We start from the raw sequence: 283,448 nt of genomic DNA, 5'->3' as shown, positions 1-283,448 counted from the left end.
TACTTCCCAGTCTAATGGAGCCCGAGACAATTATATATGAAATCTACTTAGCTGCAAGTAAAGGGGAAAACAGAAGCTGAACAAGATGTCCTTAAGGATTTGGAGCTGGGCTAAAATGTGTCATTACTTGTGCATTTTCACCTTACTAAATGTGTTATTTCCTACTAATTTTCTCCTAACATGTCTACTCCTGCAGGTCAAATAATTTTTTTTTTTAACGTAGTGTCCTGTGTTGAAGTAAATCAGTCATTTTAAAACATTCTTAACACAAACTTTAAAAATATAGAATCGTGTCTATTTAAAAACAATATGTTCTCATGCAGTTTTGCAGGACTGAATCCTCTCCTGTTATAATATGTAATTTCTCTTTAGCATGCAACTAACCACCATATAAATCTGATTAACAAATCCGATTGGGGGCCATATTAAAGTATGTGTGACAAAATCTAAACCTACAAGGTGAAGGGCGAATAGGATCTTGAAATACTTCCGGAACTGCTGGAATTCCAGAAAGGAATTTTGAAATTGGCTACCTCTTTTCCCAGATGCTAAGTACTCAGCCTTCCCTCTAACAGAACTTTCAGAAAATAAGTTGTCTAGTTGCAAGGTCCTGAATGGAGCAGATGGCCAGAAACAAATATCATGCAAATTTTGCTCCCTTCTTAAGCTCTAATGATTAAATGAAATTAAAGAGAATTAGAAGGTGGGTTATTTCATCAAATTCTAGGCATGGAAGATTCACAATCATTTTAGAACCCTCATGTCCTTTATATTCTATGCAGGAGTGTGTGCTCCAAATGCTCCTAAGTTTCCCTAAATTTTTATAGCTAACTTCTGCTAGGGCAAAGAAGATGTTTTTTGTTTTTGTCTCTATGATATAGTGGAAAGAATATAGGACTGGAAATAAGACCAACGTGTAGCCTCAACTGAGTCACCAATCTTGTTCATCCCTCAAGTGCACCCTCTGAAGAGTGTTATCAGCCCCTTCCCGGTCTAACTTGGGAGTTAAAGGTTGCAACTCTGGTCCACTAGTAGTTCACTCTGAATCCCATCACAAGAGTTCCTGCCATCGCTATACAGCATAGCCCAGGAGGAGCCTTTTCCTAAATATTCTGCTCAGTAGACACCCAGTGTCATTCCATGAATTAAACAGTTTTGCCTGACCACAGTGGGATAAAACAGGTCATCTGATACAGAATTCTATTTAATTATGAATGATACATAGAAATATAAAGTCTAATATAAACACTCATAATCCCATCACTCAGAATCACACTTTTAAAAAATTCAGTGAAGAAGTTGTGCAATAAGAGAGAAAAGAGGAAAAGCTAGTTAGGTAAGAAATCTTTGTTTAGCACCTGTATCTCCCGTGAGATGGTTTATGCAGAAATATTTCTCAAAAGCCTATTGTGTGCCAGGTGCTGAGGCTGCAGTGATGACTAAGAATCAGTCTCTGTTAACAGTCTAGTGGGAAAGACAGACAAGTAATAAGGCGCAATACAATGTGGTAAGTGTTAATTAAAGGAACTCACAAGAGGGGCCCTTAACCCAGCCTTGGAGTGTTGAGAAGGCTTCACACATGTGAAAAGGTCATGTCTGAATGGACTCCTGAAGGATGAGTTCTTTGGATTAAGAGAGATAGTAGATGTGGTCTGCTGGCTCTGAGGACAGCAAGGGCAAAGCCCTGGGGATGGGAGAGAGCATAACCCATTTAGGGAACAGCAAGTGGTGTGATATGGCTGAAGCAAAGGGTTTGATGGGGTGTCAAAATACGAGGCAGAGTATGTAGCAAGATTATTCGGGAGGGTGAACTTATTTGCCTTGATAAAGAGGTTGGGACTTTATTCTAAAGGCAATAAAGAGCCACTGAAGGGCTCTAAGCAGGTGACTGAAATAATCACATTCGCAGTTTAGTAACGTAACTCTTGTGACTGTGGAAAATGGGTTACATGGGCAACTTTGTAGACATGGAGACTAGTTAGTTGGGAGGCTATTGCACTTACTCAGGTAAGAGAGGATGGACCAGTGACCTAAAATATGGCAGTGAGAATAAAAGAAATGGATGGATCTGAAACAACCATAAGTTAAAATAGAAAGGACATTGGGGCTGAGGAGGAGAGAGTAGTCAGGGGCTCCCCCTGAGACAGGGACTGGAGAAGGAGGAAGAGGTGGGGGAAGGTGATAAATTCAAGGTAGAACATGTTATCTTTGAGATTCCTGTGGGACATCTAAGTGGAGATATTCAGTTGCAATTGAATATAGAATAGGAGAGGTAATAAGAGTAATCAAATTTAGCACAGGGAGATCAGCTCGGTGCTTTGTGACCACCTAGAGGAGTGGGATAGGGAGGGTGGGAGGGAGACGCAAGAGGGAGGAGATATGGGGATATATGTATCTGTATAGCTGATTCACTTTGTTATAAAGCAGAAACTAACACACCATCGTAAAGCAATTATACTCCAATAAAGATGTTTAAAAAAAAAAAAAGAAAAAAAAGAGTAATCAAATTTGAATACAACAAGAGAAGGTAAGTATTGCTTACATGAGAAGACCAGAAGCCATCGGTATGTGAAAAGAAGCATCTGTCTAGGTGGGTTGTCATCTATGACATGATAGAACTTATCCTTGAGAAGTAGTTGTAATCCATAGATGGAAGCATCGGGCCCAAGGGCATGATACCTGAGAAGTGGGCTTTTAATGCAGAATTTGGGCACAGCAGGAGTAGAGGCTGATGCAGGGGTATAGTCACTGAAAGCAAGTAGAGGAATGAGCTGGAAGTAAAAATAATTGTGAGGATTAGAGCTGGAACAGAACTTCAAGTCTCTTATTTTACACATATTAAAGATTAGAAAGGTTGAGTTGCACAGATTTTAAAAACCAGTTAGGGCTAGAATTATGACCTAGATATTTTAAACCCCAGTTCTCTCTGTTTTACCAAGCAATAGTTTAAAGCTGTTTATCAGAGAATCTCTGTTCTGGTATTCTTTAACTAGACATTTCTTATGCTAATATTTCCATACACTGATCTTTCAATTATGATTTATATTTGCAATGATGTCGCACAGGCTTGCAAATCCCCTACACACTTTCTGAATTGTTAGAAATGGTGGGAGGAGGGAAGAAGAAAGTGGTAGTGGTCACTGTAAAGACCAATTAATGATGAAGCTAATGAGGCTCATGTGCTTCCTTCCAGGAGGTGTCCTCACGAGTGATAACATGATTATAAAATTTAGTAAAAATTTATAAAGATAACATTTTTTGTATTTCTCCATTAAACTTCCCAAATTGTGTATACTTCAGGCTCCAGAAAACCTAGATTAACCCCAGGCAGCAGTACCTAAAGTTAAGAATTAAAATGAGGACTGGAATGGAATATTTTATACAATGGACTATTACTCAACCATAAAAAAGAATGAAATAATGCCATTTGCAGCAGCATGGACGGACCTAGAGATTATCATAGTATGTGAAGTAAGACAGAGAAAGACAAATATCATATGATATCACTTGTATGTGGAATCTAAAACAATGATACAAATGAACTTATTTATGAAACAGAAACAGACTCACAGACATAGAAAACAAATTTATGGTTCCCAAAGGGGATAGTGGGGGGGAGGGATAAATTAGGAGTTTCGGATTAACATATGCACACTACTATATATAAAATAGGTAAACAACAAGGACCTACTGTATAGTGCAAGGAACTGTCTTCAATATTTTGTAATAACCTATGGAATTACAAAATGGAAAAGAATCTAAATATATATATATTATTTTTCAGAAGAATTTCATATGTATTTTATATATATGTATAACTGATCACTTTGCTGTATACCTGAAACTAACACAACATTGTAAATTAGATATACTTCAAATTTTTTAAATGGTAAACAAAATTTTTTTTAAAAATGAGGATCAAAATGCGTACTCAAAAGTTAGTGGACCAAAAGCCCAGGCAACAAAAGAAAGAACAGGTAAATTGGACTTCATCAAAATTAAAAACTTTTGTGCATGAAAGGACTTTACCAACAGAGTGAAAAGGCAACCCATAGAGAAAATATTTGCAAATTATATATCTGATAAGGGATTAATATCCAGAACTTATGAAGAACTCCTATAACTCAACAGTAACAATAACAAAACAACGCAACTGCAAAATAGGCAGAGGACTTGAATAGACATTTCTCCAAAGAATATATACAAATGGTCACTAAGCACATGAAAAGATGCTCAAGACTACTTACCACTAGGGAAATGCAAATCAAAACCACAATGAGATACTGCTTTACACTCACTAGAATGGTTATTATAAAAACAAACAAAACAAAGTAACAAGTGTTATATGAAGAAATTTGGGACCCTTGTGCGTCACAGGTAAGAATGTAAAATGGTGCAGCTACTGTGGAAAACAGTATAGCAGTTCCTCAAGAAATTGAACTTAGAATTAACATATGATCCAGCAATTCCACTTCTGAGTATGTATCAAAAATAATTGAAAGCAAAGACTCAAAGACATATTTGTATATATTTGTACACCAATATTCACAGGAGCATTATTAACAGTAGCCAAAACGTGGAAGCCACCCAAGTGTCCATCAACAGATGAATGAATAAATAAAATGTGGTATATATATATATATATACAAAGGCATATTAGCATTAAAAAGGAAGAAAATTCTACATGCTACAATATGGATGAACCTTGAAGACAGTATACTAAGTGAAATAAACCAGTCACAAAAGGACAAATACTGTATGATTCCATTTATATGAGGTACCTAGAGTGGTCAAATTCATAGATACAGGAAGTAGGATATCTCCTACTTTTTTATATTCCTATAAAAAAGTTATATATCAATTATATCTCAATTTTAAAAAAAGAAAGTAGGATGGTGGTTGCCAGGACTGGGAGGAGGTTAGAATGAGGAGTTATTATTTCATGGGCATGGAGTTTCAGGTTGGGAAGTTGAAAAAGTTCCAGAGGTGGATGGTGGTGATGATTGCACAGCAATGTAAATAACTTAATACTCTGAATTGTACTCTTAAGAATGATTAAAATGGTAAATTTTATGTTATGCATGTTTTACCACAATAGAAAAAAAAAATGGACACTGATTTCTTCAGTGAAAGACATCCTTGCTACTTATGGGAAATCCATTTTAGAGAACAAGGAGAGAATGCTGTTCCATCAACCAACAAGCATTTTTTGAATGCTTCCTTTGTGGAGGTGAAACCGTCATTTTCTACCCCAGGTCGTCGTTAACTATAGAGAACATCTGGATTTGAGGTTTGAAAGAAGGAAGAAGTGAGGAAATGTTCTTCTTTTTTCTTTTCTCCTCCATCCCACTTGCGCCAGAAGAGTCATAGACATCAAGTCAGCCAGTCAATTAAGAATGGTATTAAATATCTACAAAAATGCATGACAAGTGGGGATGGCCAGGTGATCTCCAAGGAACCTTTTGTTCTCATCTGCATCACATTGTTAAGCCTCTTAGGAACATTCAGTACTTGAATGGGACTTAATCTAAGGTCATGCAACAAGGCTTAGTTGCATAATGGACTCAGAATCAATAGAGACTGTCTACAAGCAACTGAACTCCAGTGGAATCAATAAACACAGTGGATCTGTGTAAGACTTCACACAAATACAGAAAATATTTTGCGTTAAACATTTTTCAAATGACCACTATTTTCTTAATGCAAGGCTCCAAGTATAATTGGAAAGAGTATCAGAATCCTGATAGTCCAGGCCTGATTGTGCCACTAAGCTACCTGGTTTTTTTCATCTTTAAAGCAAAGACATTGCCCAAATGATCTTGAGGGTTTCTTATATTTCTCACATATTACATGGTGAATTATCTCGTATTTTTAGAATATAATTTTGTTACATTTATTTGGATATACCACAAATCAATCATGTCCCAACCTTCACTTTCACCTTTTAACACACCCAAAACATGGTACACAGTATAATCCTAAGTCAGGTTTCAAATCTGTCCAGATAAATCCAGATGGCTACAAGCTGGTAGACATCACCATAAATGAGTTTGTCTTTCATTGGTGTCTTGCTATGTGCTTCCTTCTCTTTTTAACCTCTTTGTTATTTTTTTGTTCCTTCCCCATGAGCTCAGAAAACTCATCTCTGTAACATCAATCAATTGAAAATAGTATTGAATACCTTCTAAAATGCACAATCCATAACAAATGTTTAATAATTGTTTCTGAATTTTAGTTGACTTCATCCACCAAAAATATTATTAGTTTTTCCTTTATTAACAAAGCCAAATTTTTCTATAAACATCATGATCAACCAGCAGCTAACTGGTTTATCAACCTGCTTTGTGTGAGTTTCTCTGAAAGCAGAGACTGAATCAGGTAGTTTACCTGGTAGGTGATTGTGAGAGCCAGAAAAACTGACAAAGATAAGAAGGAAAAGCCATTAGAAGATATATTATTGATCTGCCTACCACTTTGATCAATTGGGACTCAGTCTCACTAAGGACTCTCTGAGGAACCGTGTAGAATGCATATCAAAATTTTCCCTGCTGGGACAGAAGGCTGACACATTTATCCACTATATCCCTTCACTCATTGGTTGAGGGTGGCTCTCAGGGGAATTAACTTCCCTGTGTGTCTGGTCATTCAGTATGGGTTTAGCTCCTGGGGCTTTGGAGAGAGCTGTGAGTTAGCAGCAGGCACTTGAGGGGTACCGTGGCCTGTGTAGGAACTGTCCAGCACCTCTGCAGCTGAAATCAAAGGAAGTGGCACAGGGCACCAAAAGTATCTGCTGTAGTCTATGACTTGCACCTTTCAGATCCATTTTTTGCCCTATGTAAAGTCCATTCTACCACCAGTTCTTTAAGGTCATGGCCAGCTGCTAATTTTCAAAAGGCGTTAAGGCAAGAGAGTTAGTGTAGCATGCAGATGTCCCTTGCTGCAACTGGTCCAAAGGCCATAACACATTCATCAGGTCCCTTCTCCACCACCCATTTTACATTCCTTACCCTTAGCAAACACTTCTGCTGGTCTAAGTTATTTGCTTGGTGGGGAGACCCAGGCCTTCAACCTTGAGGAGTTTAAGCTTTGCCCATGTCAGGCTGAGGTTGCTAAAATTTTTCATTCAGTGCTACCACCAAGCATGGAAGGATAAGGTGAATCCCAATGAATCTGTTGAGATCTAGAAATACTCCTCCTTTTCTCCATTATTTAGCAAAAATCCTAGGTGCTCATGATAATTGGATCAATTACCCTGCCAGTATAAAAAGTGCCTTAAAAAAAAAAAAAAAAGTGCCTTTCTTTAAGTGCTGATCTTCTGGAATAAAGAGCCAAAGTGAACAGGTGGTAGTCATAGCTATAGGTTTTGTGAGACTCTTACTGTGTCCCCTACTAGAAGTGATTTTCTTTCTCCCAACTTTAGCAGTAACCAAGACCTAAAAATCTCACAGAGCCTAGGGACATGGGAATAGGAAGCACAAATTCTGCAAGTATTTCTGTTACTGGGTATGATGGTGAGAGGAGCCATTCCTACTTCCCCTCCTTGGTTTCCAGACTCATGTATTTTAGCTGTTGAGTACACAGCACCCTATATCGGTCATTGGCTAAATGCATATACCACGTCCCGTAGGACAACTCTCAACCATGCGGGATATTGTCCCAAACTAATCTTAGCTCTCAGATAATAATCCTGAAAGATATACTATAAGCAAGGAAGCCAAGCACATACTCAGAATAGGAGATGCTTCCTGTAGGGATGAACTGCTTCCTCCTCTGTGGGGTGGGGGTGGGGAGATCTGATGTAATAAACTTGCCACTAAGTGCCTGGCTGTGTCCTTGAGGACTGGTACCCTTCCCAATGCTTAGTACTGGTCTCTGTCGCTGACAAGTCAGAACTTCTGCAGAAGCAGTAGCTATGTCAGTTTGGTGAGAATGAGCCAATACTATTAGGGCCATGTATAGTCTCTATACCTGCCAACAAGGCTACTATATTCATGGGTTCATTGCACTAGCACTGAGGTGTCAAGAATAGAAGCTGGCTTAACCTAAATGGGAGGAAAGTCCAAAAGGGAGGGGATATCTGTATGTGTATGGCTGATTCACTTTGTTGTGCAGTGGAGGCTAACACAACATTGTAAAGCAACCGTACTCCAATAAAAATTAATAAAAAAAGAAAAGAATAGAGGCTGGCTGACATTTACCTGAGGAGAATCCTGTCTGCCTGGTTTTTAAGAGCCTACTCAGTGATAGATGCTTTATGATAAACGTTAGTGTGACACATATAGCTGTGCATATTTGTTTCTACTCCTTTAGCTACTTACATATGCCTTTTCCTCAAATCTCTTTTTTTTCGAGGATTGGCAGTATTCTTAGTCCTATTTTTTTAACATCTTTATTGGAGTATAATTGCTTTACAATGGTGTGTTAGTTTCTGCTTTATAACAAAGTGACTCAAATCTCTTTATACTAAATATTATAATCTTGCTCATTCTAGGCCTCCGACAAATCAGCCTAATAATTCACCACTGCACAAGAGAGCATATATAACCTTATGTCAGGCTAGTTCTTCCTCCATACACCAAGTGCCTATTCCATGCTCTGAGAACTGTGAGAATTTCTCCTCATCACTGTCTTTTAGGGCTACCTGTGAATGGGGTATAGTGCAATAGCAGACCATTTGCACCTGTACCAACATATTGAGCCAATATGTCTTTAAAATAGGCTCAGATTTTTTTCTTCCTCTATCACTTGGTTACAGGGAACATCCCATGAAGCCATGGGTGTGGACTGATAGAGACTCACTGATGCAACAGAGGGTAGTGACATGAGAATCTGACTACCTGTTTATAAAATTTACTTGTGCCTTCTGGACTTTCTCAGGCCCCATCCTGTAGGTACCATTTCTATCATATGATGAATTGCTGCTGTGCAAGCTCACCTTGTAACTTAAATGTTTTGACATTTCCAGTTGCAGTCACTTGATGTCACATGGTCATGTTTTCAGTCTCTACTAGGATGCTGGAATATACCAGAAACTGTTTTTCAAACACTGGGTGGTTCCCTGTAGCAGAAGTCATATCTTGAATCAGAATCTCAGATCTCTGTGTTGCCACTCTTTTGTTAAATATCTCTAGCACCACTGAATCTGTCGGGTCACGTAGTCCTAGATACAAGGAAGCTTGCACCACTGCCTGAACCTGCCGTAGAGTCTTCTCTTGCTTTGGACCCTACTTGTAATTGGAAAATTTCTGAGTCACTCAATAAATGGTTTGGAACAGTATAACCCACGTGGTATCTGCTGCCTCCAAAATTAAGGACCAAATTTGTGCTGTACCTCTTTCTAAATGTTAGCAGTACAAAGTTCAATAACTAAGTATATCCATCCTAGTTATGCACTCGGATATTGGGAGAGTAACCATAAGATGGCCTGCAAGCCTACTGGATGTGCCTTGTACCAGGACTGCATTTATCCCCTGGCCTCCTTAAGCTCCCACTTTACTGATGGGGCCATGTTGGCATTTAGGTTCCCTGTTATCAGTGTCACCTTAAATTCTGTATCTAACAGCCTTTGAAAGGTTTGGGTAAAAGGTCATAGGCTTTTTTAGGGGAAGAACTGAAGAGTTAATGTATATATTTATAATGGAGTTTCAGGGTCTTTCCTCAAGAGGGATCAGGCTTCCCCCTCAGGCAGTGGGTCTGGGCCTGAGAACTATCTCAGATATGGAAACTCAACAAAGGATTATGATTTTCTATTATGGTTGCTGATCTTAGCATGCTGCTCACCTGCTTTTAATTTTTTCTGAATATGAAAGTCAAGTAATACTTTTGCAGGCTGACTATCTATCTTATCCCTAGGAACATAAAGGTCTATTAGTAATTACTCCAAATCCCTGGGTCCAGGCACCCTGGTTACCCTTCTAATCTTATTGCCTATTACAGTGATTATGCCTTTGATGTTTAAGTACAGCTACTTGGCCTTTAATATCATGGAATTTTTTCAATCCCATTGACTCTAGGGAACCCAATTCTGTGGCAGCCTTTTATTCCATGAACCCTGGTTCATAGACAACAATGACACTGAGATTTTAAAAAATGCTAGTGCATTTCTTATTGCCCTAGGGAAGGGAGTATTCTGGGAAACATAGTCAAAGAGTGGGTCTCACATAAAAAGCTCATTCTAATGTGTTACCTCCTTGAGCCTTCTGACCTGTTCCTTTATACTCTGATGGCAGTTCTGGCATCTCTACATCATTGTCTTGTCCAAGCTTCAAAGCACCATCTTAGCAGTGTGTTGGGACAAGCTCCAAGGACAATTGAAAGGATGTTAAATCCTGTGTCATATTATATTTTCCAATAAACTCTCCCCTATTGACCCTTATATCCCACTCACTATTCAATTTAACACTTTTTAATCTATTCCCATAGATCTTTCCCTCTTTCCTGTCAGTACATACTAACCAGATACTGTAATTCTTTCATTAAGTTATTTCGTCCCATAGCAGAGACTGTACCTCTCTCTTACCTTATTCTAGGCCCTGGCTCACATTATCAATCTGAAAGCAACTGGAGGAGTCAGTGGAGGGGATCCCAAGGAGGACGGCATCATCTTGTAAGTCCTTCCTCTCAGGGAGGTGTTTATCCTCTTGAGGCAAGGGGAGACAGCTGTCCTCTAGTGAGGGGGGAAGAGACTGGCTTCTACAGCCTCCATGACTCAAGAGCATCCAGGGTTTAAGGTCCGCATACATTTCCTCACTGATGCTTTCATTCCAAGTGTTGGGGTCCCGGTCTTTCTCTGTCAAAGCTGTCACTTGAGCAGGGAGACCCTCAGGTCCAGTCTCCTTTGCCATTGTGTCACTCTTAATATTAAATTCGGAGCCTGGCTTTCAGCACAGCCTGCCCTTTTGCCACAGGACCTCCTTACTGTCTGTCATGGAGGACTCTGATTTTCACAGAATGTCATGAGTTGATAGTTGGCTGGAATGAACTTATCTCTCTTTTCCTTTCAACCATTCTTCAAGGCTTCTAAGGCAGTTTACAAAAGCCATCCAATTCCACTCCATGTGTAATTACCATTGCCCCTTTTCATGCCAGTATTAGAGATACTGGATAAGCAAAGCTCCCTCTTCTTCTACATCCTATCCACCACAGTTGAGAGTTTGGTATTTATGTCGAAGTTATGGACATTACAATTACCACCAGCAATGGAGTTTTTGTTTCCATCTAACTGGTGAATAAACCATCTTCAGAATACTATCCTGAGGTCTGCTTTCTAGGGTTGTATCTGGTATTACTGTCTTAGTTTGGGGGTCCTTCAAAAGCAGAGCCTGAAGTTAGGACTTGAGTTTAGGTAATTAATTTTCTGGATGACTCCAGAAAATAGGAGGGAAGTGAGTAAGCTTATTGAGAGCAGGAAGATGAAAAAGTCAGTGAATGGGAGAAAATATTTACTAATCATATATCTGATAAGGGGTTAATATCCAAAATATATTTTTTAAAAAAGCTCATACAACTCAGAAGTTAAAAATAAAAAAGCAAAAACAAACCAATTCAATTTAAAAAATGGGCAGAGGATCTGAATAGACGTTTTTACAAATAAGACATGCAGGTGGCCAACAGCAACATGAAAAGTTGCTCAAGATCACTAATCATCAGGGAAATGCAAATCAAAACCACAGTGAGATATCACCTTACACCTCTTAGGATGGCTATTTTCAGAAAAACAAGAGATAACAAATGTTGTCCAGGATGTGGAGAAAAGGGAACCCTTGCACATTGTTGGTGGGAATGTAAACTGGTGCAGTCACTGTGGAAAACAGTATGGCGTTTCCTCAAAAATTTAAAAATAGAACTACCATATGATCCAGCAATTCCACTTCTGGGTATTTATCCAAAGAAAACAAGAATACTAACTTGAAAAGATATATGCACCCTATGTTCACTGCAGCATTATTTACACTAGCCAAGACATGGAAACAACCTAAGTGTCCATCAAATGATGAACAGATAAAGAAAATGTGACATAATACTATTCAGCCATAAAAAAAGAATGAAATCTTGCTATTTGTAACAACATGGATGGATCTTGAGGGCATTATGCTAAGTAAAATAAGTCAGACATAGAAAGACAAATACCATATGATCTCACTTAGATTCTAAAAAAATAAAATAAAATAAACAAGCTAATAGATACAGAGAACAGGTTGGTGATTGCCAGAGGTGAGGGGTAGGGGTGGGCAAAATGGGTGAAGGGGGTGAAAAGGTACAAACTTCCAGTTATAAAATAAATAAGTCATGGAGATGTAATGTACAGCTTGGCGACTACGTTTAATAATACTATTTGTATTACACGTTTTAAAGTTGCTGAGAGAAATAAAATGGAAGAAACTATTAATCCATGATACAATATGAATGAATCACAAAATAATTATGCTGAGTGAAAGAAGCCAAAAAAAGTGTGTACTACATGACTCCATTTACATAAAATTCTAGGAAATGCAAAGTAATATGTAGGGACAGAAAATAGATCAGTGGTAGCCTGGGGAGGGGATGAGGATGTGATGGGGAGAAGCAGGAGGAGGGGGGGATTATAAATAAGCAAGAGATAGCTTTTAGGAGTGACAGATATGTTCATTATCTTGACTGAGGTGATGGTTTCATAGGTACATACATATATCAAAACATCAGATTCTATACTTTAAATATGTGCAATTTATTTTTGGTCAATTATAAGCCAAAGAAGTTTAAAAAAAGAAAAAGAGCAGTACTTATTTTTAATCATATACAATTATCAATTAATTTTATTACTTCCAACCAGTGTGCCTGGTCAATCTAACCATCAGCTTGCATGCCCCTTCTGAGCTAGACTGAGTGTTTTTAACAAATGAAATTGGCTTCTCAAGTCCATGTTTCTCCAAGATCTCTGACACACAATAAGTGAAAGAAGAATTTTTGTCTTGCTACCAAACCAAAAACCTCTAAGAATCTTAAACATACATGTAGCACTTAGGTGTTAAGTATTTTTAAAAAAAGGCACATAGAATGACCCAATTTTACATATTATATTAATTCTCAGCAGAAAAAGCTAATAATTATATATCAAATCTTATTTCCCCTACTGACTTCTATTATAATATACTTGGAATAAGTTAACATATTTTTAAAAAAGCATAGCATATTCTTTATCTCAAAGTCTTTTTTACAGTTTTTCTGTACTCTAAAAGCATCAAGTCAGTAAAATAAGCCAAATCTATCATTTCATACCCAGCTTTAACTCTTAACAACCCTAGTGAGTATTTTTTTATAGGCAAGGGTGCTAGAAAAGCAGTAAGAAAAGAATTTGAGTTGGAGAACTATAGAAACCTCATAAAGGTCAATCCCTCTCAAGAATCCATTCTATAAACATATATGTCGCAAATTTTCTTGGCCTCATATGAATCTTCTTGAGCTATCCCATTCCATAATCATCAGTATTGTATATATACCTGGTATAGCTCACCAAATCTCACATTTATGAATTAACTACTACTGGGCTTAAAGAAAGCCTGGATAGATTTCAATAACTCTTCATAAGGATAAGTTTCGCGAGTCATGTCACCTGACTTTATGTACACTTAAACATTCATCAACTATTAATCGTTATGAGGTGGAACAGGAGTAAAAAGTTATTATTTTAAAAGGTCAGTAAATTAAACTGAACAGTGAAAGACCTGGGTATCATCCAGAAACCTACAATGGTGTTACTGTTTCCTTGAGGTATGAAGAGTCTAATGCAACTATCAGGACAACCCATGGTATACCCAAGAACATATGGTGAAATAAATGATGTTTATTATGATATAGTAATTTTTGATGAAATAAATTATGTTTATTACACTGTAAAAAAAAGAACGTTTCTAAGAGAATAATTCTCAACAGTTCTCATCACAAGGAAAAAATTTGTAACTATGTATGGTGACAGGTGTTAACTAGGCTTATTGTGGTGATCATGTTGCAATATATACAAATAGTGAACCATGTTGCACACCTGAAAGTAATATAATGTTGTATGTCAATTATACATCAGTAAAAAGAAAGAAAGAAAGGAAGGAAGGAAGGAAGGAAGGAAGGAGGGAGGGAGGGAGGGAAGGAAGGAAGAAGGAAGAAATAAAAGAAGGAAGGGAAGAAAGAAAGAAAGAGAAAGAAAGACTGGGTAAAGTCAGTGAAAGCTATGTTACTGAGCTAACTACCACCGAGGGGAACAGAGCTCAAGTTTCTGAGGGTCCTCTGAAGAACCTCGTGGAATACACCTCAGAATTATTCCTCCAATGAACGGGAGGCTGAAGCATTTATCCCCTGGCTTCCATGCCCCGTTGGTTGAAGCATACCTGGGGGGCATTTCTTCCTTACATTTTGAGCTTTTCCTGCACACAGCTGTATAAGCTCCCACTGCTTCAGAGAAAGACTTGGGAAAGAAAGCCAGAGAGACGAAGAGGGCACTTGGGATGGGACTCTGTCAGCACGCATCGGAAAATCCACTACTCCTGCAGCGAAAATCAAAGGTGGGCTGCGTGGACATAGCGCAGGTTACTAAGAGCATTTGCTTCATCACCAAAGCCAGTTCCATACACCAGTAACTGGTCTCCTAGTCTCCTTGAATTAATATTTCAATTTCATAAGCCCCATCCATTCTTACCAGAAGAACCTTTGTCTCCTCAGAGGCACTGAGTGAGAGAAGAAACAATCTATGTACATTTTATAAAGTTAGTGCTGAAGTCAGGAAAGATCCTTGCTCCTAGGAGTTGTGTGATTGTGTAACTTCCTGTCAGGTGTCTGTGTGTGTGTGTGTTAACCTGTGTTAAGATATTGGGGGAAGAGCATTAAACAGATTATCAGTTGTCCAATCTCTTGCTCCAGGCTCAAAAATCCAGTGTCCAGGAGATCGAATTTTGCTTCACTTTTCATGACAGTCTCTGGGAGGGCCTCTCCCAGAGAAGATATTAAAATATCTAGATGAGAAATAATATAGGTTTTTCTATTGTTTGGTGAACTTCTGGCCCATATTCCATCTTTCCAGAGAATGGGAAGAATAGGAAGAAAGAAAAGGGTAGTGTTTAAGAGTATCATTAGCATCGTGTCTGAATCTTGGCGGAGATTCAGTGTGGGAGAGACAGCACTTTGGGTAAATGTTTGGATACATATTTATCTCCCTCTCCCCCCGACACTTGCTCCTCTCAGGTCCTGGCCCGTCCTTGGCATTGGTAGATATGGGCTGGTCTCCAGGCAGCCCATCCAAGTTCACAGCTTAGAGACAAAGCAGTAGATTTTGGCATGTACTACTCAAAGCTCCCTCTCTTTTCTCATTTGAAGAGTTGATGTGTCACCCTAGCGGGATGAGAAACAGAATTAAAAAGAAGGAATGAAGGGAGTGCAAAGAGTAGGGGCCAGAAGAGAAAATAATGAGAAGAGTCCAGATTTGGAGAAATTATATTTAAAGGAATATCTGGGTCAGAGCAATGATGACATTATCTTCCATCCTTTCCATCCAGTGGTTCACACTGTTCTCTCACACCTCTGCCTCATGACTGATTTTATTTACAACTTGAGAAGTGCTACTTCCTTTTTCAAAAAAGCTTATTCACTTAGGTAAAAGAGCTTAGCTTTCAATTCTTCACCTCTTTTCCTCTTTCTTCTTCCTGTCTTACTCTCCAGTTTCTCAGGCTACCTTTATAAAAAGAGCAATTAAAAGCGAAGACTGAAACAAAATGAGAGCCATCACAACGAACGCCTGTAAAACAAGTTTCACATATTGACACTGAATTTAGAAAATGGAAAACTGAGATGTCTTCCTTTGAGTTTCATCCAAAAGCAGATTCTGCATTAAGGATTTGGGTACAAGGAGTTTATTTGGGGAGTGATCACAGGAAGCAGGGTGAGAGAGGGGGGAAGTGAGACAGAAAATGGAAGGAGACAGGGCAAGATGGTGCATTGTTACTGCAAAGGTTACTGGGGTGAGCAACTGGGCTTCACTACCACTGTGGACTCTCTGGGAGGCTGTGTAAAACACGGCTGAAATAGTCCCAACAAAGGACAAGGAAGTGGGAGTATTTTCCCATCAATATCCACTCATTAATGGTTGAAGATGCTCCTGGGACATTAACTCCTTAGGAGCCCTCAGGCAGAGAAACACTTAAGGTAAGGAGCCGCTGGAGGTAAGCAAATTGTCTACCCAAACACAGCTGACCTCTGGGGTGAGCTGAGGGGATGTGAGCAGGGCATTGATGTCAGAGTTGCGTATTTTTGTTTTTTGACAGAGTCTTTAGGATTTTCTATACATGAGACCATGTCATCTGCAAAAAGAGACAATTTTATTTATTCTTCATTTCTGATTTGGATACTTTTATTTCTTTTTTTGCCTAATTGCTCTGGCTAGGACTTTCAGTATTTTTTTTAAATTTTAAAATTTAATTTGATTTTGATTCTTTTCTCTTTTTTAAAAATAATTTATTTATTTATTTATTTTTGGCTGCTTTGGGTCTTCGTTGTTGCATGCAGGCTTTCTCTAGTTGCAGAGAGGGGGGGCTACTCTTTGTTGCGGTGTGCGGGCTTCTCATTGTGGTGGCTTCTCTTGTTGTGGAGCATGAGCTCTAGGCACATGGGCTTCAGTAGCTGTGGCTCGTGGGCTCTAGAGCACAGGCTCAGTAGTTGTGGCTCATGGGCTTAGTTGCTCCACGGCATGTGGGATCTTCGTGGACCAGGGCTTGAACCCATGTCTCCTGCATTGGCAGGCAGATTCTTAACCATTGCGCCACCAGGGAAGCCAGCACTTTCAGTATTATGTTGAATAAGAGTGGTGAGATTAGGCAACTTTGTGTTGTTCATAACCTTAGAGAAAAAGCTTCCAACATTTCACCATTTGATATGATGTTAGCTGGGGGTGTGAGGATAGTTAGTTTTAGAAGATTAATTTGAATTTGCAAATATTCTAGATACCATAGCAAGAGAAATGAGGAAAGTATTGGCTTTCAGGACGTGGAATCTATGATGGGACTTAAACCTCTTGAGGGCAAGGATGATGTCTCAGACTTGTATTCCCAGAGTTCAGCATAGTGCCTAATAAATAAGGGGTTGTCAAATCTAAAAAACTAGGAGGACTTCCCTGGTGGAGAACTTCCCTGCGCTCCCAATGTAGGGGGCCCAGGTTCCATCCCTGGTCAGGGAACTAGATCCTGCATGCCACAACTAAGAGCCCACATGCCGCAACGAAGATCCCACATGCGGCAACAAAGATCCCGCATGCCGCAACTAAGACCCGGCATAGCCAAATAAATAAATATTTTTTTAAAAATTAAAAAACAGGGAACATTTAGTTACCCACAGTGAGTATCCAAATGGTATCACACAGAGAGTATTCCTACAAAGTTTCCAAGAATAGAGTCTTAACTGTTCAAAGTTTCAAGATGCTAGAACTCACCAGGACTTTCATTATTTCATTTTTTAACGGTGCATGATTTCAAAATTATGAATTCCATTTTATCCACTTGTAAAAGGTATAGAGGTCTCCACTCAAGTGTGGAGTGCACACTTCTTCCAAAAGAGTACTATGGAAAGAAGGGAAAAGAATAACTTTAGAGTGCAGAAACTGACAAACACTACCTTAGCCAGATGATCAAGATGAATATCAACAGTGACACGTCATTTTGATAGCATGTACCATTGATACAATGTGATGAAGTGGCACTTTAGCTCTGTGATTCTCCTACCTAAAACTCATAAGCCGAGGATAATTACGAGACAAACGTAAGGCAAAACTCAGTAGAGAGATATTCTACAAAATACTCACAAGTACGCCTCAAAACTGTCAAGGTCCTAAAAAACAAGGGAAGTCTGAGAAACTGTCACAGCCAAGAAGAGCCTAAGGAGAAATATCTATTAAATGTAACATGGTATCCTGAATGAAATCCTGGAACAGACTACTGACATTAGGTAAAAACTAAGGAAAACTGAATAAACTATGGACTTTAGTTAATAGTAATGTACCATACATTAATGTTAATAACAGAGGAAACTGGGCATGGAATATTGGGAACTCTCTGTACTATCTTCACAATTTTCATGTAAATCTAAAATAGTTCAAAAAATTTATTTTAAAAATATATAGGCTACAAATAGTCAAAACAGAAATATTAGCTTTCTAGTTTCCTGTTTTTCCATAATTTCCATCTCATACAAAGCTGTTTTTGCCCTTCCAGTAATAGAAATACACATAGAAGCATATTCACATCACAGAAATTAATAATAATCTGTAGTTTGACAGTAAATATCAAGTACATTTATTGCCAAGATGCATAGTAAGTTAGTTGGTAAACATTAATTTTAATTAACTATGTGTAACTAACCTAAAGGCATCAATCATGAACAGCCAAGTGTTAGTAAGTTACCAATTCTATGATTAAAGAAACTGTACCACTATCCAAGGTCAGAGAATTGTCTTGGATTTTTGGCATGCTTTCTATAAACTATCATTTGTGAATTGGATATTACCAGGAAGAGAAATGCTATTTAAAAAATCAAACTGACTTATTTTAAAAAACAACTTATTATATAATAATAGCTACTGTTGTATAGCTATTACTCAGAATGTTACCTTTTGTCTTCTCGTCTGTTTTCTTATGATTTTGGAAAATAGGAAGCCAAGTACTGACAATGCCATTAGGTTTTTTTACTGGTTCAACTTTTATAATTAGAGGTCATATGAAATATTCAGAGTAAACTCAAGCAATTTACATAATTGCTTGGCTCTTACTAGCTTTAAAACTAATTAACTGGTTGAACTTTGGTAAATTACTTAATCTTTTTGTGTCTCAGTTTTCTCATCTCTAAGAATGATGGCTAGTAATTATCTCATATGACACAAAGTTGTCATGACGATAAGTAAAGTAATAAGGCATGAAAATTATATGGTAGGTAAGTTATTTTTCAGAGTACTAAAAGTTCTTTGTAAATAAAAACATTCACTGAAAAAAATCTCAGAAGTTATGGTGAATGGGAAAGATTCTGTAAGAGGAAAGATTAGTAACTGGGAGTAACTTTTGCCAAAAATGGGGAAAAAAACCCATTTACATTTGTTATACTAATTTATCCAGGTTACTCACTTTATGAAATGTTTCTTAGGCCATATATTCCTTTCCCAGCTCTCAAGGGAATATCAAAATTTGGGGTTAAATCTTTTATCCTAAACTTGTAATAAAAGATAATTAATAGGGACTTCCCTGGTGGCACGGTGGTTAAGAATCCGCCTGCCAATGCAGGGGACACAGGTTCACTCCCTGGTCCGGGAGGATCCCACATGCCGTGGAGCAACTAAGCCCATGAGCCACAACTACTGAGCCTGTGCTCTAGAGCCCGCGAGCCACAACCACTGAGCCCATGTGCCTAGATCCCGTGCTCCACAACAAGAGAAGCCACTGCAATGAGAATCCTGCACACTGCAACAAAGAGTAGCCCCTGCTTGCCACAACTAGAGAAAGCCCGTGCACAGCAACGAGGACCCAACACAGCCATAAATAAATAAATAAATAAATAAAATTTAAAAATAATTAATATAAATAATTAATTGAAAATACCACTTAACATATAGTAAACATTAAATGTATAAACTTCATATGAAAAATACTGCATGATCTTAATTTGCTAAAGCCTGTAACTTCTCTCATAGATACTCATGTTCATACTACTTTCCTAGGTTGTCATCGTTTATTAATATTAACCTGAATGTGAACTCAAGGTTTCTGAAGCAGAGCAGATTAATATTTGCTTACAGCAAATAACTGCACCAGTTCCCTTTTGTCCCAATTCTTAACCATACAGCAACATGATAAGAGGTAGATCTGGCATCATCCCACACATATCCGTTTGTAATATGGTTAAGCACCCTGAAAATATAAATCTGGGCGTTTATGTAGAAAGGGACTGCTGTCTCCCCTCCTATCCTGAAAGATGGGGACAAAAACCTTTTTTCCTTGAGAAGGATCCTAGGTTCTTGCTCTTACCCTTTGAAATATAAATAAATCTCTCCAGGGGAAGATAAGACTAGCATCTCCGGGAGGGATTTTATAGCAATTTTATAGCTTCCCCAAAATTGTTGGGCTGAAATGTGAAATGTAGCATTCCATCACTGCAGGCTACAAGGATAAATTTGATGGGCATATTTTTAAAAGGATGTCATAGATGGAATTTCTGTATTAAGAAGGATGATGGACTAGAGAATCTTCAAACTTTTCTTCTTTTGAGTTTGTGATATAAATTAAAAAGGCATTGATTTTTTCCTGCTATTAATAGTCTGAGGAAATTTAAGACAATTCATTAGGTAGCAACATTCTTTACAAATATAAACTGAATCGTAATAAAAGGTCAGTCAGGCCAGGTTCTCCAGAGACCAGAATCAGAAGTTCTGGGAATAAGGTCCAGATCTATATTTTAATGAGCTCTCCATATAATTCTGTGTATTCTAAAGTTTGAGAAGCACTAACGATGATGATATGATGATGATGATGGTAATTTTTCATGCAGAGTTTTTGCATGATTTCCATAACATTCTTTTTCCTCTTATTTGTGGTTAATATAGGTAGCTCATCTAGACCTTTTGATGCCTTGATACAGGATGGGTGAATTCCCCTTGACACCCTTACTAAATAGTTACTTTTGTCGAATGAGGATGTAGAAGTGGGAGGAACTGGAGAGCTTGCCTAGAGCAGAGTAGAACCATAGCCAGGGACCTAGGGTCTATTCTTTCTTCTGAAACACTGTTAAATGCTCTATACCCCACCCAGGTTGAGAATTTTTTCTTGAATTTTTTTTAGGATTCTCCATCTACCTTTTCAAATTGTATACTTCTCTTCAAATTGCAGAAACTAGCTGGTTTCCCAGCCCCTCACCATGGATTGGAAATGACATTGCCCTCTGGAGGTTGGGTTGACTTCTATTTTGGAAGGAATCAACCAGGCTTCAATGGATGGATGGTTTGATGGAGAGTGAAGAGAGCTGCTGATCAGTACAAGCTGAGACTCAGTACAAGCTTGGGCACCTTGGGATGCTGCTAGGTTTTCCAATCATCAAGTGTCTGAGTGGAGCTGGAAATGCTAGAACCAACAATCTCTGTTCTCTAGGAAATAGGATTGCTTTCTCCTACTCAGCTTCAAAACTTTTTCTTCCTAGCTTTTGAGGGCACCTATGAGTTGACCCAATACCACAAATCTATAACTATTTCTCACATATTTTCCAAAACAAGCTTTCCTCTGCATCCCACAAAGAAGTTGATTGTGTTCATACCTCCTTGCCTTTCCTTCCTTTCTATTTGGAAAGTTCTTTTTTTTTTTTAAACTTCTCCCTTCATAATTTCTCCCTTTTCCCATCTCCTCCATAAGATCTTTCTCAAATATCCTTGGTCTTATATTCTCGGTCTTATATTCTCAATCTCTGTAGCACTTATCCTCTGAACCATATGATTTAGCCATTAACTACATGTTGTGCCACATTATTTGCTCTAGTGTTATTGTGTCTTAGATTTTTTATTCTCCAAATTAAATTATAAGTGTCATGAGATTTTTTACATCTCTCACTTTACAAATGCAAAAGCCTGCTCTTAGTAGAGAAAAGAAATTAAGGTCATAGATTTAGAACTGGTTTTAGCACTTGAGCCTCTGCCCCTCCTCCTATTTAGTTCTATTCTACCAGGTGCTCTGATTCTGGAATATTTTCTCTAAACTCTCTTATCTTACTTTTTTAAAAATTAATTTTTTTATTGGAGTATAGTTGACTTATCTTACTTTTAATTAATTAATTTATTTTTTATATTTATTTATGTATTTTATTTTTTGGAACCAAGCAAATAAACCACTTTATTTTCAACTAGTGGGAGAATAACCTGGAATTACAGGCGAGCCCCCATTGCAGGAGTTCACACTGTTATGAAAAGTTGGCTTACAAAGTCCTTTAACGAGTTCCTGCCTTCTTGATCTGCACAGTACATCAGTATCTTCTCTACAGACAGGAAGGTAATCATGGCTCCTCTTCTCCAAAAAATTAGGTTTAAGTTAATTGTATGACTTAAGGAGCTCAAGCCTATCTAGTATGAATGAATAAAGAGTCTAAGGGTTTGGGGCAAACTTCAGTGGAGAAGAGGCCCTAGACTGGGGTTCCAGGCTTGCATCTGTCACCTGTTGACTGCACCAGGGACCCCAATCCTACAATCATTAGATTTTAAAAGGCTGCTTTTGTATGTACAAGATCAAATTACTGCAATTTTACTTTGGTGGTACATTTTTTCAAATTTTGGAATACACATTTTCAAAATTTTTTACTGCAATAGATTAATGGTAACAGGCCTTATCACATACTGCACACTGTTTATAAACTTCAAAATGAGACTGTAACAGTGCCGTGAAAGAGATGGCACCCGTTCTGACTGAACTCTATGGCTAACTTTGTTTCTTACTTGTCAGGCACTGTTCTAAGCCCTTTGCAAACATTTAATTAGTCTTCACAATCCTATGGGCTGTTACCTCCATTTTACAAATTTTAAACAAACAGAAAAAAACAGGTCCAAGTAACCTGTCCAAGGTTACTATTAGTGTAACCAGGATTTAAATGTTCAGTCCAGCTGCTTGTAACCACTATGCATACTGCCTCTCAAATCAGACACGAGTCAGCCCCAGCGCTAAACAGGGCATGTGAACATCCCCTACTTAACTTCACCTCATCCCTGACCTTCTCCCTTGATCTAAGATTCTTCTTTCATTCCTCCCTGAATTTTCAGATCTTCAAGGTAAACCTTTCCATCCTTATCCTAAGTTCTAACCCTTGCTCCTCTATACTACTTCCTGCCCTCAGAAGGCCCCCTTCTCCCTCTTTTCAAAACATAAAAAGGCCTCACTGTGGCACCCATTCTCCTTTTCTCTAAATTGCCATCACACCTTGATTCAGGCAGGCCTCTCCCTTCAAACACAGACAGCTTCTTCAACTTGCCTCAGCTCAGACTGTTCCAAAACGTCTCAGCTGCCCCGCCCTGCACCTTCCCAAAGGTCTTCTTCACAACTCAATACAACCTTCTGGGCGACAAACTCCTGCACTATTTAATACAATCTCATGGCTTTCTTGTTCTGCCCCATTTGGGCTTAAACATACCAACTCCACGACTTAGCATAAACCCCCAATACTAAATTAAACCCTGAACCCATGCCCCATTAACTTTCACTCTCAAGGTGATTGCAACATATGTTTAACAATATAGTTTTACATGGAATGCTAAGAGCACTTTTCATATTTTACAGAACTTGCAACATATGGACTTTCTATTAATATTCATACCATAGCAAAGTCAAGTCGAACTCCTAAATAGATGCATTACAATTTGTTTAGAGTTTAAAGGCTTAATGGCAACAAGAGGGCAGGAAGAAGCGAAAGTTTATTTTACATAACTGAATGGAAAATAAATTCAAGAGATAGTAAATAAAATTTAATATGGCCTCATGCGCCCTGAAGGAGGTGGTGCCCGATTTGGAGGAGTGATTGCTATGTCCAGATAGTCCCCTATTTGGAACTTCTGCGACTGCAGCGTCATGGAGTCGTCGTCAGTCCCCTTCTCCCAGACACGGTGCTGCCAATCTCCTTTACTCAATAGCCAGGCCTTTTAGGATCTGTAAAAACAATTGCAAAACTGAGGTGTGTGCCCTTCTTTCTGGCTTCTGGGTAGACTTCTTTTACTGACCTAGTCAATTCTTTCAAGGTTGTATCCATCCAAGTGTAGATCTGCAGCTCGCTGGACGGCACGTTTCCGCGGGAGAACTCGTGCAGGCGGTGGTGGCGGCCGTAGTTGGTGGTGAAGACGCGCAGCAACAGCGGGCAGGTCTTCTCCCGATCGATGGGCTTCTCGGGCTCCTTCTTAATTTCCTCCTGGGTAACGCACAACTCCACCACCATCTTCCTCCTGCGGCCCCTATCTTACTTTTTAAATGACTTTCTCTTTCTCTCTCTTGGATGTTGATGAATGTTCATTTCACAGGATAAATATATTAGTTATGTACAGAGACCACCAAATGTTCTCATAAAATATAATAGGATATGGATGGGAACTGCATTATCTTGACCTTGTGGCATCTCACAAATGAGTTATTATAGCATGTGGTAAAATCTGATAAATTGAACTCTTTAATGAATAGGGACTCCCACATTCATGATGATCTTTATGAGAAATATTAATAAACTCAACTCTACTTTTATTATTTAAAAAGTCATTCTCTCCTACTATTTCCACTCCTAAATGCCACTCCATTTATCTAAAGGCCTACTAACTCGTTACTTTTAATGTTGCACAATGTCTGCCTTAGTTAAGTTTTCCTAGAGGCACATCTGATTAAAATGTAATTCTGCACTATATTTTAGGCACCCTTTCTCAATTGAAAAAAACAAGTATATTTATTATTTCTGTCTCTAAACACACCTTTAATTCATCTACCCATCTCAGAATGTCTATCTATCTGACTAAGGGATTGGGTCTGCTTCACCACCATAAACCTGACTATGGTGACTGAAGCAAATAGGGGAATATTTTTCTCACATAACAGGAAATAGGAAGTCCTACTGGAAAGTAAGTAATCCAGCTAGAAGTGGGGAGCCCAGGGATGGTTAGCACCTCACCTGGGTCATCTTCTCCAGGCTCCTTTTTCTACTTTGCAATGTTGAACATGTGCCTTTTGTTTTCTTGATAGTCTCATGGTTACAATATAGCTGCCCCACATTCTGTTTCCCATCCAAGTTTTAGGTAGGAAGCAAACAAATCAAACAAACAAAAATAAAACAACAAAGAGAACAACAACAACAACAAAAAACAACAAGGAAGGAGGAAGAACCTCTATCAGGAGAATAAAACTTTTGATCTGCAGCAGACGAGCTTACATGTCAAGGACAGAACTGTGTCATGTGATCTCTGGCTGCAGTGGAGGTAAGGAACTGTAGTTGTTTTTAGTTGGGTACACTGCCAGCCTAATAAAAAACTGGGGTTTTTATTATTAGGGAAGATGGTGAGAAGGATATTGGGTAAACAGCTAGCAGTGTCTTATCACAAAAAAGCCAGAGGCAAATCACTCATAAACGATTTAACCTACTTTGAAAGTTCCAAGACATGGCAAAGAGATTATAATGTATGCGTGGTTGGCTGAGACATTTCAGGCAAGATTGTCGAAAGCTTTGAGCTGAATATCAAGCCCTCAGATACTACTTCCACTGATTCATTAGTCTTTTATATTACTCAATTAAAGTATGCCTCATTAGTTAAACCCAAATAAATGCTTCAAGAGTTCCTTATATTGAACGTAGGAGACCTAAGGAAAAATATTGATTCTACTCTGTTTGAAGGGCCAAAAATAAACATAGGAAAAAACAGCTACGCTTTTGTCAAGCGTTATGCCTAGTTTATTGATATTTGCTGCCACCTGCAGTTTAAACTTGATATTCACTCTGGTCGTTACCTGTAACTGGAACATGTTGACCCAGGAAGTGAAAAGAAAGAAGAAAATTGCACGAAGAGTGTCTTTGTCACTGCTGCAGCCATATGCTTACTCAAAATTGAATTTCTTATTTGCACACCATGTGCACAGCAGCATTATGTACAACAGCCATGAAGTAGCAGCAACCCAGGTGTCCCCTGATGGATGATTGGATTAACAAAATGTGGTATATACACATCATAGAATATCGTTTAGCCTTAAAAAAGAAGGAAATTTTGACGCACGCTACAACATAATGAGTGTCTTTGAAGACATTTTGCTAAATTAAATAAGCCAGTCACAAAAGGACAAATACCGTATGATTCCACTTATCTGAGGCTCCTAGAGACCCAAAGTCCAAGGGCAGTTGTCAGAGGATGGGGGAATGGGGGCATGGGGGAATGGGGAGCTAGTGTTTAATTTGTGCAGACTTTCATTTGGAGAAAGATTAAAATGTTCTGGAGATGGAAGGTGATGATGGTTGCACAATGATGTGAATGTACTTAATGCCACAGAACCGTACACTTAAAAATGGTTGAAATGGTAAATTTTATGTTATGTATATTTTACCACAATAAAAACAATTTTTAAAATATTGAATTTCCAGGGAAGCTGATTCTGTAGAATACAGAACTGCACGTACTCTATATTACCATGTAGTTATAAATTGGTACTAAGTCTTTTGGGTTTCTTCTGATCCTGAAAAAGTAGGTCCCTTGCCTGTTGATGAAGAGACTGTCAAGTTCTAATCGCTATACAAATTGTTTTGGCCGTGTCAGGGATGCAGCAATTTAATGTATTGGGTTGGCCAAAAAGTTCATTCCTGAATGAACTTTTTGGCCAACCCAATACTACGAAAAAGAATGTATCAGATTCAAGTTCAGGGAAGAAGGCAAATAAGGTTAATTTGGGCAATTCATATATCTCTGAAAAAGCAATCTATTGGTATATGGAGCTGAATATTTTCATTACAAGAATTAGTTTTGGGGGACTTCCCTGGTGGTGCAGTGGTTAGGAATCCGCCTGTCAGTGCAGGGGACACGGGTTCAATCCCTGGCCTGGGAAGATCCCACATGCCGCGGAGCAACTAAGCCTGTGCGCCACAACTACTGAGCCTGCGTTCTAGAGCCCGCGAGCCACAACTACTGAGCCTGCATGCCGCAACTACTGAAGCATGCGTGCCTAGAGCCTGTGCTCTGCAACAAGAGAAGCCACTGCAATGAGAAGTTCATGCACCACAACAAAGAGTAGCCCCCGCTCTCCACAACTAGAGAAAGCCCGTGGGCAGCAAAGAAGACCCAACGCAGCCAAAAATAAATAAATTTAAAAAATTAGTTTTTGGATGTTAAACAGCTGTTGAAAATTTAAAAAAAAATCATTTCTATAGTTTTTTGGTAGTTTTAGAACATAGCAAAATAACAAGACTATGCCTATGTGTATATTATTTTAACTGTTAAAAACTATATAATCCCTGAATTTTATTTATTCTGGAAAGAAAGCAGGTGGGGACCACCTAGGTTCATGAAATGGCCTATTACATAGGGTTTCTGAATGGTCATATTTCAAATTGAACATGTCATATGTAATGGCTTCCACCCAGGTTATGTTTAAATCATTAAAAAAAACTTTTAATGTAATATTTTTAGTTTTCTGGTCATTGAAAGTTTAATGGGTTCTACATAAAGCAGTCTCATTTTTTTCCTCTTTCAGCTTATTGGGTTTCCCTTCAAACACTTGTGATTCAGATCGCCAGAAGCTGTTACCCCTTATACCCATGAAGAGTGGCCCACCAGACAGCGGTCACTCTAAAAAGAAACTGAATTTTATTCTTTTAGGAATAAAATTAGGAAATTGTCTGCTGTCCTTTTTTCATTACTTGAGATGGTCACACTATTTTTTTTTTTTAAAGGAAATACATGTAGAAAAGATAAAAACTGAATTGAGAAAGATATTTGAAATATCAGAAAAAAATGAAAAAAGACGCAGAATCCAGGGCATCCATGGAAGATTTATGTGTGTGGGACAGAGGAAGAATGACTTCTGCAAAGAACAGCAACAAAATTACTAACTGCCATAAAAGGCCACTTAAAATACATATTTCCTTATTCGCAATGCTGAGTGGAGCTGTTTGGGATAAAAGAGGTGGAAGCTTTACTTGTCTATCTTGGCAGAGGGTAGTTGACGGACAGTCCTGCTGCTGTCCCTTCTGGGTCCACATGTCCCCAGGGTTACTCCAGCCAATAACTTCGCCTGGCAGAGGTACAGTTCCTGTGGATGGGGCCCTGATCTCATGGGCAGCTTTGGCTAGTGGATTCCACACCAGCCTGGGCAAAGTTTCTTAGAACTGGGCTGCAGTCTGGGGCTCCTACACAATTCTAATTCTTTCCCGCCTCCTTTCACAGCTGTCAGACCTGCATTGCTGTCTGAAGCCTCTCCCCTTCTACTCCTGCTTTATCCCCATTATCCTTTAGAAGCACTTCCCCTAATAAATCTCTTGCACATCTAATCTGTCTTTGCATCAGCTTCTCCGAAGTCCCAGTTTACACACCAAGAAACACACCAATTTACCAAGCTAAGTATTCAGGACAATAATGCTTCAATCCATCCCTCCTCTGATAGAATAGCAGACCCAGGCAGCAGGCCTCGCTTTCCTAGTCACCCCAGGCAGCCTCAAAGCCCCACTCCCCACATCACTCATTTCCAGCTTATTTCACTCAACACTTTCCTTTTAAACACTCTCACTGTATTCTTTGAAATTCTAGAACTGTGATCAACAAACTGTCACATATATCCAAGCTGCTATAAATTCCCCCAAATCTCTGAATTCTCAACATCCTTCCCCTTCACTGCTGTAATGAGACCTGGTTGCATCCTGAGGTCTCTGATTCTCCTGCAGCCTTCTTGAGCTCCCATTAGGCTCAGTGCCAGGATATGGGATAAGAACCCTCCTCATTCCCAGTCACACTTTGGAAACCATTTCTCTTCCTTTCTTTCCACCCCCAGCCCCAATCACGGTCCTTTGGAGCTCACGTCATATAGCTCTACTGTGTTGCTATCATCTCTTATTCACCGAAGACTTTAGCTTCCAGCTCAGTATTTCTCTCCACCCAGCGCTGTCAGATTCAGCAAATAAAAATACAGGACACCCATTAAATCTGATTTTCTGACAAACAACACACAATTTTTTATTTGGCAACTCTCTCTCCTCCCTTACTTCCCTCATCAGTTGCAGTGTTTCAATATCCATGTGGATAATTCTGCTAACACTGGCCTCTGGTTACCAGCCTCCTAACCTCTAATGACCTTTCCTTCTACTACACGTTAACAGCCACTTCTATAGTCACACTCAGAAACCTGACCTCCTCCAAATCTCAGTTTAAAACATGCACTTTTTGACGTTTGCCTTCTAGTGTTCTAGCTTACACACTCTAGAAGAGGAACAGGATTTGGCAAACTATGACCCACAGCCCACATTCAGCCCAAAGACAGCTTGTGAGATAAGAATAGTTTTTATGTTTTTAAAGAGTAGTAAACTTAAAAAACAAAAAAGAATATGTGACAGAGACTGGAAGTGAATCACAAAGCTTAAAATATTTACTATCTAGTACTCTATAGAGTTTGCTGATCTTGTTCTAGAACCTTCTCCATATTGAGACCTCTAATTCACTGATCTCACTTCTTTCTTAAATTGTTATCTACACTCACTCCAAAATGATTCTTGAATTTTGTCCACAAATCTATTTCTCCTCATCTTAGTCAGAATCCACAAGAAAACAGAGCCCGTTTAATGGGCAAGGTGTAATGCTAATGGTATGAGATGACAGAAAGGAAAGCGAGGCAGGGGGCCATGGGAAGCCATGCAAGGTGATGTCCTACTGCCCTGGCCACCGTGAGAAGCTTGACCATGTGGAGTTCTTTGGGCAAGCCGGATGGAGAATGCATGTCTGGGAAGAGGCCATCATTGGCCATCATTGGGAGAGGGGTAATTATCTGACCACTCCCTCCTTTTCCTATTTTCCACTGTCAAAGTGATAGGAGCAGACAGAGACCCACGTGTGTGGCTGGTTAGTCAACCTCAGGGCAGAATAGTGTCAACCCACAGTGTGGCTGAGGCAGGACACAATATCAGAAGGTTCAGGAGACAGGTAAGGCTGAGGGGACCTGTGCCCATGTCTTAGTCAGTTCTGGCTGCTGTTACAGAATACCATAGACTGGTGATTTAAATGACAAACATATTTTTCTCACAGTCTTGAGCCTGGGAATTCCAAGATCAAGGGACAGGTAGATCTGGTGTCTGGTGAGAACACTTTTTCTGGTTTGCAGATGGCCATCTTCCTCTTGTGTCCTAACATGGTGAACAGAGAGAGAGGAAGCATACTCTCATGTTTCTTCTGATAAGGGCACTAATCCTGTTTATAGGGCTCCACCCTCATGCCCTAAGCACCACCCAAAGGTCCTACTTCCTAATACCATCACATTGGGTATTAGACTTCAACATACGAATTTTGGGGGAACAGAAACATTCAGTTCATAGCAGCGCAATACACTCTCTTAGTTTCCCTTTTTCAGTAGATCCACAACTCATCCAACACATTTTTTCCCAGCCAGAAACCTTAGACTTTTTCTTGATTCTCTCCATTCTTTCACTAAGCTCCTTCAATAAAGGGGCAAGTACTGTCAGCTTTGTCTTCAAAAGATACACTGAATCCATTTTCCATCTCCACTGACAACACATCAAGTACGCTCCAGCAATAACCTCCCAACTTGTCTTTTTTTGTTTTATAGTCCATTCACCAATAGCAACCAAAGTTATCTTTTAAAAAGTAAATCAGATAACATCAGTCACCTACTTAAGACTCTCAATGGCTTCAATTTCACTTGGAATATAATCCAAATACCTCACCACGTGTCATGATTCTAAAACTATTTGTTGAGCCTATACTATATGGTAAATATGGTTTTTAAACACTTGGGGTACAAAAGTAAACACCACAGGAAATAATTCCTGCCTCATGGGCTTCCCTGGTGGTGCAGTGGTTGAGAATCTGCCTGCCAATGCAGGGGACACGGGTTCGAGCCCTGGTCTGGGAAGATCCCACATGCCGCGGAGCAACTAGGCCTGTGAGCCACAATTACTGAGCCTGCGCATCTGGAGCCTGTGCTCCGCAACAAGAGAGGACGCGATAGTGAGAGGCCCGCGCACTGCGATGAAGAGTGGCCCCCACTTGCTGCAACTAGAGAAAGCCCTCACACAGAAACGAAGACCCAACACAGCCATAAATAAATAAATAAATAAATAAATAATTTAAAAAAAGAATTCCTGCCTCATGAAATTTATATTCTGGTGACAGAAGAACATTAATAAGCAATAAGTTTAATACTAGGTTCAAATCAATGCAATGGTATAGATAAAAAGTAGAGTAGGGTAGGGGGGTTTGGGAATGCTGGGGAGGTGAGTGGCAACTCCAGATTTGGTCATTATGTTGGGAAGAAGGTGACAATTTATTAGTGAGTTAAAAGAGGTGGATAGTTTGCTGTGCAGAAATCTAGGGGGAAAGCATCTAGGAAGTTCAAATGCTCTAAGGCAGAAATGTGTTTGTGTTTTCAAGACTCAGCAAGGAGGCCAGTACAGGGAGAGCCTAGTGGAGAAAAGGGAACTCTCCTACACTGTTGGTGGGAATGTAAATTGGTGCAGCCACTATGGAGAACAGTATGGAGGTTCCTTAAAAAACTAAAAATGGAGCTACCATATGATCCAGCAATCCCACTCCTGGGTCTATATCCAGAGAAAACCATAATTTGAAAAGATACATGCACCCCAATGTTCACTGCAGCACTATTTACAATAGCCAGGATGTGGAAGCAACCAAAATGTCCATTGACGGAGGAATGGATAAAGAAGATGTGGTATATATATATACAATGGAATATCACTCAGCCATAAAAAAGAATGAAATAATGCCATTTGCAACAACATGGATGGACTTAGAGATAGTCATGCTGAGTGAAACAAGTCAGAGAAAAACAAATATCATATGACATAGCTTATATGTGGAATCTAAAAAAATGGTACAAATAAACTTATTTACAAAAGAGAAATAGAGTCACAGATGTAGAAAACAGACTTACGGTTACCAATGGGGAAAGGAAGGAGGGAGGGATAAATTGGGAGATTGGGATTAACATATACACAGTACTATATATAAAATAAATAACTAATAAGAACCTACTGTACAGCACAGGGAAATCTACTCAATACTCTGTAATGACCTAAATGGGTATAGAATCTAAAAAAGAGTGGAGGACTTCCCTGGTGGTCCAGTGGTTAAACCTCTATGCTTCCAATGCAGGAGGTGCGGGTTCAATTCCTGGTCTGGGGAACTAAGATCCCACATGCCACATAGCGCAGCCAAAAAAAATAAATGAAAAAAAGAAAAAAGAGTGGATATATGTATATGTATAGCTGATTCACTTTGCTGGACAGTAGGAACTAACACAACATTGTAAATCAACTATACTCCAATAAAAATTAATACAATAAATAAAATAAAATGAATAACACAAATCCTTCTCCCCTTCCAAAGATTGTTTAACCTTAGAAAATAAAAATAGATGAATATAATGGAAAATTATGGATCCCTTAAAATAATAAACATGTGGATTATGTGTAACAATGGACTAATGCTTATGATCTGATATGTGAAAATAGTAGACTATGTAATTAATATAATATATATGTTGCAATTTAATATATAATTAAATATACACTGAAATTTCTAATGTGAAAATGTATATTAATATGAATAAGAATTTAAGTTACATTAAAGATGAAAACAGTTATGTTGGAATGGCAGATTTAGGAATTTTTTTTACTTTCTTTTTTAGTTTTATATTTTTACATTGAAAAGCCCTCAGACCCCTGTAAAGAGCCTGTATGTAGAAGAGAAGCATTATGAACAGTATCCTTTGTTGTACTTTGTGTTCAGCTGTCTAAGAATCATATGTTGCATGTGGATATTTGGTTTCCCCAACACCATTTACTGAAGAGACTATCCTTTCCTCGTTCTTGGTTCCTTTGTTGAAAATTAGTTTATTTCTGGGATTTCAATTCTATTCCATTGGTTGTATGTGTTTATGCCAATACTATACTGTTTTGATTACTATAGCTTTGTAATATAGTTTGAAATCAGGAAGTGTGATACCTCCAGCTTTGTTCTTCTTTTTCAAGATTGCTTTGGCTATTTAGGGTCTTTTGTGGTTCCATATGAATTTTAGGATTGTTTCCATTTCTGTGAAAAATGCCATAGGGATTTTGATAGAGATTGCATTGAATCTATAGATCACTTTGGGTAGTATCAACATTTTAACAATATTAATTTTACCAACCCATGAACACAGAATATCTTTCCATTTATTTGTGTGTTCAGTTTTTTGCCCAATGTTTTATGGTTTTCAGTGTACAGAGCTTTCACCTCCTTGGTTAAATTTATTCCTAAATATTTTATTCTTTTTGATTCTATTATAAATGGGATTGTTTTCTTAATTTCTCTTTCTGGTAGTTTGTTTTGTATAGAACTGCAACTGATTTTTGTATATTGATTTTGTATCCTGTAAATTTACTGAATTCATTTATTACTTCTAACAGTTTTTGGTGTTGTTGCTATTTTTAAAAAAAAGCTTTATTGAGATATAACTTTCATACCCTAGAATCCACCCTTTTAAAGTATACAGTTCAGTGGTTTCTTGGTATATACAGAGAGCTGTGTAAGCATCACCACTATCTAATTCTGGAATGTTTCATCATCACAAGAAGAAACCCTATACCCATTAATTGTCACTCCCTATTCCCTTGCTTGTCCCAGCCCCTGGCAACCATTAATCTACTTTCTATCTCTATGGATTTGCCTATTCTGGACATTTCATAGAAATGGAATCATATATTGTGTGGCCTTCTGTGTCCGGCTTTTTTCGCTTAACATATTGTTTTGCTCAAAATAGGTTTCACGCGTATTTTAGCATGTATCAGTACTTCATTACTTTTTATAGTCAAATAATATTCCATTGTATGAACATACAACACTTTGTTTATCCATTCAACAGTTGATGGACATTTGAGTTGTTTCCACTTTTTGGCTACTGGGCTGCTATTAACATTATTTTTCAAGTGTGTGAAAATGTTTTCAATTCTCTTGGGTATATGCCTAGTAGTGGAATTGCTTTGTCATATGGTAACTCTATGTTTAACATTTTTAAGAACTTCCAAACAGTTTTTTAAAGTGGCCACACTATTTTATAATCCCAGCAACGAGGATACAAATTTCTCCAAGTTTGTCTTTACCAACTCTTGTTATAGTCTGGTTTTTTTTTTTTAATAGCCATCCCAGTGGGTGTGAAGTGGTATCTCAATGTGGAGTTGTTGCTATTTGAGTGGAGAAATGCATTACATTTTTAATGGAGAATTATTTTTTTAAAATCAGAACCTTAGATATATAAGCAGTGTGTAAGTTTCAATTGTTAATTTTAAATAGTCCCTGAAATTGCTTGATGCAGAATTTACAAAACTCAGTGATGTTAGAAAATCTGGAGTGGCATCTACACTTTATGAAATGTTTTTGCCGCATCAACTTTCTAGTGCAGACCTCTAAGATAGTTGCTCTTAGTTGAGTGATTATTTGATATTTAAGTGTAAATTAACTCATCAGCTGTATCACTTACACCTGGCTTCATGCTAAATTGATTAGAAGGCTAGGTGGAGTGAGAATAAGGCAAAGTGATTTCTCAAAAAGGCATGAAGATCTGAAATGTTGATGAAACTGAACAGTGGTATACTCTGCTTTGCTAAGAAATTGATGCAGTCCCTAACAAAATTTGGCTCTATTTATTACCCTTTTTTAAGTAGACTATTTGTCACATTTTAGTGCAACTTTTTTTCTTCGAGAGTTAATTAATTGACCCATCCTCTAGTAGGACTACTGCTCTTCTGTGTAGGGTTGTGGATCTTTACAGAAGCACCAGATGGTCAGCCCTCCCTGTACAGGAAAATCCAGCCTCAGTGGTCAAAGAGAAGTGGGAAGAGGTCTCCGAAGGGCATGTCCTGCATAAAGAGGGCTTCTAGGGGAATTCATGTATTGCTGATCTAACAGGAACTAGCTCCTTTGTTAAACCTCTGCTATTTATGTTGACAAGTTGATTGCTGTTCACGCTATTTGCAGTATGTATAGCTATTTTGGTCACATAATCTTTGGTGAGACAGATAGATATTTAGGAAATAAATCTAGGCGGTTATATTTTAAAATTGTAGAGAAATATATCTGGAGACATTTGTTTCCTCCCTATTCTATTTTTAATTCTGTCTGTCTGAGTCACCCATTTTTTTGTGGGGTTACATTACAGTTGTAATATGCAGGTGCAGATAGATTTTCAGACACAAACATTTACAAAGAACACCCCCAAAGCATATTCACTATCAATTACTATCTATGGAACCCCATGTTACTGATAAGTAAAATTCGCCTTTAAAATTTTCATTTTATTATGAGGTAGCACCTCACACCAGTCAGAATGGCCATCATCAAAAAATCTACAAACAATACATGCTGGAGAGGGTGTGGAGAAAAGGGAACCCTCTTACACTGTTGGTGGGAATGTAAATTGATACAGCCACTATGGAGAACAGTATGGAGGTTCCTTAAAAAGCTAAAAATAGAACTACCATATGACCCAGCAGTCCCACTACTGGGCATATACCCAGAGAAAACCATAATTCAAAATGACACATGTACCCCAATGTTCACTGCAGCACTATTTACAATAGCCAGGACATGGAAACAACCTAAATGTCCAAAAACAGCTGAACGAAAAAGAAGATGTGGTACATATATACAATGGAATATTACTCAGCCATAAAAAGGAACAACATTGGGTCATTTGTGGAGATGTGGATGGACCTAGAGTCTGTCATACAGAGTGTAAGTCAGAAAGAGAAAAACAAATACCGTATGCTAACACATATATGTGGAATCTAGAAAAATGGTACAGATGAACCTATTTCCAGGGCAGGAATAGAGATGCACACGTAGAGAACGGACATGTGGACACAAGGGGGGAAAGGGAGGATGGGATGAATTGGGAGACTAGGATTGACATATATACACTACCATGTGTAAAACAGGTAGTTAGTGGGAACCTGCTGTATAGCACAGGGAGCTCAGCTCAGTGCTCTGTGATGACCTAGATGGGTGGGATGCGGGGTGGGGGGGGAGGGAGGTCCAAGAGGGAGGGGATATATGTATACATATAGCTGTTTCACTTCATTGTACAGCAGAAACTAACACAACATTGTAAAGAAATTATACTCCAAAAAAAAGATGTTCTTGGCTATTCATAGCCTTAGCGAATCAGTGTTTATGGAGTTAAAGATGACAGTCAAAGAAATTTTTTAATTCAAAAGATTGTTTTCTTTTTCATTTGGTTTAATTACCTGGCCTATAAACAACTTAAATTCTGGCAGGGTTTGTATAACTCCAGTTCTTGGCCACTGCCTTAAAGACTTTTTATGTATGTATATTAATTATGCAAGAGCTTTACAGTATCAAAGTTCATCTTACAAGTTCAACATCTTTTATTAATTGGCAACATTTTATGTAATTTTTAGAATTAAGTTATGTTGAAACTTATGATAGCATCTCTTGAATTTTTAAATCAAGGCAAAAATGATTATAACTAGTTCATTGGCTTTAACTTTATGCCAGTAATTGTAATCATAATTTTAAAAATCTACATTTATTTATGAAGCTTTACCTGGGGTTGTGAAAAAAGCTTCTCATACTCTATTAAAAAGAAGATAGTTTTATATGCTATTAAAATGAGTCATGCTGAAACCATTGCTTACAAAGGGTCCATCTAAGCGATAATGGGTACAAAAAAGTAGGTTACACTCTGGTAGTAGAGGTCTTTTTTCCATCTGGCGAATCTAATGATACTTGAAAAGATGTTAAGTCATGAACAAACTAATAGCCTAATTAGAACATCAAATAAACCATGACCCTAATGGCTTATTTTATTTTGCGCCTTTAAAGTACTTTTGGTAACAATTACTAACCTGTATATTCCAAACAAATACAATCTCAGAACCTCTAGAGTACTGTAGTTTTTTTAGCTTTTTGGGGGTTATGTATCTGAGGAAAGTGATGAACACTTTGGCCCAGGAGAATGCATATGTTCACACCTAATTTTACATAAAAATTCCTGGGATCTGTAGATCTCTAAAAATCCTGTTCTGTTAGTCTCAGAGAAAATATTAATTGTAATTAAGTTAATTTTACTAATGCTTTGAAAGGTATTATTTATAAATTACTCTTTATAAACATTGTTGTGGCTTGATATTCAGAAATTTTAATTCATATCCAGGCCATAACATTTATTAATATTTTCTTAGGATAAGCTTTCAGAAAATTTGCATACAAGTCTGGTCTCAGACTTGAGCCAGCTTTATTAATCAATCAATCAATCAGCAAATGTATGGTTAACAATTACCGTGTGGCCATCTTTAAGAAGTCAAATAATGTGAAATATTATTGCCTTTTTCTTCAGGTTTGTTCCCTTACATTCTAGTTATAAACCTAGATGGACACACCGATTTGCTCCTCAGTGTTGGAGATTTTGCATTTTCTGGCATATAAATTACATGTCTACAACTTTGCACCCACGGCTGGCAAACAACTTTTGAATTCCCAAAGAGTTGGCAAACTACTTTTGAATTCCCAAGGAGCTGGGTCTAATTCCACAGGGTGTCCATAGGTTAACATTCTGTGAGGAGGAGTTTTTTAGAGTTTTGCTCATAACATGCACCTCAGGGAAGTAGCAAAAGCAAGCCAGCAAGTAGGAGATTTTTCCCAGTAGCATGCCAGCCAGGGGGAAGTTTGACAGTGGATGTTAGGATGCTACCTTGAAGAAAGAGTTTCTGAGTAGTTAGTGTATCATTCAGGGTCCCAACAAGAAACGGATGGCACACTCAAATTAGGATAATTTGAGAAGGGTCCATTTACAAAGAGATAATTACAAAAATGTGGGTGGGGTAGGGAAATTATTACAATAGTGCAGGAACCTGGGGCCACTAACTGGGACTGTCACCACCCCTAGGTCTGAGGGGCCATGACAAGGAAGAGGTTACTAGAAGCTGGAAGGGAAAGAGTGATGGAAAGCAGGTCACCTGTGTCCAGGGACACACCAGCCCAGGGTGGCCTCCCTGGGAGGGAGCCAAGGAGGTAAGTATCTCTATGTCACTCTCCTCCCACCTCTGATCTCTTTTAGCAAGAACCAATAAAAATCCCTCTGGTCAGCCTCCTGGGGCAGAGAGTGATAACAGACAATGGGGGAGAGTGGCTCTTAGGGCAAAGGGAATGTTCTTCCAGACAGTCCTCAACCTGGAGGCTAGATGTTTGAAATCTCACCTTTTTCAATCATGGATGGCATTTAAGAAATTATGGCAAGGGGCTTCCCTGGTGGCACAGTGGTTGAGAGTCTGCCTGCCAATGCAGGGGACACGGGTTCGAGCCCTGGTCCGGGAAGATCCCACATGCCGCGGAGCAACTAGGCCCATGAGCCACAACTACTAAGCCTGCGCGTCTGGAGGTTGTGCTCTGCAACAAGAGAGGCCACAACAGTGAGAGGACCGCGCACCGCAATGAAGAGTGGCCCCCGCTCGCTGCAATTAGAGAAAGCCCTTGCACAGAAACAAAGACCCAACACAGCCAAAAATAAATTAATTAATTAATTAAAAAAAAATGTAATGGCAGATCCTCCTACGTGAAACAATTTAAAAAAAAAAAAAAGAAATTATGGCAAAATACTACAGGGGCAGAAAATTTTTCCATTGTTTCCTTTTTCTCTGCATCTCTCCCTGCTTCTTCCTCCCATGAAGCTATTAAAACCGGCCCCTTTAAAAATCAGACCCTCTGAGGATATAAAGGCTAAACCCCTAATTTCTTAATGTTCCCTGGACTAAACCTGAACTATGAGCCATGTTCAAAGATTTTCCCAAAGTAACTGAGGATCCCCACGGATTTGCAGAGGAATTTAATATAGTCATTTAAGCTTATCAACCTGGTTTTTCTGATTTACATCAGCTAGTTCACATGCTTGTATGTGAAGGCCAGGCCCAACCGTGGATGAAAACTGCTAATTGGGATGATCCTGAGAAGTCTTTAGAATTACGTCCTGGAGACAAAGAAATTCCTGCTGCTTCATTACATGATCAGGCATGGGGAATTGCTAGGTGACTCCATTTGGCAATTCCTAGGGCTTTCCCAAAGCCAGTTGATTGGAATAAAATTCAGGCTTTTACTGAGAACCCCAGTGAGCCCATGCATGATTATTACAGCCAGCTCCAAATTGAAAACTCTGGTCTGTTTGTGAATGTTGAATCTACTTGGGAAGACTTTATGTTCATTGACAGGCTGAATGGAGATCTTTTTCTTCTAGTTAAAAGGAGCAGGATGGAATGGGAAACTATGTCTAGTCCAGATTTAGTTAATTTAGTAAACGAGCTCACCTGCACCCTAGGTGATCAGACCAAAAGGAAGACCACTAAAGTCCTTAATTTTCAACTCCAACAAAGGGAGGCCCCTAAACAAAAACAAAACCCTCTTAGCCTCTGCCATTATTGCAAAAATCCAGGACACTGGAAGAAGGACTCTTAGAAGCTTAAGTGCTCCAGATACCTTCAGACTTTTCAATGTCCTCCTGACCCCCAGTGATGGGACTCTGAGGAACTATAGGGGTTCTTCCCAATCCTTTCCCAATCCTTCTTAGTCAACTTGGAGAAACTGGGAATGAATCTTTCTCTGTCTTTACTGACACTGGAGCTATACTCTTGGTGCTCAACCCCACTGTTATTAAAGCCTCTGCCTCAAGTACTAAAATGGTTCAAATAGTAGGGGTCTTACATAAACTTCAACAAGTTCCTCTTTCTAAGCCCATCCCCTTTGGTTTAGGCCCTCTTAAGAGATACTTACCCTTTTCTCCTTAGTTCCTCCACCTCTATTTATTTATTGGGGAGAGATTTCTTAGAAATATATCATGCTGGAATATCTTTCTCCCGAAATGGGGAAATAATCCTAGAACTTGATAGCAGCAACCAAAATAGCCAAATAAGCAAGGCAAATGACCCTTCAACATCCTCTATTTCCTCTGCCTCTGATGACACTAGAGCTAAGTTTAGGGACACTAATAATTTGTCCCTGTTGGACCAGTTACCACCTTCCTTATTGGCAAAATCCTTAACTGATATTGGTAGAGTGCACCTTCTATTGAGGTCCAAATAGATCCCTCAAAGCTTCTCCCCAGAATTAAATAATACCTTATAAATAAAGAGGCCCTGCAGGGCATTAAGCTGATAATGGAAGACTATAAGGCCCAGGGCTTCCTTATTCCCTTCACTAGGCCCTGCCACACCCCTATTTTACCTGTAAAGAAACCTGGTGGCTAAGGCTGGAGATTTGTCCAAGACCTCTGAACCGTAAACAATATTGTTATCCCTCATCAGCATTTTGTTCTCAGTCCCCTTACTTTATAAGCCTTCATCCCCACTGAAAGCACATTTGATTGATTTATGTAGCTCCTTCTTCAGCATCCCCGTGCATAAAGCTAGTCAATATTTCTTTGCCTTTATTTGGGAAGGAAAACAGTACACCTGGAAGTGATGTCCCAGGGTTTCACCAAAAGCCCTTCTTACTCCTCACCTTAAAAGCTTATTTAAGAGAATATAAAAGATAATATAAAATTTCCTGCAGCTTCTAGTTTATTACAATATGCAGTTAACTTGCTTCTCTGCTCCCCTTCCCAGGTCTCCTTACAGGAAAACAGCATCCACCTGTTAAAGCTTTTAGCTGCTAAGGGACATAAAGTTTCTAAGGAGAAATTGCAGTTTGTTCAAACCCAAGTCTGTTGTTTGGGGCACCTGATCTCAGAACAAGGTCTGCACCTAGATCCGGATAGGCTTTGTGGCATCCTGAACTTCCCAAAACTCAAAACCTAACACCTACTATGAGGTTTTCTTGGGTTGGCTGGCTATTGTCAGACCTGGATTCTGAATTTTATCTCATGGCCTTGCTGTTATATGCCTTACTATAAGGAACACCAGACCTGACCCTATTACTTGGAAGGATCAGAATGACCTAATTTTAATACCTGAAAGGAAAGTTTGATAAATGCTCCCTGCCCTTGGATACCCTAATTATCAACTTCCCTTTTTCCTTTTCATATATGAGAGGGAGGGAAGTGCTCTTGGAGTACTTACCCCAAAACGTGGAGATGACTATTGCCTCAAAGGGTATCACCCTGTGGCACAAGGATCCCCCACTCTTGCCTCAAAGCTATTCCTGTCACTCTGTCCCTTTAGTTAAGGTCAATGAAGAAATAGTCACTGGATCCTCTCTAACCATTTTTGTACCCCATGCTGTAGACGCTTTTCCAAATTCTCATCACACTCAACAACTTTTGGCCAGTTGTCTCACCTCCTATGAAATCTTCTTGCTAACTGTTCCTCTCTTATAATTCTTTCACTCTGTAATAACTTTGACCCTGTCACAATTCTTGCCTTCTCTACTGATGATATTCCTCATGATTGTTCAACTCTAGCAAATCACCTTTTGACCCCTTGCAATGATTTACAGGAAACTTCCCTAACCATTCTTGAGTTTTCATGGTTTACCCATGGTTTTTATTTAAAGGATTAAAATGGTAAATATTGTGCTGGATATGCAGTTGCAACTCCATTTGAAGCCATCGAGGTGGCACCTTTGCCTCTGGCTACCTCGGCCCAGTGAGCTGAATTATACTCTCTCACTCAGACTGGTACTCTAGCCACGGGCAAAACTACAAACATTTATACTGATGGTATACCTTAGGGGTAGCCCGTGACTTTGGAATGCTATGGAAACAGTGAGGTTTCTTTACCTCTAATGGGGATAAAATTAAAAATGGCTCTTATGTTCAAAATTTATTAGATGCCTTACTCCTACCAGCCACTTTGGCTATTACTAAGGTCCCTGGGCATTCCAAACTTAACTCCCTGGAGACTAAAGGAAACTACCTCACTGATATTTCTACCAAGAACACTGCTCTCAAAGGAGTCAACAACCCACCTTTGTCATGGTCTGGAGGGATGCTCCCCCAAATGGTGATCTAGAAAAATTGATTACAGGTGCCCAAAACTTGACCCCAGAAAAGGAAAAAAAAAATATTGGAAATCTAATAACTGTTGGCTCAGAAGAAAGAGAGAACTTTCGTATAGGCCAAATATCAATCCAGTCCTGCCATAGACTCTAAAATTCCCATTACTGACTACTGCATGTACATTAAACCATTGGTCTGCAGACAAAATAATAAAGTCTATGAATCAATACTGGTAGGGGAATATTAATAAGACTGCAAGAAATGCCAACTTTGTTTGCCTTACCTGTTCAAAGTATAATCCAGGGAAACCAGTCTGCACTGCTTCCAGACTCTTTAAATCACTCAGTGAACTGTTCAAGGTTTGGCAAGTGGAATTTATTCAGCCTCCTTTGTCTCATGGATATAAATATGTTTTAGTCATGGTTTGTATGTTTTCCCACTGGTTTGAGGCCTTTCCATGTAGACAAGCTACTGCCTCTTCAGTGGCTAAAATACTATTAGAAAAAATTATCCCTACCTGGGGAACCCCTCTTGAGCTCCATAGCAACTGGGGAATCCATTTTACTGGTCAAGTACTACAGCAAGTCTGTGCTGTTTGGACAGTCCTACAGCATTTTCACTGTGTTTATCACCCTCAGTCTTCAGGACTAGTTGAACAAACTAACAGCATCATCAAAACCCAATTGGCAGGGGCTTCCCTGGTGGCACAGTGGTTGAGAATCCGCCTGCCAATGCAGGGGACATGGGTTCGAGGCCTGGTCTGGGAAGATCCCATGTGCCACGGAGCAACTAAGCCTGTGTGCCACAACTACTGAGCCTGTGCTCTAGAGCCCATGAGCCACAACTACTGAGCCCATGTGCTGCAACTATGGAAGCCCACGCTCCTACAGCCCGTGCTCCACAACAAGAGAAGCCACTGCAATGAGAAGCCCACGAACTGCAACAAAGAGTAGCCCCTGCTCTCCGCAACTAGAGAAAACCCGCACACAGCAACGAACACCCAACACAACCAAAAATAAATAAATAAAATAAATAAATTTATTAAAAAAAAACCCAATTGGCAAAATTTGTGGAAACCCTTCAAATACCTTGCTCAAAAGCATTGCTTTAAAGTCTCAGATCTACTCCTTTGAAATTCATAAACTCTCACCCTTTCAAATAATTGCTGGCTGCCCCCATGCATCTATCTTTCACCTCTTTTGATCTTCAACCAATAAAAGGAGATATACTTCAGTGTTGAAAAGGTCTAATTACATCCATTGAAAATAACCATGCTCTAGTAGAGCAGTCTTTTCACAGAGCACTCCCGGGAGATAAAGACATCAAACACCACACTTTGCAGCCTGAAGATGTTGTCTCTTAGAAAAGACATCTCCAGAAAGACTCTCTTCAACCCCATTGGAAAGGCCCCTATCAGGTACTATTAACAAATCCTTGTGCCACCAAAATCCAAGGAGTAAACTTGGATTCTTGTGTCATAGCTAAAGAAAGCATCAAGCCCTGACTTCACCTGTATACCAGGTGGTGACCTGGAAATAAAGATTTCCAGGAATTGAAGCAGATGATAGCTGAAGGAGATAGCTTTCCCAAGATGACTAGACCAGGCCTGTATACTATTTTTTGCTGTTGCTTCTTACATTATTTTCTCCCTCTCTTTCTTGGAAAGACAATGCTCTTATCCATATTTTCCAATCTATTGCAAAAGTGGAAAACCTTTCTGACCACTGGACCTGTCACAGGAAACTCCAATCTGTTCATGATGTTGGAGACCCCTTGTTCTTACCTGTAACCAATTTCTCTTTAATCCCAAATGTCACAACTGATTATACACACAAACCTATGTATGTTACCTATTGGGTTAGGCTGTTACAACCAGGTGTTTTCCCATACCTTGTTTCAACATTTCCCCAGTCATAACTGTACTTGCTCAACTAAACACCTCCATTTTGCCAATTGTATGACCTTTGCTCCTAACATTCTTTTCCTTATCTAAATATGATTTGTCTCCCTGCACCCAAGGGAAATACAAATAGGCTAACTCCTCTTTGCCAGGCTTTTTGGAAAGATTTTTTAAAGGATGAGACAGTACCTCCCAGAATGTCATCCCAATTCCTCTGATCACTGGCTTGAAAAGGTCAATCAAGAAATTCCAGCTAATGGATCTGTCAATAACTAGACCTTAGCTGGAGTTCTCTGCACTCCACCTGGTTTCATTTTTGTCTGTGGTGGATGGCATTTACATGGCCATTTAGACAACTGGTGAATTGGAGGTCAAAGCTTATTGGGACATTTAACTGTCCCTGTTAACATCCATAACAAACCAGAAGCTTCCCATTGGTCCACCCCATTAAGCCTCTATGGCTGCCTTAAATGAGAACTTCCAGGAGTCATATATGACTCTGGGTTTGCCTCTGTAGAGTGAGTCTATCTCCCTTGTGTCAGAGTAAATGCAAGAGATCAGAAGTAAATGCATGATCAAAAGTCTCTCCCTAACATTAGAAGAGCTAGCCAATTCTACAGCCAAAGCATTAGCAGCACAACAATGATCATTTGACTCATTGGCTAAAGAGGTTTTGGACAATTACATAGCCCTTGATTACCTACTAGCTGAACAAGGATAAATGCCTCTGTAGAGGTAGAAACTCAATTACACAAGATCAAGGAACAAGCATATTGGTTACAACAAATTTCACTTGACTCTCCATGGTCCTTTCACTTGTTCAGTTGGCTACCTTCAAGTCTAGGGTCCTGGTTTACAAACATCATACAAATTGGATTTGTCATATTACATTCAAAAAAATTTTGCTTTGCATAATTATTTTTAAACTTTGTACCTATTGCATGTCAAACCCTTGTAGAAATGACATACCCAATAAGATAATGCTAGCTCAACATGCTGAGATGATCTCCAATGCTTATGACCTTAATAAGACAGAGTTTAGATTGGAAATTCCTGAGAGTTCTCCTTCCTACCCTTCCCTGTTACTCAAGTGTGGCCTCAATGGTTTCTAGTCTGTACACTTTCCCTCCGATGTGGGACATGACAGCCAGGAAAAGTCCTTCCTGGCATCTAGGGTTAAAACTACTAAATACAGAAAACCTGGTTTTTGATAAGTGATGTTTTTGAGGAAAGAGCTTGATTGTAAGGGGAAAATGTGAAAATGAATAAAGGAATACCTTACTCAAAATGGAGTAGAGAAGCCCTGAAGGTGGAGCTCTCACACACATACCACTCATACCACTTACTTTACATACCCCAGCAGGAAGAAGGAAGATTTTCTCCTTGCCCAGCAACAGCCCAGCCAATGAGAAACTGCTGCAACTCAACCAATGAGACTCCCTGAACTCTCACTCTCCTCCAATACACTTTCATTCAAAACAACCTCTCCCAATTCCTCCTTTCCTCTATAAAAGAATGCTCCTCTCCTTTTTTCTATGGACTTACTTATAGCTCACAGTAGTTTGCATGACCCGAATTGCAATTCTTCTGCTATTCCCAAATAAACTTGATTTTGCTGGCTAAACTGCTTACCTTTTTATTTTAAACGTTGACATTACGTATGACTACCTCCCCTACCAGACCAGGGCAAGGACTCTGTTTTTCCATCTCTACCTTTTCTATACCTCTAGCACTTAGCACAATGCATGGAATATGGTAAATGATAAGTAACTTTTTTGTTGTTGTGTTGTTGAAGAAAAGAAAAATGTGATATAAATTAATTTTAAGGTAGTCATGGAAGGAAACCAGAATAGGTCACCATCAAATATGCCTCTTTGACATAAAAATTATTTTGAGCTGAAGGCAATTAAGACGCAGCAAATGCAGAAGTTTCCTCTTTTTCCTAAAAGCAGGATATAAATTCTCCTTCTACTGGAGACAGAATCTTATCAGCTCAGAGAAGACACCAGAGGAATCTGTAAACAAAACTTACCATTATATTTCTCTCCCATATATTTACCTTCCTACAGTTTGCCATCCTTGGAAGCCTAAAACTGCTTAACTTTTTCCTGTTATTTCTCTACAGATTTATTGCTCTTTGTTGAATATGCTATGGAAGCCGAAATTCTAAGCCACCGCTTTGAGCTGCTTTTGATTTAGGTTTCTCCTGTGTGATATGTGCTGCATGTGTTAATAAACTGTTTTTGTCTTGTTAATCTATCTTTTTGTTAAAGAGTCCCAGCTGAAAACCTAAGTCAGGTAGAGGTAAAGTTTTGTCTCCCTACACCATTGGTGAGGTGGACCAGGTAATAGCAGCTAGTATTTTTTTGATTGCTGATTCCATACCAATCCCGGTTCTAAGCACCTAACATAACATAAATCTCATTTAATCCTTATAACAATTCTATGAGATAAGTACTACTTCCATTTTATGGTTTAAGAAACTGAGGCACAGATAAGCCATGTGACTTGTTCAAATTCACATGGCTAGTAAGGAAAGTAGCCCGTATCTGAATCTAGGTGTCTTGTATCAGAGCCTGTGCACTTAAGTGCCACAACATATTGCCTCATAGAATTTTCCTGAATGTGATCTTTTGCCGTTTCAGTATAGAGAGTATACTAGTTTTCTTTTGCTGCATAACAAGTTGCCGTTAACTTAAAGCCTTAAAAGAACAATCACTTATTAGCTCACAGTTCTATAGGTCAGAAGTCTGGGCATGCCATGGCTAGGTTCTCTGCTCAGCATCTCCCAAGACTGAAATTAAGTGTCGGCCAGGGCTGTGATTCTCATGTGAGGCTTGCAGTCATCTTCCAAACTTATTCAGGTTGTTGCCAGAATATTGTTCCTTGTGGTTGCAGGTCTTAGGTTCCAACTTCTGCTGGTGGCATTGCTCTTAGCTCCCAGGGGCTACCTACTGTTCCCTGTCACATGGCTCCTCCGTTGTCAAAGTCAGCATTGGAGACTCTCCTTTGCATCCCATCTCCCTCATGTTTGACTCTCTTTCCAGGAAGAGTCCAATCTCTTTAATGATTTATCTGATTAGGTCAAGCTCACTAAGGATAATCTCCCTATCTGAAAGTCACTTATTTGGGACCTAAGTCACACCTGCAAGATCCATTCAGTGTAGCACCTAGGCTAGGGTTTCACTGAATAATTGGGGAAATGTATGTGCACACCGGTGATAGTGGAGTACTATGGAATTCTGCCTACCACGGTTAGGAACGGGGTGGGGTGGGGGTAACAGTGGGAGGACAGAATCTAGGAACTGACAAGGGAAACTGGTAGCTCAGACTGTTCTCTGCTCTTTAGAAAACTATCTAAGCTCATGCAGGCTATGAGAGGGCATGTTCTGGGTATCTAGCAATGTCATTGAACTTCACAGAAGAGGACTTAGCCCAGGAATTAGGAAACCTGACCCTGCCACTAAGTAACCATGTCATCTTGGCCAGATCATTTAACTTCTGCAGGTCTAGAACTTAGGGGGTTGAACAGATCAGGAATTTCCAACGAGGCAGGAGAGCAAGAATGAGGCAGCTACCCTGAAGTCACCTGGGGGGATCTTTCAAACCAAGTATGTCCCCTTCTTTCCCAAGATGTTGTCACAGTTCTGAGAGGTGGAAGGGAAAGGTTGACAAGGAAGGGTGATGAGCACGTGCAGTGTGGAATTGTTCCTTAAGTCATTCCCTCATCCATCCATTCATTCCACAAATATTCATGTAAGACCACCTACTTTTTGCCAAACACACAGGGAGGAAATGAGAGAGAATAAAGCAGACAGGCTCTCTGCTTACTGTCCAGTCAGGGACACAGAGGCAAGTGAGTGCAAGATGCTGAATGTTACTGAGAGGGGAACCACAGAGTGCTAAGGGGGTTGAGAGCAGGGGTCCTTTTTGAGGAACTGATGCTTAAGGAGTAGGCATTAGCTAAGAGAAGAGGGTGGAAAAGCAACAAAGCGGGGAAGGTGGGGACTGTTTCAGGCAAGGAAAGAGCATTTATGAAGGGTGGAAGCTTAAATGACTAAGGCACATTTAAGGAACTATAATTAGCCCACTATGACCTGAATTGGTACATGTCCAGCTGGTACATAGCCAGCTGTACAAATCACGCTGAGTCTGAATTTTTTTGCTAAGCACAATGGGAAGGCATTGAAAGGTTTTAGGCAAGAGTGACTTGAAGAGATTGGCATTTAAAAAATAGCACCTGGGCTTCCCTGGTGGCGCAGTGGTTGAGAATCTGCCTGCCAATGCAGGGGACACGGGTTCGAGCCCTGGTCTGGGAAGATCCCATATGCCGCGGAGCAGCTGGGCCCGTGAGCCACAACTACTGAGCCTGCGCGTCTGGAGCCTGTGCTCCGCAACAAGAGAGGCCGCGATAGTGAGAGTCCCGCGCACCGCGATGAAGAGTGGCCCCTGCTTGCCGCAACTAGAGAAAGCCCTCGCACAGAAACGAAGACCCAACACAGCCAAATAAATAAATAAATAAATAAATAGCGTTCCCTTTAAAAAAAAAAAAAAATAGCACCTGGGCTACAGTTTGAAAAATATAGTGAAGAGGGTGTCTGTAGCAGAGTCAGGGAGGTGACTGCAGTTGGCTAGGGCCAGGATGGTGTCCATGGGCATGGAGAGAAGAAGGCAGATTTGAAAGAGTTGCACAGTGGTTGGTTGGATTTGAGGGATGATTTGTATATACCACCAATTACAGGAGTTATAGGATTAAATGTGACTGCATGTATCTTAACTCACAGTTGCCCCTTTATACTATTCAAGATGTGTCTTCTCCATTCACAAGATCTTTAGGTTGCAACAAGACAGCAGACCTTCTTTATCCTTTCGGGATACTTACTCCATTGGTCTGGAATATTCCACTGGGAATAAGTTTTTAAGCGAGATATAGAAGATCTGGATTCCAATGCCTTATTTCCTTATCTGCTCAATGAGGGGGGTGAATTGCAAACCTCAGAGACTGATTCTAGGGCTGACCCTCCTGACCCCAGGGGAGCTAATCAGAGGCACTGGTCTCACTCTGGTTTCCCCCCAGGCTGGCCTGAGTTGCTGGCTGCAGTAGTAGCAGAATTGGCAGTACCCTGAGCAAAGTGCACATTTGGATCAAGGGCCACCCCAAAGGAAGAACTTTTGTACTCCTCCAGTCCCAGGAGTAATGCAAAGGTAGTAGCCAGGGACAGTCATGCCTGTAAATTTGGCTTCATAGCCTGATGCCTCTGAAAGTTGCCCAACATGTCACATGGCAGGGTTATGTACCTTGAGCACATGCAGGTATTTAATCACAGTCAATTTCCTTTTAATTTCTCATTTCTCAGTGGAAGAATATGCATTGAGTACAGTGAATGACATGAATTCAACATAAAATGTACTGCATTTTATAAACTTCATTTTGCTCTGTCCTCAGAGATTCCAATCAGCAGTGGAACTCTGTGCCTGGGCGGAGATGCCTGAATGCAATCTGCTGGGGATGGCAATGGGAAAGTTCTGTCTGTGGCTTACCTACCCCCAGGCTCCCCCCAGCAAAACCAGCCATGAAGCAGATATGATGGAGATTTTCCACCCTTTTAGGACCCAGACTCATGTCACTGGATATATATCGCCTTTTTGTAAATGCATCTCATAATTTGTCTTTATGCGCATTTTATTCTAATTTCACTCGTACAATTGCTTAGATGAATTGTAGAAAGTGCATTTTATTTTAATCCACTAGAGGGCGCCAGAGGGATTTAGACATTGGAGCAAACAAGCTTTACCTAAGGTTCTTAGTATCCGTATTACAGAAATTTCCAGGGGTTTTCAAAGTGGGCTTACTATCAGAATCACTGGGCGATGTTTTTTGTTTTTGCTTTTTAAACTCATTTGCATTTAAAAAATAGACTTTTTAAGAGCAATTTTAGGTTCACAGCAAAACTGAGCTGAAGGGGAGTATTAAAAAATATGTATTGATTGATTTCCAGGCCCTGCGCCAGATCTATAACATCAGAAGCTTTGGGGTTGAGGAATCTCTATTGTAAGGGTTGGTAGAATGCCTGCCTTTGTAAAAAATGTATTTAATTATACAAGCTTAAAGCCAAGAACAGGGGCAGGAACACACTGAACTTTATGTAGCATACACAGCAGGGTGTAGGAACAAAGGCTCACAAGGATTTAAATATTAAAAAACTATATAGAAATTAAACACTTGAGATTGTCAATATTTAGAATATGGGTCATATATTTTTTCCAATTAAACAATTTCAACTGTTAAATAGAATCTATATGATTTACATAGAATCAGAGGACAATCTGAGAATTACCATTAGAGTGAGACTTCCAAGCCCCAGAAATGAGATTTTAGGGAACCCCCAACTCAGGAAAGAGTATGTTGTTTCTGAAATAAACATTTCATGAAATACTGCCAGATTCCTGTGCATCTTACCCAGGGAATAGAAATAAATGCCTTAGATTCGATGGCCATCTGACCCAGATGTCTCCATAGTAGCCAACACAATCTGGCACACTGGCCCAAAGACACAAGCAGCTTAAAAAATTGAAGAAAGAAAAGAGGGCACATGGATCATCATGGAGAGAATTTAATAAATTCTGTCCCCATAAATAGCAGTTTAAAATAAAATGAAAGTACTCGGATTGATTTTTAGGAAAGTGTGTTGGAAAACCCAAATGGTATGAAGAAAATTAGCAATCTAGCCCCTTTGGATGCTGCTGGCCTTGTGGAAATTTACAAATTTATTTGTTTAAATCAACATCAAATAGCCAGAATCCTTGTGATAAGAGCTGGTCTTTATAACAGGTCTCTGAAACCTAATTTGAATATCAGATAAAAACTCAGAACAATGCTCTATCCCACCCCACCGAGGTCCACCCTAACTGGGTATTTGCTACAATCTCAGGGTCAGAATTGTATTTCCTGATGCTGATGTATTTCCTAAACCAAAGGTGAAAGGGCATGCCTCCTTTTGGCTCAATCTAAAAACAAAGATTCTGAGCACAGTCAAATTTGAAATATTTTTCCTCAAAGATTGTTCTGGATGAATTAAATAAAACAATAATTTTAAAGAGTTGCAAGGCCCAATTAGCCCAATGGACCCTGATAAGTGTGGAAACAAGATTCTTCCCTTTACACTGCTGCCTGAGAAATCTGGGCAGGTTGGCTGCAATCTCAGAGTTCTTCATTATTCTTTCTTCAAAGGTTTGTTTCCTCTGTAAGGAGGGCCCTCATATACTTTTATAACCTAATCTACTCAATCATAAAATATAACCCTGTATTATGTTTTATGTTGTAGATGTATTTCAAAACAGAAAAACAGTAGAGGAGTGGGAGATGAGGTGGGGGAGTTAAAGAGGAATAAATTTACTCCTATAATTTATTCTCAGACTAGTATTTGGAAAGGAGGTTATGAGATGGAGAACAATTCAGTAATTTACACTTGACTCTTCTGAGTAAATCATGCAAATGAATAAAATTCCATTTCTAGCTAACTTGATTATATATCCTTCCCTACATAATCATGTCCCATTTTGAGAATAAAATTTTAAAGTTTTTTTCCCTATAAAAATATTCTCTCTTTTTTTCTGTTTTAAAATAACAAATGCCAAGTTCCCTATGGATTTTAATGATATTGAACATCAGACTATATGTCATTTTTCTCATAATAAAGAATACATTTACAGGGCTTCCCTGGTGGTGCAGTGGTTGAGAATCTGCCCGCCAATGTAGGGGACACGGGTTTGAGCCCTGGTCTGGGAAGATCCCACATGCCGCGGAGCAACTGGGCCCGTGAGCTGCAGCTGCTGAGCCTGTGCGTCTGGAGCTTGTGCTCCGCAACAAGAGAGGCTGCGATAGTGAGAGGCCCGCGCACCGCGGTGAAGAGTGACCCCCGCTTGCCTCAACTAGAGAAAGCCCTCACACAGAAACAAAGACCCAACACAACCAAAAAAATAAATATAAATAAATAAAAATTAAAAAAAAAAAAAAGAATACATTTACAATGTTATTCAGTCCCTAATGACTGCAGAATGAATTTCAGTCCCCTGTCTGCCCCTACCTGCTAAATATTTTTCTCTTATCAGCCTTTGGTTGCAAATGCAATACAATTTACAGTAAGTTAGTTGGCTGCAAACCCCGGTAATTCCTACTAGGCTGGTTTGGCTAGAGGACAAGAACACTTGTTTGAGATTCTGATACACCTTCAACGTCACGAGATCATTAAAATTGTCAGCTGGTCTGCAGCACCTGCCTAGGTCCCAGGTTCAATAACTTGTGCATACCAAACCTACATTTTTGAAGAGAAAGGTAATTCTAAATGTAAATGTCACTTTTCATTCATTTGCAAATTTCTTATTTACTCAATCTCTGATTTTTTTTTTTTTTTTAACATGTTAACCACTTTCTGTTCCTGCCCTACGTATCCCACCCCTGAGAGACATATTTAATGGATTACGGCTCTTTCTTCCTCCGAATGGGGATATAGTCCTGTAATCCAGCACAGTGATCCATAGTTCCTACAATTATTGGAAGTTGGCACTTGAGGTGAAATCTATTTACTACCTTGGCTTTAAGTTATACCTTTCAGAAACATTAGGTTCCAATTAGCTTTTCCCTTGGTAGTAAGGAGCTTAGAGGATGGGTTGAACTGGGACCCAGATGCTCCCATAATGCTCCCTTCATTTTAATCAACACTTAGTGTTGAAAATATAAGGGGACAAAAAGCCAAACCGGGCAATAAAGACAGACTTTGTTCATAAATATTACTGGCCTGAGACTTCTCACTGAGTTGAGAAACTGGGTGACATAAATCTTGTTTGATTGTGCTTGTTTATGCTCAGTTGTGGATATTTTTGTGTGACCAATGAGTGATAATCTCATCAGAGGTTTGAGAATTAGTAAATTCTCAGGAGGGAACCTGTGTTCAGAGGAGAAATCTCGGCAAGTATTTGGCACATAAGTAAACTCTAATTGGTTGTCGCCAACTGCATTCTACAGCTCAGTTCCTATACAGGCTTTTTCACATGAGTTTTAATTTATTCTGGATTGTTTTACTAATTTATCCTGAATTATCTTAATTGATTAAAAAATGTTAGAAAGATAATGTGGTAGATATCTATCCAGCATAACTTTCCTATTTGAAAAAGTCAAATTTTAGATAGTTTTTTAAAGTCTCCTTTCCTTCCCACCTGCATTGGTAAACTGACATTGAAAGTAAGAAAACCAAAAACCTCCCAAACAGAAGAGAAAAGAAGAATTCTGGAAGGTAAGCAAGTTCAAACCAACCATCACTCTGTGGTTTCTGACCCCCGCTTGCCACAACTAGAGGAAGCCCTCGCACAGAAACAAAGACCCAACACAGAAATCAATCAATCAATCAATAAATAAGAACGTGAATTTCTTAAAAAAAAAAAAAATGAAGTCACTTTATGATGGAAAAAGTTAAATTCATCAGTATGGTATAACAAGTCAAAACTTGTATGCACTTAATGAAGTCTCAAAATATATAAACCAAATACAGAACTGCAAACATAAATTGATAAATCTGCAAGCATGGGGGAAATATTAAATATCCCTCCTAGTAAATAAATATCTCTCATAGTAAATTATAGATAAGGCAGACAAAATATCTGTAAGGATAAAGAAGATTTAAAGAGCAAAATCAACAAACTTAATCCCCCAAGTTGGAGTATGCACATTTTTTTGAAACACAGATGAAACATTATGAAAACTGACACTATGAAACTTGACATTAAGCTTCCACAGGCACTCTGTATAAAGCCTCAAGTCAAAGGACTGGTATCATATAGATCGCTTCTCTAACACAACGCAACTAAATTAGAGATCATTAAACAAACATAACTAAGAAAATCCTACACATTTAGCTATTCAAAAAACCACACATGTCTAAGGGTCAAAGAAATGAGTCAGAGAAAATTAGAAAATCTTAATCTGAACAATAAAAATACTCCCCATCAAATTTTTGGGGATTCAGATAAAGTGGTACTTAGGGAAAATTTATATTAGAAAGAATAAAGGCTCAAATTTTTTTTTTTTTTTAAATACTGTCCTTTTTTAAAAAATTAATTAATTAATTAATTAATTTATGGCTATGTTGGGTCTTCATTTCTGTGCGAGGGCTTTCTCTAGTTGTGGCAAGCAGGGGCCACTCTTCATCGCGGTGCGCGGGCTTCTCACTATCGCAGCCTCTCTTGTTGCAGAGCACAGGCTCCAGACGCGCAGGCTCAGTAATTGTGGCTCACAGGCCCAGTTGCTCCGTGGCATGTGGGATCTTCCCAGACCAGGGCTCGAACCCGTGTCCCCTGCATTGGCAGGCAGACTCTCAACCGCTGCGCCACCGGGGAAGCCCAAGGCTCAAAATTAATAAGCTAAATATCTAACTTAAGAAGTTAGAGAAAGGAGAATAAACACAAAGAAAGTAAAAGAAAAAGGGTAATGTAATTTGAGCAGAAAACAATGAAATAGAAAACAAAAATACAATAGAGAGAGCAACATAGTCCCAAACTGATTCTTCGAAAAAAACTAAAAACAGAACAAACCTCTGGGAAAATTAAGGAAAAAAGGGAGAGTATTCTCAAATAAACGTCATGAACAAAAAGAGTGATATGACTAAAGATGTCAAAGTCATGAAAAAAAAGTCAATTGTTTTACAATCTAGATGAATACATTCTTATGAAAATACAACTTGTTAAATCTCAAGAAGAAATAGAGAACCTAAATAGTCTTATAACCATTAAAGAAATGAAATAGTTAAAAACTTTTGCACGAAGAAATTTTGATCTTCAGATAATTCCAGTCTCTTACACAAACCCTTTCAGAGAGTAGAAATGGAGGGAAATACTCCCCAACTTATTTTATGAAGCCAACATTACCTTGATGTCAAATCTAGACAAAGACATTACAAGCAAATCCAAAACCCAGAATACCCTGAAATAGGCCAATCTCAATCATGACCATAGATAAAAATTCTGAACAAAATTTATATTAGCAAATTGAAAATGCATAAAAAGACAGTACATTATGATCAGATTGCCTTCATCCCACAAATGTAATATTCGTTTACTTTTAAATTGTATACCACCTCATAAATAAATAGAGAAAAATCAGGTGATTATTCCAACAGATTCAGAAAAATAATTAGAAAAACTCGACATTCACTTAGATTAGAAAAATTCTTGGTAAAGTGAGAATAGTCATTGTCATAGCTTGAGTTCCTCAGGAAGAAGAACCTGAGATGGGGGTTAACATGCAGGCAGCTGACTAGGGGGTGTTCCTGGTGTTAGCATCTATGGAAGAGAAAGAAGGAAGTAGGACTGGGCAGAGGGGGGAGAAGTTGGGCTGCACTGTAGACTCAGGGAAAGCCTCAGCCAACCCTAAAGAGAGCTCTGAAATGAGGGTGGCCCTTTGCAGTTGGCTTGACTTGGGGTGAGTAGATTGGGCCTTTATATCTCATGTCAACCCGAGGTGAGCTGCCCCAGGAAGTGGATGTGAGGTGAGCAGGTTGACTCTCTTTAGCTAAAGAAGGCTGACAGTCAAGGGCTGTCTGCCAGCAGCACTCCCAGCTGCTGGAAGAATTACTTCAGCTCCCAAGGGGGACCTCAGAGGCACATCAGAGTGTCTGTTACAAGTCTGTACAAAAATCCTACAGCAGATGTCACAGTTAATGTTAAAGTGTGGAAACCATTCCCTTCAAGATTAGAATCAAGACAAGGAAGCCCATTACCACCACTTCTATTTAGCACTGTGTGCTGAGACAGGAAAAACAAAAGGTTTAGGGATTAAAATGGAAACAAAATGAATATGATTTGCAGGTGCTATGATTGTCTATGAAGAAGATAATTTACAAATAAATTATTACAATAAACAAATTTGTCAGAGTTGCTGTATGCAAGGTAAATGTATATAGGTATGTGTATACATACGTCTGTCAATTGTATTTTTATAAATAGTTATTTAGAAAACCTTATTTTAAAATACTATTTACAATGGCATAGAAATATAATAACTTGAAATATATTAACAAAAACGTGTGATCCCTTTATGGAGAAAACGATAAAATTGTATTGAAAAATATTAAAGAATATGTTAAATAAATGGGAAATATATGATGTTTATGGATAGAACTCTGTTCTATAAAAATTTCAATTCTTCACAAATTGATCTATAGATATGATGAAACTCCAATAAACAAAAGTACCACTGTGGTTTTTGTGGAATTTCATTTATTTATTTTTGGCTGTGTCTGGTCTTCATTGCTGCACACGGGGTTTCTCTAGTTGTGGAGAATGGGGGCTACTCTTTGCTGTGGTGCATGGGCTTCTCATTGAGGTGGCTTCTCTTGTTGTGGAGCACAGGCTCTAGGTGCGTGGGCTTCAGTAGTTGTGGCACAGCGGGCTCTAGAGTGCAGGCTCAGTAGTTGTGGCGCACGGGCTTCATTGCTCCGTGGCATGTGGGATCGTCCCAGTCCAGGGCTCGAACCCAGGTCCCCTGCATTGGCAGGCAGATTCTTAACCACTGTGCCACCAGGGAAGCCGGTTTTTGTGGAATTTGACAAGCTGATTTGAAAATTTATATGGAAGAATAAAAGACCAAAGAAGAGGAAAAGTGAAAAAACTTGCAATACTGGATAAGATGACTTATTATCAGATTATATTATTAAGAACATGATGCTGATACAGGATGAGACAAATTGACAAGTGAATAGAACAGAATAGAGCCCAGAAATAAATCCCCATATACGCATATATGGAAGCTGGATTTTCACAGATCATTGGAAAAAGGAGACTATTTTGTAAATGGCTTAAGGACAATTTGGTTCCCATATATTTTTAAAAACCTGAAAATAGATCCTAACCTTATATCATAAACAAAAGTCAATCTAGGTGTTAAAGACTTAACATGAAAGGCACAACCATACAGTTTTAGAAATAGTATATAGGGAATAGCTTCAAAATCTTGAGTAAGGGAGAGTTTCTTAAAGAAGACACAAAAGTGCAAATTATGCAGGGAAAGATGAATACACTCAAGTACATTAAAACGGAGAATTCAGATTGTCAAAAGACACAGTAACAAGAATAAAGAAACAACATGAAAACTGAGAGATGATATTTGCAACCCTTATTATCAACAAAGATTAGTATCTGGAATATATAAAAACTTTGAAAAATCAATAAGGAAAGACAAACCAACACAAAAATGGAGAAAACACAGGAGCCAGATCCTTACAAAAGAGGAACACAAAAAGTCCATAACCATAGGAAAAGGTGTTAACCTCATTAGCAATCAGGGAAATGCAAACCAAAACCAAAATAAGCCTTGTAAGTTATGTTTTCCTTTGCCCCCAAACTTAACAGCAAACATTTATTATCTAATAGCTCCTGTGGGTCAGGAATTTGAGAGTGGCTTAGCTGGGTGATTGTTGCCCAGGATGTCTCATGAGGTTGCACTCAAGAAGTTAATGGAGACAAGGATATACTGTACAGCACAGGGAATATAGCCAATATTTTATAATAACTATAAATGGATTATAATCATTAAAAATTGTGAATCACTATGTTGTACACCCAAAACTTACAAAACTTTGTAAATCAACCATACTTCAATAAAAAAAAGAAGGGGGCTTCCCTGGTGGCGCAGTGGTTGAGAATCTGCCTGCCAATGCAGGGGACACGGGTTCGAGCCCTGGTCTGGGAAGATCCCACATGCCGCGGAGCAACTAGACCCGTGAGCCACAACTACTGAGCCTGCGCGTCTGGAGCCTGTGCTCCGCAACAAGAGAGGCCGTGACAGTGAGAGGCCCACGCACCGCGATGAAGAGTGGTCCCCACTCGCCACAACTAGAGAAAGCCCTCGCACAGAAACGAAGACCCAACACAGCCAAAAATAATAAATAAATAAATAAATAAATATGTAAAAAAAAAAAAGAAAGAAGGAAAATGAAGGTAGATGAGCTGTAGTCTTCTGAAGGCTTCACTAGCACTGGAAGATCTGCTTCCAGGATGGCTCACTCACATGGCTAGCAAGTTGATACTGGCTGTTGGCTGTTGGCTGTTGCCACATGGAGAAACTGCTTGAATATCCTTACAATATGGCAGTTGGCCTCTCTCAGAGCAAGTGATCTAAAAGAAAGTCAGGCAAAGCTGTGCTGTCCTTTGTAATCTCGCCTCAGAAATCATAGTTCATCATTTCTGCAATATCTTATTGTTTATGCAGATCAGCTGTATTTATTGTGGGAGTGCAGTGTATCAGGAGGTGAATGTTAAGAAGCAAGATTCACTGAGAACCATCTTGGATACAAGCTACCATAGCTACCATTGCACATGTAACAGACTGACAACATTTTAAAAGTCTACCACTCCCTGTCATGAAAAAGACACAATTACACTCACTAGGACCACAGGGGAAAAATCAAGACAGAAGAGCTAACTATGTTGTGTGGGTCCCCTATCCTCTTGTCATCCTTCTGGTGAGAGAGAGGCGCTAGGGCCATTGAGCCATGCTGTCTCTCTCAATCCAAGAGTATAGAGCAATAAAGACTGTCACCTGCCTGCACATGGGAAGATAAACTGGTATAGACATGTCAAAAATATTTGCATTTCCTAGAGAGTTGAACTTTTGCACAACCCATGATCTAGCAATTCCACTCCCAGTATATATTTTAAAGACAGTTTTGCACATGTGCAATAGAAAAACATGTTTACAGAAGCCTTACTTTTAAGAGCAAAAATTTATAAATAATCCATTAATGGATAAACTAATTATGGTGTACTTATCAAGTAGAAAACTATATAGTATGCAAAATGAATGAACTAAGGTACATGCTTCAATCTTAAGTAATCTAAAAAACAATGTTGAACAAAAGATGCAAATCACAAAGGAATATGCACAATATATTCTTTAGAGACCATACATGAGATAAAACTGTAAAGAAAAGCAAGAGAATAAATGATCAATACAAAATGTAGGCTGGTAACTACTTCTGTGGGAGAGGGATCAGGAAGTAATTGGAAAGGAGCACTGGTAATGTTCTATTTTTCAAATGCCATGGTTCTTTAAATACTACTGATACATTTTATACAGTCTTTTTGTGAAAAGAATATGCTTCACAATAAAAAAATGCAAATAAAATGTTCTTAAAAAGTAATTTTAAATGTCAGGGCTATTTCAGTGAGCAAACGAATTTTTCTTAAATATTCATCATTACACATCAAGCATCTCCCCATCCTCCATTCCTCTTCATCAAAAGAGAAAAGTATAAGTGTACCAAGCCTAGAAAAGCGAGTCGAGTTTCTTCAATTCACAAATGCTACCACAAAAGTCATGGTAATTTGCCCTCAGCTCCGTCTGATTCATTGTCTGGCTCCACATCTTTGATGTGGATTTTCAGAACAGCTAAAATAGGCTGAGAATAATAAACCCAAATCCAACTTCATGCAAAAGAAAAATTAGAATTTGACTGAAATTGATTTGTTAGGTGAATTCTATTCTTCCTCAGGTCTGTGACATCATGCCATGTTAATGTTAAAACATGTATTATCCTCTTTATTTTCCTCATTGTTCTGTAAGTGGTTCAGAAGAGTTCTGAAGAGAAACCAGAGTATTAGTGGTTCAGAAGAGAAATCTCATCAAGTCCAGATGAGTTACCAAGATGGCCCTAAATATTAGGGTTCTTTTACTGATAAAACAAATCAGAAGAATATTTCCAGAAATATAGTACATTTTTCTACAGTACGTTAATCACTGAACTCTTTTTAAGAGTTTCCAAATCATAAATAGCTTTCAATAGTGTATATGCATTTTAGTTGCATAATCATATAAAAATAATTCATTGGCATTAAGAAAAGATCAATAGCACAGATTTGACAGACCCACAGATCAGTCAGAGTTCTTTGGTTGCAAGTACCAAACACCAAATGTGATTAAAACTAGAAAATAATTTATTTTGAGAATATGGGGTGTCTCACCAAAGCGAAGAAACAACTGACCAAGCAGACTTTGGAAAGGGCAGGAATTAGGGTAGCTTCAGGAATCTAGATAGTAGAACTCATTAGGCAGTATTTTTTTCCTAGGTACTATCATCAAAATAAATTAGCTCCAGTATCTTTCAGTTCTTGTGTCACTGTGCTCAGTTTTCAAATTCCTGTGACAGTCTGGCCTGGGCCACTTCTTGGCAAGAGGAAGGGTATGGCATAATTGACAATTCTACCCAGACTGCTGCAGTGATAGATTTGGGGTGGTAATGGGAAAAGATCCAGTATTCTCCAAAGTAAAATCAGGTGCTGTTACTAAAAGAATAGGGGGTATTGACATTGAGCTGGCAAAATAGCAGATATCCACTATAACCCTCTTAGCAGAAATTAATTTTGCTGTAATCTTCTTATCCAGAACCATTGCACAATTTAAATTAATGCTACAAACATTTGGGCATTGTCTTAGTCGGCTTGGACTGCCATAACAAAATCCAATAGATTGGGAGGCTTACACAACAGAAATTTATTTTCTCACAGTTTTGGAGGTTGGAAGTCTGAGATCAGGGTGCCAGCATGGGTGGGTTCTGGTGAGACCCCTCTTCCTGTTTGCAGATGGTCATCTTCTCCCTGTGTCCTCACATGATCTTTCCTGTCTCTTTTTCTTAATGCCACCAGTCCTATCAGATTAGGACCCCACCCTTATGACTTCATTTAACCATAATTATGTCTTAAAAGTCCTATCTCCAAATAGAGTCATACTGAGGGTTTGGGGCTTCAACATATAAATTTTGTGGAGACACAGTTCCGTTCATGGCAGATACCACTATGGGATTCACAATTTGCTAACTTACTTTTGACAGTCTTCTTGTCCTCATGCACAAAGTTGATTGCAAATTCTGGAGAATGTGTGTTGTTTTCTAAGTAATCTGTCCAGGGTTTGTCACGCTCTGTGGGGAGCCCTACCTCTCTGCCTCCTGGATCAGGAAATACTGTGCTCAAAGCCAGAGGCTCATGTCTGATGTCCATGCGCCAGGCTGGCTTGTCCGAGTCCATTACTTTTCTGCATTTCAGCTCTGGAACACTCTCTGCTCCAGTCTTGGTAGTGTTTCCTCTTCTGTTTTTCAGACACCCCAACAGGAATTGCTTAGCAAGGCCATGTGGAATTGTGGAAAGGTGTCAGAACACCTATGTTCTATCCCTAGCTCCAGCACCTCAAGCTGTGGGACTTTAGGGAAATCATTTAACTTCAGTAAATTCATCTATGCCACAAATGTGCATTGCTTTCTTACTTGCAAATTTGGGGCTAGGTGTTGAGAAGTCAGTGATACATGCTACGAAGGAAAATGTAGGATGCTGTGAGAGCATGTGAGGAGGGTGAGGAACCAGCAATGAATCTGGCAGTGTAGGTCGCGGAAGGCTTTCTGGAGGAAATGACCTTTGATAGGGAAAATGAAGGATGAGCAGGAGTTACCTAGGAGTAGAGTGGGGGCAGACTGGGGGAGGAAACACCTTCAGGACAGAGGGCCCAGCGTGTGTACAGGCCCTGAGGTAGGAGTGACTTGGCACATTGAGCTTCTGGCTGGATCAGAGAGGCACAGCAAGAGTGATGTAAGGTGAGGCTGGGCAGGGAGGCAGGGGTAAGAGCAGACCGTTGTCAGACCTGTCGTCGATTTTGTTCTCTGTCCCAGGACCGGGGATAGGAGTAAAGGAGACTTGCTCCAGTGTGTGTTTTCAAAAGATCACTCAGACTAGAATATGGAGGAGTACTGAGGGAGGAGGAGGGACGGCTGAGGCTAGATCAGTGAAGCGGCTGGGGAGGACGGTGGTTTGGAATAGAATGGGGAGAGTAGAGGTAAACATATTAGTCATTTCTAACCAAGATTACTATGGCTGCAGATTATATTAAACCTACCTGATTGGCCCAGAGTGATGTTTACTGAGTGATGAATGCATTCAACATTTATCGAACCAGACACTTCTCTAGGTGCTGAGGATATAGCAGTAAACAAAACACAGAATTTTCCCTCACACAGCTTATTTGCTAGTGAAATGGCTTACATTCTAGTGGGGTAGTTGAAGGGTCAAATGAGATACGTAAATTACCCAAATGTGAATGGTTACCTTGGGATCTCTAGTTCACTGATTTCTAGAGAATACTCGTTTTCAGCTTCCTCCCTCTATTAGTTTCCTGTGGCAGCTGTAACAAATTACCACAAACTTAATGGCTTAAAACACCACAGATATGTTACCTTCAGTTCTGGAGGTCGGAGATCTGAGGTGGATCTCAGTGGGCTAAAATCAAGGCAGGGCTGCATTCCTTCTGGAGGCTCTTGGGGAGAATCTGTTTCCTTGGCTTTTCTCGCTTCTAGAAGCTGCTTGCATTCTTGGCTCAGGCCCGTCCATCTTCAGAGCCAGCAACTGCCAGTCACGTCTTTCTCACACCCCATCCCTCTGGCACTCACCCTCCTTCCTCTCTCTTTGACTTATAAGGATTCTTGTGATTGCATTGGGCCCACCTGGATAATCCAGGAAACTCGCTCCGTCTGAAGATCCTTCACTTAATCACATATGCAAAGTCCCTTTTACGATGTAAGGTAACGCATCTACAGGTTCTGGGGGCCAGGACATGGACACTTTTAGGGGTGGGTATTATTCTGCTGACCCCATTCCCCAGTGCAGGTTTAGTCTGTCCAAATCATGACATGGAATCAAATTTTCTCTTTTCTCTTTTTGGTGACCTCCCCAGGGTGTCACAGAGCAGTAACGTGAATCACAGAGACAACCAAGTTGGTTCAGTCTCTTTTTCCTGTGTCTGAGAGGTTTTAAGAGAATCCTAGAGGACTCCTTCTTTATAAGAGGGTCTAGTGTCAAAACCACAGGTCTGGCCCGGTGCTGCTGGGGAAGGGAGCTGAGTGGGTGGTTCCTGCTTATCACAGCCGCCTCCATGTTCTCAGAATATTCCAGCCAGTATCTGGAAATCTTTAACCATGAGCGCTCTGTCGAGCACGATGTCCTACCTACAGGGTTACTAGTGGGGAAAAAAATGACACTTTAAAGAATATCCCCTGACACATTTTATAGCATAGGGGTAGGAAAAGATTCAGGTCAATAAGAGAAGATCTGGAACTTGTTTCCTTATGGGGGAAACGATTCTAAGCAATTCCTTAAAGAATTACACTTTCCCATAATGCTGTAATTTTTCTTTTAATTTTAATTTATTTATTTTGGCTGCGTTGGGTCTTCATTGCTGTGCACGGGCTTTCTCTAGTTGCGGCGAGCGGGGGCTACTCTTCATTGCGGTGTGTGGGCTTTTCATTGCGGTGGCTTCTCTTGTTGTGGAGCATGCACTCTAGGCGCACGGGTTTCAGTAGTTGTGGCACACGGGCTTAGTTGCTCCGCGGCATGTGGGATCTTCCCGGACCAGGTCTCGAACCCGTGTCCCCTGCATTGGCAGGCGGATTCTTAACCACCGCGCCACCAGGGAAGTCCAATGCTGTTATTAAGGGATGAGAAAAACACCACTGGGGATTTTTAGTGACCCCTTTAAAACTAAATTTATTGGCATTTCATCGTCAGGGACCAGGCTGCAGTTTTGTACATCTTTCCCATGGCTGCTGTAGAGGAGCAGCTCTGAAAAGAAAATAAAGGGTTAAGTTAATAAAGGTTAAGTTCAAGTCCTCTTTTTTCCTTCAAGAAAATGACTAGGGTTTTCTGATTCTAGGTAAGAAACTGCCAACTCAGTAACAGCAAGTGAAAACGCACCCCCTTCAGATGCACACATTGTGTGAGGTGGGAGTGAGGCCTGGGGCTGCCGCAGTGCCTGGCGGGTCCTTGGCTGCACTTTGCGGGGACGGGAACATTTGGTTTGGACCTCCGGCCCCTGTGTGTGAGAGGGCCAGGCCGTGGAGTGTGGTTTCAAATACGTGGATGAAAATGGGCTTGAGAGGGAGGACGGATACTAGAGCGTTGCAGAAGTCAAGGCTGTTATCCGGCAGGAAAACAGTGCACTCTGCCCTCGTGAGTTGCCCCTGGTGTGACAGGGACAGGAGCTGACAGTGGAAAGCTGCGCTGAGAAAGGGGGCAGGACAATACGCTTTCTGGCCCCGTGTCTTTATCGCCTGCCATACACCACGCTCATGGGTCCTCAGGTCAGATTTGCTTCTTCAGCGGAAATGATTCTCCATTTTCCCCAGCCTCTGAGAAGGCCACTGGAAGCAGCAGCCAAGTGAACTTCAGGCGGGACGGGCCTCGTCTCTGAAGGACAAATGCACAAGAGGCACCCAATCTGCACTATCCACTTTCCTAGACGCACAGTGCACTTCTTTCTTCTTTTCTCAGCCGTTTTGCAAACCCTGCTCTCCGCTTTCTTTCAGTCCTTGTAATCAGCATCATCTCATCCACACCTTTCAGTGGCCGGCAACACAATGCCTGCACCCCGGCTCGCTGGTCTCAGTTCCCTGCAAGGCAGTCTCGGCTCTCCAGGGCATCGGCTGAAGAACAGACGCTGCCTCTGCGTCCCCTTTCCCACATTCCAAGCAGGAAAAGGGGTGAAAGGGAGGTGAGGAAGGGCCTCTCTTTCCCTTTCAAAACCCTGCTAGGGATTTCCATGCAGCACTTCATTGTGCATTGTGGGCTACAGCCCAGGTCTTGCCCATTAAAGCTAGAATTGATTCACTAGGTAATAAATGGAAGAATCCTCCCCAGGCTTCCCAGCAAAATTACTTACACTATTAGTAGGCATTAAGCAGGCTTTTACAACTGGAGATAAGCTACCTTGATGTTCCGTCTGTCTAGATGTGTGCAGTCCAGGGCTATTTCACATGGCCTCGAATAGGTGTCAGGGCCAGAGGAGAATGTGGCTGTCTGTGTCTCTGATCTCCTGCTTGGATTTGTTCCTATGAGGCATTGCTCTTTAATTCTTTCACTAGAAAGCCGTAGCTCATTAAGACTAACTACACACAGAGAGCATAAAAATAACACACTTTTAAACACTGACTTTGCCTTAGGGTTTAGCAACCTGCCTAGTCAAATTGTCCTGGTGTTGCTCTTAAAGCAAAGCTGCCTCTGTAAATAAATCACCAGGTGGCTCTGTCCAAGCATCTGAGAAATTTGTGTCAACATGTCTGTCACTTCTGCTGGCTGCCTGCAGTTTCGACAGTCAGGTGCAGGGTAGGCACCAATCCCAGCTAGCGTCCTGGTTGTAGGGTTGCCGAGCTGTAGAATGGGGGAGATCAGCTGAACTCCTTTAAAAGTCCATCTCAGGGTCCCAGCGTTGTATATCTGGAAGAGTCTATGTGATAATCAGTAACACCTTCTTTGTTTTTGTTTGTTTTTCAATAGATGAGCTCAGAAAAATTTTAGGTGAAATCTTATATTATTATTATGGTTATTATAGTCTCATTTAAGGAATCACATAACACATCCTTTTTAAACACAAATAATCATCTGTTAATTTTACTTCTTCTAGAAGTGCTGATTTTCGTATGTTGGAAAATGGTTATTCCTCTAGAGAACAGCATTCAGGGGGTAAGTAAGCCATTTAGCAGCAATATAGTTAAAGTACTGAGAGTGAATAATTTCTGTCCCCACTCTCAGCAAATCTGTTTTGTGTGTCCCAGCTTGCAGAACGTTACGGAGGACACGGACAAACATCTGAAGGCGATATATCAGCTAGGCAGCCTGGGCCTCTCTGGGGTGCGGTATTTAAGGAGGTGGCGACAATTGAATAAGTCAGGGAAGGATGCGATGACCTTGCAGCCCTGATGGTTTCACTTCCCAACAGCGTCCAGGCACAACATTTCTGCCTGTCCTCTGGGACAAGGTGGGCAATGCAGGGCAGTAGAGGGGGCGTTCTTCAGAGACCGAAAGCAACAAAAAATAGAAAGTGTAAGGAGCTGACTTGATCTATTGAAGTCCATGCTTAATGTTCTTCCTTCTCCCAGGGATGAAAATGGCATTGAACACTTAACAACACACAGCGAATGCAGTCCCAGTGAGAACCACAGGGGCACTCAATAAGCAAGAATGGACTTAACACTCCAGAACAAGCAGCAAAGGGAGAAGGAAGTCCTTGCAGTCAGAAGGCACACAAGCTAAATGTCAGCTTAGATGTGATCTTTACTCCCATCCAGTGTGATGCTTCGGCATTTACAAAATGCATTTAATGCTCACAGAGATCCTGGAGGGTAGCTATTGTGGGTTGAATTATGTCTTCCTGAAAGTAATGTTGAAGTCCTAACCCCAGTACCCGTGAATGGGACCTTATTTAAAAATAGGGTCTTTGCAGATGTAATCAACTTAAGATGAAGTCATACTGGATTAGAATGGACCCTATTCCAGTGACTGGTGTCCTTGTAAAATGGGGAAAATTTAGACACACATAGAGGAGAGAATGCCATGTGAAGACAGATACACAAGGCAAGACAGCCAGGTGACAATGGAGCCATGTGACAATGGTTGCAGCTGAAAGCCAAGGATGCCAGTATTGCCAGCAACCACCAGGAGCTAGGGGACAGGCGCAGAACAGATTCTCCCTCTGAGCTTCCAAAAAGGAACCAAACTTGCTGATACCTTGATTTTGGACTTTTAGCCTCCAAAATTGTGAAAGGATACATTTCTGAGGTTTTAAGGCATCTAGTTTGCAGTACTGTGTTATGGTATCCCTAAAAAACTAATACTGTGGATGATCTATTTCCAACTGTATGAAAGAAAAACCCAGGTTTCAGAAATGTTAAGAAACTCACCCAACATTCTATAGCCAGTAGGAGGTTAGTATGGAGACTTAAAACCCAGAGCTGTGACTTCAAATCCTAGGCTCTTTCCCCACCATGGCCTTGAAAACAGTTGACATGGAGGTGAATAAAGAAGAGATATGCAGAAATTTCATTTCTGGGTATACACTCAAAAGTATTGAAAGCAGGGTCTCGAAGAGATATTTGTACACCCGTATTCATAGCAGCATTATTCACGATGGCTAAAAGGTGAAAGCAACCGTAATGTCCATCGATGGATGAATGGATAAACAAAATGTGGAATATATATACAATGGAATATTATTCAGCCTTAGAATGGAAGGGAATTCTGACTCATGCTACGACATGGATGAACCTGGAGGACATTTTGCTAACAGAAATAAGCCGGTCACAGAAAGACAAATACTGTCTGATCCCACTTATATGAGGGGATCTAGAGTAGTCGGATCCCTAGAGACAGAAAGTAGAGCGGCTGAGGAGAGGAAGCAGTAGGGAATTGTTTAATGGGTATAGAGTTCAGTTTTGCAAGATGGATAGAGTTCTGGAGACTGGTTTTACAGCAATGTAAATGCACTCAACACTGTTGAACTATACACTTAACAGCGATTATATGATAAATTTTACGTGTATTTTACCACAATTTAAAAAGGAGAGAGAGATACGGAGGGTCAGGGTTAGGGTTAGGGAGGCATGGAGGTAGCCTGTTCTGCTAACACGATTGTTAGGTTGGCTTTGCTCTGAGAAGGCACAGCCAGATTGGAAGGGCTGGTTTCCTCACTCAAGAAAATATTGCTTCCACCTGCCTGGGACTTGCACGCTATGGAAGCCTTCAAAGAAGGAGGGTCACCTGCCTTCCTCCAGGGGGAGGGGGCCCACCCGCTGACAGTACTGGCCTCGCCCTGCAGGCCAGCACACACTCTCACCCCAAAATGCTGCTCCAGGCAGCCTGGCCCAGGCGCTGGGAATCTGCCCCCGAGACTTACCTTGCTGCGTTCTTCTCTCCGAAGACTTGGGGAACGCATCCTCCATTTGTTAGTAGGAGAGCGATTTTCATTGCTCTGCTTCCTGATCTTGCTGGCTTGTGGTGAAGAAGGGAGGCATGGGGGTCCCTTCCACGGACTAGTCCCTTCACCTCCAAAGTCACGCTTCCTGATAACAGAGCTGTGGCCCACCAGCTAAGAGATGGCCTCAGTGCTGTTTCCTGGATGGGAGCTGAGGGCTGAGCTGCTGGAAGCTCCAGTGCGGTGGCCCCTGGCCTGCAGGGTGCGCTGTCTCGGTGGGCGCTCTAGATGTGTGGTACATGCCTCTGTTTTGTCTGCGCCTTCACCTGTGCTTGTGTCATTGACATACACATTTATGGTCTGATTCATTTGAGATTTACAACCCCTTCTTTCGAGAGTTTAAAGGGAGCAAAGGGACAGCATGGATGGATAAGCATCATAATGTTATGTGAATGTGTTGGTCCCTCTGCATCTGGCCTTCCCCATCCACTCCCCACACTCTTCTGCTGACCTCTAAGGATGACATGTCCAGTGCTCCCCTTGCCCTCTGGCTTCCAACTGGGCTCAGCCCCTGGGAGGCACTGGCAGGGGACGACAGGCAGGGACGACGACAGGGGAGAGTCCATTCATGGTAGGTCTTCTCTCTGCTCCCTCGCTGCTGGCCCGTGGCTGAATTCCTCCACTAAGCCTGCAGGTCCTGTTGGGGTGGAGTGGGGTGGCCTCTGCTGGCTTTGGAGCTCCCAGAGTTGCAGCCACAGCTTCCTCCTAATGACAAAGCTGAAACATTTTAGTCACGAGTTTGATGTCCTATATTCAAGGGGAAGCAGTCCATGGACTGGGTGGGGGGGGGGGGGTAAAGCGCCTCACAAACAGTGGCGCATTCTTCCCTAGGGAATTTAAGAAACAACCAGCTTTATAGAGCGTTAGAAACGGCAACTCGGAAACAGGGCATGATTGACTGGGGTTGCACATCTGACCTTATGTAGAAAGGTCAAGGGGTAAGGAAGCAAGTACAGAGCCCAGAGTTGGCTTGGCATTTGGGTGTTGGATGACCAGATATACTGCGTTACAGGTACATGAAAGTACAGGTACACCTCCATAAAGAGCTCTATTCCTAGTCTCTTCCATTCCTCCTCTGGGTACCATCTGATTCCTGCTGAGACTCTGACTGATACAGTGAGTGTCAGGAGAAAATAATATTATCACAGAGAACCAAGGGGTTGGGAAAGGACAGGCAATATAAAAAATGCAAATCAAAAGTTGATGGATATACTTAGGTTCTCTGACTTACTGACTGGAATTTTTAACATGAAAGACCCAACAGCTGCATTGACTAGATCCTGTGGCTTTTTATTTTTAGTAGTCTGCAAATCTTATCAAAAAGACATCCACCTTCTGTATATTATGGCCATGATTCCTGTCCACAGATAAGTGTGGATGTTTCGAGGACCAGCTATGAGGAGGAGCTACACACTGGTGCCCTAGTCCAAAAGGCTAATATTAATAACAGTAATAGTAACATTACCATTTATAATATGTTGGGCATTATGCTAAATCTTTTCTGTATCGTCTCCTTGAATCCCCACAACGGCTCCATGAAGCAAACACCCTAATGTACAATGAAGAAACCGAACTTAGAGAGGCTAAAAATGTGCTTAGGATTTTACAGTTAGACTTCAAGCCCAGGTATCTGACACCCCAGCCTTGCATTTGCAGCAGCCCTGCCCTTTCCAAATCACGGCCATTGCATTTCTAGGAAATCAAATATAGTTTTTTACCAGGATAGGGCAAGGTCCCCAAACTCTAATTAGAGGAACTAAGACACCCCATGGAACAGTGGCAGGCTCTGTTTCACGTCTCTTGCTTCCCCCAGCTGCCCACAAAATGGGCTACCCTACCACCACCACCATCGTTACCACCACCATTACCACCACCACCATCACCATTACCACCAGCACCACCACCACCATTACCACCACCACCACCACCACCACCACCATCACCACCACCACCACCATTATGACCACCATTACCACCACCACCACCATTACCACCACCACAATTACCACCTCTATTACCACCACCACCATCATTACCACCACCATTACCACCACCACCATCACCATTACCACCAGCACCACCACTACCATTACCACCACCACCACCACCACCACTACCACCACCACTACTACCACCACCACCACCACCACCACTACCACCACCATTACCACCACCACCACCACCATTACCACCACCACCATCACCACCACCACCATCATCACCACCACCACCATCATCACCACCACCACCACCATCATCGCCACCACCGTCACCACCACCACCACCACCATCACCACCATCACCACCACCACCATCATCACCACCACTGTCACCATCATCACCACCATCATCACCACCATCACCATCATCACCACCATCACCACCACCACCACCACCATTATCACCACCACCACGACCACCACCGCCATTACCACCACCATTACCACCACCGTTACCACCACCACCATCACCACCACCACCACCACTACCATTATCACCACCACCACTACCACCACCATTACCATTACCACTGCTACTTCCTCCTCCTTCTCTTGAAGCTTAAGTTTCTTCCAGGTTCCTCATCCAATCCTGACTAAGGCAGCAAATATCATGACTCCCAGTGGGTAGATTTCCTCTCCTCTGCTGCCTGTCTACATGGCCAAGTCCAGCTGCTTGGAGTCTCTTGTCCCACCCCTGCTCTGTCTCCAGGGATCTTCTCAGCCCTGACTATCCCCTCCCCCAGCACACACACTATTGCTGCCAGCATCAGATAGAGGACTAGCCAGCCCTATTCTCACAAGCCCAACATGGTTGTCTATCAGTCAGTCTCCCTGCCAGGCCTGGCTCTAGCTGAATTTTGGAACAGACTGAGAAGGGCTCTAGCTGAATTTTGGAACAGACTGAGAAGTGGCCACACGATGGCACTATAAAGCTGCCAATGCTCTCACAGAGTTGGCAAACTGCAAAGCTCCAGGGAGTCAGGATCTGTGCTTTTCTGTTTTTGTGAATGTCAGAAAACTGAAAACGGGTAATGGTCAACAACCTCCAGAAAATCTTAATATTGTTTTGCCAAGGACTCTTCCTAATCAATGGCTATTGGTGTTTGACACTTGCCAAACGTCAGCTGTCCTTCTTCAGCAAACATCCCCACTGCCCAAGGCTCTCTTCTCTTTGCACTCAATACCTTTCTGTTCTATATAGTCTGTCAGTTGCTATGAACCCAAAAATACACACACAGAGATATAAGAACGATTAAAATTTCTTACCTAAGCGTGAGTGAAATGCTATCTCCTTTTGTTTTGGTTCATGATTATGCTAAATAGTTAGAAGTCTTTTCCATTTCTACACACATAGCTGGGCAAACATGCACAAATGAAAACTGCCCACATCTAGAAAAATCCCTCTGCTGCCCTGGCTGATTAGTCATTACATATTTACATAACACAGGCAAGGTTGCCCAAGTAATCATACAAACACTGGCTATTTTCCTGTATCTTTCCTGGCTGATTCAAATTCTTAGGAATTGAGATTTGTTTTGTGCACGCTTTTAAAAACAGCACTGGTGAGATTTACTTGGACTTCTTATTTTTTAATGTGACCGAATGATAGCCTAGTGTTCTCTGAGCTCTGTGTCAAAGACAGCAAAACACAGTGGGGAGAGACACATCTTCAGGATCTAGGTGGGGAGGAGAATGGGCTGAATCATGGCTCAACCTTTACTTTGCGACCTTTGCCAAATATTCTCAGCTTCTTTGACCTTTAATTTGCTTATCTGTGAACTGGGGTAAAGAGTATTTGACTTCCAAAGTTGTTTGGTGGGATTAAATGTGATAAGGCAAATATGCATAGAAGGTGCTCAATCATTCATAGCTAGTATTCCTGTGATTAGACTGGATGATCACAGAGCGTAACCTACAGTCAAGCGGCTGAAAGGTCAGGAGAGTGTCTCACGCTCCTCTGGAGACCCCATGTGGTGATGAAGAGCATGATCTTTTGAGTCAAAGAACCTTGGTTCTTCCATTTCCAAGCCTCAGAGTCCCAGTTTGTAATGGTGACAATCATAGCCATTATAACATTGAACGAGACAATACACATATTGTGGGTTGAATTGTGTTCCCCCCCAAAGATGCTGAAGTTCTAATCCCCAGTACCTGCAAAGGTGACCTTATTTAGTAATAGGGACTTTGCAGATGGTCAAATTAAGATGAGGTCATTAGGGTGGGCCTTAATCCATAACAACTGGTATTCTTACAAAAAGAGGAAATTTGGACACAGAAAGACACTCACAATGGGAGAACAGCATGTGAAGATGAAGGAAGAGATTGGGGTGATGCACCTACAAGTCAAGGAATGCCAAAGATTGTCAACAAACCACCAGGAGCTAGGAGAGAGGCATGAAGAGATTCTTCCTCATAGCCCAGGAAAGGAACCAACCCTGCTGAGACCTTGATCTCAAACTTCTAGCCTCCAGAGCTGTGAGATGATAAATTTCTGTTAAGCCACCCGGTTTGTGGTACTTTGTTACGGCAGCCCCCCAAAACTAACACAGCGTGGATGCACTAACCCAGTGGTTGGCACCTAGTAAGCATTCAATAAATGTTAGTTTTATTGCTGTTGCTGTCGGCTAGTGAGATTTCTCACCTTTTCTAACACTAGTTCCTTTGCACACAAATATTCCCAGCTGGTCTCTCCTGCTTGGTTACTAGAATATGCATTTTACTGTGATGCTTAAACACGTACAGAAAGGAATATACGAAAGCAGATTTCAATCAAGCTGTTGTTTGGATTTTTAAAACATTTAAACACCTTCAACAGAGCTTTCACTAAATAGAAAGCCCAGTGTATAAAGAATGATTTTATACAAGGTGAGGGTGGAACCAGAAAACATCCCTGATTAAATTGTGAGGTATTCTGGCAGGTGTCAGGCCCGTGGCCAGCAGGAGACAAATCAGTAGCTCTGAGGGGGAGGATGGGGCATCCTGACTTGCTAGTCACACATTTCTAGGGAGTGGAAGTTCACCTCATGAAAAGCACAAGATTCCTAGCGGGGCTCCTCAGTGGCTGCTTTATTTTACACTTGTCCTGTAACAGCACAATAGAAGCAGTTTTATTCTCTCATTTCTTGGTGTGACCTGTCTTGCTGATGACAACTACTCAGAAGTCTTGACCGATCTGACCTGTGACTTGATTTTGTATCTTGACATTCAAATTGTTTCTAAAACACAGCACAGAAGCTCACACAGCTTCTGAGTCACAGAAGCTATTCAACAATACGTATGTGTTGAAAGAACAAATGGACTGCAAAAATAAATATGTATTTTACTAATACTTGGTTCTTGACCTTAAAGATCATTAGGATGGTCTCACAGGAAACATGCTTTAAAAGTTTCAGGTAGAAAGTGTCGGTGGTTTTTCTTTCTGGAGAAATTAAAATTACAAGCATTCTCTTCCTCATACATGCAGTGTACAAACAATCCCTAGAAATGAACTGTCTGGAGTATTTTATTTCTTAATTAATCCAGTTTTGCTATTTGGTGTAAGTAGGATGATGCTCAAGCTGAATGAAAGAACAGGAAAGTTTAGGGAATACAATCCAAGGAGGGGTTTTAACTCCCTCCACATCTGCTGCTCTATTTTGCTTTAAATTAGATTTTAAAATTAATTTAATTTTTCATTTGAAGCTGCTCAGCTTTCCCTCACCCCTTTCTCTTTTCATTCTTTACCTGGTCCTCCTGTCTGTGTCCCCTTGGAGGCCAAACACTACTTTCTACATCACCTGATAATTCTTTTTCCATCTTTTTTTCTTTCTTTTTTTTTTATCATTTAGCTATATTTCCGTAAGAAGAGCATGACATCACTTGACATAACTATGCTTATTGGTATATGAAAAGGGCAAAGCTCTCCCCTACTGATGTTAGAAATTCCACTCCGTAATTCACGTCTTTCTTAAAGCACCGCCCTCTTTCAACATGCAAATACTCAAGGTAACACAACAGTACACAACTTGACACATCTTCACCTTAGTTTCCGCATTTGGAAAACCAAGACCCAGCATGGGGATAACTATTTCCCAGGACTATTGCTGAAGATCACATTTTCATGTAGCTGTTGATAAATACTCAGCTTTTCACCAAGCAAGATTTTTATCTGCTGACCACAGGTATGATACAAGAAAATAATGGTAAAATAAAATCAAGGAACCAGGAACAAGGATATTACGTACAATAGCAGAAAGTCAAGACTAAGTTAGGAAAAACATCTTGGGGGGTGGGCTGGGCTGGGCTACCCAGTTTCTGTGATGAAGCTTTAGTTATTTATTTTATTATATATATATTTTTTTTTGGCTGCATGGCATGTGGGACCTTAGTTCCCTGACCAGGGATCAAACTCGTGCCCCCTGCAGTGAAGCTCGGAGTCCTAACCACTGGACTGCCAGGGAAGTCCCTGTAATTAAGCTTTAAATATGACTGAGATTCTTGAAAGTTCAAGGGTTAAGAATCAGTTATATGATTTTTATGATCAGAGAGAAGAGTAGGTCTTTTAAGAGATGACGTGTGGAACTTGAACGTCCTTAGCCCCATCAGCATGATTTTTATGATCAGAGAGAAGAGTAGGTCTTTTAAGAGATGGTGTGTGGAACTTGAATGTCCTTAGCCCCATCAGCATGTGGTGCAGTGAGGTCCTGATTATACAAGTAATACATGTCCCTGACCGAAAATCTAGAAAACACAGACAATAAAAATGACACAGAACCTTCCCACATAAAATTAAGAACAGTTAATATAGCCTTACTCATACTGCACACATAATTTTTTTTTAAACATCTTTATTGGGGTATAATTGCTTTACAATGGTGTGTTAGTTTCTGCTGTATAACAAAGTGACTCAGCTATACGTATACATATATCCCCATATCCCCTCCCTCTGTGTCTCCCTCCCACCCTCCCTATCCCACCACTCTAGGTGGTCACAAAGCACCGAGCTGATCTCCTCGTGCTATGCGGCTGCTTCCCACTAGCTATCTATTTTACATTTGGTAGTGTATACACACACATAATTTTTTATTCTGTTTTTTTTTAATCATAAATATTTTCCTACAGTGTTAAATCTTTTTGGTTAACATCCTTTTTAATGGCTATACAATATTCTGACTTACTGATGTGCCTTCATTTTATTTAGCTATTTCTCTTATCCTAATGTAGGTCAGTTTTGATTTTTCACTATTATAAATAACACTGCAGTGAAAATCAAATATAAATTTCTGTTTGCATTTCTGATTGTGTGCTTAGAATCAATTTCTAAAAATCTTTTTTCTCCCAAGTTGTTCAGGGCAGTATATTTGAGTGAACACTGGTACTTTTTGCCTTTCATTAGTGACTTTGGGTAAAGGCAAACATTGTTACCAGCTATTAGTTTGCTGATGGCCCTTTTTTAAAGATAGAGACCCAATAATTCCTACTCCTCTAGCCTTGTGACTACCTACTGAATTGCATCATTACCTCAGCCAGGTTTACAATGCCCCCCGCCCCTCCTCCACCCCACCTGGGCTGTCTGAATGCCCTGGACATTTCCCTGACACCCAAAGAAGGGTTTTGAAAAAGCTGAGATTGATGGGGTCCATTCAGGAGTGTGCTCTTTACGTGGAAAGGATAAAGGTAAGTGCATTTTTATGGTAGCCTTCAGTCACCCTGAACACCTACTGGCCTAACCAACCTCCTGAGCTTATGCCCCTTGTAACCCTCTGAAGACTACTCTGGATTCTAATACAAACTCAAGGACATGCTGATTCTATAAACACAGTGTGTGGCAGCAGATCTCATTAGAAGAGGAGATGGGTGTACTTTAGCCCAACACATTACATAAAGAATGCCAGTCTCCATAGCAGGAGAGACAGCTTACCTTGACTGTCCAGAGGTAGCCTTTTCATGGCTAAGACCTAAGTGGATACAGTAGATTTTAAACTGGGCTGAATAGAAATTGCCATGAGGCTAAAGACACAGAGCTGGTTCTGGTCCCCAGCTCTGCACTGGGGAGGTTCCTGTGTAGATCCCTACGGCTGCTGGCCTATGATCTCCAGCTGCCACGGGATAGAGGCTTAGTGGACTGCATAATAAGCCACAGCTAATGGCACAGGATGGCTCTCAAGATGGTCATGTGGCTCAGAAGAGGGTCAAGAGGGTTAGGATGCCAAGTGCCCACCTCTGCTTTTAGACATTTTATGGGTTACCGTTCCCTGAGAGGTTGGCTGTTCCAGAAGAAAGGAAATCCTTAGAAAGTCAGGGGAACTGGAGTCATGTGTTGGAAAGCTGCATATCCCAGGTATGAGATGAGCACAGAGGCAAGGACAGGGTAGGAAAGGTGCTAGAGGGAGGCTGCAGGTAACTGTCAACATGCCCAAGTCCCATAGCCACATACTTCATTCTTGGGATTTCTGGTTTTAGAATGAAAGGAACACTTGGTCTCGAAATAGATGATGGGCAGGATTAAAGCAGACATTTATTAATTAATAGCATGAACTTTAAACAAGTGATACACACTTAACTGTAGCCAAAACACTGCGGTTTAAAAAAAAATATCACGTGGCCAGCAACCCTTGCCAATATATTTTTACAAGGCGGTTAATACTGCCAACACTCTGTGATGTTGAACCAAACTACTCTGGAATATCGTGGTACAGAGCACAACACAACACCATGTATTTGTGAAAGACTAGATACCAGGGGAGCAATCCCTATAACTCAGGAATGTGCAGTGGGAGCCAGGATGTATTGGTGGGGTCCAGCCCCTCGTGCTGAGCACCTCACCTCCCTACCTTTAATGGTAGGTGGGCGTAGAGTTAGGCTGAGTGAGACATCTTATTCAGAGGCAAGGAAGCCAAGACCTGGGGTTTGTCTTTTAAAAGCCCGAGAATGTATCTCATAACTAGAGCTGGGAACTTCTCCCAGCCTAACCTTTGCCTCAGCGTGTGTTGCTCGGTAGAGCGCCAGCAATCTTTTCCAAGAGCCAATCTCAGCGCTGGCTGGAGCTCCACTTGTAGGCGCCTGGAGCAGGTCTCCTTGAGATCATCGACCTCCAAACAGGCCCAGCATCCTCCAAATGTTCACCGCATCCGTGGCCAGGCCAGGCCAGCTGCTGCCTTAATAGATGCCCCCCTCGCCAACGCACTCCCAGTGGGGCTGACTTCCTGCCTGCCTGACCGGAGCTCCTCTTGATTCTCTGACATTTAGCCAAGTTGCATAATGAGGAAGCCATGGTTCAGTCTGTAGTTTAGTACCAGGAGACACAGAGGCCTGTGAGTTTGGCAACGATTTGACTGGTAGCAAAACCAGATTAGAGCTGAGAGGCTGCTAAGTGGGCAGATGGGTTCTTTACATCTGACTTTTTTCAGAGGTCCTCTGCAGAGTTGGCTCTTGCCTTGTTGTGTAGCACGTGGTCTCCCAGAGCGCTGGTGAAGATGGGCAGACCGGAGCTGGGTGAAGGCACCAAGAGTTACTGGGGTTCAGCACCCACACAGACCATCAACATAAGCATCTAGCACTTGCCGTGGAGCGCGGAGTACGTGTGCCCTAACTATTCACTGAAAGAAGACATCAGCACTCTCAACCGTGGATAACATTAAGAGAGAGAGAAAGAGGATGTATTTTTCATACAAGCAGTGGTTCTATTCACAGCAGCAACCATCCTCCCCAGCCCAGCCTCCAACTAAGCTGTGATGACCGAGTAGGGAACGAAGAAGCCCTGACCCGAGGGAAGTCCTTGCCAGATGGAAAAGGGAGAAGAGAGAGCTCCTTCCTTCGTGGGTGGATTTCGAAGTGACAGAGGACATGACGTGGAGGGTGAGGGGTTAGCTGTGAGAGTCCTGGCCACCATCTGTTGCTGGTAGGTGAGGCTTTGGCAACAGCCTCAGGAGAGGATTCTTTCAAGTAGTAAGGGACCCTGGAGCCCCTCCTCACTCTCCCCCTCCCTCTACCCAACCCAGCGCTCTGTCTGTGATGAAACATTTCCCGGGCCACTGTGGTTGGAACCTGGAAACGCAGAATAAAAGAACAAAAATGGAGGATGCCAAAGCAGTGCCGTCTGTGCTTGCCATCTGTGAGTTTTCAGAGTGATTTTGCTTCCAGCCTCCCCTCCAGAGGCAGCTGACATTATTTTCATATGCAGAACTTCCCATACCCTGGCAGCCTTCTTTGGCTGCCAGAAATAGAGTCTCGGGGTCGAGGAGCTTCCCCAGAGATCTGATCCACTCAAGAAGAACGTTGTCTGTGGCTGCCCGCTCACCGGCACCAGGGCAGCATTTGTTCCTGGTGATGAACTGAGCGTGTGATGTGCTGTCTGGAGGGGGCTTCACGTGGGATGTGCAGCTGCCCTTTCCTCAGCAGCGTCAGCCTCATGCATGAAACCTTCAGTGACCCCGCATTTCTTAATGGAGAATTTCTCAATGGAGAATTTTAAACTTTTCCCCCTGCTTTCAACATCCTACTTAGCCTGGCCTCACCCTGCTTATGCAATTTGTTTTGTACTCGTCCTTAACATCCCATCCTCAGTCTGGTTGCCCTGTTGCCCTTATTCTTAGATTCTTCATCTTCCATAGAATCTTCCAGGTCTCCTGGCTCTCCTCCTTTTTGATCATTGTTTATCACACATTAATTATACACTTTCTTCCAAAGCTCTCTTGTGTCAGTTTTGTTCTCCCCAACTCATTTAAGAAAGCATTGAGGCCAGGGTCCCTGCCTAACTTTTCTTTTTGAAGCCCCATCTTAGTAAACATAGACAAGGGCGAGCTTTTGCTGGGATTCAGGTATTGGGTCTCTGACCTAAGACCCAGCTCTTTTAGCTGTGACCTGTGTGGAACAGGGAGGGACAGCTCATTCTCGGTAGAGGAAGAGGAATGAGGTAGCTGCTGGCAGACAACTAGGGTGAACAATTCCTGGAACTCAATCACACACCAGTGGAACAGATCCTAGGGTGGCCACGAGGGCTCCTGCCCCTTCTTGTCATTTGTCATCTTCTCTCCTCCTTCCAGGCTGTAAGGGCAGGGCTAGAAAGGAAACCACAGCCTATGGTCCTGCTGGCAAGGAATCCACAGCACTTCACTGTGTTGGCCTCCTCCCTGGGAAGGGAGGTCTGTGTGAAGGAAAGAGGTATTTGCTGCAAGAAATGGTCTGGCTTTGGGAAGTCTGGCTGTAGTGGATGTCCGTCCAAGCACCTGCACCTCCAAGGTAGGAAGGGGGGGATTGGTCTCTTTTCATGTCAGCATTTTACTACCTCTTATTGGCAATGAGAGAGGGAGGTGAAACCCCAGCCAGAGAAGTGGCGACTAGCTTCTCCCACCCCCAGGAGGCGCCAGAGATGGGCAGCCCTCCAGACTCCCTGGCACCAAGCATTTCTCTCCTGGAAGGGCCCCCGGCTGCTTGCTGTCCCTTCTTCAGTCTGCCCCCCTCCTTCCCAAGAACCTGCTGGTCCACACATGTTTTGCTCTTCAGTGAAATGGGGGACTCTTAGTTGTACCCAGTGGCACACCCCAAGGGGGTCCACATGACACTGTACTGCAGGATAGGACCCCAAAGGCATGGAAGTGGGATGGGGGAGGAGAGATCAGGCTGGGGAAGGGGACCCCCTTGTGAACAAAAGTTCCTGCGTCTGACCTAGAGAACAGACTTGAGGACACAGCGGGGGGAAGGGGAAATTGGGATGAAGTGAGAAAGTGGCGTGGACATATATACGCTACCAAATGTAAAATAGATAGCTAGTGGGAAGCAGCCACATAGCACAGGGAGATCAGCTTGGTGCTTTGTGACCACCTAGAGGGGTGGGATAGGGAGGGTGGGAGGGAGGGAGATGCAAGAGGGAGGGGATATGGGGATATATGTATACCTATAGCTAATTCATTTTGTTTGTTGTACAGCAGAAAAAAACACAATATTTTAAAGCAATTATACTCCAATAAAGATGTAAAAAAAAAAACCAAAAAACGTTCCTGCATCTCTGACTCTCTCCCTTGACCCTGGGTCTCCGGGGGGGGTCTTTGGTGGCCAAGAGCTTGGACTGCTGGCTGGGGGGTGGGTATGGACGGGGGTGAAAAGGCTCAAATTTGTTGTAAAAAAGACACCTTGTTTTAAAATGTTTGCCCTCTGCTACTCTGTTGTGGGACACAGCTTCCATTTCCCAGCCCTGATTTTGGGCTCATTTGCACTAGTTATGCCGTCTGAGGTTAAAGAGGTGGAGGGAAATCTTTCTGATCTTTATGGAGGCTCTGCTTTGTGCTCTGCAGAGCCTTTCACGCCTATTATCATGTTCTCACAGCCCCTCGCAGAAGGCATTTTATATCCATGGTACCCAGGAGGAGACGAGAGCCGAGACGGGGGACTTGCTCCTGACGGTGGCCCCCGTCCCCCCCTCCCGCCCTCCTCTCCTCTCACTCATGCCCTCACCCACTCTACTCCTGCCCTGTCTCCTCACTGTTCCTTGACCTCCATGCCCCATTGTGTCTTAAATCCTTTGCTCTAGCCAGTCTCTCTGCCTGGCACACTCTTCCCCTGGATGACCCAAATAACTCCCTGCCTAATTCTTCCTATCCTTCATGCCTTTCTGCCAATCTCCCATTCTCCACGGTGGTCCACCCTGACCACCTGATCTTCATACTGCAACATGTACAGCAGGTACCATCCCCGGCTCTTGTGATTGTCTCACCCTGTCCCACTTCTATATTTTCCTGTACTTCTCATCTTCTAACATAGATATAGTTTCCTTATTTATGAAATTTATTGTCTTCTGCTAGAATATAAGTGGCCTGTTTGTCCACTGCTGTCTCTGAAGCACCTGGAATCATGACTGGCAGGTGGCAGGCACTCAATCAATAGCTGAGGAATCAATTTAGTGAAAGGTCACCTTAGCCTGGATCTAGCAAGAGACAGAGCTGGATTCAAACTCTAAAGCTGGCCATCTTGCTCCCCCATCTCAGAACCCACGGCCTGTCCAGGTGGAGAGCACAACTCTGGCTGCTCAAGAGATGCCTGTTAATTAGATTTCCCCCACAGACTGCTGCCCCTCACAGCAGGGATACCAGAGTTAATGTCCGTGAACACAGGGCCTTGCCTTGTTTTTCCTGGTTGACAGGTTTGCTGGCATCCGGATGAGGTGGCATGCTCCAGGTCACAGGGCACCAAGCTCTGTGGTACTTAGGAATGTCCTGAATGAGCTCTCCTTGAAAGCCACACAAGCTGTTGGGCCCATGCTGAGTGCTCAAGACACAAGCTTGAGATCTCTCCAAGTCAGACACCTGTCAAATTCAGAATTGGCTCCCAGCCTTGCTCGAAGGATTTGCTCTCTAGGAAATGATGGATGGAAAGAGCTGGGGCTTGTAAGGCATGAGCTGGAGGTACCAGGGCAGCACAGAGCCTGAGGGGATGCGAGGAGAAGCCAGTGGAGCAGGGGCACCAGGTATTTATTACCTGAGTGGCTGCTCTCCGGGCAGAAAGGCAGCTGAGCCCCAGTGGGTTAGGCTGCTGCAGTGGTCTTGTCATTTTTGTTTTTAATTAGGGTCTGGGGATGGAGATACTGTGAAGAACTCTATAATGTGAGGGCAGAATTGGGTCAATTGGGGTCCACTGGCTTGAAGGATGCAGACATTTCACTGCTCATTTCATAATCTGTTTCCTCAGAACAGATTCTCCCCTGAACTCCATTTACCCGGTCATTTTACTTGTTATGCTTGTGGTTCTGGTTTCTGTTTTGTTTTTCTTGTTTTTATTCCTGTTATTAGCTGACCTTGTTTATGTTGGCATTAAGGACAATTTTCTTCCTAATCTCAAAGGCTTGGTAATAGAAAGTTACACATGGTTTGGATTCTTGGTGAAAGGGAACATTCGTATTTATTCTCATACTTACTGGCTCACTATGTTAGTGTTTCTAGGATAGACCCAGAATTAATGTTTTAATGAACACTCCAACTGCTAGGAACACCATTCTGGAACATATTAACCCAGTCAGAGAGCTGCCAGTTAGGCTGGTATTTGGTCAACAACAAGCATTTTCTTCCCCACAAAAGAGAGTAATGGAATTCATTTAGCATTTCCTAGCTTGTGGTATCTATTTCAACATAAATTCCTATATAGGGATCGATTGCACATATAACTATAACACAGAGTATTGGGGGAAATATTATGATGAGGAAAATCAGAACACAAGCACACATCAGGTCCTGGCTGATGACATACAGGCAACCGATACATGTTCTCAGGAACAGCATTTAGAAAACGGACTTAATGAAAATAAATCACCTCTGTATGATTTCCCATTGTGAGAAGCTGATATCTGTGGCTAATCTCAGTAGTTGGAACGGGTGCGGCAATGTTTCAGTTAATTCTGGGTGATTCTGGGTGATTTAGTTTTGCTCCCAATGGATATACACTTTCTGTTCATGAGTTGCTTTGTAACAGAAGTGTGTCTCAGGATTGAGACTGTCACTTTTTGATGACCTAACAAATAAATAAAACAGTTTTTAAAAACAGCATCCTGGCGACTTGAGAGAATCCGCTTGGCTTCCCAAAGTGTATAGCTCACCAGGACGCAGTTTGCCTCTGGCCCCAGATTGCCTGGTCTGGCAGAAAATACACAGGGTGCCACACACACTAGCAACATCCTTTTTCACATGTGCATCTCTTCCTTCGTATTCTAATAAAATCTCCCAAATGAATAAAAAAGAGGCTCAACTTCTTCACCATATGTTAACTGGGATCACAGAAGAAAAATGAGCAATTTTAGCAGAATTCTCTAGATCTAAATGGTGCAATGAACCTACATTTGGAGAACTCCTAGGTTAACTGAGCTACAGTTTTTAACTTGTTAACTGTAGCCTCTAGCTACAACAGTGGTTTCCAATCTTTTTCAGGTTACAGACTCTCTTCCTCCCACTTTGGGAGTCTGGTTAAAGTTTTAGGTCCTCATTCCTGAAAAATGCACATAGAGGTATGCCCTGATTTTCGAAAGTTCACTTTTCGAAAGTTCACTTTATGCCACTTTGCCAAAGACCTACATTAGTACTTGTTTTCGCTAACCAAAAGAAATCCAAGGAGGAATTTCGATTTTACAAAAAAGGCAAAAAGTGAAAATAGTGTTCAGCCTGTGTCTTGCAGTGAGCCGTTATAGAGGCAGCTCACACCTTAAGCAGCGACAGTGTCACCACCAAGCTCCTTCCCCGGGAACTACGCTCAGCATCTCAGCACCCAGGCGCCACAGCTTTGAAATGTGTCTGTGAGCATCTGGGCTCTATCTCAATTTATTTTGTGCATCTGTTAGCAAGATGTGTCCTAAGGTAATTGCTTCTTCCATTTCGGCTTACGGAAGGCTTTTCGGACAGTGAGGAACCCTGTACACTCACAGGCCCCATTCATAGACTTCTAGGTCAACAATCCCTCCTCTGACACCATGCCAGAAGTTTCTTGTGTTTATGTTCTTTGGTGTGCTCTCTAGAAATGTGCCCAGATTCGCTGTTTATACTGAAACAGGTACACACACTACACACATACACATATATATGTGACATTTTCTCTATTAGAATGAATACATGAAATAATGTATGAAAAGATGTCATAAAAAGCCAAATATGAGAATGTTGATATTATTGTTGCTATTATTATTATTTGCATTGGCCATTTAAAAATTCAGCACTAAAACTTTTGGTCGATGTTGCAGCAAATAATTTCTTTGATGGAAATTGCTTTAAAATATGACCTTTACATTCTTATAATCCAAACTGCCTCTTTATTCTTATTTCATTCTAATAAATCTTTTAAAAAAATCACAGCACACCCACTCACCAGTCTTTGTGGGACATGTACTTTGCGGTGTATACTGTACGTGAAGTCCTTTTCATTCTGTGAAAAAACCACTTCTCCGTAGTACTCTGATGGGCTTGCACCTTACTGTAACTCCGACAAAGGTCCTGCCGAAAACAATTTAATTCTGACCTGAATTAGTAATTTTATTAATTACATTTTGAGCAAGTCAATTGCTTGTTTGTTTAACTGATTTCTTGTCATAAACTGATTATAGACCATCAATGTTCATTAATATACCAAATTAGAGTTCACATCTTCTGCATTATACACTGGAAATGACACCAGTCCACACTTTGACAGGATCAGTTAAAAAGAATGCCTGTTGCAATCGCACTCTCCTGTGTAATTTTAGAAGTAGGTAACCACTCAAGAACAATTTATGAGCATGCTAATTCTTTTTTTTTCCTCTCCTTGCCTGTAGCGGTAATATACAGCTCTGATATGGAGAGCCCTCAGGAGTGTTGTCTAAATGAAATTCTTACAGTGGGGCGGAAGATAACTTATGAGAGGGGTAACTTTGTTCCAGCATATGGTTTATGGACTTTTGCTTAACATTTGGGGAGGAGGAGTAGGGAATGGGGGGACCTGGGAATTGGATAAATACACTGAGAGAAGAGTAGGGAGGGAAACAATGTTTATTTCCCATTTTGAAAAATAGCATCTCAGCTCAGTAGAATCAAATTTGAACTAATGGACTCACGCAAAATCTTTGACAAAGAAGGATCTCTCAATATATACATTTGTTGAATGCCTGAAAGAGTGGGTGCCATCTATCGATATGGATTGAACTCAGAAGGAAAAAGAACAAAATTACATTTATACTGTTAGTCCATTTGGGCTGCTATAACAGAATACCATAGACTGAGTGGCTTATAAACAACAAACATTTGTTTCTGACAGTTCTGGAGGCTGGGAAGTCCAAGATCAAGATGCTGCAGATTCGAAGTCTTATGAGGGCCCTCTTCCTGGTTCACAGATGACTGTCTTATTGCTGTGTCCTCCCTTGGCGGAAGGGATGAGGAAGCTCTCTGGGGTCTGGGATCTCTTCTTATAAGGACACTGACCCTATTCATGAGGGCTCCACCCGTATGACCTAATCACCTCCCAAAGCTCTACCTCCAAATACCATCACACTGGGAATTAGGTTTCAACATATGAATTTGGAGGACACAAACATTCAGTCTATAGCACATAGTCATTTACTAGATGCTTATTATATACTATGAGCTAGAGTCAAAGATGAATTGGCATTATTATAATATTTTCTATAAAAAGGAAAATATATCTTAAATATTGTTTTCTAGAAATCAATTTTGGACTTCAAAGTTGTTCCAATTTGTCACCTAGTACTAGACATTTGTTTCAACCAATCTCCCAAATTGGATATTTTGGTTGTTTCAACTTTTACAAACAACATAGAGTAGCAACAACTAGCTGAAAAAAATAATTTAGCAAAATGAGAAAAGCTCTGCTCCCAATTTTGAAATAAATGACAAAAATGCTTAAATTCTGGACCCACAAATTGTTGCAAAACAACACTATTCTATAACAAAGTGATCAAACTTGGCAACAGTGACTGAGGATATTAATTTTTGACCAAATTATAGTGCAGACCGGCCTTATATTTGTCCAATTTATGAAGTTAAATTGCTTTTGATAGGTTGTTTTGGTCTAAATCACTAGTAGAGAGAGAGAGACTGGCAACAAATAATTGCAATATAATGTAATAAGTACACCCATTTAGGCTTATCCAAGATGCTAACACAGCAAAAAGGAGGAAGATTGGGAGAGGTTCATGGGTGACATTTGAACTGGGCTTAGAAGAGTAGGCATTTCCATCTAAACCCAGTGAACAATGCAGAGAAAAACACTCCAAAATATCTTTAATTTTTAAAAAAAAAATCAGGATTCTATGCTGATGAGTATTATTAAACTAATAGAATCAGTGTTTTTAAAAAAAAATCTAAGTTCTCTCTCGGAAGACCATTTAGCTTTCATCATTTTAATGTTCCACTAAGTGGGGTATAAAACTAGGCTGATGTATTTGGGTTGGCAGATGAAGACTTAGAAAAGTGTTACTACCAGTCATGTGAAAATTTGGAGTTAAGATCAATTGTGATCCAAAGCAGGGTGACCAAAGTTCAATCACTGACATCTAAAATGATCATTTTGATGGCCATACCTTCTTCAGGTTTTATTTTAGGCTTACCTGTCCTATTCTCTGAGAACAAGCACTTCATGGACTCACAGATTTCCTTCTCTGAAGTCTATTCTTTGACTGAAAGCACTTGTTAAACTTTTTGGATCTTTCACGGATGGGCAAATGTGGCTTCTCACCAGCAAGTTCATCACTGAGATATGAAAGCTCAAATATATGTTCAATATTTCTGCTCTGCAGCTCAGGGAGGACTCATGGATCCTTGCAATCAAGGTTCTCAATCTGTTAGTTTCTAGCAGCTGGTAGCCTTAAGGCTTGTTTTTTCAAAGAAGACCTCTCAAGCTAAGCAGAGGTTCCAAATGGTGAGTCTAGCTATAGCTACTTTTGTGACGTTTACCTGTTTCCTCTCATATCTATTCCCTGAACTTCCTCAGCTTGGCTCTGCATCTCAGGGAACTACATTTCCCAGACTTCTTTGCTCTGTTTTCCTGGTAGTCTTGACCAACGGAAGCATTGGTAAAAGACTGTAAGGTAGGGGAAAGGAAGAAGCCAGTGTATTTCTCTTATTCATTGTGCTTCTAGTGGTGTCTCTAGCAGTTGCTGTATCACCTTCATGATTCTAGCTCCTCTTGCACTATTCCTTCCCTCTGTGGTCTCAGTTTCTGCTGTAAGTCCTCCACTGTCGATCTAGCTCACGCTCCGATCGCTTCTGCTCTCTGGTAGCATCACCTCCACCTTGTGTCTCTCCCGCTTCTGCCCCAGATAGTGGCATACTGCAGTTGCTAATTGCTGAATTGCCAGCAGAATTCACCATCCACTGTTTGGCATCTCAGCTCTTCTATCACCGATGTAACTAATTCTTTGTGTTAAATTTCTTCTTTCTGAGACTGAGTGGTTTCTGTTTCCCTGGCTGACATACCACTTGTAATAATTACAAAGCTAATGACCAAAAAAGAAACTGGAGGAATTCTCAATTTAGACAAATCTGTTCACAGTGTGATGCCTGCTCCTGAGAATCTAGGAATCTTGGTATCGTAACCATTAGAATCACAGAAAAAAGGTTTCTCCAACTTCCTTTGAGACGTGGGGGCATATCGGTAGTTTAAACAAAGGTCTCAGGGCAGTTCCTAATATGTATTGGGGAACTGCCAAGTAACCTCTGTCCAGTGGAGTAGTAATTGGCACTTGGTCTTGAATTTTCCTCTCAGGAGATAAACTACAATCTCATTGCCAAATAGATTTTCTTTTCTTGCTTCTAGCTTTTTATAGAAATATCATGGGCAAAAAATGTAATATAGCATATTTTTGCAGGGTCGGGGGGTATGTATGTCTCATTTTTCCCTTTACACCTTTTACTCCAAAATAGAATAAAACATTTATTTTAGACAGTATTCAAGACTCATTTTAAGCAGAACAGCCTGCACAGTTTTAATCAATAGATAAAGACCCTGGAGAAGTCTTTGCTCTTGCTCGGACATGCTGAATCTCCTGTTTAAAGAATGAGCTGTGTACATAAGCCAAGAATGCTTTTTGGTTTGGCAGTCTTTATCTGATCTTTGGGAGAGGTTAAAAGCCCCGATACACAATGTGGAAATGTTGAAACTTCTCCTTAATGCAATCATCATTATATGAGGAGAGGGAAAGAAGAAAACCATCTATTGTATACCTTTTTTAAAACAGAAAAATAAATCCAAGATCTTGTGAAAATTCATTATTTTTATTTACCTTTTAATCATGGTTTTGACATATTATATGGTTTTTATCTAGTGTTTAAAGAAATCCTGTATATTGATTTGTAATAATGACAGAAGTCACTTTCAGATTTTCAGGGACTGATTAATCTCTCTGAGAGCCCTTGTTTTTCTCCCTCTCTGTTATTTGCTCATTTATATTAGCACTTCCGCTAGAAGTTACAGGCAAGAAGATAAGGTGGATGAGAGTGAAAATTCTAATCAGTCATTTTTGTCACCGTTAGAATGGTTGAAGAAAGGCCAGCTTGGGAAAAGGAAGCTGAACTTATTAGGAAGAAAATAACAATGTAATTATTAATGGATTTGCTTGAGTCCTAAAATCCTTGGTCCTATTACTAGAGAGGATTACAAAAAGGCTGCAGTAACTACAGAGGAGTTCTTTCTCCTTTACATCACTGACAGTGCCCCTCGTGTGTTTCATCGACCAGAAGAAGCCAGTCTCAGATGTGTGAGCAGCCTTTATCTATGATGGCTCAAATGAACAAACAACCCCTCATCCCCCCCGAAACAAATTAAACAAACAAGCCTAACCCTAATGGCGAGAGAGTCTCCGGTGTGTCTGTTGACCTTACCAGCGGTGTGTAGTCCAGAAGCAATTGAAATGCAGGAATACAGCTTGGACTTCTGTGGGTTTTCCCTGAGACAGTTGATATATTTTGAACATACTAAAAGATAAGAAAATTGTCCTATTTTTGGTGGGTTTTCTTTTGCAAGTACAGTGATGAAAATTTTCTAATGACCGCTTATAATTAGGTATCTCACAGTTAAGGTAAACACTAGATTACCCACTAAAAATAGAATCTGCATTCAGTTTTGCAGATAGAAGTACCACTTTGAGTTAGTAGGGCCTAGCAGAGGCTGTATTCTGTTGCAGTCAAACTTAAGATGAAAATTCTGTTTATATTTTTTTGAAGAAAAGTTTGAGACTTTTTCTTCATTCTTAACACCTTGTTCACGCTTTACCAAATGCTGAGTGCCTCCTAGTGCAGGATGGGTGTAACCAGACTGAAAACAAATATATGCCAGATGCCATATTAAGTCTTATATTTATATTAATTAATAAGCCATGGCACCTTCCTTTTAAAATTTTATGTATTTTTGCATATTTGCCCTTTTTCTAGTCTTTAGTTCTGTGCAGACAAGAAGCAAGTGTAACTTGCTCTCTGCTGAATTCCTAGGACCTAGGATACTGTCTGATATACTCTGGGTGCTTAATAAACATTTGTGGAATGAATGAATGAGTAAACAAATAATGACACTGGAGTGTGATGCATGTGAATAGGAGTTTGCATAAAGTCCTTTAGAGAGTCAGAAGAAGCAAGAACAAATTGGGGGAAGAGAGAGGCAGACAGGTCACAAACATGTAAATTGAGATTTGAAGAGTAGACATTTTTCAAGAAGAGTAGAAGACAGGGAGGGCCACTTCAGGTAGAGTCCAGAAAAGTGAAAGTCAGCAAGGGTGTGGCTGCGGGAGGGAGGGGAACTGTGTGTACTTTGTCAGGCAGAATCTGGGGCAGAACTGCAAGCCCCTCTTCAAGAGTGAACAGTCTTCTGTCACTGGGGGTGGGAGCGGGGGCAGGGTAGGGGGTGGGAAGTACCAGAAGAAAAGGCAAGTGTCACTCTCACCTAATGCGTGTCTCCACTGCTGTGGAAACTAAGGGTTTGTTTGTTTGTTTTGGAGGAGGGGGACAGGTAAGGGGATTCTCAATCAAAACCACTTTATGCATTCTTCTTTGGATATGATTATTTTAAGTCACTATAAGTGCTTTTCAAACATGTAAGCTGATTTTGGAAGCAATACTGGTTCCCTCAGAAGTTATTTCATCAATCTTTCCTAGTTCATAAAATTGAATTTGTTGGTTTCCAAACCTACTCTGGGATGAAAACAAAACTATACTTCAATTTTAAAAGCAGTTCTTAACTTGCAGTCACTGTTTTATTTTCATGGGATTATTTGAATATATCAATGACACAATTGATAATAATGCTCTTACCAGAGCAGCAATCAGGTGGGTTGAACCCTAGTTCTTTTCTTCTACAAATGTTAAAAGAAAACCTCCTGTTCTTCAATAAAAAATATGTGGAAAAGTCTTCAATTAGTGTATCATACTAGTGTGAAGAAAGAACTGGATATTTCTGTTCTCATGTCAGAAAATAAGAGCTAAACTCTGACCTTGGAAAATGAGCAATAATGTGTGTTTGAAGCAGTCTGATTGAAGGACAGCATCCAAAAAAGCCTAGGGTATTTGGAAATGGCAAGCAAAATAATAGCAAATGTGTTCTCATAACAAAACAAGCTGGAGGCTTCCCAAGGTAGAGGAGAGATGATTCTTTCTAGCTCTTTCTTACAGAGCTAGAAATAGGGGCTGGGATTCAGGGACTGAAGGCATAATCCTGCCAGGTATAGAGCTAAGAACATGTACATATATTAGCTACTTTAGTCCTCACGATGTAGGTGTTATTATTCCCATTTTACAGATGAGAAAATGAAGGTTTTGATGTCTTGTAATTTGGGCGTGGTGGCTTCTAGTCCATGGATGGAACATTCCTGGCTTGTGTACTGCTGTTTCCTGCTCCAGCATCCACAACAGACGTCACTGAAGGCATAGCCTAGCTGCTCCACATGGGCTGGTCACTCCTCTCATTTTACAGATGAGGAAACTGAGACGTAAAGACTTCAAGGGCTTGTTCCAAATCACGCAGGAAGTTAATAATAGAATCACGTTTGGAACTCAGTTGTCTTCTCAGTGAAGTCTGCTTCTCATTGGCCCAACTGTACCTACTTTCTACCCCTTCTCTACAGCATCATATAGAGAAAAGAGACTAGAGGGATTTTATTTTAATGGTGGCATTTAAAACATATAAAATTTTGCAGCTCCTCGCTAAGACTACATTAAGTCACAAAGTTATAAATCTGGAAATAGCAGATAGCAGTGTGAATAGCAGTGAAATTTACTTAGGATTTATTTAACTAGTGAGGTTAAAGTATTGTATTGACTGGCAGGGTGGTGATGAGGTTTTGCACAAAGAAGGAAGAGACTTAGTCTGCTTCTCCTTCTGTCACTTACTAAATAGAGGCCTTGGGTCCCAACAAGCCAAAGCTGTCATGTCCATGAAATAGGACCAATAGCACTGTGCTTGCCTTAAGAAGTTGATATGGTGACCTCCCATCCTGGTTCTAAGCAGTGATTCAAAGCTATGTGTTTCTACTTTCCACCAACAACTATAAAAATTGAAAGTCAGGAACAAAGTTCTTAAAGATTCTGTGAATGAGAATCATCACTTATTTCTCCTAGAAGAGTTAAAAAACAGAACAAAATAAAACAAACAAACCAAAGAACTCTCAGGTGTTAGTCATTTTCTGGAAAATGCTATTTGAAAATCAGTACATTTTATGGCCCTTTTTGCAGAATTATGAATTAATATGTGTTCATAGCCTAAGGCCAAAATATCCCAGGATGCAGAAAAGTTGCTATGCATCTATGACTGTTCTCTAAGCTTTCATGGTAATTTGCATTCGCTGGGGAATCAAATGGATCTGTAACACAAAATTACGTTAATTTATTAGTAAGTAATGGCATGTCTTAAGGAGATTCAAAGTGATCATAAGTCAAAAAATCTTTGGCGATTAGCATTGCAATGAATGTAAAAACGCGGCAAGGGTGGGGGGCGTAGGTGGGTGTGGGTGGAAATGAAGGTCCTTTTCAGAGGTCATTTCCAAGAATATCTTATATATTTACATGGCACGTGGCCAAACTAGGAATTCTGTGTAGTCTGTGCAAGTGACAGTCATGTTAAAATTCAACAAGAAGAAACAATTTAAGAACTGACTTTAAAAGCAGCTATTGGGAGAAGAAAGCAAATGAAACAAAGGAGTGATTGAAGTTAATACTTTTAAGATTACCTCAATAAGAAAGAGTTGTTTAAAAATCCAATGTAAATCTGTTTCTTAAAGATTTAGGTGTACAGCTTACTGTTCAGAAATGCTTTTGTGAAAGGATGAATCTACGTTTTCCAAAATGATCCAAATTATGTTTCAAGTTGTTGTTGTGCTTAAACCTTGAAGTAGAAATAAAAATTCAGAAAAAGGTACATATGCTTGTCATGACTTGCTAATTAATTCACGATTTCTTCTGCTATCTCAGGACTTCCACTTACCTATAACTTAAAACTGTGGCTCTCGACTTTAGTATGCATAGGAATAACAGAAAGAACTCATTAAACGTGGATATTCCAGGCCACCCCCCAATTTTGATTTGCTCAATTTAGGGTAATGCTCTGGAATCTGCATTTTACCAAGACCTACAAGAGGTTCTGATACAGGTGAACTGTAGCCCACACCTTGAGAAATACAGCCTTAGACCAATTTCCAAGGGTGAACTCTGAGTTTACACCTTTATGTTGGAGTGGCTGGTTGGATATAACATATGCTCTCATATATTGTTCTTTCTTATGAGCATAAATCTTACCAAATCCCTGTGTCTGGTAGCACACAGCCAGGACAGAAAAGAGTTCCTGACCTTGGGAAAATTTCCCAGTTTCCTCATATTTAAAATAAGAGAGTTGGACTAAATGCTGTCTAGACTCCTATGTAGTTCTAATAGTTTATATGCATATCTGATGCCTGGCAAATATTTTGTAAAGATTATGACTCATGTGTTGGCCAATGTAGACGGAATGAGCCAGGAGAAAACAGAGATCAGTCTTTGGGTCATTAAATCAGTTAAAAAGATGATAAGATTTCCCCTCAGCCCCAACCTAAGGAGCTAGAAGGGCAATTAGAAAATGAACTCTGTGCTTGAATAAAAAAAGATCTATATTGTTTTCCTAGAAATTTAAGCAACTATCTATATATAATTATCAGAAATTAGATGTATTGATTGTCAAGTTGCCATCACTGTGTGGATGGTTGACAATTAGTATGAATAAAAATCATGCTTAGAATCTTTTTAAATAATCCTGTCACCAACAGAGTAAACACAACCAACATCATTTGTGTTACAAATAATTGAATTCAGAAGGTTCTCATTTGACTAACTCTACGTTAAGTGAAAAACCAATTTCTTTGCTTCATGCTATTGAAATAGTTTTTTTTTATATTATATAGGGACTGTGAGATTAAGTTACAGAAAACAATAGTAGGCTATTCAAACAGAAACACTGAAAAAACTCAGTATTAAAGAAATCATGACTTAACAATTTTTTTGGTGTGTATTTTACACAAGGCCATACATGGTACCTTAATGATATAAATGACGTAAAAAAAAATCTGTTGGTTGAGGGTTGATTCCACTCATAAATACTAATTTACTCTATATTTCCCTAAAACTACTATAAGTAGCAATAAAAAATTACCCATTCTTATGATTATTTATTTAAAACAACAGCATGTTATATAATACTGGTACTTAATATTTTTAAAAAATGTACTGCTTTTAAGACATTTGCAAATAGCTGTAGCAAAGCCTATGAATATAAGGTAGAATCTCATTCATTCATTCATCTGTTAACCAAACATTCACTGTGTACTACCAAGTGTGAGATGCCACTCTAGGCACTGAACATGGCAGGGAGAGAAAGACCCAATAAAGTAACTTTCTGTTTGCATGGAGCTTAAATTCTAAGAGGTTAGACATACAACAGACACGTAAGGAAACATATATGTTATACAACAAATGTTAAATAGAAAGTAAAATAGAGTCGGGGCAAAGGGTGATGGGGAATTTTATATTGATTTGTCAAGAAAGCTACTCTGATAAGGTGCCAACTGAGCAGAGGCCTGAATAAGGTGAGGAATGAGCCAGAAAAACATCTAGGAAAGAGAGTTCCAGGCAGAGAGAACAGCAACCCAAATGTCTGAAACATTTTAAAAAGTACCACCTGAATTTGAAAAATCTATGCTTTTAAAAAAATATTGTTGGCTCTCTTGTAGCTTACGTTGTCTCTTTTCTACTAAGCCTCTTTGACCACTCAAATCCTAGTGACCTCCTGCCCACCTGACCATCTACAGCAGAATTAACTTCTCATTTAACACAACGAAATGCTGTTTTGTTTTGTTTCAGCGGTGGTGGTGGTGGGGGAGTTTGATCTCCTCGATTGGACTGTAAACTTAAGAGCAAGGGCCGTACTCTTAATGTTATTTCTAACTCCAACTGCCTGCCTCTACCCTACCTGCCCTGGTGTTCAGCATATGTTAGATTCTTAATAAAACTGTTTGATTAACTAAAGGTGGTTATGCAACATTATTTGCAATTTAAAGTTTTTAATGGGAAATATTTCCTTGTCACAATTCTCCGGGTGTGGTACGGAATCACTGTTAGGATCTAATATTTCCATTTGCAACTGTACACACTCATCCCAACATATTCAAAAGCTTCCTTAAAAGGAAAAAAAAAAAAACAACAAATGAGGAGATATATTAAAAGGCTTTATTTACAATAGAGAAATTTTACAAATATAGTTTTTAAAAATTATGTGTCGATCTATCGTTTCCCATAACATTAGAGATTTATATAAAGTTGGAAATGACAGAATGGATTTAAGTACAAATCAAAAACAATCAATGGAAAGAACTGGTAGTACATATGAAGGCGTCATGACAAACATCACTGAGTTCTGTAAACTGCCATACAACTTATATGTGTAATATTAATTGCACGACGTATCCCAAAACAAATGCAGAAACACAAAATTAAGTGCTATTTTTATTATTCACCTTTCGGGATGTAAAAACATATGTAAACTTAATTGCACAGTTTTTGCTGAAAATGAATGAAAGACAGCATTTACCTAAGGACTTCAGTTGTTTAAAATAATTAATGCAAAATATAACTTTAATTAAATTACATCACCATAATATTAATCTCTTATCTTGTTTACATTTTTGGTGTTTTGGGTTTTGTTAAAATATCCAAGTTCTAGAATTGAAATAACTTTGTTCTTGCCACTGGCCGAGCAACACGTAGTACAATCTTCTTGCCTATTTATTCCAGAATACAAAAGGTACGTCACAGTGCAGTGTGTACATACAACCTGATTTTAATATCCTATCTGCTGCAGAAATACCTATCAGCTTGTGCTCTTTCAAATCAGATTGAAAAGCAAAGAAAATAAATTAATTTAAATTGCTAGTCCAAGGACATTCATGTGAAAATTATAATCTAAATACATATGGCCCAATTTTAACAAGAATCTTCTATGTTTTGCCTTTAAGTCCTGGGAATAGCAATCATGACGTACTAAGGGATCTTTTTCACTTACTAATTTTGTTGATTTATTGTTTGAATGAATAATATTGAAAAAGAGGGCAGGTCACACAAGGTGGTCCTTTCAGACAAAGGAAATCTTTTGAAACACTTTCAAAAGCTGAAATAGCTAAAACAACTAAGTCGACTGAGATCTAAGAAAATAATTGTCTTAAAAAATATTAGGTTGAATCACATGAAATTGCTGATACTGAACAATCTTTAAACTAGAAATGCCTCAATTTCATGCGCTTCAGCCTAATCCGTGGGGTTGCACTGATCTATTTGACCACTGTAGCTGAAAATGCAGGTGGTCAAAATCTTTGTACCTCAGTATATGCATCATCATATTAGCCCTTTCATGGGAATATATATAAAATATGAACAAATATGATAAGAAAACACAAGGTGTCACCAGATCTATTTTTGGGAAAACCATTCATATCTCAAAAAAATGCTTTGAAGAGTCATATAATCATAATTATTTTTATCTGCTACAGTATTGTAGGGGATTGGGAGTGTCCATTCCTACATATTACTTCTAAGCGGAAATCGCTATGTTGAATTTAACCAGACAAAATACACTATATCCTAATTTGGCCTAAAAGTTTATTAGATTTTCCTCAATTGACCATGAATAGACACATTGGCAAAAATTCTTTCAGAGTTAAATCCTGCTTTCATAAACTGAAATGAAATAATTTACTACATTTGAGAAAGTGCTCTTTTCAAATCTGAAAAACCTGAATGAAATGTAATGGTTTCCTTTTTTTTGAGAAAAAAAAAATTAAAGATGAAATGCAAACAAAAAACCGTATGAAATACTCACCCTCTCTTCGGAGAGAGCCCCAATTTCTTCATATGTTCAGATGAAAGCAAAAGCTAACACACTAAAAGTTATACAATTTCCTTTAAAAAAATATAATTCGGTAACAGCAGAGCTCTGAAAAACTGGAAAGCTCACTTCACTGTGTGGTAGAGAATGGAAGAAATTAACCAGTACATGATCCAGAGATGACACAGGGCATTTAAAGTAAACCCTGAGAACTAATTCCCAAATTAGGAAACACTAATATAAGTAACCAACAAAAATATACCGTGGATCCAATGAAATGAGGTCAAGAAGAGATGATCCTTTTGGGATGACATTCTAATTTGAATTAAAATGTGAGTAAAGTATTTTAGAAGACATTCTATCAAATAATGATAGACCTGCATAAGGAGGCTTGTCACAGTTATAAGATCTGTCTCTGGTGGATAGACAAACCAGATTAACACGAAATTGAAAAGGAAAAAGCTTTTTTATTATTTAATTTATTATTATGGCTTTTTGCAACATGGCAAAACATTACAGCTTAAAGCAGACATCATCTCCTCATAGAGGAGGAAAAATTTTTGCAGTCAAATCAAAATTGTAATTAAGAGGTCATTGGTATACCATTCTATTCAGTTTAATAAAAATGATACTACACCTTCATGAACTCCAGAGATAAAAGATTACTTAAAACAAACAAACAAACAAAAAACCATGTGATTCACTGAATGAATAATAAAGGCTACAATAAGGAATTTAGGTCCATCTATGTCTATGATAATAAACATAAAAGACTGCAAAACAATTTTAAAACTTAGAATGATCACAGACCTATTAATAAAAATTCATCATATGCCTGATCACCAGAAAAAGAATTATTAAGGTATGCAGTGAAGGGAATGGAGGACAGTAAAATATAAAATGTCTTTTTATTTCTCATTGACTTCAACTTTCTTTATATCCCTAGAGAGTACAGGGAGAAGATGTGCCTCGGTATTGAAGATCCAGTGTTCCAGTGGAAGTAGATCATCATCAGAAAATATTAAGTACAAATATCTGGAGAGAGAAACATGGGTATGTGAGGCCTGAGAGACCCTGTCAGCCAGTGAAACCACAAAGAGACAGAAAAAAAACACATCAATGTCTCCATTCATCTTATGGAGAATCATGGACAACCGTCAAGTACAGCAAAACCTTAAGGGGTATACTCATTAATGCCGAAGAAAGAAGCTGCTCTGTGCTTTGGTCCCTGTGTACGAGAACCATACAAAGCAGTCCCAAGTCATTGAACTTACATGATGATGAAAACACACCTGCAATTACTGCCATGCATGTAGAATGGCATTCGGAAGCAGTCACGCTTGATGTTATTTGAATGTGTTCATGATAAAGACAACTAGAAAGAAGATCTCTTCAGGTATCTTAGTCACATACATCCAGAATAATTTTTACTTACTTTAGTGTTTCTGCCAGGAAGAAACTCTGCTGCACATCATCATAGCTCTCCTTATGGAAGTAAACATCCCTGAGGCCTGAATAGCCTCCTTTAACTCTGCAGTGTTTCTCCAAGGCCTAAATCACAAAGAGGAGGGAAAAAAATGGTCACATTCCAGTAAACTGACTGTCACAAATTTTTACCATTAGATTGTCACATTTAAATAAAATAAGGATTCAAATGGAATGATAGATTGCAATAGTTTCAGGTGAAAATTTAAAAAACCATAACATGTAAATGCAAATAAAGTATGAAAAGTTAAAGGACACATGGACGGTATATCTCATCTAATTGGAAACACTTCTACATTTAGTTCTGGAATTTCAGTGATTTTTACCATTTCTTTTTATGGTCTAGAGAAGGATGCATCAAACTACAGACCACAAGCTATATCCAGCCTGCTTTTTGTTTTGTAAGTAAAGTATTATTGAACCACAGCCACACTCACTTGTTTACATATTGTGTGTGGCTCTGTTTTTTCACTACAATGGCAGAGTTGAGTAAATGCATAGGGCCCCCAAGCCTAATTCTCTCTGGCCCTTACAGAAAAAGTTTGCTGACCCCTGGTCTAGAGAGATTGTTCACGTCAACTGGGATTCTAAACCGCTGGTTGAGAAAGTGTACTCGACCAAAAACAGCTGCTACTATCATCAGAATATCTTATTTAAAAAAAACTGTTTGTGGAGTACAGAGTGATATTGGTGACCGACAGATATAAAAGAGAAAATGGAAAGCAGTGAAAAAAACATGCTTGGTATCTATTTCTGAAATACATTTTTCTTTTCTTTAGTCTGAGATGGAAGAAAGATGGGATGAAACCACTGGTAACTACCGAGAGAGAAATGAGCCTACATTTCTATAGCTGCCTGACTACAACGAGTACTACAGTCAGAGATGGGAAAGGACACGGGGTGAGCAGTGTGGGAACGAAAATTTAGGTAACACCTAAAAGAACTTGCCTTCCATCCTGTCAGCTGCTGCTAACATGACCGCTCTTTGTATTTGGAAATTACACTGGTTTGCTTTGCTGGTTACCAGGCATAGTCATCTCCAGGAAAGTTATTTTCTATTCACCACATCCTATTAATTCTAATGACTATATGGTCAAATAAAGATTTCCACTGTATACAAACTGACATTGGAAATCTGGTTCTAATTCACAGAATGTGGACAAAAATAATAAAGTGTAAGCCTAAACCCCTTAAAATTTTTAATGAGATAAAGAAAACACAAGAAACATGAAAAAAAATGTTACTCTTAGGTTCTCATGTCATTAGTCATTTATTTTTCAGTTTCCTTTTACAGATCACAACCCTGGTCCTCTTTTTTTATGTGCATAATTACATCATAGTTTCCTCCCATTTAGCTCAACTACCAAGAAGATATGGCATAGATCTTGCCATGTTAGTTGAGAAAAATCTTCATTGGCTAGAAAAGGGCTTTGGAGGAAAGCACGGCTCTAAGCATGCGGAGCCCAGAAAACGTGAGATGGAAGGCAAAGGCAGGGAGCAGGAATGTGGTGCTGAGCGCTCAGCTTCCATCTGCAGACACTGATAATGAGGATATTGATTCTGCACCCTAGGGCTGGAGGGCAGAAGGGAGAGAGCATGGGGCCCGGAGGAGAAGCATTTAATTACCAGGTGAAAGAAAATCTAACTGGCAGCCTATGTGAATAAAAAACACCCATCTCCTCGTTTGGTACTGTTTAAAAGCCCTGGGGAATATAAGAACAATTAACTTAAAAAAAAGCTTCCATTATATTCTTAGTTTCAGACAAAGAGCTAAGTGGGGGAAAAGCCTGAAGAAAGGAACTTTCAGGTCCTATTATATTTTTCCTTCCTTCTTTTTTGATAACAGTTCTTTTTGACAAAAAGTCAAATACCAGGTACATGGAGTAGGCCAAAAATTATTTGTAAAAAAGGAAAAAAACCCCAAGATTTAGAAGACATGGGTAAATTTGTTATTACTGAACATAATGAAATCCTATTTCTAGACATCTTCTTAAAAAAAAGATTTTATCCACAGAAGTTTTTCTTGGTTTGCCCCTTGAAGTTCTTTGGTAATAAAGAAATAAGCTAAAGAGAGGGCCAGACATGATAAACAGCTAACCCTCCCTCCCGTAGAAATTTCTAAAAGCTCCTTCTTTTATTATAGAAAAAAGAGTTGTTTTTGGGGTAGGCACTGCCCAAACGTTGTTCATCTTTTCAGTTCACCTCCACTCATTCTTTTTCTCCCCCAATCCTGATGTGGTGAACCAGAGTAGTCAAGAAGACAATCTAACGTTTTAGAGGTGGGGGCCAAATCCAAGCTCCAGACTCCCTAGCTGTGGCCTCAGTTTCCTGGACCCAGGCAGCATGCCTTTTCTCAACATGAGGTTGTCCTGAGAATAAAACTCAAGACTAGTCCAGAAGATGGCAGAGGAGTAAGATGTGGAGATCACCTTCCTCCCCACAAATACATCAAAGATACATCTACATGTGGAACAACTCCTACAGAACACCTACTGAACGCTGGCAGAAGACCTCAGACTTCCCAAAAGGCAAGAAACTCCCCATGTACCTGGGTAGGGCAAAAGAAAAAAGAAAAAACAGAGACAAAAGAATAGGGACGGGACCTGCGCCTCTGGGAGGGAGCTGTGAAGGAGGAAAAATTTCCACACACTAGGAAGCCCCTTCACTGGCAGAGACGGGGGTTGGCCGGGCGGAAGCTTCGGAGCCACGGAGGAGAGCGCAGCAATAGGGGTGCAGAGGGCAAAGCGGAGAGATTCCCCACAGAGGATCGGTGCCAACCAGCACTCACCAGCCTGAGAGGCTTGTCTGCTCACCCGCCAGGGCGGGCAGGGGCTGGGAGCTGAGGCTCAGACTTTGGAGGTCAGATCCCAGGGAGAGGACTGGGGTTGGCTGCGTGAGCACAGCCTGAAGGGGGCTAGTGCACCACAGCTAGCTGGGAGAGAGTCCGGGAAAAAGTCTGGAACTGCCTAAGAGGCAAGAGACCACTGTTTTGGGGTGCATGAGGAGAGGGGATTCCTTCCCTGTCTGTCCACAGAAGGCAGAGCACTGCCTAAAGAAGCTCCAGAGACGGGCACGAGCCGCAGCTATCAACTCAGACACCAGAGATGGGCTTAAATGCTAATGCGGCTGCTGCAGCCACCAAGAAGCCTGTGTGCAAGCACAGGTCACTATCCACACCTCCCTTCCCAGGACCCTGTGCAGCCCGCCCCTGCCAGGGTCCTGTGATCCAGGGACAACTTCCCCGGGGAGAACACACTGCGCGCCTCAGGCTGTTGCAACGCCATGTCGGCCTCTGCCACCGCAGGCTCGCCCCGCATTCTGTACTCCTCCCTCCCCCCGGCCTGAGTGAGCCAGAGTCTCCTAATCACCCGCTGCTTTAACCCCGTCCTGTCTGAGAGAAGAACAGACGCCTGAGGGCAACCTACACAGAGAGGCAGGGCCAAACTCAAAGCTGAACCCCAGGAGCTGTGCGAACAAAGAAGAGAAAGGGAAATCTCTCCCAGCAGCCTCAGGAGCAGTGGATTAAATCTCCACAATCAACTTGAGCTATCCTGCATCTGTGGAATATCTGAATAGACAACAAATGAACCCAAAATTGAGGCGGTGGACTTTGGGAGCAACAGTAGACTTGGGGTTTGCTGTCTGTGACTGACTTGTTTCTGATTTTTATGTTTATCTTAGTATAGTTTTTAGTGCTTGTTACCATTGGTGGATTTGTTTATTGGTTTGGTTGCTCTCTCTTGTTTTTTTTACTTAATTTTTAAATTTTATTTTATTTATTATTATTATTTTTTTTCTTTCTTTTTTTCCTCTCTTTTCTTCTGAGCCATGTGGCTAACAGGGTCTTGGTGCTCTGGCTGGGTGTCAGGCCTGAGCCTCTGAGGTGGGAGAGACGAGTTCAGGACAGTGGACCACCAGAGACCTCCAGGCCCCACATAATATCAATCAGCGAGAGCTCTCCCAGAGATCTCTGTCTCAATGCTAAGACCCAGCTCTACCCAACAGCCAGCAAGCTCCAGTGCTGGACGCCCCATGCCAAACAACTAGCAAGAGAGGAACACAAACCCACCCATTAGCAGAGAGGCTGCCTAAAATCATAATACGGTCACAGACACCCCAAAACACACCACTGGATGCAGCCTTCCCTACCCAAAAGACAATATCCAGCCCCACCCACCAGAACACAGGCACGAGTCCCCTCTACCAGGAAGCCTACACAACCCACTGAACCAACCTTACCCACTGGGGGCAGACACCAAAAACAACAGGAACTACGAACCTGCAGCCTGCGAAAAGGAGACCCCAAACACAGTAAGTTAAGCAAAACGGGAAGCAAGAGAAATATGCAGCAGATGAAGGAGCAAGGTAAAAACCCACCAGACCAAACAAATGAAGAGGACATAGGCAGTCTACCTGAAAAAGAATTCAGAGTTATGATAGTAAAGATGATCCAAAATCTTGGAAACAGAATGGAGAAAATAAAAGAAATGTTTAACAAGGACCTAGAAGAAATAAAGAGCAAACAAACAATGATGAACAATACAATAAATGAAATTAAAAATTCTCTAGAAGGAATCGATAGCAGAATAACTGAGGCAGAAGAACGGATAAGTGACCTGGAAGATAAAATAGTGGAAATAACTACTGCAGAGCAGAATAAAGACAAAAGAATTGAGGACAGTCTCAGAGACCTCTGGGACATTAAACACACCAACATTCGAATTATAGGGGTTCCAGAAGAAGAAGAGAAAAAGAAAGGGACTGAGAAAATATTTGAAGAGATTATAGTTGAAAACTTCCCTAATATGGGAAAGGAAATAGTCAATCAAGTCCAGGAAGTGCAGAGAGTCCCATACAGGATAAATCCAAGGAGAAACACACCAAGACACATATTAATCAAACTATCAAAAATTAAATACAAAGAAAAAATATTAAAAGCAGCAAGGGAAAAACAACAAATAACATACAAGGGAATCTCCATAAGGTTAACAGCTGATCTTTCAGCAGAAACTCTGCAAGCAAGAAGGGAGTGGCAGGACATATTTAAAGTGATAAAAGGGAAAAACCTACAACCAAGAGTACTCTACCCAGTAAGGATCTCATTCAGATTCCACAGAGAAATTAAAACCTTTACAGACAAGCGAATGTTAAGAGAATTCAGCACCACCAAACCAGCATTACAACAAACGCTAAAGGAACTTCTCTAGGCAGGAAACACAAGAGAAGGAAAAGACCTACAAAAACAAACCCCGAACAATTAAGAAAATGGTAATAGGAACATACATATCGATAACTACCTTAAATGTAAATGGATTAAATGCTCCAACCAAAAGACACAGACTGGCTGAATGGATACAAAAACAAGACCTGTATATATGCTGTCTAAAAGAGACCCACTTCAGACCTAGGGACACATACAGGCTGAAACTGAGGGGATGGAAAAAGATATTCCATGCAAATGGAAATCAAAAGAAAGCTGGAGTAGCAATTCTCATATCAGACAAAATCAACTTTAAAATAAAGAATATTATAAGAGACAAAGAAGGACACTACATAATGATGAAGGGATCAATCCAAGAAGAAGATATAACAATTGTAAATATTTATGCACCCAACATAGGAGAACCTCAATACATAAGGCAAATGCTAACAGCCATAAAAGAGGAAATCGACAGTAACACAATAATAGTAGGGGACTTTAACACCCCACTTCCACCAATGAACAGATCATCCAAAATGAAAATAAATAAGGAAACACAAGGATTAAATGACACATTAAACAATATGGACTTAACTGATATTTATAGGACATTCCATCCAAAAACAACAGAATACACTTTCTTCTCAAAGTGCTCATGGAACATTCTCCAGGATAGATCATATCCTGGGTCACAAATCAAGCCTTGGTAAATTTAAGAAAACTGAAATCATATCAAGTATCTTTTCTGACCACAATGCTATGAGACTAGATGTCAATTACAGGAAAAAAACTGTAAAAAATACAAACACTTGGAGGCTAAACAATATGCTACTAAATAACCAAGAGATCACTGAAGAAATCAAAGAGGAAATAAAAAAATACTCAGAAACAAATGACAACGAAAACACAACGACCCAAAACCTATGGGATGCAGCAAAAGCAGCTCTAAGAGGGAAGTTTATAGCAATACAATCCTACCTCAAGAAGCAAGAAAAATCTCAAATAAACAACCTAAACTTACACCTAAAGAAATTAGAGAAAGAAGAACAAAAAAACCCCAAAGTTAGCAGAAGGAAAGAAATCATAAAGATCAGATCAGAAATAAATGAAAAAGAAATGAAGGAAACAATAGCAAAGATCAATAAAACTAAAAGCTGGTTTTTTGAGAAGATAAAATTGATAAACCATTAGCCAGACTCATCAAGGAAAAAAAGGGAGAAGACTCAAACCAATAGAATTAGAAATGAAAAAGGAGAAGTAACAACGGACACTGCAGAAATACAAACGATCATGAGAGATTACTACAAGCAACTATATGGCAATAAAATGGACAAACTGGAAGAAATGGACAAATTCTTAGAAAAGCACAACCTTCCGAGACTGAACCAGGAAGAAACAGAAAGTATAAACAGATCAATCACAAGCAATGAAATTGAAACCCTGATTAAAAATCTTCCAACAAACAAAAGCCCAGGACCAGATGGCTTCACAGGTGAATTCCATCAAACATTTAGAGAAGAGCTAACACCTATCCTTCTCAAACTCTTCCAAAATATAGCAGAGGGAGGAACACCCCAAACTCAATCTACAAGGCCACCATCACCCTGATACCAAAACCAGACAAAGATGTCACAAAAAAAGAAAACTATAGGCCAATATCACTGATGAACATAGATGCAAAAATCCTCAACAGAATACTAGCAAACAGAATCCAACAGCACATTAAAAGGATTAAACACCATGATCAATTGGGTTTTATCTCAGGAATGCAAGGATTCTTCAATATACGCAAATCAATCAATGTCATACATCATATTAACAAATTGAAGGAGAAAAACCATATGATCATCTCAATAGCTGCAGAAAAAGCTTTCAGCAAAATTCAACATCCATTTATGATAAAAACCCTCCAGAAAGTAGGCATAGAGGGAACTTACCTCAACATAATAAAGGCCATATATGACAAACCCACAGCCAACATCATTCTCAATGGTAAAAAACTGAAACAATTTTCCACTAAGACCAGGAACAAGACAAGGTTGTCCACTCTCACTTCTATTATTCAACATAGTTTTGGAAGTTTTAGCCACAGCAATCAGAGAAGAAAAAGGAAAAAAAAGGAATCCAAATCGGAAAAGAAGAAGTAAAACTGTCACTGTTTGCAGATGACATGATACTATACATAGAGAATCCTAAATATGCTACTAGAAAACTCCTAGAGCTAATCAATGAATTTGGTAAAGTAGCAGGATACAAAATTAATGCACAGAAATCTCTTGCCTTCCTATACACTAATGATGAAAAATCTGAAAGAGAAATTAAGGAAACACTCCCATTTACCATTGCAACAAAAAGAACAAAATACCCAAGAATAAACCTACCTAAGGAGACAAAAGACCTGTATGCCGAAAACAATAAGACACTGATGAAAGAAATTAAAGATGATACAAACAGATGGAGAGATGTATATACCATGTTCTTGGATTGGAAGAATCAATATTGTGAAAATGACTACACTACTCAAAGCCATCTACAGATTCAAGGCAATCCCTATCAGACTACCAATGGCATTTTTCACAGAACTAGAACAAAAAATTGCACAATTTGTATGGAAACACAAAAGACCCTGAATAGCCAAAGCAATCTTGGGAAAGAAAAACAGAGCTGGAGGAATCAGGCTCCCTGACTTCAGACTATACTACAAAGCTACAGTCATCAAGACAGTATGGTACTGGCACAAAAACAGAAATACAGATCAATGGAACAGGATAGAAAGTCCAGAGATAAACCCACGCATATATGGTCACCTTATTTTTGATAAAGGAGGCAAGAATGTACAATGGAGAAAAGACAGCCTCTTCTATAAGTGGTGCTGTGAAAACTGGACAGCTACATGTAAAAGAATGAAATTAGAACACTCCCTAACACCACACACAAAAATAAAATCAAAATGGATTCAAGACCTAAATGTAAGGCCAGACAGTATAAAACTCTTAGAGGAAAACATAGGCAGAACACTATGACATAAATCACAGCAAGATTCTTTTTGACCCACCTCCCAGAGAAATGGAAATAAAAACAAAAATAAACAAATGGGACCTAATGAAACTTAAAAGCTTTTGCACAGCAAAGGAAACCATAAACAAGACGAGAAGACAACACTTAGAATGAGAGAAAATATTTGCAAACGAAGCTACTGACAAAGGATTAATCTCCAAAATATACAAGCAGCTCATGCAGCTCAATATCAAAAAAACAAACAACCCAATCCAAAAGTGGGCAGAAGACCTAAATAGACATTTCTCCAAAGAAGATATACAGATTGCCAACGAACACATGAAAGGATGCTCAACATCACTGATCATTAGAGTAATGCAAATCAAAACTACAATGAAGTATCACCTCACACCAGTCAGAATGGCCATCATCAAAAAATCTGCAAACAATAAATGCTGGAGAGGGTTTGAGAAAAGGGAACTCTCCTGCACTGTTGGTGGGAATGTAAATTGATACAGCCACTACGGAGAACAGTATGGAGGTTCCTTAAAAAACTAAAAATAGAACTACCATATGACCCAGCAGTCCAACTACTGGGCACATACACAGAGAAAACCATTAATTCAAAAAGAGTCATGTACCACAATGTTCACTGCAGCACTATTTACAATAGCCAGGACATGGAAGCAACCTAAGTGTCCATTGACAGATGAATGGATAAAGAAGATGTGGCACATATATACAATGGAATATTACTCAGCCATAAAAAGAAATGAAATTCAGTTATTTGCAGTGAGGTGGATGGACCTAGAGTATGTCATGCAGAGTGAAGTAAGTCAGAAGGAGAAAAACAAATACCGTATGCTACTACATACGTATGGAATCTAAAAAAAAAAAAAGGTTCTGAAGAACCTAGGGGCAGGACAGGAATAAAGAGGCAGACGTAGAGAATGGACTTGAGGACACGGGGAGGGGGAAGGGTAAGCTGGGACGAAGTGAGAGAGTAGCATTGACATATATACACTACCAAATGTAAAACATATAGCTACTGGGAAGCAGCTCCATGGCACGGGGAGATCAGCTTGGTGCTCTGTGACCACCTAGATGGGTGGGATAAGGAGGATGGGAAGGAGATGCAAGAGGGTGGAGATATGGGGATATATGTATACATATAACTGATTCACTTTGCTATACAGCAGAAACTAACACAACATTGTAAAGCAATTATATTCCAATAAAGATGTTTAAAAAAAAAAACGAATAAAACTCAAGATGAAGCCACACTTAGCACAGTGACAGGGGCCTTTCAGGTGTTTAGAGAGGCCTAGCTATTTTTATTTTTTGAGGCTTTTGGTAAGTTAAGAAGAAAAAAGGGGGGAGGATGCTGAAGAGGCATCTTTAACTTTCAAAAAATGAAAAACCTTCATGTCAAGTCTAAATTTTAAGACTTTAGGGATGTGAAGCTGGGGACAAGCAGCTGTCCTGGGCCCCCCGTAATAGGCCATGGTTTTACAGTTTTTCCACAGTGGAAGTGGCTATGTAACCAGGCCGCTTAGTCTGATCAGAACATCATTTCACCACAGTCTGTTCTTGGGGCTCTCAGCCTCTGGGCAAGAGTTCCTCTAAAAACAGAGCATGAGACGAGGATTGGATGCAGGGAGATTTTGGGGGAGGTAATATCAGGAAGTGAGCGAGTGAGTGGGGAGAGTGAAACAAGGAAGGGAGAAGGGCCAGTTAAATACACGTTGAGCAGGTCACTGCTGTGTGCATGGGGGGGGGCTTGCTCCCGCTGGAAACCCTGTAAGGAACTATCTAGAATGCATCTCAGAATTATTCTTCAGAGGAGTAAGACTGGATAGTTATCCATCAACTCTAAAACCTCACTGGCCGAGGGCTGCCCCTGGGGCTGCAGACTCTCCCACGCTTCCCAGACCACAGCCAGCTGCCTGTGAAGGGGCTCTGAGTCAGCACAGCTGACAAGACTGGGCGCTGGAAGTCATGCTGCCCGCAGGTCAGGGTGCCGCCCACTGGAGCCATAGCTGAGACATAGGGTGGGCTGAGGAGATGGGACACAGGAAAAAAGGAAAAAAAAGGGCTGCCATACCTCCTAAGTCTATGGTCTTCATGCTTTACAAAAGACCAAGAGCCCCTAGTACTCACTCCTCCCTCCCCACTACACCTCAAGTTCTAACAGAAGTTATTGGTACTACTGGCAAAAACAAGGGGAATTCCTGTGTTGTGACAAGTTAACAATTTGACATCATATGCTACACTAAAAGGGGTTAATAGATAAAAATCCTAACACATCAAACCAACCTTATTACCCTACAAACAAACCTTGCACCCCCCCCCCAAAGAACCAAGCAAATGGAAGCTTCCTGCCCACACGACACTATTTACTTACTTCTTCCACTTTTGATCAATTCTGTAATATATTTTTCACACTTTAACGTCTCTAAAATTGGCAATGTCATAATTTAATTGGTAGTGTTGTGCTTTCTTAATGGTATATAAAATGGTGTTTCTTATCAATTATGGTGTTTTATATTTGATGAAATATGTTATTTCTGATATTTTCAATTTAAACTGATATTTGCAAGGTGAGTATTAACCTTAATTTCTTTGCTGGCCTACTGAAGACCAAAATAATTCCTAATCACCAAGGCTTAGATGAACCTCAATTTTAATATACTTTTTTCAGAGGAAAAAACATAAACTTAAAGAAACTGAAATTACAACTAACCATAATTAGAAAATTATGCAAAAAAAAAGAGGCCTAAAAAATTGCTATTACTTAAAATGATTGATAACTGGTTATAAGACACACATTAAATGAAGAGGGTAATAAGCAAGATTCATCAGTGGCTCCTAAGTTATCAGTTAAATTTTACACAAAGGCAATATTCATTTCAGATTTCCCGAGAGGAGTTATTCCTAATGGTTTTAAAAGACAGCTAACTTTCTAACAAAGAGTGCTAGACAATAAGAGAATGTAATTAAAGCATTTGCTTGTTCTTATCCCCTGAATTCCCTCTCACTCCTTTTGGAATGATAGCTCTAAAATTAGATGTTGTTTGATGCATATCCTGAAGGGCACCTCTGCTGGCATTCGGCACACAAAGTGTTCAACAGATTAGTTTAGGAAGATGATACACCATATTCAGCAGGAAGAGACCCAAGTAGTGACAAAGACAATTCAAATAACACACTGGACAGATAGGAAGCTTATAGATATTCGGAGAATCCTGAGACTAGTGTTGGAATATTCTTGTACAAAGTAGTTTTCTATAGGTACTTTCTAAAATTTAGCTCTAAGTAGCTAATTTACTCTAACTAAAAGCATATTTTATCATTTTCATGCCCAAAGACTAAAAGAAGCAATCACATAGTGGTTTCTTGAAACAGAGAGCAGTTTGGGGTAACTATTCCCAAGCTGCCCGTAATCCTTTGTGGAATTAACCGATCAGCATTTTTATAGTCATGAGAACTTAATTTTATAATACGCCTTTCCAGATTTCTCCTTCAACACCAGAGTAGGTATATTTATATCACTGTTACCTAAAGCAAAGCTGAAGCCAGGGATATAGGATGACTTAACTGAAAACACTCAGTCTTGAATGGAAAGATGGCTGGTCAAAACTTTAAGCTTTAAAAATCATAGAAAAGTTGATATGCTAGATTTATAGGTATCACTGAACATTTTTTCCACAGACATTTTTCTATAAGAAACATGAGCAAACTAAAACGTCACCTCTACAGCTTCCCAGGCCCATTTCCTGTATTTTGGATCATGAGTCAGTCGCCACATGTACATGTAAGTCTCAACAACTTCTGGCCGTAGGATGTAGTATTTTTCATTTTGCCTCGTAGCAATGGCTTCAACACCGCCATCGAATCTGAAAGCTTCTGGTCCCAGTTTCGCAACTAAAGGAGATGCAATGGAGGACAAGGGTTATTGTCCTAGACAATGTTTAGTGTCTATAACTTAAGTGAAACTAGAAAGTACCTTACAACATTCAAGAGAGGTGCCAAAACAATCATTTTAAGGAATAATTATAAACACTCTATAATAAGCAATATTCAATATACCTTTATAATTTATTCATCGAAAAGAGTCCATTTTAGAAAATGGTAATGATCCCTTATTTTCTTTCATTTAACCACCATTTACTGAGCACCTACTGGGTAGGTGCAAAGCACCACCTTATTAGTGAGCTAGAAAATCAGTGGTTGAGAATTATAAGTCATTATGTCATGAAGGTTATTTAGTATTTGTACATCAAACTCCTATTTTATAAGAAGGCCGCCAGACTCATCATATATTTCATGGAGATTCTGGGAAGATTAATAATGGTTTATAACATACCAAGTTTCTTTTGTACTGGGACAGAGACTCTCACCCAATGTTATTTACCTAAAGCAGGGCCAATAAGTTAGACAGACTTAACCCTTTATGGCCTGGATTTTTGTTTCTTGGTAAACTAAAGGTAAATATTTTTATATAGAAGAGCAATGCTTCTTGAAGTAAAAATAGAGATTCATTTAAGATATTAATCATGATCATCAAGTTTCATCAGGCATGGTGGATGTTCTTTTGATGGCAACAAATGGACAAAATGGACAAAGTTCCTTACTGAATGAAATAAAAAGCACACAGATTGTGTATGAAGAGTAACAGGTACTCACATGTGCGATTGTAAGATTCATGACAGGTACGGGCAATTTCAGCCCCGAGTTGAAGGTAGTGTTGGGTCAGGCCTTCAGGAGCGTTGTCTGCCCCGAGGGCAAACATGCCTCCCGCAAAGCAGGTCAGGTGGCCCATCTTGTGTTCCAGGAGGCCCCCTTTCCACTCTGCGATGTAAGTCAGTCCGTTACGTGACTTCCGGATCAAGTGAGTCTCAATTGCCTGAAAATAATACTTATTTTCAACATTTTGTAATCTCTTCTCAGATTTATACCAAAAACACCACATTAAAAAAATAAAAAAAGATAAAACATCACTCACGATTTGAGTTTGTTACTACAAATCCAATTCGACCTGAAATTTCATGTTATTGCTCTCTGTATATGTCCTCTAGTCTACGCCTTATTAGTTTGGTTAGTTAGAATTAACACTGTTGGGCCAGCCCAGTAGGTTTTGCTTGGTTCCATGACCAAACACTTGTAGTCCTCATACTGAAAAAGCTGTTTCCTTTTCAAAGATAGGCCACTGGTATAGTGATAAGAGAGCTTTAGTGCATTTCCATTTTCACAAATGGAGAAACAACACAAAGCACAGGCTCTACCATGAACGGTGAACAGACCATATTTGTGTATAAAATCCAGGCTGGTGGTATTACCTCTCCTTTCTCTCTCTTAGGCTTGGAGGGGTAGCAAAACAGAGTGGGAAAAAGGAGCTGTTCTTGAGTCAATCAGATTGCTTGGCTTCAAATTCCAGCTCTGACACTTACTATCTGTAAACTTTGTGGGTAATTTGCTTACTGTATCCTTAAATCTCAGTGTCCGTATGCATAAAATGGGAATAGTAGTATCCACTGAGAAAACTGCAACATTTTGCTTATAAAGCAGTCAGTACTGTGATTAGCACTTGATAAAGGTCATTTATCATCATCACATCTCCATTGTGGTAACACTTGAATTAAATTCCTCCCTAATAATTCTTTTAAAAAGGACATTAATATACAATGAATAAGTATTTTTTTTAAAAAAAGAATAAAGGTCTGTAAATTTGGGAGAAATGATGTTTACAAAAGTGGCTTGTTAAACACCTTTTATTTCTGCCCCAGGACTGTTGATATTCTTTTGAATAAACAAAATATGATAAGCCTTTTTTTTTAAAAAAACCCAAAATTGTAGTGTAAGTGCTTGGCATTACTATTTTTAATTACTTTAACAGGAAATGCTCCCCTACACCCCCAATTACTTCTTGGAAGGAGAAGGGCTATGATTGTGTCTATAACTGTTATACTATTATAAAAAAAAGAGAGGATTTTAGGAATCACATTTGGGAATACAGGCATAGCTCATTTTATTGAGCCTTGCTTTATTGTGCTTTGCAGATATTGCATTTTTCACAAATTGAAGTTTTGCAGTGACCCTGCATCAAGCAAGTCTATCAGCACTGTTTTTCCAAAAGCATTTGCTCTTTTCATGTCTCGGTGTCACATTTTGATAATCTGCAATACTTCAAACTTTTTCATTATTATTATATTTGTTATGGTGATCTGTATCAGTGATCTTTAACATTACTATTACAACTCACTGAAGACTCAGATGATGGTTAGCATTTTTTAACTAAGGTAAGTACATTGTTTTTTTAGACATACTGCTATTGTACATTAAACAGTCTAGAGTATAGTGTAAATATTAACTTTATATGCACGGGGCAACCAAAAATTTCATGTGACTTGCTCTACTGTGTTATTCACTTTATTGCAGTGGTCTGGAACTGAACCCACAATATCTCTGAGGCATGCCTGTAGTAGATACAGACTACTTGTGATACAGAAGAATGAATGAAAATGAATGCATAGGTAGATAAAACCTCTCCTACCTTTACTGGAAATAAACAAATGAAACCAAGATGGTAAGAAATAAATGAACGCACTACTGTGCTCATTAAATGTGGTTAAGCTAATTTTATTGATGGTCTAGTTATTACATTAATATTTCATTCTTATTTAATGCAACTGAACATCTTAGCTATTTATACTTCTCATAGCACAAATTGCAATAAAGTCCTTCAAGCAGATACTTGTTCATCACCCAAGAAATTATTCTTTCTACATGGCAAGAGTAATAGCTTTTGAGCATGCATTAGAGAAACATTATTACCCTGTTACAGATCCTGAATAAAGTACTATATTATTTTTGGCATGATTCTGACCAAGTTGCTATCTCTCAAAATAAATTACAACGAAGTTCCAAGACTTTTAAAACAATGTTTGTGTGGCAATGGGAAAATGTAAATAAATATAAAGGAGGAAAAAATAGTCTTTGGTGGCTCTAAAAAATGTGTCAAGCCTACAGAGAATTGATTAGGAAAAAAGAGTATTGTATATTTTGTGATTTCATCCTTCTACATTTGAAAAAAATTAGTTGGCTGTGCCTATAGAATCCTAAATGCCTAATACATCACCTGCCCAGGTATCATTCACTCCAGTGGACTTTCTTGCAGCATGAGCATCCACCACTATGGATTCTTAGTATGGCCTCCAGATGAGGCCATAACAGCCAGTTGAAAACTCAAAGTATTTCGTTATTAACACACGAAAGAAAACATGCCACTCTGGGATTAAATGATTTCCAAAATGCACTGGAAGCTAAAACTGATGGACTACATCTCCAGTAACTCAACTGTCCGGAACAGTATTGTAAGGGATCCTCTCTTTCATAATAATGATATTTTAAAGTACAAGCAATACAAAGAAACTTTACTATGTAACACATGACTACTTCTTAAAATCAGAAGTATAACTGTTCTAGCTTTGCTTTCTATGTTGAAAACACACAATGGATTGAAAGTGTTTTTACTATTAAGAGAAAGAGGAAACACTTTGACTTCATTTGCTCTTAATGGATTTTCCTGTCAATGGTTTGTCTAAATACAATATGCTAAAAGCTGTGTGGGTATAGTTCTCAAAACTGGAGGAAAATTATTTCAAAGAGTATTTTAAAGTTGCCTTTCCTGGAACATCAAGATCTTAGGGGGCCACTTTAAAATTAGAATAATTAAAATGTCTGCCAGGACTGTAATTAAAAATGACATAATGCAAACCACACTGTATGGAGAACTCCCTGGTTTAAAACCTGAAACCTCATAGGAATGAAGAAAAATAAACCTGAAGAGGCCATATGGACCATATCCTAGTATGCTTTTAATGTTTATCATGTCCTTTAAAGGCTGTGCGAAATGAAGGCCAATGTTCTAACTAAGGTGTCTGGTTCCTATATGTGAAATAGTAAAGAGTTGTGTCTGCTCTACTTAGTGAAGTTCACTACTGACCTTGGAGGGAACCAATGTAATATTAAATCCAGTCAACTAGAGCAGTACAAGTTGTATTTATATTTAAACAAATAAGTTGGTCTATTGTGAAATCACCCAGAATTCCTTTTAGGGACACTGATTTTAGAACAATGGCAACATCATTGGAATTACAAATATCCATTTTTTCCCCTATGAATTATTATTATTATTTTTTTAAAAAAATTTCTAATTTCATATCTAAACTATGTAAGAGGCTGAGCCCAACAGGACATCTCCCACATAAGGCCACTTCTCTAAGATTAGGATATGTAAGTTACCTACCTAACACATAGAAATAAACATAGAGATCTGGGAAAAGGGGGAGACAGAGAAATATGATCCAAATGAAGGAACAAGACATAGCCTCAGAAAAAGAACAAAACAAAGTAGAGATAAGCAATATACCTGATAAAGAGTTCAAGGTAATGATCATAAAGATGCTCACTGAACTCAAGAGAAGAATGGATAAATACAGTGAGAATTTCAACAACAAAGAGTTAGAAAATGTAAGGAAGAAACAGAGCTGAGGAATACAATAACGGAAATTTAAAAAATATACTAGAAGGAATAAACAGTACGTTAGATGATATAGAGGAATGAATTAGTGATCTGGAAGACAGAGTAGTAGAAATCACACAAAGTTGAATAGAAAGGAGATAAAAAAAGAAATTAAAAAAATGAGGTTAATCTAAGAGATCTCTGGCACAACATCAAGCATACTAACATTTGCATTACAGGGTCCAAGGAGAAGAGGGACAGGAAGGGACAGGGAACTTATCTGAAGAAACAATAGCTAAAAACTTACCTAACCTGGGAAAGGAAACAAACATCCAGGCCCAGGAAGCAAAGAAAGTCCCAAACAAGACACACCAAGGCACATCATAATTAAAATGGTAAAAATTAAAGATAAAGACTCTTAAAAGCAGCAAGAGAAGGGCAACTAGTTACCTACAAGAAAACGCTCATGAAACTATCAGATGTCTCCTCAACAGAAACACTGCAGGCCAGAAAGGAGTGGCACAATATATCTAAAGTGATGAAAGGGAAAAGCCTATAACAAGGAATACTCTTCTTAGCAAAGTTATCATTCAGATTTGAAAGAGAGATAAAGAGTTTCACAAACAAGCAAAAGTTGAAAGAATTTAGCACCACTAAACTGGCTTTATAAGAAATGTTAAAGGGACTCCTCTAAGCAGAAAAGAAAAGGCCACAACTAGAAATATGAAAATTATGAGAGGAAAAACATCACTGGTAAAGACAAACAGATAGTAAAGGTAGTCGATCAACCACATAAAGCTAGTAAGAAGGTTAAAAGACAAAAGTAGTAAAATCATATATATCCATAATAAGTAGTATGGATACACAAAACAAAAAGATATAAAATATGACATCAAAAACATTACACATGGTGGGGGAAATAAAAATGTAGAGTGGTTAGAACGTATTCAAGCTTAAGAGATCATCAACTTAAAATAATCATATATACATATGAATGATGTTCAATATGAACCTCTTGGTAATTACAAACCAAAAACCTATAATAGATACACACACTCAAAAAAGAGGAAGGAACACAACATAAAGCTAAAGATTGTAATCAAATCACAAGGGAAGAGAGCAAAAGAATAAGAAAGAAACTAAAAAGAACTATGAAAACAATGAACAAAATGGCAAAAAGTACATACGTATAATAATTATTTCAAGTGTAAATGGACTAAATGCTCTTATCAAAAGACATAGAGTGGCTGAATGCATGAAAAATCAAGACCCATATATATGGAAAAATCAAGACCCATATATATGCTGCCTACAAGAGACTCATTTCAGATCTAAAGGCACACAGACTGATAGATAAAAAAGGTTATTCCATGCAAATGGAAATGGAAAGAAATCTGGAAGCAATACCATATCAGACAAAATAGAATTGAAACAAAGACTGTAAAAAGAAACAAAAAAGGACATTACATAATGATCAAGGGATCAATCCAAGATGAAGATATAATAATTGTAAATATATATGCTCCCAACATAAGACCACTTAAATACATAAGCAAATATTAACAGACATAAAAGGAGAAATTGACAGTAACACAATAATAGTAAGGGACTTAAACACCCCCACTCACATCAATAGGCAGGTCATCCAGAAAGAAAATAAGGAAACACTGACCTTAAATGACACATTAGACCAAACAGACTTAATAAATAGATAATTTAAGAAAACTGAGATCGTATCAAACAACTTTTCTCACCACAATGCTATGAGACTATAAATAAACTACAAGAAAAAATGCAAAAAACATAAACATGTGGAGGCTAAACAATACACTAGTAACAACCAGTGGATCACTGAAGAAATCAAAGAAGAAATAAAAAAATACCTGGAGACAAGTGAAAATGTAATCACATTGATCTAAAATCTATGGGACACAGAAAAAGCAGTTCTAAGAGGGAAGTTTATAGCAATACAAGCCTACATCAGGAGACAAGAAATATCTCAAATAAACAACCTAAACTTACACTCAAAGGAAACAGAAAAAGAACAAACAAAACCCAAAGTTAGTAGAGCAGAAATAAATAAAATAGAGACCAAAAAACTGCAATAACAATAGAAAAGATCAAAGAAACTAAGATCTGGTTCTTTGAAAAGATAAACAAAATTGATAAACCTTTAGCCAGACTCATCAAGAAAAAAAGAGAGGGCCCAAATAAATAAATCAGAAATGAAAGAGGAGAAGTTAAAATGATACCATGGAAATAAAAAGGATCATAAGAGATTACTACGAACATTTATATGTCAATAAAATGGACAACCTAGAAGAAATGAAAAAATTCCTAGAAATAAATAATCTCCTAAGATGGAACTGGAAATATCAATAGAAAATATTAATAGACCAATTACCAGTAAAAAAATTGAATCAGTAATAAAAAAAAAAGTTCCAACAAACAAAAGTTTGGAATCAGTTGGCTTCATGGGTGAATTCTACCAAACATTTAGAGAAGAGTTAACACCTATTCTTCTCAAACTATTCCAGAAAACTGAAGAAGGAGGAATGCTTCTGAAATTCTATAAGGCCAGTTTTACCCTGATACCAAAATCAAAAAAAAAAAAAAAATACAGGCCAATATCAGTGATAAACATAGATGATAAAATCCTCAACAAAATATTAGCAAACCAAATTCAACAATAAATGAAATGGATCATACACCATGATCAAGTGGGATTTATCCCAGGGATGCGAGGATGGTGTAGTATCTGCAAATCAATCAATGTGCTATACTACATTAACAAATTGGAGAAAACTCATATGATCATCTCAATAGATGTAGAAAAAGCTTTTGACAAAATTCAACATCCATTTATGATTAAAAATCTCAACAAAGTAGATACAGAGGGGATATACCTCAAGATAATTAAGCCCATATATGACAAATCTATAGCCAACATCATAATAAATGATAAAAAGCTGAAAGCAACAAGATCAGGAACAAGGCAAGGATGCCCATTCTTGTCACTTTTATTCAACATAGTTTTGGAAGGCCTAGCCTCAGCAAATAGACAAGAAAAAGAATAAAAGAAGTCCAAATTGCAAAGGAAAAAGTAAAACTGTCACTTTTTGCAGATGACATACTATATATAGAAAAATCCTAAAGACACTACCAAAGTAGTAGGACTAATAAATAAATTCAGTAAAATTGCAGGATACAAAATTAATATACACTTAAATGTTAAAATGTCCAGACTACCCAAGGCAATCAACAGATTCAATGCAATCCCTATCAAACTACCAAAGACATTTTTTTATAGAACCAGAACAAATAATTCTAAAATTTGTATGGAACCACAAAAGATCCCAAATAATCAAACCAATCTTGAGAAAGAAGAACAAAGCTGGAGGTATTAGACTCTCTGCTTTCAAACTATACTACAAAGCTACAGTAATAAAAACCATACAGTACAGTCACAAAAACAGACACATAGATCAATGGAACAGAATAGAGAGCCCAGAAATAAACCCACACTTATATGATCAATTAATCTATGATAAAGGAGGAAAGAATATACAGTGAGAAAAAGACAGCCTCTTCAATAAATGGTGATGGGAAAACTGGACAGCTACATGCAAGAGAATCAAACTGGACTACTTTTTCACACCATATATAAAAATAAATTCAAAATTGATTAAAGATTTAAGTGTAGACCTGAAACTATAAAACTCCTACAAGAAAACACTGGCAGTGCTCTCTTTTGACATTGGTCTTAGCAATATATATATATATATATCTATATGTGTGTATATCTATATCTATATCTATATATATATTTTTTGATCTGTCTCCTCAGGGATGGAAAATAAAATAAAAAATAAACAAGTGAGACTACAACAAACTAAAAAGCTTTTGCACAGTGAAGGAAACTAACAAAAAAAAAAAAAAGTGAAAAGGCCACCTACTAAATGGGAGAAGATATTTGAAAATATATCTGATGAGGGATTAATATCCAAAATACACAAAGAACTCATACACCTCAACAAATAACCAGGCTAAAATGGACAGAAGACCTGAATAGACATTTTTCCAAAGAAGATGGAAGGCAGAGAGACGGCCAACAGACACATGAAAAGATGCTCAAGATCACTAATCATCAGGGAAATGCAAATGAAAATCACAATGAGATAACATCTCACACCTGCCAGAATGGCTATCATCACAGACAACAAATAACATGTGTTGGTGAGGATATGAAGAAAAGGGAATCCTTGTGCGCTATTTTGGGATTGTAAATTGGTGCAGTCACTATAAAACTGCCATACGATCCAGCGATTTCACTTTAGGGTATTTATCTGAAGAAAACAAAAACACTAATATGGAAAGATATATGCACCTGCATGTTCACTGCTGCATTTTTTCCCATAGCCAAGATATGGAAGCAACCTAAGTGTTCAAATGGGTGGTTGCCAGAGGGGAGGGGGATGAGGGAGCAGGAGAAATAAGTGAAGAGGATTAAGAGGTACAAACCTCCAATTATAAAATAAGCCACAGGGATGCAATATACAGCATACGGAATATGGTCAATAATACTGTAATAACTTTGTATGGGGACAGATGGTTACTAGACTCATTGTGGTGATAATTTCATAACATATACAAATGTCAAATCACTATATAGTACACCTGAAACTAACATAATATCATACATCAACTACATTTCACTTTAAAAAAAAACTATTTAAACAACACAACATTGTTAATCAATATAAAATAAAAATTTAAAAAAAACTAGTTAAGGAAACAAACACTACATAAAGTATCTATCTAACACACTACTTAGAACACAGAAGGTAATTCAAATATTTGTTCACTCTCATTCCTCCTCCATCACAAAGGACCTTTGAAAACTATTAATAATCTTCGATTAAGTATTAGTTCGGTTAGTTCAGATTTTTATTTGAAAGTACTATTCTTCAAAGGGAGGTAGCCATTAGGATTGTCTGTAATCTTGGGCAATTTTAACTTCCTCAATTTTTAGAATATATAATAAATTCAGGATTTTTTCCTCTCCATAATTTTAAGTGTGACTCTAATAGGGAACTCATACTTGTTGAAGAAAAATACCCCTTTTTCAGACGTGTGAATCTTAACTGAGGTTTGAACCATGAAAAAAACTTTTAACTGCCCTATTAGAACTAAACATTATCAAGTATGATTATTATTGTTATAATTATATTAGCACATATTGAACTCTACCTAACTGGAAACATTTTGTAACCCACTCAGGTAGTATTCCATTTTTTCATTAAAGCTTGATTAATATGCAAGTTATAAGTTAGTTGAGTGGCAACGATGATTTAAATTTGGGTTTACCTTAATAGCATCGAAATACATCTTCTTAGCTTGTAGATCTGTCTTGTCAGACATTAACCATGCCTTTAGCAAATATTCATAAAAGCTGTCTCCAAGTCCTCCAACTGATACATGATCTGCAAAGAGAGGGAAATGAATCTTAGACTGATTCAGACTTTAATTCAGATAATGCAGTAAAATCATATTAGTAACTAGAATGCAAAACCGTTAAGTCAACTGCAACTCAATGTTACATTTAAATTCCAACAAATCTCTTGTTTTCAGAAAGATATTCTGAAATGAGCAGATGTGCTGTTAACTAATGTGATATACTTTAAATAATTACCAATGTAGTATTGTAAACATGCAGATAAAAAATATATAATCAACCCTAATTCTATTTTTACTCTGTTTCTTTAGTAAAAATACCAAATTAAAATGTTTTACCATATATATTCAAATATATTTTTAATTGCTTTATCTCTCAATAATAAACTATGTCAAAGCTATGAGTATCATCAAATCTTAAAAAAAAAACAAAAACAAAACTGGCTTGCAATATAACCAGAAGCTCCTCAGCTTCTTGTATTATAATTTTTATTATTTGATAGGTTTTGTAGTGTTATCAATCTGAAGGGTCAAAATCCTTTGAGAGAGGTAAGAAAGAAGACAGGGCAGGAGAAGTTTTTCTTTTTAATACAGTCACCCCTCCATATCTGTAGGTTCCCCATCAGTAGATTCAATCAACTGTGGATTGAAAATATGATAAAAAAATTCAAGGAAGTTCCAAAAAGCAAAACTTCAACTTGCCATGCACAGCCAAATTCTATTTACATGGCATTTACATTGTATTTACATAGCATTTACATTGTATTAGGTATTATAAATAATCTAGAGATGATTTAAAGTATCTGGAGGATATGCATAGGTTATATGCAAATACTATGCCATTTTACATAAGGGACTTGAGCATCCATGAATTCTGGTATCCCTGGGGTCCTGGAACCAATCCCCTGCAGATAGGGAGGAATCAATGTACTCCAATCCGAACATCCCCCTCCACTGTCATTTATTATGCCAGATCCACTACATATTTATATTATTGCTATACAAACAGTCTTTGACTTATAGGTAGGTAATCCTCATTAAAAGTGAGAAAACTGAGGTTTAGAGGGGCTAAATGAGATTATAACATTGGTAGGTGCAAGCTAACTCTTCAGCCCACACAGGGTCTCAAACTTGGAATCACTTGCTCCCTAACATATAACACTAAATGTACATATTCTTTTGCCTACTGCTTGAATCAATACTGTTACTTTTCAAGCATATTTACCTACAAAAACAGAGACATACTCTCTTTGAAATATCATTCCTAGAATTCATAGAGAATTTGTGCGTTAATTAGGTAGTCTTATTTGGGAAATTTGCATTTGAAGTTTCATAACTTGAAACTAACTTTATGTATCTATTAAAAAAATAAAACCTTTATTAGTTGATTTAGTTACACAAAAGTAAATTGGTTTTTATAGTACTATCAAGACAATTTTCTCCTGAGTCCCACCCAACAACTCCACTTGGACATGGGGACCTAAAATTGAACACAGGTTAAAAGTGAATGCATTATCTTTTCCTCCTCAACCTTATCTTAGCCTTGGTCCCTATCTCACTAAGTGGCGCCATCATCCTGCCAAGTCTGCACAAGTCAGACATCAAATAGTCATTCTTTACCTCTTCTCTCCTTCACTCCCATATTCAATGAGTTACTGAACTCTACTCATTTTACCTCCAATGTATCTCTTAAGTGCATCTACTCCTTCCTGTCCTCATTAATGTGATTCTGGCCCAAGCTACCACTGTGCCCTGCCTGAGTCTGCAATGGCAAATTATCTGGTCTCCTGCACTGTGATAGCATCTTGCTATTTAAACTTAATAAAATTAAAAAAAAATCAGTTCTTCAGCCACACTAGTGCTCATACATGTGGCCTGTGGCTACTGCACTGAAGAGGGGAGATACAGAACATTTTCATTATCACACAAAGTTCTGATGGCAGTGCCACTCCAATCTATTTCCCACATTAATGAATGCCAGAGCAATCCTTTTAACATGTGAATCAGATCAGCCCTTACTTGAAGCCTTCAATGATGGAGAGTCAAAGCCTGGGTCTCTGGAGACCTGGGAGGCCCTGTATGACCTCAATCTTCTCTATATTATCAGTTCTGCTCTATCTGCTCTCTGCTGTCTTGCTATATGGTCCCTCTTTTGGTTTCTCAAAACCATCAGGCTCCTTCCCACCTCAGGGATTCTAAAGGCATTGTTCTCTCTGTCTGAAGTGCGCTCCCTGATTCCTTTTCCCTTCATTTAGTAATCCTGACTCATATTTCATATCTGATGCCCACTAAGTTCTCTCATTATACACTTTCTGATCGCACATGTGTACCACACCTCACCTGCACTTTCATAAGATGGTGAAATTTTTTTTGTCTCCTTCATAAGATTATGATCCAGGAGGGCAGGGACCAGACCTATGATGTTTCCCAGTCCACATCAGCTCCTAAAAAGCATCTTGCACATAGTAGGTACTCAGTAAAAAACTGATGAACAAAGCAAAATTCTTTTAAGTCAGTCTTATTAAGGACTACACCTATGAAGCCCAGAATGGCTATATTTTTAAGTAAATATGTGATTTTCTTTTGCAGGAAGTCCAGAATTACAGTTTTAATTTTAATGTAAAATTAGTATTTTTATAATTGTAAGGCTGATCCTTAAAAGAGCAGTTTGAAGTGACCTTTACAATTTCCTAAATAAATGGCCACAGAAACCTCTGACATTTACAAACTAAATAGACTAAGTACTATTCCATCGATAATAAGCCCTGTTGTTATAAACATGACTGCAGGAGACAAATGCAAGAGATGTGTGGTAAAGCAAATCACGTCCAGTTACTGTCAAAATAACGGGGACTAAATAAGTAATAGGAAATGATGGCCATGCTCCAGACATGTCCTTTAGAGTTAAAGCAATGAGAGTTGAAAACTAACAGCCAGAAGCAGCTTCATTTTCTTCTCCCTTGGGTTATGATTCTATAATGAAGGAAGAAGCAAGCTTGGGCATTTGGTGATTTTTTAAAAAAGGAAAAGGGTTTACATATTTGTTTTAAGTAATGTTGCTAAGTGCTGGTTAATTTTCTATTTTCCTACCTATAAAATTTTTATATTTGGAAAGAATCAAAATAAAGGAACATAAAGGAACATAAAGGAGAAACAAGAAAAGGTCTTTTTGATAATTTAGCATATCACTCACTAAGCTTCCCCCATGTCTGGATGACTATTTGTGTTGGCAACAAAGTCCTGTGTAAATATCTCAGTGGCTGTAAGAGAGAACATGCCTGATTTTATCAGCAGGAAAGGACTGTCTACTTCTAGAAAGAACATATGTGGTATTCTTATTCCCAAATGCTCTAAACATAATGTGTATAATAGCTACTCAAATATTATGTTCTTTTATAAAAGGGGTAATGTATTCTTTTCTTTTCTATAAAAGGGGTAATGTATTCTTTTCTTTTCAGTAGGATTAGGTCACATAAAAGGATTCCTAATACTTAAAAAGAGAAAAAAAAATATCAAAAGAATCAAGACAAAAAGGATTAAATACTCAGCATCTTCACTTTTTAATTTTATAGACTTCATCTGAATCTGAACTTCTCTCCTCAAAGCAATCCCCCAATGATACTAGTACCACCATGTTTTATAGATACACACACACACACATATAACGTTGCTATGTTAACTGAAGAAGGGTGATAATTGTTCTGTTTATAAGACACGGAGCCCCATATTTGGCCTCAATAGTCAAGAGATATTATCATTGACCAGGACCGGATGTTGCCTCTCAGCCACAATTGAGGAGCAGGAGACAAATTGTTCAGAGAGGAAAAACAGAACCATTATTAAAAGCAGAGGCAGAAAAAGTCAGATTGGATACGGACTGCATGAGTATTCACAAAATTCAAGTAAGCTCCTACTAGCTGGAAGATACTATGTGCTGAGTTAACAAATATGGCGAAGTCACTGTCCTCAAAAGTTTTGGATCCATAGGAAGATGGGTATGTATATGAATCATTAGGGAAAGACTGTGATAGGAACGTACACAAAGTGTTGGGACAGAGGAGGAAGAAGGGGGCGGGCAGAGGAGGAGTGGGTGCTAACAATTTCCAACCAGTGTCTTGAAGAAAGCCACCTAGAAGAAATGGAGATTGAGCTGGTTCTTGGTAGAGTTAGAAGTGCAGTAAAAGGGCTGAGGAAACAGCACAAGCCAAGACCTGGATATGGCCAAGCAGACCTTGATTAAAGAATAAAAAAAAGTGTGTCTTCCTTGTGGCTGGAACACAGGATGGGGGTGGGGGAAGAGAGACGGGGGACTCATGAACCCTATTTGTTTTTCCATCAGGAATTGGCCCATAAACAATCCAATTACAAAGGGCCCTTTGTACCAGGAAGCATGGCCAAATACGTAGTGTATTGGTGACCCAGAAGGTGAAGCTGGCATGTTCCAGAACAACTGACTCTTTTTGTCCCTCTTCATAGTGACTTCTAAATCCTATATCACAGGAAGAAAAAAGTAAATCATAGAGACTTTTTTTCAACTTTTGAAATCTTTCGTGAGAAGGAGAACTCTAAAAACGCTTGTCCTTTCAGAGAATCGTATCTAGTTATCTTGAACTCAGAAAGCTACTCAGGTTCTATTTTATCCCAAATACTATAGTGGCCCTCACACTTTTTAGCCTCAGCACCCTTTTACACTCTCAAAAACGAATAAGCACCCTAAAGAACTTGTTTATGTAATATCCATCAATATTTACCATATTGGAAGTTAAAACAGAATTTAAAATATTTTATTAATTTATTTAAAGTAATAATATACCCATTATATTAATATATAGATTTTTCATAAGAATATGTTACATTTTACAAAACAAAAATAATTAGTGGGAAGACTGATACCATTTTACATTTTTGCAAATCTCTTTAATGTTTGCTGTACTAGAAGACAATTGGATTTTCACATCTGCTCTACATTCAATCTGCTGCTATATGTTGTTCTGGCTGAAATATATGAAGAAAATTCAGCCTCACACATTTATACAGTTGGAAAACAAAGAGTATTCTGATAGTCTTTTCAGATAATTGTGGGTAATTTTTCTTTGGTACTACAACAAAACTTGACAAGTGGTCAAAGTTTTTTAACAGTTGCAATGTGGAGTTAGAAACCACATCGATTAATTTTTGCACTATTACATTAAAATCCACTGGGCCATCTTGCACTTTGAATGCACTTTTTCTCACACATGATTTTATAGCAGCATGCATTGGTCATTTGGAAAATATTGGTTCACTGAATTATGCACATCTTCCAGATGTTGATACATTTGATTATACAACATTGAAAAACCATATTTGTTAATATCATCACCAATCTCAGCAGAAGAGTCTTTTAGTGTTGGTGAAAGACATTAAGCTTATGGTGGCAATGTGCAAGTTTTTCAAAATTCTAATTTTCATTTAGAAGCTCAAGTTTTACCTTTGGCACAGATACTGTTAGTTTTCCTGGAAGCAACGTGCTCATTTTTGCGACCACGTCTATCAATTACCCAAGTCTGAATAACCAGTTTGTCTTCAGTAGTTCTTTCAAGTAAAAATGGTGACTTGTGAAACAACATGCGGCTAGTTCAGCTTGCAACTCAATCACACGAGTGCTTTTCTATGAGGCAACCACTATTTTTCATCATGCAGCACAAACACCTTAAGCATCCTTTCCATTTAATCATACAGAATATTACAATGATGTGCACTCAATGATTGAGATTTACTAGAATCAGTAAATTTTTTGCTTCATTAAGAGCATTCATGAGTGAAACTGGCATCTTTTTATTTGTTATCTGCAGTGAAGGATATGACCACAGGTATATCTCATTTTATTGCCTTTTGCAGATACTTCGTTTTATAAAAATTGAGAGTTTGTGACAACCCTGCATTGAGCAAGTCTATCAGCATCATTTTCCCAACACAATTTGCTCACTTTGTGTCTCTGTGTCACAGTTTGAAAATTTTCATGATATTTCTTTTTCATTACTATTATTTTTTTATGGTCATATGTGATCAGTGATCTTTGATATTACTATGACTTACTGAAGGCTCAGAAGATGGCTAGCATTTTTTAGCAGTAAAGTATTTTTACATTAAAGTATATACAGTGTTTTTTAGACATAATACTACTGCATACTTAATGGACTACAGTAGAGTGTAAACATAACTTTTATATGCACTGGGAAATAAAAAAGAATGTGTGACTAGCTTTATTGTGATATTTGATTTATTGCAGTGGCCTGGAACTGAACCCACAATGTTTCTGAGGTATGCCTGGTGTTAGTACTATCTAGTGTCTCTGCCATGGCTATCACTATTGCTTCAGCAGTTTTGTCCACCATTGCTTTTGCAATGTAACTGCAACTGTCAGCACAGTAAAAAAGGCAGAAAGTCTTAGTGTTATTATAAAAATAGCTTTGATTTTGTAGGTCCCCTGAGAGATTTCAGGGACATCTAGTGATCTGCAGACCACACTTAGGTTAAGTGGCAACCTTGACCATGGTGTTGTGGTCTCAATGCTAGGGCCTTCCATAGACATTACTAACACAGACATAGATTCTAGCACATTTTTTCTACTACATTATTCTTTAAGAAAAATACTTCTAAAGTAACAGCGAGGCATAATCATCTAGGAACATCATATTTAAATACAAAGAAAAAAACTCAAATTAGAGTAAAATTTCAAGACGTCGCTAACATCCACGGCACAGCTAGACATCTCACTTAGGATTTTTCATTTGCTCTCAGGTGCTGCTTAATCTACCACTGTTTTTCCAAATCAGCTTGAGAACATTTCTCTCAGCTACTCTGAATCTTTATATGCCTGGCCAAAGTCCCTAAGGATCTGAAGTGAGGGCTTCTAGCACAATACTTTCTTCTACGGTAAAGTTACCTCTCCTGGCAGGAAGCCTTTATCTGCTGGCTTAAAATTGACTAAAGTACCCTGTTTGCTCTTACAATTTCTCAATCCTTAAAGACTCAGGCTCCTCTCCCATCCTGTAGCCAAACAGAAAGAGAAAATGTTACAAAATAGAACACTCTAGTTAGTCTGGGTAAACCTTGTTAGTCATTAGCACAAAGGAACAATTTTCTTATCTATATAACCAGTTTATTATAGGCTAGCATCCCCACAGTACCCTGACCAGATATTCCCTTTCTGATTAACAGCTTTAAGTGTGCTTACAGATCATCATGCTCACAGTTATGCATGAAAAATAAACAATCTAGTTCCCCGGTAACATTTACAGTCTGTCTTATGACAGAAGCCTATTTATTAAAGGAACCATGCTCCCTTTCCCCTTTTCTAAAGATTCTCCAACAAGATTTGTGCTTTTCTTGGTGTTCCTTCTCTCTGTTACTAGAACAGTGCTGGGTATCATAAAGAGCTAAAACAATGCTTAACTTTTTTTTATTATTAATTATTGGAGTATAGTTGCTTTACAATGTTGTTAGTTTCTGTTGTGCAGAAAAGTGAATCAGCTATACATATATGTGTATCCCCTCTCTTTTTCATTTAATTTAAATTAAATTAAATTAATTATTTATATTTTTTTGGCCATGTCGCGTTTTAGTTGCGGCACGTGGGATCTTCGTTGAGGCATCGGGATTTTTCCTTGCGGCACGTGGGCTTCTCTCCAGTTGTGGTGTGCAGGCTTCTCTCTAGTTGTGGTATGTGGGTTTTCTCTCTCTAGTTGTGGTACAGGGGCTCCAGAGTGCGTGGGCTCTGTAGTTTGCAGCACTTGGGCTCTCTAGTTGAGGCGCACGAGCTCAGTAGTTGCGGCGCATGGGCTTAGTTGCCCCACGCCACGCGGGATCTTAGTTCCCCTACCAGAGATCGAAGCTGGGTCCCCTGCATTGGAAGGTGGATTCTTTACCACTGAACCACCAGGGAAGTCGCTATACCCCCTCTCTTTTGGATTTCCTTCTCATTTAGGTCATCACAGAGCACTGAGTAGAGTTCCCTGTGCTATACAGTAGGTTCTCATTAGTTATCTATTTTATACATAGTAGTGTATATATGTCAATCCCAATCTCCCAGTTCATCACACCACCATCCACCCCCCACCCCCGGTATCCATACTTCCATCCTCTACGTCTGTGTCTCTACTTCTGCTTTGCAAATAAGTTCATCTGTATCAACAATGCTTAACTTTTGACTTACATTGAGCCCACTGTCCACTATTGGGATTCAGATAGTTAGGATAAAGGCCTTGTGGTTTTTCCAGGTTGTTCAGTACTGTTCGAATATTCATTACCTACAATAGAAAATGGAATGTTACTATGAACATATGAAGAACAAGTTTGGTATCATTCTTCTCTCTTTCTTGATTCCATTTTTCCATGTTAGAAAAAAAAAAGTTGATTTAAATGATGCAGAATTAGAGCAAAGAGAGTTGCCACCAGCTTACAAAAATAATAACTGTAAGTGAATATAGTCACACTGATCTACCGTATGGCAGACACCACAGAAGGAACTAGGATGTATCAGTGGATAAACGAAGTCATTACCATTTTGGAATTTGCATCCAGTGGAGTGAGACAGCTAACAAACAAATAAATATATCAGGTGGTAATAAATGCTATGAAAACAATACAAAAGACTAATGGGACAGAGTGATGTGAGGTGGTGAGGGTGTACTCTGTTAGTCAGGGTGGTCTGGGGAGGCTACTGGGAGAGTGTTTCAGCAGAAATTTAAAGGAATGAAGGAGTAAGTCATGCAGAGCAATGGAGGAAGAGCACGTGGGCAGAAGGAAGAGCAAGTACAAAAAAGCCCTGAGAAAAGGGTGGGTCTGGCAAGACCACCAAGGGTGGAGGTGAGGAAGCAAAGGGGAGAATGTCAGAGAGCCTAGAGGTGGCCAGGGCCCACATCTTGCAGGCCTCACAGACCATAATGTGGGCTCATCTTACTGAGTGTGACGCAAAGCCATTGAAAACTTGTGTTTTTACAGGATCAGTGTGACTGAGGGGGCAAGGGAGGAAGTGGTAGTCAGATGGCTACTGCACAGTCCAGGTAAGAGATGATGGATCCCTGGACTAGGGTAGCAGCACAGGTAACGGGATACAAAGGATTTCTTGATGGATTGGATCTCAGGTTTACCAAAAAGAGAGGAACCAGGACGACCTCAAGATTTCTGGTCTGAGCCATTGGGTAAACTGAGGCGTCTTTACCCAGATAATGAAGACTAGAGTAAAAGCCAGTGTAGGGCCTGAGTCTGAGACATTTTAAGTGGGAGTTGTCTGACAGACCTTTCAGTGGAAATGCTGAATAGGTACTTAGCTATAGAGCCTGGAGTTCAGGGGACAGGTTGGAATTGGAATTACAAATGTGGAGTTAACAGCCTACAGATACTATGTAAAGTCATGAGATTGAATGAAATAATGGAGCGAGTGAATGTAAAAAGAAGAGGCCCCGGTTTGAGTCCTGGGGTTTTCCAATGTTTAGAGGTTGGGGTGATGAAGAAGATGCAACAGAGGAGACTGAGAAGGAGCACCTGGCAAAGACGGAGGCAAGCCAGGGGCAGAGAATGCCCATGGAGAAGGAAGTGATCTAGTGTGCCAATGCTGAGAGGGAGAGGGAGAGGGACGGAGAGAGGGAGGGGGAGGTGAGAATGACCATTGGATCTGGCAACACAGCCCTCACTGGTGTGGCTGGGGGAAAAGCCCGGCGGGAAGGCATTCAAGGGAGTGGGAGTCAAGAAGAGAAGATAACAAACACAGACAACTCTTCCAAAGAATTCTGCTGTAAAGGGGAGCTGACAAGTGGGGTGAAAGCTAAGGGCAGAGTGGTGGGGTGATGGGTGTGTTTCTTGAAAATGAGAAATTGATTCAATTGCTACTTTGCATTTGTAAAACACTTTGAGTTTAAAATGTCTTTCATGTATATGGTTCACATAGTCCAGAAAACACTACAGTTTTAGATAAGGGAAAAAATTCAGAGACGTAAAGTTACTTGCTTGAGGTGTAGAGAAACAGACATGTAAGCGAGGCCCTCTTGCACTGATTTAGAATGGTGCCGTGAAAAGAATGGTTTACAGTTTGGTTAAATGAAATGCTGCATGTAACAAAACTTCATAAAGGGCTACATTAAAATTGGTGGTTCTTTTCCACATTCCGTATTACTAAATCTCCCCAGAGAGGGATATTGTTTCCTACAAGTACTTTTTTGCAGTGCAAGGTATATTGGAGAATCTCACCTTATCAGCAAAGATGGGGTTTCCTGATAAGTAGCTCAAGTGTATAAACTCCAAATGCAGAGTTCCAAATTCTGCCAAAATACTGCTGCCTCCTGAGGCCCAGGGCCAATTCCTTCCAATCCCACTAAAGAAGAGAAGAGAGTGAAGAGTTATGGGTCAGAATGATTCCATTTTTTTGCAGCTCTAAGTAGAAGTGAAAGAGACAGCTTTTGAATAATGGCACCTCAGTTAATAGTTCGCTCTGTATATTTTAAAATATCCAGTGTTGCTTTCTTTGGCTACTGGTTTCAGGCTTTGATTCCTATCTTCAAATTGAAAATTACTTTTGACTTAAGTCAGAAAGAAGTTGTTATGTGCTTGCTGTTGATGAACAAATATTTTAGAAGGTACAGGTGCCATAAAGAGATATACACCCATTCCAAGTAGAATATAAAACAAAATCAGACCAAAACACCCCTACCATGCTCCATATCCCATATTAAGCCTTTCTACATTTTCAACATTTTAATTAATTTCAGTCTGAGAGTCCAGGGACTTTTTTAGACATTCACATTATATACAACATTTTTCTTGGATATAAGATATATTTCAAAGATTCGTTAGTTATATACTCATTCCACCCTGCTCTAAACTTCCTCCCCATTTACTAGACTTCCTTTCTTATGTTTCCCTTCACACAATTTTACCTATTTTCTAAGGCACTCATGTATTCCATGACCTATTTAATCTACGCTCAAGAAATTCAACAAAATTATGTAATTCAAATCTGAAAGAGGTCAAAGGAATAAACTTAAAAAATTATTGCCTTGTGGCTCATCTTAGTGAAATGCTTTTTAAAAAGAGTTAGTCCTAAACATACACTGACACAAATACACATAAAGTGGCTCTTGAGACATGGTCATACACTTGGGTACAGTTTATTTCTGGAGAGCTACTTAAAATGTCAAACACAGGTGATAATTCAAATAAAGAATAAAGTCAATGATTCTCCTGACCAATAAATTCTCTTCCAGAAAGCTGAAAACCCACATTTTGGTTTTCATTCAGACTCACATTTACTGCATGCCTACACTTTGCCAGGGACTACGCAGGGCACTGGGTTACAAGGATCCTTATAATGAATAAATCACTCTTAAGGACCTTATAGCGTAATGGGAAAGAAAGACCTAAGCGTAAATAATTCCAATCACATAGAGTAAGTGCCAAGTTAAATGTGTGAAGTGTTCTGAGCACCTAAGGCCAGGACATGCAATCCAACATGGAAGGGATCACAGAAGGCTTCTTCGAGGCGAGTCCTGAGTAGATTCTTGAAGGGTAAATAACAAGTAGTGAGGGAAGAATGGAGAGAAGGAGAATCTGGACACAGAGAGACACACAGCAGAAGGGCTAGCCAGGAACCTGAGGTAGCTCCTGAGAGTGGTGAGTCGAGGGAAGGGAAGGTGGCAGAAGAGAAGGCTGCAAGGTTAAGTTGAAGCCAAACCTTGCAGGCTTGTGGATTTCTCACTTTCCTCTCTTTCTAAGTTGGCCCCATTGACATACTGCTCTTGGTGTCCCCTAGGTTTCCTATTCCCTTTGTTTTTCATTTTACGCATTCACAACCCTGGGTAAACCCTTCCAGTTCTGTCACTGCTTCTGCCACAGGCATGCTGTGGATGCTGATGAAAAGGAAAACATGATGACAATCTGGTATCTGACATTGTAGGCTGCCACCCTCTTACTCCCTGTTTCTTTTTGGAGTAAAATCTAGATTTTGCTCCCAAACACGGATTTATAGTAAACCTAATAAAAAATAAACAGAAATAAAAGACAGAGATCTGAAAACCACATATTCATTTATTTTAGAAAATGCCTTATGTTTATTAACTTCTGGGACTGAGAGTCAGTTTTTATTTTCATCGTTGGCTTAGATAAAAGGAATATCCAATCATCCAAATAGGATGAACAGCTACTTTCAAATTTTATTAACATATGGCAAATGCATACAGTAATTGGTCACTAATTTGCTGTCATGACATGTTATTTTTTTATTCCAATCGTTCTATCACTGACCAAAGTCAATAAACCTATTTAGCAAAACTCCAAATTTCTATGTTCCAGAGAAACTATAAAAGCCACAATATCAGGGCAAGAGGGAATGATGACTTCATCCGGGAGAAGGAAGAGGATGGCAGGCCAAGGAGCCCAGCCCAGTTTCCAGATCTTCAGGGACTGGTTCTTTTCAAGTTCAGGGTGTTAGAGGCTGTGGCAGCACACTCAGATGTGAAACTTAAGCAGTATATGTACTAAATAAAATTCAAATTACTTTTGTATGCAAGCATTTGTTCTCTGCTATTAATGTGGTTAATCAAGAGAAAACCAGAGATATACTGAAAAAATTTCAATATGTTAAAAAAAGATTTAAAAAGGTTTATATACATACATATATATATATATATATAATCTCTTTGTCTTTGCACACATTCATAGCAGAAGGAAAACAGCACTGTATCACTAATTATATAGGGAGCAAAACATTAAAAGCACTAGCAAAGGATATGTCATGTGAACAGAAAGGAAGCTGGGTTTCGAATACCTATATGTTTATATGAAAGTATAGCTTTGGTTGCCATTCTTTCAATCTACAAAATTAACGTGTTTCAGTAAAATTATAAGATCAATGGTTACACTGGCTCTTAAGTGTAAATCAGGGAAGGGTTTCAGGAAATCAGATAGGGCATCATTATATCTAGATATTACATAAGGTCATTTGCCTTTTCTTAGGCAAAGCTGCAAAGACATGGAGATTGGCCTGGAAAGCATGAGGCACATGCCATAGGCCATCACAGCTGCAATACCTGTGTGTCGGGGAAGCGGCTGCCTACTTGCACAGCAAATGTGTAGTGAGTCAGAACCAAGTGTTGGTCACTCACAGAACAATTTCTAAGATCTTTTTTGTCTCTAAATTCTACGAGTCTACTGAAAAATCTATATATTTATATGGCTCTAATTTCTTTTTTATGGTATTTTTATTTTTTAACTTTTTAAACTTTTTATTTTATATTGCAGTATAGTTGATTAACAATGTTGTGTTAGTTTCAGGTGTACAGCAAAGTGATTCAGTTATACATATACATGCATCTACTGTTTTTCAAATTCTTTTCCCATTTAGATTGTTACATAATATTGAGCAGAGTTCCCTGTGCTATACAGTAGGTTCTTGTTGGTTATCCATTTTAAATACAGCAGTGTGTACACGTCAATCCCAAACTCCCTAACTATCCCTCCCCCACCCTTATATGGCTGTAATTTCTAAAATAATATATATGGACAGTGGGCATTTGACATGAATATGGTGAGTTTGTGATAAAGGGAAATGAGTCAAGAAAGATTCTGCTCCCTTGGTCTGGGAGTCAGGGTGCCCTGGGCATCCCACGATACCAAAGGCTAAGCTTTCTAGACCTCTGGCTCAAAATGAATTTAATTTGAGAGAATAGGGGATTTTAAATGTCTTTAACTTTAGTTCTGCTATCATAGTATTTTAAAGGCAATCATGTTCTTTATCTATCTTTATTTTATAAGCACTAATAATATTTTAGAAAAATATTTTAAAGACAAAATAACAGTTTGTGTTCAGAAACTGTATGTTCTATAAGGCAGGCATGAAAGGGAAGAACATTTAAATATTGCCAATATTGTTATAATGACTGCATTTTAAGCCAAAATGATGACTCAGCATATGGAAATATATACAGACACAAAAAGGCAATTAACATGACTGGGGAGCTGTCAAGTGTTTGGTTCAAAGAATCCTGGAATAGAACTTCAAACTTTGCTGTCATTCTAATTCCATTTATTTCAGTTTCCTCCAATCTCCAGTTCTTCCATTTTAAATTGGAGTATTATTTAATACATGTGTCTCAACTTTTAATTTAATTTTAAATTTCACTATTCTACAAAGGTAATAATTCTTTGAAAGTAAAACATCACATCAGAAAATAACTGATTATGGCAATTGCAATTAGAAACATGTCTTTTAAAAAATTGAGTTGCTATGATTTTTTTGAAAATGTGGATTACTGTGTTGTTGCTCTAGAGACTGTAATTTGAATGTGGTTTATTAGCAGCCGTAATATACTTCCTCATTCTACTGCACTCAAAAGCAAGAAGGTATAATTATTTACTGAACTCATAACTCTGATAAGCAATGGGTGTTATGTGTTTTCCCTTCTCTCTCCTGGGAATGGTTAATAGCTCCAGAGGAAGGAAGTACAGTACTAATGATGTTATTCTACGCACGTTGGAATCCTGTGGGAGAGCTGCTCTTTTGCCAGAGCTTGTAATGAATCAAGTAGCTGGAGGATTGCTCTGGATTGATGGTATACGCCTTCAAAATAATCTTAAATCTAGGTACCTGAAGTTATATGCTATAGTTACTCCCCAGATACAATTTGGAATATTAACAAATACATTTATTTACTTAATATAATCAAATGCAACAAATAAAGAATTTACAGAACTGAAACAATTCTAAAAAATTGCCAGATGAATATGTAAGCAAAACATTAAATAGTTCTAAAGTCTTGATTAGCTATAGACTTTCAATTTACTCTTCCTTGCTGCTTGCTCTTCTCTGCGAAATGGGAAATGGGCCAATAAAGAAATTTCTTGAGGATTCTTGTCTGAATAATTTCTGATTAGCTGATCAGTAAACAAACTCCTCTCAAGTTCATAGTCCAAAATACAGCTTATTCCTTGGGGCTATGGAGTTAACAAGTTTTGGAAGAAAAAAATTTCCCACATTCTATATAGCATGGTAAAGCTTTACTTATGTTTGCAAATGACGGGGCACACGGGGATATTTAATTCAAAAGAGCAGATAATCCAATAATATTCCTTTTGGATTTTAGCATAGATTAGGAAAAAAATAATTGGAAAGTTCATGATGATTGTTTCGTTTAAATGTATTCCCAAAACTAACTGATTTTGAGATTAAGCAATTTCAGCTTATTACAAATGCTTCCTTCCTGCAAAGGCTTGCACAGTGCCAATCTTTCAAGTTTGTAGTCTAATACCTCATTAAGACTTGGACTAACAATTCCAGGGACTGGCATTCTAAGACTAGTCAAGATTCTACTGTAGCTCACGCACAGAAATTTTGACTGGGGAGCACTAGTCTCCTGAGGGCTATCCTATCAGGGAAAGCTGGCTAATAAACGGTAGCCACTTGACTGAATTAATCCATAATCCAATACTTACTGCTTCTGAACAGCAGCATGTGGTTTATATCTCCAAAGAATTTTCATACTTAAGTTTTTTAAGCAAGGGCCCAAATAATTTTTTAAAATTATCCATATCTTGTCCCACTTTGTAGGTATTTAGACAGAATCGAAACTGAATATTTATTATTTTAGTTTATTCTCACAGTCAATACTGCTGTCCTTGTATTTGACTATCTTGGATTGGAGGATAGGCTGGGGGCTACAAAGACTGAGATGATGAGAAGTCCTCTCTAATTCCATAACTAACCTGCTCCTAAGGTTCAAAGATGCTAAAATTCTGTTTTCCAGCTGTCCTTTGGGTAAGACCCCCTTGCTAACCAAACCACTTTCAACAGACTGAAAATAAGTTGAATGTAGTTTCTGCCCAGTTATTGGGCAAACTGGGATAGCCTATCATTAGGTCAGAGAACACCACCAAAAGGCAGTACTGATGAGAAAGCATTTCAGTGCCCTTAGGATGAGTGGGCATGCACATACATTTACTTTATCGCACTTAAAAAAAAATCATATTCTACCTGTTGTTTTAAATATACATTACATTTTTCACGGACATTTCCCATGTCAATCAATGTACATCATCGTTGTTGTTGAGTGTTGAGTGCATAGTATCTGACTGAATGGATATATTCTAATTTACTTAAACATACCGCTACTGATGGACACTGAAGCTAATTTATTTTTTATTTTTAAGTTTTTTTTTCCCACTGTAAACAATTTAGTGGTATGTCTGGACCTTTTATAAAGCTAACTTATTTCTTAATAAAAATGCCTACATTGATTCCAGCTGGAAGATGTTAGCTGAATTGTCTAAACCGATAATGAGGATGGATTTTGGAATGTGCATTGGAGGCATAAATGTCCACTATTTAAAGAGTTATTTCTCTTTACAAAGTGGGCCTATTGTATCCCACCACATTTGGTAGCCTCTAGAACTCCTGGGATAGCTCAAATCCATTTGTTGAAATCACATTAAGTCCTTTAAAACTGGAGAGGTGGAAGTTACAGACAAGGATCTATATCCACTTTTCTAATAAACCTCAGGAGGGAATAGAAGCATAGTATAGTCCATCTTCCAAATGGTAATTCACTAATAATAGTTTGCCAGAACTTCCCTTCCTTTTAGATACAATTATTCCACTATTGTAAGAGTTTAACACATAACATCATTCCAAAACATTACTTAAGATCCAAGACTACAGTCAGATTTGGCTATGTTTATTCATCTCTTTTTCTGCCTTTCATTCTATGGGTCTATGGCTCATCTACAGATCAAGATAAATGAAATCAGTACAGATCCCAGGCTTTTAATTTTCCAAATGGTATACAATAGTCTCTTTCCACAACCAGAATGGCCAGGATTTCTCCTTTCTACTAGATTCTAAGATCCTCAGAGACACAGATTCTGCTTTATGCACCTGTGTAATCCCAAAGTCTAGGGCATTAGACATTCCCAAATGATTAATAAATTAGTTATCATTATACTTCAGGGTGGGCAATAAATTGTTTTTAAGGCAAGATCAGTAAAATAAATGCTAAATTAAGGAATCTGTAGTGGGAAAATGTAGCTAAATGCTATTCAAATTCCCAATGATGAATCAGCAAGAAAGTTCAAGAAAATAGATGATATATATAGGTAATCAGGGCTAATAACTAGGGCATTCTTTTAAGCTGCGTTATGTAAATTTAGATATTTCTCTTATCATCTAATGGAAATCTAATCAGCCAAAAGAAACTAGATGGTTAGTTAAACCACCTTATCATTTGAAATGGTAGCATTAGTTTTGAACTTTTACATAAGGATCATGCAAACAAAAATGTGTGCATAGCTTGTGGGAAGAACAAACAGATTCAGGGATTACTCTGAACAGATGCTGGAGAATAAAGCTACCAAGCTAGTGCATTCTCATTTTTCTGCCTTCTGCCTACAACGTATGGTTCCGAGACTGTGGAAAACTGTGTTATGAAACAGTGTGGCAACGAAAGTTTTAAAAACATAAAGATTAGGAAAAATCATGACACAAGAATAAAGAGGACAATCGAGAATGAAGAATAAAGAGGAAGAATAAACTGTTGAGGAAAACTCAACAATAAAGACAGGTGTCCTCAACAGAACATTGAGCTACTATGATGAAATCAACGACTGTTCTGTTTTGGCTCTCACTGACATCCTTATATAAAATATAGTCAGTGCTAAAGGATCATCTGTGTATAATTAGCTATATGCTGCCTTGTGATGTCTTCTCTGTTATTTATCTTTCCACATGCTGAAATTCATCTCTGTAACCTGAGAATAAGACCTAAAGGTGGAGATACAATTGTTTCTTTTACCACCACCACCCCTTAAAATAGATATTCACATAGTAAATGCCATAAGTTGATGACTGATGCATTTTATATATTTCAGCAACCAATCCATTTCTAATATTACTGTAAATCATATTTTTTTTCTATAAAATTCAGAAAGTAGTCTAAGGTTTACTACTTATAGTTAAAATATTTTACATGTATAGACACTTTCAATTGTTTACCTTTAACTTACATGTTTATATATTTTCAGTAATTAAGATTCTTTATACTATAGGAAAAAATACTAAAAAAAAAGGTAACTAACCCCCTAACAACTTTCACAAAGTGAGAATAATCAAAATGGGTAGTTTACATGGTCTGAACTTTTGGTAGCCTCCTAATGCTGATACGAACATTCGAAAAATGTTTCAAAATACTAAGCAAAATGGTTGGTGGAACTTTGATAGTAAAACTACTTATTTCCTAGTAGAATATTCAAAATATGAGCACTGACAAACATAACTAACTTTAAAAAATCTTTATTTAATGTGTGTTAGCGCTGTAAAATGCCAAAGTGAATACATGAGTATAGTACTTTGAGACCATACAATCATACTTATTTTACCTTTAAGGAAATAATCAGATAAATGAGTGCTGACACAAAAATGTAGCTTTTGGTAACTTTGTTAGAAAACATTATAAAATGCTAAAATGAAAACATCAAAATAGTATTTTGAAATTAGAAAATAATAACCACTCTCATTTTACCTGTAAGGAAAAGGAAGAGAGAAAAAAACCCTTCCTTCTTTACCCGCTGCTAATGGAGGTTGGGTTTTATATTTCATTTAAGGTTCAGTGCAAACTTGCTGGCTCAGAGAATTTTATGTAATAATTAGACCCTGAACACTGCTGTTCTTAACCCACTTAGGATAGAGTTTGGTGATATTATGAGAAGAATCTCTAAGAGACAGAGGAATCTGGAATGAAAGGGGAGAGGCTAGGCTTAGGACAAACTATACTAGACTAAGGTAAGACCAGACTTTCCAGAAAGATCTGGTCTGAAATGAGCTGCTGTGAAATAAAGCAATGAACTAGTAGGAGGATTCCAGGGTTTCATGGGTTGGGGCAAGTCCTGGTACAAAATAAATCTTACAGCTCTGATGAGTGTCTTCTTGTTCCATGAATGCCAATTTAAGAACAGTAACAATGTTTATGGGCTACTCCCCCCCTCCCCCATTCAAAATGGAAATGCTCTCTTGGGTCCTTGAGGAAAATGTGCTTTCTTGGAATTTAAGATTACCTACTTCAGTTAATAGTAGGATGTCAATGTGAAAAATGGCACAATTATCATGTAATGTTAAGCACTAAGAAGAGACTAGAACAGGCTGATGTGACAGAGTCTGACGGGGAGCTTCTTTAGATGGGTTTGTTGGGAAGATCATGTTAAAGAGGAGAGTTTCAAGCTGAGACAAGCAAGATAAAAATGAAACCGTCAGTGAGGACCTGGGAATGGTTCCCGCAAGTGCCCTAAGGGGTCATGACTCTGAAAAGTGTGAAAACAGAGGCTGGCTGTGTGGCTGTAGTGACAGGGACACTGGAGAGCTGATAAAGGGGCAGATCACCCAGGACTGGTAGGCCAGAGCAAGCGTTTGATTTATTCTAAGTGCAACGGGAACTCACTCTAGGGTTTTAAATAGGAGGTGATAAAATCTGATTTGCTTTATGAAAGTCCACTCTGGACACTGTGGTAAGAATGCACTATGTGAGAGCAAGACCTGGAAGTAAGCAAGCAGGCAGGTATCTAGGCAAGAGGCAGATGATGGCCTGGACTAGGTGCTAATTGTGGAGATGGACAGACATGGAGGGATTCAGGCTATGTCTGGAGGAAGAACCGGATTTGGAGATGAGGGAAGACTGGAATCAAGGATGATTTCTAGTTTTTTTGGCTTTAGCAGCTGGGTGGGTATTGATGCTACTTAAGAAGATGCAAAAGACTGACACAGGAGCAGGCATGATAAAGAAAAGCATGAGTTCTCTCTTTCAGATTCTGCTATAATAACCATCATTTATAATTACAAGGACAAAGTCAAATTTGATCATTTTAATTTTCCTTTTTTAGTTTTTTTTATAAACATCAATTTATTCAATTTGAGAGAATTTTCAGTTTGAAGAAATCTTTTTCTTCTCATACTCTAGATCCTAATATTTTTCAGAGTAAACACCATCAATAATTTACTGAAATCTCTTCTGAAATTTCCTAGTACATGGTCACTAGACAGAACTTTTAAAAATAGAAATGGAAGTATGCTATACATATTACCATATACTGTGTTTCATGAAAGAGTTAAGTACCTTGGTGCTCTACTGCATTATAGCTACATAGTATTTCAGTGTGTGGGTGTACCCTGACTTACTCAATCATTTATCTCTGTTCTCAAGTTTTGCTATTATAAACAATGTTGCACATTCATGAGTAGGTCTCTAGGATAAAATCCTACAAGTGGAATTTCAAGGTCATAAAGTATGTATTTAAAATTTAATAAACACCACTCAATTACCTTCTAAGGAGTTTGTGTGCAAACACAAACTGAGTGTCCATGAGAACATTCTAGCTACTAACTCTGGGTATTTATCAAATTTTTAAAACTTGGTGAGTTTGCTAGGTGAAAAATAACATCCTAATGCTATTTTAATTTGTATTTATTTATGAGCTTCTGATGTTCAATGGCCAATGTGCATCTTTTTCTGAGAAGTACATGTTTATGAAACCGTCTCATTTATGTATTGGTGTTACTGCCTCTCCCACTTCTATTACTTTTTATAAATTAAAAAAATTATATAAGTAATGTATAGACATTGTTATAAATGAAACAATGTAAAGATGAACTGAGAAACAGCTAAATATTGAATCCTTAACCCCTTGTAATGTCTCTCATCTGTAAATCCTAGTTAACCAATGTTTTCCACCCATATGCATACAAACATACAGATACATATCTATATAGATAAATATCTCAAGGATTTGTTCTTTCCAACAAAAGACATTACATTATATCCATTACTTTTGTAAGGTACCTCTCTTAATTAGCAGCTCATCACAGACACTTTCTAGGATAATCATTTTTAACAGCTGCATAATAATATTCCATAAAATGGATAATCACATTTCATTAAGCCAATCCTCTATTGATAAACAGGTAGATCTCTTCTAATTTTTAAATACTATAGTCATGCCATATTAACCATCCATATTCATACTAATGCTTTTAGAAAGAGATTTTTATACATTAAGAAAACTTGCCTTTTATCCATCATGGGTTTTGCCAATTTTTTCCCAAGTTGCTGTTTGTCATTTGATTTTAGCCATTTTTTGTGGCTATATTAATTTTTATTTGGTAAAAATTTACAATTTTTTCCCTATATATGTTCGGGGTTCTGTGTCCTATTTACAAAGTCTTCTCCCCTCACCCAAGATTATGCTTTAAAAATCCTGAAAATCTGGGCAATAACTTCTTCTTTTAAAAGTTAGATTCAACAGTGAAAATCAAAGTATTATTATATATAAGTAAGCATAAAATTTACATTTTTAACTATAAGTATTTTGCTTCTCAAGTCATGCAACACTTTAAAAAACTGTATTAAGCCCACCTGTTCAATAGCTTAGCTAATTATAGCTGTTGAATATTTAAGTATTCTAAAGTTAATTTCTCTCAGTATTTCTTTTTGATCCTACTGCAAATTTACTGATTTATTTCTTCCCTGTAGAGATTTAATAGTTTCATCAATATTTCCCCATTAATGGAGGAGAAAAAAAGTTGCATTTAAACAATAATGGAGAACATTTTATCCAAAAAGACAACAGAGAGGCTACAGGTAAATCAGAGAATGGGCTGCATAATCTTTAAAGATTATTTATGCATTTAGAGAATTTTTAGGTGTGACCTTGGGCAAGTCCTTTAAACTCTCTAAGGCATCCATCTCCTGATCTTTAAAACAAAGTAACACCTATTCAACCCACCTCCTACTATTTTAGCAGGATCAAATGGGATAATACACATGAAAGTGCTTTGAAAATATAAAGAGTTTAGTCCAGAAAAGTATTTTTATCTTTTGCATTAAGCAATTGACATTTAGCTAACCAAAAGAAATCTGGTTTTGGTTTTTTTCTCTTCAATTTTAGAGATATCTGCTCAATAAAAATAAATTAACCAAATGTTCACTTGGAGGTAGAAATTATATCACAAGTAATAAGGAAACAAAGTAAGGCATTCCCAAGTTTTAAAAATGTAACAAATTGCTACCATTAACAGCCAACTTCCTTAAAGCAATTTAATTGCTGTAAAGCTACCAAATATGCAGCACTTTAAGAAAGCTCTTATGTCTTGCAAGTCCCCTAGAAAACGGTAATTCAAAAAATATTCCTAGGGACTTCCCTAGTGGCACAGTGGTTAAGAATCTGCCTGCCAATACAGGGCACACGGGTTTGGTTCAATCCCCGGTCTGGGAAGATCCCACATGCCACGGAGCAACTAAGCCCGTGCGCCACAACTACTGAGCCCGCATGCCACAACTACTGAAGCCCACGCTCCTAGAGCCCATGCTCCGCAACAAGAGAAGCCACCGCAATGGGAGGCCCGCGCACCTCAATGAAGAGTAGCCCGCACTTGACGCAACTAGAGAAAGCCCGTGTGCAGCAACGAAGACCCAAGGCAGCCAAAAATAAATAAATAAATTAAAAAAAAATCCTAGTAGTAAGAGACAGCTGCACAGACTGATGACATATTAATCAGGAAGAGTATGAAAATCCTGCCCAGGGATTCCCCTCCCCCTCTCCCCATCCTAGCCAAAGGTAAGAAATCTTAATTTGTTCTGGACAGGTACAGTATATCCTTTCCTCAAGATGGCTAAATAATCAACTATGAGTCTTTAATGAATCATCATTTAAAAAATTCACATACTTATAAATATCCATATACATAGCAAATTATTAAAGATTATTCTCGTAAATTATCCCCTGCTGAAAGAGGACTTACACAACAATATCCATTTTAGAATGATTTCCAAAAGACTATCACAGAACCCTTTCTTAGGCTCAAACTTGATCATTATGCCACCTACTTTACTATAGTAAATATGTAACGTTTGTAAAGGACATTATGATTTCCAAAGCTGCTGATCCAATCAACTGTGAACCAATGGGTTAAACCCAATAGGAAGTTTAAAGCTTAATTCTAAAGGGTAAAGCGTTGATAACTCAAAAATGTATTTTACTTGGCAAGTTTGAGTAGACATTGGTGCAAATAATTTCTTGAAATTAACCTAAATTTTAAATTTAATTAAGCTTTTTTTTTTTTGGCTTTGCTGGGTCTTCGTTGCTGCGCGTGGGCTTTCTCTGGTTGCTGCAAGCGGGGGCTACTCTTCATAGGGGTGCGCAGGCTTCTCATTGTGGTGGTTTCTCTTGTTGTGGAGCACGGGCTCAGTAGCTGCGGCACGCGGGCCCCAGAGCGCGTGGGCTTCAGTAGTTGTGGCGCATGGGCTTAGTCGCCCCCAGCATGTGGGATCTTCCCAGACCAGGGCTCGAACCCCTGTCCCCTGCATTGGCAGGCGGATTCTTAACCACTGGACCACCAGGGAAGTCCTAAACTTACTTTCATATAAGGTCTTGTTTGCAAGGGAAATAGTTTAAATTTCATTGTTAGAATTACCTATAAATAATGAAGCAATGTAATAACCAATGCCAAAAATCATAGTCCTTCACAGACTTATTGGTAATTCACACTTTAAAAATAGGCAATGGGGGCTTCCCCGGTGGCGCAGTGGTTGAGAATCTGCGTGCTAATGCAGGGGACACGGGTTCGAGCCCTGGTGTGGGAGGATCCCACACGCCGCGGAGCAACTAGGCCGGTGAGCCACAACTACTGAGCCTGCGCGTCTGGAGCCTGTGCTCCGCAACGAGAGAGGCCAAGATAGTGAGAGGCCCGCGCACTGCGATGAAGAGTGGCCCCTGCTTGCCGCAGCTAGAGGAAGCCCTCGCACAGAAACGAAGACCCAACACAGCCAAATAAATAAATAAATAAATAAATAATAATTAAAGGTGCTAATAATTAAAAAAAAAAAAAGGCAATGGGTGCCTCTTTTAAATGAGAGCATGACAGGTAGGAGGCTGTTTATATAAGTCAATTAATCTTCACAACAACTGCATAGGTAATATTACCTTACTATTTAACAAAGGAAACTGGGATTTAGCAAGGTCAGGTGACTTCCCTAAGGTCTTCAGTTAAATGGCAGGAATGGGGTGGGGTTCCATGCTAGGTCTATTTCTAGAATGTGAGCTCTAACTCTTTTCACATACTACATCATGCCACTTTTTATGCTGCTAAATATGGTAGGGCCATGAAAATAAGCCAACTACCTGAGTCTAGGAGAGCAAAAGGAATTTGTTAGCAGTGAAAACTGAGATACGACCAATCAGTATTCATTATTTGAAACAAGATGGTGTTTTAAAAAAGAAGAAAATAATATATATATAAGACTGACTCATAATATACTTTTTAAAAAAAATAAAACTCCCCAGTGCAAACATGCTATAGAGATAACAAGAAAACTGATGCTGAAATCTTGCAACAAAATAAAGCAAGTTCACTTTTTTAGTGTCCCCAAAATGAACTCTAAATGTCCAGGTCAACAATAGTTACTAGATCCACACAAGCCTAATGCTTTACCAAGATCTGAAAAGTCTTTTGGGCATGCAAAAATTATTTTTCTATTTTTTTTAGGATCCAGTTCTTAATGGTAATTTAGGGCCATATTCTCCTATAATGCATGTTTTTGTTAGATATGTTTCAAAATATTAAAAAGCATTAAAAAAGTAAAGTTTTACTTCCAATTTCTACCTCATCCTCTATTTTCCTATTCCTTCTTCCCAAAGAGAATCATTATTGTCTCTTGAATCACTTTTCAAAGATAAATTTTTTTGCATATGCTAACAAATATGAATAAATATCCATCCCTTTTTACATAAATAGCAGACTAAACATTGTTAAGACCATATTCTTGTTTCATATTTAGAATATTCACAGATCCACTTTTATATACTTTATTTTTAATAAAAAATTTCAAATACATAGACAAAGTAAAGCAAAAGTTCAATAAACACCTAGATTTACCCATATACCCACCACTTAGATTTAATAACTAGTAATATTTATATTGCTATATTTGCTTCATCTACATACCTATATGTAAGCATATTAGTATTCTTTTGAGGAATTATCATTATTATTTTTTTAACATCTTTATTGGAGTATAATTGCTTTACAACGCTGTGTTAGTTTCTGCTGTATAACAAAGTGAATCAGCTATACATATACATATATTCCCATATCTCCTCCCTCTTGCATCTCCCTCCCACCCTCCCTATCCCACCCCTCTACATGGTCACAAAGCACCGAGCTGATATCCCTGTGCTATGCGACTGCTTCCCACTAGCTATCTATTTTACATTTGGTAGTGTATATATGTCAATGTCACTCTCTCACTTCGTCCCAGCTTACCCTTCTCCCTCCCCATGTCCTCAAGTCCATTCTCTACCTCTGCGTCTTTATTCCTGTCCTGCCCCTAGGTTCTTCAGAACCGTTTTTTTTTTTTTTTTTTTTAGATTCCATACATATGTGTTAGCATATGGTATTTGTTTTTCTCTTTCTGACTTACTTCACTCTGTATGACAGTCTCTAGGTCCATCCACCTCACTACAAATAACTCAATTTCATTTCTTTTTATGGCTGAGTAATATTCCATTGTATATATGTGCCACATCTTTTTTATCCATTGAGGAATTATTTTAATGAAATTATAGTTATCTAGTCACAAAATATTTCAGTATTCATCTCCAAAGAATAGGGACATTTTCCTATATAACCACAATATCATATGGCACCAAAGAACATTAATAATTTCTTCAAATCATGTAATACCTAGTCATTATCTAATCTCATCAACTAATTGACCTCAAAATGTAAAGAACCATTATTTTTTACAGAGCTCTTTTTGGCTGTAGTACTGCCGGCATAAGAGAAATAGTACAGGCTTCATCTAATACCAGAAGTTTACAGTGTTTATTTTTCATTTTGGTTGTTGTCATGTTATTTTTATTAGCACCTTTCATCTCTATCAAAAAAATACTGTCTAAACTTTACTTTGACATTGGCATAGGAAACTTTCCTCACCATGTTTAGCTTTCCACAGTTTGACATGCACAAAATTGCCCAAAAAGTGTTATTTATATAATTATAGCTAACATCCTGAGCAGAGTTAGGAAATGGAGAGGAGAAAGTCCAGCTCCCCTTGTGGCAGAATCTTTCTTCTCTCTGTTCCACAAACTCTCTACTCACTGACCTTGCCAGGACTCTATCTAGTATTCTCAATTTATTATTTAAAACGAAGGGATATCAGTGGTGGTGATGGCTGCACAGCTCTGTGAATATACTAAAAACCTTTGAACTTTACACTTCAAATGGGTGAATTGTATGGTATGTGAATTATATCTCAATAATGCAGTTTTAAAAAGAGAAGAGAGGGAATACATATAAAACTCATTCTAAAATATCTTAGAATTAGTTCCCTAAAGTGAAATTTAAAAATCTTCTATGTATTCTTAGCACTGAAAAAAAAAAAAGCCTAATAATTAAACTAAATGAACTAAAGTTCCTATTTATTCTACTATTTTGATTATGTAACCATATTACAACTGTGACTCTTGCAAATGTTAGTTAGTATGTGGAGACAGTTTATTAAAAAGTATAGTCAGGAATAATTTTTTGCTTTATAAAAACCAAATGATCCTTTAAGTAAAAAAAAAAACCTCATAATAAATTTAAAGTTATGTGACTTGAAGGGAAATAAGTAACCTCATTTTCATAGGTAACACTGACAACTGGTACAACCATTCTGCAGGGGCGTTTGCCAAAATATATCAAAAATAATAATATTCAGACTCACTAATTTAATAATTCCATTTTCCAGAAATTTATCCTGAAGAAATAATTTAATTTTATTACCAAGTATAAACACATATATTTCTAAGTATAAATAAATGACTTGTACATTAGGGTATTATAATGTAAGACTGAAAAGAGCTTGGCTATCTAACAATAAGAGAAAGTTTAAAAATTCTGGCCCATTTAGAAGATCTTATAGTATGCAGCCATGTTGTAAGAAAATGTTTAACAACATGGAGGATTCTTTCTAATACTTTTTTAAAAATGAAGGGACTTCTGGCTTCCAGTAATGGTGAAGGGAATTGGTTGGCAAAGCCTCCAGTAAGTAACAATTATAATATCAGGTATCTATCTATCTATCTATCTATCTATCTATCTATCTATCTATCTATCTTTTAAAAGCACTAGAAAGTGACCAAAATCAGGCTTAATCTAAAAAAAAAAGCACTGACCACTGAAAGACAGCCACTGCAATGAGTTAAGAGTTCGAGTTAGTGACTTTTCCCCTGATCTCACAAAATTTCAATCTTACTTTAGCCAGAGTTAAAGGTTGGCAGAGTAGCTGAAAATGTATGTGTGTGTAGCGGGGGGCGGGGGGGGGGGGGTAGTCCACAGAAGCCGTAGAAGGAGTGGGACTAAAAATCTGAGTATACTCTCTGCCCAAACCCCTGGAGGACCACTAAATAAGATACCATTGGGTCACCAGGAAAACAGCTGACAGAAACCAGAGGAACACTTACCTCTGAAAGGCAGAACTGCACCCTATGAGATTTGTGAGTTTGCGGCTTTGTCTGACTCAGGTTACTCCTGAATCCAGGCCTAACTCAGAAGGCAGAAAGCTAAAGCCTTACTGATTTCAAGTGTAAGAGGACAGAGCTTGCTAATGCTAACACAAACTTTGCCCCAAACCTTGACAGAATGCTAAACTGCACAGGTATAAGAAAGTTCCCCAGGAGGCCAGATTAAAAACAGTAGCTGGAAGCTAAAAGAACTGAGCTTTCACACACTGCAGGGGAGGCAGAGCTTATGGTTTCAATCCAAAGGAGTGAACTGCTTACTAAACAACAAAATCATCCTCAGAAGAACACAGAACATCAAAGGTTGCCAAACATATCCACAGTATCTAGTTTTTAACCAAAAATGACTAGATACGCAAAGAAACAGGAAAATGTGACTCATACTCAGGAAGAAGGACAGTTAAACAGAAACTGACTCTGAATGGATCTAGAGGCTGGATTTAGCAATGACTCCAAAGCAACTACTTAAATACATTCAAAGAATTAAAGAGGAACTTGCCAAAGAAGTGGGCAGAATAAACAGTAAACTTGAAGCTATTAATAAAAATGATCACATCTGAAGAACAGAAAGAAGACAGTTTAAACATAATGAATAGAGCTTCAGAGTCCTGAGGAGAACATTTAGAGGTCCAACAGAAGTGTAACTGAAATTCCAGGAGAGAAGGAGAAAGAGGTGGAAAAAATATCTGAAGAAATAATGGTTGAAAACTTCCCAACTTTTCTGAAAAGCATGAATTTGCTAATCTAAAAAATGCAGTAAACACAAGCAGGATAAATACAAAGACACCCACACCTAGCTAGGTATATTAGAGTCAAACTTCTGATAGCCAAAGATAATGAGAAAAATTTGAAAACAGCCAGAAAATAAACAGCAAATCACATACAGGGAAATAATGACAAGGTAACAGCTGACTTATCAGAATCAATGGAGGCCACAAGCTGAAGGAATGACATATTCAGAATGTTGATAAAAGATCTGAAAACTAAAAATTCTGTATCTGATGAAGCCTTCCTCCAAAGGTAAAAGGGAAATAGGTATTTTCAGATAAGCAAGAAACTGAGATTATTTGTCCAGTAGCAAACAAACAAACAAAAAACTAATACTAATACTCAGTAAATACGAAGGGCCAACTATATGATACCATTTTATTTTATATAGGGGACCTGAGCATCCTTGGATTTTGGTATCTGAGGGGGTCCTGAAACATACCCCTCTCAGATACCAAGGGCTGACTGTTTACAGTTGTAAAGTTCCTGTATTTTACCTGAAATAGAATATTAACTCAAAGTAGATTGTAATCCTTAGAACAACTATACATTATATCTAGATATATAGATTATATACTAATATGTAAAAATATATGTTCTTATTTAATAATACAGGAAAGGAGAAAAAAGAGGGACAGCAGGCAGCATGAGCTTCATAGGTACATCAGTTCCTCTGCCTTCACATCACACAGGGGTGAGGTACAGCGACCTGGGTGGACGCTACACATGTGGTTGCTTTGTATTACAGTCGAGGAATCTTAATCTTTTAAAGGAGCTGCTAACAAGCTTGCCCAACTTTTGCTCCAGGACGGGACATTATTATCTTGGGCAGCAAAAAACCACAACAAAACAGTACAAAACAGAACTGCCCACTGCCCTAGAAGCCATGTTAGGTATTTTATCTTCGGAGGCTGTTTAAAACATCTTTGAAAAGAGTCAGGAACAAAAACTGGTATGATTCAACAATTTCACTCCTAGGTATTTACCCCAAGAGAACCGAATACGAAACACGTCCACATAAAAACTTGAACTTTTCATAAACAGCTTTATCCATGATGACCAAATTTTGGAAATAACACAAATGTCCATAAACAAAAGAATGGATAAACCATGGTATATCCATAAAATAAAGTATTACTCAGCAATCAGAAGGAATTAACTATTATACACAGAAAAATATTAATGAACCTCAAACACTATGCTGTATGAAAGAAACCAGACAGAAAAGAACATTTACTGTACGATTCCCTTTGTATAAAATTCTAGAAAGGGCAAAAGTCATCTATGGTGACAGCAACATATCAGTGGTTGCTGGGAGTCAGCTGAAGGGGAGTGATGATTGCAAAGGTCACAAGCAAAGTTTGGTGAGTGATGAAATGCTGTATACCTGATTGTGGTGGTTACAAAGTATATATTAATACATTTGTCAAAATTCATTGAAATTTACACTTAAAATGGGTGCATTTTTGCCTGCAAATTATACCTCAATAAAGTAGACGAAAAGGAAAAAAAAGCATGGGAAAAAAGTATATGATTTTATTGCTGACTCCTTGAAAATGAGCACTGAATGATATATAAAGTGTTTACACGGGATTGAAATTGTGATTATTTTCTTCTTTTTGTTTTCTACATTTTCATATTTCTCCAATTAATATAGTTTCTTCTATAATAAGAGAAAAAGAAACTACAAATTTTACTAAAAACAATAGCTTACCAAAGACTATTTTACTCATTAAAATTATTTTAAAAATTCGTTATCTAGAGAGAAATACACCCATAGTATTTCATTGCTGTACACTAATGCTTAGAAAACCAAACATTTTCTAAATATGCAAAATACCTACTGGAGTGAAAAAGGAGACAAGAAAAAACTGCTTGATTTTCTAGCTCTTAGGTTAACATATTCAACTGAATGCTAAACAATGTTGGAATACTAAACTTATTAGGCTTGCGTAAGGGACGTGGTTCAGAGAGACCCTTGTAATATAGCTTTGTGGTAATTACTTATTGTTCACCAGCATATTTATTCCTTGATAACTTAACTGAGGAAAGTTTTACCGTTAGTCCAGAAGCAAAGAATCTGATTAACTTCATTCTAATCCTACTGGTATTTAATGTGTTTATGATGAATCCAAAGCTTTGGTCAATAAAAATGATCACACTTTGCAAATATCATGATATTATCATATTGACTTAGGATTTTCTTTAATATATATTGATAATTCCCAAACATTTTTAATGATTCTTTTAACAATTTTTTTTTTTTTTTTTTTTTTTGCTGAGAAACTCAACCATCTTGACGGGCCATTCAAAAATGCATCATGGAATAAATTGTTAGCACACGAAAGGTACCTGTAATTCAGAAAAATAAGAGTTCTGTAACTATACACCTTAACTTTTTCTTACAAAATAAAATAAGTCAGACTTTTTTGGGAAGCTCAGACTCTTGGGAAACTAATTGCTAAACTAATGTCTTAGTAACAGGATTATTGGAAATTGAGAATGAATCTAAAAAACTTTAAAAAACAAACATGGAGGCAATACTAAATTTTTTCTAAATAGAAATACAGATGCTTTGCCTGTCCATAGATGAAAATGAATAGTTATAGTTTGTGTCAATCTTACACCTTTTAAAAATTACAAAATATAGAAATAAAAAGTGTGGGCCCTCATACTGGCCCATAACCAAGCATCACATAGTAACTATGTATAACTCTACCACTACTCCTGCTACTTAACCTTCAGATTTCAAACCTCTCACTGAGGGCAAACATGTAAGTCCGCTCTTTTTCAATTAAAAAGAATCATAAAAATAAGCAATAATGCTAATTTTCTACAGTGGGTACTTTTTGAGATTAAGATTTCATATTGCTAAACACATGGTATTCTCATTAGTAACTAACATAAATGAATAATACATGACAGCTCAATTCATTTTCAAATATATTCTGGGCAGTAAGTTTATTACTAGAATAATGATATATTTACTAAGATGACTTCTTTGGAGGACATGTAACGGCATTCATCTGAACCAGTAATTTATGAAAGTGTATTCTGGAGACAAGAAATGTAGATCAGAAATGGCAATAGCTGTTCTGGCTAAAAGAGGTTCCATGTGAAAGAAGTCTGGAAAACAATGTTGTGAAAAAGCTCTATTCCAGAGATTAGCAATGCACTCTGCACATTGACATTGGCCAGTTAATTGCTCTGAGAAGCCTACAGTGAGGAAACCTTTGTAACCCAGTGTTCACATTTACCTACAGGGCTATTTTCTTTCCATAGATCACCTATTAATATCTCATGGACATAATATTCTATGAAACACAACTTGGGAAATATAACTTATCTATAAATTCTGCTATGCTGGTTTAAAAAATATATATTTCACAAATGCAGTTGAGTTGCAAGCATTTTTGATTGATAATCAATGGCACACACTTACGTCCTATGAGGATAAATGCTTTACCAATACAAGAGTAGAATGCTACATCTTTCATGAACCTTTCTCTTGTTTTTCTGCAGTGCTACTTCCTCTGTCACATTCTCGACTAATGTAATGCCCTCTTCTCTATTTTAAACATATATAAAATAAACTGATAAAGATATGCTATATACCTGTACTTTCTGAGTTCAGGATTTTCGTGGTGGGACTCATCTCAGGCTGTAGCAATTTTGAACCTGAATCCATTTTACATGGTGTTCTCTTCTCCAAATTAAATGATCAGGTTCCTTTTTTTCAGTCTTCATTTTTGACTAACCAAAACAAGTAAACAAAACTGAAAAATACAAACTTGCTACTGGTATAAATCACAGGCTTTTTCTCCTAAGTTAGGTCTTTTTTTGGTAGCAGTCCCTTGTCAAACAATCTGATTTCAGAGATCATTTCAGCTGAATGGAAATCTTCGAGATTGCTGCTTGATGGCTAAACCAGTGACAGAAGACCAAATTTAAAACTGGGCCCAGCATTTTGAGGACCTAACTGGCTGTGAACTTCCACATGCAGGACTTCATAGGCTTGTGTTCTGGGGAAAAGTTAAATATGAAAGAAGTAAAATATAGAGATCTAAAATCATCAGCTCCTGAGAGTGGGCATGGTTTGGTCGTATGTTTTTTGGCTTTCGAGACAGGGATGAGCAGTAAACCTAACTCAGCTAAACTGAAGCCCGATCATGTTACTCATGCTGCTTAAAATCTTCAATGACTTCCCACTGACATCAAGAGAGCTATGAAACTCCTAACAGGAGTCTGTTCTTGCTCCTCTCCAGATGCTGCTCCGGGCCCCCGGCGGCCTTGCCTTTGTTCTGCATCTCAGCCTTACCCTGCTCCTTTCTGACACAGAAATTCTCCTTCGTGGGCCCCAATGCCTGGATAGTCCACTCTTTCCTCTTCACCTAGATCTCACCTACACATCCCCTTGATCTCGCCTTGAAAATCACTTCTTCAGGAGAGCTGTCTCTGACCTCCCTGAAATTTGATATGTTTTTGTGATTAATTAATGTCTGTCTCTCCCATAGACTGTAAATTCCATAAGAGTCACCAAGAAAGTGTCTGTGTTTACCAGTTTATCCCTGGCACCTAGCCCAGGATCTAGAATGAGGAGGGTGGTCACCTGATGATTGCTGAATAAGTGAACAGGTTCCTTTAACTCACTGCAATGGAAGCACAGGTCTAGTTCCCAGACCACTTCCCCGGAGCAGCTTCTCTGTGCCAGCACTTCCCCTATTTAATATAACTGCAGCAACTACGACAAATATATAACTGGACCTCAGGATAACAAGCACAGAATATGTTTTGGGCCACATGTTCCTTCTGCTGATTGTACAGTTCTACGCTTGCTCTACACCAGCCTGCTTGCTTTCTTGTCTTGCCAAAGCATTACTGAAACTTGTTTTACCCTATCATTAACCCTTGAAACAGCTTATCAAAATGCTCATGAAAAGTAGACTCTTATTGGGTAAAGAAATAAAGCTGTATTTTTGAGTCTTAAACAATTTTTCACACAAAAGGAATCTACCCAGAGTTTAAAAGGCAAAGTCTGGGACTTGCCTGGTGGTCCAGTGGTAAAGAGTCCACCTTCCAAGGCAGGGGACGCGGGTTCAATCCCAGGTCGGGGAACTAAGATCCCACATGCTGTGGGGCAACTAAGCCCGTGTGCCGCAACTACTGAGCCTGCACACTCTAGAGCCAGTGCGCCACAACTAGAGAAGCCTGCGTGCTGCAAGGAAAGATCCCGTGTGCCGCAACTAAGACCCAATGCAGCCAAATAAATAAATAAATTAAAAAAAAAAAAAAAGGCAAAGGCAAGAGAAATGTACTGTTGGGCCACGGTCTGGGCAGTAGGTCAGTGATTAATGGGGAGCATATGCCACACTGCACTGTGATATTCCACTTTTATCATTCCAGATACAACGGACCAAAGATTCATGCATTTACATATTCTTAATTGAACTTACTTTCTACCTCATCTTCTAATTAAAATGCTTTCGTACTAGAAAATTATGAAGATGTTTTCCCAAAGTGGCCTCTCTACTTTAAAAATCAGCCTACCTGAACCAAACACCTTCCATCCCATTCTTCTTATATCCTTCTTAAAGTATCCAGATATAATTTAAATCCTTCCTATGAGTCACACGTTTGGAAGTCTTGTTTTCTTATCATGCCAGAGTAAGAGAATCTAAACACTGTTTAGATAAATCACTGGACTTGGTATACCAGTTTTTAAGGTTTAGATGATGGGGGAGCCTCAATCTCTTCTCTAGCTATGTAAAACAGGAAAAAGAGCAAAAGATGGAACACCACTTTGTTACATATATACAATGGAATATTACTCAGCCATAAAAAAAGAATGAAATAATGCCATTTGCAGTGACATGGATGGACCCAGAGACTGTCATACTGAGTGAAATAAGTCAAAGACAAATACCATATGACATTGCTTTTATGTGGAATCTAAAAAAATGATACAAATGAACTTATTTACAAACAGAAATAGAGTCACAGATGTAGAAAACAAATTTATGGTTACTAGGGGGGAATGGGGGAGGGAGGGATAAATTGGGAGATTGGGATTGACATATACACTCTAATGTATATAAAATAGATAACTAATAAGGACCTACTGTATAGCACAGGGAACACTATTCAATACTCTGTAATGACCTATATGGGAAAACAATCTAAAAAAGAGTGGATATATGTATATGTATAACTGATTTACTTTGCTGTACATCTGAAACTAACACAACATTGTAAATCAACTATATTCCAATAAAAATTAAAAAAAAAAGAAACACCACTTTGTAAAAAGCTGCCTACATTATTTTTCACTACAAATTAATGTCATATTTACACAATAGAGATTGACCAGAAAGACAGTTTTGCTAATTATACCTCTATGCATCATTTTTTGTTGTAGAGGGGAAAAATAAATGATCATATTACTTCTTAATTCACTCAGGAGCTTTCATCTCCATGAATTCAGCACACAGTTATGCAGAACTTTTAGAAATCCCACAACTCAGTGGTATAGCTTATATTTGTAGAAGGAAACAAAATGTTAGGAGAACAAAGAAAGGAAGGTGATTAAACTTGTCTAGGGTGGGGAAGGGACACGGTAGAGAGAACGGAATTGAAGAAAATCTTTCACAGAATAGGTGACATAACTGGACCTTTAAAAACTGCAGACATATGATCCAGCAATCCCACTCCTGGGCATATACCTAGACAAACTATAATTCAAAAAGATACATGCACCCCTATGTTCATAGCAGCACTATTTACAATAGCCAAGACTTGGAAACAACCTAAATGTCCATCAACAGATGAATGGATAAAGAAGATGCAGTACACATATACAATGGAATATCACTCAGCCATAAAAAAGAATGAAATAATGCCATTTGCAGCAATGTGGATGGACCTAGAGATTATCATACTAAGCGAAGTAAGTCAGAAAGAGAAAGACAAATACCATATGATAGCACTTATATGTGGAATCTAAAATATGACACAAATGAACACATCTATGAAATAGAAACAGACTCACAGACATAGAGAACAGATGTGTTGCTGTCAAGGGGGAGGGGAGGTGGGGGAGGGATGAATTGGGAGTTTGGGATTAGCAGATGCAAACTAGTATATATAGAATGGATAAACAACAAGGTCCTACTGTATAGCACAGGGAACTATATTCAATATCCTCCGATAAACCATAATGGAAAAGAATATGAAAAAGAATATATATATATGTGTGTATAACTGAGTCACTTCACTGTACAGCAGAAATTAACACAACGTTGTTAATCAACTATACTTCAATACAGTTTTTTTTTTTAAATGGCAGAGTTTTGTTGGGGGTAAAAGGGCCCTTCCAGGCAAAGGGGCTGAATGAATACGTGGGGGTTTGAGAGCACAATGCCTATTTGAAGAAAAGCCCTATAGCTCTTGGGAAGCTGTTAAAGATTCTTGACTAAGGGGAGAAAGTGTGGACAGCAGAAAGATAATGTTTTGAGAAGATTACTCTAGCTATAATAGATACATGCATGTAGTCAAATTGGAGGGTAGAGAAATTGGCGGCCGGGAGACTATTTCCAAAGCTACTGCTCCAGACCAGAACTGAACTGACAGGGGCTAGAACCAGGGGATGAAATGAGAATGGAAAAGAAGCCTGGCTGTGAGAGGAGTCAGAAATATTATGGGAATGAAGTACATAGGATCTGATGACAGACTAGCTATCAGGAAAAGTATTTCAAAATGTCCTCGGGAGGAACTGAGGTTACTGGTGTAACAAAAGGTCAGTCTGGAAGGGACACTGGTTTGGGGATTAAAATCATGCAGATGACTTTTGACAGGTTCAGTTTAGGAGCTATCTGGCACTCAGCAGGATATAGGGAGTACATTCTGTAGTGAGGACTGGGTTAGAGATTTGGATTAAAGGGTGGTTACTGCCACAAATGTAGGACTTAACAGTAGAATACCCAGATGTTTCTATCTAGAGGAGGCTCATAGGAGAATATCTTAACATCTCTGCAGAGTGGGGAGGATGAGGTGTGGATAAGTAGGTTGTGTGAAAGATGAAGAGAGAAGGACTGATGTCTTGAAGAGTCAAGACAAGACAAGAGAGGATACAAAGGCCTCTCTCACTGAACTGAGGGCTTGGCCATGGTACTAAAGGAAGCAGGGGGAGACTGAACCACAGAAAAACACTTTCACTCTTTCCTATACCACTAAGACTCTTCATGAATACAGTTTCAAATTTTGATCACTTTGACATTATCACAAAGATGAGGAGAAAATACAGAAGTAGAAGAGTAACTAAGATGGTAGGAAAGAAGAAAAATTGTTTCTAACAAAAAAGGTTTAAAAGAATTCAGGTTCCACATGAAAGGCTTAAAAATACAATCTGTAATTTTTATCAAAGTATCTGTTTTTCATTTGATCCTACTTGCAAAATAAATCTTTTTTTTTTTTTCCAAAAAAAAGAAGAAAAAGGAATTCAGGTTCTTTATTCTAAAAGAGAGAATAGAGGGAAGATTTATACATAATCCTAGCTCTTTCACCCAGATAAGAAAGATGCTATGCACATAATTTTCCATTTTTAACCCTTTAGAAAGGAGGGTCTATTTGTTTACATTTATTTTTATCTTTAGTGAAAGTGGGTTTAACAAAAGGTATAGTTCTAACCGAAGGGTACTGGTGAAATTTCATTCTGGGAGGTATGTGGAATTCAACCATACTCATTTAAAACACTTTTAATAACCTGGAAGTGCTGAATGATCGATATAGTACAAAGAGACAAACATGGTGATAGCCTATAATGGCAGTAAAATATTAGGACAGTTTTCTCTTCCCTGTTTTTCTGCCAGGGATCAGAAAAATTTTAAAGCATAAAATTATTTCTTTTCATTGCAACTGTTCCAAACTATTTCAAAAGGAAATCTGAATTACAAAATTGGATATTTATGTCTGTGCCAGACTAGATTAAATCAAATTAATGAAAAATTTGAAATACACATATATTTGGAACTCCTTTGTGGACTACAGAGAATTGCAGAAGCATAAGGCATTAATATTAACTTGTCTGGCTGCCTGTAGCTTGTGCACTCATAATTCCTCTTGCTTCCCATCTCCTCCCCTTTACATCTTTTCCTTTAGGATCAACATAATAATAAATGTATTTTGTAGCATCTTTAGTTGGAAAAGAGACCCTAGGTTGTACTGTCTTTAGAAAAACTTGAAAAGCAAGTTTATTATTCTTATAGATCTATAAATTCCAGTTTTTGAAACTTCTTTTAAAAATATAAATATGAAATCACCATCTCTTTGTCATAAGCCTCAGAAACATAGATTAGCGAATTCTGTAATTTGAAGTCTTTTGAATCTAGCAAAAATTTAGGATACTAGCACTAAATATGGTGTTCATTTTAAAATACCACTCTTCCAGTATAGACTAACACCCTCAGCCATTTTACTGCATACCCAATCAATATTAAAGATTAATGTCTTTAAGCACTTTCTGACCTATTTCATCTTAAAACCAATAACTCACCTAAAAAAAGCTCTTGATCTAATTAACAACTTTTTTAGGCAAACTTCCACAGTTGGCCCACTTTAAAGTGGAGAAAATTAATACCACAAGATTATGTAGTCTTATAATATTTATATCTAGTTAAAAGTAATTTAGAACTTCCCTCGAAACCAATTTAAAAAATATTCTCAAGAGTAATCTAAACAGGATCAAAGTCCACTAAATATAATAAGACAATATGCCCATTATAAACTGCCAAATGATAAGACATTGGTCCAGGCTTGATAAAGGCAAATGACATTTAGATATTTATTGTTTATGGCAGTAGCCTTTGAGACAGAATGCAAGACTCTTAATTAGAGTGCAGGAAGAAACTATCAAAGCTGCTATTTCTAAATTTTTTATCTAAAAGAAAAAAGCTTTATTAAATTAAATATTCAGATATACACTGCTCCCCTCCCTTGGTGCTTATGTAAAAGGTTTCATATAAGACACCCAGAGGTTCCTGTAGAGACTACACAGTGAGGAGAGGTCGGCAGTGGAACCCTCACTTGTTCTACAGCTTTCAGTGACTTCGGATGTATTGGGGTTTATGAGCACAGAATGTCACTGATGTACTTAACTTAAAAATCCAAGACTTTGGGCTTCCCTGGTGGCACAGTGGTTGAGAATCTGCCTGCCAATGCAGGGGACACGGGTTCGAGCCCTGGTCTGGGAAGATCCCACATGCCACGGAGCAACTAGGCCCGTGAGCCACAATTGCTGAGCCTGCGCGTCTGGAGCCTGTGCTCCGCAACAAGAGAGGCCACGATAGTGAGAGGCCCGCGCACCGCGATGAAGAGTGGCCCCCGCTTGCCGCAACTAGAGAAAGCCCTCGCACAGAAACGAAGACCCAACACAGCCATAAATAAATAAATAAAATTAAAAACAAAAATCCAATACCTCTACACAGTAGAAAAATTACAATATTATAACACTTTGTAAAGGGATGGAGAGTGATTACACAAATATTCTGCTTTGAACAGAGATTTTTCTGATTGTCCTGAGGCAAAGTATTTAATTAAGAGTTGACATTTCACAAAAGAAACGTGTCCCTATTTGCTGATGTATTCTGGTACAAGTGGCTGTTTGTACGATGCTACCTACCAGATAATTCAAAAAAAGAAAGAAAGAAAAATGGAAGAAAAGAAATAGAAAGAAAGCATGCTTAATTAACCCATCACTTGAAGATAAAGGTAACAATTTAAGAAGAATTAAAAAAAAAATCTGAGTTAGAAAGAAACTCTAAGAAAAGATCGTTTTGAAATTGGATGTTTATGAAAATATGCATGAATGTGGTTCACCTTTAAAATTCATATTTGTATCAAACTTGAGAATGGAATTTTCTATCCTGTTTTAAAATCTTCCAAAGGAAGAGTTCCAGAGGCTTTTCTTATTTTCTATTAGTTTCTAAGAAGAAATGATGATATCAGGAAAGACTGAAATTTTCTAGCAGAGTTACAAGAATATTCTTTGCATAATTAAAGAATAGGATTTAAAGCAAGCATCATGTTTTAAGAAGATCAGCCAATACCACATCCTCTCATCAACACAACTTCTTATCTTTTCCACCTGGACAAAATTCAAACCAAGTTTTGAAATAAACACAGAACAAGACCTTGGAATCACTTACTGTATCACAAGCATTAAAATGAAATTAAAAAAAAATACAGCTCACACTAAAAATATGATTCATTTACTCTTAATAAAATTTTATTTCCTCATCTATATCTGATCCTTTTACAATTTTTTGAGTGTTTTAAAATGATCATGACATATTAATACAGTGGTACATATATATATATATATATATATAATTTATTAATAAAAATACATGTTCTAGGGTAAGTGCTCAAAAATATTTTACTGATAAGACAGCAAAAACACTTAAAAACCATGGACTTGTCCTGATATAATTGTGCAGTACAAAATTCTATCATGCAACTAGCTATGGTAATTGCATGTAAATAAATGGCTAAAAGTGATGCATTTATACAGTGTTAACATTAATTCTTCCTGTTAAGTTCAGGAACCATAATTTTTATACCTCATAATGAATGAAATTGCCACAATTTTAGTCCTTATATTTTATGGTATCCCAATAATTTAAAAATAACCCTTCTTCAGCTGGGCAGTTCCACTGTGTACTTCCCTTTGTTGTTCCAGATGATGACAATTACTGAGGCCTCTATAATGTTTCCCTTGTTTGAGGAAGACTATGAGTTACAAACTGAACACATAGGAGGCTTGTTAGAATTACAGATGTGTGTATATATATTATACACACACACATAAACACACACACAATTCTTTACTTGAAAATCCATTCTTCCCTCCTAACTTAGAGGTGATATGGATGGCTACCACGATGATGTCGGGTTCCTGAAATTCCATAGTGATCTGCTCTTTTGCATCTAAAAGACCCCCACCTTCTCGAAATTCTAAAGGCCTGTCATAAACTTTATCCTTGTAAAATTGATACTATTTATTAATCTCACTTTAACAAACGAGGAAACCAAGGCTGAGAGAAAGAAGAGACGTGATCACATTATTTTTCAATATTGTTATATTCAGTAAAACGCAGCATCTTAAACACATGGTTTGATGTATTTTGAGAAATATATATGTATTCGTCACACTATTCTTCAGGTAGTGGAAGCAGGACTTATATTCCTGTTCTTTCTGCTGCCATTTTCTTACATACTTACAATCAGCAAAGTTATAGGAATTGGCACTGTCAGATATTAAAAAAATTATGGCAAATCTGTAATTCAGAACTCATTTATTTTCCAAAGTCCATTTGCAGAATGCCAACCAGGTACAAAAAAATCACTATGCTGACAGCAGTTTGGAACAGAGAGAGTGGGACAGGACATTTCGTAGCTCCCTGAGGAGAGAGGGCAACAACCCAAGGGCACAGGCATAGAAAAGCAGAGGTAAGAGAACACAAGAATGGGTAATAGTTTTGTCCAACCCATATAGAAGATCACTTATAAAATCATATGCTTTAAGGGTTTGCCAGGTAGATTTACTGACCTTTGAAATAAATGTAATCATATTTTAAAAGAAAGAAACACAAAAAATCCAAGCTCTTTGTATAATGTACACACACATAGCCATTAGGAATGATATGCACCTTAAAACAGCTTATGCAACTTTTATTGTACTTCCAGGGAGTAGAATAGACATGCTTAAATTTTGGAAAACTGCTCACTGATAAAGCCATTATAGTAATTGCATTGGGTCTGTTTATTAATTTGTCATAATTAAGTCAATAACAGCTTTACTAATGTCCTATTACTTGATTAGTTTTGAAAGTGATTATCTTAAGAACTCAACTTAATTGGAAGCCTCTCAATTTACAAGGTACATTAAACTCTCAGTAGCATCTTAAGATTATTCAACATATGCAGGTCAATTACCAGTAATCACTGTTTTGTACAAATGTTCCATAGAAACTATAGCATGACATGCCAAAGAGGGAGAGTGAGAGTTAATTAATAATGCCAGACTCCAAGTGACATTTCCAGGATAAAAGGGCAACATGGGCATTCATATAAAGTCTTCCTAAAACTGGGTCTGTTACTAAAAATCAAATAATGGAAAGCTAGCAACTCTACACCTTACAGATGAAGATAATTTGTCATGATTGCTAAATCATCAGATTGCACTGCCTCTACTCATGCCCAGCTGCATATTAATTTCCAGATTAGTAACTTACAATTAATTCTTACTACTGCTCCATCACTTTTCTTTTTCCAGTTAATAAAAGAGACTGCAATCAATAATTGTTCATCCCAGTTTTCAGAACAGTTCAACTACAGCTATTACTACATAAGCAGGAAACATGAGTGGTTCACGTACCCAATGAGACTGTGAGGTCTTTAAAAATTATTGGCTGTAGCATAAATATTTTATATTGACCTTCCAATTCCGACTCAAAGATTCAATGTAGTTAGTTGAATATTTACAATGATTAACAATTATAAAGGCTGAGAAAGTGCCTTGAGACCTAGGCTGATTTTCAAACACCTATTCAAACAATTTCATAACTTTTAGATTAAACTTTATTAGATATTCGAAAGGTCTGCCCCACACTAACAACGTGAGCTTGGTCTTGAGATTCATCACAGGAAAACTGATTGCTGCTTCATTAAAAACCTGGGATTGTAACTCCTTGAAAAGATTATTCCACTGCTGACCTGTAAAGGCACTGTATGAATTATGTGTTTTGACTTGTTCCTAATCTAAGTTCTGTACACAGAATACAGTTCAAATTGCCAAGGCTGATTTGCCCCCAACTGTGTGAACACAGTGAACAAAGCTGAATCTGTAAAACATTAGTTCTGTGCGTTTGAAAATCTTGGGATGAAAGGCACTTTGAGTTTGTTGCATTCAAATAACTCCGCGTCCTTAAACAAAATTTTCCTGGTGAGTTAACCGCTTAAACAGTGGGGATGCTATGGGGAAAGTCACGGTCATATTTAACAATCCAATCCCATGGATTTTGTACCAAGAATCTATCTGCCAAAAATTGAAGAGTGAGGAAGGCCTCTTAAGAGACTTCCCACACACCACAAGTCGTTTTTTAAAGGCTTTAACCAATCGTCTTGGGATAGATTGTCTCTCAATTGCCTACACATCACCTTTGATACATTACTGCACTTTAATTACTCATTTGCTGTAATTGAGCCATAAAGGCAGGACCTTACGAAAATATACAAAAAATATTTTTCAATATCTAATCCATGGTTGAGTAAAATAACCAGTTTACTCTATTCACACGTCACTTTTCTGCCACTGCCCTACCAGAAGCACAGCAGAAGCGGTCTGTGGCAGATGGAGATTCATGCAGAAAGAGAGTGGGTGGTATGGAGAACTTATGAGGACTCTTAGAGCCTGTGTTCAGAAACAGATTAGATCTGCTTCTTCATCCAGGGAACAAAGGACACTGAAAACCCCATTTACCTGGGTATTAAGTTCAATTATGACCAGAGGAGTGGGAAGAAAGGGAACAGTTCATTTGCCCTTAGGCTCTTCAAATTCCTTCTGCCTCAAAACGCATGACTAAGAAACAGCAAAGCATCCTTTGTCAGAATTACTTGTCCCTTAATTCTTAATAAAGGAGGCTATACACAAACTACATTTAAATTAACTGTTGCCATCCTTATTGTCCACTTGCAATAAATAAATGCCTTTAGTTTTGGTCAAGCTACTAAGTGCCTGGCATGGACGCAGTGATCGGTAGCTTGGTGAGAGGATTAAATGATTCTGAAGAAGCTTAGGTTCTCTCTTCCTCTGGTGGAAGGATAACCTTAGCCTCTTTTCATGGGCCGTGGAATGTCCTCAGATACAAAACAGGTCACCAGCTGCTGTTAATAAAGTCGCTTTGCTTGAAGCAACAAGAATGGCTTTATGGAAATAGCTCTTCTTTTTAACAGTCACCCCGAAGTCCTTAATGAAAAATGCCTTTTTTCTCCTTCTATGCTAAAATGACCCAAACCTTGCTTTCTAATCTTACTAGATTAAAAACTATATATTGCAAGGGAAAAAAGGAGATGTAAACTCTTTTTCAGTAATTAAGGTCTGGAATTAGCTGTTTTCTAGAAGAAGCAACAAACTGCTTAGGGATAAGTGAAAATGTTGGGTAATTATTAACAGAAGTAAATTAATCACAGAAACTGATCCCCTAACCCCCCCACCTCCACCCCATGGATGTTTGGAGTTGGCTGCCTCTCTGAGCAGCTCCGAGATTTAAGAATCTAAACAGCTCAGATGTCTCAGTCATTTCTTCTATTACAATGGTTCTCAAAGTGTGACCCCTGAACCAGAAGCATCAATCAGCCTCTGCATCACCTGGGATCTGGTAAGAAATGCAAATTATCAAGGCTGACCAAAAATCTGCCCAATCAGAAACTCTGTGGGAGGGGCCCAGCAATAAGTGTTTTAACAAGCCCTCTAGGCAATTCTTACATACTCTAAAAGGTTGGGAACCACTGTTCTATTAAAGCTGGGTATTTTCAAACCAATTGCCTAATATATTTCTATATTTCAAGAATTAAACTGACCATCAATGGGGAGCGAAAAGTTTTCAAAGGTAACTGAGAAGAGAAATGCAGCTATCCTTAGGATAAAAATACTAGATTCATAGCAGTGATTCTCAACCCTACATGAACACTGGAATGGCTGAACAGGATTAAAAAAATACCAGGACCTTACTCCAAGCCAAATGAAACAGAGTGTAGGGTAGAGAGGCAGCGATGATATTTTAAAAATGCACCAGTTATTCTAAAGCACCGGGAAGGCTAAGAATCACTGATAGAAAATAACCACAGCAGTCAGACTCTTAATAGAAGTAGGACAGCCTAAGAACTAGAAAACAGGGCTATGTGGATGTTTCTGGCAAGAATATATATTTACATTTTCATAGACTAGGTTTGTGTCATATTAATTAAGCACTAGCTGGCATGCGGGACTTGGGAAAACAACATTACATTTTATTGTCTCATACTCTCCTTAAACCTCATGGGTTGAACAGTTCTTATTTCTAGAAGAGATAAGTCACCAATAAACATAATTTGAGAGAGGAATCTGAGTTTTGATCCTATAGGCTTATTCCAAAATAATTTTAAAAATAATATATGTTGGAGCATGAAGCCACCACGATCCTATATGGCCTATGGGAATACATTCTCTCCACACTTCTAGCTGGTTCTACTAATACCATCTTCCTTCCTGACAGAGGAAAATGGGACTCGAGTTTGAGAATGGATTAGAAGCACTGAGTGGCTTAAAAACAGAAGATTACTATAAAAAGGCATCAAAACCAAGTCAGTTTTAGCTATGTCCTATTTTACTGTTTTATACACACACACACACACACACACACACAATTTCATAATGAAAATTGAGCACAAAACCATAAATTAATAATAATTCCAATTTACATTTATTTCATAGCACTTTGCAATGATTAATCTTCTTTTACATATTAATTCATTAGATTTCCACAAAAATGCCTCATGAGGTCATCAGGATAGATACTATCATTGTTGTTATTTTAGTTTTACTTATGAGAAGACAAACTTAATTAAGTGAATTATCCAAGGCCAAGAGCTATATTGACAATGTTAATAAGTAGCAGCTTTAACTGTGGTAATAATATTTTGATGTCTGATATTAGTAATTTAGTGCATGTCAGTTTTAAAACCTCAAAGTATGGTTATTTTTATTTCCAGAAGAGTATAAATGGCCAAATGAATTAAAATAGATAAAAGAGGGAAACCCAATATAATAAAGTATCCAATCAGAAAAAATAAACACATAAAGCAGTTTCGCTTAAAATACTTGGAAAGACTGTAACTTCTTTTTTACTTTTCTAGAGTTGGTAGAACTTATCTTTGAATTCTTAACAGATCCATAAAACATATAAATAAAAGATAAATTGTAAGATGCAGCTCTGATTTTATACTTGGGCTATATAACTGCTACAGAACATTTTTAGGATAACTAAGTACTATTTTACTTCTTAGAATATTAGCAAATCATTAAAGTTTGATCTGCTCATATCAGAAGATTTGTTTCTTGATAATTTTTATATTATTCTTATGATATTAAAGTATAGAACTGTATTCTGCTTCATTTTAAAACATAATACACCTCTTTCAAATCTGAAACCAGGTACTTTAAAAGACGGTTAGCAAATTTAAAAATGTAGAAGTTTATATTTCAACTGTCAAGTAAATATGCAGGGAGATATATGGAAAATACTTAAAAAAAAATTTAACCTAATTAGACTGTCTTTCATACTTTGTGTCTATTAAAACTCTCCAACTATAATTTAATATTCAAGCATTTTACACCATCAAAGTATTACGAAACACAAAAAGGGGGTTTGTTACAATATACATACTACATGCTTCATACAGGATAATCTTTCACTATTAGAAAACATTAAGCTGTGTACTATTCTTAATTAAGGCCCCATTTCAGATAAAGTAAAGCAATTTGCAATTTAATTATAATAATACACACTGCAAAGTAACTAATGACATAGTATGCATTTGCATTGGATAATGAGAGTAGTCGGTAAATAAAGCTTTACAAAGCAGGAAATAAAAACAGGTGAGGGAGTTGTGGTTCATTCATCTCCTTGCTTACTAATGAGAGCTGGAATAGCGATCAGTCACTTCCCAGCACATTCCTTGATGTGTGCAATAAAATCATGTGCTGTAGACAGATCCACTAACCTAATATAACCACCAGGTAGGTGTCAGTTCAGAGAAATACACGAAGAGAAACAAGTGATAAAGCAGTATAAGCTAAAACTAACTCATAGTAAAGACAGAATAATTACTAGGAATGCCCAGACTATATGCCCTGTGATATAAATGAGTAATGGGAATATTAACCATATTATTTTAAATTAAGAACATACTTTAGAAAACCCCAAATTAGTACATATATTCTACTTAGGCTTAAATTATACCTAGAAATATGGAAGTGGTGAAATGTTTGATTTTACAAACCATAGAAGTGATTTTTCTTCTTTAGGTTGGAGAAATAAAAATGCATAGGGTCTCTTGCTAATAGTAGTAACAAGATCAGACATCAAATTTTAACATTTTCACATTAGAGAAATTGAGTTCTACCAAAATCTAATCTGTTAAATCTAGGCAATGTTTTCCTTTTAGCAGAGGTGTTACGTAACTTACGCATCTTCATTCTACTGTCGTATTGGTGAAGCAAGCATGTTGCTCTAATCAGGTACTGTGTATAACACCCAGGTGTTTGTTCAGTCAAATTACCACTTGTTATCAACTCATAATTTCAATTAACTTACAACTTAATATAGCATCTCTTGAATTGAGAATTTACTATAGATGGAGCAGAAGAGATAGTTATAACATTTTTTTCTGAACAAATTTTGGGACAGACTTTCTAATGCAGGATATGAGTAAATTATTTAGGTTCTCTGCTATTCTCAGTTTGCACAAATACTGAAATCTAATTTGGCTTATTGGTGTTTTGGCTCCAAATACATAAACCTCCCCAATTCAAAATACTGCTTGCTTTAAATTCAACCTGGTGAGTACTCATTATCTCTCCTTGGCACAGACTACCTTACATTTGTCAATTACATGAGTGAGTGTATAACATACAAAATATATATTCTGCTTTACTAACCAGGCTGTAAATATGAATACCCTGAGAGGAAGACCATGTCTGTTATCTTTTTAAATGAAGTGAAAAGAAGCAGAAAATCGTACCTGGACCTAGCATAGAAACTTCATCACATCAGGGACTAAAATGAAAGCTTTTTTTTTTTTTTTTTAACAAAGAAAAGGTAAAGAAACCAATTATCTTTAGGCAAAAACCTGAATACTAGAGGAATGTGAACCGATAATACCAGTAAGTTCACATTTTTGTTAACATATAGGTGTTGGCAAAGAGTAGCCTCCATAACTATTTTCAAAATTGAGGCGGAAGAGCAGAATTATGATATTACAGACAGCATATTTGCCTCCCCCATCATAATTACTGCCAAGAGTTTCAAAGCCAGTCAACAGTGAATATGGAGCTATTCTAAAAAGCACCCTTGAGCACTTTTTTCTCTTGGGCATCCTTCTATAGATACTCCCTTATTCTGAGAAGTTAATTAAAATATAATTTTGCCAGACATATTTTTCCCCATCTCCTTTGAAACTTCTACTGGTGACAGGCTTCAGAAAACTAGAAAATAAGCTCTATGCCAGCTGTCCCTTGTCCCCTGGCCCATACTGTGAAAATACAGAGATTCAGAGAAAACAGCATATATGTACAGGCTGACATCAACAGCACATCCTGAAATCTAATTATTGCAGTTAAATATGAAACACTGTTTTTGTTCCCTAGAGAAAATTCTTCAAGATGATAAATCAGTTTCACAGATGGAAGAAGAAAGGATTCCATGAGAGTACTTGATTGGGCAAAGGGATAGGATGAATTTTAGTGGGTTGATATTACTATTAATTTTGCCAAGGTTTATTGTATAAATTTGGGTAAGCCACTGCTATTTAGTAAATGGAATTGAGAGTGGCTAAAATATATAATAAAAAATTCATACAGGTTGCCAGGAAGAAGTTAAAAGTGTTCCTGTCAGTTGTAAAATGGTCACCTAATTTCCTCTAGTTTAACATGAAAACATCAGAGAATACATAAATGAAATGGCACATTATTTTTGACCCAAAATAATTTTCCTGTAATATTTGAAATTAAAGGTTCTAATGTAAAATAATGTAAAATACTATACTGTAAATCCAAAATAAGGTCTTAAGAAAAAGTTAAAGCCCTAGTTAATGAATTTTCAGGAGATACAGATAAAAAAGATAACAGCAGATTCAATACTGAATAGTTTTTAGAAGTATTCCTTTATGTACTGAAAAATATCTCCACTGTACACAAAGGATAGATGTAACTAAGGAAAAAATCCTCTCGGCTGTAAAAAATAAACACTACGTTAAATATGCTTTAAAACAATCTAATTTCTTATGATGATTTCAAGAGAGGCTAGAATTAATTAAGTGATATCAGCACCTTACAATAACTAACTGAACTTTTGCAAAGATGTAGACCCACACCTCTATTAGTTTTCAGAGGCCTTTATCTAATTCCATTACCTTCCAGGAAGCAATAAGAACTAGCTCCACAGCATTTTAGAGTAGAGGGCTGGAGTGATCATTCACTCCAGTATTTTAAACCTGGGGGGCCCTTAGGTCCTAGGTGGACTCCAATGGTACTGTTAGCTTTTGGAAACTGAGTAAAAGTATGTGTCCTCAGGAACATGCATTTTATGAGGAGAAGGCCGTGGTTCATCAGAATTCCAAAGTGGGCTATAAACATGAAAAGGTACAAAAAAACTAGTTAAGTAGCCTAACTTCCAGTTTACAAATAAGCCTGGAGAGTTAAAATGATTGCTCTAAAGACAAACCTAGAATAGCTATAAAATACCTAGAACCAGGTCTCTTGATAAACAATTAACTCAGTGTACTATTATGCCCATATCATTCTTCTCAGAGGGTAAGTAGGAAAAATATGTGTTAAATATGCACAGTGTTTTCGTAACTGGATCTTATCTCAAGTAACAAAGAAGTTTCTAGGTCAGAATACTACCTATAAATACAAAGTCTGAAGATATGGAAGGCAATATAGGTGATCTACATGAGCCCAAAAAAACCCTCATGGATCCCCCAACACCGTGCTGCCTCCAAGCCAAGCATATATGCCCACTTTCACCTTAAGACAGCACAGCACATGCCATTGACCTCCAAGCTGACAGAGAAAGCCGTAGGAGTCCAAAGGGAAGAATGGATCCTGAGCTATCACATTATGCAATAGAGAACTACCTCAGTTTAACATGGCCCAGGGGTTTGAACTCTCCCTGGCTCACTGCCTCAACACCCCTGCCTCTGCCCCAAACACACACACACACACACACACACACACAGAGACACACATACATATATAAAATTATAGACAGGTACAGCGTGATTTCAAGGTATACATATATAACATACAAATGAAAACAGAGCATGAATTTAACTGATTTATTAGCCAATTAATTTCATGATTTTTCATGATTAATTTTAGGAAGGAATGTCACTAAAATAAATAATTAGGAAGAACTGTGCATTAATCTTGCCAAGTCACCCTGTGCATCCTCTTGCCATTTCTAAAACGAGAAAGTCATTTAACTTGTGTCTATGAATCAATGTCTGTATAAACATCTAAGTACATATTGTAGCTCTACCGTTTACATATGGTATGATTTTAGGCAAATGACTTAGTCTCTCTGTGACTCAAGTTCCTGATTAGTAAAACAGAGATAACAGCAGTACTGACCTTACTGGGTTGTTGTGAGGACTAAATGTGGTAATATGGGTAAAGTACCTAGAATAAACCTTCATATTTTATGATGACAAAATAGCTGTCATCATTGTCATCCTCACCATCATCACAAAGAGACATATATGCAATTAATTAGTTATGGAGAAGAAGGAGTTAAGAAGGAAGCTTAAGATAAAATTGTTTATTAACAAAATGCTCAAGCTATCATGAAAATTCAAACTACTTCCTGGGAGAATACCAGAAAGTCTATTCGGGCCCAGGTGTTTCTTGGGGCCACATTGCCATGGACTTGGCATGCCAGGGTTCTCCACCCAAATGGGATGAGAAGGATGGGTTGATCTGGGCCAATGGAGCAGTCCCCTTCCCTCCTTACAACTGTGGGTGAGCAGCATCAGGTGCTCCAGTCTCAGTTACACCAACTTGTTGTGTGGGAGACCTGATTAGTCTAAATGTTGTATCTCTGCAATATCTCTGACCAGCAGCTTAACTGAAGGGAAGTGATCTTAGGAACTGACTTCTTTGAAAGTGAAATGCTTTGATGACAATTTTAAAGATAATGGGATGCTCTTGGAATTTATGGAGACAGTATGCAACATCACCATGAAACAGTGAAAACCTTGAATCATGTCTTGTGTGCATGACTCTCTTGGGGTCATTCGATCCCATGATGGGAACCCATCTAAAGCCACGGAACACTGAAAAACACTAATAACTTCCAACCCAAAGACAGACACCAAGACTCCCAATGGTGTTAGTCACCAACATCATTCAAGTAATTATCCATCCGGTGTCTATCTGTTAGACCACAATCTTGAATATGTCAACTTAAAACATGTTGTCGAAAATGAAGAGTTTTACCTTTTTATATTCAGCAATGCCCAAGGTATTCCAGAAGGAGTATGAAATGCAGGTAGCAATTTTACCCCAAGTTCCACTGCTTTCTTTCGAAATATCTGAAAAGTTAAACAATTAAGTGAGCTACTGTTGAAAGAAAAACAAAATGTGCTATTCTACTATCTCACATTGAGCATGTTTCTACTTAAATTTTTTTTGATATGAAAAAATAAAAGTTTCTCAAATTAATAGAATTACCTAGGAAAGTAAGAATGGTCCAGGGGCCATTGTGTATTTATTACCAATCTTGGTTGCACAAAGAATCATGTGCGGAGATTTGAATAATACTGATGTCTGGGTACCACTCCTACGATTCTAATTTCTATGGCTTGGAGCTCCCAGGTGAGAATTTTTTAAAGCACCACAGGTGGTGTCAAGTGATTCCAATGTGCAAGCCAGGGGGGAGAACCACTGTTGCTGGTGAATAAGTCTTGGATTGAAACTCAGGAGCTCTGGTCCTGTTCTGGCGTCACTTATTTACTAGGGCACAGAGAAAGGATAAGTTGTAAAAAGACATATTATTACAAGTAATCTATACATCCTCTCAGCCCTGTGCGGTTTTAACTTCCTCTTATGTTAAGTGTAGGTGATATGGAAGATACAAAGTTAAATTTGATACAAATTTCTGCCAGTAATTTAGTAAAGAAGGCAACATATGCACATAAATATCTGGAACACAGATAAAATGACTGCATAACATAAAATCACCTAGAAGTTCAGATGAGTTCAGTAAGGCTGTATGGTGGAGATGGCATTTAGATGAGGATTGTATGCAGCGTGCAATGGGGGCTAATGATGCTAGAGACAGGCTGAGGTGGGGGGAGTGGAGGGGCATCCCTGAAGGTATCAATGTAAGCACAGACACAGGCAAGCGGGGGCCTGCAGAAGAAAATGGAATAAGTCAGCTTCCCTGTCCACAAAAAGGGGGAATACTGGTAAATAAGGTCAGGTATACATAGCATAGGCCCAAATCATGAAGGCTCATAAATGTAAGGCTAAGAATTTTATCCTGTTAAAATGGAAAAATATTGAAAGTTTTTGAGCAGCCAGTTCACTTGAGCAGAACTGTGCTTTAGGAAGATTAACTAGATGACATCCCTTCACAGTTTTAGGTCCAAAGAAAAGCACTAAGTTAATTTACTCTTTGAAGGAAGGACTGCTACAGCTTTCCCCGTTATAGCTATGGCAGCAAGCAGTTGCCTTGTCCCTTCTCCTTGCCATACTGTACGACTGAGCGTGGTGGGCTGGGAACTTACTATTTCCTCTGCCTCTTCCTCTAACAAGGGAGATGTGAGAAAGGTTGGGGAAACCCTGAAAAGCATGGAGAATGAAAGCAAAGTCCTCTCCCAGCAAGGGAAAGCATTCATTAAAGCCACTGTCAAAGAAGCCTTGTGTGGCTTTTCCAGAGGAAGGGGTTTCAGTCCTTAACTCCTGCTTTAAGACCCGAGCCTCCCCACAGAGAAATCCAGGCACGGGGCTTCTGGGCTGAGGAGAATTCAGTAATACTGATATTGACGCTGTTTCTGAAACCCTACTCTTTTGGAATCTAACTCTTATTTTGTAATGAAAGTTGAGGAAATAATGAGTTTTAATGTAAGAATTTGGCTGGCAGTCAATTTAGATAAACTAGCATTCCTGGAATACAAATGAGGACACAGACATTTGTAGTATATAAGGCACTAAAAAATAAAGATACCATTTTTTCCCCGCAAATTATTATTATAACTCTTTTTGAAGTGGACAATTTCCTGTTTCAACAGCAAATGGTGAATGGAAGAAGAGGAGAAAGAAAATAAGCCAAAAGGTATATTCTTCCTTTCCTGTCTCTGTCATACCCTAGAGAATTCCAAGGTCTCTTCTGCCATAAGGGATTATCCAATCACTGCCCAGCCATCTGCTGACTTTCTAGTTTCCACCCAACTTTTAAAACTGTTAATTAATTAACTCCTTTTCAAGAAACTTACATAAGACAGAAGTCAGACTTGTAATTAAAACACCATCATGAATATTATAGCCATATGGCATGAGAGTTAAGGGCTCAGGCTTTGAAAACACAATGCCTATATTGGAATCTCAGCTCTACTTCCTCAAATTGGGTATAATCTTGGGCAAATTGCTTAATCTACCTGTGCCTAAACTTCCTCAACTATAAAATGGGGATAACAATAGCATTTGCTATTTTAAAGGCTGTGGAAAGAAACTGAATGAACTATTATATTTAAAGACCTTAGGACACATAGTCATCACTCTAAAAGGTTAGTGGTAGTTTTTATGGTAAAATGATAAAGGTATTTCCCCAAGAACTTTCCCTATTTACTGCCTGAAATTCTTTCTTGTCTTTAATCCAACTGCTGTTTTGGTACGTTCTACTTGGGTTCTCTGTGTGCGTGAATATATATTTTTATAGACAAATATACTGGGCTGGCCAAAAAGTTCACTCGGATTTTTCCATAAGATGTTCTGGAAAAACCCAAACGAACTTTTTGGCCAACCCAATACATATGTGTGTGTGTGTGTGTGTGTGTGTGTGTGTGTGTGTGTGCGTGTGCACATGTATGCCTCCCTCACCCCCAAACACACACTCTTCATCAAAAGCATTCATTCTCAAGAGCTATGCCTTTAGTTCTCATCACTGCATTCCCAAATTCAACTTTCCATCTTGACTCTAGCTCTGCACTTCTACTTCTGTGCTCACATCACAATCTGGGCGCCCTGTTGTCTTTTGGAACTTAAGGTATCCAAGGTGAAATCAATCATTTAATGTCCAAGGCAAATGTCCCTAGTTCCATCACTGACACTACTGGTCAGCCCGTCCCTGGGGCTCAAGAGAGCACGCATTTTGACTTCTGATTTCTCTCTTCAGTTATTAAGCATCAACATTAAAGTTCTTGGCAACATCGCATATACAGCCCATTCCCTTTCTGTGATACGAGCATAGTCCATTCATATTTTCATCACCAGGTACAATGAAGGGCATGACAGCAAAGAAGGTCCTCTTACCTGGTTTCCCATTCTCCAGGATTTCCCCTCCTGTCTCCATTGATCTGTATCTATGTTATCTGATTTCTCTTTTTACCATACAACTTTCTTATTCAAGAAACCATAATAATTCCCTCTGTTGTATGAAATGTCAAGTCAAAAATGATCTACTGACTTTTCAATGACCTCTATGAATCAGACCATCTATTATCTTCTATTTTTTCAAAGACCATCCTGGCTGAAGCTTGAGTCTTCAGGGTTTCAAGTACTCATTCAAGTTCAGTCTACCGCAGTATCTTTGTTAAAAAATGTTTTTCCCCTCAGATCTATTGAGATATAACTGACATACAACATTGTGTAAGTTTAAGGTGTAACACGTGACGATTTGATACATGTAGATATTGTGAAATGATTACCACAACAAGGTCAGTTAACACTTTCATCTTCTTGCATAATTATCTTTTGTGTGCATGTATCATGCCATCTTAGTATACTTATTTACATAGTTCTCTCATCCTGAAACACGTTGTTCTGCCTCCTGTTGGCCAATCCAAATTCACTCATTCTCCAAGGCCCAGGTCAAGTCCCAACCCCAGGCCAAGATCTTTATCTTCTGTGAACTTCTACACTGACAACTGGCATCAAAAAATGCAGCATTTGATTACAGAAGGCAAGATCCAAATCTCTCAATGTTTTCTCGTGTTATTCTCTTGTATCCTCAAATAATTTTCTTTTCTTTAAAAGTAGAGAAAAAAAATCTCCATTTCTCCTTCATTGTCTATTATACATAGCCAACCCAAATTTGGTCATTTTGTATTAAATTTATTGATATCACCACATTATTCCTATGAGTGGTAGGTGGGAAGTTTTTATAATCTCAGTTAACAGACAGGAAGGAAACAGCAACCCTTTCCATCTTGAGGTTTTTGCCTTTGCTGTTTCCTCTGGCTGCAATGCCCTTTTACTAGCTCTTTGCATGCCTGGTTCATTCTTAACTTCAGGAATCCGCTTAAAAGTCCCCTTTTAAGAGAGGTCTTTCTTAACAACCCCACATAAAGTTGGCCATTCTCACTTATTGTTTATCATATATCACCTTGCTTATTTCCATCCCACTATTTATCACATCCTAATTATCTTATTTGCTTGCTTGTTGATTGTTTGACAACCACACTAGATGTAAGCTTCATGAGGGCAGGATTTTGTCTTGTTCTAGCATCCAGCAAAGTAGCTGGTACTCAATAAATGTTCATCTAATAAATGAATGAATCAATCAAATATTAATAAATATATCTGGAGCACTGTAATGAGAAACCACTAATATTCTAGTATTTGCAAAGTGTTCTATTCTATTCCACGAGTTTCTATTGTCTGCAAATAAATATATCAAGTATTCTGCAGTCTCAACCTTGGGCACAATTACAAAATAGTTTTTGGATGAAAACATTAATTAACCTATTGATGCTTTAAATGAAATCAAATGTTGGCCTAAATCAATTTCAATTCTTAATATTTGATTTGTTACCTCCTCTTGAGACACGAAGAGGTTAGTTACTTGGAGGAGGAATCCAGATTCTCAAAGAGAACATCTTTCTACCCAAAATGGTGAGTAATAAAACTCCAAACTAGCTAACAAAGTTAATATTGTTAAAAGAATGAAGGAGAAATGTCACAAATCATTCTAAAGAGCAGTTAAGTTTTAACTAGCACATCTTAGATAATGTGCTCAAAAGTAAATGACCACAAAAAGCACACTAAATGGTACTTCACTGCCCCTTCAAATGGGGCAGGAATGCTGGAGGGAGCACTGGACCCAGGCCAGCACTTGGATCCTAGGATTGGCTCTACTACAGTTCAGTGGGAGGCCTGGGCCCATCACTTAACTTTTCTGGTTCTCAGCTTCCCCAGTGAAATGGGAGAGCAGAGCTGATAATTTCTAGTTTTGATTTATTCCTGAAAAATCTAGTATCAGAAGTCACAAAGCTAGTACTAAAATGAGACTGGCAAAAAAGCAAAACTATCATAATGTTTTAGATAGAAAGTGTTAATTTGCCACCCAATTCTTAGTCAATCTTGGTTTCCAGGGTTTGTTGGTACTTATATTTGGCAGGTGGGTTTTGTAAAGTTAAGAGGGCAAGATGAAAAATGACAGGTAATAAAATGTAATCTGTGCTGATAATAGAAGACATACTCTTTTTTTAAAAAAATGACCATTAAAACTAAATAGGGTTTTTGGGCAACTTGTACCAATCAGTTTGAAATGGGCAGACATCTAATGACCCAAAAGGAATCTTCAAAAAGATTCCGCATTATGGAGATTCTGATTACATTCACAGAAAAAATCAAAACTAATAAAATTTGCTGAAAGAAGGGTGGTAAAATGTTATGAAATAGCTTCTAAATAATCTTTCAAGCATGTAATGAATAAATAGGTTTAAATAAAAACTTTTATGGTCTGAAGTTAAGAGTTTCAAAATGACTATACCTAAACTGTATCTTTTCATTATACTTAAATAACATCATCACAGTCTTATTGCTGTTTTTGATCAAAAGTTTAAAAAAACTTCAGATTTTAGAACCTACCAAATAAAAACTTTTATCTTTTTACTTTACCCTTACAGATAGGATTAGACAAGGCTGTAAACAAGATGTATGGCTTTCTTTGCCTTTCTAGTTTGCAGATCCCCGAAGAACTGTACAAGAATATTTACACACCAGAGCAAAGAGTAAGGAAAGAAGAAATGAATAAGAACAGATGGTTCTGGAAAGAACCAGTTTCAGTTCAGACATGCTTCGGTTTGAAATGTACAATTAATATCAAAGCCTTTCTTCAAATGCTCATGCTGAAAACTTCACTGTTAAAAGATCAAACACTAATTCCCCATTAGTACAAGCAGAGTTTACCTTTTACTCATTTTTGCTACATAAAGCTTTCAGCACAAAATGTCATCGATCTGATAAATATCTTTGGCTGAAAATAACTGAAATAACCCACACATCATTAGCTGAGTTGATTAACGCACATAATATGGGTCAAATTTAATCACTCAACCAATAAGTACTTATTGAGCTACTCTGGCTTTTCAATTTAGAGTGGAACCTTAAAAGTTTTAAATATTTGAATAAAGATACAAAAATAGTTAATCCAGGAGAAATTTAGAGCTGGAAGGGACATCAAAGGTCATCTAGTTATATAACCTTGGTTTACAGATGAGGAAACTGAGGTTCAGAGAGGCCCTATTCCCCTAATTAAATGCTCTGATGTGGGACGGTTTGATGACAGCTATAGCCAAGTGAATGCCAGATTCATACCATCTCAGATACACGTAATTCTTTTGATCTGGAGGGATCTCCCCTGTGAGTCCCTTATATGTAAGTGTGTACACATCTTTCACTGCCTCTTTCTAACTTGTGCATCCTCTTTAATTAATCAAAACCCTAAACTGAAGTTTTTCTAAATTAAATGATTTGTTGTATTTGTCAAACTGCATTATGAACTTCATTTTTAAAATTTATAAATTTAATTAGATGAGAACTTTTGTCAGCTGTTTTGTTTTTCTTCCCTGTGATTCAGTACAATTCAATTTTTAGCCTCTAGGCCATTAGATGAAGAGAGTATTCTTCACTTTTCTGAAAAATTAAAGCATTAAAATCTCCCCAACTTGTTTATTCAAAATAACAAGGATATGCATGCTAACCTGCCAGTAATCGTAGGTTATAACCAAGAAGAATCAATATAACTGTACTTTAGACTTGAGTTTCTAATGTATGAAAGCACAAAGTTTAAGTGAAAGAAAAAACTTCTGATAAATATAACTCAAAAAATCTAGATGTAGAATGTTCTTAGTGAACAGGCATTTTAGACTTAACTAGCTTTTTAAAGATATTTATTCTCATGAAAAAATTAACAGCTAGTGGGCTTCCCTGGTGGCGCAGTGGTTGGGAATCCGCCTGCCGGTGCGGGGGACGCGGGTTCGGGCCCTGGTCCGGGAGGACCCCGCGTGCTGCGGAGCGGCTAGGGCCGTGCGCCACAACTGCTGAGCCTGCGCTCTGGAGCCCCTGAGCCACAACTACTGAGCCCGCGTGCCTAGAGCCCATGTAAAAAAAAAAAAAAAAATTAACAGCTAGTGAAACTTTTTTAAAGTTTGCTTTTATACTATCCCCTAGTCAAAATGAATAAATGTTGATAAATGAATTAATAAAATTGCATCCTGATATTATTTTTTTCCTGAGCGTTCAATTTCATTCCCTAGCTCCCAAGTAGGGAAGATTTCATAAAGTTAAGAGGGCAAGATGAAAAATGGGGAGAAATACTGGGAAGAATTTCAGGCTATTGTTCAAGGTAGACATCACTAGCATCCATGTGGGCAGAAACCAATGCCACCTACTCCTGGAAGTGGTCCAGTGCCTTCCCTGAGCGTAAGCCAGAGTCAAGGTGGCTTGGTAACAGACACGCAGAACAGGGCCCGAGTTCTAGTTCAGGGTCTACTACTCACCTGTTCTGCCACAATAAAGATGAGTCATTTCACTTGTCTCATTTTCTCTCTTGTAATATGAGGGCACTAGATAAGACACTTTCTAAGGTACTTTTCTGCTCCATAGGAAGTGGTTTTCAGACTTAAGAAGCACTTAACTACATGTTTCCCAGTGTGGTAAGGGAGATACACCAGAAAAAATAAGATCCCTGATCTCAAGGAGCTTACAACCAGGAAGGCAAATCAGCCATATAAAACTACATAAACATAAAATATACAGCAGAAAAAACAATATGAAGCAACATATAAGAAGAGAATAAACAGAGTGATATAGGCTATAACTAGGGAAATAAAACAAAAAGAGAGATTGAGTTAGGTGATAGGGGAGAGCAAAACTTCTGTGGGTGCAGATGTGTGTTTACTTGGGGGTGAGTATGTAGATGTTTGTGCACACTCTGGGTTAATGTGGTGGAGGACAGGAGATAAAGCAGAAGGGGAGAAGAAGGAGCCTGACTGACAGCAGGGGAGAGAGGTAGATTAATAGGTTCTAGAAAATGATAAGACAGAAACAGAGGAAAGAAGGCAAGCTAATGACCTTAACTATCAAGTTAAAGGGTTGGTTAAAAGAGCACATCAGTTGGGTCAAGAAAGTCCCAACACTTACGATCTTGGTGCCTCCCATTTACAAGTGGAAGGATTTCTCAATCATCAGGATTTTGAGAGATGGGACAGGGAGAAAGGCAGTGGTTCTCATTGGTTATGGAAATTTTCTGAGTTGTAACGGCAAAGATACATAAATGACAACACCAAGAAACATTACAATGGCTGCCTGAAGGAAAGACCTTGAGAAATAATTAGGGTCCTTTAAAATAATGTTTCCTCAAGAAGAAAATTTCTCTACATGTGCTGTAGAGATAAATGGGGCAGAGGTGGGGCTGGGGAAAAGGAAATAGTATGGTAATAGAAAGTTGTATGTCCTTCGTCTAACATACATTCGATATGGAAGTTAAAAATGCACAGAAAAGGAGAGAAAAACCAATGGCTAGATAGCTCTCACTCTTAGAATTATCATTAGGTGTACTGCACACTGTTATCTTAGATGTTCTAACTCCTAAAGCATTGGCCCAAGAACAGTAAATAACAGCATAATAGTTCAAGTCATCACACAGGGCTTAAAGATGGATTTTTGAGCCGATCTTTCCACCTCAATTTAAGTTTAAAAAAATGGGCAAGTTGCCAAAATAATGTTTTGAAAATATGCAGTCTACTGTTAATAATATTTAATATTAGGTACGTATGTCACATAGTTCCTGAACATACATCTTACACCAAAAAGAAAACATCTTTCTTTCTTCTTCTTTTTTTTTCTTTTTTTTTAAGAAAACATAATGCCTGCTAAAGAGACAGAGAATTATGAAAACATGTACCCTATCTGGCTATTATTTCTAACAGAATTTGTGGAAACTACCACACAAAGGTTGTTAATATGTGATATCACAGTGTTAAAATGGGGACTGCTTTGTTTACTATTACATTTGTAGGTAAACATCACAAATCATTTGAAATATACAAAATCCAGGCTTAGAAACCTTTGTTCAAAAGAAAGAGGAAGAAAATGAAAGAAAACAGCCTCATCTATGCAAATATATTGTGATTTTCTGGCATTTTTGAGTTATGAGGCATTCTCTGCTCGTGAATTTTTCCAGATACTGAATCTCACTTCTAAAGAGCATCAAAATATTTATAGTTTAACCTTTTTATTTGTATAGGTTTTATAAACATGTTTATCTGTTCTTTTGATTTAGTGCAATTACATGAATCCTGTCTTGATGACTCAGCATCAGTATCACATGCCAACACTGAGTTGAGGCTAGAAGATCTAGTTCCTGGTCATCAGATGACTGGGCTGTACAATCTTGAGAACTCACTTAACACCCTCTTTGCCTCAGTTTCTAAATATGTGAATAGGGATCATTCTTCCAAATCACAAGATGATTAATTGTGATTAAATGCACAAGTGCTTTTAAAAGAGCATAATAGTTATCATGATCATTGTTCTTCGCTGTAAGATACTGGTTCCCTCAGGAATAATTTAAGCATATTAGGCTTTTTGTCCACACACTAAATGGTCCAAAAACTGCTGAGCTTTTACGTCTGCTTTCTATAATCCTACTGTTTCCTTCTGTTATTAGCTATCCGTTAATTACAATGAAGACTTCTCATTGCTGTAGTGTATTTGCTCTCCTTCTAAGTTGCGGCCTAATTCTGTAAACAGTTGTCTGTACCAGGGCCTCAGGATAAGTCAAATGTCTCTTCTGTGTCTATTTTACAGTGCAGGGTGTGAGCTTCAGGAAATGTGCCCTCTTTTTTGCCAGATGACTACATTTGAACTACTAACTCTATAGGTATGAAAAAGCAACTAATTAGTATGTTATTTAGGAGTAATAGTTTGTAAGTTTACAAAGTAAACTAAATACCTATGTCTACATAGGTATTGTTTGTTTTTTAAAAAAATGCAAAATGTTAGCCACTCTTTTTTCATTTTATCTAAGCAAATGTAAACTTACTTGGTTGTGCATCTATTCCCATTTAACTGGTGTTTATTTCTGCATCACCCTCCTTTATTTATTTATTATACATGGATACCTCCAAAGTGCCTCTGGGCACAGAGTTCATAATTTCATATGTCAGTTGATGGATGAACATTTTAAGTTATCAAAGGGTGATGTTGCTGGACATAAAATTTGGAAGCAGGGCTATTTCTGTCTGATGTTTGTGTGCCCCAAAGCAAGTTGATTAATCTCGCTTAGCCTCAGCTTCCTCATCTACAGAATAGAGAAATATACCTTTGCATTCTAGAACTCAGAGAATTTCTCTTTTCCCTATTCTTTTTCCCATGCCAAAATTAAAAATTTTAATTTTCTTATTATACTATGAATATATTCTCATTATTGAAAAATCATAAAATTAGACAAATAGACAAAAAATATAGAGCCCCATCAATCCTATCCACCCAAACACAATTATTGTTAACATCTTAATTATCTATCTTCTAAATGGTATTGATTGCATTTCTTTTGAAAAATGGCATCTTCCCATATATACTATTTTGTAATGTTTTAAATTCATCCCCAGCAACTTAATCTACATTAAATACATCATTCTACATCAGAGGTCAGCAAACATTTTCTGTAGAGGGTCAGATAGTAATTATCTCAGGCTTTGCCAGGCACATTCTCTATATTTCATGGTTTTAAAACTATTTTCTTTTATAATCTTTTAAAATGTAAAACCATTCTTAACTCTGGTAGTACAAAAACAGGTCTCAGACTGAATTTGTGCTATCGGATGTTGACTCCTGTTTTACGTCAATGGATAGATTTCTGTAACATCTTTTTTAAAACAGCTATATAGTATACCAATGTATGGATATGTCAGAACTTGACCAGTCCCCTATTATTTGACACTTAGGTTTCCACTGTGTTGATGTTGCAAACAGCAGTGAATAAATATCTCTGTACATACTTATCTGTATTCATGACTATTTCCTCAGGTTGAATGTTTGAAAGTGGAATTTCTGGTCAGAGGGCATTCGCTCATTCACTCACTCACTAATTATAGTTGTAGGGTCAAAGCAGCCACATACAAAATGTAAATGAATGAGTACATCTGTAGTTTGTGAACCCCTGGATTACACGAACTTGACTGAAAGCATCTTAAATATTTTTCATTTAAATGAAGAGGTTTTAAAATATATTCACATATCCTATTTCACGATAGCACTACTATGTTTTTAATAGATAAGTGTTATATTCTTACAGTACCATAAGTAATTCAATGAAACAATGCCTTTTATTAATAATGATCATCATCAGAATACAAAATGTCACATAACTCAATACTTTTCCTATTAGAAGAGTTTTGAATATATCAATTGAAATAATTTGGGAGGCATTTCCTCTTTAAAATATGAGCATAAATAATAACTAATATGAAACATAGTTTATCTTGTCAATTGTGGCCACTCTTGTACTATCTGAATGCATTTTAAAGTGATTACACACACACACACACACACACACACACACACACACCTTAACATAGTTTAAACTTCCTAAATTATAAGCTTTCAAAAAGGAACCTGTTCTGTAATTTTGACCTTTTAGAGATGTCAATTCATTTATTCAACAGATATTTATTGAGTGCCTATGAACTACATGCTAAGTTGCACAAGGCACCTGGAATACATAAGTAAATGAGAGAGTTGTGGTCAATGATTCCTAATAACACTTATTTTTGAAGTGTGACAACAGAAAAACATTCACAGAGTAGTATTTTATGATATACAGGGAAGGCTCAGGTAATAACTTCCATTTCTTCTCCAAAAAGAAAATGAAGACAAATACAGTAATGTTGTAGCACTTCAAAAGGTAATCAGACAAATCCTTGCCATTAGTCTGACCATGTAAAATTGGCAAAGGTATCAGATATATGGAAAAACAATTGTACAAAACTGTAGAGAAAGTTATCATTTAGGTGTTTTTGAAGACCTCAAATTCAACTTTAGACCAAGCAGGCTTACCCTAATATGATCTATGTAAATAAAATGTACATTTGTGTGTGTGTGTGTGTGTGTGTGTGTGTGTGTGTGTGACTAGTCAACATCTTGAAGGTTATCATTCAGATGGGAATCACCTACAGTAGTTAAGAACTGATCAATTAGATCTGTAAAAAGAACCAGCTCCAACAGAAAGCACTGGAATAGTCTTTTAAAAAGACTCATGGACAGAGAAAGACAAATACTGTATGATATCACTTATATGTGGAATTTTACAAAGCTGAACTCATAGAAACAGAGTAGAATTATGGTTGCCAGAGGAGGGGGGCAGGTGCGAACAATGGGGAAAGTGGGAAGATGTTGATCAAAGGGTATAGAAGATGAGTAAGTTCTAGAGATCTAAAGCATGGCACGGTGATTATAGTTAACAATAATATATTATACACTTGAAAGTTGCTAAGAGAGTAGATCTTAAATATTCTTACCACAAAAAAGAAATGATAATTATGTGAGGTGACGGAGGTGTTAACTAACCCTATTGTGGTAATAATTTTGCAATACATAAGTGATCAAATCAACACTTTGCACATCTTAAACTTACACAATGTCATATGTCAGTTATATCTCAAAGAAACTGGAAAACAAGTAGAAGACATGGCAATCACGGATAAAAGGGGAGTAATCAGAAGTAATGGAGGGTGAGCTGCAGCCCACAATCCAGCTGAAGGGCCAGGCAGCAGACCCACAGCAATGGGTGAAACAGCAATGCACTGGATTAAAACTTGACATGAACACTGAAAATTTCTTCTGTTAACAAAATAGAATAAGAGTGGGGTATTCTTACTTTGGCCCTCATTTTATCACTACAGACAGTACCGTTGAAGACAACGACTGAAGACCCTGGGAAAAAGCAACTATCTCTTTATAAGGGTTAGAAAACAGAAACTATCTCTTTTTTTTTTAGGGATAGAAAAAGAAAAACAAAAATTCTGGCCAAGTCCAGCATGGATCTTGGACTTTGGGAAAATAAGATTTCAAAAGGCTCTTTAAAAATCTTCATTATATATTAGAGTAATGATAGAAGTTTGTGTCACATATTCCTCAGGGATTATGACAGGACTCTTCTGTTTGCAGGGCAACTCTATTTAACTGGAGTTGTCCTTAATGTAAATGGAACCCCAAAGAGCTTATGCTCAATTTGATACATTTGTCAGATTTTAAAGAGCTTTATTATAATTCCCAATAGAGAAAATGTTTCCCTCAATTTTTGATCTAGCAAATTATGACATGGTTTTGCAAACAATGGTGAGAGCCAAATCTGGATGTCTATTTTCTTAGTTCATTTTTTTAAAAAAAGGAATCCTGTTAATTGCAAGAGGAGGGACTCATGGTATTAGGTCAGGGGTTCTCAAACCAGCAGCATCAGATCACCTGGGAACTTGTAAGAAATAAGAAATACAAATTATCAGGCCCCAATTGAGATCTACAGAATCAGAAACCCTGATAGTGGGGCCCATAAATCTGCGTTTTAATAAGCCTTCCTGGGAAATCTGATACACATCACAGTTTGAGAAGCACTGAACTAGGTGAACTCAGGTGATTCAATACGAATGGGAAATAAATTGATTGGAAAGAATAATAAAAATATTTATTGCCACAGGTATAATGTATACTGTTTCTGTAGTGAACTAAGCAAAAAATCTTTAATAATCTTCAAGTTTCACAAATAGCACAAGAGGTATTAAGCCATGTGATGCTGAATTTGCAGTTTAACCGCCAACTCTCTATTTGCTGCTCGCCTGATATTTAAGAGCAAGTGGGACAGCCAATTCCTAAATGAGTAGCAGTCATCACTGCATAATTTCAGTCTTACGTGCTTGCCACTGTGGCTTAGGAGCTGATTTTGCTGTCAAGTCATGTCTCTAAGTCACTTAATAGCATTAGAATGGAAAGATACGGTCAAATTTATGAGGCCAAGAACGAACCTCCTGTGAGTACTTTACACCACATTGAGAATCTAATTATTGGTTCACAACATGGCATTTATTAGTTTTTTCTCTCTTCATACAGACTCTGTGGCAAATCAGCACACAATAGTATTGTTTTAAAGGGCCATTTATATGTAAAGTAGTTCTTGTATCTATTTTTGGTAGTTCACAGGTAAAATTATCCTGTTTTAGCATAAGACTGGTCATACAAGGTTAAACACATTAAAAAACAATAAAACAATTATTTTTCAACTGTGAGAGTTAGGACAATACTGTAGATTTGAAATAATGTAATTGAGAAATATCTGTAAAATGAGGCATGGTTTGTATTAATACTGTGAAGAAGATTTATGTACAACTTTCTTAGGCTATATTTTGGGCTTTTTTTCATTAAAGTTCTTAATAAGGAAATCAACAGGAAAGAAATGGAAACTAGTGGATATATGTAAATATTTCTTGATGTCTAAATTCCTCAGAAAACTTGGAAAAATTAAATACATAAACATTTTTAAGTTTCCTAAGGCCTTTCCAAACTCTTTCCACACAGGCTAAGCTTTGTTTATCAATGATTGGTTAGAATCTAGAATTGGGGTGGAGGGGATCAACATACTGGTTTTGTGCTGGTTGAATAACTTTTTACATTTGAAATGTCATGATAAAGATTTTTCACTGAGAAATACAAATATAGTTGAATAAAATAATCACACAGCTAATTATAATCACAGACCACACGCATCTCGTTAAACTGTATTGCAAATCAAATATTTCAAGGCCACTCCTTTTCCCCATGAGTTTTTTTCTTTCTTTCTTCCCCCCCTTCCTTCTTTCTTTTCTTTCTTGCCTCCCTTCCTCCTTTCCTAAACATCTTCCTCTTTTATAGCTCTTGCAATAATATACACTTATACTGTGAACTGATAACATTTCAAGATAAAAAGAACATAAAAGAGATTTCACTCCAAGCTACCTGTAACATGTGAACTGTATTTGAAAGCCAATATTCAGATGTAAACTATAAAATGTGAACAACGTGCTTTGTTTATACTACTGTCCCATACTAAGCTGCTTAAATAGGATGAGAACCTCTGAGAAAACACAGTCATTTAGTAAGAACGCCCAAGTTCAGGGATGCTAGGAATGAGAATGTTTAAGTAGGCTTTCAGCCATATAATTTCCCAAAGACTGAAATGCATAAATGACTTTGGCCAAGTAATAAATAGCTGATGCTTATATAGCATTCAATATATTCCAGTGACTCTTCTGTCTTCATTTACTAAGTCACTTAATCCTTCTACCAAGCTTCTGAGGTTGGAAAGGTTATCACCCCTAATTATGTTCACACAATGCCAGCAAGAAGCAGAGCTGGGATTTGAATGCCACAGGCTGGTGCCAGAGTCCGTGGTCTTGACCACTACTCCACACTGCTGAAACCAAGTTTTGGAACAACTCTGAACAAAAGTAACATTTGTTGTAAAATGAGAATGAATTAATGAAAAAATTGTTTAGTGTTGTCTATAAAATATATGTCATATCATAGTACATCCTATTAAGTATATAGTATGTTTATGACTTGAAAATTTACTAAAAGTGGTAAATAAAAAATTGTTTCAAGTTATTTGGGTAATCTGTTTCATAAAGTAAAAAGATGAATGCTGTAAGTTAAAATACCTGTTCAACCAGAACTTTAAGACATGTAGAATATTTACATGTACTTTATATTATGCTTGTTCTACATGTGAAATACGATCTCTAATTTATACACATCACGCCAATGCAAATGCATTAAATATTCTTTTAGAGAGAGAAAGAGATCCAAAATACATCCCAAGATCCAAAATTCATTTCACCAAGCTTGACTGTTGTTCTGGGTAATCACTTTTATTACTGATTTATTTAAAAACATATTTAAATTCTAAAGACACACAGAGATGTAGATCCTCCCACCCACGACATACATGCCTACAGAATGCATAGCCTAGTGTAAAGACACACATCCTAGTAATTACCATCCAGGTCAAAAAACAGGACTCCGTCAGCCCTGCTAGAAGCCCTCTGTGTGCCTCGTCCCAGTCGTTACTCCTTCCCTCTCTCCAAAAGTAACCACGTCCTGGCATTTATTCTCTTATATTTCTTTATCAACCAACAGCACATCCTTAGACACTACAGATAGTCTTGCCCACTTTAAAAAATAACAACAACAAAAACTACTTCTAAGCCCTTTTTAAACCATAGGCTCCCCCTTTTCCCCTTTCATTTCTTTATAATTTATCTGGACAAATTTAAGTCATTTGAACTTTAGGAGCCTCATTCTGCACATGTGTAGTGCAGTTCAACACATTCTTCTCACCGTATTTTTGACAAATTGGAAGCTGGATCCAGAGACTTGATCCCTTTGACAAGACTCCGGGTGACATGTTCTTTTATCAGGAGGCACACGTGCGGTTTGCTTTCCTTTTGAGAAGTCAGCAGCTTTGATAATCATGGCCTGGATCCATTAACTCATCAGAGGTTGTAAAAATGGGTGAGCTTCTACTTTTATCATTTCACTTTCGTTTATTAACAGAAATAATTTTATTAACATATACTTGGCTTATCTATTACTTGGTTTCCAGTGATACAGTTCACATAGTCAAAGGCTTGATTCAATTTTCAAGGTAATAAATTGCTTCCCTGTCATTCTTTGAAGGTGACCAATTGTTTTTGCTTTTTAATATCATTAAGAAGTTACCAACTTAAACATACTTAATGGGTGTTAATCTGTTACATTTCTTATTTTTACTGAAACTCAAAATGCTCATCTTTTGCTGGAGGAAGCCTCTTTTAAGTTGGCCCTTGTGTACTTTTTACATTACTCTAGTAGTCTTTGTCAGCATCTTTGTTATCTGATTTGATAAGATGTTTCTGAATAATCTTGTAAATTTTCTATTTCAGCCATTTCTCCAGGAAACCGTGGTTAGTAAGAAATAGGAATTCAAGACCCAATCTGGGTGCTAGGGATGCTTCATTGTTTCTAGTCCTTTTCAGGGGAGACACACACACACACACACACACACACACACACACACACACACACACAGATACACATGCATATTTATATATTTTAAGATAAAATATCTCATAAGTTTTTACTAATATTTTCAATTAAAATTCAGAGCTACAATGTTTTTCTTTTTAACACTTTCATCATACAATTTACCCATAAGTATACATTTCGCTGGTTTTAGTATAGTCATACTAAATTGATTCTCACAATAAATTTTAGAACATTTTTATCATCCCACCAAAAGGAACACCATGTTCATTAGCAGTCACTCCTCATTTCCTCCAATCACTTCAGTACTAGGCAACCTCTAATCTACTTTCTGTCTCTACAGATTTGCCTATTTCGGACGTTTCATAAAAATGGACTCACACGATATGGGGTCTTCTGGTTGTCTGAAGCTTGTTGCTTGGTATATTCATCAGCAAGAGCTCTTGGAAACAATATTCTCCAAGTTCTTGCATGCAGATAATTGTCTGCCTGTGTCCTTTATACCTGAAAGCCAGCTTTGCTGTATATAAATCCTTGTTTTTCATTCTTGCTACTACTGCCAAAATTCTTGTTGAGTTTGTCAATAAAAAATGGGAGATCTGATTATAATGGAAGCAATCTGCGTTCACATTTTGGGTAAGGAAGGAGTTAAGACTGTAGGTATTCATAAGTAAAGAATCAGTGCATGTTCCTAATTGTTTCTGTGTCTATAGCAGTTTATTGTTTTCTTTGCAGTGCTTCTCTAATTTTTAGCATCTCCCTTCCACTATCAACCAGCCAATTTCTCTTCCATAGGACACAAGGTTTTTCCAGAGCATAAAGATGCCCAACTTTCTTACTACATTTTCACTCCAGGTATTTACGTATCTGGGCTACCTAAACATCATATAGCATGAAGCACCAATCTACATTTCATCAGAAGGAGTCACTGTGTTTACACCCAAAAGTAAGCTAAGAAGTTTTGAGTTATGAGGAGGAAACTTCTCCCACACACTGCTCTTCCAATTTATAACATTCTGTGAACTTGAAAATCAGTGTATCATAGCTCTAGAACACTGAATTTAGCAGATGCTTAAAAGACATTTATTTCATATTCCATTACTTTAATGAAAAAAATCTGAAAAGTGATAAAATGGCTCGCACAAGGTAATGCAGTGAGTCAACCACTAAACAGGGTCTGAGAAGCCAGGATTCTAGATTCTAAGAGCAATGTTCCTTCTACTCCATAAGAGCTACTTAAGTTCACTAGGTAGATGTCTCCAATATGATGAATATTTCAAGTAGACATCTGTTTCAGGTGGTTTACCTATAGGTCCAAAATATGGCAACTTTCCTTAGAAATACAATTTTAAGTAGTGAGAGCCTCAGATTATTACACAGACATCTACTCCAATTACAGGATCACAGGTAAGTAGCTAATCCTCATAAATGGAAGGAGAGGCAGAGCTTTAGGGTGAGAAGAGAGTGCAGTGAAAGAAGACACTTGGCTTTTCATCACATCTATGGGTTCCCCCAAACAGTTTTTAAAAATAAAGTATTTCAAAATATAGAAATTTCCAATGTCTGTGTACCCATAAGCAAGCTCTAGCAATTCATATCATGTAGCCATATAGCCATATTTGCTTTAGATTTTAAAATATAAAGGAAAATATTACAAATTTTAAAAAATACAGTTTCTAATTACCTTGGGTTTCCATCATAAAGCGACTCTAGACTTTGAGAAGCCTCACGAGTGTCTGGTAGACTATACGTTCCCCTCTTTATAGTTACCTCCTTTATATCTCAGACAAGGTTTTCTTTTTTCCCTGGCTCATTACTGAACAGCTTTTCTCTTACTCTCTTCTTCTTCAAGCAAGCATGCATGCTTTTGAAGTTTCTTAAGGGATATTTACTGCTGTAACAACAGGAAAAAGGCTCTCTGCTATGTCTTTCCTAATACCTTCTTTCAATTAGATCCTGTAGAGAAAGACAAAGTCACAGATTGTGCCAAATGCCTCAGTAGTCCCAGATTTCCTTCTATGTTAGTAATGGACATAATCTTTATTATTGAGTCTATAAAAATAATCACAAATAATTCCACTCTTTCGGCTTTTAAATGGTTGAGGATGGAAAATGCAAAGAGATTTCCAATGAACATATTTTTTTTCAGGGTATGAAATACTCTACATACTGTTTTGTATCACACTTTAGATAGGTGTGTGTGTGTAACAAAAAAATCTTGTTACTATAATTAGCTTTTGTCTTTTTAAACTGCTCTTGAAAATACAAAGACTAAGTAGCTAGATCTGAGACTGCAAGGATTTATGACCAATCTGTTTACTTAAGCTTTGTGTCACCTCCATTTCCATGTGAACTGAGGATGATATTAACATCTAATAGATGTTGTTGTAAACAAACCCACCATCTGAAATGGAAATCTATAAATTGACTATAAAGAAGGAAATTCAATTATCACTGAGTAAAGCCATTTTCTTTATGAAACAGATAAAGTAGAGAAAGGGAGAAAGTTGACTTTCAAGACTTCACAAGCTGGATTCTTGTAAGAAAAGTTAAAAAAATTCAAACCTTAAAAAAGTCTAGAACAACTAAATCCTGAGGAAGCCTAGGGGCAAAAGTTTGGTAAGGATTATTTTCAAGTTTTTTGCAATTTTTCCTTTAATATTTTTCTGATCATAAGATTAGCACTAGTTCACTGTGAAAAACCTAAGTATAGAGAAATAAAAAGACAGGGGAAAGATCATATACCAATTATAAGCAAATATTGCTTACATTTAAGAATAATTTCCTATGTAGTTATTCTGTTTTCTGTAGCTGAAAACAAAGAAACAAACAAAAATACTAAGTTCGTAGATACAGAGAACAGAATGGTAGTTGCCAGAAATGGAGGGGGGGGGGGGTCAAGGGTGGGAGAAATGGGTGAAGGAGGTCAAAAATAATCATATACATATTAAATTTTATATCTTGCTTTACTTATCAATATTTGCCCATGTCAGTAAATAAACAAGCATAAATTTTAATGGTTGTACAACATGCCATTATGTGGGCATTCCATGATCTGCTCCACTATTCTTTTACTGTTGGATATTTGAGATGTCTCTTCCTATTTACTGAGTATATAAAATATATTCATTAATTGCTTTAGGCATAATATGATTACATTTTGGATTATTTCCTTTGGCTAGATTCCCCAGTGTTGAATAACTGGAACTAAATGAATACCTTTATTAAGGATCTTCTTTTATATATATAGTACTTAATAGCTTTTCGAAGCAACTGTATCGAATTACATTCCCTTCAGCAATGTCTGCGCAAATTTTTGCCCTACTCTCACCAAACTGGGTATTAACATGGTTTTTAGTCTTTGCTAATTTGACAGGGAAGAGGGAGAGAAAGAAGTCAAAGTGTTGGTATTTAACTTTGAGTATTTATAAGGAGAGTCAGTGATTATTCTGCATCTGTCTGGACACGGGGATGGGGGGAATACATTGAATGGATAAGTAAAACTAGTGGGAAGTGCACTCCAGGCAGTGGTGACATGAGACTGGTAATCCTTGAAAGTGTTGCAACTACCCATTTATCTGAGTACTAACTAAACCCCATTATTTAGGTAGCATCTTGAAATTCCACAATGGAAAAACTTCTGGAGGAATGCCAGGTCACTGGATCTAATCTTAGTTTAACCCAAGGCCCTGGTTTTGAGTCTTGTCTTTTGACAACAGTTAACATAATGGAAGGAAAACATACTAGAAAATGGTTGACTGCAAATTTTTAATGACTATGAGAAGTAGATATTTTAATCATTTTTTTACAGTTACTATTATGATATATGACAATAAATATGAGCTTTCCTTCTCTTTGTCTAAGTGAATAAAATATAAAAAGCAAGTAAGCAACTGGATTCCAAATTTTTATTCACAGTCAGAGAAATTTATTAAAGTGCTGTCAACATATGGTAGATTTATGAGCTTTTCTAAGTTCTTTTTGGAATTCTCTAATTACATAAAAGCATTCCAATTGTATTGGTAAACCTTCACAATTTATGTCTATTAATAAAACCAAACTACTTTAATTTCATTTGAAATGACAATGTACTACCTTTTTCCTTCATATTTCTTTATCAGAAAATATGATTCAAAACTTGAAAATACTATTCTTTTTTCTAAATTGCATACATCTACATCATTCAGTGCTATCAATTACTACTGTCCTCAATATGCATTTTATTCTGATGAAGAGGGTGAGGGAATGAAGAATAAAAACACAGAGAAGGAAAATGAGAATGCTTGCAACTCAAAGAACAATTTGGAAAAATTCAAGGAAAACTTTGTTTTGGAAAAAGACATGAATGTGATGAATAAATAATTTCAAATACAACTGGAATAAAAATCTGTTATAAACTCATAAGTGTTAACATATCATAGTTTAGTTTTCAAATATCAGTTATTCTTTGTTGCTTAGGAAGTGAAAGATTTCATGGGTTATAGAAGATTGCAGCTAGCTCATTACATGAGGGTTAGATGTTGAACTGATGAGCAAGTAAATAAGAAAGATTGTGGTACTAACCCTGTTGGCTTTGGGAATAATATGTGGACAGGGTTATGGCGCAGACAGAGCAGGGTCTAATTCCAGTTCTACCAATTCCTACATGACTCAGGAATCAGCCAGTCCGAGCTTCAGTGTAACTACAACATGGAAATTATGAAATCTCTCCAGTATTAATACTGTACACCTGGCACACAATAAACCCTCAAAAAATGGTCTTACTATCACCATTATCATCACCATCACATTCCTCCTCCTCTTCTTTGTCCCAAAGAAAAGAAAGAAATCTACCATAAACTCAGAACTCTTGGGTTCCTCTGTTTAGAATGTTATTTTCTCCAAATCTTCAATGGTGTCATTCCAATCTGAGCTCCCTAAATTCACCCTAAAGTAGTGAGTTCCTACCCCTCTTCCTACCCCTCTCTCTGTCACTCTTTATCACATGATTGCATTGTATTTTCTTCACAGCACTTACTGCTATCTGAAATTATACTGTGAACTTCTTTAATATTTTATCTCACTAGCATGTACATTTCATGAGAACAGAGACTTTGTATAGTTTTTTCATCACTGAATCCTCCAGAGACAAGAACACAGCCTGGCACATAACAGATGCTCAAAATTATCATAGCTGGCACATAATATTTGCTGAATAAAGGTGTGAATCGTAAGCAATTAAACAGGTTAACAACTGCAAGCCTGACAAGATGATAGAGCTTTAAGGTCCACTATACCTAAGTCGTCAGAGTTAAACTCCGGGTTAATATTATTCTAAGTCTAGTCATAAAGCATTATATAGTCATAAAGATTAGACAGCAGAAACTCAACACACTGTCATACAGAGTGAAGTCAGAAAGAGGAAAACAAATACCGTATGCTAACGCATATATATGGAATCTAAAAGAATGGTACTGATGAACCTAGTGGCAGGGCAGGAATAAAGACGCAGACGTAGAGAACAGACTTGAGGACACAGTGGGGGAAGGGGAAGCTGGGACGAAATGAAAGAGTAGCATTGACATATATACACTACGAAATGTAAAATGGATGGCTAGTGGGAAGCAGCCGCATACATAGCACAGGGAGATCAGCTCGATGCTTTGTGATGACCTAGAGGGGTGGGATAGGGAGGGTGGGAGGGAGGCTTAAGAGGGAGGAGATATGGGGATATATGTATACATATAGCTGATTTACTTTGTTTGTTGTACAGCAGAAACTAACACAACATTGTAAAGCAATTATACTCCAATAAAGATATTAAAAAAAAAACAAAACTCAACACACATGCTACGGTTGTTATTTGAATTAATAGTTAAATCTAAATTGAATAATAAGTCTACTTTCTACCTGACTAGAGGAAGTGCATGACAGAAGACTAAAGTAAGAAGCCACTATTTAATAATTTTAATACCAAGTTAGCTATAAGAATTGAAACACAGAAGTTAGCAGCAATTTATAAATTAGAGCAATTGTGGCGATTATTATATGAAGAACTTAAAAATATCTGTTAAAATAAGATTAAACAAATAGATGCATCAACCAAATGGGACTTATAAGACAAATGTGACAATCTCTTTTGCTTATCTGGTCTAACCCTAACCTTCTATCTAATGGCATGAATGAAAAACAAAAGTGTTTATAATAAAGAGCTGTGAAAAAATTCTTGTGTTCTATGCCCATATCATTAAACCTCTTGGGTTTCCTCATTTTGCAGGACCCTGGAATTACTCAGTATTTGTACTGCTTCAGAGGAATGGGCTACGTCAAATTAAAATAAAGATCAATTATTAAGTTAAAAACAAACATTACCCTCAAGGCTTAGGTCCACTTTATTATCAATGTAAAAGAATTTCCAGCTAAATTATAAGATGAACTTCCAAATGCAAAACTAATGGTTGTATATCCAGATATATCAGCAGATCTCTCTTGGAGAAACACTTCATAATGTATCAGAAATGGCTTAAGTTTCTAGAATAGTTAACCCTAAGATTTGTCAATGAATTATCTTCTAAAACATTTTAAAGAAAAAAACTTTAAAGAAATACATAAACTATAAATCTACATCATAAAATGGTAACACAAGAAAGCTTTGTAAATGAAATCTTTAGAAGACATACTTTAGAAGGCACCTACTATAGACTGAATGTTTCTGCCCTCCCAAAATTCATATGTGAAATGCTAATCCCCAATGTGATAATTTGGAGGTGGAGGCTTTCTGAGGTGTTTAGGTCATGAGGGTGGAGCTCCCATGAATGAAATTAGTGCCTTTATAAAAGATACCCTAGAGAGCTCTCTCACCCCTTCTGCCATGTGAGGACATATAGAAAAGATGGACATCTATGAAACAAGAAACTGGCCCTCACGAGACACCAAATCTTCTGGCACCTTAATCTTGGATTTCCCAGCCTCCATAACTATGAGAAATAAATGTTCATTGTTTATAAACCACCCAGTCTATGGTATTCTACTATAGCATACAGCAGCTTGAATGGACTAAAGGGAATTCAAAACAAATTCACATTACTACCATCAAATTTACTAAATTTATTGTAGATACAATTTCATCTAGTTATAGCTTAAAAGAAACAGCTCTGCATAGGTACATAGTTGCATTTAATCTAATTAGTTAATATGCATTTTGTTTACATTTCTACTGCCAACTCTAATCATCCGTACTGACTTCTTAAGGCTCTAGAGTCATGAATGTTTGTCCAACAATCATATATTTAAATTTCATACTGCATGAATATTTTTCTCTTTTTTGTTTAAGCAGCAACCTTTGTTCCGTATATATTTTCATATGGATTTATGAATATTATGTAAAGTGTTTATATCTTAGCAAATTGAAAAATAAGTTCACTGATGCTTGAAAGTTTTTTTTTTTTAAGACCAATTTTTTTTTTTTTTTCAATTAAAATATATTGCACAGTAAGCTATGCAGATAGCTTCTGGCAAAATCCCTCCTTAATCACTCAGTCTTGTGATGTTATCCTGGATTATGACATCATTCAAGACTTCCCTATTTTTTAAATCTCTTATTCATACATTCCACTATATAGCCTTAACTTCCAGAGCTTCTAGTCATCTGCTAAATTACTGCTACTTCTACTATCCTACTTCAACTAAACATCAGGCAATTTAACCAGTCCATTTTCTCTCTAACCATTGCTCACCTGTTTTTTTTCATACTGTCTTATACTCATTCTTGGACTTTATGGTCTATAATTTTAATGAAATTTTTTGCCAATACCATAAAATCCATGCTTTTGGTGTCTCTGTCTCATCTGTCTAGCAAAACTCAAGGAAAACAAACCAACTACCTTCTCCATGCTTGTATCTGAACTGCTGAGCACTACTGGATAAAGAAATATCATACACCTGAATGCCACCATGAATTCATGGTCACCCATGTAGATACTGTCCAGAAATTCTACCATGTACCTCTAGTCACAACCCTCTCTAGAATGACAATTTCAAATTATACACACTCATCTGAAATGTCTATTCTCTCCCCGTGAACCTCAGCAGATGTCCTTGTCTGATGCTTCTTCATACAGTTAACAGGGGCCATCGCATAGCAAACATCTCATATCTTTGCCACTAAATCTACCAAGTCACTGACATGTGTGCCCATTTTCTCCTCTACTCTCTCATACTGCAGTGGAGGAGGGACCACTCCCTAAGGCTATCTGTCCTCTGAATCCTACCCTCCCCTACCTTCTAAAAGACCTTCTCCTCTTCAATCAAAAACAATTTGGATTATATGCTATTATTCTATTAAAAGTACTTTCAGTAAAGTCATCTGTGACCTCCATATTGCTACGTCCAAAGATATTTTCAGTCCTTAAACATCTTGCCCTAGCAGCAACCTTTGACACAACTGAATACTTCCTCATTTTTCAAAATACTATTTTCCCTTTGCTTCTGTGATAATCACATTTATTGGTTTTCCTCTTACTTCTGGGATTACCACTTCTTACTCTCCTTTTCTAGCTCCTTCCTCTCACCAAAGCCTAAATGTTAAGGCTCCCTTTTTTCAATCTATATGCATTCTCAGCAGCCCCATTCCCTTCTATCCCTTCTATTATCATTTAGCTGTCGATGACTCACAAGTTCAAGCCTATAGCCTACTTCTATCTTCTATGTTTGAGATCCCTAATGTCTGGTTGCTACTTGCTGTCGTGTAGCTAGACTGTCCAACTGTGAAGGCCAGCTCTGCTGCTTTGTATGCCCTTGGGTAAGTTACTTAACACTCAGTGCTCTGTTTTTCCCTATGTAAAATGAGGATAAAAACAATATCTACTCCTACTTTACAGGGTTGTTATAACATCTAAATGAATCAATATTTGTCAGTGGAGACTGTTTCTCTTGTTCATTGTTTCTGCACCACCAAGTGCAGTCAGTGCTGCAGTGCAGGTATTCAATAAGCATATGCTGATCCACTAAATAAATGAACTTACCAGATGGTAAATTATCACAATTCTCAGGAATTTTCTACTAGTCCCATTAAATTTTAAATTCCTTGCTATAGGTACCTCATGATACCTTCCTAAAGGACACTGCAATAATTTCAAAGAAAAAAAATATACAGAAATATTACTAGAAAAGTACAGCTTTTGTTTAAATCACACACATACATACACACACAAATTTAGTATTAGAAATCTATGCCAATATGATTTAGACAATAAAAATGATTTAAGTATTGGTTTTAACAGACATTGTAAATTATGAAATGATTCACCATAAATCTAAATATAAACATATTACCTCATCTTTTACATTAGGTTTTGCAAAACAACAAGTTCCTGGCCTGAGCAAACACTTAAATCAAAGAGAAAGTGGTTGGAGGAAAGGCACCAGGTCCACAAGGTCTGCTCAACACAGCACGGTGCTGCCAAAGAGCAATGATTAGCTCCCCCACTAGACAACTGCAGTACTGATGACAGGCATTCCTTTTTTATAGCATAGTTTACCTGGGTTTCTCAACTTTACTGTTTGAAAATTGGAAGGTTAGAGGACAAGTCTAGAATAGGAGATGTTTCTTGCAGAAACAGAATTTTGTAGACAAGTGCTAGAAGAGTAGCCTTTTACTTGACAAGTCAGTGAATATGTTTTCCTATCCCAAGGCATGACTCTCTACTTACTAACCTAGGGCCACAGGATGGAAGTCTTTTCCTTGTGGTGCAGACTAATTCCAGTTTGGGGACCCTTGAAAAAATTCCCCTCTTTTCACAAATTCCTATCTTCTGCTTCTCCTGGCAGCTGGGAAGGCTATACAGTTTAACCCATATCAGTGGCTACTGTGGCAGTCAGTAACACTATTTACTCCCAGGCATGTGGTGGTAACATTGCATCCTGTCCCACAACCCTTTAAGTTACAGTGACCATGTGACTTGCTTTCGCCAATAAGATGAGAGCTCAAGTTAACAGGTGTCTTTTTGATAGACATTTTTAAAAGCCAGTGTGTGATTTTCCAGGTTTTCCATTGCCACCTCAACACCCTGCCTCCTGCCTTGGCAAATGGAAATGACTCAGATGGCAGCTGCTGCACCGGTCTGGGCTCTGGAGGGAGGATGATGAGAAGCAGAGTTGTGGGCAGAGCACACAGCATGGGCAAAACACAAAGAGTGTGTAGAGCGTATTGTCTTAAACCATTGAGAGTTTGAGGTTGTTACTTCATCATAATAGGTCTATTCTCACTGATATGAATTTGTAGTCCACTTACTATATGCAAAGTACTGTGCTAAACTAAAAGGGATACACATATTTCATTAAGAAACAAGTTAATTTTCTGAGTTTCCCTCTCCTTTAGGTGCCAAGCCCTCTCATTTGGTCTACCACATTTATCAATCAGATGCAAATCTATACCAGCTTCTGCCATTTACACCTTAGCCGTGAATAGGTTTTGGAGCTGAAATTCTTGGCAAACTGTAGAACTGCTTTCATGAATTACTGAGATAAAGTTCTTATGGCTAATAAAACTTCTGTGCTTCTAAAAACAATTATAAATACAGGATAGAGCTTTGTACAGAGTGAGACACATAGAAAACCTGAATTAAGGAGTAGGTATGACTTCTGTAATTCAATGCAGGCCAAAAAAAGGTAGCATTTTCATTTGACGAAAGTGTACATTATTTCAGAATCGATTCCATGTACTCCTAAATCCCTTTTAAAGTACAAAATAAACTTCCAATCTTAATAAAATATTCAACATGAGACAATTTAACTCATTAACCATGGAAACAATTACAAATTTAAGCAAAATTACTGTAATCTAATATCATTTTGCTAAGTTAAACCTTTTAAAATGAAAATATTACCTATTCAGTTTACCATATTCCTTTATTTTATAAAAGTTTCAATAATGAATGCTAAACAGTAAATTAATATCTAAAGTATATATAAGGATCATCACTAAACTCTACAAAATTGATGTCTGGCACCCCAAATGCCTGAATCCTATTATGAGAGAAAAACAGATCTTTCTACCACTACACTCACATTCTCAATCTTATTTCTCTCCTCCCCACTCCACAATCCTACCCCCTTCCGTTATGTTTTCCCCCTTGATATTTTTAAAATTAGAGGTATTAGCTACTTCTCTTTTTCAGTAAGTCCTTCGGCAATCTTTTGTACTGGTGTGTCTGGAGCAGTGGATTTTTTTGGTTAATTTGGGAAAACGTTCTTTTGCTGCCTTCAGAATGAAGGCTACCTTGGCAGAGTAAACTGATCTAATGTAAAAATCTATTATATGTGTTTCCCCAGTCTTGGATCAGATGCCCTTGTTGCCTTTATTCACTGAAAGCTCATTCTTCAATCTTTTTAGCTTTGATGAGTTGACTTTTTCTAGTTCACATACTTAAAACATATTACTTGAATGTTTCCTTCGAGGATCAAATACCTTGTCAGTTCTAAATGTTCTCTCTCAATTTACAGAATAAAGTAGTTTTTCAAATCAGGAAAAGCTTTCCTAAGTAGTATTTTATTAAATTATCAGTTTCCATACAGCATGTCTATTTCCTCTGACACCCTTATTCATCATAGTGGAATTATGTCTTTTTTTTGACTCCCAAACATCTTTTCTTCCTACCCTTCCAATAGGGCCTTCAATTTCCTATTCAGGAATTATCTATACTTGGTCCTCATGGGATACTGAATTCAAACCCTGTGGAAGACTTTTTATCATATCCTCTCTTTCATTTCCTAAGATCCTTAAGGGACCACATTAAATAAAACTGCCAATTGACCTCTTTCTTCTGGAACTTTGTGTCTTGACAAGGGTAGGAAAAAATTAGTGCATGTTTATTAATTCTAGGGTGACCCAGAGAGATTGTTGAGCCATAGAGAGCCTCTGTGGCAACTTGAGAGTGCTAGTTCCAATTTCTTCAGCCTTCTCTATGAGTCTGTGGCATCACTATATCCCACTAAGTTTACTTTCTGCTCAATACAGCCACTGATTCCTGTTGTAAAACAAATAATAATATGTGGTATAGTCATACATGCTATTTTCTACGTGTACCATCTTCTCTTGAAATGTCTTGTTTTACATTTGCCAATTTTCAATATCACTTTTGCTTTGGTTACTCTTACTCTACAGTAATATTTCCCAAAATTTGCTCTGGGAAACAATGTTTGTAACTCAGTGTTAGCAGATGTTACATTAAAAAAAAAAAAAAAAAAAAAAGAGAGGGGGTTATAGTTAAGTAAGTATGGAAATACAGGGATAAATAAAATTAGTTTCTTTTTCTGTGAATTGTGAATTTCTAAGAAAGAATATAGGATGTAACTTTTTCCAAATTTATTTTTAGTATATATACAGATACAGATTTATCCTGCCATATCTAAAGAAACTAGTGGTCTGTAGAACATAATTTGGGTAATGATATTCTAGATGCTGCTATTTACTGTCTCTAATGAGGACTTTAGTTTCCGTTGAGCTTATAATAGAGCAATGCTATCTCTTTTATTTATTTTTATTACTGATCATTTAGTATTTGGTATTCATCTTATTTTTATCCCATCCGTTTGTAATTCTCGTGGTTATCTGCATTTCTTATATAGACTCTGGAAATCTTGTGGCTCGGCTTTTTAAAAAAAAATAATACTACAAAATAGTTTAACTGAGCTAGGGCATTTCAAGTTTTTGAATATGTCCCTGTAATCAAAGTATATGTCAACAGGTATTTCATGTTCCTATTGTTCTTTTCGTAGGTTTAGAGGTCCATTGACATTCTCAATTATTGTTCAGTGTTTCTAATTGTAATTTTCCTGAAGCAGGTAACACAAGTCAGTGGTATTTCCTCTTCTGTTTTTGTAACATAAATTTAAGAATCTTGAACTTACATCAATGTGGGCCTATATACTTCTGATGGTGATTTATAAGATGTTCTCAGAATACTCCTGAGCCTCAGCGATGAAATGAGAATGTTAAATTACGGTGATTTAGTAGTCCCTCTACGAGATAATTTAAGAAGATGAATTTTCCTAGACTATCTTAGTAATACCTTGATCTATAAAAGACTGTGTAGCATAGAACTTTATCAACAATCTAAAACCAACTAATCCATAATGTGGCCATGTTGATGTTCTTTCTATTAAATGAATGCCCAATTTTTCATTTTGATATGGAGACAAATAGATCAAGCTCAGACTTAGGGTAAAATAATTTTCCTTGATCACATTCCTGACAGCTAATTCTCCTGAGTGCATTGGTCAAATGAAAGGCAACCGTCAGTGATGAGGTAATAATTGGGAGGAAGAAACAGGAGATGATGGTAAAACAGTCTTATACTAATCGCTTCTCACTTGGCAATCCCACTTTAGAGGATAAATATATTTATTGGCTGATTATAGCTACGTTATTCAAAATATAGGAATATTGGAAACAACCCAACTGTCTAATGTTTAGGGAATAGTTAGCAAAAACTATGCTGAGAAGATGAATCTTTAAGAACTAAAATTAAAATGGATTCTATAGAAACAAAGAAAAGTATTGATATATAAGAAAGGAAATACCTACGGTAACTTTTATCATAAAATTAAAATACAGAAAATATAGATATAACTAACACAATGAATGTTTTGCACAGGGATAAGGACAAAGCATATATACTAAAAGAATAATTATTTTCAATGGAGGTGTTCTTTGTAGTCCTTTGCTGACTAAAGTTAGCTAAGTATAGAATTTAAAAATATCCTTACAATGTCTTAGGCGGATGATTTTATCTGTAGGCAAGCTATATCTGTATTATATTTATATCAGTATATAAACATATATGTCTCTAGTAAGCATACACACATATAGAAACAAACACAGCTATATAAACTTAAGACACTGAGTAAAAAATTATCCTAATCTGCATGATGCATATTTAGAAGAAATACATAATTGTTTCTCTTTGCATGCTCCATTACCCCATCTGAGCCCAGATACAATGAAGAAGTCCTTATTTCCTCCAAATTGTCTCAAGCCACAGAAATGATGAAGGAAGTTAAATCCAAGGTCATCCTAAGTATGTCACGTCAAAAACAATGAGAATACACAGGCACTGGATACTCAAAGACATATATTCTAAAAGCAAAAACTTCTTTAGTAAAAAAACAGTAATTAATTTTAACTATGAATTTTTAAAAATATGGATTCCCAGGCTCAGCGTTTAGAACATCCTACACCAAAATGAACAAATGAAGTTATCTGCGACTGGAAAAAGGGAAGAAGAGGGATAATGAAGAACAGGGTTTATCACAAACAGGACAGATACAGGGGAATATAGAAGCCATCTATATACTTTGAAAATCTCTATGGTAGAATAAAACCTAAAAAGAAGGAGAATGTTAAGATTGTACAGGCTGTTTTGTTATGACTAGGAAAGCATCTGAGAGACAGAAACAAAGTAAAGCAGTCTTTCTCATTAAGCATATATTGCTCTGCTTAAATTTGTTTGAAGGAGCATAGAAATACATGAACTAGTACACTAGGTGAGATCCACTCTTCCCCCCAGCCAGATTGCTGAGGCTAACACAAATCTGATTGACATGCAATTGAAATACGTGACTGTTTTTTCCTGATGTCAGCTTTTAACACTGTTGAAATTAAAGGTGAGGTCCATTCTAATGACTCTTAGTGGACTCTTAGGTTGTTATTCATAAAGCTGTCCAAAACCTTTCAGGAAAATAGCATCTGTGCTCTTCATGAGCATGATACAAAAATCCTTTCTTAATCTATGGATAAAAGGCAGCTAAATTAAACATTCCTTCCTTGTTCTGAGCAGCAATAATTAATTAAGCCCCAACCTAGGAGGAGCTGCAAAGCACTTTATGTAGGGTTACTGGCCTACAGGACTTCTAACTGGGAAGCTCAGTATCTAACTCACCCCCTCAATTTTTTAAATACTCTAATTTTTATATCTACTTGCCAAGCTTCATTTCAAAAAAGTTTTTATTAAGCTAATATTATACTAACATTAAAATAATTTTTAAAGAAAGAAATCCACAAACCTGCCACTATAGTAAACCTCTTTACTTTGTCCATAGGCATACATAATGTGTAGTTTTAATCACACCATACATAACATAATGGAGCCAGTCTTTTTTAAAGGCATTGCCTAACATTTCCTGACAACATGCTCTGTCAGACTTTCCCAGTGTGCTCATTTAATTAGTACATATTATAAGAAATTTGGTATAGACTAGAGGCCCGTCAAAACGTGAAAATTTAATGGATACCACAGAAAGCATACTTTACTTGGAGAATATCATTTTAAGACACTTCATAATTCCCATTTATATGTCACTTTTCATCTTACCTCTTCTCCAGACAGGTAGTAAGCTGAAATTAGTCCACCGACAAAGCGTATATTTACTTCAAAAACAGAAACTTCAGCATTCTGTGGAAACAAAATAAAGGAGGTTCATATATAAATGGTAGTACACAATTGAGAAAAATATCACCGTGATAAAGTGCACGAAATATTTAAATTTTGTTCAATCCTATATGCTTGCCCAGAGAAATTTATACACAAGAGGGAATAGCCCTGTCTTTTAACAGTGTCAAAACACATGTAAATAGATAAATAATTTTGACTCTTAAAATAACAATTATAAAAATATTTATAAAATGAAGTTATTTCCTCCCTCTATTCAACACTAGATACAATACTCAATATTCTTTGTGCAGATGCGACAGGCCCAGGACATTCTACTTTTCTATTCTGTGTTCTTTTATTTTATTCATTTGCCTGTTTTTCTTCCCGAAAGACCATTCAGACTCTTTATACTTTTGCTGGTAGTTTATACTTTTGCTGGTAGTTCAACATTATTCTAGAATTCTTCCCACAACATTTTAAAGTAGCACAGCTAGAATGCAAATAGGATTTGAAGTTGGAGTGACTTGGGTTCTAGTGCTGGTTCCCAAATTTTCTGTCTGTGGTCTGGGATGATCACATTTCTCTGAGAAGAAATTTCATCTTTGCATAAAGGAGATTATAATAATATATGTTGTACCTTGTTAAAACAGCTCTTATATATATCAATAATAGCTTGCTTTTATTATTATTTACAAAGCTCTATATCCTGTGCTAATCTCTACATGGAATATGTCATTTAGTCCTATATCAACCGTGTGAAATAATTGCTATTCTTACATCCATTTTACAAATGGAGAAACTGAGATTTACAGCAGTTACTATGACTTTTTTAAGGTCAGACAACTAATAAGTGGTTGAATCAGGATTTAAACTTGACTACTCCGATTCCTGGTCTAGGGCTCTGTTATCCTGACTCCTATATCACCTCACATGATAAAGCATCAAGTATCTTTATTAATGGTCATATAATTGTGGCATGTAATTAGTAATTATTGCCAATATTTCTATTATTTTACAATATTTGACTACTACATGGATCTGTCCTACATTCTATTACTAGATAATTTAGCACAGCTAACCTACAATAGATGGTAGGTACACTTTGTTTCCGAACCAAACTTGGGTCCGCTTGCCCACACACACTAAAGCCAATCTACTGACACCATGTTGTGTGTGGTAAAGGAGAGTACAACGTTTACTGCAGGGCACTAAGCAACAAGAATGAGCAGCGCGTGCTCAAAAGACCGGAATTCTCGATGGCTTTCAGGGGAGGGGTTTTAAAGGCAGTGTGAGGGAGGGGCTGCAGGGTGTGTGATCAGCTCGTGCACCATTCTCGGATTGGTTGGCATCAAGGTGAAATTTCAAGCGTCATCAACCTTCTGGTTTCAAATGGTCTAGGGTCTATGTGCTTGTGGTCAGCAGTTTTCATCTGGTGTGGGCTTGCTTCCTGTAAAAACAACATAGGAATGTGTGCCAGGTCTTTATGTATATCTTTCAGGGGACTGGGAGCTTGGTGATTCTGCGATGTGGCAGATTTATAGTCTAAATTGTTACCAGTTTCCTGGCCCAACAGCTATTCTTTGTTTCTACATCTTCATATTTCCTGATCATTAACTCTTCAGCCAACCTTTTGAGGCTCAGGGGACGCCTAGAAGACTAAAGAAAAAGCCTTTTGCTTCAGAGGATAGGGACACAGGGGCTTGTGTATGGTTTCAGCTTCAAGCTTTTGTTAGCTTCTTTTCATGTTCATTAGGCCTACCCAGTAATTGTTCACTTTTGCTTGCTATCAAACAATTCGCTGAAATCACAGGGGCTAACGGCAAACTAATATATGGAGTCACATATCCAGCATATGAGCTTAGTCACAATCATCTGAGACATTATTTCCTTTAACAAACATTTATTAAGCAACTACTATGTGTCAGGCACTGTCCTAGGTTCTAGGGACAGGGCAATGAAGACTCATAAGGTCCTCAAACTCATGGAGTCTACATTTTAGTGGGCGAAAACAATTCCAGAAGGAAAAAAAGAGGTATATTTTCTTTAATTTCCACATGCTCTCTCTAAAAAGGTATAAGGATCTAACAAATTAAAGCTAAATAATTGTTTAAGTTAAAAAAATTTTTCAAAAAATTTCTTGCAAAAGGAAGGTCATGAATATTACTTGGGAGAGACACATACTAGGCCAGAGTTAGGCAAAAGCATCATAATATAAGACTCTGGTGAGTTCGTTCAATTGTATTTCATAATTTGTAGTATGCACCTAATACAATTTGATTAAAGTACTTTACATGGGAACAATTTATCTGTGATGTGTATTACTCTGAATGAGTATTACATAAATATTGGTAAAAGCTTTAATATTCCACAAAATTACTGATAAGGAAAGAGGAAGCAAATCATTAATTTGTTTTGGCTCACACAGCTATACTTCTTATGTCTAAAGGTAACAATGTCTAATAATAAAATCTAATAAATAAAACCCTCAAATCCTATCACTCTCAATTTGTACTTGTGTTTTTCAGTTTTTAAACCTAAGAATAGTCCTCCACATTTCTGCCTACTGAAGTCTGTTAAGATGATTTTATATTCTTATTCTAGCTTTGGCTTCATTTGATATACATTCTCTTTTCCTCCTATGAAAATTTTGGACAATCAGGACTTTTATATAAACATCTGATGAAAATTATTGCATGGTAGAAGACTGAGCCATGTCAAACACCATCATAAATACATCTTCAGCAAGACATCAGTCACCTACTGGGTACAACCAGTTATTGATCCAGCAATGTATTCTAGAACCTAAACTCTATTTATCTTCTGCTGTCTGTAAGATATTGAGAGACGGTTTTGCAAAGTGCCACGCTCAAGGTCAGTGCTCTGTCTTTTGAATTTCTCAGACCTAACAGTTTGGTGAGCCTATCCAAGAAGCAAATCTGGCTTGTTAGTGAATCCATACAGGTTCCCAGATACTTGTGTTCTTGTCTTTAAAGATCTCGCTCAGGATGTCATATCACCATTAGTTGTATTCAATAGTCATCATACCTACCTTCTTTTGAAAACCAAAATTACATTTGAATTCCCAGCATATAATTTTTTCTACTTTTTTTTTTCAAAGTTATATCTAAATTAATTAGAAACCTTAATTTGAGAGCTCTTAACATTTTGGGTTATATTATGTTTTAGGTCAGAAGACTGAAATTTATACACTTTAGGTCACTCTTTACAGATCCTTTGATGAAAAACACTAAGAAGATAAAAACATAAATTGGCTGGCTAGACTGGGGGCAGCAGACTATCAAAACACTACCTTAGAGTCAGAAAGACCTGGGACTGAAGGTTGGTTCAGGAGCCCACTGAGTGCAAGATCCCAGGCAAGTCACATATTCTCTCTGAGCCTTGGTTTTCTCATTTGTAAAAAGGGACAGTGCATTTCTTACAAGACGCTACCAAGTCCATGAATGTAAAGCACCATGCACAATGCCTGCCACAGGTAAAGTACTCAGTAAAATAAGTGCCATTACCACTGCACAAAAGCTCAGCTTAAGTAAACAAATAAGGCCTAGCTTCCTCAGGGGATCTTGGAAAATCAGAAACTGCAGAATCACAATCTTCTAAATACTAGAATGCAAACTGATACACCTTCTCTGACTCTCATGGGAGTCAGGTTTCAAATCCTCTTTTGAAATACAGTATCCTGACCAAGCTTCCTTTAGGGCTTGATTTAATTTATACGATATCTGGGTTTTCAAAAGTGAACTTCTACAATCTGAGGGTTTGAGGTCAATTTTATAAACTTCTGACTCTGATTTCCATTAAAATAAACTTATTAAATCTAAATGAAGATATGCATTCTATTAACATTCATGCAGCATTTTTTAAGATGTTCTAAAACTTTTCCAGTGACTTACCCTAATGACAGGAGAGGGGTTAGGGCAGGCAGAGAACAGTATGTAAAGGAGGGAAGCTCCAAACAGCCTGCAACACTAAAATCTTTTGTATTTATCTTAACAATGTAGATTCTGTAGTCTCCTTCAATCTGTGTTTGTTTTAAATGAGATTAAATCCCTTAAATCTTTAAGTAAGGTCACATTCCAGGAATATGCCCCATGTGGTCCATGGCTTCTAGTACATAGCTGTATGTGAGCACCAGTTTGAGAAGCAGATCCAGTCTTTGTTTAAACTGCACGCACCTGCTAGTTAATATCACAACTGATGAGCAAGTAGAAGGTGGATATTTTTGGCTTACGGCCTACCCACAAAACCATGTAGACTGGAGAAACTGCTCTTTCACTTTGAGTTTCCTCTACCAACAGCCTTTGAATCAAAGAACACACTTAACCAGAATCATACATAAATTTAATAAAATATATGGTATAATTAAGTTTACATGTAAAATCAAGAGGTGAAATCATGGAAAAACTAGGCTTCACTGCTTATCTCTCATATTGCCTTAGGTGTCTTAGACTGATAATTTCCACCTTAAGTTTATCCCTTTCCTTAGTATTGCTGTCCTCTGGCTTACTATACGTATATGTAAAATTATGAGATAAAGTGATAAAGCTTGCTAAAATGGAAAAAAGTTTAATGCAATAAACCATTTTGTATGGCTCCCTGCCCCCATCCTTCACGTTATCTTCCATCTCTCTACTGGGAAAGGTGTCCTTCAAGTAAACAGATCAGGAGCTCACAGGCATGAAGAATCTAACCATATCCAGACAAAAGGGAAAGTGAACACTTCAAAATCCCTGTTTCAACCTGAGTGCCTAAGAGATCAACCTCTTACAAGATAGTATTTTAAATAACTCAGAGAAATTAGGTTGTATTTTTCATAAGCAACTTATTTACCAAAATTATCTATAAAATGATAGATTTTAGTAGATTTTAGTAAGTGAAATAATGGGCTTGACCATTTGAATAACAAATTTAGGTTGGAGAACAGATTCAGCCACAGTTTTTGACTGCAGAACTACAGAGGCACAGACTTTCCTTGAAGAATAGATACATTGTTTCTTTGCACCTTCAGGCCTTATGATAATTATTTAGAATCAAACCTGCATCACGTTTAAGGAATTCTCCTTAATTCTTAACTTATGATTCCATACAGCAGGGCAGGTCTGATTGATTGCATTAAATTGAAAAAGACTTCTTGGAAAAGAACTTTCATTTTCAGAAATATCTTAATTCTCTTCTCAGTGTTTGGTTCCAATTATTAGAGTTTTTTTTTTTTTTAAGAGTATTTCTCTGAGCCCTAAGATAAGAGAATACTTCTTTGCTAGCTATTCCTCCAAACTTCCTGTCAGCTTTCTGCTCAATGAACTATAAGCGAGGAACAAGCAAGCATTAATAACAACTGTCCCACTACAAACCAATGCAATAACTGTTTAGTAACGACTGCTCCGCTACTAACATATGGTAACTATGCTTCACCTTACTGAGAACCAGTGGAAACCTGATACTTTACTAACCCATTGCTTAAAGACAGGTTATTGCCTATAAGCCTTGCCTATGTTTAGGCTTAGCATACACATTCATTTATAAATGGTACTTTAAAGTATGTGTTGTATTAACATTCTGAGGATTACAACTCCTTTTAACAGATTAAATTGCAACATTAAACTTTATAGCTTAGTATAACATATGTCTGAGCAGTTTTTAACTTCATATTTAAGTAACGTGATAAACCTCTTTAGATGAACAAAGTGCAAATTCTTTGGGCCACAAAGATAGGCAAAATCAACATCTTCTCTCTGTCAGTAGATTGGTTTTACCACGAAGGTCCAGAAGGACCCTCAAGTAGCAGTTCAATCTATATATCACTAATTATGGTCAGAGGGAACAGATCAGTATCCTTATAGCCAAAACCCAAATCATCACCCTTGGCAGACACTGATTAGCATTCGGATAGAAAATATTAAATAACTCCATTCGACAGGATAATTAACTCAGTTATCTGCACCATTAGGATGTAATGCCGCTCTAAAACAGAGCTTTTACAAGAGCAATACTAAGGCAAATGTCACTTCTTTCATGCTCCATGGCATGGAGCTCTGGACCTAAGCCAAGAACTCATTCAGGCATTCAAAGAGATCTAAAGTTGCTTTTTGAGGTCAATTTACAACCTTCAGATAGAGAACCCTACAGCTTATTTTTCTGAAAAGTAGGATGGCATTCTGGTTGGATAAGAGAACAATCTGGATCTTTAAACTAAAAAATAAAGTCACTGTTGCCACCAATACCTCTGTTATCCAAAACTAAGGTGTTCATTACAATCAAAAGCACAATCCTGGTGCTTGTTAAAGATCAGTCTCATTGTGTTGCTAGTTAGTGTCTGGAACAAGCTAATCATCTAGGCTTTGTCATTCTCAAAGCTCAGTCTGTCATACAGAGATATCACTTTACCTCAATGGAGAAAAATGCTTTTTAATTTTCATATAGCTCTGATTTTTACTGAAGGTTTATATAAGAAATTGTTATCTGGAAAAAATGTCTATATATTCTATAAAATTCATTACTGAAGACAGTTTTCAATATTTCTCATGGAAGGATCGAGGTAATTAATACTTCTTTAAAGTCACAGTAAAGAGGAGGAAGCTCAGAACTGAATTTGGAAACGCCCAAATATAAAACTCTTGATCATTTGCTCTTATGTTAGTGATCTTCCTGTATTAGGAACCACCACAAATCTGTTCTGGAAGGTTAGGTGAAAACAAGCAGATCAACTGCACCTGAACTCCAGATCATTTCTAACTACATAAAAATATGACACAATGCAGCTACCCTTGCACTCTGTCAGCTTGTCTCCTAGCTGAGTCTAGCACAGTTTGTCAGGAAGTAGGACAAGATAACTTCTCAATCATTTAATTAATCTTTATTGAATACCTATGGAACAACATAGCCTAATGAGTACTGAGATATTAAGATTACATGCCTAACTTTGAGGGACTCAAATTCTCTGGCTGCCTATATATTTCACAACTCTTTGCATTTCCTCTCCATTAAAAACAGGGTCATTGACTTAGGCAGACCTTATTCAAAACACAGCTCTTACTTGCTGCATGATTTGGGGCAGATTAATTAACTACCTCTTCATTGATAAAAATAGGGAAAACACCACTTACCCTCTGTAATTTGTCACAAAGACTGAATCAGATAACCTATGAAAAAAATCACCTAGCATAATACTTGGTACGTCTTAGTACTCTTTAAATAGCCATTTCCTTTGTCCTTTCTTCATTCCTAAAAAACGTGGGCTGAGCTCGGTATTCTGACTACTATTCCTGCTATATAAGCTCCATGAGGATAAGTACCTAACAATTAAAAGTTATTTAGTATATAATTAATACATGCATGAATTAATGAATGAATAATGAGTAATCAAGGATCTGTTTTAGATTCCTTGTCCTAGGATTACTTTGAATTAAAACCAGAAAACTCATCCACTGGAGTCTACCCTTACAGTTTTCTGCCCAGACCTCTGTGCCTCTAGATACTTGGAATAAATACAAAGCTCCACCTGAAGTCCTTGCTCCTACATATTATCCCCAGTGACTATTTTAAGTCAGCTATTACAGCCATTTGAACTCTGTACTACCAAGTATGCAAATTCAATCAAATTGCTATGTCTTAATTAAAAGAAAATGAGTTTTAGTTAATGACAGTATAAACCAATAAAAAACATTTACTTTACACCTTTAAGTGATGCAAATTGAATATTTCACATATAAATAAATTTATTCTTGACTCTAAGATTTGTTTATACTCAGGAGCACCACAGGATAAACCAACTCAACAACAGTGGCTCTTTTTCAGTTTCGTTCTTATTTTTTCCCTTGCAATAAATGTGGATGCATTAACTTTTTTTTTTTTTTTGCAATACCTTCCTACTGTCAATTAAAATACTTTATCAGGAAAAAGCGTTAATTTGAAAACAAGCAATAATTTATCCAGGCTGGAATGATACTACACGTTATCCATAAAAATAAGTTTTCTCTGTCTCTGTTTAAGCTTTTCCAATTTCTCCTTCCTTTAGATAAATGGGAAAAAATTTTCAACGTTTTCAAAAAAAAAAGGTGTAATTGTTGACATAATCACTTGAATCTGTGGGTAGAATGAGTGAATATAAGACAAATTCTCTAATGGGACATAATAAAACCAACTAGAAAACTGTAAGTTGAAGCACTTTAAAATGATTAGGAGATGGGACTTCCCCGGTTGCACAGTGGTTAAGAATCTGCCTGCCTATGCAGGGGACACGGGTTTGATCCCTGGTCCAGGAAGATCCCACATGCCACGGAGCAACTAAGCCCATGTGCCACAGCTACTGAAGCCCGCGCACCTAGGGCCTGTGCTCCAAAATGAGAAGCCACCGCAATGAGAAGCATGCGACCCGCAACTAAGAGCCACAACTACTGAGCCCACTTGCCGCAACTAGAGAAAGCCCGCGAGCAGCAACGAAGACCCAATGCAGCCAAAAAAAAAAAAAAGAAAAAATGATTAGGAGAGTAAATCAAGATAGCTGTCCTGAATTTATATTTGTTATTAATTTTGATATGGGAAGTATTATCATTTGGATATTATTGATAAACTTTTATATTTTTAAAGGAAAATATGGCAATACCCAAAGAAAGAACTGCAACAAATATGTTTCAAGACCTTTCAAATTAGGAATAGTAAAATAAACAGAAATTCGGGACCTATGACTATGACTTTTAAAAGTATATTTTTAAAGTATATTTTGAAGGTTATAGCCCAAGACTATCAATAACAGTTTTAAAATGATATTTTACATAAAAATCTTTCAACTCATTGAATAAAATCTTATAAAAATACAAAAATACAATTTTAAAGAAACAAAGCTCAGTATCTTAGCCATCACTCAACCTATAGTCTAATCCCTTTATCTTACAAGTAAGGAAGCGAAAGAATTTGCTCTTGTTCTCTTCTAAATACTCTGGGCTTCCCTGGTGGCACAGTGGTTAAGAATCCATCTGCCAATGCTGGGGACACAGGTTTGAGCCCTGGTCCAGGAAGATCCCACATGCCTCAGAGCAACTAAGCCCATGCGCCACAACTACTGAGCCTGTGCTCTAGAGCCTGCGAGCTGCAACAACTGAGCCCAAGTGCCACAACTACTGAAGCCCGTGTGCCTAGAGCTCGTGCTCCACAACAAGAAAAGCCACCGCAATGAGAAGCCCGCGCACTGCAACGAAGAGTAGCCCCCACTCGCTGCAACTAGAGAAAGCCCACGCACAGCAACAAAGACCCAATGCAGCCAAAAATAAATAAATAAATTTATAAAAAAAAAATAAATAAATACTCTGATATCCTCTATTAGATTCCGTCTGCTTCCTAATAGGTCCCCACGGTCCATGGAATACATTCATGTCACCCGGTCATGGTCTGAGGCCAGCCAACTGCCTTCTGTTACCTTGTCTATTACCTTGAGAGGCCTTTTTGCTTAGTCCTTTTAAATAAATGATTCCAGAGTTTCTCAGACTACCACCGGGCATGAAAGCAAAGAACTGCTGCAGTATTTGGGGGAGGTTTGGGGCAGCAATGCTATATGTGCCAGACAAGGGACCTGGACACTATTCGGGTCTAGTGTCACTAAAGTCTACTTTCCCGTCTTCCATCATTAGACTCTGGAAGAATCTAGTTCTCATTCTCCTACCTTTCTGGAGGTGAGGGGCGGTGGAGGGAACACATTCTCCATTCTCTCCTCCATACATAAACTGAAGACAAGCTCATTATTATTTACTGGTAGGTAGCTGAACTTACTCAAAAATAACAAGGCAGGAAAAAAGTATTATTAAGAAATAATAAACCCTCAGAAGGAAATCTAATTTTTTGTTCATTGCCTGAATTTTTCACACTCAGCTCTATTGGTAATATCCGAGCTACCAGACGTCATATTCAACCACAGAGCTGTAGAATCTTACAAAATCACTTGCTCCTTGGGCCTGTTTTCTCATATTTAAAATAAAAAGACTGAACACATCAATCTCCAAGGTCCCTTTGTATTGGAATACTGTCTCCTTTATATTCTAAATTCAGTTATAAGGCAGATTAAACACAGATTCATCTGCTTGTACTTTAAGTCAGTGATCTCCAAAATGGGGTACATACGGCAATTAATTAGAGGAGTAGGAACAAAATATTAAAACTTTTAATTTATATATGTTTTTAATCCAAAGAGGTAGGAAAAAGACTCAGCTTTATGCTGCCTTTATACTCTGAACGATGTTGGTATTCTCACTTGGTCTGTGGGAGAACAAGAGCTCCACAAAGCAGAGGGGTCAGCAGGGAAACACCCTTTCTTTGTCCATTCTCAACATACAGCATGTTACTTGTGATTGGTTATGGAGATTTACAGATATTATCGAATGCTTACCAGATAGGCAAGAGGCTTACAAGAATTTTTGCAAAGTAATCGCAGATTAAAAATAATACCAATAGTGAAATAAGTGAGGCAGAGAAAGACAAATATCACATGATATCATTTATATGTGGAATCTAAAAAAATGATACAAATGAACTTATGAAACAGAAATAGACTCACAGACTGAACTTAAAAAAACACCAATAATGCAAACATAAGTGAATGACTCAAAAACACCAGGGTCAATTTTTCCTGTTCTTAAAACAAGCTCTCTGTCAACCTCATTACAAGGTAAAGCAATGACTGTGGAATTAGATTAGCTCTGACAAGATGTAGTCCTCCTTAATTATCAAGAAGTAGTATTAGAAGAGTCCACTGTCCTTAATTATGAACCTTTTCCTTGGCGTACAGTGGGTATTGAGGTTTGTTAAAAATGATAGTACATATATGAAATTTAAAAAAATATTTCATATATAAACTGACAAAAGGTTATACTGGGAATTCCCTGGCAATCCAGTGGTTAGGACTCTGAGCTTCCACTGCAGGGGGCATGGGTTCAATCCCTGGTCAGGGAACTAAGATCCCTCATGCACATGATGTGGCCAAAAGAAAAAAAAAAGTTTAAGCTGATAAGGGTCTACAATCAATAAAGGTTAAAGCCTTATTTATGGGAAAGTGGATGCAGCTGCTCCTGGATGCCTGTGGAGCGTTGAGAGGAGCTACTTCATGGCATTACTGACTCGGCAGCCATTCTGTTTGGCCAAGTGGCTTGCAGGGGCTTTAAATGGACACTAGCCCCTCATGCAAGAGTGTGCCTTCGATTAACAGCCCCAGAGTCCCAAGCAAATGTCAGTTCCTGATATGATTTCCTCTGTGATCATGTCTCCCCCACCTCCCAGGGCCTTCCCCTTGTGAGCCCCTTAGAAAAGACCACTGTGGAGCTTACCAATTCGTTTGAATTGACCAATTTGGCCTTAGCTTTGGAACCCCAAAGCACTTCATCCATCCTAATAACGGCATGTGCCCCAGGTCCTGTCTTTCTGTCTGTCTGTACTCTGCATTGACCTCCCTGTGTGGCCCCTGCAGGTGAGTCATGTACCTTCTCAGGACCTGTTAAGTAATAAACTTCTCTATTTCAATTTCTTTTGTGGTCTTTCATTGAACTGCAGCTCACCATGGCACCCTGGGCTCCATTTAACAAATGTTCATCTAACAAAGTCACAATAATGCACCATGGTGCAGTGCAAAAGCATGAGCATTGGAGTCACATAGACCTATGTTAGGCTCACAGCCCTGACACACAACTAGCTGTGTGGTGTAGATAAGCCTCTGAGGCTCCGATTTCTAATCTGTAAAGGTGTGAAAATAATACCCGTCTCACAGGGTTGTTGAGAGACTTGAACAAGAATACTTGGCACATGTAGGTCTTAATAAATATTAATTTCTTTTTTCTTACTTTTAGTTTGCCAAAAAACAAAGGCATGGATTTGTGTAGTAAGGGAGGGCAAGTTAAGAATATAGTATGATACTACTTAAAACTGCATTATTTGTTTCTGCTAGGGTACAGTACAATAATCTGCCCCACAAGATAATTTATTTATGTTAACTGAGATTTAAGAACTGAATTGGCAGCTGTTTTTAACTTACCATATTAAAATTTAGATTTTCGTCAACCCATGCTTTTGCCTCTTCAAATTCGTCTTTCATTTTCATAATAAAAAGTGTATCTAGGGCATCTACTATTGTTGCTCCTTGGATATTACCTGAAAATATCAGAAAAACATTTACTCAGTAAAACACCTTTGACAGATCCATACATGCACATTGACCATACCTTGGAAAGGAAGTGGGTAATACTGAATTTACTGGTAAACAAGAATACTGAACACAGTCTAAACATCTTTCAGTGAAAGAAAATTTAAAAGTTGCATCAAAACCAAACTAAAAATTATCACAGGCTATAGATTGGTACACTAATCTTTAAAGTCTCTTCTGAGTTGCAGAAAATAAATCTCTTAGAAATTTCATTTGGGATTGCATTCTCTAGCAAGAAAAAAAAAAAGACCTGAAATCAAGGAGCAACACACTTATTAATTTTAATGTAATTACATCAAAGTGCACCTGTGCAAAACTCTTTAAATATAATTAGATCTAAAATTGCTTAGTGATAGCTCTAAGAAACCATTACTCAAAAATGGAATTCTACCCCCTCTTTTTGCAGCCCTGACTGATCCTAACCTCTCCTCCCATCCTCCTAGCCAGTCCTGACTCTCATTTATTTCCTCTGAACTCCCTCAGCAGGAAGACTTTACATTGCTCTTGCACTTACCACTTTCTGTCTTCCATTATAACTACTTATATGCATCTCCTTTTAGTCTGTAAACTTCCTTAGAATAGAGAAGGCATGTCTTATTCACCTCCACATTCCACACTAAGAGACTCAGTATGTTTTTAAGGCTTAATAATAAATTTAAAACCATCACTGTATTAACAGAGAGCCAAGTAATCTCTTTAATAAAGACTGCGGCAAATTTACACAAAACTGACTTCTTAACACTATGAACAACTTTCATAGAGATAAAAGCAAAAATAGAATTAAAATTTTTTTAAAGTTATAGTAAACAGTAAAAAATTAAGACCTTTGAGTCTGCATGAAGTTTCTGAGTTTCTCTCTTCAATTCCTACCTCCCATCACCCATGTTAACTAGTCACCGTGTCCTAAAAAAAACAAAAAAACAAAAAAAACACTACTCTAGTAACATCTGAAATCACTTGTACCACCATGACTCCAGGTGTGGCTCTTTTCATCTCTAAAGTGTGTCACTGTGATAGACCAGCCTTTTCCCCACTCTTCCAGCTCTCCCTAACCGTTCCTGCAATGCCTTTCTCCCTACCAGAGAGCCTATGGTTCTTCAGAACTTCCTATGAATATCTATTGAACCACCTAGTGCTTTGATAATTCACTATCTACACATATGTCTTCTGCACTAGGTCATGAACTTTGCAAAGACTTGTATTGTGTTTATTAACACCAGTGCTGGAAAGAGAGCCAAACACATGGAAGGTCCTAAATAAATGGAAAAGCATAATGGGGTGATTAGGAGCAGACTCTGACCTTGGCCACATGTGGGTTCAAGTCCCAGCTCAGCCAGTTAGTAGATGGCTAACACTGGGCAAGCTGTTCTCTCAGCTTCATATTTCTCATCTATAAAATACATATAATAATGAGGTTAAATGAGAAGATGCACAAATGGCACGTGGCACATAGTGTCAGCTGATACTGTTGTTATATGATTTGGTACTATTTAACACCTTTAGTTAAAGTACAGAAAGTCACCTTTTCTATGGTGAATTCAGAAGCATCAGACCAAGGTTCCCTCCTCTTCATCCTGTTACTTATAGATAAAGTTGTGGGAACTGAAGAGGAACTGAGTTCAGTGAGAAGGGCACTGGGTAGCTCTGTGACCCAAGGAATCTACCTAACACTTCTGTTACCTAGCTTCTGCACCTGCACGATGGGAATGTTATCAATACCTAGAGTACTAATCACAGAGGGATGCTGTGAGGACCAAAAGCAATAAAATGATGCCAAAGTGGATAAATGGAAGTTTAAATAACTGACGACTCCATCCTCACTTTCTCTTCCACTGCACAAACAGGAGAAATTTAGAGCCAAAGTTGAGAGTCACTGAGATACAGTGAAGGTCACCACGGCTGGCTGCCTTGGCCAGCTTATTGATAAAGACACAGCTTTTACCTGACAGGAAGCAGTTAATGCAGCCAACAAATGCTCCCCTGCTTGGTACCACATGGGAGCTGAAAATCATGATACTGTGCCCATATCCATTAAATAAGGATCTCTGGAAGTGTGCCCCAGGCATCAGTATTTTTTCAAGGGATGCAGGTGGTTCTAAAGTGCAGCCAGTGCTCTGTCTGAAGGACACACTATGCACATTCCCTGCAGACAACTCCATCAGGTATGCAAGTTTCCTAGCAACACAGTCTGGAGGATCACACAAACTTTTTCCATTACCCACAAGTTCAGTCAATTGGAGAGAAGTTACTGTCAGTAAAGAGCCAAAGCACATTCTACTCACCAAACAAACTGCTTGAATGGCCTCCTTTTGATACAGGCTTCAGTTCATTTTTTCCCCAGGCATAACGTTTATAATTATTCCAAGCATGTTTCATCATCTGAGAAAAGAAATGAAAACGGGATTATATTTTGAATTTGAGATATTTTTGCTTCAAAATAGATCATATATTGAAGACCTAAAGGTTAAAACATTAAAACTCACTGCTTAGTTAAAAGGATGATAATTAAAAGGGTGACAAGGGTATGAATAAGCTGGAACACACACATAACACACAAATACACATCATCCCTTTATGTTTACAAACGGAGATTTTTTTAATCCATTTAATCCTATTTCATATACATATCATTTTCAAAAGTCAGTTCTCAGCAACAGAAACTTAGCTTATCATAAAAGGATGAACCATTCTTACATTTATCTATTTCATCCTCATGATGCATTAAATCTGCAAAGACTGCATACTTAAAATTCACATTTTTGCATAAGGTTCTCTGTACTTAGTATATAGACAAATATCCAAAAGCTATGACTTTAAACACTTTGATGTATCTTGACCAAGTCTATATGGAGAAGTATTTTTAAATATCTATAGGAAATGAAAAAAAGAAACTCTGCAGGTATACATAGATTTTGGAAAACTTCAGCTTAATATAATTAATCTTTAATTGCATACATATCTGTGTACACATATGTAACTGAAGACTAATTCTATATATTCCCAACCTAGACTCCTTGTACCAGGAATGTTTTTAAAGTCCCAAACTCTCTGCCATAAATTAGTTGTATACCTTTTTTAATTTTAACAAATTAATTTATCTACATATAATGAAAACCAATCAATTTCTCCTGACTTATAAACTAAGTTCTGACCTATTGTGCTAGATATTAACTCTAGCAGAAAGGGAATAATTTTCAAGGGGAGAAATTGTTCTCTAAGAGCCTATCAAAAGCCAAATAAGACTTCATGTGTGTGTTTGTGTCTGTGTGTGTGTAGAACAACAATGAGATTAAATTCACAGGTCATACATAAAATCAACTTTGTAACTCAGATTTACGACATACAGATATTTGAAAGCATCAAAATGCTACTAGCCTCTAATTTTACAGTATTAAGCCACTAGCCAGCTAAGGGACCATGAGAATGAAAGCATTTACTCTCTCCAGACTCAGTATGCTCATGAGCTGACAGCACAAGAAGGTCACTTTTAAAATTCAGCTACAAAGATGTGCACAGATAGGATTAAACCTTCACCTTCACAGGCTCCTTCATTTTGTTTTGTAGTCTTTCATCACTTTAATTAGGGTTAGACAGCCTGACATCCGAGGTAGAAAGATTAAAACAGGCCTAAATTCCATGTTGATTAGGATTTCAAACTCCATACTGAAACCCTAATAAAAAAAAAGATAAACTGAAAACAAACCAAAGATTTTTGTTTGAATTTTATTTTTTCCTGAATATTCATATTTGCATTGGTCATACAGCTCACATACAGTGTGAAGGGAAATAAATGAGATTTTGTAATAGTAATCCTTTGTTTTGACCCAGAGAAGCTGGAATTAGGCATGAAATATCCAAAAAATAACATGACTTCTCCTTGACTCTATGCTTATTGAAGATTCTTGGATTAGCACTTTGTTATCAATTGGCATCAGGGCTGAGTAATTAGTGCCACTTATTGAGTGTCTGCTACATTACGCGTGATAAGATGCTAAAGGACTAGCAGGGAAATGTACATGAGTCTATCACGCTTATAATCTAATAGATAAGATGGAAGCTTAACGTTTTCCCTTCTTACACACTCACAAATGTTTATAAATATGAGAACAATAAGAAAAGCAATTAAATGTTGTGCATAACTCCATGAAAGGATGCTCAACATCACTAATCATTAGAGAAATGCAAATCAAAACTACAATGAGGTATCATCTCACACTGGTCAGAATGGCCATCATCAAAAAGTCTATAAACAATAAACACTGCAGTGGGTGTGGAGAAAAGGGAACCCTCTTGCACTGTTGGTAGGAATGTAAATTGATACAGCCACTATGGAGAACAGTATGGAGGTTCCTTAAAAAACTAAAAATAGAGCTACCATATGATCTAGCAATCCCACTCCTGGGCATATATCTGGAAGATGAAAACTCTTAATTCGAAAAGATATATGAACCCCAATGTTTACAGTGGCACTGTTCACAATAGCCAAGACATGGAAAAACCTAAGTGTCTATCAAAAGATGAACAGATAAAGCAGATGTGTTATTATATACAATGGAATATTACTCAGTCATAAGAAAGAAGTAATGCCATTTGCAGCAACATGGATGGACCCAGAAATTATCCTACTAAGTGAAGTCAGAGAAAAACAAGTATCATATGATATCAATTATATGTGGAATCTAAAAAATGATACAAATGAACTTATTTACAAAACAGAAACAGAGTCATGGACATTGAGAACAAACCTATGGTTCCCAAAGGGGAAGGGTCGGGCAGGGATAAATTAGGAGTTTGGGCTTAACAGATGCACACTACCATATATAAAACAGATAACAAGGACCTACTGGACAGCACAGGGAACGATATTCAGTATCTTGTAATAATGTATAATGGAAAAGAATCTGAAAAGATTCAGTTAAAGTGATATAACTGAATCACTTTGCTGTACATCTGAAACACAACACTGTAAATCAAATATACTTCAATTTAAAAAAAATTTTGTAACTAACAGTTTGTTTCAATTTTATGTCCTAATCAAGGGCATGGGAAGCCATGAATAAAGAAAAATATGTTTGAATTTCCCCAGGTATGTGTAGATTTCATAACCTACGTTTTTGTTGCTAAGAACTACCCTTAGCAAATGTTTTTATTTACTGATTCTTTAATCACATGATCTTATTAAGTTACTCATAAGGCACATTAAAAATCTTTTTGAGGGACTTCCCTGGTGGCGCAGTGGTTGGGAATCTGCCTGCCAATGCAGGGGACATGGGTTCGAGCCCTGGTCTGGGAAGATCCCATATGCTGCGGAGCAACTGGGCCCGTGAGCCACAACTACTGAGCCTGCGCTCTAGAGCCCGTGCCCCGCAGCAAGGGAGGCCACCGCAGTGAGGGGCCCGCGCACAGTAACGAGGAGTGGCCCCGGCTCTCCGCAACTAGAGAGGGCTCGCGCGCAGCAATGGGGACTGAACACAGCCAAAAATAAATTAAAAAAAAAAATTTTTTTTGAAAATCTCACTCTTTTTTCCCAGACAGGTCTGATGAGGATTTTGGGCTTTCACTGCCTCTTTTAAAAAGCATACAAGTTCAAGTCCCACTTACAGGGCCATCCTGTGGGGTCTTATACAAAATCTCTATAGTCTGACAGTGTGATCTGGGTCCCTGGCCCCAGCTGACTGACCCAGGTCCTGGTGCCTGACCCACAGGGAGACAACTGAGGGCTGGCCAGGAGCCTTCGAGGTGAGGCACCCGCAGTGTGACGCTCTCGCCAACGGATGGACCAACCCAATCATCTACTCTACCTAGGGGAGTATAACTCGGAGACAGTCACAGAGAATCCGGAGGCCAGAGAGTGATGCAGAAGCAGAGAAGTACAAATACATAAAGAAAAAAAGCCACAAGAAAGAGTCAGGAAGCAGTTGAAACCATGAGGGAAGACGGAAGGCAAGGACTGGGAAGCGGGCATGGGGTGCTCAGTTAGTTACATGGTGCCCCAGGGGAATTACGTTAGGTTTGTAGAGCCTCTGTACAACAGCAAACTATGCTGCCGAATGCTGAATGTTGATGAATTATCTTCCTCTCCTCCATGAGGCATGGCTGTTTGCCTGCTGAGACTGTTTACTTACTTCCCTGTGTGTCCTTATAGAAAATCCTCTTGTTTACTGAGGAGGAATGTATAAGAGCGGTCACAGGAGCAGGCATCTAACAAACTGGGTTCATATCTGAGCTCTGCCATCATCAGTGTGACTCTAAGTGAGACAATTAATCTCTCTGAGCCCACTTCCCACACCCATTAAAGGTAAATAAACAAAACTACCAGGCCAGTGGCACTCACATTCCCGCTGTTCCAGAGGACATGAAGGAGCCGTATCTGGTTCAGCCGAGGACTAGGGTAGGGGTCAATCTACCTCCCTGATTGTTGAAGTGGAGATTGGTGGCCTTCGCTCTTAAAATTATACTTACAATGGATGCTTGGAACAACACTGATTTTAAATGCCTCTCAGTAGTTTCCACCAAACTTTGTCTGACATGACTTGATTGTCCCATGAAAGTAACGTCTGAAACTCCCAGATAAAAATCTCAACACAAAACATTCTTAGGATCACTGTATCAATCTTCTTTCCTTTAATCTTTGGTGGAACAGGGAAATGGAAGAAAGGAAACAAGATTAAAAAGTATTTTCAGGGAATCAAGTCACAGCTTCACCAAACCCTTGCTTATCCACTGGAAAAAAAATTTCTAGATATGTAAACACGCGACAACAATCTTGCCGCCCCTTCCTCTTATCTGGTGTGGGCCTGCTCCCTATATTTCCCTGTGGGAATGAAGACTGAGAGGACCAGAAGGAGCACGGAGCCAGCAGGAGACCCTTTGCTGAGGATGCCATCTCAGGAAGCAAGGCAGGTGGGCTTCAGCTGGGGGAGCCGGAGCCCTGCTGCCTAAGGGTCTGATCTCTCAGACTCTCAGTTTCTCATCTTTAAAAACAATAACTGAAGGAAACCAACGTCCCACTGAGGTGCAGGATGTTAACAGTGGGGGAGGATAGGGTGCATTGGGGCAGGGATATATGGGAACGCTCCATACTTTCCACTCAATTTCGCTGTGAACCTAAAACTGCTCTAAAAATAAGTCTGTATCCAAAAAAAAAGAGAGAGAGAGAGAGAGAGAGAATAGCATTGTCTTCCTCACATCATGGTCTGGAGATCAAATCTGATAAATGTCTGGCTGGAGGGAGACATCCAAAGAGTGTTCCTGGCCTTCATGCACATCTCCGCCTCACTGCCCCACCAGGTGCAGGAGTTAAACAGAGATAAGGGAGAGCAGTGCAAAGGAAAGCAGACACTGTGCTACACTCACAGCGGACAGGGCAATTCAGGGAGAGAGAAATTAACAGGGTAGAAAGAGGTCAATGTCACTGAGAGGTGACAGAATGTAGAGCATGGTATAACCCTGCATTCCCAGACACTGCAAGCCTGGAGTCTACCACAATTACAGCGTTTAGCATCCTCTTACCCTAAACAGTATTAGGATGCCACCTAAGACAGTACTGGGAAGATCGTCCCCTTAACACAGTGTCCTGGGCAAGCCCAGAGTCCAGCCACTTTCTATCTGTCCTCACCCAGAATGGAGAAAACCCCTCCCAGCCGTGATAGTTTCCAATCTTACCCCGTATCAAATTAAAACACTCATTCAGCACCTTGCTCAATTTATCTCTTTCGAAAGCTGAAATATATTAGTTCTCTCTCCCCTTCCCCAAGGCTGTTAAGGTACTCTATTTCCAAGGTTCTTTTTCCCAAAGTCACAAGGACAATTACTACTTATTGAGTACTTATTGGTGGCAGGGCGTGAATTATAAAGACGATAGAGTAAGGGTGCCAGATTTAGGAAATAAAAACCTTGCGTGGGACACACTTATACTAAAAAAGCATTTATGTTTATCTGACATGCAAATTTAACAGAGTCCTGTATTTCATCCAGCAGCCCTAGTATAGAGGGATAGGACACACTGAATCCTTGGTTCTGTGTCCAGGGCCAGCTCCCTGGATTGTGCCCTGCTCTGCCTTGGGCTCAAAAGAGGGACTGAAAATTCAGGGGCCAGACAGAAATAGAATGGCCAGCTTTAGGGCAACTGGAAATGACGGGGAATGAGGCCAAACAAGACTGAAGGCCCTGGCTAAAGCCATTTAAAAAAAAATATTCTTAAAAAAAAAAGACTAGGGCTTCCCTGGTGGCGCAGTGGTTGAGAATCTGCCTGCTAATGCAGGGGACACGGGTTCGAGCCCTGGTCTGGGAAGATCCCACATGCCACGGAGCAGCTGGGCCCGTGAGCCACAACTACTGAGCCTGCGCGTCTGGAGCCTGTGCCCCGCAACGGGAGGGGCCGCGATAGTGAAAGGCCCGCGCACCGCGATGAAGAGTGGCCCCCGCTTGCCGCAACTAGAGAAAGCCCTCGCACGAACCGAAGACCCAACACAGCCAAAAATAAATAAAAAAAAAAAAAAAAAAAAAAAGACTAAGCTTGCTTTCAAGGTTTGAGCCAGATTTTCCAGGGGTCTAGAAAAAAAACAGTATGCCAGCTAAGGGGAAAAAACATCCGTGAGCCACAGATGGCCCACAGACCAGCCGTCTGCACTGCAAGCCCTGGTTTATGGGCACATGTCTAGACCTGACTGCTCTGTGCTTAGTAGGCCTGTGGGCATGTCGCTTCCCTCTGGCCCTCTCCCCTAGCTCAGGGAGCAGCGCCCAGCCCACTTCTGACCCAGGCTGCCTTCTGTGCCCGCTCTTGACCATCCAGGGCCTGCCAGGACATCAATGCTGACTCTACCAAGAATTAGGGAGGTCCTTGAGACCTGAGATGTACAAAGCATTATGCACACACCTCTCAGCAATTCTCTTCCTGCTGAATGAGTGGTAGGTTCACACTTCAGAAAGCATGTATAATTCTAAATCCTACACTGTTCTACAAGTGAAACTGCAGAAGCTGTAAAGGAGAAAGTGCCTTAACTTTGTCCAGCACCTGCAAGGTGCTGGGAGGGGAACCTGATAACAATTTACCACACACTTAATCCTCCTTAATACCTCTGGGGTATTACTACCCCATTTTACAGATGAGGGAGCAGAGGCCCAGCGTAGTGCAAAGGAAGAGCGAGGCATCAAACTCTCTCGTTCTGATTCTTTTCCCTGCATCACTTAGGATGCCTTGACTTTTTTTGCTGCTTGCAAACCTTAAGACAGTCCCCCACAGCCTCCGAACTCTTCTGCTGCTCTGTGCACAGGGCCAGCCCTACCTGGGGTACGAAGAGACGCGGCTGGGCCTGGCAGCAAAACGGCACACACCAAGTTGGGCTTGTAAACTGGCTCCAGGACAGGACCTGGCAGCACCAGCTTTTCTTGCCTGCATTGTCTCCTTTAACCCTCAGGACCCTCCTTCCCTCCAATTCAGCTCTCTCTCCAGCTCTGTCTCCCAACTCTTCTCCTCTGGCTGTGCAGACTACTTGGGCAGACAAGATGGCCCTGCCCTGCTCCGACCCTGCCTGTCCCTGGATTTACGGAGAACCCTGAATCCCTCTCCTTCACACCAAGCCGCTGACTGTGCTGACACCTGCTCTCTTCAGCTGCAGTATTTCCTGAGCTTTATCACCACCACCAGAGCTAAGGGTGGCCAGTTTTTCTTTCCTCTTCTCCACTACTCTACTGCTTCTTTCTTGTCTCTGTGTGTGCAATGTTACCACACACCCCAGGCTGCCTCATAACCAAGGAGGGGATAGATACGCGTTCATATTTTCTTCAGATTGAGATGTCCTGAATTTTCCCACAGCCAATTTAGTATACTTTCTTTTTAAAGATAGCAGGAGATATATAAAGGAGTAATTATTTAATGCTAGTATTGTATGAACCCTAATGGGCTAATAAACATTAATTCCCAATGAATTGAAAGAGCAGTTAGAGCAGTAATCTCTTTTGAAAAAGACTCAGAATGCCTGATAAAGCCAGTTTTAAAAAATGAGAATTCCAGTTAATTGCCACTTGTAGAGGACAGATTGTCCTGTTTCTAAGAATCATCTCACACTCCTAAGAAAAAGCCAGTTTTTCTAGGTCTAGCTCAGAGAATTGGGTTATATGCTATTTAATGGTTCTTTGTGACCAAATTCTGACATTATTTTATAAAACTCTGTGCTATTACCAAATGGAAGAGGGTAGAGGACACCCCTCAAAACCCCAAAACTTGACTAAAATGTAAGTATATGACTCTAAAATACTCGAAGAGATAGTAATTTCACATCTCTAAACTTAGCCATTAGAAAAACACTTGTTCATATATTGACTATCTAGTATATTTCTTTTTTGGAAAGAAGTACTGTTGGTGAGAATGTTTTCTTTACATAGAGAAGCTCTCGATCAGCCCAGGGTCTATGACTTGCTGTTATTTACATCTCAAAAATATCTGTCTTGTAGTTAATGATCGTGGTCTCTTTCCACAGAAGTTGTCACTCGAGTTTAAACACTCAACGTCAGGGTTTTTGTTGTTTGTTTGGTTGATTTTTAATTGATCTAAAACTGCCTTTGTTAGATTACCCCTACTAAGTAAGAACTAGCAGGCCAGCAAGTGGGCCTTCGCAGGCCAGATGCCAGCTGATCTTCCCTGCCCAGTCCCCAGGCAAAGACTTAGCAGAGCCTTCCCAAACCTGGGAAACATCATCAACTACAGATCTTTCCCGGCAGTTAAGAGAAAATGATATCCCCTGCTGCGATATCATGAAACTTCCTTTACTCTAAGAAGAAAGTCTAAAAAAAGTATCCACATAGGAAACAAATACTATCCTCATCAGTGAGTATCTTATCTCAAAAGATAGTTTTTTTAGTTTTAATATTTGTAATAATAAAGCAAGTCCAAACATTCTTTTAACTCATGCATGTCACTTCTACAGCTTCAAATTTTCACTACATTTATCTTTTTTGCAGTAGTGACACAATAATGTTTTAGAACACATATGCTCTCCTTTAAGGGATTTGTTCATAAGATTTGTCAAGTTCACGAAGACTAATAAACTTAAAATTTTTCTTTTAATATTCCTTTTTTAAACATTACAAATACTATGAAGTTAGACCATAATTAATGAGAAATGAAAAAAGAATTAGCAAAAATTCTCTAAAAAAAATTGCTAATGAGCAAAAGTTAGAGATACTTGCCTTTTAAAATTATGTTCTTTTCTTCTTATTTTTTTAAGCAAGCAAAGTAGCCCTAGAAAGTCAAGATGTGTTCTGCTTCAGTTATCAAGAGGAGAGCTGCAGGATACAGCATTTCTTTTCTTTTTTTCTTTTGTGTGTATGTTCTTTTAATAGACTTTATTTTTTTTTTATAGCAGTTTTAGGTTCATGGCAAAATTAAGCAGAAAGTACAGAGATTTTCATATACCCCCTACCCACACACCGTACCACCTCCCCTACTACTAATATCATGTTCCAGAATGATACACTTGTTACACTGGTGAGCCTACACTGACACATCACCATCACCAGAAGTCCACAGTTTACATTAAGATTGTTATTGTACATTCTATGGGTTTTGGCGAATGTATAATGACTTGTATCCATCATTATATTAACATACAGAATAGTTTCACTGCCCTAAAAATCCTCTGTGCTCCCTCTTTTCTTCCCTCTCCCCTACCCCACCCTACAACCACTGATATTTTTACTGCCTCCATAGATTTGCCTTGTCCAGAATGTCATATAGTTGAAATCATATAGTACGTAGCCTTTTCAGACTGGCTTCTTTCACTTAGTAAATATGTACTTAAGGTTCCTCTATGTCTGAATTTTCATGGCTTAGTAGCTCATTTCTTTTTAGCACTGAATAATATTCCATTGTCTGCATGTCTCACAGTTTATTTATCCATTTACCTTCTGAAGGACATCTTGGTTGCTTCCAAGTTTTGGCAATTATGAATAAAGCTGTTATCAATAGGACAGTTGCAGGGACGAGTGTTTCCTTTTCAAATTAAAACCAGAAATCACTATTTTCTTAACTAAAGGATTACAAATTATAATTTTGTAAGTTATTACTTCTTGAAGGTAAAATTCATACAAAATATATTGGTTATAAAATGTCACATATTACAGGGAAATTTTTTTTAAACTTCTGAAATGATTACCCGTAAAATTGTCCACTATTAGTAAATAGTTGGGGCACTCCTTGTCATTCGAGATTCCATAATTTTATATTATGAAAGTAATCCTTTTGTATACTGCAGATCACAGTTTTAAACATTATTATCAGAGAATACCAATAATGAAAATGTTTTATAAAAGGTACTATTTTGAAAATCACCTGTGAAATGTAATATTTATGTATACTAAATATCAAAAATGCTAGTTCCTAAGTATAAACTTGGAGTAGCAACTAGTGTTTCTATAAGACTTAAAATCCATAATTGGTGTGTCACAAAAAGGTACTTTCTTATCCTTAACAGAAAGGGCCAGGGGCTTCCCTGGTGGCGCAGTGGTTGAGAATCTGCCTGCCAATGCAGGGGACATGGGTTCGAGCCCTGGTCTGGGAAGATCCCACATGGCGCGGAGCAACTAGGCCCGTGAGCCACAACTACTGAGCCTGTGCGTCTGGAGCCTGTGCTCCGCAACAAGAGAGGCCGCGACAGTGAGAGGCCCGTGCACCGCGATGAAGAGTGGCCCCCGCTCGCCGCAACTAGAGGAAGCCCTCGCACAGAAACGAAGACCCAACACAGCCAAAAATAAATAAATAAATAAATAAATTTAAAATAAAAAAAAAAGGGCCAGCATTTATTGAACACTTACATGTCAGGAAATATGTAAAGCATTTACATATTCTCTCAGTCCCTCACAACAATCTTACAAGGAAAGTAGTCTCCCCACTGAGAGTCCCATTGCACAGATGAAGAAATCAAGAGGTTAAATAATTTTCCCAAGGTCAGCCCTTTAGCAGGGGTGGAGGTTGTCTCTGAATTTAGGCTGACTCTGAAGCCTGTACACTGTACTGAGCTAAAGATGTGACCCATGCAATCGGGGGAACCTGCCTTCCAAATAAGCCTCCAAACAAACTGTTAACTCATGTTATTGATATACATATTTGCATGCTTTCTATTACCTATTTAATTATTTTGGATAAACTCAACTTTCAGTAGTGAGACTTCAGAAATGTGCCATGCAAAACCACCTTCCAATCTTTCCCTTTTTGAAAACTTTGCTGATACAGGAGAGAAACATTAAATATACTGGTAGATTAAGGAACTAAAATGAAAATGAGAATATCTCTTGCTTCTGGTACCCTGTAGAAAAACATATCTTACATACATTGAAAAAGAATTTTGCTTTACATACATTTTAACATCTAAAATTTCCTTCCAGTGAAGTTCATCTCCATTTGAGCATCCTATAGTGTTAGATCATAATCTTTATTCTTGGTTTCATAGTATATGACACTTCTTCACCAAGAAAACACACCGATAATTTTGTTTTTTGGCAACTGCAAAAAGACATTTTAGCCAATATGGGTTTAAATGTCAACAGCATTCTATAAATTGCCCTAACATTGGCAATAATATCAGATTTCTTTCTAAATACCTACCAAAAAAGTATAGCAATACTGATTATTTTTCAATGCTCTTTCTACTATAGTTTTATCTAGACTTCTATGTTACTAATGTTATTACTGAAGATGGCAAACAATTATTTTGGACTATATGTGGTACCACTGTTCAGGCAAGCAATCATACCTAGTATGGTTGTATCACTGCCGCCCTATAAGCCATATTTTCTATGGGTTGAAGATAATCTGAGATGTTTTGTAAGTGGTGGCAAGTATTTCCCAGGCTTGAAAATGTATTACTCTAACCATTCTGTTAGAACTTTAAATTCTGATAAGGCTAGATTTTTTTTGGTAGAAAGAGATAATCATCATTCATTCTACAGTTGCTGGATGGCAAGTGCACAGAATTAAATATATGCCAGATTCAGTGACCTGTTAAAAGAAGACGGTATTACTTAGTATTAGCTTTGGAATGACTTCCAATTTTGTTCAGCTATTTCATGGCTTAAAAATTGGGCAAAGACCTTCATAGATTTAAGAAGGAAAAAAAAAGTGCCAAGTTTATCAGCAGAGGTCAAATTATTTCACTATTCAGAAAGACTACATAAAGCTACAAAACAATAATAAAAATGGGAAAATTATGAATATACATTCTACCTGTCGCAGACTGATTCACTCCGCACCCAAATCTCCTTCTGCCTTGCCTGTCCTTGGAAGAGAAGGTGTAAAAGCCAAATGTGTGCTTCCCTAATCTCTCTACAGCTAGAGGTAGCTATGTGGCAAAGCTCACGCCAATGAGATGTTTGTCAAGGTCTGTCAACAGCCCTGTTCTCCCTCTTCTTTCTTCCTTGAATGGAGGTGTGACACAGGTAGATGTGCTGTCACAGTGGCTGTTCTGCTACCATAAATGAGTGAAAACCCAGAACTACAGAGGCATCATCCTGATGCAGGAGACTGTGACAGCCTGCCCAGTTATAAGTTCAAACTACAGTTATTTTATTACTTAACTCACTGATTACCAGTCACTAATGAATTTAACATTTGAGTAGCTATCCTTTGGTTGTCTTTTAAAAACCTGAGTGACCAGATCAAAATTGGACTTATACCATACCCCAATCTGGGGAAAGAGGAAGTTTTTCTCTGGATTATTTCTTTTCATAATACTGTTTGGCAGCTGAAACTACTCTAAAGGTTTGATCAGAACAGTTGTATAATAATAAATAGTTATGATTTATCAAAGAAATTATGGTAGCTGAGTCCTTTGTTCAAGCTTTAAAAGACCGGTGTGGGTTAGGGGGATGGGCATAAATGATTAAAAAAAGAAAAAGTATGTAGTCAGGATTCCTGGATTCACCCAGAAAACAGTAACTTCATGGGACAATTTGAGTTGTTTTCCTCCACCTTGCTTGAAAAAAGTAAAATATTTGTTCAAAATGGGATAAAATATTCAAGTAAATATTGTTATCAAACAAGAAGACTATGCTATATTTTTGAATGAAAATCTCAAATATTAGTTCAGGCATCTTCTATAATAGAACTTATCCACAGTGCTGGTAAAAACTGAATTACCCTAAGAGTTGCATCCCATTCTTGTTAAGCTATCTGAAAAGGGCTCTGGTTAAAAAATATATAAAATAGTACTTACTAAATATTGTGCTTCTGGGGAGTAAAACTAACAATATGAGTTGAAATGTTTAATTTTTATGTACTTTTTTTTTTAATATTTATTTATTTATTTATGGCTGTGTTGGGTCTTCGTTTCTGTGTGAGGCTTTCTCTAGTTGTGGCAAGCAGGGGCCGCTCTTCATCGCGGCACGCGGGCCTCTCACTATCGCGGCCTCTCTTGTTGCGGAGCACAGGCTCCAGACGCACAGGCTCAGTAGTTGTGGCTCACGGGCCCAGCTGCTCCGCGGCATGTGGGAACTTCCCAGACCAGGGCTCGAACCCGTGTCCCCTGCATTGGCAGGCAGATTCTCAACCACTGCGCCACCAGGGAAGCCCCTTTATGTACTTTTATGGAGCATCATAGCTGAGTTATAATTTCTTTCTCTCAAATGTAAAATTTATCTCCCTCAAATATGTGTGTGTCCCATTTACCATTGCAACAAAAAGAATAAAATACCTAGGAATAAACCTACCTAAGGAGACAAAAGACCTGTATGCTGAAAACTCTAAGACACTGATGAAAGAAATTAAACATGATACAAACAGATGGAGAGATATACCATGTTCTTGGATTGGAAGAATCAACATTGTGAAAATGACTATACTACTCAAAGCAATCTACAGATTCAATGCAATCCCTATCAAACTACCAATGGCATTTTTCACAGAACTAGAACAAAAAATTTCACAATGTGTATGGAAACACAAAAGACTCTGAATAGCCAAAGCAATCTTGAGAAAGAAAAACAGAGCCGGAGGAATCAGGCTCCTGCACTTCAGACTATACTACAAAGCTACAGTAATCAAGACAGTGTGGTACTGGCACAAAAACAGAAATACAGATCAATGGAACAGGATAGAAAGCCCAGAGATAAACCCATGCACATATGGTCACCTTATCTTTGATAAGGGAGGCAAGAATATATAATGGAGAAAAGACAGCCTCTTCAATAAGTGGTACTGGGAAAACTGAACAGCTACGTGTAAAAGAATGAAATTAGAACACTCCCCTAACACCATACACAAAAATAAACTCAAAATGGATTAAGGACCTAAATGTAAGGCCAGACACCATAAAACTTTTAGAGGAAAACATAGGCAGAACACTCTATGACATAAGTCACAGCAAGATCATTTTTGACCCACCTCCTAGAGAAATGGAAATAAAAACAAAAATAAACAAATGGGACCTAACGAAACTTAAAAGCTTTTGCACAGCAAAGGAAACCATAAACAAGACGAAAAGACAACCCTCCGAATGGGAGAAAATATTTGCAAATGAAGCAATTGACAACAGATTAATCTCCAAAATATACAAGCAACTCATGCAGCTCAATATCAAAAAACAAGAAACCCAATTAAAAAATGGGCAAGAGACCTAAATAGACATTTCTCCAAAGAAGATATACAGATTGCCAACAAACACATGAAAGGATGCTCAACATCACTAATCATTAGAGAAATGCAAATCAAAACTACAATGAGGTATCACCTCACACCAGTCAGAATGGCCATCATCAAAAAATCTACAAACAATAAATGCTGGAGAGGGTGTGGAGAAAAGGGAACCCTCTTGCACTGTCGGTGGGAATGTAAACTGATACAGCCACTATGGAGAACAGTATGGAGGTTCCTTAAAAAACTAAACATAGAACTACCATATGACTCAGCAATCCCACTACTGGGCATATACCCTGAGAAAACCATAATTCAAAAAGAGTCATGTACCACAATGTTCATTGCAGCACTATTTACAATAGCCAGGACATGGAAGCAACCTAAGTGTCCATCGACAGATGAATGGATAAAGAAGATGTGGCACATATATACAATGGAATATTACTCAGCCATAAAAAGAAATGAAATTGAGTTATTTGTAGTGAGGTGGATGGACCTAGAGTCTGTCACACAGAGTGAAGTAAGTCAGGAAGAGAAAAACAAATACCGTATGCTAACACATATATATGGAATCTAAAAAAAAAAAAAAAAAATGGTTCTGAAGAACCTAGGGGCAGGACAGGAATAAAGACGCAGACATAAAGAATGGACTTGAGGACACGGGGAGGGGGAAGGGTAAGCTGGGATGAAGTGAGAGAGGGGCATGGACACACAGACACTACCAAATGTAAAATAGACAGCTAGTGGGAAGCAGCCGCATAGCCCAGGGAGATCAGCTCGGTGCTTTGTGACCCCCTAGAGGGGTGGGATAGGGAGGGTGGGAGGGAGACGCAAGAGGGAGGGGATATGGGGATATATGTATACACATAGTTGATTCATTTTGTTATACAGCAGATACTAACACAACATTGTAAAGCAATTATGCTCCAATAAAGATGTTAAAAAAAATGTGTGTCTGTGTGTGTATGAAAGAACACAACTTTTTGCTGTTTTATTATAACTACATCAAATCTTGTTTAAAATAGGTCAGTATATTTGTGATCTTCAACTACTGATTTCCATATAAACTGACTGTTTTGTACTACATATTTTCTTCTCATTGTTTGAACAATATTAGAATTCCACATCCTTCATTTCTGAACACAAGACTGTTGTTCCAAATAGTATGACCTTCTACCGTCAACAGAAAATACCTTCCTAGCCCTGAATATAAAATACTGTCCTTGGCTTAAGACTCTCTAACTTGATTTAGAATATCCTTGTTTAAAATGCTTCTCAGAAGGAGGAGAATATTCTGCCTTCTCCCAGGACGCTCTATCAGGATTTATGAGGGATCTGTCCCTCCTGCCTGCTTCCTTAGTCCTGTCTCAGAAGGATATCCTCCCAGGAACTAACTACTCATTTTAAAATTTTACTGGCAAAGATCTGAGGTCCTGAAATGTAATAATAGATCAAATACATAACCTGCAAATGTGTACCCTGGGCAATAATGAGGGTGATGCAGTAGGCTCAGCCTCCAACACACTGGCCGGCTCCTGGAGGATATGCTCTCACAGAAGGAAGCCGATGAGACCTGTCAGCCAGGCAGAGAGCAAATTCCAGAACAGATTCAGTGGGGCAGTGGGGTGCAACTGCTCTGCTGTCCTCATACTGGACTCTCTGGACTCCAACTCCCAACTTCACTCCCACCTGTTCCTTTGTGCCAGGCTAAACTGTTCATTCCTTTCACGAACATGTGCGTGCCTATAGCTACAAGGCCTGTGCTACATTCACTTTCTGTCCACAAGGGGCTAACCTGTGCACGGCTGTATGTCTGTGTGATTAAGTCTTACCAGTGTTACTAAGTGCTGTAATTCTGGTTCCAGTGTTTTCTCCTCTCTCTGACTTGGACCTCTGGGTCCTGGGCTCTACTCAGCTTAGACCCAGGACTACTGTGATATGTCTTGCTGGTGATATTCTTTGGAACCCAGACTCACACCTCAGCTCCATTCTCAGGACTACTGGCAACCAGCTCTTGTACAGGAACTGTCTTCCTAGAATGACTTCTACCTTCAACCCAGTCCCCTCAAGTCACTGCCCCAGTCCATCACAATAAAATGCCATTCTATGGGGCTTCCCTGGTGGCGCAGTGGTTGAGAATCTGCCTGCCAATGCAGGGGACACGTGTTTGAGCCCTGGTCTGGGAAGATCCCACATGCCGCAGAGCAACTGGGCCCATGAGCCACAATTACTGAGCCTGTGCGTCTGGAGTCTGTGCTCCGCAACAAGAGAGGCCGCGATAGTGAGAGGCCCGCGCACCGCGATGAAGAGTGGCCCCCGCTCGCCACAACTAGAGAGAGCCCTCACACAGAAACGAAGACCCAACACAGCCATAAAAAAAAAAAAAAAAAAAAAAAAAATGCCATTCTACACGTTTACACAGGCAAGAGGCATGGTCCTGTGATTGCTGCTGAGCTAAGCCTGTTTACCAAAGTTCTTTCCATAGCAGAACATGTGTAACTGCCGTTTCATTGCAATCCAAGGTCCCTCTCTCCCAGATCAACTTATTCTCGATGGAGAAACTTAAGCATTTCCCTATGTTTCACTGGTAAAGCTGTTAAAGAGTTTTTCTGAGTCTTCATCACAAGGCTCTAAATTATGAAGTGGCAAAATAAAATTTGGGTAACAGTCATTTCAAAATCGAAGGAAGGCCTTAACTTGTTTTCAACTGCTATGTAGCTTGATCTTTTAATGCTCAGAGATGCCACCAAGCCATATCGAGGTGGTCGCTGATGGACAAGACTCTCCATTGTAACAGCCTGAGATCACAGGACATGAACTGGACTTTGTCCAAACCCTTGAAAGATGCCAATTACTCTTAAAACTAATCCCTCTTAATCAGGAAGTCTGTGAAGAAGTAGTTATCACTGTTCTACCACTTTTCTAAAGAGTGTCACAAAAACAAAGTTTTGAAGCTTAACAAAAGACCACACTAAAAAACGTAATTATACTGTAAACTGCTTTTCCCAGTTTCTGGCCCTGAAGAAAAAGTTAGGCAGATATGGTGCATTACCAAAAACATTTTGTTTGTTCCTTTTAAATGAAGTGCCTGGGGGTTTCTCTTTGAACCTCTATAGGTACATAACGACCTGAAAAGGACAGAGTGGATGTCATCCTCACTGCAATGAACACTCTCCTTTTGCTGATATTTGTATAAGCCAAGAATCTGTTAAATACAACAAGAAAAATCTATTTCTATTATATACAATCACATATTTTACCAATACTTAGCAACGGTATCATGTAATCATGTAATCAATTACCAAGTATTTCTCAGCACCTACTTGGTGCCCAGCATATCCGGGTTCTGCTTAATCCATAATAATTTACAGCTACAGGTTGTTGTGTTTGTGTCTTGTGGTTCTCAGTTCCTTCAGGGAGATGACAGAGAGGAAGGTAAGGGAATGCACCCAGATTCTTTGCTTTCCCTCCCGGATGACAGTCTAACCAGTTCTCTGCACCCTAGTGGTAGTGCAGGTATTGATGACTAACTGACCCAGTCATCAAAAGGACAAATTCTGTGAAAAGGGAGAATGGATAAATATAGTCCTGGATAGTGAGAAAGACAACTCAAATAGCTAAACTTGCGGTGGAGGTAAAAAGGGTGAGGGGTAATGGAGAGGAAGGACTGGGTGAAGAATATTCTAAATCATTTGATACACGTAAGAGGGAGGGGAGGGAGTGAAGACAGTAAACACACAAGCCTTATATGATATTCAGAAATAAAAATGGCACTGGCACAAATGTTTCAGGCCTTTCTAGACTATATACTACAATGTAGGTAAATTCTAAATTGGTAACTAGAGTGGGTAGTTATCTTGACTGTTACTCTGTTTCAACATACATAGTAACAGCAAATTCCCAAATTCAAGTAATTTCTTGCCTATGATCTCCCGAAGAAAGCTCACTGGAAAATTAGAAATTCTGCTCATTTCTTCACAAGAACAGAGTATTTCTAACACCTAATTGTGTATTCTAGAGGTTAAGCACATTCTTGTGAAATCTGTGTTACATATAAAAATAGATAAGTAGATAGACAAGGATTTTTTTTAAACACTGGAAAACAATTATTATTACTACTACTATTATTATTATTTTACAGTAGAACTCAGAGCCCCATGGCTGTCAAGCATGAACAGCCTCAGTGTTTAAAAGTCATTAATGAAACAGGAATATCTTATTTGCAAATGAAGTTGTTACTAAAACCATAAACCACTGGTTTAAAACAGGGTTTCTCAACCTCTGTACTACTGACATTTTGGGTGGATAATTCTTTGCTGTAGGGGGATTTTCTGTGCATTGCAGGATGTTTAATAGGATCCCTGGCTTCTATCCACTAGATGCTTAGAGCATATAACCCCAGATGTGACAGCCAATGTCTCCAGACATTTCCAAATGTCCTCGGGGGGGCAGGGGGCGGGGGGCAAAATAGCCCTGGTTGAGAAGCCATGGTTAAAACAAACTGTTTGATTAGAATAATAATCCTAATACTTATACAGCACATGTACGAGGCACGATTCAATTTGATGCTCAATGACAACTTTATGAAGTAGGGCTTATTTTAACCTCCATTTTACAGATGAGGAAACTGAGGTACAGAGAGGTTAAGTTAGTTGCCCAAGGTCACTGGACATATAAGTGGCAAACAGGGAAGTCAAACCCAGAAGTTCCTAACTTCTATACTACACTTGCTATGATATATGGAGAATAGACACAAATCAGAATTATTTTTCATTCAAGATTTTTAATAGTCTATAACATCGGGTGCCTTACATACCCCTGAGTTCAGAATACTCATTTGTAAAATAAAAATGATAATGAAATGAAAATAAGACACTTTATCAAAGGCCTCAAGAAAATCTCTAAGAATAAAGAGTAGAATATTTTTCTTATTTAGCAATACTCTTTACATCTGGATATATCTCTGGTTTCTTTCTCCTCTTTACCTGCATACAGCAATTAGAGTCGGTTATACACAAAGGAACTACTATAAAACCTGGCTTCTTTTGGTGTGGTTTCCCCTACTCATAATCTGAAGCACAAAATACCTCCTGCATAACAGGTTGGTTGATCACAAACCACAGCAACAGGCCACACAATTCACCAATAGCTGCTGAGTAACTCTTGTATGTAAGGGACTGTACTGCACTTAGTGCCACATTCTGGATCACACATAGTACCCACAAGTGGTAAGTAGAAATCCCCCCAAAGAGCCCCACTCCCTGGACTTGTGACTATGTTATTTTACATGGCAAAAAGAAAGTTTGCAGATGTAATGAAAGTTACTTGAGGATAATTAAGACAATCTTAAAATACAGAGATAAGCCCGTATTATTCAGGCACACCTAATCTAGTCACCTGAGCCCTTAGAAGCAGAGAACACTCTTTAGCTGGAAGCAGAAGAGATACAGCAGAGGGGAAAGTCAGAGATTCATCACACTCAATGTTATGTTGCCAATTTGAAGATGGAGGGGCTATGTGACCGTGAATGCACGCAGCCTCTAGGAGCTGAGAGCCTCCTGGCTGACAGCCAGCAAGGAAGTGGGGATGCCAGCCCTACAGTTACAAGGAACTGAATTTTGCAACAATTTGAAAGAAACTCTAAGAGGATCCTCCTCCAGGGCCTGCAGGTAAGAGCCTGGCACCTTGATTTTGGCCTTATGAGACCCAGTGCAGAGAAACCAAAAAGCAAGCCCACTCAGACTCTGACCTACAGAACTGTGAGACATTAATTTGTATTGTTTTAAGCTACTATGTTTGTGATAATTTGTTGCAGCAGCTATAAAAACTAACAGCACACAATATGCCTGAGACAAGAAAGAACAGTAATTCACCCACTGCCATGGCACAAATTACCAAGTGGTAGATGGGTTTAGAAACCTGGTCTTTCAACCTCCAAACTATTTTCTTAAATAATCGATATCTACATCATAGTGGAAGCAAATAGTTTTGCGTCCACTCATTCACTGGCTCCTAACAACAGCCATGAAAGGTAAGCATTATCGTCCTTTTTACAGATGAGAAAGGTTCAAAGAATTGTGTACTTACACAGGGTAAGGCTGTTCATAAGTGACAAAGCCATGAGTTCTTTCATCTCACTGCCTTTGCATGTGCTGCCTTTAACAGTAAAACTGTAATAAATATATTATAGAGGATTAAACAAAGCAAGCCATAAGAGCACAGAAAGACAAATGATTTTCTGCTGAAGGGGGATAGGAACAGGTAAGAATTTGTGGAACTGGTAACATTTAAGTTGTATTTTGATGGACAGGTAGGATTTCAAAAGATGATGACTGCTAGGACTTGCTGTTGTTATCGTAAACTTGGAATCAAAGCAGCAATATGATAGGTATTAAAGAGTGAACATCTCAGGGCAGGTTTGGTTCATGAACTGGTATTTGTCAGGAAAACCTGTATCATAGTTACTGGAACAATATAAAAATGCTGATGCTGGTAAACTGCAATTTCATGACAGGAGAACTTTCTGTACTGAACATATAGCAGAACCACAGAAAATCTGCCTCTAACAAGTAGTCCTACAACAGAGAAACTTCCAATAAGAAAAATGCAGCTGGGTGCAGCAGAGATGGTGGGAGACCTCTGTGTAGCCAGGAAACCCTCTCCTCCCCGACAGTCAGGAGGCTCTGTGCCATGGCTGCACCAGTGCTAAAAACCAATTCTCTACCCCTTGGCCATAGCTGATTAGACGCCTAACTACTGCTGGGTCAGATTCCCTGTTCTGGGAATTTGGAGTTGAGTCTTTGCCTTCTCCAAATATGGCAGAGTTGCTGAATGCTGCTAAAGAGAAAAATCAAACAAGTGAGCAGATGGGGCCATCACAAATCCATGGCCGCCAGCCCCAAATGTGTGCTCAGCAGGGCCCAGCAGGCTACTTATTTCTCTGTTCAATCTCCCCATTGTCCCTTGTCATCTTGCAGCTACTACCCCATCTCTCTAGTCCCATTCACGGCAGCCTTCTTGAAAGAGTTCTCTCGGTCCTTCCTTACCTCCACTACAACATGGCGCTCACCGCAAATATGCCACTGAAGATGCTCCAGTCGGGGTCGCCTTCTACCTGCTTATTACCAAACCCAAAGGCCAGTTCTTAGTCCTTCTCTTGCCTCTCAGCCACATTTGACACTGCTGAGACTCACCAGAAAAAATGCAAAAATGCTCCAGGGTGCCACACTCTAGTTTTCTTTGTACACCTTTTTTTTTGAATTTTATTTATTTTTTATACAGCAGGTTCTTATTAGTTATCTATTTTATACATATTAGTGTATATATGTCAATCCCAATCTCCCAATTCATCCCACCCACCCCCCCACTCTACTTTCTCTCCTTGGTGTCCATACGTTTGTTCTCTACATCTGTGTCTCTATTTCTGCCTTGCAAACCACTTGATCTGTACCATTTCTCTAGATTCCACATAGATGCCTTAATATACGATATTTGTTTTTCTCTCTCTGATTTACTTCACCATGTGTGACAGTCTCTAGGTCCATCCATGTCTCTACAAATGACCCAATTTTGTTCCTTTTTATGGCTGAGTAATATTCCATTGCATATATGTACCACATCTTCTTTATCCATTCATCTGTTGATGGGCATTTAAGTTGCTTCCATGACCTGCCTATTGTAAATAGTTCTGCAAAGAACACTGGGGTACATGTGCCTTTTTTAATTATGGTTTTCTCCGGGTATATATCCAGAAGTGGGATTGCTGGGTCATATGGTAATTCTATTTTTAGTTTTTTAAGGAATCTCCATACTGTTCTCCATAGTGGCTGTATCAATTTACATTCCCACCAACAATGCAAGAGGGGTCCCTTTTCTCCACACCCTCTCCAGCATTTGTTGTTTGTAGATTTTCTGATGACACTCATTCTAACTGGTATGAGGTGATAACTCATTGTAGTTTTGATTTGCATTTCCCTAATAATTAGTGATCTTGAGCAGCTTTTCATGTGCCTCTTGGTCATCTGTATGTCTTCTTTGGAGAAATGTCTATTTAGGTCTTCTGCCCATTTTTGGATTGGGTTGTTTGTTTTTTTAATATTGAGGTGCATGAGCTGTTTATATATTTTGAGATTAATCCTTTGTCCATTGATTCGTTTGCAAATATTTTCCCCCATTCTGAGGGCTGTCTTTTTGTCTTGTTTACGGTTTTCTTTGCTGTGCAAAAGGTTTTAAGTTTCATTAGGTCCCATTTGTTTATTTTTGTTTTTATTTCCATTACTCTAGGAGGTGGATGAAAAAAGATCTTGCTGTGATTTATGTCAAAGAGTGTTCTTCCTATGTTTTCCTCTAACAGTTTTATAGTGTCCAGTCTTACATCTAGGTCTCTAATCCATTTTGAGTTTATTTTTGAGTATGGTGTTAGGGAGTGTTCTAATTTCATTCTTTCACATGTAGCTGTTCAGTTTTCCCAGTACCACTTATTGAAGGCACTGTCTTTTCTCCATTGTATATCCTTGCCTCCTTTGTCATAGATTAGTTGACCATAGGGGCGTGGGTTTATCTCTGGGCTTTCTATCTTGTTCCATTGATCTGTTTCTGTTTTTGTGCCAGTACCATATTGTCTTGATGACTGTAGCTTTGTAGTATAGTCTGAAGTCAGGGAGTCTGATTCCTCCAGCTCCGTTTTTTTTTCCCTCAAGACTGCTTTGGGTATTTGGGGTCTTTCGTGTCTCCATACAAATTGTGAAATTTTTTGTTCTAGTTCTGTGAAAAATGTCAGTGGTAGTTTGATAGGGACTGCATTGAATCTGTAGATTGCTTTGGGTAGTAGAGTCATTTTCACAATATTGATCTTTCAATCCAAGAACATGGTATATCTCTCCATCTGTTGGTATCACCTTTAATTTTTTTCATCAGTGTCTTATAGCTTTCTGCATACAGGTCTTTTGTCTCCCTAGGTAGGTTTATTCCTAGGTATTTTATTCTTTTTGTTGCAATGGTAAATGGGAGTGTTTCCTTAATTTCTCTTTCAGATTTTTCATCATTAGTGTATAGGAATGCCAGAGATTTCTGTGCATTAATTTTTTATCCTGCAACTTTACCAAATTCATTGATTAGCTCTAGTAGTTTTCTGGTAGCATCTTTAGGATTCTCTATGTATAGTATCATGTCATCTGCAAACAGTGACAGTTTTACTTCTTTTCCAATTTGTATTCCTTTTATTTCTTTTTCTTCTCTGATTGCTGTGGCTAGGACTTCCAAAACTATGTTGAATAATAGTGGTTAGAGTGGACATCCTTGTCTTGTTCCTGATCTTAAAGGAAATGCTTTCAGGCTTTCACCATTGAGAATGATGTTTGCTGTGGGTTTGTCGTATATGGCCTTTATTATGTTGAGGTAGGTTCCCTCTATGCCCACCTTCTGGAGAGTTTTTATCATAAATGGGTGTTGAATTTTGTCAAAAGCTTTTTCTGCATCGATTGAGATGATCATATGGTTTTTATTCTTCAATTTGTTAATATGGTGTATCACATTGATTAATTTGCGTATATTGAAGAATCCTTGCATCCCTGGGATAAATCTCACTTGATCATGGTGTATGATCCTTTTAATGTGTTGTTGGATTGTTTGCTAGTATTTTGTTGAGGATTTTTGCATCTTTGTTCATCAGTGATATTGGTCTGCAATTTTCCTTTTTTGTAGTATCTTTGTCTGGTTTTGGTATCAGGGTGATGGTGGCCTCATAGAATGAGTTTGGGAGTGTTCCTTCCTCTGCAATTTTTGGAAGAGTTTGAGAAGGATGGGTGTTAGTTCTTCTCTAAATATTTGATAGACTTCACCTGTGAAGCCATCTGGTCCTGGACTTTTCTTTGTTGGAAGATTTTTAATCACAGTTTCAATTTCATTACTTGTGATTGGTCTGTTCATATTTTCTATTTCTTCCTGGTTCAGTCTTGGAAGGTTATACCTTTCTAAGAATTTGTCCATTTCTTCCAGCTTGTCCATTTTATTGGCATAGAGTTGCTTGTAGTAGTCTCTTAGGATGCTTTGTATTTCTGCGGTGTCTGTTGTAACTTCTCCTTTTTCACTTCTAATTTTATTGATTTGAGTCCTCTCCTTCTTTTTCTTGATGAGTCTGGCTAATGGTTTAGCAATTCTGTTTATCTTCTCAAAGAACAAGCTTTTAGTTTAATTGATCTTTGCTATTGTTTTCTTTGTTTCTATTTCATTTATTTCTGCTCTGATCTTTATGATTTCTTTCCTTCTGCTAACTTTGGGTTTTGTTTGTTCTTCTTTCTCTAGCTCCTTTAGGTGTAAGTTTAGATTGTTTATTTGAGATTTTTCTTGTTTCTTGAGGTAGGCTTGTATAGCTATAAACTTCCCTCATAGAACTGCTTTTGCTGCATCCCATAGGTTTTGGATTGTCGTGTTTTCATTGTCATTTGTCTCTAGGTATTTTTTGATTTCCTCTTTGATTTCTTCAGTGATCAGTGACCTCTTGGTTATTTAGTAACGTATTGTTTAGCCTCCATGTGTTTGTGTTTTTTACGTTTTTTTCCTGTAATTCATTTCTAATCTCATAGTGTTGTTGTCAGAAAAGATGCTTGATATGATTTCAATTTTCTTAAATTTACTGTGGCTTGATTTGTGACCCAAGATGTGATCTATCCTGGAGAATGTTCTGTGCGCACTTGAGAAGTGTAATCTGCTGTTTTTGGATGGAATGTCCTATAAATATCAATTAAATCTATCTGGTCTATTGTGTCATTTAAAGCTTGTTTCCTTATTTATTTTCATTTTGGATGATCTGTCCATTGGTGTAAATGAGGTGTTAAAGTCCCCCACTATTATTGTGTTACTGTCGATTTCCTCTTTTATAGCTGTTAGCAGTTGCCTTATGTATTGAGGTGCTCCTATGTTGGGTGCATATATATTTATAATTGTTATATCTTCTTCTTGGATTGATCCCTTGAGCATTAGGTAGTGTCCTTCCCTGTCTCTTGTAACATTCTTTATTTTAAAGTCTATTTTATCTGATATGAGTATTGCTACTCCAGCTTTCTTTTGATTTCCATTTGCATGGAATATCTTTTTCCATCCCCTCACTTTCAGTCTGTATGTGTCCCTAGGTCTGAAGTGGGTCTTTTGTAGAGAGCATATATATGGGTCTTGTTTTTGTATCCATTCAGCAAGCCTGTGTCTTTTGGTTGGAGCATTTAATCCATTCACGTTTAAGGTAATTATCGATATGTATGTTCCTATGACCATTTTCTTAATTGTTTTGGGTTTCTTTTTGTAGGTCCTTTTCTTCTCTTGTGTTTCCCACTTAGAGAAGTTCCGTTAGCATTTGTTGTAGAGCTGGTTTGGTGGTGCTGAATTCTCTTAGCTTTTGCTTGTCTCTAAAGCTTTTGATTTCTCCATTGAGTCTGAATGAGATCCTTGCTGGGTAGAGTAATCTTGGTTGTAGGTTCTTCCCTTTCATCACTTTAAGTATATCATGCCACTCCCTTCTGGCTTGTAGAGTTTCTGCTGAGAAATCAGCTGTTAACCTTATGGGAGTTCCCTTGTATGTTATTTGTCATTTTTCCCTTGCTGCTTTCAATAATTTTTCTTTGTCTTTAATTTTTGCCAATTTGATTACTATGTGTCTCGGCGTGTTCCTCCTTGGTTTTATCCTGTATGGGACTCTCTGTGCTTCCTGGACTTGGGTGGCTATTTCCTTTCCCATGTTAGGGAAGTTTTCGACTATAATCTCTTCAAATATTTTCTCGGGTCCTTTCTCTCTCTCTTCTCCTTCTGCGACCCCTATAATGCGTATGTTGTTGTGTTTAATGTTGTCCCAGAGGTCTCTTAGGCTGTCTTCATTTCTTTTCATCCTTTTTTCTTTATTCTGTTCCACAGCAGTGAATTCCACCATTCTGTCTTCCAGGTCACTTATCCGTTCTTCTGCCTCAGTTATTCTGCTATTGATTCCTTCTAGTGTAGTTTTCATTTCAGTTATTGTATTGTTCATCTCTGTTTGTTTGTTCTTTAATTCTTCTAGGTCTTTGTTAAACATTTCTTGCATCTTCTCGATCTTTGCCTCCATTCTTTTTCCGAGGTCCTGGATCATGTTCACTATCATTATTCTGAATTCTTTTTCTGGAAGGTTGCCTATCTCCATTTCATTTAGTTGTTTTTCTGGGGTTTTATCTTGTTCCTTCATCTGGTACATAGCCCTCTGCCTTTTCATCTTGTCTGTCTTTCTGTGAATGTGGTTTTTGTTCCACAGGCTGCAGGACTGTAGTTCTTCTTGCTTCTCTCAATATTTCTCTTAAGAGCAGCTTTTCCAAACAAACTGATCATGGGTTTTACTTTCAGAATTAAGTGTAAAAATAAAAACCAAAATAAAATAACCTTCAGCATGTTGTTTGCCACAAGCTGAGATGAAAGTAGTTTCAAGCTTTGTGCTCCTGCTTCTCCCCTTTACTTCTCAGGCAAAGGAGTGACTCTGTGGCAGGCATCCCAGTGCTTTAGTCATGGTGGGTAAGATCCTCAAGGGTCCCAAGGCATGATGGATGTGGGGGGGAGGCTGAAGGGCATTCACTGGGGTGAGCGCAGTGAGAGTAGGATGTGTGCCAGGGCCAGATGACCCCATGTCAAATCCCAGGTGAGGACCCAGGAGCTCTGTAACCTTGGGCAACTTGCTTGAACCCTGTCTGCCTCAACTTCCTGTGTGTGAAACTGGGAAAATAATACAAATCACAGGGTTATTCTGAGAATTAAATGAGTTTATGTATGAAGAGTGGTTAGCACTGTGCCTAACTAGAAGTAAATACTCCACAGATGGTATGGTGTAATTACTTTCATACTTTTCACCACTCTAGAATTAAAATTACAGATAAAGGGGACACAATTTATACAAAGATGAGATTGTAAAAATCTAGTTATTGTTTGTTTTAATTATATATAGGTCAAGCTACACAGAAAATCACTTAAGGAGACTATTTTCAGAAAAAGAAAAATAATACATGCATTCTATTGGGAGAAAGAAGGGAGCCTACTTTAGACTATAACCGAGAAGGTGTATTTTTAATTAAATATTTAGTCTTGACTGCTACCGCAATTTTAAATCTAGAGAAAAAGTGGAAATTATCAGGCATTGTTGTCACTGTTATTGTTATTCATAAATGAAACATACCTGGAAACTAACAGACAAGGTTTGCATCAATTAAGGAATAAAAATCTTATCTTAAATATTAAGACAAAATTCAGTTTCATAAAAGAAATAGCTAACTTGGGGTCTTGTTATATAAGGACAGAAAACTAGGGTGCATTATATCCAGACACTCTCTTTTATGATCACTAATGTGTTCTGTGCCCCTGGGGTTTGTTTACACAGGATACTCCAGAGTGAAGTATAGGTGCAGTAATCTCACCTAGAGGTAGACAAAGAAGCTCCCCTCCCTGCCAGTTTAGTTTAACACCTTCAGATCAGCTCTTGAAAGTGCTGTCTTCAAAAATCCTCCAGTGTTTTGGAAAATCCTAGCAACACTATGGCGATGCCTCAGATTTCAAATCAATCAAAGGCATTCCTTCCTGAGATAGCTTTCAAGCAATTCCATTGAGAGCCAAAGGCCCACAAATATGCTAACCAATCATGTAACTGGACAGCTTTCTCCCTGAGGAATTCTAAAAACTAGCAGCGAGTGCCTGCAAGTCAGGGAAAAGGTGATCTGTCTGTGTGCCAGTGCTAATGTCTGGACTCCACCTCTTAAGGTTGCAGGAAACCAGAGTGCTGCTCGGTCCTTGCCGATAAGTATAGTCACTTCTGGATTATTAAGGAGACTAGTGATCTGACATGTAATATATGTAATCCCACTTGTGCTACCCTCTGCTATCTACTTTTGTGTCATCAGCACCACCTCTCTCTGAGAGAAAACAGAAAAGGATGGAAGATGATTAACAGCATGGGTAAAAAGCATGACAGAAAAATACAGCTACATTAAGCTAAATTAAGACAGCTAAAACTAATACCTGATTACATGTGGTGCATTTGGCCATAAAATCCTAAACCTCTATTACCACATCCAAGTCAAAGTAGAGTATTTAGGTCAAAACTTTCACTTATCAAGAACATATACATGCAAAGAATAGTTTTCCTGATGAGGAATCTGCAACTGGTTAACTCAGTCCTGGTATTACAGTTTATCAAACTTCTTCCTAGTCCCCAAAGAAGTCCCTTCTAAATGCCCAAATTCTAGTGCCTCTACCTTACGAAAACCTAGAGTGTAATTCTCCAGATCACAGGTGGATGGAGAACTACAACCACAGAAACACATACACTGAAACCCAGATTTACAGGCATATTCTAATGAAACTATATTAACGAAGCATTAAGAAAGAAATAGACGAACAGCGTCTCTCTTCCCCACTCCACTAAGGGCAACTGTTTTTTAACCTCTGTATTTCAGCTTGTCACATCATGCTATATCTTGGAATAGGACTCTTTCCGATTTAGATAATTACAACCCTCTGTCTGTTTTCAATTTTAGAAGCATTTGACAAGGCATGGCAATACAAATACCCTTTGATTTTAACTTTTCCTATTTTCCTTTCCACCAATGGCAAACAGATTTAAATTCTAAGATTGGAAAAAGTAGATGGGGCTGGGGGGCTGTGGCATTAAAAAAAAAAAAGCTAGAACAAAAGGAGACTAAATGAAACATACTCATGGCCAACAAGAATACCTTTACTTCTTAATTGGTTTTTATTAAACAAATTCTACTTTGAAACCTAACATGAAAAAACTTAAAAATTAAAAATATCATAGCTCAAAAGTTTTCTATTGTTTTAGGTTGAATCATAAGAACTTACATATCACCTCTTATGTTAAGACTAAATTCAGCCAAAATATTCTTCAGAAAGTCTTTAATATAATATTCCAATAAAAGAAATTAAACTTTAAGAACATTAGTTGGTGTTCTGTTTCCAAATCTAATCCTCCAGGCATAAACTACAAAGTTAATAAAGAACAGATTAAAACCAACCAAGAACAAATTATTAATTCCGTTTTCCATTTCACTCTTCAATTCTTGTTTTAAATGCACTAGGAATCTCTGCTGCCGATGTAGTTAAAGCTGCAGCAGCTCTGAAAATCAACGGATCTTATCACAAAGGGTATAGATACTTCCTAAATGAAAGCACCGTATGCCTAATTATTGAGCTAAATTTATACCCGTAGCTATCTCTGAATGAAACATATTCAGCTTTTTCGGCTCACAAAACATTTCTTTCCATGCCCTTAAGGTATTTTACATTTCATTCTTCTCCTCTGACTTCTTTCCTCCTCCCATATCTGAGTGTTTGTGTGACACCAGGCCGGGAAGCCAGAGGTAACTGGCCCCTGATGAATGGACACACTCTCCCTGGTTTTCCTAAGGACGAGCATCACTTCTGTGAGATAACAATTGAAGAGGCAAAAGAATGCTTTCTTTCCTGCCACAGGAAGCAGCAATTTTGGCAACAACAACTAAGCAGGGAGGTAACAGCAGAAAATACAACTATTGGTTAACACAGCAATACTGCAGCCCAAACTTCCTTTTCTTTCCTGGAAGTGACTTCTCAAAACCAGTTCTTACCAACAATCCCTTTTCTTAACCTATTACTCCAATCAACCCCTAGTTGCTAATAAATACTATTTACTGAATAATGCTATGTACCAGGAATCATGCAGAGAGATTCACATACATTTTCTACTTTCTTACAAGAACTCTGCAAAAGGGAATTATTAGCCCCATTTCACAGATGGAAAGGGAGGCTCAGAAGGGTTTCTACTCTGCCATCTTGTCTCACCATCTGAGTAGGTTGTAAAGAATTTTGGTGACATACTTAAATTGTTTCTCATTTTGGTTGTATTTAAGACAAACTGCCCTCCACTGTTAAATTCTGGACCATGAACCTATGGAGTAGAAAAAGGTGTCTCCACACTGAGGAGGTCTAAACTCTAGATGGAAGATAACCATGCCCATGAACTTAGCAACAAACAGGCCAAAGACACAAACAATCAATGCCACATGACTTCGGAGAAGGGAGAGATCAGTAAAGGCTGGGAACGTGAGAGAGGGCTTCAAGGAGGCATAGATGTTTGAGCAAATGAGAAGACACTCCATTTGTGAAGAATAAAGTAAGGTGTGTTATGGAGACAGTACCTATGCAAGTTTAGCTGAAGCACAGAGTCCTTCCTAATTTAAGGGATGTGACTGCAGCAAACTGAGGCAGATTTGTAGAAGACAATGAATGCCAGCCTAAGGAGTTGGGACTTCGTTCTAGAACAATGCTTCTTAAACTTTAGGCACTGGACCAGTGGTATCAGCATCACCCACAGGAATATGTTAAAAATGCAATTTCTGGGGCCCACCCAGACCTACTGAATTAGAAACTCTGGAAGCAGCAACTTGCAATCTGAGTGCTAATGTGCTCTCCAGGTGACTCTTAAGCTGGCTAAAGTTTGAATCAGTGCTCCACAGGAAACGAGGCCCACTAAAACCTGAGTTGGGCAACATGAGAGAAGTGATATTTTTGGAAGATTAATCTAATAGTGATCTGCAGAATGAACTGGAAAAGGGACCATGTGCAAATTCATGAAATTCACAGAGCCTCTACCATGCAATTATTTATATGAGACAACACTTTTCAAGAGATATAATATTAAACTGGGAAACAGAAGACTAAGGTTCTTTCTCAAAATATTACACCTTCTCACAGAGAAAATTTTTATTAAATTCTAATTTCTCTAGTGGAAATAACACCTAACCTATGACTTTTCATTTCACTGTGGTATTGTAAGCACTATTTATAAAAACACCACGGTCTCCCAAAAATGTTTGCTGGGATAGGAAAAAAAAACCAAACAAACAACCCACACTAACTTTAATTAGGGTGTACCATGTACAAAACTGAAATGTAAGAAAAATGACAACTCTTATTAAATATAGTCCACAACTCTAGATAATAATGAACAGAAATGAATGAGGACTCTACCTAATTTAAAAATCACAGAACTGAAAAACAAAATGCTGACTGTAAATATAAAGCAGACTACTTTTAAGCAAAACAGGACTTTTTATATTCAAGTAAGTGTCGACCTTCAAAAGAATCTCACAAGTACCCACATTTATTTCAGTGATGTTACATCTGCTCAAAAGATTTTTTTTTATGAACCACCTTCACAGCCAGTTTACAAGTCATGTAAGAAAATAAATACAGCTTTTCACTTTATAAATCATTCTAAAAACAACTTTAAAACTAGAAAAGCTGTCTCCTACATTGATGAATCTCTTTATTCACTAGATCTGGTTCTGAATGACTTTTGACTGTTATAACAAAAAATCAAGTCTCCCCTCCAAGACAATGGCCTGTAGCCCACGAGGACAGGTAGCAGGGGTTCCAAAGACGAGTGGACACCACTTTTGGAATATGTGATTATTTAAAGGGGGGAGGGTGTCACACTTAACCTAAGTAATTCCTCCTGGTACGCTTGTTTAAAAAGGTGTAGTCATTCAACTAATATTTACTGGGTGCTATTATGGGTGAGGCCCAGGGCTACGGCTCCAGTGGACGAATACAGGGGAAGCTCTTTCTCCTGATCTTAACGTGACAGTCCTGTAACAGATTCATGACTCTGAAGAACCAACATCACAGAGATTCTGTACTCTCAGAGTAAGCGAAAACAGAAGTACTTCTTACCTCTGCTGTGGTTTTATCTTATTACTGATAGAACACTTAATAAATCATAATTTTTATTCACCGTAACTGCTAAAGCAGCTTTCAACAGTAGTTAATAAATCATCTTCATTTTTATGCTCCTCCAATTAGCTGCCCACCCCACCTGCTTTTTTTTTTTTTTTTTAAGCTAAGTTCTTCGTCACACATTCTGAGTTAAGCAAGCCCTAGGAGGATTAAATAATGAAGACTAACCAAAATGCTTAATATGAGTGAACGTATACAATGTATGAAACACATGCCAATTATAAAATACGTTTTTGACTACATAAAGTTCCTTTTACACTTACCAAGAATGCCTTATAAAATTGACTCAGGCTAACTCCTGAAATCACAACTTCTAATCATGAGGCACTTCTAATCATGAGATGAAAACTTGTAGTTGACTAGATACGTTATGACAATCAACACTGCTAGTTGACTACAAAAATAACATGTCTCAGAGAACAGCATCCTAAATATTCTAAAATAACTATCATCTCAAACCACAATTTATAAAAATAATATAGTACATTTATGTCAATCATTATTCACCATGTTAATGCAGTCTCAAAGCCAAATTTAAACAGTTCTGGCATTTGGCAGACTTTTATGAACTAACCAAGGTCAGAATATAAATACATTTTGAAATGTGCAGCTCCTCACTATCTTAAAAAAGCATGACTGAAAACACGTTTATTTGGAGTTAGCCAAAAAAAAAAAAAAAAAAAAAAAAGCCTAAACTTCCTAAATAAATCATGCTTTTCTTTTATTCTAAAATAAAATACCTTAGACAAAATGCACATTTATCCTACTTAAGACACCAAAGGCCTCTAATATACAAAAGATCAGCCTGCCCCTTCAAACGTACACATGTATATTGCTTTGAAACCTTACTGACAATTTCCTTTTGGTTAATTTTTCTTCTTTAAGAATTCAGCTTTGTCAGACTTGCCATTTTCTGGCACCACTAAAAAAAAAAAAAAAAAAAAAAAAAAAACCACTTCTGAAATTCTATTTGGACCATTTCTGAGCTTCAACTATGATCTTAAAATATTAGGAAGCCATCCTGATGAATTCTAAAAAAGAAGATTCCATCCCTCCTTTCCCAGATCTTCAGAGAGGCCAACATCTTCCTCAAATATGTGATGCAAAAACCCAGCAATAACAATGAAGATGAGCTGATGGAAGCTGGTGGGCTGCGTCTTGGCTGAGGGAAAGCAGGCTGTTCCAACATGCTTGGTAGGTACTCCTATCAATAAAGGGCACTTATAATCCTAGGGGTCCAGCCCAGGGAAGAGGCAAATTTTGCTGCTGTTTTTAGTAGACAACGCTGTCCACTGCCTTTCAGGACTTTGCCCCCTTCAGGAGCCATGTGCCTGATAGATCCATCTTCTCTGACACCCTACTTCTTAGTCTCCAAGCTCTGCCTTCATCCCAATCCTGCTTCTTTAAAAGCCTCCTTGTTCTATACAATTCAGAGTAAGGAAATCCAACTAGTCACCCAACACAGGAGAAAATGCTGCTCAAAGAAAGGTAAATTAAATATACAAGATACTGTTTCATCACCCATGAAATTTATAGAGTCAAGACTAGGTTCATTACATTACAGGTGGAAGTATACATTGTTTTTGGAATGTCATCCCTCAAAATGTACTATGATCCTTTGACTTATTCATTTCCTCTACTAGGAATTTAAGGGGAAATCCTACTCATGGGGTTGGGGGCGGCAATGAAAAATGAGCTGGAATCTTAATGGACAAAGGTGTTTATCTCAGCATTTTAAAATAAAAACAAAAAACTGGAAATAATCTAAATGTTCAGGTCCAAGGGGATGGTTAAATAAACTATGATGCTTCTATTTCATATACTATGCTATCATAAAATTACACTAAAAGAAAATGAAAAAAAAAACATGTATAGATAGTGTGGTTATAACTGGGGAAAAAAATAACCTATATGTTGGGGCAGGAAGTGTTGACACTGCTTGTGACTGAGTGATTGAACTGTGAAGGATTTTTTTTTTCCTTTTTTCTACTCCTGTGTACTTTCAAAATGTTCTTTCCTAAGCAAGTGTTATTTTATAATGAAATAACACAGTGAAAGATACTTGCTTCTTTTACAAACCCATTCTTGCCCTTGTTAAGATAAATCTCAAAGTATAATAATTTCTGCTGGGCAACTTTAGTGATTTTGTTTTAATAGCAGCCTTTAAGAAGCAATACATCAACAAAAGGGAGGCACTGATGGTGAAATTTCAGGCAGCTGGGAATGAGATTTTGAGACTAGGTACACACCCCATGCTGCCTTCATCCTTCCACAGGTCTGTCCTTTTGTTCTGCGCCCCAACAGACAGACATACAGTGAGGAAACACAACCTTTTAGTAGTTGCAGCACGTATTCTTGTGAAAGAGGAACTAGAGTCAATCATGGCTCAAACATCAGCTCAGGGAAGCTGGATGTGGCCACCCCCAGCGTGGACCATGAGCCCTGGACTCCTATCTCTGGACCCTCTTGTCCCTTAGAAGAATCAAGTGCTCTTCATAGGACTTTGAAAAGACCTTTCCAGGACCTCCCTGGTGGTCCAGTGGTTAAGACTCCAAGCTTCCATTGCAGGGGGTGGTGGTGGCGGGGGGGCGGGTTCGATCCCTGGTCAGGGAACTAAGATCCCTCAAGCCACACAGCTGGGCCCAAAAAAAAAAGATCTTTCCATGAAAAAGGATTTGGCAGATATGAGGATTCCAGCAATAGCTCATGGTCTTTGGATGGCCCAAGTTCATGTCTCAACCACAATCATTCACAGACCCATGTACATCATTATTACTGCACCTTTTCTCATAAACTCCTGGCCTAGGCAAGTGTTGCAACAAAGACTGTTTTAGTGCGTAGTGCGCTGTATTATTAAGCCGCCCTTGCAGAGCTCAGCGCCCTTCACCAGGTTTTTATCCCCTCACTTCCAATCCTTCTCTCATACAAAGCACCCTTACACTAGGCACTGGAGACAGGACAATCCAATGGTAGACCCACATATATAAATACATAAAAAAGTATTTATATAATACTTAATATAAAAATAAAAAGTTAAGGGCGTCCCGGGTGGCACAGTGGTTAAGAATCCGCCTGCCAATGCAGGGGACATGGGTTCGAGCCCTGGTCCGGGAACATCCCACATGCTGCAGAGCAACTAAGCCCGTGCGCCACAGCTACTGAGCCTGCGCTCTAGAGGCCGTGAGCCACAACTACTGAGCCCAAGTGCCACAACTACTGAAGCCCATGCGCCTAGAGCCCGTGCTCCGCAACAAGAGAAGCCACCGCAATGAGAAGCCCGCTCACCGCAATGAAGAGTAGTCCCCGCTCGCCGCAACTAGAGAAAGCCCGCACACAGCAACAAAGACCCAACACAGCCAAAAATAAATAAATAAAATAAATAAATTTATAAAAAAATAAAAATAAAAAGTTAATATAAATGTTAATAATATTAACAAATCAAAGTTAATATAATACGACCTGCGTGTCACTGTATGAGAGGATGTAGAACAAGAGTGACCAGAGAGTACAGGAGCAAATGAGGGACTGGGCCTTTGATAAGCTTAAGAGCGAGGGAGACAAACTGGACTGCAGTAAAAAGGAAGTGAGGCGGCATTTCAGTTACGAAAGTCAACTAAATAACAAAGGCTACATGGGCTTTTTAATTTCATTATCTCTGTTCTGGATTATCTGAAGCTCTGCTGGGCTCTAATGTACCTAAAGCAACTGCCGGAGTATTCATGACAGGAATGAGTGCTGCAACTTTTCAATGCTCTTAAGTCTTAATCTCATTTGGTTTTCTTTCAAGTACCTAATGATCACAGAAGTCTTTATCAGGACTCTGCGTGTGGGGTGGGGGCAGGGTGGGGGGGGCGGGCAGTGCTGCTGCATTCTGCAGAGCAAAGGAACTAGCCAGGGTTGCTTTCCTTCTAGGACGGTCTCAGTGGGCTTCTTGCTGCTGGCCTGCTACTCAGGGCTGAGGAGGAGGGAGGGCCAGGCCAGCCAGCCTCCAAAGCGTATGTTCTCATTAGAGACAAGATGTCACAGGCGGAGCCGGGGCCTGAGAGCTAAGAGGCAGTTTCTAGCTCTGTAGGTAGTGCACTGGGGGAATCTCAGGAGGAAGTCACAGCTCACAGGGCCCTGTTTCTCAAATGTAAAATGAGTACCGAGGTTAAGCATCTCTGAGGTCCTTCTGGGCCTGATACCTTAATAAATCTAAGTTTAAAGCTCTCAAAAAAGGCCAAAATCTGTGAGTTACGAAGTACAGCTGATTTATGTGAATTTTGACTACCAGGTGACAGAATGAGCTCTGATTATAGAATTGATCACAATTACATAAATTTTTGCTAAATCTAAAATAATTTTCTTCTCATTTCTTAAAAACATTCATCCAAAGACAAAACAGGTTAAAATGCATTTTACTTAATCCCTCTTCTTCTCTATTTTGGGGAACAATTTCAATGCTTAAGGAGGTAACTCAAGAACTATGATCATTCTGAGAAGATGGTACTTCAGGAACAAGCACATCTGACTGTGAGAAAGAGACTAATTCTTTAACACATATTTTGAAGTACAGAAGCTGGAAAAGTATGTAATTTTAAGGATAGCAAAAGTTTTTTGGAATTTGGCAGGAATGTGAGAAAATCAAGAGTTGACAGTAGCACAGTAAAATCATAGCTGTCTGGAATGATCATCCTGAACTGGAAATGTATCCCTTTAAGCAAACCTAATTTAAACTGTTTTTGATAACTTTTTGAAACATTATTACCCACTTCCCTGATGTATTAAACAGTATCTGAAACAATGTAATCTCGGCTTGATGGCTTCAGGTAGTGATTAGCAACAGTAATAACAGCAAGCAACATTTATTATACACTCCCTGCATACCTGATACCATTCTAAGTGCTTTGTGTGGATGATCACATTTAAACTTTCCAATCCAACAAAGTGGGTACTTTTATTACCTCCATTTTACAAATGACAAAACTGAAGCTCTGACAGATTAAGCAATTTGCTTAAGGTCACAAAGCTAGTAAATGGAAGAGGCCACATTCAGACCCAAGTCATCTGACTCCCAAAACTAGCCCTTCTCACCACACCATGTTGTTACAAATGAATGGAGCAGGGGCAGGTAAAAGCATCCAGAGAATCTCCAGGACCTACTTGGGTGAAGAGAACTATGTGCTCCTATAATGAAGAGACCACAGATTGGTGTGATTTTTAAATGTATGTCTGCTTTTTTTTTTTTTAATGTAAGTATAGTTGCTGTACCATATTATGTAAGTTACAGATGTATAGTACAGTGATTAAAGGTTATACTCCATTTATTGTTATTATAAAATATTGGCTATATTCCCATGTTATACAATATCCCCTTGCAGCTTATTTTATACCTAATAGTTGTACCTCTTATTCCCCTATCCCTATACTGCCCCCCTCCGCTTTCCCTCTCCCCACTGGTAACCAATAGTTTGTTCTCTATATCTGTGAGTCTGCTTCATTTTTGTTATAGTCGCTGGTTTGTCATATTTCATGGATTCCACAGATAAGTGATACCATTAAATATATATCTACTTTTAAAAACACATACTCCTTCAGATTAGCTTTCCATTCTTCTGTTACGCATTGCACAATGTCCGAAGAGCATGTACATTTATAGTTTGAAAGAGCTCCTCGACGTTGGCCCACACCTTTTCTTTTTTTCTATTTCTCCCCCATCTCTCTTCGTAAAGAATGACCAATTGAATGATTACTAATGCCTCTGTTTCCTGCAGATATCTCTTTAAGGAGAAAAAGATGTCATCAAATTTTCCTTGGGTGGCTTTAAAAGGTAGAGGCCTTCTGAATTATGCCCCTAGTAAGTTTTTTTTTTAAATTACTATAGTTAATGTAACTTAACTAATACGAGGTCAAAGTTATAATACTGCAGGACTGTACATGTTTTGTACTCACTTGACATTAGTGTCTGCAAATAATAAATATAGGCAGTCAATTTATATACCTCTTTGGCATTTTACTTAGGAGACAAGCCGTGTCAGGATAACGAGCAACATTCATCCAGGATTGGGCTTCTATTCTCAACTCTACCACTAACTAGCAAAGTGATTTCCAGAACAATCTTTGTGTCTCAGTTGCCTCTATTGTAGCTATCTCTGAAGTGTCATTCAGATACAATATTTTATGGCTTAGAGCATATGTTTACTTCTAAAAATCAGAGAGTTATAATTTTTATGGCATATTTTTGGTAACAGAAAAAAATTTTTGCAGACTTTGTATAAAGGACCTTTAAACATATTTAGTAGTAAAGGGTGGGGGACTAGAGGTAGTTCAATTATTTAACACTAAACAAGGTACTAGACAAAGAACACTGAGGGAAAAGTCAAGACTTAGGTTCCCCAAAGAAAGAATCTCTTCCTTAAGCTACCAAACACTGGCTTCTCCTGTATCATTTCTGCCTACTTAGGGAAAAGGCATGTCATAGTATCCCTGGAGCCCACAGGGGGGCTGCTCCTATTTTGACCAACCAAAACTTACCTTTGACAAACACATACATTTTTGTGGTTCTGTAGGTTATAAAGAACTTAAAAGGCCACAGGTTCTCTACTGGGTTATGAGGTATAAGCAGGGTCCAGTGCAGTGCTGATCTACCCATGTATATTTAGCCCTCACACTAATCTGTTGGGTTTCCTCCCCTCTGACCTTGAGACACATGCTTTAAACGTTCTCTAATAAAGAATTTGTATTACCATAGCTTATTAAATAATTTAATACAAATAAGTTAACTAAGCTGAAGTCCAACAAATTCAGATCTCATCCAAAGACACTTTTTACACATGTGAAATATTAGCATAAATTTCTCAAAGTGGTTTAGATTATTAGCTCACCTAAGAGATGCAGATGCATTTACTCAAAAATGCATTTTTTTAACCTCTTTTCCACAGCCTAAACTAGGTTCTAGGTCCTATGTAGAGTTCCTTTATATGAATGTTAAGAACGTTAAGTTACCCAATATGAGGAAGACAGAATACTCCTCCCAGACAAATTACCAATAGCTTACAGAAAATTAAGTTGAGCGTAACTGATTATCCATTAACAATCTTCTGCTTTTGTATATTAATGTTCAACAGTCAGCATCTACTCTAATACATACACTGTTGAAACCTTAATTTATTTCTTTACTTGTTAAAGAGAGAAGCCTTTTACAAACTCTCCATGACCTACCTGCTCTGGGAAAGGTCCGAAAAGTGGGGAAATCTTGCATTTGCCCATGTTCAATGTCCAGTGTGTTTCAGAACAGGGTGAGCAGAACAGGCAAGGTAACCCAAGGACATCTAAGCTCCTTCAGAGTCAGGTCTTCAAATTGTGGTCTTTATTATTTTGCAAATATTATTTTCCACCCTACTACCCAGACAAATAAGTTAAGTTTCAAATTAAAAATGTTTTGTTTTAATATGTCAAGGTAGATTATTCCTATGTCTGACCTTTAATAAAATGCAAATAGCTTTAATAAAAGGGTCAATCGTCAGTAGTTAACATAAATTATAGACTCAAGAACAACCTAAGGCTAGTAGTGTAAGGCATAAAAATATATATTCACCATTAGCCATCAATATGAAAATTTTCTTTCAACTTTTTATTACATAAATAGTTCTGGAAATAAAAACTAAAGCCTGTTTGGAGAAACCTAGGGAAGATAACTGTGACCCTACAGCTAACTGGTCTGAGAGCCTTACCTGATAGGCCCAAAGCTGGCTGTCAGCCTCCCCACTCCCACCCCATGTAGACTGGTAGGGGTTCCAGTCTGAGAAGGGAGGAATCCCACTGATAATTTGATAATTAGGGCTCTAATCCTAAAGGACAGCGCAGGCTCTTTGTAGTGACCCCCCGCAAAAGCTTCCTGATTTTAAAAAAGAGTTGGGGTAGAAGGAAAAATGGACTACTTTTCTAAAAATGCCGTGGTGCTCTTCAACTTCTGTGCTTCGTTTGTCTACCAGTGTTTTTTAAAGTTAAAGACCACTTGAGCACAATTTTTAAAAGATCAACCTCGTAAGAATATGCACTATGTGTGTACTGTAAATTTCAGGGAAATCCCAGAGTTAATTTATTTACAAAGTTTTCATGGGGTGGGGGGCTGTCTTCATTTCGGCTTTAAGTTTTACATCAAATGTTTACCATCCATCAGATATCAGTACTGGGAAGCACATAGCACCTTTTTGTGACTGGTGCTAGGCAATAAATATCCTATTTGAAGTGAGAAAGTGTTTCCCCTTAGCACAAATTTGTTAAAAATTTACCACGGTACCAGTAACACAGCTGTGTTGGCAATATAAAAATAGCATTGGCTGTCTTTAAACCAAATTTACAAAATGAAAGTTTGGCTCAAATATTATAGTCCAAGCTCCCAACATGTTAGACTTGCTTATACCTTCTAAATTTTACCCATAAAACTGTTAGTACATTCAGGTGTGATAGAGAACCTAAGTATATGAAGAGAACTAGAAAATACAGGAACAATAAAAATCAAGATCAAGGCAAAGATCCGTTGGTCCATGACAAGGCATACATGGTGGTACCTGAACTGAATCTAAATGTGTAAAGTCCAGAGCCTTATTCACAGCAGGCAACCACTCTTTCCTCTCTAAAACTGAACATTTACAGTGTACTTTTAGAATAGCATGAGTAACTTTTTTTTTTTTTTTTTTGGTTTACGAAGGAACACATCTGCTTGAACTAATCTGATGAAAATCCATAATCCATTTCTTCCCGTTAGCCTTTGACTAAATACTGAAGCTAATCATGCTGGCTTCCCCACCCCCCCGGTTCTCAAGGCAACATGAAATTTTAAAGAACCCATTTAGTTCAACCACTTTATGCAAGACTGGGCAGTTTCAAAATGTCTAGGTGCGAAGATGTTAGCACCACATGGACATAGAAGGCTACATAAATTTCCTTCACGTGGTTAATTAAGACCTTCTGATCTAGAGATATAGATAACATGGATCTAATAAGGACAGATATGCATACTGTTAATATGCTATCCTGAATTGACTGCTACTGTCTTAGTGCTTCTGCTCTAAATGCACTTTTAATCACTACTGGTCAGTACCAATAGCTTTTTCACATTCATGCATCTTTAGCATTTAAAATAATTTCCTGGGACAACTGATCTGCACTAACTGGCAGCGCATAGGAATTTAGAGGCATGAAACGTGTGAATTACATTGCTTCAAACTTAAGAGAAACATAAGCAGATACAAATTTGGGGCTAAATTATCTATGGGTTTTGGTTGGCTATTTTCAAGGAGCCTGAGAGATGAAGAGGAGAGGGAGATGGTTGGTGAAAGCAGAGCCTTTTTTCCACCTTCCTGGTTTTGCAGCACTGACAGGATTCCATGGAGAAGGGAAACTGTTAGACAGAAGTTGTCACAGGGAGTAAAATCCAACCCCCCCTCCCACCGAAGTCTAGGAGGGTTCTATGCCTCAGGAAGGGTCTCAAAGCAGAAAGGCTGATGGGCTGTGGAAGGCAGCTACTTGCACAGGAGGGATGAATCAAGGCATTCTGCCTAGGGTAAACTGAAAGGCACCCAAATCCACTTTAACTTGCTCAATTACAGCTTAACCAAATTCATCTGGTCTTTATACTAAAATCAGAAATCCTACAACAACCAAGCTGCCTCCATTCTGGAGCCACTTAAGCTAAGTACCTCTTCACAACCTCAAAATTCTTTTTACTCTGAAAACTGGGGGGATCAGGAAGCTTCCTTTCCTGATTACCTGCCCAATGTCAAAACACAAAATTTATTTTCACAGAGACTCGGTGAACCTTAAAAAATGGCAAATATATTACTTCCATTCATAATGTATTTTAGAAATTGGAATCAAGATTTGAGATGAAATGCTTTTAATATGGTTCCTGTAGCTCTTGGATTGTGTAAAAAACCAGGCTGGCATAGTTTCACAGGGGAGAGTAGCTGTAAAAGGAGGCATGTCCACAGAGAGCCTGGTGACAAGAGGAAGTCCGGGCTTCAAGTCCTGACTCAATAACTAACTGGTTCTGGGGCTCTGGGCCCTTCAACTTTCATCTTTAAAATGACAGTCTTAAATGATTTGTAAGGTCCTCTTCAGCTTTAAGCTAGGCATGAACTAACCACATGTTACAAGTTCTAACTGAAAATTACAGGAAAGAAATTATGAAAGACTTATCAAAGTCCATGTTTGTCCTAGATTAAGTTTGTCATCATTGTGCTGCTGTGGAGGAAAACCTGTTGCATCACATGGAATACTCTTTTTCTGACTACACCCGAAATGCAAGAGGCGGTAGGCTGGCTTTCTACATTTTTCATTTTTTGAAAAGTAAACAACAGTGTGCCCCCTATGATAGGAAGTTCTAGAGTTTCACCTTTATAGCCTGTAAGTACACACAGGATGCCACCTGGCAGAATGGGGCCACATGACCCAACGCGGGGTGTGCTGGCTTGCTGTTAGAACATTTCTATTGTGCGTGATTGATGCTTTGCGTTTACATGCAAGCTTCATTTCAAAGCCACGTCCAAGCCTCATTAGCAGGCTGTTTGGAACCTTCACTGTCACTGTTCTCAGGGACGATTAACCATGTATCAGGCAGTGAAAGAGGAGGTTTGCACAGCACCTGCCCATGTATTTAATACCTACCTCGTGTGGCTTATGCTCACCGGAGCAATCAAGTTAAGAACAACGGGATTCAACCTCAGATCATAATTGGCCCCATCTACTTTGACACTGAAATGGAAACGAAAGAGCCTTTGACACTGCACCTGGTCTAAGTGGAAAACGATGCCTCCCCACACTGTAATGTTACCGTCATGTCCCCGTACACTGTAATGTTAAAGTCTTAAAGACTTTCAAAGGTTTGTCGTTTCTCCCAGAAAAACACCGCGGGCCCGCAGGGATTTCTAGCCGGGTGCACTCACCTCTTTGATCTTCTCCCTTTTCTCGCGGATGGCGGCGTCGGCCGGCTCCCGGTCAATCGCCCCAACGAGGGGTGCTAAGTCCACTGGGGGCAGCATCTTGAACCCCACCCTGCTACTCAGCTGGTCCTGGGCCACCTTTTCCTTCTCCATCAGGATGTCTCTTTGGATCTCCTCGGGCAGCTTCTGCAGGGTCTCCTTGGCTTCCCTCAGAGCCCGCTCGTGGTTTTCACGGATCCTGGCCAAGTTGTCCTCCAGGGCGGCCGCGGGGTCCCCGGGCGCGCCCTCCTCGCCGCGCTGGGCTCGCCCATCTGCCGCGTCCTCGGCGCGCGCCCCGGGCCCGGGCTTGCGGTCGGCGGGCGGCTGCAGGGCGGGGCTGGAGTGGAACAGGACCCCGCTGAGCAGCTTGGAAGAGTCGGGCAGGAAGAAGATCGCCCCGAAGCAGAGCGTGATGAAGGCGCTGAACACCAACAGCAGCACGAACTTCTCCGTCAGGCGGAAGGCGGCGGGGCCGGACCCCTTCCTGCCGCCGCCGAGTCCCCCACCCAGGCCGCCGCCCAGGCTGCTGCCCGCGGGACTACTGAAGAGCGGCAACAGGCCCCCCGCCGGCATCGCTCCCGCTGCCGCCTGGCTGCCCGCTGTCCAGTGGCCTTGCGCCGCGCCGCTCAGCAGCCAAACTTCGCCGCCGCCCGGCGTCAGCGGCTGCGGGGCTGGGTTCTGCGCATCCAGGCCGCCCAAACACCCCGCCTGGGCTGCAGGTATCCCTTGGGGAGACAACTCCCCTCCGAGTTTTCTCCCCGGGGCGGCTCCTTTGGCAAACAGGCGCGACAGTGCGCTCGCTGCAGCCCCTGCGGGGGAGAAAAACAGTAAAACGTAGTAACTACGATGATGGTGATAAAGTTTCCACCGGTCTCCGCCCTCCGACGGCCGCGAGAGCCGCCAGGACAGCTCCCCCTGCACGGAGTCCGGAGTCCGGCTCCCGGCACCGCCCTCGGAGCCCACACTTTGGACTTGGGGTGAAGTTTGCAGGTCTCGGGGGCAGGCTGTACCGTGCACACCTGGAGCAGAGCCACGCGCGGGCACCTCCTGGAGAGGGCAGCGCACCTCCGCGCCGCAGAGGCGCAGCGTGGGTGGGGGGCTCGTCAACTTCGCCCGCTCCTCATCCCGAAGCTCGGACTAGCTGTGTCTCCGCTTCCCAGTTGGCGGGTGCGCGTGCAGCCCGGCCGCCCCGCAGCGCTGGTCGCCGCTCAGCTGGGCTAGCGCGCCGACCTGCGGGCGAGCAGGAGCGAGCGGGGCAGCACGAAGCCCTCCGCCGCTGCTCCGCGAGCACTAACACCACTGCCGGTCTCGGGGCGGTCGGAAACGAGGGCGGTGACGCGACCCGAGAGTGATGGTGCGGCCGGGCCAATCACGCGCGGCTCAGGGTCCCGCGGGGGCGGGGCCGAAGCGGGGAGGGGGCAGCGCCGGGAGGGGAGTTTACGGGAAGCGCAGCCTCGCAGGGGCCCGGCCGGGGGCTGGGAGGTAGCGGGGCCCGGAGGCGCGAGGCGGGTGGGAGTGGCGGCGGGGAGGGCGGCCAGCCCGCTGCGGAGGCCAAGGGCGGGAGGCGGCGGGCGGGGCCCGGGGTTGGGGAGCTTATCCCGCTCCGGCCTCGGGCCCGGGTCCCAGGGGCGGTTGGTCTCGAGTTGCTGGGGGAGGCGCCTGGGCTGATGCGGGACCTCCCCGCCGCCCCCTCGGACCTGCGCCTGGCCGTGCGGGGCCCGCCCGGAGGAGGGCCAAGAAGGACAGGGTCTTGCAGAGAATTGCCAGATTGTTATGACGCGCGTCTTTTCTCCAGTTATCCTCCTTTTACCCAAGGCAGGGATTGCCCCAGTGCTCGGTAGCCGTTAACCCAAAAGTCCCTCGGCGAGGAGCTGTGATTTGGAGAGCTTTTGAGCTCAGCTTTTGGGCTGTCCGGTCGAACATCCGGAGACTTAATGATTTTGTGGTTGCTTAGGAGTCTTCGTGTTCATCCTCAACCCCCTTTAAAAGAAAAAAAAAAGTTGTGTAGCTCCCCCACCCACTCCCCCTTTCAAAATTAATTTACCTCATGCAAGTTGGTCATACTTTCCATTTAAAGAAGACAGTATTGTGCTGCCATAGCTTCAAGTAATAAATTTCAACACTGTTGAAATTAAGTCTTGGATTTGACCACTTCCAGGGAAGTAAGGACTTGGTCCACCAGAGATTGTCTTCAAGACAGCATTATTTTACAAAATGTGTTCGTAATTCCCCTGTTGCTCTGCAAATAAAGGGTTATCGGAGAGGAAAGAGTTGACTGACTTCCCATTTCCCACTTCTGAAAGCTAGTTTGTAGCAGCCTTATCCTATATCCCTCACCTTTCTCTGGAAACGTGATTTGAGCTCTGTTTCTGCTTGTTGTCTTTTTTTAAAAAAAGGAAACAGCTGACACCTTTCAGGAAGGTGCCCATAATGTAGTTGTTTTCAGGTGTTAGACTGTGTGAGAAAATATAAAATAAAATTAAAAATCCTTATTACAGTTTTCATTTAAGTATTCATTTTAACCATCATTATTTGTTTTGTGTAAAATGAGTCATACACCCAAAATTTCTGTTAATGGGAAATTGTTTGATAAAGCCAACTGTATGGCTTGGTCTTTTTTTCTTATAACTTCTATGAAATTCTACGCCCAGAAGAGTGCAGCATATCCAAGCAGGGTAACAAAGTTTAGAAGGACTGAAAAAGAAAACAATGATTTTTGTTTTTAATGATGGAAGGGTAATTTTTGTTTCAAACTGCAACTTGTAGATAGGCTGAAGAGTTTGAATCACTGGGAATTAAGGTCAATCGCTTTATGATCATCTCTTTTGGAATGATTATTTCAACTACTGTGTTTTAAGAATGGAATTATTTCTTGTAACCACAAAATATTTAGAAATGTTGAAATTAATATTACTAAGTATTCCAGAAAAGCAATAAAATCTACTTATAAATGCATGTTAGAGTGGTGATGAAAGGAGGTTATAAACCTAATGCTATTCTGGCACTCTTTAATTTTGATATCAAACCAGTTTGAGCATTTAACCTATATCCTGTAGTGGAAACATTCAAAATTTAGCATATGGACTTAAAGATGATTTTTTTTTTCTAAAAACTTCAAATTTGACTCATCTATATTGTGTTAAAATCTTTTAAAGGGACGGTTCTGTTTATTTCTGTTTACCTTTATGTAGCTTATTTTAAGATTGCTTTCTTATTATCTGTTTTTCTTATAAAACAGATTTATTATGAGTGAAGCCTGCCTTTAATGACTTGTTAAACAAGAAGCTAGCATGGGTGGTTGATTATGGGATACATATTAAAGGGTGCCAGTCTGTGTTAGGTAGGATGAAAAACATGTGGGAATGCTCATATTTGGGCTAAAACAAGTTAAAAAAAATTCACAGAGAAGGTATTTGAAGAGACATACCAGCTAAATTAAACCAACTAACGGTTTTAACCACGTAAAACCGTTAAAACTAACCATGTGTATTCATGGTAAGGAAGGAGTACAGAATGTTCAATAAGTAAATGTGCATTTTGTAGAAGCAAAATCTGAGGCTTTGTCCTGATTTCCATTCCATAAGCACATATTCTACAGTTGGAAACACAACGGTTTGTATCCTCATATAAAGCAAAAATAAAGGGGACTGGTTCTGGTCCCCAAATAATAAAACCTTGAGTATGTCCTGTAAATCTAGACTCTCTACCTTGCCTACCTGAAGACATAGCATGATCTTTGGGATTACCGTGATTGTGAAAAGCTGCTGTTTTCTCATTATGAATAGTCAATGTAAACTTAGCAACCTTAGCAATTCTGTGCAGCTTTTCTGTTTAAATACTTGCTGTGTTTTCTTATGTGGCCAGCCAGTCCTGAAGCGACTCCCTTGTACTTCTTGCAAGTTTGCTTGCAACTTAATTCTTACTTTTTCCTTTTTCAAAGCTTATATCTCTGTATCTTTCTTTGACAATTTGTAAATTTTTTGTTTCAAGATACAATCTTTAGAATGAAGTAATTTTTTTAAAACCTGGTTTTGGTTGGAGATATCTCCCCACCCTCCACCAAAGTACAAGGAAATCCCCAATTTATTTGACTGCTTGAATTTCTCTGTTTTTAGAATAACATTTAACAAACGGTAGATTTAACTTTTACATAGACGTGCCTAAAATTAAATATAATGATAATTATAAACAGGATTACAGAAGGAAAAGTGACAATATTTTTATGAAAACTGTGGTGAATAAATGTTTTTATAAAGTTACAAGTTCTCAAAAATTAAATTGCAAAAAACATTTCTTAGTAGGAAGTTTCTAGAAAGTACTAGGTTTATGGAAGAATCCTTTTGATAATCTTTGTTCTTTACAAATAAAAGGTAATCTAATGAAAGAATTAACATATATATGTAATAATTAACACTGAAATGCTCCAACAAGTTAGGTTTCTGATAAAAATCTTCCTATAGCTGATTTTCTAATTGTCTTTAAATTCCAGATCAGCGTAGGTTTCTACTTTTATTTTTAAATAAACAAAATATAATATGCAAAAAATTGTTCATTGTGAACATTAATCTTGAAATTTCAATACTTCAGTGGGCAATGCTGAATTTTACATGAAATGTATAAAGATGAGAATTAACCAAAGTTGTAAAATAAGCTATCAATAATATTCTTCGTCATTTGAGGAGTTACAGTTATATCTCTGCTTCTTTCTTTTCCCCTCCTCAATTTACTTTGGAACAGCTTGAGTAGCAGATAATTTTTATAGAATTCCAATCACCTTTGTGTGTGCTTGGGGGCAGTGGGCAGGGAGTAAGAGACTGAATCAAGGAGCCCTCTCTGTACCTGCATGTGCCTGTTGAAAGATCTGTTTTTGTTCTGAACGTTCACTTCGTAAATATTAGCAGTCTCCAAAAACATTGTGATCCACAAAGTATTCGTGCATTAGCTCTTCAGAAATTTTAGAGCATTTCTCTCCATAGAAACAAAGTTGTAAACGGTGCTTTGGTTGCTAGTCTGCTCTGCAAAGATATATAAGACCCTAGGGAAGAATAAAATGTTGGAAAAAATAGTGTTGTAATGCTAGTAATCAAAGTAGCATTAAATTAGTAGGTGTTTTATTTATCATGATTGGTGGAGCCTGAGGACAAACAGATTTATTTGGAAGAAGAGATATAATGATTGTTTCAGGAAGATTCTAAACAAACTTGCAAGGTCAGTAAGGTTTATGGAAGTTCTTAGGTATAGTTTTCCTTCACCATGTATACATTTCTTTTGGTTTCAAGTGTATCACTAGTGCTACCCTTAGGGTGTTTTGTTTCTGTTTTGTTTTGATTTGATTAACAAAGGAACTGAAAGAGGTAAATAGGTTCCTGGAGAGGTTTTCCTGAGGTAATTGGGCAAGGGTTTGAATGAGAGAGTAATTTATTATAGAGGACATGCATGTCCTTGGCTGTGTGACCATGGGTGATAAGTCACCTATCTTCTGTATCTCTCATTCTTCATCTATAACATTGCTGCGGCTCTTAGATTAAATGATATAACTAATGTGTCTGGCACAACAGCATTCAAGAAATTCAATTTCTCTCCTCCCCTAAAAAGGGAACTAATGTCACTAGTTTCACTAGTGGTGAAAGAACAGTGTCTATAGGATTCTTATAAGCAAGAACCAGAAAAGGGTGGCAGGAAAGAAATTTTGGATTACGTGGTTCTTCACATGGTTGTCACTTTTAAACTTCTGTTTTCTATTTAAATAATATCCACTAGAGAAAAAGTGAGGGAAAGAGCCCCAGGTTTGGTAGGGAGAGCGTCCTACAATGTTTCCCCACTCTTTATATAAATAGGACCAAAAAGTTTACCAAACAATCAACTTTATATTTCCTAAAGCCTTGAGAAAATGTGAGTGATGGCAAAGTCTCCATGTGAGGAGAATGATACTACTTACTGCTCAGTGCTTGAAGAATCAGGAAAAGAAGGATTCAGGGCAGAAAGGCTGGGCAGAGAATGCCAACAATGACCTTTCGGAGCCCTTGTATATAAAATGTTTGAATTTTATGACTTGAAGAGAATATACTATCTCAACTGAGTAAAACTAAAGGAAAAAGATTTTTCCCTATGACCAGAGAAAGAGACAAAATTTTTCTTAATTTTAAATTCATTAGATTCATTTTTTAAAAATAGCCTTTTCTTTAAAAAAAAAAAAAGTATTTTTTCTCTCCGTTCTCTGTCCCATAAAGATCACATGCTTTTCCAGAAAAACCAAACGAACACAGAAAAAGAGAAAAATTATGATACATTATTCTGCCCAATTGAAAATTTTTTCATGAAGTAAAGTGAAATGAAACCACATGTGCTTGTTCCTATTTTGGAGAAACTCTCTACAACTATGACACGATAGCACTTGGCTTCCCAACTTTATTGCAGAATAAATGTGCTGTTTGCACTACAGGTTTGGTCTTTCATACTGTCCTTCAGGGCACAACTTTTTCTTAGCCCTGGGTCTCTGTAAATGAATAGGAATTCACTTGTGGTTCTTTGTCCACAGAACGTATTTTCAAGTTTACTTGAAGCATTCCCCTGCAATATATAGTTTCATTTAGGGGCTAAGGTAAAAGCAGATCTGTGTTGCAGATAGTACCTGAACCAATTATATATACTGAATGTGTGACTGGTAGTCTAATTGTTTGGTATAATTAATACTGGTCTGGACTGTGGGAATGGGAGGGACATACTGAAATTAACATAGGAAAAGAGAAGGGAAGAATTCCAAACCAGTGACCCATATATCTATTAGACTTAATGGTCTGGAACTAGCTGGGTCTCATATAGGGTTTCTACAAATAACTAGGCTTAAAATGTGTTGAGTTTGAGATACTTACTCTGGCTCTTAGATTATAAACAGCTTTTGAGCATCTGCTGAGATCATTAGGTTCTCCAGTTTCTCCCAAATATTAAATGGGTATAATGCATTCGACTATTATGATATATCATATCTTGAACAGTACCCAGCAAGATATGAAAATATCAAGTGCCTAAAAGTGCCATTCATTTAAAAAATTATTAATATTAAAGTCCATATATATCTCTATCAAGAAATTAATTTCAGTGTTTCTAAAAGTAAGAATTTAGATTACTTAAGTAACTGTAGAGCTATTTTCTTTTATTCCACAGCTGTTTATAGGATAGAATAAATTACTATAAGAAGAAAGTTAGGGAATGTAAATTTGTGATACTTTTCAATTAATTAATAAGCTATACATAATGTGCCATTAAGTACATTTTATTGTATGTATAGTTTCATTATTTCCCTCTCCTTAAAAAAAAAATGTTTTAAATCACATACACTGCTGGTGGGAATGTAAAATAGTGCAGCTGCTTTGGAATACATTTCGGCAGTTTTTTAAAAGGGTAAATATAGAGTTACAACATAAGCCAGCAATTCCAGTACTAGGTATATACGCAAGAGAAATGAAAATATCTGTGTACATAAAAATCTGTATATGACTTTTCATAATACCAATATTCATAATACATAGCAGCATTATTCACAGTAGCCAAAGGTGGAAACAACATAAATGTCCATCAACTGATAAAACGTGGAATATCCATACAATGGAATATGATTCAGTAATAAAAAGGAATGAAGTACTGACACATATTATGACATGGATAAAGCTTAAAAACTTTATGCTAAGTTAAAGATGCCAGTCACAAAAGACTACATATAGAAATGTCTAGAATGGGTAAATACATAGGGACAGAAAGTATATTAGTGATTGCCTTGGTCTGGGGTCCTAGGGGAAAGAAGGGTCACTGCTGAAGGATACAAGGTTTCTTTTCGGGGTACAATAAAAATGTTATGATATTGATTGTAATGATAGTTGCATGACTCTGTGAATGTACTACAATTGTACACACTAAATGGGTGGTTTTTATGGTATGTGAACTATATTTGAGTAAAGCTATTACAAAAAGAATGTTTTCTTTTCAGAACTCATTTATAAGAATCTTTCTTAAGAACAATGGAATACCTTAAGCAAAAAATGGTAAAAATAACAAGATGAAGTTGACATCATACAAAATGGTATTATTAAATATTTAAGTCTGAAAGTAGTAAGTAGAGAGTATAAAGTCAAAAAAGGTTTTCAAGAACACAGAGGAAAATGCTACAAATTCTCAGCTTGAGAAATATATATTTTTATTGAGTAGTCAAACCAAAGGAACGTTTTAAAATTATGTATCACTTCTACACTCTACACTCTTTCCTATTAAGTAAAACATGGACAAGTAATATGATTCATAATTTTTGTGTGTGTGGAAAATGACTATTAAATTAACTGTACCTCACAGAACTGTAGTGACCAAAATGTTTCCAGGAGAAGTTAACTGCTTAGAGTAAGCACCTTATACTAAGCAAAATGATGCAGGGGCAAGAGAGTTGGATTAGGAATCAGAAGACCTGTTTTTAAAACGAGCTCTGATTTCTGTGGATTTTCAAACACTCAGCTTCCATTTTTTTTCTGTAAAATAATGGGGACTCCTAATTGAAAGGGTTGTTGTGATGATCAAATTAGATACCGTATATATATATCAGAGGATGCTCTACAACTATAAGGTATTATAATAACTATTAATAATAATATTATTAACACAATAACATTATATATTAATATTAATTAATAATAATAACAATAATAATTATTATTAAGCACTTGGAGAATCTAGCATCAGAATTCCAATACAGTGATCTTTGATAAGACTAAAGGGATAAAATTTTATATCTATTATATCATTTCTTTCTTTCTTTCTTTCATCTTTTCTTCTTTTTTCTATCTTCTATCTATCTCCAAGATAATTAACTTAATATTTCAAAAAGTTGAAATATTTTGAACAATTGACTACTATTCTATTTTTTAAAGAAATCAGAAGTATTTAATAGACTATATTATAAAATTTATAGTAGAATCTATATCTGACTCTTCTATGTTCAGTTAATTCTACCAAAATAGAAAACAATATTTTGCATACCTTCAATAAACAATAAAAACCAGACATCCTGAGAAATTTTATATTTTTCTGCTTTCATATAGTATTCATATATACACATTAACCTTATGTTTTCTCCTCTTGTTTTTTACCTTTTGCGTTTTTATAGTTTTATAAGCTTATCACAAACATAATATGTATATATTATAGAAAATTTAGAAGATATGGGCAACAAAAAGAAAAAAATCTTAAAATTTTTACCACAATAATGCCTTTGTACATATCCTATGTAGAAGAGGAAAACTTTTCCCTTCTAGGTTCTTTGGCTGGTTGAATAACTAAATTGACATGAGAAAGATTAACAGGAGAAAAACAAATTTAATTTCATATTTATGGGAGTTCATAAAAATATGAGACTCAAAGAAGTAACCAATTCAGGCAGCTTTTATACCTTCTAGATAAAGAAACTATTATTCGTGAAGATTTGACAAAACAAAGGGGTTTGGGCTTGGGTTGCAAATTAATAAAGAAGTAATAAAGTTTGTTTATACAGCCTTCTCCGCCTTGAATTTCCTATCTCTGGTGGTAAGAATGCCTTCTACATGCTGGTATAGGGAGGATACCTTCATATGGGAGACTTACTTTCTGCATTCAGGGGGACAAAGAGGGTCAGTATTATTCTTGCACTGGCTGTTTCTTAAGTAACAGTAAATTAAAAATAATTTAATTTTACTTAATTTACAAATTAAGTAAATTTAAAAAACAGTAAATTAAAAATAATCAACGTGCCAAAGAGGCATATTCTGAGGTAGCCTATTTTGCTCACCCTCAGTCCTGCCTTTGAAACTTTCCTAAGAAGTTTCACTCTCCAGAAGCTGAGTTGGTAGATTGTTCCATCTCATTGAACCAGTCTCCTATTCCTGACAATAGGTTGGTTCAGATAAACTCATTTCAGGAACTGGTGATGCAAATGGGATCCCAAAATTAGGCCTATATTGTGCTAGCTCTCAGGTATTTGATAAGAGGCATTTCTATGGAAACAAAAGAAAAACAATAATTAGTGATTGGAGTAGACCATACATCTAGTTTCTGAGTTCTGCAGACAGCCAGTAAGGAAGAATTTCTAAATATCAAGCTTGAAGCATCTTCAGATAGATGAGGGCAAGCAGTGGTAATTTGATAAATTTTCCTGGTTTGTGGATTGAATATATTTGATGATCTGAGTGGTCCACACAGTAGCAGGTGCAAAGATTGTCCATATATGAGCTGTTGTGGTGATGTCTCTGAAGTTTATATCAAGTTGTCCTATTTTAGCTTGCATGACATCAGGAAAAAATGCAGTTTTAGTTCTCAATGATTTCAAGTCAGAAGGGTGGGAGAAAAATTGGAAATATTAGTTTGGAGAGTTGTAGCCAGATATTGGAGAAAACTAGAATTCAGGATTCAGTCCCGTTTGCAGGTAGGAAACAAACCGCAATGACAATTAATAGCACTGAAATTTGATATCCACAAAGATATATTACTGAAACATATTTTTTCTCCATATAATCACCCCCATTTCTATCAAAGATAACCACAATAAGGCTAATTTATTTGCAAATTAAGTCTAGTTTAATAAACTTGACCTGCTTGCTTACATACGTGCAGCAAGAATGGTGAATGACCATATAGGCTCTTTCAAATCTGCTTTGCTGGAACTTTTCATAAAAAGACTCAGACTGAACTCTAAAAAACCTCTTGAGGCTAGGAAAGCAAGGCAAGAACTTGCCATTAGACTTTGCCTGCAATACCTATAGATTTGGGTACATTCCTCTCTTCTTGAGTCCCCCCAAATCCTGAGGTTCCTGCAACTGCTGGGAAGTGACCTTCCTTACTCACCTGGTAAGGCTGCTAGGAACCCTGTAGGCAAGATACCAGGTTGTTTTTCCAAGTGGGTTTATTGACTCCATAAACTCAGTCTTAGTTTCTTAAAGCTGTCTGGTCAAATTCGAGTCTATGCACACCTCTCTTAAGTATGACATTCCGGTCAAAGCCTCGGTAATATAACTAATGTTTCCAATTTTGTCCTGTTACAAGGAGAACAGATTCTTATTGAACTTATGCAAATAACTGTATTGCCATGAAAATAAGAATGCTCACTGGGAGTTTTCAAATTCTAGAGGGATCACATAGGGAGAAAAAGTAATTGCTTTATCTTTGTTCACAGGGTATGCTTTACCAAACTGCTTTAAGTTAGGGGTAGCTTGAGAGAAAACAGAAAAATATTTTCTTAAATTGGAAAAAATAAAACATAAAAGAACCAACAACTTTTCAAACAAAAAAATCATGAAAATTATAATCATCCTTATCAGTTCATTCAGTCCCATGTAATTATTTCTTGTTGATCTTGATCTTTTGTTAGCAGCTTTATGAAGCTGTTAGTTTCTCCATTAGAAAGTTATCAGTACTTGTCAGAGTCCTTTCCATGAATATCTCTGAAGATGAAACACTTTTGCAAAAGCATCAGAGTAAAATAATAAATGCAGAAGACTTTAAAATGCCCATGATTAAAGATCTGATGAGAGCTCATCACAAGGTTCTTGACAAGGAAATTTTAGTTATTTCTGTGACATATATTTTAAGATAGTAATTAGAGTTATAAGTGATAACATCATGCTGGGACATATTGGATTTTTTTTTTTTTTTTATAATGAGTTTTTTTTTTTCTTTTTTTTTAAATTTTTATTTATTTATTTATGGCTGTGTTGGGTCTTCGTTTCTGTGAAAGGGCTTTCTCTAGTTGTGGCAAGTGGGGGCCACTCTTCATCGCAGTGCGTGGGCCTCTCACTATCGTGGCCTCTCTTGTTGCAGAGCACAGGCTCCAGACGTGCAGGCTCAGTAATTGTGGCTCACGGGCCTACCTGCTCTGCGGCATGTGGGATCTTCCCAGACCAGGGCTCGAACCCGTGTCCCCTGCATTGGCAGGCAGATTCTCAACCACTGCACCACCAGGGAAGCCCCATACTGGATTTTGAAGTATTTTGTACAATTTCTGGAGCACTTATGACATATACCTATACATATAAAACATAAAGAAGGCTTAGTATTATCTTCTTATTTGACAATGTTTCCCATGTAATTTAACATATCAAATAAGACTAATCAAATTAAATTTCTCTTTCATAAGGAGAGAGAACAAATCTTTTGAGATGTTCCAGTATCCCTCTGGAAAATCCCAAGGTACTTCCAGGTTAAAAAAAAAACCAAAAAACCCACAAAACTTCATTTAGAATTTGATTTTGGGAAGTTTGTCAAAAATATCAAAAGTTTGGTACCATATGACCCAGCAATTCCACTACTGGGCATATACCCTGAGAAAACCATAATTCAAAAAGAGTCATGTACCACAATGTTCATTGCAGCTCTATTTACAATAGCCAGGACATGGAAGCAACCTAAGTGTCCATTGACAGATGAATGGATAAAGAAGATGTGACACATATATACAATGGAATATTACTCTGCCATAAAAAGAAACAAAATTGAGTTATTTGTAGTGAGGTGGTTGGACCTAGAGTCTGTCATACAGAGTGAAGTAAGTCAGAAAGAGGAAAACAAATACCGTATGCTACTGCATATATATGGAATCTAAAAAAAAAAAAAAAAACGGTTCTGAAGAACCTAGGAGCAGGACAGGAATAAAGACACAGATGTAGAGAATGGACTTGAGGACACGGGGAGGGGGAAGGGTAAGCTGGGACGAAGTGAGAGAGTTGCATGGACTTATACATGCTACCAAATGTAAAATAGCTAGCTAGTGGGAAGCAGCCGCATAGCACAGGGAGATCAGCTCGGTGCTTTGTGACCACCTAGAGGGGTGGGATAGGGAGGGTGGGAGGGAGAGCCAAGAGGGAGGTGATATAGGGATATATGTATATGTATAGCTGATGCACTTTGTTATAAAGCAGAAACTAACACCCCATTGTAAAGCAATTATACTCCAATAAAGATGTTAAAAAATATACCAAAAGTTTTGGACATTTGACTAAAAAGGATGACAAATCACTATGAAACTACACATAATTATCCATTTAACCAAATGAAAATAAAAGATTTCAAAGGCAAATACAGAAGGTTACATAGTCCTGAGCAAACTTAGGTCTTTTAATATCAAGAAAACTTGGTTTACCTAAGTAATCAAAGACTTGATATAAAAGATAACGATGCACAGTGAATTACTTTGATAAAACGCGAAATCTTTGCTTTCCAGAAAGACTACTTAAAAAGGTTTAAGAAAATTTTCACAATATCTTATCAAGAGTAAGCCAATAGTTCAATAAAACTACATCCTTTTAGCATATAAAAATTAACTTTTAGTTTTGCATAAGTACATTACTGGTATTAAAGCTTATTTTAAAAACTCTTGTAATAACAATTTAATCTTTAGCCAACTTGACCACACAAGATTCTTTTCTGTCTCTTTTTTTCGCTCTCTCTCTTCCTAACTTTCTATGTCCATAGTTTGTCCTTTATTCTCCTCTCTCCTATTCTGAAATAACCAGATTTACTTTAGGACAAAATTACTTTATTTTTCCCTTAACAAAAAAATGCATCTCCAGGGACTTCTCCAGTGGTCCAATGGTTAAGACTCTGCCTTCCAATGCAGGGGGCATGGGTTCGATCTCTGGTCAGGGAACTAAGATCCCACATGCCGTCAGGTGCAGCCAAAAATTAAAAAAAAAAAAAAAAAAAAAAAAAGCATCTCCATACCTCATACCTGTTCTTAGCCAAAAAAACACAACTAAGTTGCTTTGCATACAGAGTTGTTTCTCTTACTATTTTTTAATAGCTTTAATTACATTAGAATTCTTAACCCTTAAAACCCTTAATATCTAGTGAAAATTGAGAAGTAAGAAATTGCGAACTGTTATATCAGCATTCTTAAAACTGGCAAATTTATGAATACATTTCATAATTCCTAGAAGCATATACTTTCTCACGGTACATATTTTTAAAATGTGGCACAAAACATGATTACTGACAAATCCAAATATCTTAGTTTCTCTTTAATAAGAAGCCAAAAGTGGTTAAACATTCAGTAATGAATGTTTCAGTATTTTATCTTATCTGGAAATGATCTAGATATTTAATAAATATCCATCATTTAACTTAGTAAAGCTTCAAGTTACCACAAATTTTTAGGAAACATAATTAATGCTGAAAAGTTCACCTATAAACTTTTATCTCACTTACATATATCTAAATCATTTGTTCCCAACAATGATGTTTAGACTACATTTAAAAACTTCTTGAGACATTGGACAAAGTCAGCCATCATCCTAAGCTATTTTCCTTCCTGATAAATTTTGTAAAAAATAACATGAACTTATTTGACTAGTAAACTCGGGTAGAATAAAAATTGTATGTCTGCATTATATTTAATGTTGATAACTCTGAAGACATGTCTATTTTAATTAAACCAACAAACTTAAATTAGCTTCTATTTACTAAAGGTTGTCCCAGATCACAGAAACTTAAAACACACACACACACACACACACACACATTTGTGTTAGTTTCTATATTTCTGAGTTTTAGAAATACTTCGTTCATAAACACTTAATTTTAAGCCAGTTAAATAGAGCTGTTTTACAAATTAATTGGCAATATCATCTGGAGGTAGAAAAACACCATACCTATAATGTACATACATAGACCTGCATAAACATACAGACACAGAGATCTAAAAATTTTATTCTAAAATTTTAGCCATGAATCAAGTATAACAATATAAAACTCGCTAGTTTATAAATAACCGTTGAATTCAAATTATACCTCTTTTTTTTTTATTGGAGTAAAATTGCTTTACAATTTTGTGTTAGTTTCTGCTGTACAATGAAGTGAATCAGCTATGGCTAAAGCTTTTTATTAACATTTATGGAAGAAGGCTTTTAAGACTTATATTTGCCCTTGACAAGTAATTTAATGGAGGCTGTGGACTCAATTTTGGGCAAGGGAGCTTCTACAGCAGTCTGTATTTTCAAAGGCCTCCCCTCTGTTTTCAGTCTCTGGCGAGTGGAGCCTGTGTTTTACTTATTTCCTGAGGTGTTACTATTTCAAAGACTTGGTAAGATTTATAACTTCGTGGGATAGGGAAAGAATGTAAGTTTTTTCCTAGGAGTTTTGGAGTCTGTCTATATCAGAAGTCTAGGGCAATTACTATTTACATTTTTTCTTTTTTTTTCTTCTGTGCGGGACAATTGTACTTTCAATGTCCCAATTTTTTACATCTGCAAATGTCTGAAGGCAAGTAGGAAGGGGTATGAGTGGAGTTTGAGTTGCTCTCAGAGTTATGCCTTTGTTTCTCTAAAGATTCAAGTGTCAAATCAAGAATTATTGACTTTAACTCCCTTTTTTTCTGTTGTACTCTTGCAATCTACCTTCAAAGAATTGGGTAGCTGCTTTTATTACAATACTTAGAGGTTGATTAGCCCACCCAGCCACACTATTTTGAATTTGTCATCTTATATCAGGGAGAAAATTTCCTACCAAGGTGGAAATTAGAGGATTTCTATGTTCTGGAGCTTTAGGGTTTAGTGCAGTATGTCTTTGAAAAGTTTGTACAGAGCATTCAACAAAGGCATTTGGATGCTCTTCTTCTTTTTGAGTGCACAGTTTAACCTTAAACCAATTCACCTTAGTGCAGAAAACCTCTACCAATGTTTCTATTTGTCCTTGAATATCAGCTTGCAGTTAAGCCGTTTCCTGATCATTTGCAGGAGGGCCTGGGAGAATTTTTGGCCATCTGTTTCCTCTGTGAGGAGGGTTTTTTCCAGGGGGCCATCTGGCTTGTCTGATAGCTACAGTATAATCATGAGTGGGAAGAATACCCCTTAGTAGCCAAACAAGGTCCCTGTGCGTGGGGTTGTAAATGGCTATTAATCTTTTTAATTCCTCTTTAAATTTGGTAGGATCTTCTGAAAGTGGAGGTAAAAGGGCTTTATAATTCAAAAGACTTGTTGTTGTCTAGGCAACATGAACTCTTTGCAGGGGTGGGGCGGGCATCTAGGTCATATCTGTGAAGGACATTGCTTGGGAAGGCCTGAAGCTGGCAGAGCCTGATTATAGAGCCCTGGAAAGTAGGAGGAGTTTTTAAGAGACAGCAAAGCAAGTTTTATTGTCTGTCTTGGGTGCTTCTGCTAAATTCACTTACTGGCTTCCAGCATTTACCTGAGTAACTTATATACTCTGGGCCTTGAGACTAGAATGGTCTCTGTAAATCTTGCAGGAGAAGGAAAGTTAAAATAAGTAGTTGGATGCTTAAGAAATTTTCTGAGGAAGGTGGAGGATTTGGGGAGTTAAGGGAATTAGTTGAGGAAATGGGGGATTTACATTGGATGTGGACTTTAATTTTGTTTTAATTTTAATTTCTATTATTTCATCTTGTTAAGGGAGTCCCTCAGGCTAGTGTTATATTCCTCTGTATTCATTTTTCAACTTGGTTTTTCTACAGGTATCATCAAGACAATTGTTTAGGATGAGAGCTCCCTAAAAAATTTCTTATTCTCTTTCAAATATAATCAAAGGATCCATCATTTGGCCGTTGACAATAGGATCTTATGTTAATCTCAATAGCAACTCAAACTAATAAGCCTCTTTATAGTTTAACTGAGGATGCAAGAGGTGCCCCCAAAGAGGCTGCAAAAAATGCAGCCCTTACAACATCCAGAAAGTTTACTCTCAGAGTTAGCCTAAGAAAGCAAAGACCTTTGTTGTCAGAAGTAGTAGGAATCATGTAGTGAAAACAGTGACTCCGGTCTCTCATGGGAATGGGAAACACCTCCAGTTACACATCGGCTAATCTTTGATACCAGGCAGGTCCTAGTGGGATGAGACTTTTCCAGTACTAACAAAGCAACAAATGTTGAGATGGCAAATGCCCCTTATGGACTGGGACCACTTATGACAAACTCCCCTGAGAGCTAGCATAACCAGACAAAGAGAAGGCTGCTTGTGACCTTGTGTCTCAGAATCCCAGTCTATTCAACCGGCCCCCAGATGCACACTGGTACACGACCTTCCGAATGGTGGAGACCAGAGAGAATATTCTCACTGGTCAAAGAGCCACACTCTCAGCACTTAGAACAAGATGAAAGGAAAACTTCGTCTGGTTTTTATACGGGGAATCCACAGCAAAGTTTGTCTAAATAGACGCTAGTTTGGGGACTTCCCTGGAGGTCCAGTGGTTAAGACTCTGTGCTTCCACTGCAGGGGGCACGGGTTTGATCCCTCGTCTGGGAACTAAGATCCTGCATGCCATGTGGTGTGGCAAAAATATATAATAATAATAATAATAATAATAATAATAATAATAATAAATACATACATAAACAAACACTAGTTTGGTGAGAACCATGAACTCACAAGTCTGTGAGCCCTGCTCAAACAATAGGCTTATAGACCCTAGCTTAGATGGCAATAATGGTATTCTGCTGCAGTGGTTTTGATGTCTGGCCAGACAGTTCCTCTTGTTTATGGTCCTTTGTGGTTCTAGGACCTCTGGAGTGACCTCAGTTCTTATCTATTTTCCAAGCCTGATCAGTCAGAAAAGTAGGGATTACTTCTGAGGACAAAGGTGCATTTGGGGGAGGTCCTTTTCTATGTTGTAATCCAAGTTCTTTTGGTACCACTTGTGAACAATCAACTCTTATTTTCATGTGAAACCTAGATAGATTGACACTGGAGTGGGATAGATTAACATTGAAATGTAGCAAACCCAAAAGAATTCATACTGGAAGTGGTGAAAGTCTGATTTTGGCTTAGGTTTTGCCAGAGATGAGAGGTTTTGTTAGTCAGAACTAGAATAGTCACTTCCAGAATAGTCACTGGAATTTCCTAGGTTTTAATTCATACTGTGAGCCAAAACTTTAAGTATTTGAATTTAGTCATCTCTTTCTTTACGACTTCTAATGCTGTCAAAAGCACTAACTTCCACCCATGGTCACTGAATTTGTTGAATCCTTCACTGGTGGTGGCAACATTGTCCCCCAGATCTTTACCCCTATTGGGTACTTGCTGCAGGTGACCAAAGATGATAATTTATTACTTTTTGGTCATTGTATACCATGAACTTCTGGATTATCTTCCTATAATATTAAAAAGGCTTTCATCGTTTTCTGTAACACCCTACTTCCTGGTTCAAAATTCTTTTATTAGTTTAGATGCTTTTGATTGCAAATAACAGAAAGCAATACTGGTTTCCTTCACCCAACAATAAAGGAGAGTGGAGGGATTTATTAGAAGGATACAGAGGATTCATGGAATCAATGTGTGACTACTAGGCCCTTAAATGAGGTGGTTGTACTGCTAGTTGGAACTAGAATTATTTGCAGACTTGTATCCAGAGTTAAAACCCAGAAAGCCCCAGGGAACCAGTTATAAAAGTGAAATCTGGGAGGAGAAGGCTTAGACATCAAAAGATTGTGGGTCATATGATATCGTTTATATGTGGAATCTAAAAAAATGGTACAAATGAACTTATTTACAAAACAGAAATAGAGTCACAGATGTAGAAAACAAACTTATGGTTACCAAGGGGGAAGGGAGGGGGAGGGATAATTTGGGAGATTGGTATTGACATATACACACTAATATATATAAAATAGATAACTAATAAGGACCTACTGTATAGCACAGGGAACTCTATTCAATACTCTGTAATGACCTATATGGGGAAAGAATCTAAAAAAGAGTGGATATATGTATATGTATAACTGATCTACTTTGCTGTACAGCAGAAACTAACACAACATTGTAAATCAACTATACTCCAATAAAAATTAATTTAAAACAAACAAACAGTGTGAGGCACACACACACACAAAAGATTGTGGGACTTCACCAATTTATATTAGCAGTAATTTGGAAAACATATATAAGGATAGAAATTTAAGGTATATAACCAAAGATGGAGAAATATATTTTAGATTAAACTGAATTTATTGATATGAGTTCACTTGCCAGAGATTCCTGATGGCATGTGAGGGTAAAAAGCTGGGCTGGTTAACACTATCCTAGACTTACAAATGAACCTGAGATGTCAGAAATGTCTTAGAATAATATAAAGAAAATAATACAAAGAATTGGGAGTTTGGAATACTGGATTTGATTTATTATAGGTGTCTTGTCCACTCATCCAATAAATATGTTCCTTCAGCAGGCCCTGAAGACATGCTATTCACTAGGATTTTGAGACATCCATTGTGATTGAAGCTCTGGTATATTACAAAAGTGGTATAGTGGTTGTTCTCTGGAGGCTGTGGCAGAAGCTGAAATAGAAATGGGTTTCCTGATTTCAGTAGGAACATTGAGTCCCTAAGGTGGCAGAAAACAGATAGGCACTCACCACTGGAGGAATGGTGGGTCTGATTTCTGTAATGGCAGCAGGGAATGAAATGGGCTGACTGTAGGGATCTTTGCCAGTGACTAATTGGCCACGGAATCCTTGGGGTTGAAACAGAAGAATAACCAGTTAAGGTCACTTTTTATTTCTCTAGCCCCAAACTGCAGGTCTGGTGGAGTTCTTTTCTCTACACTCTACACTAGGGTATAATACATATGGCTTATTAATGGTGGTTAACTCTAAAATTTATCTTTTAGGCTACAGAATGCATATCACAATGAAACTAGAGGAGGAAGGGACATTACCCGGAGTTTGTAGACTTGTGGCTGGATAGAGTAACTCATGAGATTTGGGACTGTCTTCATTTGGAAAAGGAGTGTGTTTTTATGGTACAAGTAACGCATTATATTAGGAAGAACAATTGTGGGGGAAGTGTAATTTTGGGAAGAAGGATATTAATGAATGTTTGTCTGCCAAAGGTGTGGACCATACATTTTTCGTTTTATTTCTGTCTCATATTTAACCATATTTCTATTTGGGGCATTCCCCAGTGAATATAGTCTTGGAAAGGATAAGTGCTTTACCTCCCACTACTAATACTGAAGATCCTAGCTCCTCTCTTTGTCTGCCCTTGGAAGACAGGCTTGGGCATATGACCTAGCCAGTTAGACACTGATACCTCGGATTGTAAGCTTGAATATGGAGGACATAAATAAAGATAGGATGAGGATTCATCTTTGGTAGTATAATGGCATAATTCTTGCAGTGTCGGGGTGTTCTGGTCAGATGATTCTTGTCAAAAGACACTTGTTATGGCCCCTGATTCTTGGACTTCTGGACCTGCTTTGATTCCTGCCTCGTTTCCAGGGCTTGTGGTCCAGCATTTTTTGGTTTAGTGAGCTCCTGATAACATTTCCTCTCCATTTTCTTGCGCTTAAATAGAGTTCATTTGTATTACTTGCATATGTTATATGTATCCTAATAGACACAGAATTTAAATGGGAATTTCTTTCCTCCATAATCCTGGTCCTCTTCTAATATTTCCTGTCTCAGTGAATGGCACCATCATTTATCCAGTTGAACAAGCCAATAGCCAGGGGTACATCCTTGACAATCCCTGTCTCCCAACTCCACATTTAATCCATCACTAAATTTTATCAATTTTTCCTCCTAAATATCCCTTGAGTCTATCAACTTCTCTACAGCTTTACCACCATCAATACCAACACCCTAGTCTAAGCCACCATCATATCTCACCCAGGCTATTGACAACCTCGTCTACTTGAATTTTCTTTTCCTCCTCTAATCCATTTTTTTCTAAATGTAAAATATGGTCATATTACACTTTATTTCTGGTGAGGGCCTGCTTCCTGGCTTTTAGACAGCTGACTTTTCATTGTGTTCTTACATGGCCTTTCCTGAGTGCATAGGCCTCGAGGTGTGTGAGGTGGGGGGATCTCTTCCTCATCTTATAAAACCATCAGTTCTATCAGATTAGGGCTCCACTCTTACAACCTCGTTTAATCTTAATTACCTCTTTACCTTACCTTCAAACACAGTCACACTGACATCGACAGATGAATTTGGGGCGACCCAGTTCAGTCCATAGCATTCTGCCCCTGGCATCCCAAAATTAACATCCTTATTGCATGCAGCACACATTTATTCCATCCCAACAGCTGCCAAAGTCTTAACTCATTCCAGCATCAACTCTAAAGTCTGAAGTCTCATCTAAATAGCATTTAAATCAGATATGAGTGAGACTAGAGGTATGATTCATCCTAAGGCAAAATTCCTCTCCAGCTGTGAACCTACGAAACCAGACAAGTTATGTGTTTCCAAAATACAATGATGGGACAGGCATAAGATAGACATTCTTCGTCCAAAAGAGAGAAATAGGAAAGAAAGAAGGGATGATGGATCCCAAGCAAGTCCAAAACCTAAAAAAGGCAAATTCCATTAGATCTTAAACCTTGAGAATAATCTTCTTTGGTTTGATGTCCTGCCTTCTGGACCCACTGGGGTGGTGGCCCTGCCTAGGTGGACCCTAGGCAAGGGTCACAACCTCATGTCAGGCAGAGGCTATCCTGCCTGTTGAAACTGAGTTGGTGGCCCTGATGATCTCTGAATCACCTTTGGGGTCATTCTTCCCTTTTTTTTAAAGGGTAAAGCATGTTCACAGCCAAATAGCTCTATGGTTCCATCCTGCAGAATCCAAGAAGTCTGACAGCCTTCCTTCATTCTGTTCCACTTTCCCCTTTGGTCCAAACTGGCAGTATCACTGCTGATATAATTGCATCTCTATTCCAAGCTTCTGCTGAGATGGTTGATTATAATCCACGAGTCACACCCATGGTCTCTTTACCAAAAGTTGTTCAGCCATACTTCTATGTTGTCTTTAGAACAAGCCTCCCCCCTCCCCCTTAATTTTTAGCAAGATGGATAGGCTTAGCATGTTCCTAATCTTCAAGTTCTGGTTCCCTTATGCTTACCAATTATTTATTTGATTCATCTTTCTCCTCTCACATTTTACTAAAGCAGTAAGGAGGACCCAAGCTGCACCTTTTTAATACTTTGCTTGGAAATCTCCTCTGCTAATATTTAAATTCATCGCTCAAAAGCTCTACTTTCTACGAAACACTAAGACATAATTCAGCCAAGTTCTCTGCCACTTTATAAAAAGGACCACCTTTCTTTCATTTTCCAAAAAACTCTTCCTCATTTTTGTCTGAGACCTCAGCAGTCTGGGTGGAGTAGGGTTTGAGAATTTGCATTTCTAACTTTGAGGATCATTATAAGCTATAAAAGTGCCTCTCAGACTTTAAAATGCATTCTAATTTCTGGTCATTTTGTTAAATGTGGGTTCTGATTCTGTGGGTCTGGGGGAGCCTGGGGATGTTGCAGTTCATACAAACAAATAGGAGAATAGCAAACTGCCTCCAGGTCAGTTGCACCTGCATCATCTGAAACCTTGTTAGAACTGCAAAATCTCCATCTGATCCCCAGCCTTCCGAATCAGAATGTGCATTTAACAATGCATCTTAACATGATTCATGTCAATCAGTAATTGAAAAGCACTGTTCTAGGTGCTGTGTATCATCAGGAAATTTAGGTAAACTGCCATGCAGGCTATGATAGGCTTGAGTCACTAAAAACTTGTGGACAGATGCTTTGTTCATGACAGATGGTGTTTAGCTAGACAGTCCACTCACTTTTAAAAAAATTTAAATTTTTAAATTTTTTAAACATCTTTATTGGAGTATAATGCTTTACAATGGTCTGTTAGTTTCTGTTGTATAATAAGTGAATCAGCTATATGTGTACATATATGCCCATATCTCCTCCCTCTAGCTTCTCCCTCCCAACCTCCCTATCCCACCCCTCTAGGTGGTCAAAAGCACTGAGCTGACCTCCCTGTGCTATGCAGCTGCTTCCACTAGCTATCTATTTTACATTTGGTAGTGTATATATGCCAATGCCACTCTCTCACTTCGTCCCAGCTTACCCTTCCCCCTCCCCGTGTCCTCAAGTCCATTCTCTATGTCTGTGTCTTTATTCCTGTCCTGCCCCTGGGTTCTTCAGAACCTTTTTTTTTTTTAGATTCCATATATATGTGTTAGCATATGGTATTTGTTTTTCTCTTTCTCACTTACTTCACTCTGTATGACAGTCTCTAGGTCCAACAACCTCACTACAAATAACTCAGTTTTGTTTCTTTTTATGCCTGAGTAATACTCCATTGTATATATGGGCCACATCTTCTTTATCCATTCATCTGTCGATGGACACTCAGGTTGCTTCCATGTCCTGGCTATTGTAAATAGAGCTGCAACGAACATTGTGGTACATGACTCTTTTTGAATTATGCTTTTCTCAGGGTATATGCCCAGTAGTAGGATTGCTGGGTTATATGGTAGTTATATTTTTAGTTTTTTAAGGAACCTCCATACTGTTCTCCATAGTGGCTGTATCAATTTACATTCCCACCAACAGTGCAAGAGGGTTCCCTTTTCTCCACACCTTCTCCAGCATTTATTGTTTGTAGATTTTTTGATGATGGCCATTCTGACCAGTGTGAGGTGATACCTCGTTGTAGTTTTGATTTGCATTGCTCTAATGATTAGTGATGTTGAGCATCCTTTCATGTATTTATTGGCGATCTGTATATCTTCTTTGGAGAAATGTCTATTGAGGTCTTCTGCCCACTTTTTAATTGGGTTGTTTGTTTTTTGATATTGAGCTGCATGAGCTGCTTGTATATTTTGGAGATTAATCCTTTGTTGGTTACTTCGTTTGCAAATATTTTCTCCCATTCTGAGGGTTGTCTTTTCATCTTGTTTATGGTTTCCCTAGCTGTGCAAAAGCTTTTAAATTTCATTAGGTCCCATTTGTTTATTTTTGTTTTTATTTCCATTCCTCTAGGACATGGGTCAAAAAGGATCTTGCTGTGATTTATGTCATAGAGTGTTCTTCCTATGTTTTCCTC

The 283,448-nt window shown here is 38.3% G+C and overlaps 1 protein-coding gene, 1 long non-coding RNA gene and 1 pseudogene across 2 annotated transcripts; all 3 read right to left on the bottom strand.

Annotated features, from left to right (window-relative positions):
* Window positions 1-23,488: 23,488 nt before the first annotated feature.
* Window positions 23,489-23,961, bottom strand: LOC132376299 (histone deacetylase complex subunit SAP18-like; annotated as a pseudogene).
* Window positions 23,962-62,843: 38,882 nt separating this feature from the next.
* LOC132376298 (uncharacterized) lies at window positions 62,844-68,136 on the bottom strand. The gene is made up of 3 exons (XR_009506267.1): window positions 67,875-68,136; window positions 67,346-67,689; window positions 62,844-63,240 (listed from the first exon to the last, which is right to left on the bottom strand). It is a non-coding gene; the product is annotated as an uncharacterized LOC132376298 (long non-coding RNA).
* Window positions 68,137-95,697: 27,561 nt separating this feature from the next.
* On the bottom strand, window positions 95,698-260,914 carry MAN1A1 (mannosidase alpha class 1A member 1). Its single transcript, XM_059941319.1, has 13 exons — window positions 260,622-260,914; window positions 259,567-260,411; window positions 216,504-216,600; window positions 214,054-214,169; window positions 201,966-202,046; window positions 169,555-169,649; window positions 129,141-129,264; window positions 127,108-127,201; window positions 118,824-118,939; window positions 109,619-109,838; window positions 108,684-108,856; window positions 96,686-96,801; window positions 95,698-96,285 (listed from the first exon to the last, which is right to left on the bottom strand). Exons 2-13 carry the CDS (start codon window positions 260,173-260,175, stop codon window positions 96,159-96,161), a joined length of 1,968 nt encoding a protein of 655 aa, XP_059797302.1. The 5' UTR covers window positions 260,176-260,411; window positions 260,622-260,914; the 3' UTR covers window positions 95,698-96,158.
* Window positions 260,915-283,448: the final 22,534 nt, after the last annotated feature.

This window comes from Balaenoptera ricei, chromosome 12 (genome assembly GCF_028023285.1).
Source record: "Balaenoptera ricei isolate mBalRic1 chromosome 12, mBalRic1.hap2, whole genome shotgun sequence".
NCBI classification, from domain to species: Eukaryota; Metazoa; Chordata; class Mammalia; order Artiodactyla; family Balaenopteridae; genus Balaenoptera; species Balaenoptera ricei.
The sequence above is the reverse complement of the archived record's forward strand: the minus strand, read 5'-3'. Positions and strand labels throughout refer to the sequence as shown.

What these genes read in the sequence shown, in the direction of transcription:
- MAN1A1 (XM_059941319.1), bottom strand. Translation starts at nt 260,175, where the DNA reads ATGCCGGCGGGGGGCCTGTTGCCGCTCTTCAGTAGTCCCGCGGGCAGC. An exon ending in AAAGGGAGAAGATCAAAGAG is followed by an intron (nt 216,601 to 259,566) that starts GTGAGTGCACCC and finishes TTCTTTTCTCAG; the next exon opens with ATGATGAAACATGCTTGGAA. An exon ending in GCATTGCTGAATATAAAAAG is followed by an intron (nt 129,265 to 169,554) that starts GTAAAACTCTTC and finishes TCTCTTCTTTAG; the next exon opens with TGGGATTGGAAGGAATTGGC.